General features: G+C 44.1%; 1 protein-coding gene across 3 annotated transcripts; it reads right to left on the bottom strand.

Moving 5' to 3' along the window:
* Positions 1-4,285: 4,285 nt before the first annotated feature.
* On the bottom strand, positions 4,286-229,797 carry SYT16 (synaptotagmin 16). Of its 3 annotated transcripts, none has more exons than XM_029598148.1 (8): positions 154,862-155,082; positions 131,010-131,189; positions 118,586-119,263; positions 73,949-74,161; positions 54,668-54,927; positions 37,585-38,028; positions 36,536-36,725; positions 4,286-5,540 (listed from the first exon to the last, which is right to left on the bottom strand). In XM_029598148.1, exons 3-8 carry the CDS (start codon positions 119,190-119,192, stop codon positions 5,227-5,229), a joined length of 2,028 nt encoding a protein of 675 aa, XP_029454008.1. In that variant the 5' UTR covers positions 119,193-119,263; positions 131,010-131,189; positions 154,862-155,082; the 3' UTR covers positions 4,286-5,226. The 3 variants fall into 3 exon arrangements, with proteins under 3 accessions (XP_029454008.1, XP_029454010.1, XP_029454009.1); XM_029598149.1 differs by lacking the exon at positions 4,286-5,540 and adding an exon at positions 5,549-7,065; XM_029598150.1 differs by lacking the exons at positions 118,586-119,263; positions 154,862-155,082 and adding an exon at positions 229,477-229,797 and having other exon boundaries at positions 4,641-5,540.
* Between the last annotated feature and the right edge of the window lie 26,893 nt (positions 229,798-256,690).

The following is a 256,690-nucleotide window of genomic DNA, read 5'->3' on the forward strand; positions in this document are numbered from 1 at the left end:
AATATTTACTATATAATATCACAGAAATATATTTTTAATTTTAAATTCTAAATTTCCGAGAAAGTTCTGAAAACCAGTCCTCATTTTAGATTCCTGCTTGTTGCCTTATCATCTCTTCTAATGCATACTATTTTCAAAGATGACTACCCTTGAAAAGGCACATTTGAATTGAATCATGAAGAAAACTTGCTCAAGTTCAGAATTATTAGCTCATTTCAAACAATGTTTTGGCTCCTTTGGGCCAGGAGAAAAGTATTTTTTATTTTTAGAAAAATCAAACTTTATCATATGCCACTGATTTCCTAAAGAAAAGGAAGAAGCAGAGCAGGCTTTTAGAACTAAAACAACTGCTTCAGATTACTTCATTCTTCCAATCAATAAATCTGTGAGCTAATTGGAACAGTGGAGTAGACGCCAGATGAAAAGATTTATTTTCCTACAAAAACTGAAAGGCAGCAGCCAAAAGAATGTGAAAGGTTTAAAGCTTATTAAGTAATTAATTTCCATGTTTTTGTTACTAATTCCATCTAGCATAAATATTATGTGGTGTATTTGGATTTTCGGAAGGCATTTGATAAAGTCCTTTATGAGAGGCTTCTAAGAAAACTAAAAAAGACATGGGCTAGGAGGCAGTGTCATTTTGTAGACTGCAAACTCATTAAAATTTTCACAGTGGAAAAAGGTAAACAATGGAGTGCCTCAGGGATCTGTGCTTGGACCAGTGCTTTCTAATATATTAATAAATGATCTGAAAAGAAGTACAACGAGTGAGATGATCAAATTTGCGGATGATACAACATTATGCAGAGTAGTTAAATCTCAAGTGGATTGTGATAAATTGCAGGAGGATCTTGTGAGTTTGAAAGATTGGGCTTCCAAATGGCAGATGAAATTTAATATGGGCAAGTGCAAGGTGATGCATATAGGGAAAAATAACCCTTGCTGTGGTTACACAATATTAGGTTCCATCTTAGGAGTTACCACCAAAGAAAGAGATCTAGGCATCATAGGCAGTCGGAAAAGATAAGTACCGAAGCCAATTTGGACATTCTCAAGATAGAATTGCAGCATGTTTCAAAAGAACTGTGTGCTATAGAGTAGAGATGTGCCAAACATGAACCTTTTGGTTCAGGCATTGTTTTTGGCCCGCCGCAGGAAATTTCGTATTTCCCGCAGTACGGGCCTTTGTAATTTGAGGGACCCAAATTTCAGGTTAGTGCGCACTATCGGGAGCTAGAGTGCGCTAACTCCCCATTAGTAACTCCTGTTAGTGCGCATTAACCCGAAAACTGAATTTTCCTGAAATTTTGGGAAAATTTGGTTCGGTTTTTGGGTTCCCCAAACCAGGACAAATTAGGCAATTTTGTTGAAATTGACTAATTCGTCTTAAACGATTGCACATCCTTACTATAGAGTCCTGTATTGCAGTCAGAAAACAGTTTCTTGTGGGATTTAAAAATGAAGATAAGTGTAATTGACTTTGGACTGAGCAATGGTTAAGTGGATATATATATATATATATATATATATATATATATATATATATATATATATATAAAGGGGTTTTTTTTTCCAGTGATGGCAGCTTTAAATGGCTATATGCACTGCAAGAAATTGTCAGACTGACATTGGGGGTCATTTTCCAAAGTGATCGCATGCGAAAAGGGACATGAACTTTGATCATGCCTGTTTTGTTGGTTGCTATTTGAGGCATGCATACAATCAGAGAAGCTTACATTGGTTTTATTGGATCTTAAGGGACATGGTCCTTTGTAACTTAAAAAGTAAACTTAAATGGTGCACCTTCAATCATCAGCTATAGTCAAGTCACAGGACCTTACCCTCTGTTACCTCCTTTAAAAGATGAGTAGAGTCCATTTGAGAGCAAGGGCCTTCTCGATAATAGCACTTTCTTTATGGAATATGCTCCCTTTGGAGATTAAATCTGTCTGGAACTAACTTTTTTTCCATGGATGGTTAAAATTCCTTAGTTTGAATTCTATATGGTTAGAGGGTTACGTTCTTGGGGCATAATATTGTGAGACATTTGATAGGCTACTCCCAGTAAGGCCTATTGGCAGTAGGGTCTATACGGTCTTTAAGATGGATGGCTAAGCATTTTGTAATGGGGTAGTTGAATAAGAGGGCTCAGAAACTTGTGTGTTGGATAATGGTTATGGAGTGCTGAGATATGAGGATGGTGAACTGGGATATAAATTGGCGAGGGGATTAGGAGAGTATTTTCCTTAGAAGGTGATTCCTTGCTAGTACTTGGTTAAGGGTTTCTTTGTTTTGTTGACACTTGGGTTGTTGTTCTACATATTATTTGTCATTTTGATTAGGTCTTTGTTTTTATATATATTTTTTTTAATTTTCATACACTATATCAACTGCCTAATGACTGGGGAGGTAGTTACTAACAGGGTCATTTATCAAATCGCGTTATGGCGTTTTCGCATGTGAAAAACACCTTAATGATTGCGATAAGCACTATAAAGCATGGTGCGATGCAAGTTTTTAAAAGGGGAGGGATTGGGGAGGAGTCAGGGGCAGGATTTCTGTAAAAGTGGGCTGGCTTCACAAAGCCATAACGCATGATATCGCACAGTTTTAACACCAAAAATAACTACACCTTTTTCAATTGTGTTAAGCTGTGCAATGTCAAGCAATATGCCCATAATGCAATTTGTGATATTTTCACAAATTCTGTTTTGGGTATTTTTAGGCTGGGGAAGGGCCTGAGATGTGGGAGGGAGAAGAAGAAGGAGAAAGAGAGAGCCTCTGGGGGTGGCACCACAGTAAGCAGCTATTTATGCTACTATAGGAGGCCTACCTTGTAACTCGAGGTGAGGTTTAGGCAATAGTGTAGGGGTTAGGAGCCACTTTTACATGCAGAGTGAGATGTATGAACAGAACAGTACACTCTTGTGAAGATTTGATGTCCTTCGGAGTGAGGAAACTCACACAAAGATGAGATTTGTACAATGTTCTCTCAACCTAGCTTGATGGACTTGCTACCTGGGTAACATCAAGCTAGGTTGAGAGAACATAGTATAAATCTCATCTTTGTGTGAGTTTCCTCACTCCGAAGGACATCAAATCCTCACAAGAATGTACAGTTCTGTGTGGGTACATTTTAAGTTACCCAGACAAACCCTGAGATTTAAATGTCCTGCCTTGCTGACTAGAGAAATTTTCTCAGGTAACTTTTTACCTGGGTAAAAATGTATCCAAATAAAAAGAGGGAGGGTGGGAGGTGTTCTGTGGAGTGGCCTAAAAATGTAACCAAACTGCCCATATTTTCACCACTATCTGGATAAATTTAGCAAGGCAAGTCTGGTCAAGGAAATCACTGGCTTAAAGACTGCAAGGTTACTTTGCCTGGCAAAGTAACCTTGCAGCAGACTTACCCAGGAAAGTCCTGTTGAATATCCTGGCTAACATTACGCAGGCCACTTCACACTCCCACGCCACTCAGTATAGACCTGTTATATGGATACACATACATGCATGCGCTGCCCGCCCTCTACCATAAATTACTGTCCATAAATTGTCATGAATACATCTGGTGATGAAGAGTAAAAATTGCACTAAAAGGGATATATAGTTTTTTAACCTTAAATTACTGAATTTGATATGACTCAAGTGCACCATACTTGTGCCCAGGAAAGGAGAAAATACATTGGTCGCACAGTGGCAGTGAAAAACAGTCCTGGAAGACTCTTGGGACTGGTGAGTGTTGCCTGTGCCAAAAGACATGACATCTAAGGTCAGGTGGTTATATAATGAGGGAAAAATTTATTTATTTATTTATTTATTTAACTCTTTTCTATACCGACATTCATGATACAAATCATATCATATCGGTTCACAAGGAACAGGGGGGTTGTAACAATAATATTGAAGAGGAAGAAAAGTTACAATAAAACAAGGTTATGTGAACTTGGAAACAGAAATGTGCTGGAGACAGAGGAATAATGTTGTAAACTTAAAAAGGCTATACTGGAAGTGCATTGGGTCGGAAATAAGGTACTCTAAATATATATATATAGAACTTATATACAATCATGAAACTGGCTAACAATGTGGGGCTGTGAAAGTACTGGGGGGAGGATTAGCAGGGGATGAGGGGGGACTTTCTAGGATCAAGGAGTTAGGAGGGGGGAAGGGGGAAGGGGTAGGGAGAGGAGGGGAAAGGGCTATGGGAAGGCTTGATGGAACAGCCAGGTCTTGAGTTTTTTCCTAAAGGTCACCAGGCAGGGTTCCTGTCTGAGGTCTGGAGGCATGGTATTCAAGATGGCTGGCCTCGCTGTTGAGAAGGCTCATTCTCTGGTGGATGTACGAGTGGTGGATTTGGTGGTGGGGTGTGCAGGGTTCCTTTATAAGCCTCTTTTATAGATCTTGTAGAAGTGTGCAGTCTTAGAGGGATATGAAGGTCGAGTGAGTGCTGATTGTGTATAGTCTTGTGAATAATGGTGAGGGACTTATGTAGGATTCTGAAGCTTATGGAGAGCCAGTGTAGATTCCTGAGGATGGGTGTGATGTGATCTCCTCGATTGGTGTTTGTCAGAATTCTGGTGGCAGAATTTGGGGGGAAATAATGTAATTTAGTAGGTTATTTTCATTTAATGTAATAGCAAAAACAACTCATAGGCACTTAAAAGGTGACAGCAAATTTTTTTACTGTTTCCATGCTACCTGAAAATATATTATTCAGTTTGAAATAGTATCAAATATTCATTCCAAGTAATTAAAAACACTGGCATAAAAGACAGTTTCTATTACATGCAATTGTAAATTATTGTAAATAGTATCAGTGTATCAAGACTATTTGTATATATATATATATATATATATATCTTGGTCTGAAAGGAACAAGAGATAATTGAATGCTAAAGTAAACAGCAGTAAATGCAGATTAAATCCATTGAGGCAGTGATAGCAGTGCTTACAATGACCCAGCCCCTGAAAGACAGCCAAGTGAGAGATGCTAGTGGGTTTAATCTCCTTCACCAATGACCACTGCATTGGCGAAAAATCTATATGAAACTTTACATAGTAAGCTCACAATTCATTGATACCTTTTAATTATAAAATTGATAAATAGCATAAAAAAATATAAGTTGCTAGTTCATTTATTCTATTATCTGTTGAGCAGTACACCACACAGATGACCATGGAAGAACAATTGTATAGTCTCTAGATTTCATGTACAGAGACTGAGTTTTATGATTCTAATAGAGTGTGCCATCGGCACACCTGCTGGCCTTTCGTTTCTTTCATTTCTAGCCAATGATTTTGTTCTTCTTCTCCACTGCTATTTTGACCCAGAGAAATCCAGCCAATCATCTCCTTGCGCTTCATGCTGCGTCTGTTGTAGATTGAAATCATCAGTGTGACATCAGAAAGCTGGAACAGGGCAACCTGAAAGATGAAAGTTTCCTTGTACACAGGGTTTGGCTGGCCTCTTCGAATGGATGTTTTACAACGAGACATCTCTTGACCCATAGAGTTTAGAAGAGAAAGTTTTCCATATGTATCTGGTCCAAAGAAAGCAAGTGAAATAATATTAATTATCAAATAAAGATCTCTACAATGATATACTCCATTGACTATAAGTTTACTGCTCTTGCATACAGATAATAACAGTAAATGGCTGCAGCATGAGTTCTACTATAATGTCCTGAGAGTTAAACCTAATCCTGATTTACCACAATTCTTTGGAAACGTTTGTAGTGTGTTTTATGCATCCGCTCAGTTCTCGCACCCTTCATAGTAGGAAATGAAATGTGGATTCCTGTCTACTGGAGGTCTTAAAATTGGGCATAAAAGGGTTAGCCCTGTGGCTCAAGCTATAGTGCTCTGTCCTGTGACATGAGAGATTGAGGTTTGCACCCTCCCTATCCATCAGGCTGCACTCTGTCCTGGGGAGAGAGAAAAGATGACTTGCCATTACTGTGGCTGTCTCTACCATAACCATAATGGTGACACTATATACTGTATGTACCCTTAGGCAAGAACATATATAGTGAAGACTAGTTGAAATTAGTAGTTTACTGTTAATATTATTATTACTAATAGCAAAATATTCTTAAACTCTGTATAGCACCATCAGAGTGCATGGCCACTACAAGATCATTTTCAGTATCCTTGCAATACTGTTCTCATGATCTAAGTTTAAGCACAGGAAGTTTAAGTCAATTCCTCAAAGTCGAACTGTGAGTGGTAGATGAGGAAATCAAACTGACTTCTCCAGGTTAGCATATTTTTGCTCTGATTGCTAAGATCTATTACTGGATTACAGTACATTTAGATGATGGACATGTTACATTTTAATTAAAATCAGTCCAGGTATGATACTTTTCATTTGGGCCTGGGAAGGGGGTCCATCCTGGGAAGAAGGTCATGGAAGCTTGAAGAACTGTGTAATTTCTATGAAAATGATTACACTGGCTTTGGAGAAGGGTGCATTTTTTAACCTGCTAGCTCACCCGCAACTGTAATCATTTTGTGACATAAGGAACTGCATTTTAAAGCTCATCCATGTGCACTGCTTACACTTCTATTGAATCTATATTATTTTTTAAAAAGTAAATCCTTTTAGCAATAATAATACTCCCACTAATACCCCTTTCTTTCAGATGACCCAACAGACAAAATGTACAATTCATCAGATTTCTTTCTTGGTTTAATGGTTGCCTGCGGATCCATTGGACATAGGAATGTGGGGAACTTAAATGGTGGGCATGCTATCCATGCAGTATCAAACTGTTTCATTGAAACAGCACAAAGCAAAAAAAAACAAAGCAAAACATTTTCATGGTATCTGGGAACCTTTCATAAAAACGTTGACACTTCGGGCCCAGCAACAGTTCTAGTTTTAGCCAGGGTGCTTGCGCGTCTGATTACCAGATGATGAATAATTCTGGTTGTCTCCACCTGGACTAATTTGAATCAGGTTAAAACATATGGACATGAAGTTTTACAGTTTACTTTTTTCTTGCTTCAGTGGTGCCACTTCTGATTTTGGACACATGATACCTGTCCTTTGGTGATTATGTTTGGCTGGGGAAGGAAATGGGGAAAATGTTTGCTTATTGTGTGATTATATTGTGTTGCTTATAATTTCACCTACAGTAAGGTAATGAATTACAATCTCTAATCTGCTTTCCCTTCTTGATCTTTTCTGTTCCAGTTAGTTAGAGGTGTTATTTGGCTGCTGAGAAACACAAGGTATGAAGTTATACTTCTGGTGTGAAAACACTTCTCTGTCTCAAAATAAGGGCGCTCCACTCTTCAGTGTGCTCCAAAATAAAAAGCTGATGGAAAACCTGGCAATCAAGAGCATGTGAGTTTGAACTGTTTCATAATCACCAGTACCCAATTCCGAGGAATAAGTATCTCTCAATTCATTTACTTTGTTAATTTTGCTGTAAACTTAAAATAAAATAAAGTAGATATTCTCCACAAATGCCTGATAATCAATTGTGTTATTTTCAGGTTTATACAAAATGGTTGATTTTGCCTCTTCATGCACATAGACCTTCTTCATATAGGGACTGTGTAGAGTTGGAAAAGACTTGAATTGGGCCTTTTGTAATAATCAGTTTTCTTCTCTATCATCTGAAATTTGATAGAAGCAAGCAAAGTTTATTTAGGTAAACCTAAAATACAGTAGCTAATAGCCAAAAGTTACTTTCGTTTGGCTATGCTGAAGTGCTACTTTTTCAGCGAGAATATTAAAAACTGTTTTGGAAACTTAAATCCCATAAAAATGTGGGTGATATTTCCAACTAAAGATTTCTGTTGTTTATGTGTTGGTGGAGGGGTTAAAGTTCTTTAAGTTAACAAAACTTTAAAAACATTGAAAGGTCTCAACATTTTTGTGATTAGGTAGAACATAAGACTATTCCCTTACATCCACTTAGAACAGCCCAGACAAATGGGTTATGCCCACCAACCAGCTGATGGAGACAGAGAATAACAGGTTTGCTGACTTCACCCCATATAAGCATCCTTGCTGACCTCAGCCTGCCAGCATTCTCTGTCTCCAGCAGAAGATAGTAAGTGAGCATCCCATGCTGTGAGCTATGTCCTGGTTAGACTAGGTGAATATGAAGTACTGGCAGCTCCTGAGATGAAAGATTTGCTCTCTCTCCTTCAGTGGAGCAAAATCCTACATAGGGATGGTAACTTTCCAACCGGCATGGGGTAAATATATGTGTGCGCATGCCAGCACACACCAAACTATGCAGTCATTTTATAACATATGTTTGCATAGTCTAGCCACGTGCATATGCGTGCCAAATTTTAAGTGGACTCGTGCATAAGTGTGTAAATCCCACATCTACCACATAAATTGAGGAATTTTAAAAATGGCGCACATCCATGCAATTGCCAGTTTAACCATTTCATCCATCAGTTCACCCATTTAACAGCTAGGTACTCCAAACCCCCCTGGTTTGACAGCCTACACTACCCCCCGTTACCCCAGATTTTTAAATCATCACAGTTATATTTTTTTAAATTAACACCTTCTCCATAGCAGAAGTTAACTTACACACCACTGGACCTGGGCGCGTGCCCAGGCAGGTAAGTATTAGTGTGCATAAATACTATTTATGCACACTAGGGATGTGAATCAGGCTTCGGACGATTAAAAATATCGTCGATATTTTCAAAATCATCAGAAATCGGGGGCTCCCCCAAAACGATAGGAAAACCCCACGATATTGATCGTGGAGGTTCCCTTATCGTTTTGGGGGAGGGCGGGAAAAACAGCATACAAAAATAACCCCTAAACCCACCCCGACCCTTTAAAAGTAACCACTTAGCTTCCCCCACCCTCCCGACCCCCCAAAAAACTTTTTACAGGTATCTGGTGGTCCAGTGGGGGTCCCGGGAGCGATCCCCCGCGATCTCCCGCTCCGGGTCATCCTCCCGCTCCCGGGCCGTCGGCTGCCACTAATCAAAATGGCGCCGATGGCCCTTTCCCCTTACCATGTGACAGGGTATCCATGCCATTGGCCGGATCCTGTCACATGGTAGGAGCACTGGATGGCCGGTGCCATCTTGTGCTCCTACCATGTGACAGGGGCTGACCAATGGCACCGGTAGCCCCTGTGACATACATAGCTGGCGTGGAGAACACTGAGGCAGATTTTCTAAGTCGCAATATAATTGATCCCTGAGAATAATCATTGACCATAGGGTCCTTCAACCTGGTTGTTGCCAGGTGAGGGTTTCTGGTCAAGAATCTGATGGCAACTGACAGAAATGCAAAAGTTAGCAAGTTTAAGTCAAAAGAAGCTAAAGGATTCATTGCTGTTTATGGGAATAACCATACAGAGAATCTTTTGTCATCTAAATCTTGTGATTCTACTGACTCCAGATTGGCCATGACAGTCTTGGTATGTGGTTCTTGACTGATTGTTAGACAGAGAGCTGTGTGATTCCCTTGGTGCAGGGATCTGCTTTCACAAGGCCACATTATTCACGGGGATCTGAATCCATTTTGCCTTATAGCTTAACTTTTAAGAGGAATCGATTGATCAAAAAGGATATTCTCCTGAGGTGGTAGCCTCTCTCTTGAAATTTAGAAAATCCTCTATTTTGCTTTTGTGAGGGTTTGGAGAGTTTTTGAACATTGGTGTGCCATAAGGCAGATAGTGTATAGGAAGGCTGTGGTGTCTAATGTATTGGACATTTTACAGGATTAATTCTTATTCTTTGAACTTTCATGTGGAAGCTATTTTGTGCTACAGGGGTCCTGTTTTGGGGACTTCTTTGTTGTCTCATCTGGATGTTTTTCATTTGTTAAGAGGAGTAAAACACATTTGGGTAAATTTTCAGGACCTGGCACACGCAAATACCAGGAGATATGGGGTGGCCGGCCATGCACGCACCAACAGCCTTGCCTCATCTCATTCTTGACTTGCTTGCCTAGTCTCACCCTTGCCTTGCCTGCCTCATCTCATCCTTACCTTGCCTGCCTAGTCTTGTCCAGCCCAGCCTTTTCTCATTTCTCCAGTCTGCCCTGTCTCATCTTGTCCAGCCCAGTTTTGCCTTGTCTCTTCCAGCCTGCCCTGCTCCTCAGTTGCCCTTGCCTTCTCCTCAAAATGACTTCTTGATTTGAACTGTGCCTGGACCTTGACTACTCTTGGTTGCTGCCTGCCACTGATCCAAGCCTGCACTTTGACTACTCTTGCTTATCACCTGCCATTGACCCTTGACTGGACATCACCTATTCCTGCCTGCTGCCCAACACTGACCCTTGCCTGGACATCATCTACTCCTTCCTGCTGCCACCTCTGACCCTTGCCTGGCCCTGGACCTTCAATCATGCTATACCCCAAGAGACTCTCGCCTAAGTCCTGCTGGCCCCCGAATCTCAAGGGCTCAACCTGCAGGAAAAAGGGCTGGTAAAGGTGAAGCTCCTGACCAGTCTCATCCCAGGGTACATCTGCCTGCTGTCAGGGTGGGCCTAAGGGGTTCACTCCATAAGCTGTGCCAACCACAGCACAGCAACAAGGATCCACTTCTATCATACCAATTCTGGTGTAAACCAAGTTGAGATATTCTTCTTATATGAACATTTAATCAATTTAAACCCACCCCCCCCCCCCCACCCCCAAGTAACTTCAACCAAAACCTGTTTTCACAGATCATATCACTCATCCACCAATGATTACACATCTTCTCTGCCTTCATTCCATCCTTCTTTAATCATTTCCCCTAAAATTTCACTATATTTTATCTGGTCAGTTCTTCCCAGCCGATTATCCATAGAGTGGGGTTTCAACAAATGATGTCCTTTATTCAAATACCAAAAACTCATATACCACATAATAATCTGTCTGTGCTACATACTCAGAACCCAAAAATTGCAAATTTCCTTCACAGTGAGCCATAATAGATCCAAATATTAAATCTAATGAATGACCTCCCTCATGCATATGCCCTCGCACTATCTGCACCAAATAACTCACTAACAAAGTAGATAATCTATCTTATAAAGAATGTTCTCACATTCTTATACTTCTTTTACAAATAATTGTTTCCAAGTTAAGAACAACGACCCTTCCACCCCTTTTCCCCACCCAATTTTGCATAATTATTTTAAAACCTTTTGGGCACACCCACAGATCTCTCCTGGTCAACCAGGTCTTTGTGATACGTACCACATCAATACATTTTTACATAAATAAATCATGCATATTAAGCTAATTCTTCTGGATGGACTTAGCATTTAATAACATGCAGCTCAATTGCCCTTCCTGTCTAAGCACATTATCCCTGCTGGACCCCATTAACTGATCGGGAACAACCGGCCATCTTTCCCTTCCCACTACTCCCCTCCCCCCTTATCTTCCCATCCCTTCCCTAATTCTCCCTTTCTATACCTCCCTTTCCCCATTACTGGAAAAATTAATTGGTTTTCAAGGACTCAGCTAGAGGCAGGAGCGAACAGGCACTGTTGTTGCCCTTTTCTTCACCTGCGACTCTCATGGAAGGGGTAAATTGAGGTTGTGGTAGAACATCCAGGGAGGGTGGGAGGGGCCCAGGATGGCACATGTGGGGGGATGGGAGGATTCTGGAAAGCCCCAAGCTGGGCCAAGTTCAGCCTAGCCATGTAGACCTGGGCTTTGTGTTTTTCTTTGAGGGGCAGGAGGGAAATCAGAGGATCCAGCTGGGCTTGGCTCAGCTTAGCCAGGTAGGCTCAGGACCCATAGCTGTCTTGGTGGATGTGAGAAAGATTGCAGGTCGTCAGGGAGGTTCCATTTTTTTTAAAACAAAACAAAAATATCTGACCATTTCCAGGTTTTTTTGTGCAAAATCATTTTCAGTTTGGAGTGCCATTCATTTAAAACAAATGCACATCCCTAATGTCTACTATAAATAAGGAAATTCTCTTTCAATAAGGTGAATGAAATGAATGGAGGGTGCCCACAAATTTAAACAAAAAAATTTTGTCTCATTCCTTTATCTTTCCCATTCAAGTCTATGGCCCATTCATGTCTAGGAGTAGGATCTAACAGGTAACTATAGCAACCAACTCTTACCTGTGTGACATCAAAGCCTTCTGGGTGACAGGGGTTATCAGTGCCATTGGCTGGCCCCTGTCACATGGTAGGAGCAATGGATTCCCGCACCATTTTTTAAGATGACGCCGGCTGTCCATTGCTCCTACCATGTGACAGGGGCCGGCCAATGGCACTGATAGCCCCTGTCACATGGTAAGGGCAAAGGGCCACCAGCGCCATTTTATTTACTGGCAGCCAACAGCCTGAGAGCAGGAGATTGCTCCCGGGACCCCCGCTGGACCACCAGAGACTTTAGGCAAGTTTTGGGGGTGTCGGGAGGGTGGGGGAGAGGCAGTGGTACTAATTTGGAGACTGAAGCAATGCCAATGATTTTTCTGTCTCTATTCAATGTTGCCTGCCTGGTGCACCTAATGCGTCACCTAGATAAAATTTTAAACAGTGCTGGGGAGGAGTCTGCTATCATAGTCCACATGGGCACCAAAAACATAGGAATGTGTGGGAGGGAGGTTCTAGAAGCCAAATTTAGGCATTTAGGTAGAAAATTGAATTCCAGAACTTTCATGGTAGCATTTTCTGAAATGCTCCCTGTTTCACGCGCAGGATCCCAAAGGCAAGCAGAGCTCCAGAATGTCAATGCATGGATGAGACAATAGTGCACATAGTATAACATAGTACAAAATTTCATATTTGTGAAACTTTCCTCACTCCAAATGACATCAAATCTTCACCAAGGTGTACTGTGCTGTTCGTACCTCTCACTCTATATGCAAAACTGGCTCCTAAACCCTAAACCACCAAAACCTCACCACAATGAGCTTCTCTGCAGGTAGATTGAAGAGAAGAAGAGCCCTGTCAGCCTTCTTGGTTCTCTTTCTAACAGTTTTTTTATACGTGCAAAAGAAGTCAGTCAGCAGTGCACACACATACACTGGGTCTGTGTGTGTGAGATAGACATTTTTGCATACACTAGAGAGGTACCTTGAGTGGTGGTATAGTATCAAGAAATGCTTTTGTGATATCAAAATCCCCAGTAGGCACTTCAAATTCCATCATGCTACTACAAGGAAAGGGCAGTGGAGGGAATGACAGGGGCAAAGGTTTGGGACTTGATGCAGAGCCAGCCCAGCCTGTCATAAGTACAACAAGCAATGCTATTATCAGTGAGAAAAAGGAAGTCCTGTCCCTAAACTTAAAATAGACTTTTTGTAGCCACAGCATGCAGCAGTGAGAGCCAGCTCAGTCAAGAAAAAATTGAAATTTAGAGTATATGTACCACCTCCGCCTGTTCTTCTCCCTCTTGCTTTGGATGGGGGGCAAAAGGCCAGAGAGCCATCCAGGACTGGTTTTAGCAGGGAAAAAGCAGCAGAAATGCAAAATGCAAAACCAACAGTGTGCTTCTCTATGGTTACTGCTTCTGAAGCAATGGAGGCTTTATTTTCAACAACTGGTTCCAAGGAAGATTCATTTTTGGGATTCCCTGAATCAAAAATTCCCTGAATTTTTTGGGATTCCCTGAATCAAAAATTGAAGAGCTAGTGCTGAAGAAAATGTGGGAGATTCAAGAAGTAGAATCTTAGCCTCCAGTGAGGTGATGGGAGAGAAAGGTGAGACTGACAGTGCTGACAGCAAACACCAGGAAAAACAGATAGTGCAGGTAGAGAGTTGAGCGATGCCCCTGGCATTTTTCCTCATGGTCCACCCTCAACTGCAACTCAGTACCAGCATCAGTCACAAAGTGAGAGAGGACACATGTTTTGCCCAGTGTATTCACTGCAGTAAGCCCATCAGTCGAGGAAAGATATCGAGCATCTTAAAAATTCTGGATTGCAGCATCACCTGCAGAAGTAGCACCCATTAGCATTGGCATTGGGAGGGTGGCAGAACTAGCATGGGGACCCTTTCTTCCACTGAAAGCAAAAGCTAGAGGATTTAAAAGAAGATTTTCCCCCAAGCTGATCCTATGGCACTTTCTACCAGTCAGATAATAGGCCAGCAGCCCCTACCATGTGTATTCAGCAGCAACCCACTATAGAGAAAATGGGGTAGGGGTTCCATATCACTGTCCCAGGTCATGAGGCAGGCAGCATCAAAACTACTAAAGAGCTGCATCATAAAAATGATTGCCCTAGATAATCAGCTCCTATAGTTAGTGGAGAACATAGACTTTAAGCATCTGCTGAATACGTTAGCTCTCAATTACAAAGTGCCAGGTGAGACCTGGCCATGACAGATGAAGCAACACATACAAATCTTAAAGTCCTCCAAGGGTCTCATGGAGGATCCGAGTTCCAAAAATGCCTCCCTGGGCGGGGTCATCCCTATAGTAAATATTCTAGAGGAAAAGATGGAGGAAATGGAAGCAGAGGAAGCAAGAAGAAATGGAAGCATATGTGTTGCAGTTTGGGAACTCCTTGCTGCAGCAGGTGCAAGTGAGATTGAAACCTCTGACACAAAAGAATACATATATGCTTGCGACATTTTGTGATCAACAGGTGAAAGGGAGTCTCACTCTTCAGTCCTAGCATCTCGCATACATGAAGGAGATACTGGCAGTTAGGATGTGTGAACAGGAGTGCCAGAGGCAGAGGCACAGTGAGAATGTAGCACAGGAAAGGTGGGCCACCCCAGAGAGTAGTGCAGGCACAAGCAGCACCTTGTCAGCTAGCACTTTTTCCCTGCTTCAATACGACAAAGCCACATTGCCCCCACAGAACTCTCTCTCCTGACACAGGCCACAACTAAAGCAGCTGGCAAGAGAAAGCCTCGCCCCACCTCAGCAAAGAAGACACCAACAGAAATTTCGGTGACATGCTATGTACCAGAGCCCATCAAGGATATGAATACCATTGCACTGGCATATTGGGTACACAAGTCCATGGTGTGGCCCAACTTGGTCAAGGTGGCTCAACATTATCTTTCTTACCCACTAACCAGCGTGCATAGTGAATGTGTCTTCTCAATGGCAGGTGAAATTGTGAGTCCTCATCATTCATGGCTGGTTCCAGAGTTGATAAATCAACCTGCCTTTTCTGTGTTTCTCAGAACTTCCACGTATCTTGGGGTCTTGCTGCCACTATGTATAGCTGCCATGCCCCAGATGTATCACTTGGGGGTCTTTCTGATACTTTGCTACCTACAATGCCCAACTGTACCAACTTGGGGTCCATCAGGCACTATGTCTACCTGCCATTCCCCTGATGTACCACTTTGAGAGTTTTTCTGACACTCTACCTACCTTTCATGCCCCAGATGTACCACTTTGGGGATCTTGCTGACACTATGTCTAACTGCCATGCTCTGAATGTACCACTTTGGGGGTCTTGCTTCCACTCTGCCTAGCTGCCATGCCCCTGAGGAACCACCCTGGGGTCCTGCTGCCACTCTGCCTAACTGCTATACCCCTTATGCTACACCTTGGGGGTCTTGCTGCCATTCTGCCTTGCTACCCCCCTGATGTACCACCTTGGGGGTAGGGATCTGCATTTGTTTAAAACAAATGCGTATCCCTAAATTAATTGGGTCCAATTCATTTCTTTTCAGGGTCCTCAAAATGAATTGAGAGGGAGCCCTGAATTAAACAAATCCTATTTGTTTCATTTGTTTTGAAATGAATGATTTCTAAGAGCCATTAAAGTCAGTGGCCTCATAGAAATCTATGGGGAGCAACAGGTGTATAGTTAGGAATTGATACAAAGTATAAAGCAGCCAGCTAGCAGACATCGGTAGGACACCGGATCCAGTGAGACTGATCTTGAAGACTGAGCATGTCTGAGATTTGCTGTGCATTCCTTCTGAAGGCATTGTCTGTGAATGATGCTCTTTGAGCTCTCTGTGTTCTTAGATAACTTTTCCCAAACAACTTTTTGGCTGCTGCCCAATTTAGACTCTCACTATGGCACACAGCAGAGAAAATCAACCAGCCACTGTGTCAGAAGCTCTGTGTCAGACTTGCGTTGCTGTTCTTTTCTTCCTTTGCAGAGGGTGGAGGCAGAGTGTGAAGAATTACTTGCAGAGCTGCTACTGATTTTGTCTCTTCCTGAGCAGTGGGCAATATGGGTAGTGAGCAAAAGATGAGCACTAAGTGCAGTGCAAAGAATGAGGCATAGCAGGCTGTGTTGTGAAGCCTGTCACTAAGTTCAGCAGTGTCCGAACTCGTGCACATAGTATGACATTCATTGCAGCATTGTCTCTGTGTTCCCCACATATACAGATTAGTATGGCACAGGAAGCAGAAATAGTCACTGTATCACTGAGAAAAAAATCCAAATTCCACCCTGCATCTTGAAGGTTTTTCTGCCACTCATCTTTGCTTCCATGCCCAGACCTTAAACCTTGCAGTTCTCTTTGCCACTGTGCCTTTCTGTCATATACCAGACCTTATACCTAGAGTTGTTCTTGCCAGTCTGGGGAGCTGCTTTGCACCTCTTGTGTTGTTTTGGTGTCTTGAAGTCACTGTTTGTGCTGCTTTACCTTTTTATCAGTACCTACCTTGAGATTGTTTCTGCCAGCCTATTCTGCTTCATTCCCCCTTCATGGTGCTTTAGGATGCTCATGCCACTTTTGGTGCCATTTTACCACTTGAAATGCCATTAAGGGTTCATGTCACAGTTGCTGATGCCCTTATTTGGAGCCTTGGGTGTTCTTCCAATCCTTGTTTTGCTTTCATCTTGGTGTGTGTTATTCTGGCCTTGAGTGTTTTGTCCCCAGAACAAAAATGTGAAAACAGTCCAAAAAGATTCAGGTTTCACTATCATGGCATGACACATGTTCTCTACTACTGTATTTTCTCCAACTCCTCCAAAATCTCAGCTTTGTTATCCTACCCTGTTTGATGATTGATTACCCAGGAGTGGTTTGTCCAAAAAAGCCCTCATTCAGAGGAAGAAATACTGGCATGAGACCAAAAAAAAATGCTCAAGAGAAACCATTTTTTTGTACTGAATGTCATATGAGGTTAGAGTAGTTAGAGGGAATTCATGCAAAGCCACATAATCAGGAAATGCAGCAGACAGAGTTCAGCTACAGAATATGGGACACTTTTTCTATAAAAACAGACCTCACAATTTACTATAAACCCTCAATCATTATGAAACCATTTCTATGTACTAAATATGATATGTTTCATTTGGAAAGCCCATTTCTCAAGAAAATCCAAATTCTACCCAGTTCCTTGGGTCCCTTTGTTCCATTCAGCCTTCCTTCCATGCCCAGACCTTAAATCTTGCAGTTCTCTTTGCTACTGTGCCTTGCTGTCATACCCCAGACCTACATCTGGAGCTGTCCTTGTCAGTCTGGGAGACTGCTTTTTACCTCTCATGTTGTTTTGGTGTTTAGAAGCCACTATATGTGCTGCTTCACCCTTTTATCAGTGCCTGCCTAGGGTTTTTTCTGCTTTGTTCCCCCTTCATGGTGCCTTACTAGGCTGATACCACCTTTAGTGCCAGTTTGTCACTTGAGATGCTATCAAGGGCTCATGCTATTACCCTCTTTTAGAACCTTGAGATGTTCTTCCCACTTTTTCTGCTTCTTTGCTCCTCTCTCAGTGACTTGGGGAAATCCTACCAATGCTGGTACTCCTTTATCTCTTTACGGAGTCTTAGGCTGTTCATGCCACTTTTGGCACCACTATCCAGTATCCACAGTCTTTCTAGGTAACTTGGAGTTCTTTTCCCCTTCTTTTGATTTATTCCCACAAGTTTTAAGACAGTTGATTAGAAAACCCAAATTATGGAGCCTAATATAGGCTGCAATGCTTCCCCCACTGACTTTAATGTCAAACAAAAATGAATTAAAACAAAAACAACTTGTTTTGTTTTGTTTTGAAATTCAAACAAATTGGGTCCCCAGAAAACAAATTCTGAAACAAAACACATTTCATTTGTCATGCACATCCCTACTTGCTGCCATTCTCTTGATGTGTCCCCGTAGGGGTCCTTATGCCATTCAGCCTCGCTGCCATACCCCAAACTTTACACCTTGGTGAGGTTTCTGCCACTTTTTCTTGCTGCCATGCCTCAGACTCTACAATCTGAAAGTCTTGTTGCTACCCTGCCTTGCTGCTATTACACTATGCTACACCTTGGGGGCCTTGCTGCCATATCCTAGGCTTTATACCTTAGGATGTTCTTGCCACTGTGGGTGGCTGCTTTGCATATATTATGATGTCTTGGAGTCTTTATACCAATATTTGTGCTGTTTTGTCCCTCTATCAGTGCTTGGGTTTTTTTTCTGCCACCTTTGCTGCTTTTTTTCCCCCTTCGTGGGCGCTTTCATGCCACACTTTTCCCCTCTTGAGCTGTTTTTTGGGGGTTTTATGCCACTATTATTGGTGTCCTCTTTTGAAGCCATGGGATGTTCTTGAAAGCCTCAAAGCTGCTATGTCCCTCTGACAGTGCCTTGGAAAACTCCTGCCACTACTGGCACCCTTTAGCCCCTCTACAGTGCTTTAGACTATTCAAGCCACTTTTGGTGACACCTTGCAACAGTCTTGGTGTTTTGGTATTCTCTTCTCCCTTATAATATTGACTCCCCATAAGTTTCAATAGAAATGATTCTAAAACCCCCATTTTGAAGCTCAAAATGAGTTGCATTGCTTCCTCCATTGACTTTATTGGGAAACAAAAAAACCCAAAAAACCTATATACAATTTTTTTTTTAAACTAATGAAATGAATGAAGGTAACTTACAAAATCAGAAAATACACCAAAAGGAATTTATTGCCTCTGCTCATCCCTATTGTTCAGATACCAGATACTGACAGGGATTCATCACATGGAATTCCGAGAGATAACCAGTTTATTATACATCTTGAACAGGGATTACAGCTTACACACATTTTCTCCAGTGCATCTTTCTGGTGATCAAGTCTGTAGTAATGCACTTACAGGCACAAAAACAGAACACTTTCTTTGTAACTGCATGTTCTGTCGGCTTATAGCTTTCTTACTATCTTGCTGGGATTTTGATCCATCATTTATGTTATTTCTATAACTGGATCAAAGAGGATACTGAGCTGCACTTTGAGGCTTCTGGTATAGGGCTCTGTTTTCCGTAGCAAAAGATTAAGAGCTTTGAAGAAAACAGACCAGACAAAGGGTGCACACCACCCTGGCTTCTCTGTTCCATTTCACTGTCTGACTTTTTCTTTTTATATAAAAATGCAGAGAGGCACACAACTACAAACAGATAACACTAGGGTTGCCAACTGGTGCCAGATTTTCAGGACAGGTTGATCCATTCCTGGTTTTACTCTACTGCATGCAGGTGGATATATATATATATATATATATATATATATATGGCCATAGTCCTGAGATCTTTTTGGTCTCAGTGACTGATGATAGTTTGCTGAACATGGATAGAGAAGATGTTCTAATAGTTCTTTTGGATCTTTTCTCTGAATTTAATTGTTGCACCCATCGGTCGCAGACTGCTGCGACCTCTCATGCTCACCTCTTTTTTCCCTGCACCGTCAATCAATGGGAGAATGGCAGCCTCCATCAACCAATGCTGACTTCCCCGGAGTCTGCAGGACAGCATGGACGCTGCCGACCACCATCACTTAGGTGCGCGCAGGGTCTCCTTATGAATACGTCATTGCGGGAACCTCGGGGGCGTCCCCTCCCGATGACATCAACACCGCTAGTGTATTTATACTGACTGGTCCATTGCTAAGACGAGTTAGCAAGGACTTCTCTCGCTTGTTGAATCCGCTCTACTTGGATCTTCTGTTCCTGGCATTTGGACGCTCAGAGTACCCAATCCTCGGGGGCTCTTCCGCGTCTTGGCCATCTGCTCCTTGGAGGGCCCTCCTGCCTGGGACTTCCTGACCTGCTCCTTGGGTATCTCTGCTGGAACTTCCTTGTGTGAGTACATTCTCCAACTTCTATCATCCTCATTGAAGATTCCACGGCATACCCTGTTCTCCGGGCCACTACCGTTCTTCAGTCTGTCTACGCTACTCTATCTGTGCCAGGATACTGCACCATCTACACAGCGTCTACGGCCTAGTTCCTGTATCACCGACCTCTGCCTAGCTAGTACAGCTTCCTCGGTGTACCCCACACTGCGGGCCACTACCGGATCTGCACTCAGAGATATTTACATCAGCCTGCTGGAATCCCTGGGTGAACACCGCGCTGCGGGCCACTACAGGACCCTCGTATCTACATCATCATCCTGATTACTGTATTTGCTCAAAGACTGTGTTTATTACATTTCCCGCTCCTAATAAAACATCGGGCTATGTACTATCTTTTCTCCTTAATAAAGTCTCTCTCACAGCTATGTCCTACGTCGCTGAGACAACGCCCACCGATGGTGAGGCTCACGGGGATCCACCCTGTGGGCAGAGACACCTCTCACCTCGGCCCGGGGTTCACAAATTCATCAAAACCATAACAGATTGCTAACTCCATGGACCCGACTCAGCTCTCAGCCCATCAGGCCATCCCTGGCCTGGCCCAATGTCTAGCTGAACAACAACAGACACTAGAGACTCTGACTGATGCCTTTAATCAGCTGCACTCTCAGCTGAACTCTACAAGAACGCCTGACAAGGCCATCTCCTCTCCTACAGTGACACTTGTACATCTCTCCGTACCCTTGCCAGCGCCTACACGCTTTACAGGTGATCCTCTGTTATGTAGGGGCTTTCTAAATCAGTGCTGTATGCACTTTTCACTTCAACCTACTTATTTCCCAGATGTGGTCTCCAAAACCACATACATTCTAACTTTGCTAGATGGAAAAGCCCTGACCTGGGCTTCACCTCTCTGGGAATGTAATGACCCCATACTCCAGGACTTGGCAGGATTTCTCACACTCTTTCATTCAGAATTTGACGATCCCGCCTGCAAGACCATCACTGGATCCGCTCTCCTGCACTTACAACAAGGTACCAAACCTTTGACTGATTATGTCCTTCTTCAGACTCGGCCACCCTCTGATTCAGGCTTGCGTGTTCAGCGCCTTCCCGCCGGGGAAAGAGCCTGCCTTCTCCGAAGCCGACCATCCTGGAGGCCCTTGCCGACCAGCTAGGCCTGAAGCCGCGTGGATCGGCCTTAACCGTGCCTCCACGAACCACCTAACCTATTGGAGCCACAGAAAACCCTGACGCCATCGATACGGGACAGCTGGTAAGCCCTTTAAATTTGGGCCACTACCTGTGGCGCTCTCCTTCTTCGTCTCAGCCGCCCTCCGATTCAGGCTTGTGCGTTCGGCGCCTTCCCGCCAGGGAAAGAGCCTGCCTTCTCAGAAGCCGACCGTCCCAGAGGCCCTCGCCAACCAGCTAGGCCTCAAGCCGCGTGGATCGGCCTTAACCGTGCCCCCATGAACCACCTAACCTATTGGAGCCGCAGAAAACCCTGACACCATCGATACGGGACAGCTGGTAAGCCCTTTAAATTTGGGCCACTATCTGCGGCGCCGCACGCCGGGCGTCGTGCACACAAAGGAGCGCGACCTAAGGGGCCTGCCCTTTAGTGCGCCCCTTCGTGCGATCTTTCTTTGAAAACCGGTCAGTTTATTGCCACCAAGCCCCGTATCCCCTTCCCCAACCCACTCCAATACTGCTTCCTACCATAACTCCAGGAGCACACACTGACACTCCTCCTCCCCCTTCCTGCCCCCTCTCCTCCTAACTCGCCTCACAGCGGCATTCCCCTCACAGCGGCATTCCCCTCTCCTCCTAGATCCAGTGATATCTCTCCTTCTATATCATGATCACATACCCCATATCTACTCTCAAACACCTTAATACCACTCACAGAGTGCCACGGCCTTACCAAAACCCCCCACAACACAGATCTCTAATTAACATTATGACCTCCCCATTCACACAACTGATTGGACTTACCACCTTCACCATCTTCCTCCTAAACGCACAATCTATTATAAAAAAGACGACATTACTCCACGACATCCTCACCGACGAAAGTCCTGACATATGCGCTATCATAGAGTCTTGGCTAAAGGAAACGGACACAGTTTTAATTAACCAACTCCCAAATGACGCATACAACAGTTTCTCCATCCCTAGACACAAAAAAAAGGAGGTGGAATCCTCCTTGCTGCCAAAAAGAAATTCAATTTCACCCTACAACAGATTACACCCCCTCATAAACTAGAAATAGGTCTTTTTAAATCACCTTCCCTCCAAATTTGCTTAATATATGCACCCCCAGGCATCCTGGAAAATAATCCCTCCTCCCTTACTGAATACATCACCAAACATCTAAACACCATGTCCTCAACATTATTCTCAGGGATCTGAATCTCCACGTCGACCGCAGCCCCCCCCCCCCCCTCCCACGCATGCGCTTCCATTTTGACTTCCCTGAATGCCCTAGGCTTTAAACAGTCTATCAACAGCCCCACACATAAGGCAGGGCACACGCTTGACCTGTTATTCACCAACTCCCTCATTCAAACTGACCCACCTCGATGTACTCCCATTCCCTGGTCCGACCATTTCCGCATCGATACCAGATGCAATATAAAAAGTACCCCTCACACCACTCCCACCAAGAAAACCATAAACTTCCAAAAACCTTGCAGTACTGAAGACCTCATCGAAGCCTTATCAGAAGAACTCCCCAAAGTAGACCTTACAGATGCCAACACAGCCATCTCCTCTTGGACTCAACTCACCAACACTGTGGCTGATAAATTATGCCCCACACAAAGTAAAGAAATCAGTCCCGCCAATAACAAAAAGAAACCATGGTATACTCCTGAACTGAGAACCATGAAAAAGGAACTCAGAATACTTGAAAAAAGATGGCGCAAAAAACAAAGCCCCACCATACAATCGAAGTTTCGATCATCACTCCACACCTATCGTAAAGCCACTGACAAAGCCAAAAAAGACTTCTACTCTCATAGAATTCACCAGTTCCAATTCAATCCCCGAGCCCTTTTTCAATACGTATCCAATCTTCTAAACTCTCCCCTCAACACTCCTCCCGACAATGATGACCAATCCAAATGTGAAAAACTAGCATTATTCTTTCACAACAAAACTGAAATCCTGATGACATGCTTCACTTCCCCTATTGCACTCAACAACCCCCTCACACCCCCCAACATCCTCCCGGCGAATCCCATGCATGACATTCCCTTGCCTAAACCCTCAGAAAATACAAACAACAATGCCTCACTTACATCCTTCGAGAATACCTCCCCCCTAGAAATAGAATCCACTCTCAAAAAAATCAAACCTGCAATGCACCCCTCAGACTCTATCCCTACGAAGACACTCCTCACCATCTCAAAAATAATAGCGAAACCCATAGCCAACATCATTAACAAATCCATTTCCCTTGGATCAGTTCCTACGCAACTCAAACAGGCCATTATAAAACCCATTCTCAAAAAACCCAATTTTGATCCCTCTGAACCTGCCAACTATCGCCCTGTCTCTAACCTCCCATTCCTATCTAAAATCATGGAAAAACTCATCAACCAACAGCTAACCGACTACCTTGATGAACATCATATTCTCTTCCCATCCCAATATGGGTTTCGCAGACATCATAGTACTGAAATCCTCCTCATATCCCTCTCTGACTGCATACTCAAAGCGCTGGACAAAGGACAATCATATATATTCACTCTATTAGACATCTCATCTGCATTTGATACAGTCAATCACAACACACTCCTAAAGCGCCTTAAAGAAATTGGCATCTCCGGCACCCCTCCTCTGGTTCCAATCATACCTCAACGAAAGATACTACAGTGTGAAAATTGGACAATGCGAATCAAAACCTATTAGACTGACACAAGGCGTCCCACAAAGCTCCTCTCTGTCCTCCACACTATTTAACATTTACCTCCTCCCCTATGTAAACTCCTATCCAAACGTGGTCTCCCACTCTTCATCTACGCTGATGATGTACAGATCCTTATTCCCATCACAGACTCACTCACGAATTCCTTACAAATTTGGAACTCATCCCTCACTGATATTAACAAACTGCTCTCAGACAACTTCCTGGCTCTTAACACCACCAAAACAGAGCTCATCATTATATCACCACACAACACCTCATTTCACGCCCCATCACATTACACACAATCCCCCCCACCCCCCAACCTCCACCCAACATGTCCGCAGCCTGGGTGTAAATATTGATAACCATCTCAATCTAAAAACGTTCATCACATCCACATTAAAAAATGGCTTCTTCAAACTACACACACTAAAAAGACTCAAACCACTCCTACACTCCTACGATTTTCGCACAGTGCTTCAAGCACTATCCTTTCCAAGCTTGTCTATTGTAATGCGATCCTCCTAGGCCTCCCAAAAAATTCAATCCAACCCCTTCAGATGTTGCAAAATGCCACTGCCCGCTTACTCACCAATGTCCATCGCCACAATCACATTACACCAGTACTCCAGTCCCTACACTGGCTACCTATATCCGCCAGGATAATATATAAATCCCTCACTCTCATACACAAATCCATTCACAATCATAATATGCAATGGTTCTCTGAGCAATTCATCCTCGGCAATCCGGCTAGACCAACCAGAACGCAACATCAGGCAAAACTTCATACTCCATCACCTAAATTAACCAAACTTGTCTCCACCAGAGAACGATCCATCACCATTGCGGGAATAGCCCTATGGAACAAAATGTCCCCAAGTCTTCGCCAGGAATTATGCCCCAAGAGATTCAAACAAAACCTCAAAACCTGGCTTTTCAAACAGACATACACTTGACTATATCTAAACCTTCTCCTCCCCCTCATGATCTCCCATGACTCCAGTCACCCTCGAAACGTACACCCTAACAATTCCCTCTCCTCCTCCAGTTCCCCCTCCCCCAACATAACTCTGTAGTTATGCTCGTCTGCTTTTATGCTCTTCTGTATCTATGCTAATCTTTACCCATCCCCACCTTGTAACTATGCTAAGCATTTGTACATATACGCAAATATTTCTACTGCATTTTCTGTATTTCTGTATATATGCTCTTCCATATTAGGTATTTCTGTATATATGCTTTTACATATTATGTATTTCTGTATATATTCTCCTCCATATTATGATCATTTGTATTTATGCTAATCTTCCCTATTATGATCATTTGTACTTATGCTAATCTTGCAATCGTGGCCGAGTTATACGAATACCCCCCTACTCCCCCCTGTCCAAGAGTTTCTTTTACCTCCTTCCAATTACTACGTTGATGTGTTTTATGTAAAGCTGGTTGCTAGGTTATGTTCCATTGTAAACCGAGGTGATGTTCCAAACGCGCCCCGGTATATTAAAAACAAAACAAAATTCAACTAGTTAGTGATTGTAATCAGCACCTTATTGAGTCATAAATTCTTAATGTTGCTATTTCTAATAAAATTCTAATTTTATTTAAATCTCAATTAATTTTATTTTTAACATGTTTTTTATCAATTTTTGTAAGGAAAGGAGTAGACCTCAGCACCGGCCCAATAATTCTGTTAGTTAACAGAAAAATTTTTTGGAAGCCGTGTTGGTACAATCACTGGTCTACAACCTATCCTATTTTTATTTTCACTTTTTATAAAATTTTAATGCTACTTTTTAAACTAAAATTGTGATGTAACTTTTTCAACTGAAAGTCCTATTGGTATTGGAGATTTCAATGCTACAGCGCCAGTTAAATATATTCTAACAGAGAATCGAAGATTCTTAATGCCGCTGATATAAAGACACTAGGTAATTGCCAAGGCTATAGTATCTTGATTTGAACGTGGATTTAAACCTCCATTATGACTTTTCCGTGGTATTAACATCAACTTCTAACCAAAGGCATTCTGGTGAGAGGTAAAGAACATCATTACTGATTCTCATTTAATTAAACTCGAACTCTGACCACAAGCACTTCAGGTAAGCAACTTCTGAATTATGTTGACTTGAACTCGGAACCTGACTGGCTTCCGGTAATGTAGCTTAAATCAACTGCGATAGTTTTAAATGGTGCCACCCGACAGAAATTCAAACAGAGACCTGTTTGTAAGATGGCAAACAACCTTTCATGTCCCGACAATAACTTATCTTGAAAAACTTGTAGCCCAGGTGTCTTTTGGCTAAACGGACCGCTTCAAATCCTTAACTGAAGCTGCCACAACTGCTTCGATCTCTTTACAGAAGCAGCCTTCTGTAAAGAGATCGAATCAGGTAATTCCATCTGGCTCACCCCAGGAAGCCGAAACAGCCAGGAAGGGGCCCTAAGAAGGGGGGTACTGTTGCGCCCGTCGGTCGCAGACAGCTGCAACTTCTCATGCTCATCTCTTTTTTCCCTGCACCATCAATCATTGGGAGAAAGGTGGCCTCCGCAAACCAACGCCGACTTCCCCGGGCACTGCCGACCGCCATCTTTCTTCTGGCATCAATTAGGCGCGCGCGTAGGGCTTCCTTCTAAATACGTCATGGCAGAAACCTCGGGGGTGTCCCCTCCCGATGACGTTAACACCAATAGTGTATTTATACTGACTAGTCCATTGCTAAGACGAGTCAGCAAAGACTTCTCTCGCTTGTTAAATCCGCTCTACTTGGATTTTCTGTTCCTGGCATTTGGATGCTCAGAGTTCCCGCTCCTCGGGGGCTCTTCCGCATCTTGGCTATCCGCTCCTCGGAGGGCCTCCTGCCTGGGACTTCCTGACCTGTTCTTCGGGTATCTCTGCTGGGACTTCCTTGTGTGAGTACATTCTCCAACTTCTATCATCCTCTCTGAAGATTCCACAGCGTACCCCATTCTCCGGGCCACTACCGTTCTTCAGTCTGTCTACGCTATTCTATCTGTGCCAGGATACTGCACCATCTACATAGGGTCTACAGCCTGGTTCCTGTATCACCGACCTCTGCCTGCCTACTACAGCTTCCTCGGTGTACCTCGACTGCGGGCCACTACTGGATCTGCACTCAGAGGTACTTACATCAAACTGCTGGAATCCCCAGGTGTACCCCGCGCTGTGGGCCATTACAGGACCCTCATATCTACATCATCATCCTGACTACTGTATTTGTTCAAAGACTGTGTTTATTACATTTCACGCTCCTCGGGTTATGTACTATCTTTTCTCCTTAATAAAGTCTCTCTCACAGCTATGTCCTATGTCGCTGATACCATGCCCACTGATGGTGAGGCCCACAGGGCTCCTCCCTGTGGGCAGAAGCACCTCTCACCTCAGCCTGGGGTTCACAAATCCATCAAAACCATAACTTTAATAATATAGATTATACAATTTTGATACAATGCTATGAATCCATTGGATTGCCAGAGATAGTGTTGTAGTGAATTACTGCCTTTCTTAGGGAAAGATCCACTTAGGTAGTTTGGTAAAGGAGTTTGGGCTTTGATGCCAGCATGTGAATTAATATTAAGTACAAAATCCTTCTCTACTTAGAATTTTCCATTTTCACATTAATAGGTTGATTAGGCATATGCATTCTTTGCTCCATGTGTTTCATTCGTTTCATTAATAAGCGCATCTCTGACAAATAGATAGAAGGTGTGCCAAAATGGACAGTATGCATGTATGTAGTCGAGACATGCATATGCACACACCATCCATTTTGGTGCGTCTTCTATCCATTAATCAGATACATGCATCCCACCAAAACGAATGAAAGGAGCAATAAATGCACATCCCTAAGGTTCATTCAAAACAGTGTTATTCAATTCATAATTCCACTGGGCAAGGATGCTGCTAGGGCCTTGCTGGCGATTAATACCAAGTTAGCAGCATTACAGAATGGCTTGCACAGAATAAACTGGTCCTGAATTCATCTAAAAACTGAAGTTTTGAGGATAGGACATGTGGCTTTAAGTGCAGAACCATTATATTTGGAAGTAGAAGCAGTACAAATTGAGCCAATGGAGATGATTAAAGATCTAGGCATTACTTTGGAGTCTAAATTTGGGTTTGAAACCTATGTTTTCAGGACAGTTAAAACAGTCTAGTATGAGCACTGTAAATAAAGAGCATCACCTGCTTGCATAATAATTTGGACTTTTGGGACATTTTTTTAAAGCAAATTTCTCCACTCCTAGGGGCACTTGGAAATTTTTTAAAAATTCAACTTCGTCAAATGCAAGCACGCCAACACTTTTCCCAAGTGTGATGGGGAAAAATAGCATTCCTAGCATGTAAGGTGTTTGAATATGTCAAATCCTCAGTCCTACATACACGCTGTGTTAAATTAACAGATGGCAGGTTTTGTGCTAAATAAATATTTTTGTACACTCTACTAGGACTCCATTCTTAGTCAAAAAAAAAAAACTCTGTTGCACTGAGATTAAAACACTACTTAATCATGATCTTTTTTTTAATGTGAAATATTAATCATTCTGCATAGTAATTAAGTTTGCAACTATTCAGTGATGACAGAAAATGTATTTCTGTTCTAGAGCCTGTGTTATTTTTTCAGTAAAAGCAGAATTACTTTTCAAATTCCATTTCTGAGCTAGATCTGTTTGCTTTCTGCTGGCTGTGTGTGATTTCTTCACAGACCACATTATGTGGCATGGGCCACATAAAGTATAAGGTGCTGTCATCCTCAAACAGCTGAATGGGTAAACAACTGATGGGTTGCACGGGTAGAGAGTGAAAACTCTTTAGTTGACTGAGAACTCTCAGCAGATGGAGTAAAAAAGGGGGGGCCAAATAACAAGCCATAGTCAGACCCCGTAGCTTAAAGTTAGAAATGTCTATAGCCTTGAAGCCAATAAGTCACAGGTTCAAATACCAGGAAGTTATAGATATGAGAATTATTTGCTAGCAGAACTGCAATGCTTAAAAAAGGTTTGCACAAGTTTTTAAAGGACAGGTTCATTAACAACTATAAACCAATAAGCTCAGGTAACACATCTCTGCTGAGAGACAACAACAGGAAATGGATCTCCCAATTACAATCTGTTGAATACTTTTTTTTTAAGTAATCTATTTATTTGAGTCAAGAACCATGAATGGCAGTACAAAAAGCCATGTAATAATAACAGCGCCATATAATTGTATAATATTAACAATAAAAGGATAAAACCCAAGTAATTTTCCATTATCAATTTTCTCACCAGATAAAAGAAGAAATAAATGATTGTAGATATTGAATAACAGAATTTTGATCCAGAGAGGCACCATCTGCATGCTATATATGAGTTATCATTTGCCTTGTATTGTTCTCTGAAGGCACTGGGGACCCAAGCCGATCAGCACGCTCAGCAATCATATGTCGAATCTGAGTATCAATCTTTAGCATTTTCGGTAGTCCTGATTCACATCAATGAAGCAAAGCTTCATCTTCCAGCATTTTGGAGAGACCCAGTATCCTGGGACAATAACATTAAGATTGGCATGCTGGCACATATGTGCACACGTTTGTCAGCTTGTGTCCAGAGGCGCGTCCATTTTATAACATATCCGCGTATATGCGTGCATGTTATAAAATAGCTTGGACGCACATACATAAGCACACAACTTTAAATGGACACATACATGGGTGTGCAAATGCTGTTTCTACCATGTAAGTGGGGAAATTTTATAAGGGACGCACATAAACGCCTTAGCTAATTTTCCCAGTTCGTTCCCAGTTCTCCAAGTTTAGGGATAGGACTTCCCATATCCCCTAATTTATTAGCCTCCCTTTCCCCCTATTAGCCCCAACCCTTAATACCCCACTGACTAGCCTAGATTTTTTTTATTTTATTACTTACATGCCATCCATAGCAGTAGTAAAGTTGTGCAGCCTTTCTCCAACATGCCCAAGCCCCGCCTCTTTTTTAAAAGCTTTTCACTTGTGCGCGTAGCGGGAGGTACACGTGTACACAGATGGCTTATAAAATCTGCTCGTTGTACACCGGCCCAACTTGTGCACGTATCTCTTGGCTTTGGCATGCACAGGGCTTTTAAAATTTGCCTTATAGATTGTTCTTCCAGCTGCGATTCTCCAGGTCATCCAGTTTGTCTTCTAATTGCTGATTTTTCTTTTTGAGCTGCATCACCTCCACATACAATGACACAAGCTGATCAGATTGACACTCGATTTTTTGCTCCAGTATTGCAAGAATATATGATTAGCTTTCACCGTGTCATGCAGTTCATTGGTGAAGGTTTGTAATTTCTAGTTTCTCATTAACAGTAGCCGACACCACCTTGATTAATTCTCTCAGAAGAGCCTCTAATATTCTCTCTGTGGCAAGGCCTAGATGCAGTGCCATTTTGTCATCAGCCAGCAAACTAGTTGACATTCCCCAAGATTTCTTTATAACAAAATTATCCATGAAGAGAAAGCAATTGCATGAGGATTCTAAGAGATAAATGGAGCCAATCGATGAAAGAGATTTAAGGTAGGATTACCGCTGACCCCCCAGGAGCTCAGACCAGTGACATCTGCTCAGCTACTTGGCATCACTGGCAATCCAGAATTTGTTGGATACTTCTAAGTAACTTGAATTGGCCACTGTCAGAAACAGGATGCTGGGCTCAATTGACCATTGATCTGACCCCATATGGCTTTTCTAGAGACCTTCATTTTCAGTTATTATTTTATTTTATTCTGGAAATTTATCAGTTTTTATTACAACAAGAATAAAAAATATATTTATTTGTAAAAACGATGAGTCATTTATTTCCACTGATTTCTCACATTTTTGTTCATGTAATAAAGACTGATGGTTTCCCAATAAAAATAAGATAAAAAATGAAAACTAACCACCAAATTTCATCAAACTACTTTAATTTCAGAATTACTGCTTTGCATAGGTAGTATTGTGGGGTGTGTTAAAATTTTCATCCCCTATGATACTTGTAGAGAGGGGGTGAGAGAGAGAAAGAGAGAGAGAGGCCTTTACAGTAGACCTCATTTGGAGTGAGGAAAGTCTCACAAAGTTGAGATTTCTACAATGTAGAAATCAAGCTAAATCAAGCTAGTGCGAGAGAACATTGTAGAAATCTCAACTTTGTGAGACTTTCCTCACTCCAAATGATGTAAAATCTTAACTGAGGTCTACTGTGCTGTTCATAAGTCTCACTCTGCATGTCAAACTTGCCCCAAAACCCTAAACCTCCACCAAAACCTCACCTTGAGTTATTAGCTGGCCCTCCTATAGTGATATAAATAGTTGAATAATGTGACAACTTCCCCAGAGGCTTTCTCTCCCCCCCCCCCCCCCCCTCTCTCTCTCTCTCTCTCTCCAGAAATGGCTAAAATGCAATTTCCAATCTTTATTGCAAATTACATTATGGCCATTTCAGGCATATCGCACAGTTTAACATCAGGAAAAAAGGTGTAGTTATTTCTGGTGTTAAAAACATGTGATATTGCCTCTCATTTTCATTAATCCCACCCAAACCCCTCCCTGATCCTTCAAAAATTTTGCATTCACACCATGCGGTAACATAACTATCACATGCGTTATGGCATTAACTCATGCATTAATGTGTTATTGCATGCATTAACGCCGTAATGCATTTTGATGAATGACCCTATAAGATCCCTAAGCATTTATTAATGTTCTTAAGCTCCAACATGTTTTTGCAATCAACTCATGCTCTTCATATCACTTTTTAATAGAGATGTGAATCGTTTTTTGTGTTTGTGTCGTTATTCATTTTTCGGCCGCCGCAGGAAATGTCGTTTATTGCAGTTCAGGTCTTTTTTTTCACGAAAAATCATTTTTTGAGTTAGTGCATGCTAGCTCCCCGTTAGAGCGCGCTAACTCCCATTAGTACACACTAACTCCCCGTTAGTGCGCGCTAACAAAAACCGTTAGATTTTGTTACTTTTTATTAGCGCGCACTAACTCCCAGTAGTGCACACTAATCCAAAAAACGAATTTTCGTGAAAAAACAGGAAAATCCCAATCTTTTTCGGGCTCCCCGAAACATGCTGAATTGGACAATTTCATTGAAATTTTCCAATTCAGCAAAAACGAATGCACATCTCTATTTTTTAACTCCATTAGCTGAGATTTGCTTGAGCAAATAAGGCATTTTTAGTTTTTACTGATGTAAACCTTCTGGGGTTTATTTCTGTGTATAATTTCCTGTTAATTTTATTTCAGTCTATAGGAGAGGAAAAGTTACCTCCAGAAGAAAATTAAGTCATCTTACCAATGCTTTAGACTTCCTGCTGTCACTGAGATGATCAATGATTATATCCATTTCTATGTGCCTATTGTATTTTATACTATAACTGCTTATCCATTATTCTTCTGAGTTAGGATTTCTGTTTGTGTATTTTTTAAATCATGCATAGTTAACAGGATACACTGGGTTCCCTTAAATATACGCTGTACAAAGTGCTGTCATCTGGCTCCACTTTTTCAAGACATGTTGATTCAGTCCTGGTTTTACACCCCTTCCAGTGCATATTGGGACTTGTATTTCCAGTTACCGTTTTGATTTCCCTAAGAAAAGCAGGACTACAAATCCACACATACAGTGCAAGGGAGGAGAAAGGGCTTGCAAAATCAGAACCAGATCAGCCTGTTCTGAAAAAAAAAAAATGGAGAACATAAGAACATCTGTGGTGGCATACTGGGTTAGACCAAGGTCGATCGAGGCCAACGTTCTGTCTTCAATGGTGGCCAGTCTGGATCACAAATACCCATCAGATCCCCAATACTTGATCTATTTCTTGTATCTCACACCCAGGGATTAAGCGCTGGCTTTCCAAAGTATACTTGGTAATAACTGTTTATGGACTTTTCCTTCAGGAACTTGTCCAAACCTCTTTTGAACCCCACTATGTTACTTGCTTTGGCCAAGTCCTTTGGCGACAGATTTGATAGCTTAATTGTGCACTGAGTGAAACAATGCTTCCTATGTTTAGTTTTAAATAGGCCACTTGTTAGTTTCATGGAATGTCCCCTGGTCCTGGCATTGTTTCAAAGGGTAAATAACCATTCCCTATTTACCTGGTCCACCCCACTCATGATTTTATAAATTTCAATCATATCCCCTATCCGCCACCCCTTTTCCAAACTAGAGAGCCCTAATCTGTTTAGCCTTTCTCCATAAGGGAGTTTTTCCATCCCCTTTCTCATTTTCATCACCCTTCTCTGTATCTTTTCTATATCTGCTATGTCTTTTATGAGATGGGACGACCAGAACTACATACAATACTCAAAGTGTAGTCGCACAATGGATCTATACAAGGGCATTATGATATTGACAGTTTTGTTCTGTATTCCTTCCCAAATAATTCCTCACATTCTATTTGTCTTTTTGACAGCTGCCGCACCCACAGCTGAAGATTTCAAGGTACTCTCCACAAGGATGCCTTTTCCCAGGTGGTGACTCCTAACACAAAACTCCATATCACGTACCTGTAGATGGGATTATTTTTCCCTACGTGAATTATTTTGCACTTGTTCCCATTAAATTGCATCTGCCATTTAGAAGCCCAGTCTCCTAGTCTCACAAACTTCTGCAGTTCTTCACAATCTGCCGCTCTTTTAACAACCCAAAGCAATTTTGTGTATCTGCAAATTTGGTCACATCACTCATTGGTCCGTTTCTCCAGATAATTTATTAATATGCTAAATATTTATTTTATTTTTATTTATTTTATCTTTATATTTGCTTTTCAGCCACTTCAAAGCGGGTTATATTCAGGTACTGTAGGCAAATATTACAGGTCCTAATACAGACCCCTGGAGCATTCTCCATTTGGAAAACTGGCCATTTAGTTCTACCCTTTGTTTCTTGTCTTTTATCCAGTTGCCAATCCGCAATACGACACTGCTGCTGATCTATGACCTCCCAATTTCCTGAAGAGTCTCTAATGAGGGACTTTGTCAAATGTCTTCTGAAAATCCAAGTACCCTACATCAATCAACTTTGTCCGCATGTTTATTTACACCCTCAAAAACATCTAGTAAATTAGTAAGGCAAGACTTCCCTTTGCAGAAACCTTGTTATAGCTCCCCCCTTAAACCATGTCTATTTATGTTGCCAATAATTTTATTTTTAAGAATAGTTTTGCCATTTTGCCTGGCACAGATGTCAGAGCCAACTGAAAATCCTGTCTACAGCACATATTATGGTGAGACAACCCCCCTCACCTTTGTCTGGAAGCAAGAAGCAGCTTGTTGAGGGGTAGATTTTATAAATTTGTGCACACGCGTACTTTTGTTCGCGCACCAGGCGCGAACAAGAGCACGCGGGATTTCAATAGATATGAGCGTAGCCACGCGTATCCATTAAAATCTGGGGTCGGCGCGCGCAAGGCTGGCCAAAATCGGCAGCCTGCGCACGCCGAGCCGCACAGCCTGCCTCCGTTCCCTCCATCCCCCGCACCTTCCCCTCCCTTCCCCTACCTAATCCACCCCCATAGCCCTATCTAACCCTCCCTACCTTTGTTGAACAAGTTACGCCTGCTCAAGGCAGGCGTAACTTTGCGTGCGCTGGGCCAGCTGCTGCGTGCCATGTTCCGGTCCGGAGGCCGCGGCCACCCCCCGGAACACCCCCGGATGACGCGCCTGCCGCGTCACGCCCCCGACAAGCTCCCCGATGCCGCGCCGGTTGTGACACGCCCCCCTGACACGCCCCCCCCCTAGGAAAGCTCCGGGACTTACGCGCGTCCCGGGGCTTTGCGCGCGCCAGAAGCCTATGCAAGATAGGCTCGGTGCATGCAGGGGAGGTTTGGGGTAGGTTTTCGGGGGTTAAGCGCATAATGTACGCATGTAACCCTCTGAAAATCTACCCCTAAGGGTAGAGCAAGATCCAGGCTGAGAATTCCCAGGGTAGAGAGGTCCTGGAAGAGCCTACATCTCCCAGGTTTCTAGAAGCAGCTCAGGGACCAATGGAACCCAAGGGAGAGTTGTCCTGAGTTCAGAGAGCGTAGGGAAGCAACAAAACGAAGGATGCCACAAGAGCGTCTTTTTCAAACTTTAATGAAGGAGACGTAAAATAAATTGCGAATGCCCGACTCTGGCCGAGTTTCGCCACCTACGGTGGCTGCCTCAGGGGATGTAATCTATACATCGGCAACGCGCGTCTCCTTACAGATTTCACTGTAAGGAGACGCGCGTTGCCGATGTATAGATTACATCCCCCTGAGGCAGCCACCGTAGGTGGCGAAACTCGGCCAGAGTCGGGCATTCGCAATTTATTTTACGTCTCCTTCATTAAAGTTTGAAAAAGACGCTCTTGTGGCATCCTTCGTTTTGTTGCTTCCCTACGGTTTCACTGGATCGCCTACCCTGCTGTTTTTTGGGTCCTGAGTTCAGAGAGAACAGGCATTTTAAACTCTTGACAGACACACCTGAGGTCTCGGGGAGGAAATGCAGAGAATATTAGAGAAATTCAGTAATTATACCAGAGTTGGGATTGTTATGTTTCCGCCAAGCAGTGACACTCAAGCAAAGGAAGAGCAGTTTATATTTTTTTCCTTTTGCTGGCCTGAAGTGCGCCCCAAAAGATGGAAACTTCTGGGAGTCCCGGCCCTGCCGGGAAGATACTGGAAATACCACAGGCTCACAGAACTATGCCAGAAGCATAGGTGGAACTCTGGAGTCCTGTACTACAGAGAAGAACCGACAGTGGAAGCCTGAGCTGTGTTCTGTACACCTAGCCCTAATCTGGATGTAATGCATCGGGACAATATTTATGAGAATACTGTACATTCTGTGAACTGTATATTGTTTAAAAAATACATGACACACTGTAATCCTTCCTATTAATTTAAAATTATACTGTTAAGTCAGCTTACTTGCAGTTCCCTTCATGCTCTGGAAACAATCAAGTTAACAAAAGAGTCACAAATGACTTCATACTCATTGGGTATGATAAATCTATATTGGTTGTGATGTGGCAAATGACTATAGACAGGACATGAACCAAACAGATCCAGTTCCATGAGAGGGTCATTGTGATACTACTCTTAATATGATTTCTTTCTTTCTTTCTCTGTTTTATTTTGTTCTATTTTATTACATGCTCTACCACCAGAACCCCACTGCTCTCAGGATTTTAGGGGACTTTCAGGGAAGGAGCTGAATGAAATTTAGAAATAATGAGTAAATAGTCACATTTTAAATTGATTCTACTTGCTGTAGATAATTTAAAAAATATTGCATAGGACACAAAGAGAACAGCTTTTGTTTAAGCAATTAGTACTAATGGATTTGACATTAACAGTAAATGCCTTGGCCAGAAGTGACTGTGGTGGTGCTCATAAACAAAATCTTGTTTTTAAAGAGCAATGCATTAAACACATTCTCTTCTGATTTATAATTAAATTTACCTTTTTTTTTTTTAAAGACGATGCTTCCCAAAGTTAGACTTGTATTTTTTAACTGTTTGACAGCAGCCAAGATCCAAAATATCCTCTAAATATACAGTGCAAGAACCAATAAATGTAAAATTGAATTTAAATGTAAAATTGAATTTATTTTTTTTAACCACACTCCAGCATTCAGAACCTGTTCATTGATACAAAGCACATTTAAAAGACTGGTTGTGATAGACCTAGAAATAATGCAGATTTTACTTACCAGGTGGTCTGTTAATAGCAAGGTTTCGGAAATGACTCCCTTTGATGATTTCTATAGATAAACGGCCTGTGGTGGCATTGTAAGACAATCCTACCAGCAGTTCAGGCACCCCACCATGAGACAAGGACTGTGTAGAGGAAGCACTATCACTGTGAGAGATAGCAGACAGACTGGCTTGGGAATCTCCACTCTGGAAGGGAAAAGAAATGCCCTTAGTTGTTTGGGGTTGTTTACTTCTATTTACTGATTATAGTCTAGTTTACAAATTGGAAAAATGAAGGTTGCAGCTGCAAAAGATTAAGAATTAGGGAGTTCTTCTAGGAAACAGATACAATCTAAAGCATTATGTTCACAAAACAATCAGTTTGAAGTGACTCTCTGTAAAATAGTTCTTTGGTGATAATCTGCACCAGATGTGCTGTCATGGAAGCTAAAAACGGCAGAAAAGTAAAGGGTAGCTACAGTTAAAAGTAAAATTGGTTGGTACTAAGAATTCTGCACATCCAAAATATCTGGCTTCACATCCACAGTAAGCTCTAGGTTTGGACATTGTGACTTTTGGAATGTTTGTATTTGTGTATGTATATTTATATATATATATAGAGAGAGAGAGAGAGAGAGAGAGAGCACTCTGCCAAGATGCCAAGATTATAAACATTTATTTTACTATTAACTGTAATTACCCTTTACAGTTTTGGTGAAGCACAATATATGTGTGTATATATATATATATATATATATATTTAGAGAGAGAGAGAGAGAGATCTATATATCTATATCTATATAATCATGCTCTTTGCATCTTGTTCTTGCAGTAAGCGAATTGTAATATCTTGTCTTTTTTTTTACACTGGGGATAGAAACATGTACAAAGTGGTACCATTGAGCTGGACACATTTTTTTTTTGGAAGACAGAATATAAAAATGCATACATAAAGAAAATAAATAGCAGGCAATAATCATAGCTCAAAGTGCATTGCCAGAATTTAGAGAGGATTGTGAATCTAGGTTATTCTGCCAATCGCAAAGCATTTCTTCACAATACTCACGCTCATATTACTCCTTGGTTCTAAAACCAATGTCTCCTTCATTTCTGCCTCCTGATTGGCGCGACTCAGGTAAAACAGTTTCTCCCCCATCATCTTTTCCCGATTCATTTTGCGCACAGCATAAAGACGGAAGCGGAATGCATAGTTGCCCAGCTCCTCTGGTATCAGTTTATGAAATGTAAATGTTTCATTGAAGACTGGTGCAGGCCCTTTTTGAATGCTGGTCTTGCTCCTTTGCTTCTTGCTGGGCAGCAGAACTACATGAACTTGCCATGTGCTTACACCACTGCGGTCCTTGTCTGGAATGCCCGTGGCTCCCACCACCGTTACAATCATTTTTTGCCTTGATGCTTTATAATCAAATATGACATCTAGATCACCACATTTTGAGATTGGCTCATGGATGCTCTGTGGTTCTGGTAGGGAGTTTGCTGTATCATGTTCCTGTGATGGACATAATTAGATATTTAAATTTAACAAAATGTACTTATGTATCGAGTCTTCACAGAATCTAAAACCAATAAAGAATAATTTTAATCAGCCCAGTTGGGTAACGGTGGCAAAATATGATTTAATATAAAACCTAACTAATGTTATCCAATGGGAGGCACTTGCAAGCCTCCAACAATAAAGCAACGCAACTTAAAACATAAAAAAAAATCTTTTGTAGAAGATTTTACATTCTATTATACAATGATTGCATGTTGAAGAATGCTGATAACTTTTTGGAAGTGTAGTGCTCAGGGCAGGTGCTTCCATTAGGTGAATTAAGTGATTGCCTAGCACGCCAAAAGTTTGGAGATGGCAAAATCCTGTTAGCACAAAGCCTGGAGCTGCTGGTAGAGTCCATCCTGTCAGCAGCTGAAGAACAGGAAAAGGTCCAGAGGCAAGGCCACTGGCAGAGCCTACCACCAGCAGCCGAAGATCAGGAAAAGGACCAGAGGCCACACCAGTGGCTCTACTGGCCTTTTGCTTTTCTTCAGCCACTGACCAGGCCTTTCCTTCTCTTCCAACAAGACCACCGCCTCCCCAGGTGTGCCGCCCTGTGTAATTGCATGGTTTGCACACCTGGTGGAAATGGGTCTGAGTGAGTGAGAAGGTGAGTGCATGTTTCTGTCTGTCTATCTTTTGTGTAAGCTTGGGTCTTAAAAATCAAAGTAAGAGAAGTGTGATTGGGGGGAGAATGCAGTATGAAGGGGCAGAACAACTGTGCATTTTCATGGACATGAAAGGCTTGGGAGAGAAGAGCTCGAGGGTAGGTCTAGCAAGGAGAAGACTATAGGAAGGAAGCCTACAATAGTGCAAGGGGAAAAAGAGATGAAGGAAGGAGTGCCGGAGCAGGGCCACACCAAGAGCAGTCAGAACACAGGGCAGCAGGAGGGACCTAAACCTGGTCAGGCCTACTATGCACCAGGTAGAGGAATGTAGATCAAACCAGCAGGGGGAGGAAGGGCGGGAAAAAGGAAAGAGGGCAGGATACATAAATTAGACACTGCACAAAGCATGTGCCTCCTATATCTGTCAAGGAAGTAAAGCATGTTGAAGAAGAAGAGAATAAGGTAGTGGCAGAGGAGGAGGATCAGCAGCAGCAGGATTTACCATAAACTACAGTAACAGAGGTGCAACCATAACAATGGATGCAGTTTTTCACTCTGGAAGAAAAAAAAACTACATTCTGGAACTGTTTCTTGATTACTACAGAATGCTCTTTGGCAGAGACTGCACAAGAAAATTCCTGGCTGCAAAGGAACACATTTGGAAGCAGCAGCCTCTGAGTCATCCCCAGGATAATAGCATACATGAAAGATCGCTATCAGAACATTAAACAGGATCTCTAAGAAAAGGCAACTAAAATTCATGCTCATCAGAAGAAGGTGGGAGATGACTATACCTTTCCCATTCACTTCACACCACTAGGTGATGCCTTGCTGAAAGGTTGATTCTGGGCATCTATGTATTCAGCATCAATAATATATCAAGAGCAAGCTAATAAGCTACTTGTATTACAAGAACACAAAGTAGGAAAACACAGCAAGAATCCTGTAACAGACTTCAACCTGTATATGGAGGTCTGTATTAGCGGTAAGGGCCAGTCTTGCGGAAGTCACTTCAATGTTCCATGCAAAGGGTTACTTTAGCTCCTTATGACAGAAAAATACAGTTATTTTGATTCATAGTTATAGGATGCAGCTTTGTGCTTATATAAACTTACTATGTCACAATGCCTCCCTTCTCAGCCCCCCACCCTTCTCGTCTGATTAGAAGCAGTCTGGAACACTTCAAGGTCACAGACTGGAGCTGAGAGCTGGAAAACTCCTGGCATTTGCCCAGATTTAGTTTAAAGACACAGAATAAACACATATGATTTATAGGTTCTATAGATCTGAGTGCAATTTTAGTTTTTGGGACACACACAATCTTATCTGTCTTGGTATTGGTATTACAGGAATGCTTGCTACCTGAAATAATAGTTATATGATTGCTTTTATTTACATGATACTGATGATACTGATGCAGATTTTATTATTATGATTTTGGGTGTCCAGCAGAATATGTTAGATTTAGAGAAAGTGCAGGGCTAGTGGTCCCACATGTGAGAGAGAATGATGAACAAATTGGTGATTAGAAGTAGTGAATAAAACACAAGAAATCCATTTCAGAGTAATCCTGAAACAGTAGTTTTTTCTTATCAGTTAGTCTGGCAATACTTCAAGGACCAATACTTCAATAGACCAAGAAACAGTACATCGCTTGTATTTGTGTACATGCTATAAGACATAAGACCCTAATATCTGAGAGGAAGGGGTGGATTAATGCCGAGAGCTGTACCGAAAGAGGTAAGTACGACCATCTCGACAAAGACCCGGAGTTCCCAGTACCATGCCAGTCCTCAAAAGAGATTTGCTAGCTGTCATACGGCTAAAGAGATAGAGGCCATTTGTATATATTATCCCTGTAAGCTGGGGGAAAGATTATTTACTCTGCTCATATGTGCTTAAATAACTTATTTTGTTTGTTATCATCTCAGATATACTTATAAGCACCTATTTCTGCATATATAATATAGAGAAATATAGCTTTTCATATTTTCACGTAAGACATAGTCAGGTGTCCTTATTTTCTTACAGGCCGATACAGTACAGTGCGCTCCAGTGGAGCACACTGTTAGCCCGCGTTTGGCCGTGCATTTGACACGCTCCTTTTACCCCTTATACAGTAAGGGGTAATAGTGCATCGAAAATGCGCGGCCAACCCCACCGAAACTAATAGCGCCCGCAACATGCAAATGCATGTGGATGGCCCTATTAGTTATTCCCGCGCAATACAGAAAGTAAAATGTGCAGCCAAGCCGCACATTTTAATTTCTGCCGGCACCGGGAAAGTGTACAGAAAAGCAGAAAAAACTACTTTTCTGTACACCCTTCGACTTAATATCATAGCGATATTAAGTTGGAGGCCCCAAAAATAAAAAAAAATGTAAAATTTAAAAACAAAAAAAATTTAAAATGTGCCCGTGGCCCGGAAGATGGATGTTCAATTATGCTGGCATCCATTTTCCGAACCCGTGGCTGTCAGCGGGCTTGAGAACTGACGCCGGAAAAATTGAGCATTGGCTGTCAAACCTGCTGACAGCTGCCGCTCCTGTCAAAAAGGAGGCGCTAGGGACGCGCTAGTGTCCCTAGCACCTCTTTTTACCGCGGGCTCTCATTTAAATATTTGATCGCGCGCCCAGGAGAGTGGCCTGGGCACGCATTGGGAGAGCGGGCGCTCGCCTCGGAGTGCCGGCTCTCCTGCAGGATTTACTGTATCGGCCCGTCAGTGTGTATATGTGATCCAGACTACACAAGGCAAAAACCCCAATCCTTCCACCCACTACAAGGCCTAGCAGGTGGAAGAGCACTGGGTATGCTTGGGGGTCTTAGTGGGTGCAGAACCTTTAGGAAGGAATGGTAGCACACTTGGCCAGGATATTTTAGAAACATAGAAACATGACAGCAGAATAAGAACTATATCAGGCCAATATCAGGCAGCATTGACCTGGAATTCATTGCCTTTAGACTTTCACCTAGATGGTAACTATCTTAAATTTAGGAAACTGGTCAAATCCTGGCTTTTTTAACTAAGTCTTTCACTGATGTATTACTGGACTTTAGAATTTTAGGGATCTGATGAATTTTTATTATGTTTATTCCTGGGAACATGTTGGAAGGTTATGTCTCAATTATTATTTCAACTTTATGTTTCTCTGCGATGATTGTTTTGGCGATTTGATTTTAGTTATATTTTATTATTGAATATTAGTATTTTTTTTACAATTTGATCTAATGTTTATTATTTTAAGTTATTGTATATTTTTTAATTTGATCACTTACTGGAAATCACCAATTTGCCAATACTTCTGCTAGTTCCTCCAGTCTGTCTTCAGTTCACCAAGAACCTCTTAATACTTCACTCTGAACTCCCCCCAGGTCACCCAGACTTTCCACCCAAAAACAGCAGACAACAAACAAATCTTATATGACTTGCACTAGATAATTAACAGGTGCAAAATTGCATAAATAAGTTGGCTAATATATTTGCATTAATCTCTTATAATGCTCTGGAATGCCACTAGACCACCCCTTTTTTGATATTTATAAAATAGCATGTACACAAATACAAGCTACTTATGTTCATATATGCCAATTTTTTACGCATAACTCCTTTGAAAATTAACTCGTAAGTGAGGAGCATTCCTGGAATGCTCCGAGATGGAACTACTTATCCAACTATGTTATGGGGAATTTTATCAAACTGTGATATTTTATCACAAAAGGTATGAAATATCACGGAAAATGTTCCCGTGATATTTTGCTCCTCCTCTACAAAATATTACTGGTCTCATCATGTGATTTTTTTATTATAGGAGAAATGTGACAAAAAATGTGTGGCAAAATGTAGCCTTCATGTGCGATGGCAGCCCACCTCAGCTGGAATCGTATTAAATGGTCCAAAGCCCAAAATGTACCCTTGCACCAAAATGCAGAAATTTCCCCGGGAGTCTTGGTAGAACCCTGCCCACCTCAGTTCTGTTTATTGCCCATTATTGCTTTATCGCAGCTTAGTAAATCTAGGCCTTATCAGATAAGTGCCAATATTCAGCCTTATTTGGCTTAGGGGGTCATTTTCTATCGTTTATCGCGTGCGATAAGCGGCTATCGTATTGAAAAGTCCCTTTTTGCGTGCGATAGTTTGCCAGGGGTGGAGTCGGGGTGGCGAGGGGAGGAGTCGGGGCGGCAAGGAGGCGGACGCTGTGATGTCTTCGCTGGCAGCGATAAGGTAAGCACCATTATTGTCACCAGTAGCCCGCCCAATAGCACTACCTTTCACAGTGGTGCTATTGGATGTGAAAGCCGGCAGCGAAAAAAAAACCCGCGGTGGTGCGAAGGCTGCCGGCTTTCGCAGGCCCGCCCCCCCCCCCTTCACCCCCGCCCCCCATTTTCGCTGGATTCACCATTCTGCGTTAGAATGGGGAATCCAGGACTTAGCTAGATAAGTTTAGGACAACTATTTGGCTGTCTTATAGTTAACTAGAAAAACGTTTCCGGCTAACTATACAATAAAATATAATCATTCGCACAGCTGCACTACTGAATAGCTCAGCCAAGTCAGCCAGATAAGTTTATCCAGATAACTTGCTCATCCAGATAGCGGATAATTATAGCCCTCAATAATAATAATAAATGCAAAATTATTTTTGAGGTACTCAAGTGTGTTTTGCTATCTATCCTCTGTTGCTGTTGTGTCTGTGGACCCTTGGACCAAGGCAGGATTGACTGTACCTGCAGAAAGGAGCTGCAGGTTCCTACTGTCAGCAGGCAGGCCCAGGTGAGGCAGATACCTATCAGGACCTTCACCTATACAGCCCTCATTCCTTTTGGGTTGAGCCTTCAGGTGTCATGGCCGGCAGGACTTAGGTGAGGTCTTTGCTGGTGGCAGAAGAGGAGGTCCATGGATGGCTAGGGTCATAGGCAGGAGGCAGACAGGTGTATCTGGGGTCCAGGCAATATTCAGAGGCAAGCAGCAGTCAAGCATATCTGTGGTCTAGGCAATGGTCAGAGGCAGGCAGCGGTCAATCATATCCAGAATCGAAGCCAAGGTCAAACCATTTATCCATCCGAGGGTAGCGAGGGAAATAGGCAGTGCAGGCAGGCAAGGAGAAGAACAAGCATGCACAAAGGTGAAGACAGACTGGACCAGAACTGAAGTCACACTGGACCAGAACTGAAGATAAACTGGAACAGGACTGAAGATGAACTGGAACAGGACTGAAGATGAACTGGAACAGGACTGAAGACAAGCTGGAACAAAGGCAAGACGCTGGAGTAACACGCAATACAGCATGATGGACCTGCTGCTGAGGCAATGAAGCAGACCCATTGAGGGCTTTTCCTGCCACGGGCCTTTTAAATCAGGTAGTGACGGGCATGCATGCCTAAGGAAGGAGTGCGGCTGGTGGTGGTCGGCGGTGTCCTGCTGCATGGAGCCCTGGCGGCGCCTTGCTGCAAAAGAGTACAGCATTCTGCCACAAAGAGTGCAGAAGGGCTTCGGGTGCGTCGGAAGCCAGTGCGGGTGAACCGGCCAGGAGGGTGAGTGTGGCAGTTCTCACAAGCAACCCGCGGACCACCAAATGTAATAGTTGCCCCTTTCCCTGCTCCATCTTTCCACTGTTCTTCTCCATATCTTCTCCTGTTGCAGCAGTCATCTATCCTTTGTCTGTAACCCCCAATGCATACTGTTTAGCTGAGCTCTTTCAATAGTATGCATGGTAAAAAGATAATATCCAGTCAGAGGCAGTTGTTAAAAATTAGGCTTTAGCAAGCATATGCTTTGTGGTGGGTGGAGAAAAGTATATATTTCACTCGTGACCACTAAAACCTGATTTGCATATGATCCTTCATTTACATGAAGATATGTGTTAATTTTAGTACATACCCACTGCCAGTATAGTGCATGCTATGTACTATGGCCAAAGCATCCATGCTTTGGCCATAGTACATAGCATGCTGCTTTTTTTTTTTTTTGGATACTATATAGCCATTTGCACTTAAGAATAAAAAAGGGAATAACACAGAAAGCACACATGTGGGGCTTTACATTTTTGCAGTGCTTTTTAATATTTTACAGATGACAGCACAATTACACAATGATAATGTGGTTGGATCCAAGTATTTGTCACAACTTTAGAGCATGTCCTGAGCAAAAAAATGTTTAGAAAGCATTGATTTATTGTAACTTTCTCTTTCTTTCACTACTGACACACAGTGAAGATCAAAATTAAAATGTTTATTTTTTTAAAGGGGGCCCAATCCCCTACTAAGCAATGTAAAATAAAAGAGGGCACAGTAAGATAATTAAAAAAACCCCAAAATGTATCAAAACAAGACAGCTGAATAGTAGGGTTGAAATAAGTTGCCATTTTGTCCTTAGTAACTAGTATAAAATAATTAAGATCTGTTCTGTAGATAAGCTATTTCACCGTTCATTTTATTACCATTTATTTTAAGACTGAAAATTGCACAAATAGAAATATATATTTTTACCCTACTAATGGATATTTAGTTGAATAAGAACATAACAAATTCCATACTGGCTTAGACCAATGGGCCATTTCCAACAGTAACCAATCCCAGTCGCTTGGAAGAAGTAGCCACAGATCCTAATTGTGAGATCCATAGCCTAATTCACACCCAAGTCTGAACAGTAAGAGATAGCACTCTCCAGTCTCCAAGCCTACCTGGCTAATAGCTGTTAATGGGTCTATTTTTGAAAACTTGTCCAAAACGTTTTTAAATTCAGCTATACTGCTGGCCTTGACCACATCCTCCTGCAACAAATCACACAGTTTATTTACACTTTTGACTAAAAAATGCCTTCTTAAATTTGTTTTAAAACCGTCTCCAGAATGGGTATCTCCCCAGCATCCTCGTCAGTAAACATTGAAGCAACGCATTTGTTTAGTCTTTCCACAATGGCCTTATCTTCCAAAGGGGAAGATAAGGATCAAGCTAAGGTGAGAGAACATTGCAGAAATCTCATCTTTGTGAGACTTTCCTCATTCCAAATGACGTCAAATCTTCACTGAGGTGCACTGTGCTGTTCGTACATCTCACTCTGCATGCAAAACTGGCCCCAAAACCACCACCAAAACCTCACCTCGCATCCTTAGCAGGCCGACCCCATTTTGAGCGGATCCCCCCCCCCCCCGTTGAACCTCTCCACCAGTGCTTTTTAATATATTTATAAATGATCTGGAAAGGGGTATGACAAGTGAGGTGATCAAATTTGCTGATGACACAAAAATATGCAGAGTAGTTAAATCTCATGCAGATTGTGATAAATTGCAGGAGGACCTTGTGAGTCTAGAAGATTGGGGTTCCAAATGGCAGATAAAATTTAAGGTGGACAAGAGCAAGGTGATTCACGTAGGGAAAAATAACCCTTGCTCTAGTTATACAATGTTAGGTTCTATCTTAGGAGTTATCACCCAGGAAAGAGATCTATGAGTCATAGTGAAATCATGACTCGGTGTGCTGTTGTGGTCAAAAAAGTAAACAGAATGTTAGGAATTAATAGGAAGGGAATGGCAAATAAAACCATGGATATCATAATGCTTCTGTACCACTCCATGGTGAGACTACACCTTGAATACTGTGTGCAATTCTAGTCGCTACATCTCAAAAAAGATATAGTTGCAGTGGAGAAAGTGCAGAGAAGTGCAACCAAAATGATAAGGGGTACATGAAATGGCTCCCCTGTGAGGGAAGGCTAAAGAGGTTAGAGCTGTTTAGTTTGGAGAAGAGACGACTGAGGAAGGATATAACTGAGTTCTGTAAATCGGTTATTTACTCTCTCAGATAGAAGGACTAGGGGGCACTCCATAAAGCTGGCAAGTAGCTCATTTAAAATAAATCAAAGAAAATTATTTTTCACTCAGCGCATAGTTAAGCTCTGGAATTCATTGCCAGAGGATGTGGTTACAGCATTTAGTGTAACTGGGTTTAAAAAAGATTTTGATAAGTTCCTAGAGGAAAAATCCATTAACTGCTATTAATCAAAAAGGAATAGTAGCTTGACATCTATTTAATGTTTGGGTACTTGTCAGGTACTTGTGACTTGGATTGGCCACTGTTGGAAACAGGATACTGAGTTTGATGGATCCTTGGTCTGACCTAGTATGGCATATCTTATGTTCTTATCTGCTACCAGTTAGTTTCATGGTGTTCTCTAATTCAAGTATTATTTAACAGAGTAAATAACTGTTTTCTATTTAATTATTCCACATCACTCATGATTTCATAAAATTCACAGTCATCTGTTCTTCAAGCTGAAGATTCTTAACTTTAGTGAGAGAACCATTCCATACCCTTTATCATTTTTGGTGCTAGTCTGTCCTCACTTCACATCATGCTGAACAGCTATAGAGATAGTTAAGCAGCTTCATGCATGAATTCAGGCCAATTCTTAATACCATAAATATTTATTGAAGGAAGCAAGCTGAAAAACATAGATCTCACTGGAGGATGAAATGGAGATAAGAATAACTGGAACAAGGTCTCTGAACTGTATCACATCTAGATTCAGGCCATCTTTGAATAATCAGCTGAACCAGGTGATTCAGAAAGGCAGTGCTTTCTGTGGGGTATCAGAGAGATAGCAGGTGTTGCAGGCTTAATTGAGAATTGCTATGTCAATAGAGGTTTCTCTCATGTGGGGCCGATGTAATAAAGTGCACTGAAGCTGCCGCAGGTTTATGCATGCCTGTACGCGTATTTATATGCGCATTTTCCCGTGCTAAGCCATATACAGGGATCTAATAAGGATTTTGTGCACGGGAAAAAAGCACGTAGGAACGCGCTTATAGACCTGCGGTTTTTCCTGTGCGAATGCATGTTAACGGCATGCAAATGAGGTGATAAGCTATTCATACATAATGCAGGGAGCCGCGCTAATGCTAATGCAGGTTTTTTAATGTGGGTTTTTTACCGCCACTGTCAGGGAACGAGTTAAGTGTCAGCACTGACTTGGGGGGCCTATGTCGGCATCTAAGCCTCCTGAAAACCACCTGGCTAAGCACCTATCTCAGCATCTGAGTGGCGAACATAGCTAGGTGCTTTTCAGGGTACCCGATCATATAGATTCGGAACAAACTAAGCGCCTAGCTCAGCGCCTGAGTGGAAGAGATTAGCTAGGCACTTTCCTGGGCGCCAGAGCATACATATTCACACCCAGGCATCCAGATTGGTGCCCAACTGAGCACCTATCTTGCTGCTATGCCAGTGTGAATTAGCATCCATGAAAATATTTGCCATGTTTTCTGCAGCACAGTTATTTGAAATATTAAAAATACTTTCACTTACTAGGGAGACCCGTTCGCTCGCTTGCTTTTATGCATGGATTACTGACTCGGGTTTTGAGCATGGATGCGGCCGCTTATTACATAGGCCCTTATCAAGCTTAGGTACGCGCATTTCTCCGTATGTACGTGGATTTCTGGGCACAAATCATTTGCATAATTTATTTTTTTTTACATCCCGTGGAAGCAGCATCTTCAGCTGCGCGCGGTGATCAAAACCCGTGCTCATAACTAGCGCCTGTTTTACCGTGGGTCTTATTACATCGGCCCCACAGTGAGGTGAAATCTCCCAGAATACACTGCTTCCCACCCTGGACTTAAGCAATCAGAGCAAAATTTTAAAATTTCTGCTAACAGATACATAACATATAGTTTTTCAATATAACTACTATTTGCATACGCAGTGGGGTAGATTTTCAAAGGGGTATGCGCGTAAGATACGTGCGTACCCCCCAAAAACCTACCCCAAACCCCCCCTGTGCGCGCTGAGCCTATTTTGCATAGGCTCGGCAGCGCGCGCAAGCCCCGGGACGCGCGTAAGTCCCGGGGCTTGCATGGAGGGGCGTGTCGGGAGTGATGCGGCGTTTTGGGGGCGTGTCCGGGGCGTGGTTCCAGCCCGGGGGCGTGAGAGCGGCCCCTGGACCAGCCCCCGGACCGGAACAAGGAGCGCGGCAGCCAGCCCGGCACGCACAAAGTTACGCCTGCTTCGAGCAGGCGTAACTTTCGTGATAGAGGTAGGGGGGAGGTTTAGATAGGGCCGGGGGGGGGGGTTAGGGAGGGGAAGGGAGGGGAAGGGAGGGGAAGGTGGGGGGAGGGCGAAGAAAAGTTCCCTCTGAGGCCGCTCCAATTTCGGAGCGGCCTCAGAGGGAATGGAGGCAGGCTGCGCGGCTCGGCGCGCGCAGGCTGCCGATTTTGGGCAGCCTTGCGCACGCCGACCCAGGATTTTAATGGATATGCGCGGCTACGCCCGTATCTATTGATACTAAAGAATGTTATTTCAAACTTCAAGTGCTAAAAAATCTGAAACCACTCCTCCACTTCAGTGACTTCTGTCTAGTAGTCCAGTCTTTAATTCTGTCTAAGTTAGACTACTGCAACTCTCTATTGCTAGGTCTTCCAGTCTTATCTACAAAACCCCTGCAGATGGTACAGAACTCTGCGGCGAGGTTACTCACCAACACAAATAAAAGAGCCCACATCACACCAATTCTCCACAGCCTTCACTGGCTTCCTATAAAAGCCAGAATTACCTTCAAGTCATTATCAATGATCCACAAGGATATTATGAGCATCGCCCACCTAAATCTAAACTCGCAACTCCGCCCTCACACATCACAAAGACCTATCAGATACAATTACAAAGGTTCCTTATATGCTCCCCCGATCAAAACTTCACTAACTAAAAGAGCACTCTCCACAGCCGGGCCCACCCTCTGGAACTCATTACCGCCGGATCTACTCCAAGAGACATGTCATCTAACTTTTAAGAAAAACCTAAAAACATGGCTCTTCCGGCAAGCCTATCCAGAATCGCAGGAACACTCCGACACCGGTCAAAGAGCAAAATAGTCCACTATAAGTTCCACTATAAGTTCCACGACCGCCCATACCCCCTCAAGGCCCTATTACGCCTGATCTGGACAGACCACGTGTTTTAAAAAGACTCCTTTGTTGATGCATTAGCTCTCTAGCTCATGTATTACTCACGTTTTGTTTTTTTTTGCCCATCAACACTGTTCTCCGTTACCTGTATATCCCTATTTAGCCTACCCTCTCCTTTAACTATTCCCTACATTTATTCATGTTATTTTGACGAGTTATTGTTGTCTACTTAATATTTAATATTTAATAATTATGTTCCTATGTTCAGAAACTCTGTTTAATGAACGCCTCAACCGCGACAGTTTTGTTCTATGTAAACCGACCTGATTTGATATTTGTATTGAGAATGTCGGTATATAAAAATCCTAAATAAATAAATAAATATTGAAATCCCGCGTACTCTTGTTCGCGCCTGGTGCGCGAACAAAAGTACGCATGTGCGCAGATTTATAAAATCTGCCCCAGCGCGCGCTGCAATAAATAACGCGTGCTTTATAGCATTATCGCAGGCATTAGGGCCCTAACACATTTTGATGAATGACCCTGTTAGGCCGACAGTGGGGGGGGGGGGGCAAGGAGGGTTGCCATGCGTGCGTTAAGAAAGCAGGCGCTGAAAAGTCAGCGCCCGCTTTCCGCAAAGATTATTGCATCGGCCCCTAACCTCCTGATTCACTAAGGCTTTTCTCCCATTTTATGTCTGTGGGAAAATAACTTGCTGAATCAGGCCCTTCATTTTTTTTGTACCTGATGCAACAGAAAGTAAGGTGACTTGCCAAAACCAACAAGGAGTAACAGCAGGATTTGAATCAATAGGCTACTCCTCCACTCCTTATCCAGTTAACTTAACCAAATAAGTCCAAATATTGCCAGTTATCCAGCGAACCAGGTCATTCATCAAAATGCATTAAGCCTAACACATGATAAATAATGCACACAAACTACACCTTTTTCTGAGAGAGAGAGAGAGAGACTGTGTAGAGGCAATGTGACATGTTATATATATATATATATATATATATATATATACCGCTGTAAGAGGGCACACTTTCAATTCAGGGTGGGTTTGGGGGGGTGCTTTTACATACATAGTCAGAGGAATTAACTGCAAATTAGAAATGACTGATGAATTTCTATCATTTGAATCATTGAAAGGTTCTAACAAGAGTTGATTTGTACAATGCAATAGTGACTATGGCCGAAGAAATAGAGGGCCGCCCGTGCTGCCATGGGGGGGCAGGCAGAGTGGGGGTGACACGGAGGGGGGGAGCGGCGGCGGGGACTTTATACACAGGGCGGCGCAGAAGTTTAGCACCAGCCCTGCCAGCCTCTAGGTGTCAACTATAGAAATGATCACAACTCTCTCCCCTCCAGGGGCTATGAACACTGCCTCCCCAGCTTCCCCAGCCCCAGCTGACCTGGGGTGCAGAAGGCCTGATGCAGGATATGGGTTTTTTTTCTAAGTGCTTCAATGAGATAACATTGATCTCATCTGCTCAGGCTCAAAGTAAATAAAGCCACCATCTAGTTGGAAAAGCTTTAATGGAAAGCAGTTATGAGGCTTTGTAAGTTTGAATAAATCAATTCTTGCATGGAACCAAAGGGAAAAGAAACCTAACAAAACAAGCAATTAGAGGCACAGCCTTGAAATTGTTCTTCAAGTTGTATCGCAGAAATACCCAATTCAATTTTTGTTTTCTCGAAAAGGATGACCTATTGAAGAGAGTGCAGAAGTGTCTGAATAGCAAACAATTTTGGGAACATACTGTTCACACAATGTAAGAAAGCGTTACTTTACATGTAGCCCAGAATGCACACCCAGGAGAGACTACTCACAATAGCCAGTTCAGTCCTATTATAATCAACAAGACACAAAGCAGTAATCAATCACCACAAAAATATTCCCTCTATAGCAACAGAGCAAAACATTTAGCTGAGAGATTTTTGTTAAGACCTTGAATCTGTGGAATACAGAAGCGTGCAAAAGTCATACACAGGAGCAAATCTTCATGGAAATATATCTATATGTATTTGTGTACACATGTTCTTTCACACAGCGTTCTATAAAGAAGCTGACTTGTCAAACTATTTCAGATTATGACAATGGTATGAAAAAAATATGGTAGTTCAAGGCAATATAGCGAATTCAAAAGACTTCATCAGGATTACTATCACCCTGATGCCTAGAGACAATTTGTCAAGGGATGCAGAGGGCTATTTACAAATCATCAAGACACCCATTTCAACCAGAATATTTTTACACCTCCATTAGGACCAAAGTACACAATAAAATGATAGGCGTGTGCAGGATTTTGGTTTTTGGTTTTTTTTTCTTTTTTTTTGTTTTATTGATGAGGACTTTTCATTTCCTTTCCTTTCCATGTATTTTCATTTCATTTTCTTCTTTTTTTTTTTTTTTTAGTACATGCTATTTTACAATTTTAGTATGTGCTATTGGTAGCATACACTAAAAGGTGGCCACCAGCCTCAGCCACCTCCTGCTGACCAAACTGGCACATTAAACTTAAAAAAAAAAACCCTCCTTCCTTCCCTCAGGCTTCTACCCTCTTGGTCACTCCTTAACATATCCCATCCCTGGAATCCAAATGGAGTAAGAGTCATCCTCAGCCGCTTGTGCTGTATTGGTGCTGTATCCCAAAATGATGAAGGGCAATCTGCTGACAGGTTGATTCAGCTTTACTTTGTTGCATACAAGACTGCAAGTCCAGATTTCCCTAAGAAAAGTAGGACTACAAGTCCACACATGCAGTGGAGCAAACCCAGGCTTGGATCAGTTTAACCAGCAAAAATAGAGTCAGTTGGCAATCCTGCCCAAAACTCAGAATCCTCAGCTTCCACCGAGTCTTCCTTTCACCAGGGAAGTCACATCTGCATAAAAAAAAAGTTGTACAGCATGCAACGTGCCACAAAGACTTGGCAGACTTTTTCCAGACAGAAAGTGTGCAGAAAGCGTGCAGAAAGTATGAAGGACAGCAAAGCCGTGTGTAGCGTGAAAAGGTGTAATTGTGATAGAGTCCTGGAATACTTGTATGTCTTTGTATCCAAATATGTATTTAGTTTTTTATGCATACAATTAAGGTAATCCTTTGAGTCATGCTATGTGTAAAGCTGGGTGTGATCACGAATGTAGATTATGGGGGCAAATTTTCAAAACCTCAGCATGGAAATCACTTATGTACTTTTACCCTCATAACTTTAGGTGGATTTACAACACAAACTGCCTGAGTAGTTTGAATTTCAAAAGTCAGCTAAAGTTATAAGGGTAAAACAACCCCTTCCCACCCCTTACATTTGCATCTGCTATTTCTGAGGGTTGATTTCTAGCATGGACAATTTGCAAAAATGTGTCCATTGTAAAAACAGCATGTGTTGCAAAAACATAACAGTTTAAAAATTTGTGCACAGTGTAGAATGTAGCATGCACTAAAAAATGAATTGAACAAAATAGAAAAATGAAACAAAGTAAAATGAAAATAAAATAAATTTTTTTCCCATGCATATCTGACCTAGCAGATAAAATTATGCACGTTGTAAAATATGCACATAGGGGTAGATTTTTAAAAGCATTTACTCGAGCAAAACTGGTTTTTGCTTGAGTAAATACACTTTACTCAAGTAAGTGGGCTTTTCAAAATTGCTACAATATATGCCATTGAATTGTCCATAGGATTTACTCAAGTAAGTGCACTTTACTCGAGTAAATAGCTTTTGAAAATTGCTATGATAGTATGTCACATTTACATGCATAACTCCTTTGAAAATGACCCCCATAATTTTTACCTGGTTTGCAGGGATAAAATTTGAGTAAGCCCGTCAACTGTGATGACCACTGCTCCCCTAGGTATGAAAAATTTTGCATGCAGTGTTTGTATTGCTTGGGTGTGTATGACAGAGAGAATATGAACATGATCTTAGAAAGGAAAGGAAGGTATTATGAGGTAGGTTTTAGTGTGGTTTTAAAACATTGCTTGTAGGATTTGGTCAGGCCATTCTACAAAGGGGAATGAAGCAATCTCCTGCAGAAAGTAACTTTGGTCATAAGAATATATAGTCAGTTTTTTTTTATATAGCAATCTGATAAAATTCAGATTTTCTTCTGATGCCATGTGATAAGAGTAAAATTGCAGGAGGTATTTTGGATAGGTTTCCTATTTTTTACCATAAAAATGTCAAAATCACTCCCATTGAAGCGAATGGGAGCTCTGTAGTTGTGGCAAGGGATCTTCCAGAGATATTCCAGCTTGTGACAGGAGTAAATATGTTCAGATCTAAGGGCTCCAGAAGACATAAGAAATGAACATATTCATGTGATAGAAATAACCTTTGATCCGTGGGTGAAGCAAAGCGAGTTAAAGGAGCATCTTTAGCAGCTCCCCTTCCTGCACGCAACAAATAACTTCTTGTGAGCCAAGCCAACTATCTTTTTGACCATCCAGGGTCTCTCCCAAATATCTCTTCATGAGCAATGCTCTTCAATGAAGCATAAATATTTTGAGCCATTAACCCTCCAGAGCCCAAAAGCACTGGCTGAAGGCCTGATTCACTCAACATTTTCCCCATAAAAACAAAATAGAAGAAAAGCCCCCATTAATCAGCATTTAAATCAATTTCTCTAAAGGAAAGGTATACTGTACCTCAGCAGCTGCTTTATTTTTCTCCTAGTAGTTCTTGTTCTACTCTCTAAGATGTATAAGTAAAATGAATTGTAAAAACACATGCAGCTAATTTTAATGTAGTATATTACTATGTATTTTACATGCAATATTATTGTGGATTATTTTGATCTTATCTTGCAAATGAAGTGGATGGCATGGAATTCTCTATTCCAACCAGAAAATCAATACATCATCATGGGATTTTCCAAGGTGAATCGTTTTAAGCCATTACAATATCAACAAACAAAGCTTTATGAACTAGCTAGCCCCTACATAATATTAAATTGGTTTGATCAGTTTCTCAATATATTCTTTCTTATATTTGCTATCATGTTTAAAGAAATTATTTAAGCAACATTTCTAAATAAGAGAAAAAGTAGTATAAAAGGCGTAAAGAAGAAAGATGATTTACCTCCGGGCTCCATGCTGATGAGCTGTCTGTTGCATCATTCCCTTCATACCCCTGGTTGCTAAACGCTGTTTCCATCTCCAGGCTTCCATCAGTTGCCTGTCGACTGAGGCTATGAGCCGAGTCAGCCTCCATTCCTGATACCTTCTGGTGTTCAACACTTCTACCCTCAGATCCTGTCCTTGAATCGACAGATATGTGGTCATCATCTTCTGGATAGGATATGTTATCTTGGTAACTCAGTCGACTTAGACCATCTAGATCTAATAATGTCCAATAAGAAAGTTATTTCAGAAGGACTAGATTAATTTCCTTTTACTTATTTAATTTAAAGCTTTATTCAAAAAGGACTTTTTCCCATTCTGTGCCTATGGAAAAAGAAACTTTATTGAATGAGGAGCTTAGTCAATTCTTAATTGTAATTAAGATGAGCATTAATGTTCTACTGAAAAATGAATTTGGTTTCCCAAAGATAAAAGTTACTAATAAAAAATGTCAGGTATGCAGTTTTGTAAGTATTCTTTGTATGACATAGGTCATTGAGGCATATAGACCATTCATTTTCAACCCAAGCAACATTTCCTTCCTTACATATATATGGCATGCACTCAAATAGCCTGGGCATAAAATGTATTTTAATATAGATTAGAAAAATATTGATTTTAAAAATTAATTTTTATCTATCACCATGCAGAAATGGCTAAAATAGAAAAGTACCTACTAGGGAAGAATTTTTAAGAAAACCATTTCTAAATCCAACTCAGATAATAACCATTGCAACTGGTGATTTTGTCAGTTTTGTATATAGATAGCACAAGAGACTTCCTGTATTGCAGGCTTTGCTAAATCTATAAGATCCCTTGAAAGTATTTCAGCAGTTTTTGGCCAAGAAACAGAATTTTTATATTTAACAACATTTTTATTTTTATTTATTACAGATATATGATCTTATATATATAATTACAGAAAAATGAACTCAGTAACTAATTTCCATTTTAAATGGAAATTTAAATTTTAAATAGTAGGTCAGTCATCAATGCTAAATCTACACAGCAGGCTTTAAGGAATAAAAGCTTAGCAACATATGACATATACCATGCAAAATAATCTAGATTTTTCACTCATGCTGAGATAATTCATAAATCAATTTTTGTGAAATTCTTAAAACTTATATTATACCTTTCATGGAAACAGGAAAGCATTACTGTAACAAATTACTTTTTCTTAAGATGCCTGCAAACGTGTAAATTGATTAGACACAAATTTTATACCCAACATAAGTTAATGGAAGAATAAAAAGAAATGGTCATTCACTATTTTGTCTATTACATCCAATAGAGTTATTATTATTTGATAAATTCAAATAAGCATGGTTTCATATACTTACAGTCCTATTCACAAAGGTCTGTTACTGCATTAAAGAAGAAAGCATGTGTTATTAGTGACTAAGGCCCATTAGAAATATTAGGAGCTGCAGCAAATAATAAGTGGGGTTTTTTTAAAGTTAACTAGTAATGCCCCTATGTGAATAAAGTCGATAATGACTTATCTGCATGCCATTTAAAAGTAAAACTAAAGCAACAGAGACATGGTAGGTGTCTTTTCTGTAGCCACAAGATTTTTGAACAATTTTTTAATCTAAATGAAAGGTTTTTCTACATTGCTAAGGTGATTGCTGAGGCTCATCTATCCATTAGAAAACCACATGTCTTCCCCATTTATGTTCAAAATGTTCTCTTCCAACCCCTACCATTGCTCTGATGAGTAGATCCATTACAACTGCCTTATCTTGTGTTAATTAACAAAGCCTTTGGGACTGCCCATGCAGTGCCTTTTGGCAATTCCTTCATTATATTGTGTCTTTTTGGCAACCATTCTTCCTTGATAGCTGAGCCTTGTGGAAAAGTAAGAAGTTATTTTTAAAATCTGGGCTGAGGAGCTGACTCTCCCTGAAAGAAGATGGACTGTCATCAGGAAAGCCCTCTTCTATTGTGAGCACCTCAAACACAGAGCAATAGACTTAAGAAGAAACTACCAGGAAGTCCCAACTTTGTTGGGCAATATTTCCGTAGAGCAATATATTCATTGTAATCATACTGTGTGGTATGTGTATCACATGCATGTAACATGCATACATTTCTCTTTGAGTTACTCGAATAAAAATGCAATAGTACATATAGCAAAAGCCTGCTATCTCATTTTTAATCAGATACATTCTTCAGATTTCTAGCAGTAAGAAATACTTGTCTATCCAAAAGTGAAAAAAAAATAAAATTAACACAAAACCTGGCATGACACAAAGAATAGGAGAGATGAAGCATTGTGCTTTAAACATAAGACGCTTTGTTTTATGTTTTTCAATGTAACGCCTATGCTGCGATTGTTCTGTTGTATTTTATGTTTCAATGTAACGCCTATGCTGCGATTATTCTGTTGTATTGTATACCAACATGATTTGTATATCATACAAGAATATCGGTATATAAGAATCCAAAATAAATAAATATCACCATGAGCAAGACAGAAGAGTTGAAAAATAGTCCCCAAAAGATTTTCAGACTGGCAGATTAGAAGCGCAGGCAGGTCTTGTAAGTGGTTGCCCAGGGTAATGTGGGTGCCAGGCTTCATCAGGTGGCTCATGGAGGGGGGGCAGGGGTTTGAGTGGTTATTGTCAGTTCCTCAATGGTTAAAGCAGAGGGTCAGTAGGTTTAGTTTAAAAAAAATAAACTATTGGTTGGTTTAGGATGTAATTGGTGGCAGGACTCTAGGGCAGTAGGGAAATGGGGAAGAGTCTTAGGAAGGGGTTGTACGTCAGCAAGCCGTAGGTTCATTTGCCTGCTGGCTTCTTAGGAGCTGCATCACACTACTGCAGGGAGTGGTTTTGTGCATGGCAAGGCCACATGTTGTCGGTTCGGTGGGGAGCGGCAGCCTTTTCTCTGCTGCTATGGATTCCGAGGAAGAGGCGATGGTCAGCGAGAGTAAGCTGATTGACAGGAGGAGGCTGGATCAGTTTGCAGTGGAGGTGGAACGTGTCAACGAATTGGCTTACCTGTCGTAACCCACATTTGCGATGTGAACTGCTCCAAGTGCTGCCAGTTCTAGTGGGGCCATGGGTGCATCGGAGGCACCTGGGAAGATGTTACTATCTCAGGTAAATACTTAAAAAAAAATTTTTCTAACTGCTCAGGTTGAAAAATGTATATGAGATATTCCTATATTTAATTCTACATTTACAGGGATATTTAAGAATATACATAGCTCCCAACTTTTGAAACTGAGGTCTTAACTTTAAGAATTGCTTCCTCCTAAGTTGGGTAGTTCTGGCTAGATCTAGGAATTCCCCAACGTTTAATCCCAAAAACATTAAAGATCTATTACGAAAATATGATCTCAATATCCACTCTCTGTCGGATTCTAGAAGGAATGTCACTATTAATGTTGCGGGTATCACTTGCTCTCTTTGGGTGGTCTCTAGTATATTAGTTATGTCCAGTCCTGCTGTTGGTGATGTTACTGGAGTTAAGACTTGGAAATCTTTTTCCACCTCCTTTACTTTTTTAAAAGGAGGTATATAATATACCCGAGATGTTGGAGGGATCACAGACTCTGGAATTTTCAGTATCTGTAAAAGATATTTTCTCCACATATCACATGGATTCACCATAGGGTCCTTGGGAAAATTTATTAAAGGTAAATTTCTCCCTTTTAACTGATTTTCCATGTTCTCCAAACGGTTCAATAATATTGTATTCTCTTTTATAATACTGCATTGAAGATTTCTCATCTCTTTCATTTCAGTCTCAACCGTTTCATATTCGTTTTTTTTTTTAAATCTCATCTCTTCCTCAACCTTGTCCACCCTTACCACAGTATTATTATTAATCTAAGAAAGAAAGGGGTTTATTTGGTTAAAAAGATTGTCATTAACAGTCTGCACTGTTTCCCAAATCTTCTCCAAAGAAATTACTTCTGGTTTAATTAATTCTCACAGGACAAGCAGGATGGTAGTCCTCACAAATGGGTGACATCGAGGATGGAGCCCACCACGGAAAACTTCTGTCAAAGTTTAAACAGAACTTTGACTGGCCCCTACTGGGCATGCCCAGCAAGGCACTGACCCTGCAGCCAGCAGGGGTCTCCCTTCAGTCTTCTTTTTTCCGCGCAGCAGTTGCCACGCGGTGAAAGGAGCTCTCTAACCACGTTCCTGACAGGAATTTGGAAATTAATTTCCTAAGAAAATTTGCCCCTCAGGGGTCTCCCTTCGACAAATTTTTAGTCATCTTACGGAACCCGGTAAGTTTTTTGCCTTTTCCATCGACTACCGTCGATTTTGGCCCTCGAGGCCTGTTGGCACTTACCGATCCCCAGCCTAAATTTTGGCTTCCAGCCATGGCAACGGGGTTCCGTCGTTGTCCGGATTGTACCCGGACTATGTCCATCACAGACCCCCACAGGGTTTGTGTAATGTGTTTGGGTAGTGAGCATGATGTCCTGACTTGCACCAAATGTGCCTTAATGACACCCAAAGGTCGCAAAGCCAGGATGGAGAAGATGGGGCTCCTCTTCCATGCACCCACCCCAACGCCATCGATAGCATCGACGTCTTCAGAACCGGCTCCGTCGAAGTTGTACCACCATCGTCAACCCTCCGGTGACCGTCCGCCATCGATCGCTTCTCGGCCGTCGACTCCTGTCCCTTCCCCGGATGGGCGAGGGGATCGGAAAGAAAAGCATCGCCATCGACGGCACAAGTCTCGGCCTGTCGAGGATCCACAGCCATCGACCTCCGCTCAAGCCGAGCCACCGACAAAGAAGCCGCGAACAGACCGGACACCCTCCACGTCTCGTTCACCGGCTTCGAGGAAACCCTCACCCTCTCGGGGTGTGGGGGCCGTGATCCCACCGGTTACGGTGGTCCCTCCGGCCCTGCCTCAGCCTCCCTCTCCCGTCGAGCCGGGTATGTTTACCCCTGGTCTCCGGGCAGAACTGGACCGGCTGGTCCAGGAGGCCATCGAGAAAGCGATGAAGAAATTTCAACCTCCATCGGCACCGTCTCCGGCACCAGTTCCAGTGCCGCCCCCGGCACCGATGCCGGCACCGACTTCGCCACCGAGGAGGGAACCGTCCACCGAGCCGATGGTGCAAGCGCTAGCACCGCTACTGAGTCGCATGGAGGCACTCATGACGGCCCTTCCATCGGTGATTCCAGTGCCATCGACGACACCACCGTCTCCGACTGGTTTCTCATCGGCAGGAGAAACACCGTTTCGACTTCCCCCTTCCGGGGTAGTTCCATCGGTACCTTCTGGTATTTCTCCACCGATTTATCCTTCGGCTCCATCGATTCCGCGCCAGGCACCGATTCCATCGGCAGCACCGAAGCCATCGATGCCATTTCTGGTTCCACCTACCGCACCGATTCCACCTCGGTTTCCATCGATGCCTTCAGAGCTTCAACCAGGTCCATCAGGGCTACAAGCCCCACATGATCCCTACGATACCTGGGGTGATGATGATGATTCTTCTTCTGACACAGATTTGCCTTCGCCACCTTCTCCTACAGAGAGTAGAAAAAGATCTCCTCCTGAGGATCTATCTTTCATTAATTTTGTGAAAGAGATGTCAGAAGTTGTACCTTTTCAACTACAATCTGAAGCTGATGACAGACACCAGATGATGGAACTGCTTCAATTTCTGGATGCTCCAAAAATCATCGCTTCTATTCCTATTCACCAGGTGTTTTTGGATCTGCTCAAGAAAAACTGGGAATCTCCTTCCTCTGTTTCCCCAGTCAACAAGAAGGCTGACTCCACATACCTTGTCCAGTCAGCACCAGGTTTTCAAAAGCCTCAACTGGATCATCGCTCTGTTGTGGTTGAGTCCGCACAAAAGAAGGCCAAGCGTCTGAAACCACATTCTTCTACTCCACCTACCAAGGACAATAAATTCCTGGATAGTGTGGGACGAAAGGTATATCATGGAGCTATGTTGATTTCACGCATAGCTTCATATCAACTTTACATTACTCAGTACAACAGAGCCATCCTTAAGCAGATGCAAGACTATGCTGACACATTACCAGACCAATACCAACCGCAGCTTCAAGCCCTTCTTCACAAAGGATTTGAGGCAGGGAAGCACGACATCAGAACTGCCTATGACATATTCGATGCTTCCACAAAGGTTTCAGCCACAGCCATCTCAGCCAGACGTTGGGCTTGGTTAAAATCCTCCAACCTTCGTCCAGAGGTCCAAGATCGTCTTGCTGATTTACCCTGCTTAGGCGACAATTTGTTTGGAGAGCAAATTCAACAGATTGTGGCGGAGTTAAAAGACCACCATGAGACGTTGAAACAACTCTCATCTGTCCCGCCTGAGGTGTCCTCCAAGCAACCACCAAAGAAGGACTCTAAGAAGTCGTTCTTTCGACCACGTCGCTACTTTCCTCCATCGGCTAGGCCTCGTCCTGCACGGTCCTCCAGCAGACCTCAGCCTCGTCAGCCGAGAAAGCAAAGACCTACTGTAGCCCCACCTCCTGGGCCTACGGCGGGCCTTTGACTTCCCTGTACTGAGCACATGCCAAATCCCTCTTCCACACATCCCTGTGGGAGTCGTCTGTACCACTTTTTACACCGTTGGAAACAGATCACCTCAGATCAGTGGGTGCTAGCAATTATCGCACAGGGTTACCACCTCAACTTCATAACACTTCCGCCAGACTCCCCGCCCCTTCAGGCATGGAGTCTAACCAGCCATTTCACTCAATTACATCAAGAAGTATCCCTTCTTCTACAATCAAATGCTATAGAACCCGTCCCTCCTTGTCAACAAGGGAAAGGATTCTATTCCAGATACTTCCTCATACCAAAGAAATCAGGGGGACTACGTCCAATTCTGGACCTTCGAGCCCTCAACAAGTATCTGCAAAAAGAAAAGTTCAAGATGGTAACCCTGGGCGCCTTACTCCCTCTCTTACGAAAGGGGGATTGGCTGTGCTCTCTCGACCTCAAGGACGCTTATACCCACATTGCGATAACACAATCTCATCGCAAGTATCTGCGTTTTCTGATAGGCCACGACCATTATCAATACCGGGTACTACCTTTCGGGCTGGCATCTGCTCCACGGGTCTTTACCAAATGTCTCGTAGTAGTAGCAGCATTCCTCAGGAAGGAAGGTGTCCACGTCTACCCCTATCTGGACGATTGGCTAATCAGGGCCTCCACCCCTCAACTTGCTCAATCCTCCCTGAAGTTGACAATTCACACACTCCTTTCCTTGGGGTTTCTTGTCAATTACGAGAAATCTTGCTTAGTCCCATCTCAAACCTTATCCTTCATTGGAGCAGACTTGGACACCTTACAGGCAAAAGCCTACCTTCCACTTCAACGAGTTCAAACGCTCATGTCCCTAGCTCGCCAGCTCCAGTCTCAACACACTGCCACAGGTCGCCAATTCCTCATCCTCCTAGGACACATGGCATCTTCGGTTCAAGTCACTCCCTTGAGCCGACTAGCCATGAGAGTAACACAATGGACTCTACGACACCAATGGATTCAGGCTTTTCAGCCTCTGTCCTCCATTGTCACAATTACACAAGCGCTATGCCTGTCTTTAACCTGGTGGACAACTCAAGTCAACCTCCTTCAAGGCTTACCCTTTCTCCTACCAGATCCACAGGTAATCCTAACCACCGATGCTTCCCACATCGGTTGGGGGGCCCATGTGGACGAATTGCAAACCCAAGGGTTATGGTCACCAGAGGAAGCCGAACACCAGATAAATTTTTTGGAACTTCGAGCAATCCGCTACGCGCTCAGAACTTTCAAAGATCATCTATCGAATCAGATAATCTTAATCCAGACAGACAACCAAGTGGCCATGTGGTACATAAACAAGCAGGGAGGCACAGGCTCCTTCCTTCTGTGTCAGGAAGCTGCGCAGATTTGGGCAGAAGCCCTCTCCCATTCCATGTACCTCAAGGCCACTTACTTGCCGGGAGTAGACAATGTATTGGCAGACCGACTGAGCCGTGTCTTCAAACCACACGAGTGGTCACTCGATCCTCTGGTAGTGACCTCTCTGTTCCACAAGTGGGGTTTTCCCCGCATAGACCTCTTTGCGTCCCCTCAGAACCACAAAGTGGACGATTACTGCTCTCTCAGTCGGAGCCAGCACTCTCAGCCCAGGGATGCCTTCTCCCTCAAGTGGATGACAGGTCTGCTTTATGCATTCCCTCCACTTCCTCTTCTGTCAAGGACTCTCGTGAAGCTTCGCCAGGACGGAGGAACCATGATCCTGATAGCACCCCACTGGCCACGCCAAGTGTGGTTTCCCATACTCCAGGATCTCTCCATCCGCAGGCACATCCCTCTGGGAACGGATCAGCATCTGCTCACTCAAAACGACGGATGCCTCCTCCATCCCAACCTCCAAGCCTTGTCCCTGACGGCATGGATGTTGAAAGGTTAGTCCTTCAGCCTTTTAACCTTTCGGATTCGGTTTCTCGTGTCCTGATAGCTTCACGAAAGCCCTCCACCAGAAGATCTTATTCATATAAATGGAAAAGGTACACATCATGGTGCACTTCTCAGTCCCTTGATCCCCTTTCCTGTCCAATCTCTAAGTTCTTGGACTATTTATGGCACCTATCAGAATCCGGTCTAAAGACCTCTTCCATTAGGATGCATGTCAGTGCGGTAGCCGCCTTCCATAAAGGTATAGAGGGTGTCCCTATTTCAGTACAACCCCTGGTGACACGCTTTCTTAAAGGCTTGCTCCATCTGAAACCACCCTTACGTCCTCCGGCCCCATCTTGGGACCTTAATCTGGTTCTTGGTCGTCTAATGAAACCACCTTTCGAACCTCTGCACTCCTGTGAATTGAAGTATCTCACATGGAAAGTATTATTCCTGTTGGCCATTACTTCAGCTCGCAGGGTTAGTGAGTTACAGGCCTTAGTCACCTATCCGCCTTACACTAAACTCCTGCAGGACAGGGCGGTACTCTCCGCACTCACCCTAAATTTTTACCTAAGGTAGTTTCTGAGTTTCATATCAATCAATCCATCATACTACCTATCTTTTTTCCCAGGCCCCATTCCAACTCTGGGGAACAGACTCTGCATACCCTAGACTGTAAACGGGCTCTAGCTTTTTATCTAGACCGTACAGTTGCTCACAGAAAGAGCACTCAACTGTTTGTCTCCTTCCATCCTAACAAGTTAGGACAACCTGTGGGTAAGCAGGCTCTTTCCTCCTGGTTGGCAGACTGCATTTCTTTTTGCTATCAGCAAGCTGGCATTCCTTTTCAAGACCGTGTAAAAGCACACTCTGTGAGGGCCATGGCGACTTCGGTAGCACACCTTCGATCGGTGCCGCTTCCTGACATCTGTAAAGCTGCAACCTGGAGTTCCCTCCATATCTTTGCAGCCCACTATTGTTTGGACAAAGCGGGAAGACAAGACTCCATCTTCGGCCAATCTGTCTTGCGTAACCTTTTTCCAACATGATGTACCAACACCCTTCCACCTTCCCGGTAGGGTGCGGATGCCCTTTACCAAATTCCACCCCAGTTGTTGTGCCTGTTGCACGCCGTTGGGTGCATTTGGTGCCAGTCAGGACATCCTCAGCTCGGTACTCACCCATTTGTGAGGACTACCATCCTGCTTGTCCTGTGAGAAAGCAAATGTTGCTTACCTGATGTAACAGGTGTTCTCACAGGACAGCAGGATGTTAGTCCTCACGAAACCCGCCCGCCACCCCGCGGTGTTGGGTTCGTTTTATTTTTACTTTTTAGGCACTGCCTGTAGCTTTGAAATCAGACTGAAGGGAGACCCCTGCTGGCTGCAGGGTCAGTGCCTTGCTGGGCATGCCCAGTAGGGGCCAGTCAAAGTTCTGTTTAAACTTTGACAGAAGTTTTCCGTGGTGGGCTCCATCCTCGATGTCACCCATTTGTGAGGACTAACATCCTGCTGTCCTGTGAGAACACCTGTTACATCAGGTAAGCAACATTTGCTTTCCTTCTTTTTAGGTAAATTCAAAAGTACTTTCCTTTCTGTTGGAGGCTGATCCATTCAGCCTACAGCGTCTCCCAGGCCAATCCCCTCTCCAAGGGATTGCGTCAGATGTTCCTCTCCTCCACTTTCATCCTCTGCCCGAAATTCTTCAATGAGGGCGCTCTCCCTCCTCCGAGGCAAGCCGCTCGCCTCCACCTCTCACAAAGCGGCTGGATTACCTGTGGGCCTCTGCATTTCCGGGGATAAGGTAGTCTGGAGCTCCTGTGGGGAGGCGGTTCCCTCTTCCTCCTGCTCTCCCTGCTGTGAGCTATCACCCGGTTTAGGCTCCCTAAATCCATCGGGAATCCATCGGGCCCTGAATTGAACCCTCTAAGACAATTCCCAAACTCTCTCTTTCCTTTGCTCTCCTTTTTCTTGCTGTATGAGGCATTTTGATTGAAAAACTCCACAAAATTCTCAGAGCCCAAGTTACACACGTCAGCCATATTAACAAAAAAAAAAAAAGGGGGGGGGGGATCCTTAGCCCCTTCTATGTGGGCAGGATATGTGAAAGAAGCTGACATGGTGGTGTCTTTTCTTGATCCATGGGCTAGTGGTGAAGTCTGGTCTCGGATATTTTATTGCTGCAATTTATTGAGAAAGCTAAAGTTGAGGGTGTTTCGAAGGCTGCAGTGTCTACACAGCTCCTAGCGTTTTCCTTTTTCATGCGGGTACACGGGTGCGCTTTCCTATGGGTCATTTTGTGGTTCGTTGCTTGCTACTTGGTTGGTCTAGAGGTTCTATGCGAGGGTCGGACAAGCAGTTGTCCATCACTCATGATATCCTGCTTATGTTGTGGGATGTGCTGTCTGGAATTTGTATGTCAAGGTATGAATGTTGCTTGTTCTGTTTGGCTTTTGTATTCGCCTTTTTTGGGGCCTTTCGGGTTTGTGAATTGGTGGCTAGAGTTAGCATGGGGGCAGATTGCACAGGTCTACAGGGCCTGCATGTAAAGTAATTCGAGTATTTTGTATACTCCTAAGTCTAAAACAGATCAGGGAGGAAGAGGCGCTTCCATTGTATTTTGGGCAGTTTAGGGTTTATGTACCTGTCCGGTTACTAATGCTGAGGGTTATAGACAGATTCAACCGATGGGTGGGTTGCAATTCTTGGTGCATGCTAACATTCATCCATTGACTAAGTACCAATTCGAGATGGTTCTGCACCCGGGTTTGTCAACCCTTGGCTTGGACCTGGGTCAGTTCGGAAATCATTTGTTTAGAATTGGGGCAGTGACATCAGCAGCTTGGTCAGGTCTGTCTGGTGGTGTGATCCAGAGGATCAGGTATGGGAAATCGGATGCTTTTCAGGGGAAATGTACACCCTGGGACCTTGTGAGACGTTCCTGGTTTACTAATTGTTTTCTCTTTTCTGTTCTGCATGTTGGGGGTGGATTGCATGGATTGTTGGACATTCGTAATCATGTGGACCCATAGACATGCATGCGGGTGTCCTTACAGGGTGCATCTGGGCCTGACTCAGCATGGTATGATTGTTCGCTGGTTGCGGTGAAGGAGGATGTTGTGGGATGAACTGATCCCTTGCTTGCAGCGGGGGTTGGAGTGATTTGGTCAGCCTGGGGTGCTGATTATTCATTTGGGATGGAATGATTGGGGTAAAATGTCCAATCACAAATTCATCAGCATGGTAAAGAAGGACTTAATGTCTCTTTCTGTATTGCTGCATGCTGTTGTAATTTGTTGGTCAGATATCATTACAAGGCCTTCTGAGATGGATAGGGTAATTTGGCAATGTAGTTGGGCAAAGGCCAATCAGCAGATTGGTTCTTGGTTGGGTTTATTGGGGGGGGGGCATCACATCAGGCATGAGTGGTCATGGGATTTGGATAGTGTCAATTTCGAGTGGACGGGTTTCATTTATCCTTTATTGGGTTGGATTTATTTCTGAATTAATTTCAAGAGGCCTTGGAGGATTTGCTGACAGGAATCATGGCCGCATCTTTGGGGTTCACGGGATAGTATTTCTACCTGTGCCTGTGCCTGTGGTGGGTTGCCCAAGCCAGTTTTCAGTTCCACGCTATGCTGAATGGTTTGCTGACTTGACCAGAAGGTCATGTCTGGAATTGTGGGGATGGAAGAATTGGGTGCAGTTGTTCCTTGCACGGCTTCTTGCTGGGCTGAAGCAGGAGTCATAGGAGCTGTGGAATCAAAATACCGGTAGCCTGCAGGCCGGGTGGCCTGGGGATGTTCATCTTGCTGGAGGCTGGCAGATGATCACTGTGGGCTTGTCATTTTTGGCATACTACCAGCTCGGGCTTCTAGTTATGTATTGTAATAAAGCTGCGGCCTGTTTTGATTCCACTCAGGTGTTTGTCTGTTTTATTGTGTGTTTGCTGACTCTGTTGTAAAAGGATGGATGCAAGGAGAGGTGTATGACCTGGTTACCCATATTATAGATGGGTGGACAGGTCTTGTACCTGGTTGCCCAGGGTAATGTGGGTGCCAGCCTTACCTCTGGTGGCTCATGGGGGGAGGGGGAGAGGGTTGCGTGGTTATTGTCAGTTCCTTGACGGTTAGGGCACAGAGTCAGTAGGTTTAGTTTAAAAAAAATAAACTATTGGTTGGTTGAGGATGTGATTGATGGCAGGGCTCTAGGGCCGTAGGGAAATGGGGAGGAGTCTATGGGAAGGGGTTGTACGTCAGCAGGCCATAGGTTCACTTGCCTGCTGTCTTCTTAGGAGCTGTCAAAATACAAAAGGATCCAGCTATGTAAAGAACTCAATGTGAACTTACTTGGCAACCGTCATACATAGCCTCAGTAGTATATTGGCTTATGGTGTCAAGCCCTTGCAACTCTGGGCTTGAATAATCATAGGTTGCTGTAAGAATTTAAGAACCAAACACTGTGTGAAAACTACAAATGTTAGCTCTTAACGTTTTCCACCAGCCAGGGGAGAAATATCCTACTACCTGAAGTGCACGCTCCAACACCGGCAGTGTTTCGGAGTGTCAGACTCCTTCCTCAGGGAACTTCAGGGAGGTAATTTGCTGGTGTAATTCTGTGTGGAAATACAATAAAAGAGTTCTGCAAATGCCAAAGGCTAATAGTTCAAGCAAATGGCAAAGATTTGGAAGCAATGAAAAAACTTACTTTGCAACGATGTTTATGGTCAATCAAAAAGCGGTGCAAGACACTGGCTGAAATCGGTGCCCCAAAAAAGTGAGCAGCCTTGCCGAGATCCTTGCCGCTAGAAGTGACAGCTAACCGCGGGTAAAAACGCCGGTTTTAAAGGGGATCTGTCGACTGCAGTCAGTGCTGGCAGGAAATGACGAATGCACCTCCATATTTGGTGATGACCATATAAGGTGAATGACGTGTGTGGGAAAATACTAGCCCAGCTGAGATCCATATATGGGCAATGACGTCATGCAGCGGCCATTTTGAAAAAACAAAACAGATGTAAAATGAATCAGAGAAGCAGGGCAGCGCATGGGGGAACCTCCATACTTACTAGATGTGAAAAAATTTTGGATGGCCCATAATAAAATCAAAAGGCCTGTGCTTGGCTCATATAATGTGAAATAGAAACCGTATTATAATGGTGACTGTATAGTCAAAATTGAAAAACATACACAGATTATGATATTTGAAATATTTAAAAGACCTGATAAAGTTTGGAAAAAAAACACATTGTGAAAATGTAATATTAAGTGAGGGAAAACCATTCCACTCTTTCATTCAGTCCCTGTGGTTCTGTGGAACGCAGTTGAAAGATCCAACGATTTTCTTTATAGTTGAGCTGTGAAGTTCTATCGCCTCCTCTCCAATGCTGGGGAATGTGTTCCAGAATAGTCCATTTATATTCATCAAATGTGTGTGTGTGGGCTATGCTATGTTGGACTAATGGAGCCTTGATGTCCTGAGTGTTGATCCTACTCCGGTGTTCCACAAGTCTAATGCGGATCTTACGTCGAGTGCGTCCTATGTAAATTTTATTGCAGGGACACTGAAGTGCATAAATTACAAAATCTGTATTGCAATCAACATGATGTTTGTGAACAATCTTTAAGCCTGTGTGAGGATCAGTCCAATGGGAACCAGTCAAAGCTTGATTACAACAAGAGCATTTTCCACATGTTGTGAATGACCCTGGTGAAGAGCCACATTGAGAGCGAGGCGCTGCTCTGACAACCTTCTGTTTGATGTTGTGTCCTCGAGAATATGCAAACATGGGGGGTTCGTGAAACAGCGAATGGGGACTAAGAACGTGCCAATTGTTCATGATGGCTTGTTTAACATGAGTGGTGAGTTCTGTGTATGGTAGAACGCAGATAATGCTGGGGGATTCATTACGACGTTTATATTGTAAAAGCTGAGATCTGTCAGAACATGTGGCCCTTTTGTGGGCTCTTCGAATAACTCGGGAGGGATATCCTCTTTCCAAAAACCTGTTGCAAAGATGTCCAGCCTGTGTATGAAAGTCTTCAATGTCGGAACACAGTCTTCGAAGTCTGAAGAATTGGCCCACCGGTAAGCCTTCTTTGAATTTTCTAGGGTGGTGACTCTGGAAGCGAAGGTAGTTGTTACGGTCAGTGGGTTTCCTAAACAGCGTCGTGCTGATGCCTTTTGAATCCTTCAAAATCTTGATGTCTAGAAATGCTAGTGAATTTTGATCATAGACAATGCTGAATTTTAAATGTGGATCAATGTGATTGAGAAAATGGTGAAACTGTAGCAATTGCGCTTCTGTATGAGTCCAGATAAAAAATATATCGTCAATGTAACGTGACCACAATTGGACGAATTGGAATTGAGGAGATGGATAGACATATTTTTCCTCGAATTGTGTCACATATAGATTAGCGACATCTGGTGCAATAGGTGAACCCATGGCTACTCCATGGGTTTGGAGATAAAACTGCTGTTCGAACGAGAAAAAATTGTTATAAAGAATGATTTCTGTCAATTCTACCAGAAATTCTGACGGAATGCGCTGCGGTCTCATCCTATTTTCAACAATTTTTTGGACAAGCTTGAGTGCGTCCAATTGCGGAATGTTTGTGTACAAAGACTCAATGTCTAAACTGACTAGGAAATAACTGCTGGGTATGTCACTGACCGTAGATAGTTTATTCAGCATGTCTGAGGTATCTTGTATATATGAAGTAGCATTCTTGACTGGGACTCGAAGAAAAATGTCCATGAATTTAGCTAAGGGTTCCAAGATGGAGCCGTTGGCTGAGACTATGGGCCGACAGGGCGGGTGAACTAGAGTTTTGTGGATTTTGGGAACCCCATAAATGACAGGGGTGCGCGGATATTCTACCTTGAGAAAATTGTGTTCCTTAACAGTGAGAAAACCTTGTTCAAGTGCAATCTTAAGATTGCAGATGTTCCTTAACAGTGCTATGCTATGTTGGACTAATGGAGCCTTGATGTCCTGAGTGTTGATCCTACTCCGGTGTTCCACAAGTCTAATGCGGATCTTAAGATTGCAGGGCAATCTCAGGACATCAAGGCTCCATTAGTCCAACATAGCATAGCACTGTTAAGGAACATCTGCAATCTTAAGATTGCACTTGAACAAGGTTTTCTCACTGTTAAGGAACACAATTTTCTCAAGGTAGAATATCCGCGCACCCCTGTCATTTATGGGGTTCCCAAAATCCACAAAACTCTAGTTCACCCGCCCTGTCGGCCCATAGTCTCAGCCAACGGCTCCATCTTGGAACCCTTAGCTAAATTCATGGACATTTTTCTTCGAGTCCCAGTCAAGAATGCTACTTCATATATACAAGATACCTCAGACATGCTGAATAAACTATCTACGGTCAGTGACATACCCAGCAGTTATTTCCTAGTCAGTTTAGACATTGAGTCTTTGTACACAAACATTCCGCAATTGGACGCACTCAAGCTTGTCCAAAAAATTGTTGAAAATAGGATGAGACCGCAGCGCATTCCGTCAGAATTTCTGGTAGAATTGACAGAAATCATTCTTTATAACAATTTTTTCTCGTTCGAACAGCAGTTTTATCTCCAAACCCATGGAGTAGCCATGGGTTCACCTATTGCACCAGATGTCGCTAATCTATATGTGACACAATTCGAGGAAAAATATGTCTATCCATCTCCTCAATTCCAATTCGTCCAATTGTGGTCACGTTACATTGACGATATATTTTTTATCTGGACTCATACAGAAGCGCAATTGCTACAGTTTCACCATTTTCTCAATCACATTGATCCACATTTAAAATTCAGCATTGTCTATGATCAAAATTCACTAGCATTTCTAGACATCAAGATTTTGAAGGATTCAAAAGGCATCAGCACGACGCTGTTTAGGAAACCCACTGACCGTAACAACTACCTTCGCTTCCAGAGTCACCACCCTAGAAAATTCAAAGAAGGCTTACCGGTGGGCCAATTCTTCAGACTTCGAAGACTGTGTTCCGACATTGAAGACTTTCATACACAGGCTGGACATCTTTGCAACAGGTTTTTGGAAAGAGGATATCCCTCCCGAGTTATTCGAAGAGCCCACAAAAGGGCCACATGTTCTGACAGATCTCAGCTTTTACAATATAAACGTCGTAATGAATCCCCCAGCATTATCTGCGTTCTACCATACACAGAACTCACCACTCATGTTAAACAAGCCATCATGAACAATTGGCACGTTCTTAGTCCCCATTCGCTGTTTCACGAACCCCCCATGTTTGCATATTCTCGAGGACACAACATCAAACAGAAGGTTGTCAGAGCAGCGCCTCGCTCTCAATGTGGCTCTTCACCAGGGTCATTCACAACATGTGGAAAATGCTCTTGTTGTAATCAAGCTTTGACTGGTTCCCATTGGACTGATCCTCACACAGGCTTAAAGATTGTTCACAAACATCATGTTGATTGCAATACAGATTTTGTAATTTATGCACTTCAGTGTCCCTGCAATAAAATTTACATAGGACGCACTCGACGTAAGATCCGCATTAGACTTGTGGAACACCGGAGTAGGATCAACACTCAGGACATCAAGGCTCCATTAGTCCAACATAGCATAGCCCACACACACACATTTGATGAATATAAATGGACTATTCTGGAACACATTCCCCAGCATTGGAGAGGAGGCGATAGAACTTCACAGCTCAACTATAAAGAAAATCGTTGGATCTTTCAACTGCGTTCCACAGAACCACAGGGACTGAATGAAAGAGTGGAATGGTTTTCCCTCACTTAATATTACATTTTCACAATGTGTTTTTTTTCCAAACTTTATCAGGTCTTTTAAATATTTCAAATATCATAATCTGTGTATGTTTTTCAATTTTGACTATACAGTCACCATTATAATACGGTTTCTATTTCACATTATATGAGCCAAGCACAGGCCTTTTGATTTTATTATGGGCCATCCAAAATTTTTTCACATCTAGTAAGTATGGAGGTTCCCCCATGCGCTGCCCTGCTTCTCTGATTCATTTTACATCTGTTTTGTTTTTTCAAAATGGCCGCTGCATGACGTCATTGCCCATATATGGATCTCAGCTGGGCTAGTATTTTCCCACACACGTCATTCACCTTATATGGTCATCACCAAATATGGAGGTGCATTCGTCATTTCCTGCCAGCACTGACTGCAGTCGACAGATCCCCTTTAAAACCGGCGTTTTTACCCGCGGTTAGCTGTCACTTCTAGCGGCAAGGATCTCGGCAAGGCTGCTCACTTTTTTGGGGCACCGATTTCAGCCAGTGTCTTGCACCGCTTTTTGATTGACCATAAACATCGTTGCAAAGTAAGTTTTTTCATTGCTTCCAAATCTTTGCCATTTGCTTGAACTATTAGCCTTTGGCATTTGCAGAACTCTTTTATTGTATTTCCACACAGAATTACACCAGCAAATTACCTCCCTGAAGTTCCCTGAGGAAGGAGTCTGACACTCCGAAACACTGCCGGTGTTGGAGCGTGCACTTCAGGTAGTAGGATATTTCTCCCCTGGCTGGTGGAAAACGTTAAGAGCTAACATTTGTAGTTTTCACACAGTGTTTGGTTCTTAAATTCTTACAGCAACCTATGATTATTCAAGCCCAGAGTTGCAAGGGCTTGACACCATAAGCCAATATACTACTGAGGCTATGTATGACGGTTGCCAAGTAAGTTCACATTGAGTTCTTTACATAGCTGGATCCTTTTGTATTTTGACAGTTTCTGATTTTCAGCTATCCTGAGTTGATCAAAAATACTATTGTCTTCTTAGGAGCTGCATCCCTCTCACCTGCCCTTATGTTCTTTGTGTGTTGCTTGTTTTATGGGGTTTTGATTATCGCAACAGGGGGGTGGGGGGAGTATGCGGGTTGCCCGAGCCAGTTTTGAGTTCAGCGGTATGCTGAATGGTTTGTTGACTTAACCGGATGGTCATGTCTGGAATTGTGGGGATAGAACAATTGGGTGTAATTGTTCCATGCACGGCTCCTTGCTGGGCTGAGATGGGGTTGTGTGAGCTGTGGTATCGAAATACCGGTAGCCTGCAGGCCGGGTGGCCTGGGGATGTTCATCTTGCTGGAGGGTGGCAGATGATCACTGTGGGCTAGTCATTTTTGGTATACTACCAGCTCGGGCTACTAGTTATGTATAGTAATAAAGTTGCGGCCTGTTTTGATTCCACTCAGGTGTTAGTGTGTTTTATTGTGTGTTTGATGACTCTGTTGTAAAAGGGTGGATGCATAGAGAGGTGTATGTCCTGGTTACTTATATTATTGATTTAACATCTGTCTTGCAAAGACAGTTCACCCCTCAGACTTTAAGAGTAAAACATGATAATATTCTTATTTGTTATCCAACCTAATGTGTAGTATTTGCAATGCTGACTGACCCACTGTGTAAAGAGCATCATTTTGAAAAGCATTTTGACACAACCAAAGAATGAGAGAAATCCTTTTGAAAACAAGGTTTCTAACTTGTTATTCATCTGTATACTGTATTTCGTGCAAAGAAGTCTAATATAAACATAACAAATATCATCTATGTTAATCTCTTGCAAATATACTTTTGAGGAATGCAACTCAATAAAATTAGCTTTTTGGTAGGTAGACAGATTTCAATCAGAGTAAATAAAGGAATAAAACTACTATAAGAAGTTTTTTGTTTGTTTTTTTTTAAATTAGTTGAACCATTTTCTATGTAAAGGACATGTTAGCATGCTGCAGACTAAAAAGTACTTCCATGTGTATATCATATATAAATATTTTAACACAGAAAATACCTTCACATTCAGATGCCTCTGTGCTGTACTCTTCGTGGTTTGACAGCAAGCGGTTGAATTTTTGCTTATGCTCTGAGCCAGCTTGTGTTGCTTTTTCTGACACTGCTGACCGAAAACTCTGTGAGCGTGATACGGAGATCTCAAACTGTTTAATCACCTCCTCATCACTGTCTGAAGATGTTGTTAGCTCCTCATCCTCCCCATAACTGTTCACTGAGAGAAAACACAAAACAGGCGCTTGACAACTGATCCACCCTATAAGATATCCTAAGCACAGGAAGGCTCAGAGAATTCTGCTCGGCTCTGAAAAATGGATTTATTCTTGAGGCTGTTTTAATGTTTGCAATCAACCTGTTTACATTTCTCATTTGTTTGCTTGAGGAGATACATTATCTCAGCTAACGTGCATTTTTACCACTTTGGAATTATTGATCTTCCCATTACTTATGAATAGTGAAAATACAATTTTTATTTAATAAGAATCCATTATTTATTAGGGATGTGCACAGAAAAGAAATTAATTTTGTTTTGTTTTATCATCTCCTTTGGAGTTTTTCATTCATCTTTCATTTATTTGACGTTTATTTTGGTTTGTTTCGCTTAACTGAAATGAAATTGACCAGAGTTTCCCATCCCTATCCAGGGGGCACACCTAACCAGTTGGGTTTTCAGGATTGCCACAGTGAATATGCATGAGACAGAGTTGCATACTTTGGAGACCCGGTGTCTGCAAATCTGTCTCATGCATATTCATTGTGGCAATCCTGAAAACCCAACTGGTTAGGTGTGCCCCCGGGAGAGGGTTGGGAATCAATGAAATAAACAGAAAGCAAAAAAAAAAAAACAAGGAAGGAGCCAGGATCCCCCTCCCGCTGCCAAATCCCTCCCCCTCCAGCATTGTCCAATAAAATATTCTCACCTTCGGGCCTTCTCCATCCCCCATCTTCCCCATCCTCATCTTACCTCATCCATGGGTTCATAGACGCTGAAATGGGGCAGGAGTGATCTCTAGTCGCTCCTGCCTCACCTAGTCCAATTTTCAAAATGGTGCCAGCCAGCCCTCTGGGAAGGATGAGAGATGGCGGGTAATTATTTTTATTACAGCGGTTGAGGTACAGGACAGCTTTGCTGGTGGATTGCATTCCAAAAAGAGAAAACCCAATGAATTGTTGTTCGACTTTCATAATTATCCATGAAAAGGTATGAATACAGATTTACACCTGCTCCCAAGCAATCATATATATATGTGTGCATGCATGCCGCACATGGCTACGCACGTACCCATTAATTTTCAAAGCAGACTTACGCACATAAGTCTGCTTTGAAAATTAGAGCTGAAGCCTGCGTATTTAAAGTAGGCAGGCTGTTAAAATTGGAAAACTCAATGAAACAGTGTTTCATTATGTTTTTTTCATGTCATTTCAGAATGAATGTATACCCCTATTATTTATCATCACCCTGCCAGGATGTATTAAAAAACATGTAGGTATGTCAGAAGTGTGAAAAGTCACAATAAAGTTTAAATCACATTATTACTTTAACACCTAAAGCAAAAATACATTACGACATGGAAGAAGACTGTCTATATCTAAACTTGGGGGAGGGAGAGAGAGAGAGAGCCTTGCTGTAGTGTCTCCTCCCTAGACAGATATTTGTATCCCTATGGGATGGACTCTCTACCTGGGTAACAACAAGCTAGGTTGAGAGAACATTGCACAAATCTCATCTTGGAGTGAGTTTTCTCACTCCGTAGGTCATCAAATCTTCACAAGAGACCACTGTTCTGTTCGTACGTCTCACTTTGAATGTGAAAGTGGCCCCTAACCCCCTACACTAATACTTAAACCTCACCTCGAGTTACTAGGTGGGCCTCCCATAGGGATACAAATACCTGTCTTGGGAGGAGACATGACAGCAAGGCTCTCTCTCACTCTCTCTTTCTCTCTCTCTCCCAGCAGGCCTGTCAGGAGACATCATGACCCCAACTCACAATACCAATGCAATATTGGAAAATGAGGCCCTTAGTCACAGGGATGGGAGAGATAACTTATACATGACCATAAATTTAACTACAATTTTACTCTGTTGCATTCCCTAAAGGGTATTCTGGTCTTATCTTCAATAGATTTGCATGCATTGCCTCTATTCCATGCAAATCCTACCTCATGCATATTCATTGTGGATAGTCTGAAAACCAGATTAGCTATGGGATGCTCCAGGATCAGCTTGAGCAATACTGCACTAGAACAAGAAGTCACAGTATGAGACTCCAAGGAGGTAAACTCAGGAGCAGTAAAAGGAAATATTTCTTCATGGAATAGGTGGTGAATATATGGAATGTCCTTCCAATGGTGGTGGCAGAGACAAAAACGATAATGGAATTCAAGAAAAAATGAGAGGAGCACAAGGAATCCCTGGTTACAAAGGGGCCAATATTGAAATGCTACTTAGTCGGATAAGTAGGAATTATCTATATAAGTGGCAGCTGCTGAATATCTGGCTATGTTCAGAGGTTGCCATTTTGCTGGATAAGTATTTATCCGGATAAGTAGATAGCTGGATATCTTGAGGGCGGGCATTGGGCGGATTGGGGTGGAGTAACTTATTCAGTTATCTTAACCAGATAAGTGCCTATATTCAGCCTTATCCCGGTAAGTTAACTGAATAAGTTAGACCTGCTCAATAGTAAGACTAATATTATCCAGCTATTACTTATCCAGTTAATTAGCACTTATCCGCATATATTCATCAGCATAGCCATTTTGCTGAATATCCCTTCTAAGTTATCCAGATAAGTTATATCCAGATAATTTAGATAACCGAATATATTTGAATATTGGGCCCAAAGGGGAAAGCCAAATAATTATTGTCTATCACATTGCATTAATAGTAAAACTGGGCAGATTAGATGATCCTTATGGTCCTTATTTGCTATTATCTTGTATGTTTTTCTGTTTTTTTATCAAGACAGTACTATACAGATCCTTTCATTTTAGGATTGTTATAAAGTTGAGCGGGTTCTAACACATAGTTCTTTATTTTTTGGTGGTAGTGTTATATCAGGCCGCATTATTTTTTGGTGGTAGTGTTATATCAGGCCGCATAAATTTGCAGGTTGTTTTTCAGCCAGACTACACCAATTTTCAAAGTGAATTTATGCATATAAATTTTATTTGAAAATTATCCTGGCAAAGCAATGCACACATAGCTACCCTTGCTATTTAGTGTACATAGTTTTGTCAAGAAAATTTACACACATAGAAGTTAATTTAAAACAAGCATGCGTGCGCACATAGAAGCACACATCAGCTCACGAGCAAGAGTACGGTAGAATTTTTAATTGCGTGCGCACTTACGCATGTATGTTTTAAAATGCACCAATCGCATGTAAGTATGCTCCTAATTTTAAGAAATTACTCAAGCACAGCTGGCACGTATGTGTCTTCAATAGGACTATGTCGGCTTTTTTGTGTGTATGTTAGCAAATTTTAAAACATGCTCACGCGAAGCACAGTCCCAGTTTCCCAATTAGTCCACCTGTTTGTCCAGTTAATAGCGAGGTCTTTCAATCATCTCTGGTTCTTCAGCCTGCATGCTGCCCATCAACTGTACTTTAAGCTCTAAAACGTGAGAACTACAGACTTGCTTCTCAGGAGCAGCAGTAAAGTTACATGGATATCTAGCTTATGCACGCTGCAGGTTAGGTTTTAAAATCCAGAGTTATGTGCATAAGTCTTGGCCCCGCAATACAATACCCATTCATCGCCATTTTTCTGCCCCTTGATTCTTTATGTGTGCATTTTGTGGCTTTTTTGCATGCAGTCTACATATGTGCATTTGTGGGCATTTTTGCACGAGCAACGCTTTTAAAATTGACCTGATACTTTTTTAGGGATGTTAATTAATTGTAAACAAATTGGTAAAATACAATTAATTAGTCAATTTTTGTTTCATTCGTGGACCACCAAAATGAATGCAGGAGTTCCAAGAATTTGAACAAATTTTTGTCTCATTTGTTTATATTTCAAATTCAAGTCTATTGCCCATTCAAGTCTGTGGTTATGCTGTGAGCAAACAAGTGTAGGTAACTTAGCAATATAGGAAATGAGGCAGACAAGTTGGCAAGGGAACCAGATGGAGGACAAATCATGGTGAAGCAACTTTTTATCTAGCTTATAGCTGCCATCCAGATCAATTGATGCTGATGAAAGGTCTAAATATCTGCAAGAAACTCTATTTCCTCTCTAGCAGTTGGTAAGGAGGATCTGTTTTTGAGAATCTTCCTGAGATTTACAAAAATCTTTAATAAAGTTGGCTTTGGCACTTGTAAGGGTCTGTTTCTGATCTTCTCTGCAGCAGTGGTCTCACTCACTGTACCAAAAGACAGAGGCAGTGGTACTGCACTTTCTCTGTTCACTGGGGGAGGGGTAGGAGTATGGCAAGTGAAGCCGTGCTTTTATCTCTGTCTGTCTGAGTGTCTAGTGCAGTACAGTGAAGTTAGCACACAGACAAGTAAAGATTAAGAAAAGTCTTGCCAGGCTGCCAGCCTTGTTGATTCTGTTTAATCTTCTAACAGGTTTTTTTGTGTATGGCAAAGGAGTCAGTCAGCAGTGCACTGCAAAGCACAAACATACATTGTGTATGTTTGTGTGTGTGTGTGTGTGTGTGTGTGTGTATGTGTGTATGTGTGTGTATGAGAAACATTTATACATACAGTAGAGTGGTACTGTAAGTGATGGTACAGTATCAATAAAGTCACTTAAAGATAACTAGAGTGGGACTTGATGTTATTGTAGAAAAGTGTTGGGAACAAACAATATACATACAATAACCCAGAGCTTTTCACACGATGTCAATCTTTTGCGACGCTGCACCACCAAAAATATTTAGGCAATGACCTTCATAATAGGCTTCCTCGTTAGGGCTTTCGCCTATTCAACTCGGCCTTATGCATAATCATAGGTCATGATGTTAAAGATGTTTTTTTGAGAAAGTTTTCTTTTGCAAATTAAAACGAATAAAGTCAATGACTATTTCAAACTCTGACTGGCATTATTCCATGTGTATAATCCATCGTTTAAATGATTAGACTTATCTGGATTGTAGCACTTTTTCAGTCAAAGAACCATGACAGTGTTCACAGTGCTGACCCGACACGGAGCCGTGTTTCGGACTGCTTTCACCATCTCCCAGTCCTTCATCAAGGGTAATAGTTACAGTTGTCGAACAATTCAAACATGGCGCTTCAGCGTTTTTTACCCAGCGCCATGTTTGAATTGTTCGACAACTGTAACTATTACCCTTGATGAAGGACTGGGAGATGGTGAAAGCAGTCCGAAACACGGCTCCATGTCGGGTCAGCACTGTGAACACTGTCATGGTTTTTGACTGAAAAAGTGCTACAATCCAGATAAGTCTAATCATTTAAACGATGGATTATACACATGGAATAATGCCAGTCAGAGTTTGAAATAGTCATTGACTTTATTCGTTTTAATTTGCAAAAGAAAACTTTCTCAAAAAAACATCTTTAACATCATGACCTATGATTATGCATAAGGCCGAGTTGAATAGGCGAAAGCCCTAACGAGGAAGCCTATTATGAAGGTCATTGCCTAAATATTTTTGGTGGTGCAGCGTCGCAAAAGATTGACAGTATCAATAAATACATTGTTTTGTGATTTCCAAACTCTCAGTAAGCACTTCAAATTCCATCATGTAACTGAGAGGAAAAGGCAGAGGAAGCAATGGCAACCTTGGCAGGGTAGAAGATTTGCTGCAATGACAGCCTAGCCTAGTAGCAGTGCTAACAAAAAGACAGTCCTAAACTGAAAAGAGACATTTTTAGACACAGAATGGCAGGAGTGGAAGGCCTCTCAAAGTAGAAACAACTGAAATTCGGAGCACATTTGCCAACACTGCCTGTTCCTCTCCCTTTTGTTTTAGAGCAGAGGGAAAAGGCAGCAGAACCATCCAAGACTGGCAGTGGGTGGGCAGGGACATGGATTGGGCAGTAGAATTCCAACAACCCAAACCAGCAACACTCTCTTCTACATTGGTTACTTCTTCTGAGGAAATCAGAAATTGAAGAGCCAGTAGCTGAAGAAAATTTAGGTGGTTTAGTTAGTACCACTTATCTTCAAGTGTAATGTTGGGGGAGATATATGATACTGATGGTGTTGAGAGCAAACTTCAGGAAGAGCAAGCAGGCAGCACAGATCGAGAGCATGAATATGCCCTTAGCATTTTTCCTAAAAGTCCATCTTCAACCTCAACTCCAACATCCAGAGATGTAGAGAAGAAATCATAGAAGACATTCCTAATATGGAGGCACTTTAAAGTGAGGGAGGACCTACATCTTGCTCAGTTTATTCACTGCAGTAAGGATATCAGTTGAGGGGCACCTGACAAACTCAAGTATGCAGCATCACACACAAAAGCAGGATTCACTAGCATTAGCATCAGGGGAAATTGGCAGTAGCAGCCTAGGGACCTCTTCTGCCACTCCAAGTAAAAGCCAGAGGAAAAGGGTTGAAAGGGGGAAGTATTTTCCCTGAATTGTTCCAACAGCCCAATCAACCAGTCAGGTGGCAGGCCAGCAGACCCTGCCATGCATCTGCCGTGGTAACCCACCACAGAGGAAATGGGATTGTGTTCTGTATCACTGACAATAGGGACAAGAGGCAGATAGCATCAGGGAAATGATCAGCCCCTGAAGGTAATAGAGGATGTGGCCTTTAAGCATCTGCTGCATGTGTTAGCCCCCATTTATCAAGTACCCTCCAGGACTACATTCCGTAGGCAGGTTATCCCCACCCTGTACAACCAGTTCCATAGTTACATACAGGTACAGCTGGCTAAGGCAGAGGGGAGTAGCATGCATCTCACTAGTAATATCTGGACCTGTGCAAACACTACACATGCTTCATTCTCCCTATCAGCACACTGGTGGAACTTTTCTGAGGCAGCAGTTCTAGGTCAGAACATAAGAATATAAGGAGTTGCCCTACTGGGTCAGACCGAAGGTCCATCAAGCCGAATATCCTGTTTCCAACAGTGACCAATCCAGGTCAATAGATCCCATGCTACTAATGCCGGTAATAGCAGTGGCTATTCCTTATTGATTAATACCAGTTTATGGACTTCTCCTCTAGGAACTTATCAAATCTTTTTTAAACCCAGCTAAGCTAACTGCCTAAACCACATCCTCTGGCAATGAATTCCAGAGCTTAATTGTGCATTGAGTGAAAAATAATTTTCTCCAATTTCTTTTAAATGTGCTATTTACTAACATCATAGAGTGTCCCCTAGTCCTTTCTATTATCTGAAAGAGTAAACAATTGATTCACATTTACCCACTCTAGTCCTCTCATGATTTTGTAGGCCTTCATCATATCCCCCTTCAACTGTCTCTTCTCCAAGCTGAAGAGCCCCAACCTCTATAGCCTTTCCTCATAGGGGAGCTGTTCCATCCTCTTCATCATTTTGGTCACCTAGATAGCATTTCCCCTATGCAGATAAAAGTATGCACATACAGGGATAGATTTTTAAAAAATATGTGTGTGCCCATGTGCACGTGCTACCCAGCGCACACACATGGACATGCGATTTTATAACATTCGCACGCTAGTGCACACATGTATAAAATTGGGAGCGGCACGCGCAAGGGGGGATCGACTTTGGCAACTTTCGTGCGGCAACGCATCGGGGCCTTTCCCAGTTCCCTCCCAGTCCACTCCAATGAAGGAGTGGACTGGGAGGGAACTTTCCTACTCCCTACCCTAGCCTCCCTTCCCCTTCCCCTTCCCCTCTCCCTCTCCACCCCACCTCCTAAACCTAATCTCCTGAACCTTTTTTTTTCTTTAAATTGCTGCTCCTCCGGCGCAGCAATTGTGCGTGCAACTTGTGCGTGCAACTTGTGCATGCCGGCCAACTGCCGGCACACACTCCCCAGCACAGTGGCAAATAGCCGCTGTACCAGCATCTCCAGCCCTGCCCTCCCAGCCCCCCAGACTGCCTCTCTCCACCCCTCAGACCTCCCCCTTTTCAGGCCCCTGCACCTACTCGCATACCGGGAGTTACGAACGCCAGGGTTTTAAAATCCGGCCAACAGTGTGAATGCATGTAATTTTATGTATGTTTCAGTCACGCATTTCTCTAAAGGACCATTTCTGCAGTAAAGCACTACTTTACTTGCAGAAGTCTCTTCGAAAATTATCCTCCCTATACTCTTAACACCTGTCCTAAAGTTATGCATGCAACTTTATCCAGGTAGGTCCTGCTGAATATGCAAATAGGGCCTGATTTTCAAAAGCATTTACACACTATAAATTGGATTTTGCATATGTAAATGCACTTTACCTGTATAAGTGAGCTTTGAAAAATTGCTACAATACAGGCCATTTTGTCCATAGGATATTCATGTGTAAGTGCATTTTACGTGTGTAAATGGCTTTTCATAATTGCTATGACAGAATGTTACATGTAATCATATAACTCCTTTTAAAATTACTTCCATAATGTTTACATGCATAACTTTTCCTAATTTACCCATTCTCTGGCTTTCTGAATATCAATCTGTAAGTCACTTGTTTAGCACTGTGTACATCAAGTAGCACTATAGAAATGTTAAATAATACTAGAAGTAAGTATCTCACTTCAGTTTACATCACATTTTTCCGTCAGTTTCCTGCAATTGCTAAAATGGATTGTAATATTTGCAATAATCCCTCAATTTTCTAATATAGAAAACTTTCTCTAATTCTATTTACACAAGATTTTCCAAAACTTTTAATATTGGAATTTGAAGTCATTCTAGCATCTGCAAACAAGAGAACATACATGCGTACATACTAAACTACTGATTTGGCAACATAAACCCACTCTAAAAATCAACAAAAAATGTGAACAAGTTTACTGCTAAGTCTTGAATAATATACTGTTTGAAAGAACATCATGAGTGTGCTTCCAGTGCATCATAGAATATATTTGTTTTCAGTAAAGCAGGGCTAAGATGTACAACTTTCAATTTAGGTTGTATTTAAGCCTCAATTTTTTCAGTTTTAGATAGCTATAGTCCCAATGAATACACTCATTAATGAGAACAACATCCTTCAATTAAGTGAAAACAAACTAAAATCATTGAAAACACTGCTTGAAAGAAAATTAGTTGAAGAGTCAGATGACCACTTTAATGAATGTATTTTATTTTCTGTTTATCTGCCATAGATCTGCTCTAATTCGAGTACTCACCCACACTTAACCATTTTCATTGCCTTAAAATGCAAACAGAAGGAAAAGTGCAAGATTGCAACGCTATAGAACCATAGACGGTAACTTTAAACAAGCGCACAGGTGTTCATATACGCATGTGTATGGGTCGGGCACACATATGCCTGAATTTTATATAGTCCACGCAAGGGCACGCACATTATTTAAAATATGCCTAGTGTGCATATGTGTGCTCCTAATTTTAAGCAGTTACATCAGGAAACGTTATTCACATATTTTCCTTTAAGATTTGTTGGCTTTTACATGCACAAGAAAGCACAATTTTAAAACATGTGTTACCAGTTTAAAACGTGTTACCAGTTTACCATTACATCCATCTGCTTGCCCAGTCCTCTCTGGTTCTTCAGCCTGCACTCTCCCCAGTTTATGTAGACCCCTCACCCAGTCATTTTTACACTTATGATGTTTATGATCACTTATACCTGATATTGAGCAGAAGTAAATATACACAGGTAAAAGACTGATTCGTGTCACTTTAACAGATTTTAAAATAGCAACTTATGTGCGTATATGTTCGCCTTTCCCTGGAAATCTCCTGCCCTGCCTCTGGTCCATCCCTTTTTTCTAAGCACAAGGTTACTCACAGTCCGGGTAACACGCGTAAGTAGCGGGATTTAAAATATGGTTTACTTACACATATGAAGGCGAACCGGGCCCGTCCCGCATTCGCCGAGGGTAACACGGGATCGGGCGGAGGCAGGGCGGGCGGAAGTCGGGGGGGGGGGAGGAGCCGGGGAGGGGGGGGAGAGGGAGAGTTAGGAGCTGAGGTGGCCAATGGCAGTGCAGCATTTTTTGAAAGGCTGCACTGTCATTGGGGCAAGGAAAAGGAGCGCGGGGTTAGCTGGGAGCAGCCATTAAGGGATCCGGCAGCGAAGCAGGCAGAGGTGTTTGATTCGCTTGCTCCGTGCCGAATCCCTCGTGGTGGCTCCAGGCTGGGCGCCGAGGCCGATTGCTCACCATGCGCCGTACAAAATCCAAAACGGAGGGCAAGCCGACGACAGTATCGCGTCCTCGCCCATCGGCGAGATCACGGGCGGGCCGTTCGGCGATCGCGCGGGAGGAGCCGGCCCCGATGCCGGTAAGTTCGTCCGCCAGCGGGGCAGCCCCTACCCCCCCCCCCCTACCTTCCGCACGCCCGATCGCTGCTATGCTCCCTTACCTCTCCGACTCTGGGGAGAGCGGCCCCGAGGCAGCGGCGTGCCCCTCCCCACCCCCTTCCCCTGCGGGGCCTATAGTGTGCGCTCCCCGTTCTCTCCTCCATGGGCCTGCTACCGCCCCCGTCGGGCCTGCTGGACCCGTTTCTTCCTTCACCTTCCTGGGACGCCCGCTCATTGATGTCCCTAGTCCCATGCTGCACGACGGCAGCCTTCGTTGGCGCCACAGGCCTCTGCTTTGCCTGTGGCTGACCCCTCCTCTCGTGCTGCCCGGACCTTCCCCCCTTCCACTCCCCTACGGCCGCGGGGGCCCCCGCGGACCGCCGGCTTGCGTGGCCTCTACACCTCCGGCCCGCATGCTGCCAGGGGCAGGCGTACCAGGAGCCCTCCTGTGCGCAGTTCGGCGCCCTTGAAGAGCTCTGCCAGACGGAAGCAGGGCGGCACACAGCCTCGTGCTGCTGAGCCCCGCCCGCCCCGCACTGGCCGGAACCCCCCCCCCCCGGCCCCAGGGCACCTTTGCGCCCGGCTCCCCTTACCCCCCGCCCCCTCCTGTCGCCCAGTGCGCGCCGCACGAGGCAGCCGTGGTCTCTGCCTTCCTGGAGCGCATGGCTCAGGCAGGCTACGCTTTCCTCCCTGTGGCTGCTGAGGCCCAGCCATCACATAACCTGGGATTGGGAGCCTGGCAGTCCGGGCCGGCCCCCCCCCCCCCCTTGGGCGGTCAGGTTTTTACGTCCGGAGCGCATGTCTCCGGTCCACCCTCCGCGCGCGGCAGAACTTCCTCCTGCGGAAGGGGCCTGGACGCCGACAGTCGCCTGCCTGGCAGGCCTGGCGCACTGGATCCGGACCCCTCCCTTCTCCCGACACCAGATGACGACCTCCCCGGCCCGTCCAGCAGAGAGGCTTGGCGGGCCTTTGACTCGGAGAGTCTCCTGGCACCCGCAGGCCGTGGGCGGATGCAGAGCAGCGGTGCTGATGCGTGTGGTGCGGTTCCTGGTTCGCATGAAGGTCGAGTCGTCCGGGAGGAGCCGGTACCAGGTAAGGACGGCAAGGTTGCTGGGGGTTCCTCGCGCAAAGCGGGAGGCAAGCGGCCTCGGACCGACTCCAGCTCGCCGTCTTCCTCTTCGTCCTCTGACTCCAGCGATAGTTCAGTGCGCCCGCGTGCGGTCCTCCCCGAAGGTCCCAAATGCGATGCCGGACATCCCGCCTTAGCGTCCTTGACCGAATTGTGGGAGGAAGTGCCGCGGCGTTTAGTCAAGCGCATACGCAAACGCAAATTCGTCGACATTTTTAAATTACTGGAGGGGCGTCGAGGGGGCAGGAGAGGGTCCAAAAAAGCCAAAAAACGCAGCAAACGCAAGGGTACGGGGCCCCGAATAGCCAAGAACGTGGTAAACTGGGTGCGCGGTTTCCTGCGGCTAGCCAGCGTAGTTAGTCATTTCGACACATCACAGTATGGGTCCTTGTTATCTTATGCCGATAGTATCCTCGGGGCGTTCCGGGACTACGAAGGTTGGGCTTGGCTCAACTACGATGAGAAGTTCCGTGATAAGATGGCAGGGAACAGGTTCATGACCTGGGGGTCCCAGGATATCCACTTATGGCTTACACAAATGACCAATAAAGGGTCGGCGTCTCACCGGACTGGTTTGCGCGCCGGGGGTGCGGGGGCCCTCTCGCACCCTGATTCCGCTGGCGTCCCCGCGGTGCAGTCCTTTCGGACCGGAGCGGGGCGCAAGGGTGATTCGGGAGGCAAAAGTTCAGGGCCCGGGTCCGATATTTGCTGGCGATTTAATAAACTCACATGCCTTTTTCCCGAATGCAAATTCCGGCATGCGTGCTCTACCTGCGGGGGATCACATTCGGCTCTCCGATGCACCCAGGGAGCTGGGGCTGGGGCCGGTAAAGGACCCAAATGATGAGGCGGTTCTCGGGAAGGCTGACTCGCCCGTGATCCTTTCGGAGCTTGAGGCGAGTTTGCGGTGTTATCCGGATCGTCGGGCAGCCCAGTTGTTGTCCGACGGTTTTCGTTCTGGTTTTCGTATTCCTTATAATGGCCCCGCTTCCGGCGGGCGCGCGCGGAATTCTCGCTCGGTCTCCAGGTTGGCCCCCGTTGTCCGCGGCAAGTTGGCTGATGAGCTCGCGTTGGGGAGGATAGACGGCCCCTTCGAGGCACCCCCTTTTGATGCGATGCATTTGTCCCCGCTCGCCGTCATACCTAAAAAGGTGCCGGGAAAATTCCGCCTCATCCTTAATCTTTCTTCTCCGGAGGGTTCTTCCGTGAATGATTTCATCCCTCCGGAGTTCTGTGCCGTTACCTATGCTTCTTTTGATGACGCTGTGGCCCTTGTGCGTGCGGCGGGACCAGGGGCCCTCATGGCTAAGGCGGACATTGAATCTGCTTTTCGCTTGCTGCCCATTCACCCGGCCTCCTTTCCGTTGCTCGGTTTTTATTTTGACGGCCATTATTTTATCGATCGTTGTCTCCCAATGGGTTGCGCGGTCTCCTGTGCCTTGTTCGAGTCGTTCAGTACGTTCGTCCATTGGGCAACCATGGAGCACACGGCCTGCAGGGCATCGGTACATTATTTAGATGATTTTCTGTTTGTGGGGCCCCGCGATGAGGACACGTGTCGCCGGCAGCTAGATGGGTTTCTGCGGACGGCTGAGCGCCTTGGAGTTCCGATCACGCACGACAAGACGGAGGGTCCGACGACCACCTTGACCTTCCTCGGCATTGAATTGGATTCCAGGGCCATGTCCTGCCGGTTGCCAGCGGAAAAGGTAGAGCAGCTCCAAGGGTTGGTGGCGGTGATTCGTGGGTCGACTAAGGTTACGTTGAGGCAGATGCAAGCTTTGATTGGTTCCCTTAATTTCGCGTGCAGGGTCATCCCCATTGGCCGTGCATTTATCCGTCGGTTGTCTGCCAGAACGTCTGGAGTCCGGGCGGCGCATCATTTCATTCGGATTACGGCGGCGGTGAGAGCCGAGTTGGCGGTTTGGGCTGCCTTCTTGGTCTCCTTTAATGGCGTGTGCCTAATGCAAGAGGCGGAGGTATCCAATTTGGACCTCAACTTGTATTCGGACGCGGCAGGGGCGACGGGTCTGGGATTGTATTTTGGGGGCCGCTGGTGCGCTGCACGTTGGCCGTCCAGTTGGGTGGCATCCGGCATGGTACGGAACGTTACCTTCTTGGAACTTTTCCCTATCCTGGTAGCCCTTACGTTGTGGGGCGAGGAGTTAGCAAACAAACGCGTGGTGTGGTGGTGTGACAATCTGGGGGTTGTTCAGGTGGTCAACAAGCTGGCGGCTAAGTGCCCGAGGGTGTCGGCTTTAGTTCGGGAATTAGTGATGTTGTGCCTTAAATGGAATGTGACCATGCGTGCGCGCCATGTTCCGGGGTCCTTGAACTTAATTGCTGACGCTCTCTCTCGTTTTAAGTGGGAGGCTTTCCGTGCAGCGGCCCCGGGCGCGAACCTGCAGGGAGAACGGGTGCCTGTCCGCCTCTGGAAGCTTGGCACGGCATGAAATGGGACCTGATCCGGAGCTCAGTCGCTCCGGCCACCTGGAAGGTGTACCTCTCCGGCAGACGTTACATGGCTTGTTTTTTGTTCTCTCTGGGTTGGACCGGGGGGGCCGTGCGGGATGGGGACGTTGCCAGTTTTATACTGTGGGCTCGCCGGGGGGGGTTCTTCCATGGCCTCTGTGCGCAGTCAGTTGGCGGGTTTCGCCTTCTTTCAGAAATTGGCCGGATTCGATAGCCCGCTCCGCAGCTTCTTGGTACGGAAACTGTTGGGGGGCTGGGGCAGGAGTGCGGGTTGTCGGCATGATCGCCGCCGGCCTATCCGTTTCCCCGACCTCATTCGGCTTTCCGACGGCTTGCCACGCGTTTGTCTGTCTGCCTACGAGTCGGCGCTGTTCCGCGTGGCTTTCGTCTGGGCGTTCTTTGGTGCTTTGCGGGTGGGGGAACTCGTGGCCCGCTCCAAAGGGGACGTGGGGACCGACGGCATCCTGGCTAGCGACGTCTGGTTGTATCCTCATTGTGTTACGATTCGTCTTCGCCGTTCCAAGACGGATCAGACCGGGGTGGGTGCGTGGGTGACGCTCCAGCGTGCGCCCCATGTTTGGGCGTGTCCTGTGCAAACGGCTTTGGCCTACGCGGCGCTGCGGCCGCCGGCTGGGCGGCATTTTCTCGTGCACGAAGACGGGACCCCGTTAACCCGGTTTCAGTTTGCGGCCGTGTTGCGCCGCGTCGTGGCTGCCTTAGGCTGGGACGCGGGGTGCTATACTTCCCATTCCTTTCGGATCGGTGCCGCCACTGCGGCGGCGGAATTGGGGTGGGCGGGGGATAGGATTCGCGCCTTGGGCAGGTGGAAGTCGACCGTCTACCGGGGTTACGTGCGGCGGTAGGCGGGGCACGTCTCGTGCGCGGCGGCTCTGTGGGGGGGCGTGCAGAACGGCCGGAGGGTAATGCCGGTGTTTTGTCTTTCAGATTTCCTGGGGGTCGGGCTGCCCAGAGACTGTGCTTGGATCGTGGGCCACTCTTTTGTTCATCGGGCGCAACGACGCGCCCGGAGGAGGCCGTATGGGGAGCACCTGAACGTTGATGCACAGGAGGGCGCCGTGCGCTGGATGGGCCGGGGGGGTATGAAATGGGACGACCTCCGCGACTTCCTGCAAGGCCAAGTTGACACATTTGGACTTCCCCGGTTTCTTGTCCTTCATTTGGGTGGGAATGATATTGGCAGACTTACGTGCCGCGCATTCATTAAAATAATCCGGAAAGACCTAGCTTTCCTTCTGAATCGCTTGCCGTCTACTAAATTGGGGTGGTCTGACGTTATCATTCGTCTTCGGCACCAGGCGGAGCCCGTGTGGCGCCATGGGGTTAAGAAATTAAATCGCCAGATTGGCAAATGGTTGGTGCGGGAAGGCGGGTTTTGGGTCCGCCATGAGTGGTCCTGGGAAATTTTGGAAGGGTATTTCTTGGGTGATGGGGTCCACCTTTCCGACATCGGCATGGATTTATTCAATAATGCCTTGGAGGAAGCTCTTAGGTTGCAGTTGCAGGTTTAGGCCGCAGTGGGGGAACAAGGGCCTTAAGTTGCCGGGTTGCTGAAAGGGCACTTAAGTCGCCTTGTTAGTGGCGGAAACCCGAGCCAGATTTGAGTGTGTATTAGTGGTAAGGGTGAAGGGCACGTTGCTGGGGGGGTAATGCTTGTGCAGTTTGGAGCTGCTGCACGAGAAGGCCTAATGAGCAAGGGGGGGGCCGATGCTCAGGCCGCAACCTTACCCTCGCCGACGGCGTGGCGGGGTAAGGAAAAGGGGGGGGGGGGGGGGCTCCGAGCTGCTTACCATTGGGCCGCGATGGTAAGTGAAGAATGCACGCGGCAGGTGGTGGAGGTGGAGGGAGTTAAGTTTGGAATATTGTTAAAAGTGGCTCGGGTTAGGTTTAATAAACTGCGGCCTTATTTGTTATTCCATACAGTTGTCATGTCTAATTTGTGGAGGGTAAGGGGAGCAAAGGCTGAGTGCCTGCCTGTCGACGGGTCACGAGTACCTGTGTTAATGAAGGCGAACCGGGCCCGTCCCGCGTTCGCCGAGGGTAACACGGGATCGGGTGGAGGCAGGGCGGGCGGAAGTCGGGGGGGGGGAGGAGCCGGAGAGGGGGGGGAGAGGGAGAGTTAGGAGCTGAGGTGGCCAATGGCAGTGCAGTATTTTTTGAAAGGCTGCACTGTCATTGGGGCAAGGAAAAGGAGCGCGGGGTTAGCTGGGAGCAGCCATTAAGGGATCCGGCAGCGAAGCAGGCAGAGGTGTTTGATTCCCTCCCTCCCGCCCATCGGTTCTTTGTATGTTCTTTGCTGTGGTGGTTGTCGCAGTAGGCGGAAACCCGAGCCAGATTTGAGTGTGTATTAGTGGTAAGGGTGAAGGGCACGTTGCTGGGGGGGTAATGCTTGTGCAGTTTGGAGCTGCTGCACGAGAAGGCCTAATGAGCAAGGGGGGGGCCGATGCTCAGGCCGCAACCTTACCCTCGCCGACGGCGTGGCGGGGTAAGGAAAAGGGGGGGGGGGGGGGGGCTCCGAGCTGCTTACCATTGGGCCGCGATGGTAAGTGAAGAATGCACGCGGCAGGTGGTGGAGGTGGAGGGAGTTAAGTTTGGAATATTGTTAAAAGTGGCTCGGGTTAGGTTTAATAAACTGCGGCCTTATTTGTTATTCCATACAGTTGTCATGTCTAATTTGTGGAGGGTAAGGGGAGCAAAGGCTGAGTGCCTGCCTGTCGACGGGTCACGAGTACCTGTGTTAGTGCTCTTTTACGTTGCATGTGGTCTTTTTTGCGCGTACACAGCTTTTTAAAATCTATCCCTTGATGTATTAACTCTGCTTTCACTAGTAAGCCTTGTTCTTCTTCGTACACATTTGCCGAGAATAAGAGCTCCCTCTAGGAACTTGGATCATCTAAAGCAGAGGTATGCCCAGTTCTGGAAACAGACTCAAACTACCCCAAAGGTGGCAGGTAAGTACCACCACTGAGTAATGGCAATAACTCTTCCACACAGACAATTAAAAATATTTGCTGTAATCTTTTGCCAGTTTGAAATGCTAAAGATGTCCTTTTTTAAGGATACATTGCAACCCGGAGTGCTATTTGTCTGATTTCCATATTATTTCAAGGAATATCTAAATGCAAACAGTTATTGAAACAAGAGAACAAAAATATATATTACATAAAAACATACGACGTACCATGCTATGTCAGACCAAAGATCCATCAGGCCCTGCAACTTGTCTCTGACAGTGGCCAATCTAGGTCATTAGGAAGTATCTACAGATCCCAAAGAGTAGATTCCTTTCTTGTTGCTCACTGCCAGTGATAAGCGATGACTTTCCCGAAGATCACCTGGCTAATAATTGTATATGGATTTTTACTCCAGAAACATGTCCAAACTCCTTTTAAACCCAGTTCTGCTAGATGCTTTGACCACATCTTGCAACAAATTCAACAGCTTGATTGCGCATTAAGTGAAAAATGCTTTTTCCCATTTGTTTTAAATCTGCCACCTGCTAGTTTCATGGCATGTCCCCTAGTCTTAGTACAATTTGAAATGATAAATAACCATCTCCTATTTACCTGGTCCACTCCACTCATGATTTTATAAAACCTTAACAATTCTCTTCTCAGTTATCTCTTCTCTTAGCTGAAGTGTTCATCCCCTTTATCATTTGTTTTACTCTTCTCTGTACCTTTTCTAGTACTATCCTACTACTATTTATCATTTCTAAAGCGCTATTAGACATATGCCATGCACCTTTATAAGATGGCAGCCTTGGGATGAGGGGCCATTGTCACTTGTTGTGATGTGCTGCGCTATTTTTCTCCATGGTGTTTTTGCTGTTGGGAAAAATACTACAAGATTCACGAGCAGGAGTGAGCACTACGGTTTAATGAATCCCACCGTATTTTTATTTTCAGGGGAAAATACTGCAGCTTATCCCCTTTATTTTGTCAGTTTACCTTCTTTCAGATTCACACTGATTTGATTCAGTACCTCTGAAATATCACCTACAAAAAAAGGTTCAGATGTGGTATCTCCCCAACATCCTCCTCAATAAAAACCAAACAAAGAATTCTTTTAATTTCTCTGCCATGGCCTCTTCCTTCCTAAGCGTTCCTTTTACTCCCTGGTCATCTAATAGCCCATCTGACTTCCTCTCAGGATTCTTGTTTTTAATACTTTTTAGAAACTTTTGCTTTGCCTCTTTTGCGAGCCTTTTCTCAAATTCTCTGTGACGTGTTTTATTAATGTTTTTCATCTAATTTGACAGTTCTTATGTGACTTCCTATTTTCCTCATTAGGCCCTGCTTTCCAGTTTTTAAAAGGTGCCATTTTGTTTTGATGGCCTCTTTCACAGCAATATTTAACCATGTTAGAAGATAATTGTTCTTCATTTGACCTTTTTTAAGTTGTGGAATACATAGGAACATGTGATATAAAAAAAATGTAAATAAATAAAAATAAAATACATTTTATCTGAATTCCAAAATGGTGTTTTAAACAGTCTACATGCCTCATGCAGACTTTTAATACTTGTAATTGCTCCTTTTATTTTTCTTTTGTTTTATCAGAGTCTCCTTTTTAATGCTATATCTTATTGAAGTAGTTTAGTTTATTTCCCCTCCAGTGATTATCTCAGATTTGATTCCATTATGATCACTATTGCCAAGCAGCTCAACCAGTGTTGTACCTTGCACCAGATCCTTTGTTCCATTGATAATTAATTCTAAATTAGTCCCCATCTAAATGATTCTAGGATTAATTGCTCCATGAGTAGTCATTTACAATGTAGTGTTTAAAGCTTCACCTCCCTGACCTGCCCTGATGAGACATTCACCATAAGAACATAAGAACATATGATATGCCATTCTGGGTCAGACCAAGGATCCATCAAGCCCAGCATCCTGTTTCCAACAGTGGCCAATCCAAGTCACAAGTACCTGTCAAGTACCCAAACATTAGATAAATCACAAGCTACTATTGCTTATTAATTACTGTCATAGCAGTTTATGGATTTATCCTCTAGGAACTTATCGAAACCTATTTTAAATTCAGTTATACTAACTGCTGTAACCACATCCTCTGGCAATGAATTCCAGAACTTAACTATACACTGAGTGAAAAGAATATTCTTTGATTTGTTTTAAATGAGCTACTTGCTAACTTCATAGAGTGCCCCTGGGCCTTCAATTATCTGAGAGAGTAAATAACCGATTTACATTAACTTGTTCAAGACCTTTCAAGATTTTGTAGATGTCTATCATATCCCCTCTCAGTCATATCTTCTCCAAACTGAACAGCCCTAACTTCTTTAGCCTTTCCTCATAGGGCAGCCATTCCATGCCCCTTATCATTTTGGCCGCCCTTCTCTGCACATTCTCCGGTGCAGCTATATCCTTTTTGAGATGTGGTGACTAGAACTGCACACAGATTTCAAGGTGCAGTCTCACAATGGAGCAATACAGAGGCATTATTACATCCTCCATTTTTAATTCCCTTCTTAATAATTCCTAACATTCTGTTTACTTTTTTGACTGCTGCAGCACACTGGGCCGAAGATTTCAATGTATTATCCACTATGACGCCTAGATCTCTTTCCTGGGTGGTAACTCCTAAGATAGAACCTAACATTGTGTAACTTCAGCAAGAGTTATTTTTCCCTATATGCATCACTTTGCACTTGTCCACGTTAAATTTCATCTGCCTTTTGGAAGCCCAATCTTCCAAGATCCTCCTGCAATTCATCACAATCCGCTTGAGATTTAACTACTCTGCATAATTTTGTGTCATCTGCAAATTTGATCACCTCACTCATTATACCCCTTTCCAGATCATTTATAAATATATTAAAAAGCATTGGTCCAATTACAGATCCCTGAGGCTCTCCACTGTTTACCTTTTTCCACTGTGAAAACTGACCAATTAATCCTACTCTCTGTTTCCTGTCTTTTAACCAATTTGCAATCCACAAAAGGATATCACCTCCTATCCCATGACTTTTTAGTTTTTTTTAAAAGCTTCTCATGCAGAACTTTGTCGAACACTTTCTGAAAATCCAAACACACCACATCTACCAGTTCACTTTTGCCCACATGTTTATTCACCCCTTCAAAAAAATGTAGGAGATTTGTGAGGCAAGATTTCCTTTGGATAAATCCATGCTGGCTGTGTCCCATCAAACCATATCTATATAAATGTTTTGTGATTTTATTCTTTATAACAGTTTCCACGATGTTTCCCGACACTGAAGAAGGCTCACTGGTCTATAATTTCCCAGATCACCCCTGGATCCCTTTTTAAATATCAGGGTTAGATTAGCCACCCTCCAGTCTTCAGGTACAATGGATGATTTTAATGATAGGTTACAAATTTTAACTAATAGGTCTGAAATTTCATTTTTTTAGTTATTTCAGAACCCTGGTGTGTAAACCATCCAGTCCAGGTGATTTACAACTCTTCAGTTTGTCAATCAGGCCTCCACATCTTCCAGGTTCACTGTGATTTGGTTCAGTTGATCTGAATCATCACCCATGAAAACCTTCTCTGATTCACTGTATTGAATCCTCAGCCTTTAAAGGTGAATTTTAAAAGCCCGACATATGCTGAAATTAGGGGATGTATTAATATGTTGGGCTCACGCACGCTGAATGGAATTTAAAAGCCACCTGGATACGCACATAAATACCACTGCACGTACATCTCGGAGCTTCTAAAAAAGGGGGTGGGTCGTGGGTGTGGTCTGGGTGGGACATGGGTAGTATGAGGGTGTTTTGTGACTTTAACCAGAAATTTACACTTAAATACTTACGTGATCCAGCATATGCGCATATGTTATATAATAGCTGCAACCCTGGGCATACCGGTTTAAAAGTTACCGTCATAGTCATTGTTACTTTTATCTGTTCTCTCATTTTGATAAATTTGCTACTCTAGTATCACTGTGTCCCATTGGTGGTTCTTTTTCTACCAGGTCTCTGAAATGCCTATTATGTCAATATTGTCATCTAGTGCCATTCATTCTAACTCATCTACATTATTTATTAGACTTCTGGCATTTGCATACAGACACCTAAAAGTATTCTTTTCATACTTTGTCACAACCCTTTCCCCCCTCCAGTTGATTCGGATAATTTGGAATCAGCTTTTTCCACCTCCTCACTCTCAGGATAATTTAATTTACTTTTTTTAATGGTATCCTTTGTGGATACCTTGTTCCAAATCATACACTCCTAAACAGATGTTGGCCTCCTCCACATGATCTAGTTTAAATGCTGCTCTATTTGCTTTCAATTGTTAGCACAAGCAGCCAGGTTCCATTTTGGTTAAGGTGGATCCCATCGTTCCAGAAAAGGCTTCCCATACCAGAAACATCCCCCAATTTCCAATGCCTCAAAAGCCATCCTCCATGCACCATTATCTCATATACGCATAAGGATGGTAACTTTCAAACTGGCACGAGTGCACACATTTGCACGCATATGTCGGCCCACACCCAGGAATACAGCCATTTTATAACATACATGCACATTTGTGCACATGTTATATAATAGCCTGGCCGCACACACATGTGCACCAAATTTTAAATGGGCATGTGCGTGAAAATCCTGCTTGTACTGCATAAATCGGAGGATTTTAAAAGGACAGCACACCAACACTATTCCCAGTTTTACCAGTTCATCTCCAGTTCAACCAGTTATGAGATAGGACCTCCAAACCCCCCTAGTTTACTAGCCTTAAACCACACCCCCCCCCCCAGTTATCACTGACCCTTAAAACCCCACAGCTCTGGCTAGTTTGCTTTCATTTTTAAATTACATGTTATCCATAGCAGAAGTAAAGTTACATAGCAGGGGACATCAGCATATGCTGGTTTGCGAAAGTATTTATGCAGACATCTCAGGCTCACACCCTGAAATCCCTATGCCCCACCCAGACCACTCCCGTGCCCTGCGCCGTTTTTAAAACTTTTACAATGTACACCCTGCAGGAGATACATACGTATCTTGGTGGCTTTTAAAATCTATTCAGCGTGTGCAAGCCCAACTTATTCATGCATTCCCTAATTAATGCGCATATCTGGCTTTTAAAATTCACCTCTGAGACTCTAGAACTGCCTCTGGTGGCCTGAATGTGAAACTTGGAGCATTTCCGAGACTGGAGACTTTGAATTTTAGTTTACTACCTAGAAGCCTATATTTAGCCTTCAAAACTTCCTTTCTGCACCTTCCTCTGTTATTGGATCACAATAGCTGTGTTGTGGGCATGGACCCTTGGACCAAGGTGGAGCTGGCACAATCTTAGGATGGAGCTCTACATGTCTCCACCGTCAGCTGGCAAATCTGGATGAAGAGATGTCCAACTAGAGTTTCACCTATACCAGCCTTTATTCCCTTTAGTTTGAGCCCTTGGGTGCTGGCACATCTTAGATGGGGGCCTCTGATGAAGAACTGGAGTTCTATCGAAATGGTCAGGTTACAGGACAGGAACCGGGGCAGGCAGGATTCGACGTAGTCCCAGAGCAGGCAGTGGTCAATGACAGGCAGAGTACAGGCGTGGTCGGGAATCAGACATGGGTCAGTGGCAGGCTGAGTTCAAGCAAAGTTCAGAAGCAGGCCGAAGTCAGAACCAGAGATCCATCCAAGGGAAGGAGGAACAGATAGGCAGGGAGGTGAGGAACAGCACAGGTGGGCAGGCGAGGAGACATAAGACACTGAAGAACTGAAGACTGACCACAGTAAGAGGACAATATGAAGAATTGAAGATGGACCACAATTGAAGAAGACCAGGAACTGAAGAGACGAAGACCAGGAATGCAGGCAGAGATGCTGAGGCAATTCACTCTACTATCCATAGTGGTCCTATTGCAGAGGGAAGGACTGCAGAATGAGTGGCCTTTTATAGGCCAAGGTTCCCCATGGGACCTTTAAAATGTGGTAAGTCAACCACGCATGCACCTGGGGGAGACCATTTTGGAGGATGGTGGCATATTCTTCAGGGTTGCATTGGGATTGGGTTGAGCATGGCAGCCTTCTGTGCATCCATGCTGGGGCTTCCCCAGCATTGGAGCTTACTGCTCACGGCTCAGAGCTGGAGGTAAGCATTGCAGTTTGCTGGGCTGACCTGCAGACCACCAAGTGCAACAAGCTGACTCCATCCCAGCACTCTTTAAAATTCTATCTAGGTGACGCATGAGGTTCACTACCTTTGCACCAGGCAGGCAAGTTACCAAATCATCACAGCTACTAGCCACTTAGCTATCCATATTCTTAATGATCAAATCACCAATAACAATGATAGCTCTATCCCTACCCTCTGGGATACACAGTGCGAAAGGATAACATATCACTTGGAGAGCATGTCCCAGCCACAGGAATACTTCCTACCACTGAAAGGTGATGCTCTCCTTCCTGGTTTCCTTGCTTTTCAAATGCAGCACAAAGGTAACGCTCCAGTATGCCTCTCTGTTCTATATATCTCTATGTTTGCCTCAGTTATTGGTGAGTTTGCTCCTCCAAAGCTGCACAGAAACTGCTAGATTGGGGGTAGGACTGCTCTACTATGTTCCTGAAGATCTCTGTATATCTCTCTGTTTGCCTCAGCTCCTCAAAGTCAACCATTCTAGCTTCCAAAGATTGTACTCATTTCAGCCCGGATTTTAAAAGGGCTACACGCATACATTTCGGGGTTTACGCATGTGGCCAGGCCCAACCATGCGTGTAAACTCCGGTACGTGAAGAAGTGCCTGCTGAGGGAAAAGGGGCGGCCCGGGGGTGTTGTCTGAGCAGGGATGAGCGGGCCAGGACAGCGCCATTAGCCGCTGTCCTGGGGAAGCACTCGCCGGCATCTGGCCAGCACCCGCAGATTACTTCTGCTCCAGAGGAGCATCAAGTATTAAAATAGAAAAATTAGGGATAGTTAGGGTAGGTTTAGGGGGAGGGAAGAAGAGGGGAAGAGGGAGGAAGGATAGGGTTGGATATAGGAAAGTTCCCTCCCAGTCCGCTCCTTAATTGGAGTGGACTGGGAGGGAACTGGGGGAGGCCCAATTGTGTCGTCGCGCATTGCTCTGTAAAATTCCCCCCCCCCCCGTGCGTGCAAGTCACAGGCCGCCCGCACATGCGCACTTGGATTTTAAAATCCAGCGCACATGTGCGCGTGGCCATCAGATTTTATAACATGCACGCCAGCGCGCAGATGTTATAAAATCAGGGCGTCCGTGTGCGCGCGCTCCTTTTAAAATCAAACCCTAAGAGTTCTTTGGACTGGGTGCAAACCTCTCCCCAATAGAAAGATAATGATTCATGTGGCAGTCTGTGTAAAACACTGCATAGCCCCCATCCTGCTGCTGGAATGCTATCTACCTCTTTCTTTCTATTTTTTTGTAACTCAGGACAGGACTGAAAATTTCCAAGCAATTAAACGAATATTGTATTGGATTTCTATTAAAAACAAAAGAGTTCTAATACCTTTAAGAGACAAAAAGAGAAATTATGCACAGGAAACCTGCCCACCTAAAATTAAAAGAGCGTATGTAATAGAAAAAGGAAGTGGGCTTATGGGGGTAGGGTGGGTGGGAATATGAAACTAAGGTTCAATTTCCAAGCAGAAGTTTCTATCAAGCCACATGAGAATAAACTGAACAAAAAAAAGGGAAAAATTCTAACTAAAAAAGGTAGGTATAAATCATTATAATATGGAAAAAAGATAGGCAAGTAAAAAACAAGCACATCATGGGAAAAATTAGGCAGGTAAAAACCAACATAATATAGGAAATAAAAGCCTAAGCAGACAAAAAAAAAAAACCCAGCACAATATGGAAAGTAAGCTAGGCAGGTAAAAACCAGTAAAAGAAATTCAAAAATTGTAATCAAAATATTAAAGACTGCATAGCTTCATTCAGTTCCTTTGCAAGAAGCAGTGGAATGAGTAAGCTGTGAAAATGACTTGCTTTCAGGAAAAGCTATTCTTAATATAATCACCTGTGATTCCGTGTGTAGAGAAACTCCTACTATGGAGGGTCTAGGTAAACACGATGGAGTCAATATATTCAGCAGCATTGAAACAGATAACTAACAAGTTACCCAGCTAAATGCCAACTTTTCAATATCTCCCCCACTTATCCGGCTGAAGTTTTGCCAGGTAACTTATTAACCATCTAACATTTAGCCAGATTACACAGGAGCGTTCTGGGGTGAAATTATCCAGCTAATACCAATGTTCAGATTACTTTAACTCCAGAGTAAAAATAGTGAGAAAAAAAGTATTTGTAAAGGTGTTACCAAAATGTCCCTTACTAAAGATATCAGTCTTCACAGATGCAGAACGTCAGAGAGAATAGTTATGTATAGTGTTCCCTGCCACTCCCCAGTGGGAAGTGTTTTGTTAAGGAATACGTTCAACAAAGCTCAGGAGCCCTCTTTGGCTCATGTTCTCTCTTGCAGAAGTGACTGGAGCTCAAGGTCGGAGCCCTCAGGCCCTCCAGGAGGAAGGGAGGTTTCTTGGGGTCCAAGGAGAATCTTGAGATTGCTGGGAGTAAAAGAGATGAAGAATAGTGAAAAAGGAGTCAACCCCCATAGTCTCTTAATTTCGCTGACGATTTGACTTAAAATTTGAAAAGGGGATTTCTGATTGGAGATAGAGTAAGCACTGCCGGATTAGAAGATCTACTTTCAGAGTTGCTGCTGGAGCAGAATCAGCAAAAAAAAGTTCATCTACTGAGGATTGAGCTCCATTCTCCTAAGAGTACCTCTGAGTTAGTGGATTGTACAGAAAAAAAAAAACCCTAGTATGTAAGGATTTTGCATTGACTGTAACTTTTTGGACTGTATACTGTCTTTTGTATTTTGTTTTAGGATTGCAGTATTCGTCAGTGTGTGCTCTTAATGATTTTATTCATTTGCATCACTAATTCCAGTAAAGGATTTATTTTTGAACACCAGACTGTGTGGTAATATGCTATTATTTCTGGAAATTGTGAGAAGACCTCCAAACAGACTAACTCCCTCCCCCCCCTCCCTCCCCACCAGCCTCCCCATCAGGCAAGCAGTCAAGGGAGTATGAGATGTCTATTTGCTGCACCAATCCTGAATGTGCCCCGAATTCTAATAACTGGAGGAGCAAGGGCTACATAGTCAAAAAGTACTGTCACAATAGGTTTCACTAAAAAATAAATCACTATATTCCATCTACTGATTCCAGCAATAGTTACAGTATATACTTGTTGCGAACTTAAGAAATCATGAGGTTTATATTCAAAAGTCCAAATGACAAAAACGGCATTTTCAGTTACATATCTGGCTAAATTCTAGCCGGATAAGTCGAGGGTGTTCCGGGGCTGGGCAGGAAACATTTTGGGGAGGAGTGGAGTTAGCAAGATAAATTAGTTGGCTAACTCCAATATTTAAGGTTAGATGGATAATTTATCCAGCTAACTCTGGTCATACCACTGACCTGTCCTAAATTTAGCTGGATAAACCTATCCAGGGCCGCTTTTAGCTAGGGGCAAAAGGGGCAGTTGCCCCAGGGCCTGGCATAACAAGGGGCCCATAGGCCGATGGCAAGAAAACCCACGCCATGGGACGATGTGCTGGCTGGGTTCCCACTCCCCGCCAGCAATACCAAGGCCATGACAGCAATGACACAGAGCAATGACATGCTGGCAGGATTCCCACTCCCCACGAGCAATAGGAAGAGTCAAGGCAGAAGAAGAGGCCCTGCCAATCTGCCAGCATTTCCCCTGCAGCTAGTGGCCGAAGTAGAGGGAGAAGTCCTAAGTGTGTGTGAGAGTAAGAGACTGCCTGTGTGTGTGAGAGTCTATGTGAGAATGAGAGAGTGCCTATGTGTGTGAGAGAGAGTGCCTGTTTGTGTGAAAGACAGTTCCCGTGTGTGTGAAAGAAGGTGCCTGCATGTGTGTACAAAATTAGATTGTAAGCCCTGTGGAGATAGGGAAATACCTATAGTACCTGAATGTAATCTGCTTTGATGTACACTGTGAAGTGCCGAAAAGTGGAATATACAAAAATAAAAAAATAAATAAAATAAATGAGTGTATGTACCTGTGAGTGTGCCTGCCTAAGTATGTATGTGTGAGAGAGTGCCTTCTTGTATGTGTTAGTATGAGAGTGAATGCTTACCTGTGTATATGTGTATGTATGAGAGACTGCCTGCTTTTTTGCGTGTGTGTGAATGTGTGTGTGTATGTGTGTGTATGTGTGAGAGAGAGGGAGAGCTCCTGCCTGATTGCATATGTTTGTGTGTGTGTGTGTGTAAGAGAAGTTAAAGTTTATGCACTCTCTAATCTATGGCAATCACAGGGTGGGTGTGCGTGTGTGTGTAAGAGAGGTTAAAGTTTATGTGCTCTCCTCCAATCTATAGAAATCGCAGGGTGACTAGAAATCTAAAGTTCCCAAGTATGGAGCATGGGGGATTATTTTTTTATCCTTATTAGTTTTTGTTATTGGATATGATGTATCTGCTATTTTGAAATATTTTAATGATGGTTGGTAATTTTGTAAACATTTTTGTATGTATTTTAATTATTGGATGTCACTCTATTCTGCTGATTTGACATTCTTTTTCTTGGTATGGTTGATGTTTTATAATAAATAAAATAAATACATTTTTTGATTGTATTTGATGTTTGTACTGAACCCAGAGTCTGGGCTTCTTGTACTTTCCTGTTCAGTTTTTGTCTGCATGTTTCTATTTATACCTTATGGTCTCTTTATTCTGTATTTGGTGAGAGTCTGTCTGTGTTCTGTATGTGTGACTGAGGTCTGGACTTTAGTGGTTGGCATATGTCAATTTTGGGAATATGCGGGTCTTACATTTTGTATGAAATGTATATCTGAATTTTTGAATGATATGTTGTAATCCACTTAGCACATAAAACCTGTTATATGAGGAATGTAAATACTTTTAATAAGTGCATTTTGTGTTTTGATCAATAAAGGAGGATATGAATTTCTGTTTTTCCTTCTCTAGTCTTGCGCTGCATGAGTCTGGCTTCTCAGGCTTTGCTTGCTTCTGTTTCTAGTTTGTGGTCCCTTATTCTATACTAGGTAAGGGTCTTGTGTGTGTGTTACAAAGGGGACGGATTCTTCTGCATTAGTTTCTGTATAGGGATCAATAGTAGGCTGAATTGTTCTGCTTTCATTCATTAATTAATTATTTGCTTATTTGTGTTTATTAATCACTTAGGGGTAGGTTTTAAAACATGCGGGTGAGTGTCCACTCGTGCACGCAGGGGAGGGGATTTTGTAAAGCACGTGCGGCCACACAGTCGGGCCCTTGCCCAGTTCCCTCCCAGTCCACTCCAATTAAGGAGCGGACTAGGAAGGAACTTCCCTACCCCCCTACCTAACCTTCCTCCCTTTTCCCCTCTTTACCCCGACCCCTAAATCTACCCTACCTATCTTTTTTTTGTTTGTTTTTTTAACTTACTTCCTCCTTGGAAGCTGTCCTGGCCGGCCCCTGCCCCACCCAGACACTGCCCCCGCCCCTTTTTAATGGCCCAGCACTTCTGCACTTTCCGGGAGATACATGCATGGCCGGGCCATTTCTAAAACGCGCTCGGCGCGCGCGCGCGCAGCCCAGCCATGCGCGGATCTCCCGGTATTTGCGCGTGCCGGCGAATAAAAATGTATCTGTTAATTGCCGAAGCTCTAGGCCACTTACAGTTTAAACATTCACAATAAAAAAAAAAAGACAGGACAAAAACATAAAACTCATAAAAACAACTTTTCCAATAAGCGCGTTAGAACCAAGTGTAATATCTGCAGGGTTGTCTTTTTCATAGGTAGCGTTGTTGCTTGGGTCCTGGGACTTGGTGATATGATGCTATGGTAGTTTTTCCATATGGCTTCTAAATGTCTCTTGTGCAGGGTTTTGTTACTTCATAAGTGTCTGGCAGTGAAGGGATACTGTGGTGTTGTTACTGAAGTGACAGCATAACTTGGATATATATTTTGTATGGGGAAGGGGGAATATCCTAGTTCTATTGCATCAAAAATATATTTCTCAGAATGTGAAAAGTGTAGTTAAAAAGCAAACATCTTAGATTTTAATATATAGCGTTGCAAAACAAATAATTTTAACTGCACATCTGTCTTAACTACAGTTAGCTACAATATCATAACTGCGTACCAGAAAACTGCATTTTTTAAATGACAGCAAAACTATCAGCAACTCCAAGAGGTCTACCTCTTAATCATCACTATCTGTGGCTGCTAAATGAAGTGTGTCTATTTTCTCTCTTCCATTACCATTGGCAACCAGCTTTTCAATAAGTGCCCAGAAAATGTTTCCATGGAAACAAAAAGCATTCAACATATCTCTTGTTTTGTGCCAAATTGTTTTAAAATCTTCTATTAAAGAAGGTGCATTAATGGACAGGAAAATCAAGATTCAATGTTTTGAAAAGAATACAAAGATAAACAGGAAATGTGTTTTTTGTGCTTGGAAAAAATAAGAAAAATACACAAAGCAAAAAATAACTGTAAAAAATCCATTAGTATCTTCTCTACTAAGCATCTCTTTTGGACAGCCTATTGGTTCCCTTGTCCTCTCCAGTTGAAAACAAACCCATTGACACCAGTGTTTTTGGACCATCCAGCATCCCAATCTATCTTAGTAAATTTTAAGATGCCATGGTAAAATGTCAGTAGAAATTAAGATAACCAATTGGCTCCATTTCATAAGAGACAGTCTGAGCCATTTCTGGTTTTGTTCCCCACTGCATCTATGGACTTCTAGTTCCTGGTTTGTTTGTTTTTAGAGAAATCGTGAACTGCACTGGGCTACAACCAGGACTGGATCAACCTGTCCCTTTTAGAATGGAACCAATTTCTGGCACATTACTAACTGTTAATTCAAAAGAACTAATTTCTGAGGGTCATGCCTCTGTTAAAAAGAAAAGTTTTAACCCTTTCCCCTTTATTGTTTAACCTGGCTTTGGAGCCATTGGCGCAGATAATACGAGAATGTTCTGGTATTACTGGGTTTCAAGTGAAGTCTACAACACTATATGCAGATGATCTTCTCTTAAAGGTGAATTTTAAAAGCTCGACATGCACATTAATTAGGGGATGCGCGAATATGTCAGGATCGCTTGCACCGAGTGGATTTTAAAAGCTGACGAGGTATGCGCCTATCTCCCGGAGCATGCATATCTCGGAAGTTTTCACAAAGAGGCAGTGCATGGGCCTGAGATGTGCACGTAAATATTGACATGATCCTGCACATGCCGAGGCCCCCTGCCGCGTAACATTTCTTCTGCTATAGATGACGTGTAAGTTCAAAAATAAAGAAAAATAGGCAAAACTGCGGGGTTTTAAGGGTCAGGGCTAATTGGAGGGAAGGAAGGCTATTGGACTAGGGGGATTTGGAAGAACTATCTCTTAACTGGGTGATCTGGTTTTAGTGGCAATGAGATCATCGTGCTTCCCTTTTAAAATCCTCCCACATACGCAGTAGAAGCAGCATTTGCTTGCTCAGGCGTGTGCCCATTTAAAATTGCATGCATATGTTATACAATGGCAGTGTCCCTGGGTATAGTCCAACCCACAAATGCGCACCCACGTGCTGGTTTTAAAATTCACCCTGTATTCCTTGCTCATGTGGAGAAATCCATTCCTGCACTATATGCATGGTGCAATGCTAATTTGGAAAAGGGGGAGGAGTTCTATCCAAGTAGGCTGGCTTTGCCAAGCCATATCATACAGTTTTAACACTGGAAAAATATAGAGAGAGAGAGAGAGAGAGAGAGAGATGGATTCTCTACCTGGGTAACATCAAGCTAGGTTGAGAGAACATTGTACAAATCTCGTCTTTGTGTGAGTTTCCTCACTCTGAAGGACATCAAATCTTCACAAGAGTGTACTGTTCTGTTCATACGTTATAAAATAGCATATATTTTTATGAACAGCAAGATTATGCACATTTATGGGTGCACACACAGCCCTTTTAAAATCTATCTTTTAATGGTTTAATTAGAATGGAATTACATTATGAATCATTAGTTGAATACCTCAGCACTCAAAGAATTCCAAGGGGTTCTCCACATCATGAAAGAACCTAGATTATATAATGAAAATAGTGATTTTTATTAAAAAATTGAATTGCATTTTAAACAAGTGCTCAAACAACCTTGTTATCCTTACCATAGAAACATTTAAAACAAATGCAGAGAATATTAGGGTAGAAATGGAAGAAGAAAAAATGCAATGATAGAACATGATATCTGCTTTAATTACCCTCTTGGTAGCATTTTAAAAAGTATGGATGAGTTTAGAAAAGATATCAAGAAAATTAGGAATGGAAAATCGAAAAGAGATGAGGCTGACTATATAAGAGGCTGACTATATAAGAGGATTTCTGAGTTGGGGAGGCAGCTAATAAGACATTTTAAATAAATAAATAAATAAATAAATAAGAGTCCTTCAGAAAAACCAAGAAACGGGTCAATGTTGACTTCATCCCAGAGGAATCATCCAGTAATAGTGAAGAAAGGGGCTTCAAACATTTCATGATACTAGATGAGACTGTTGAGCTCTTAGCCTCTGCTTCCTCTCCACCTTCACTGTTCAGTTCTACCTCTTCCCATTTTGTATTTTGTCCAGGACATTGAACAGAGGCAGATAGACAGAGGAATAAATATCAATGAGTAAGACCACGGATAGAACCCTACAAAATACAGTTCCAAGCCCACTGGAAAACATGGTCAAAAATATTTCTTTTTCAAGGTTATTAGGATACTTAAAATTAAGCATTTGTCCCACCATCTGCTTAATGCTCCCCAGCTTTCTATAGCAAGAGGAAAGCCTCAGTAGGCCCCTCTGGGTCCACTGAACCTGTAATTCAAAATTTTGAAAAGTTGGAATTAAGAGACATTTGAAGGTGAATTTTTAAAGTCCAATATGCGCATCAATTAGAGAATGTGCACACAAGAAGGGCTTACACACACCAACCAAATTTTAAAAGCCACCCAGAGGCGCGCATATCTCCCAATGCACACACATATCATTCCAAAAAGGTGGTGTGGGTGGGGCAAAGGCATTCTTGGGCGGGGCCAAGAGATGTGCACAGAAATACTTGCGCACCTGGAAGAGTACCCAGGTACAGTGCTGTGTAGTTTATTCCTGCTATAGAATAAATAAATAAATATGTAATAAAAAAGCCATTTCTGAGGGGTTTAAAAGGTCTGGGGTAACTGGGGGGAGTGCAGGCTAATAACCAGGGGGATTGGAAGATCTAGTTCTACACTGGGTGAAATGGTGGATGAACTGGTAAAACTGGTCTTGGCATGGACACCTACTGGTTATAAAATTCCCTGACAAATGCAGCCGAAACCAGATTTACGTGGTTTGGCATACCTACTTGCAAAATTAGGTGCATGCATAAGTGTATCTAGGCTATTTTATAATGTATGTGCATATGTTATAAAATCGCTGTCTCTCTGGGCATGAGCCAACGCACACACATCAATGTACACCTGCCCCTTTGAAAGTTACCGTCTTACAGCATTGAGAAAAAGAGAGAATTTTTTATAAATCACACGAAGTGTAAGGGTCTGATTAGGGCATAAACACAAACGGGGCACAGTTCACAAACAGTTCTAATTAAAGAAACGTTAATCAAACATAACATGGGTTCCTGTCTAACACTATGCAGAAGGAACAGAAAGTATTCAAGACCGCTTTCTTACCAGGCAAGCAAGGAACCTCACACAAAGATGAGATTTGTGCAATGTTCTCTCAACCTAGCTCGATGTTACTCAGGTAGAGAGTCCATCAAGCTAGGTTGAGAGAACATTGCACAAATCTTATCTTTATACCTAAACCTCACATTGAGTGACTAGGTAGGCCTCATATAGGGGTATAAATACCTACCTGGTATGAGGGCATTATGGCTAGGTGCTCTCTCGCTCTCTCTCTCTCTCTCTCTCTCTCTCTGTAGAAGGGCCCTGATAGCTAGTCTGGATCTCCAGCAGCTTAAAATGGTCCCCCCAGTGGTTGTATGTAGGAAATACAACAATTCTGGCACTTATCGCAAAGTTATTGCAGTTTGCAGTAATACCAATGCGAAGTGCTAAGATAGCTCCCGGCCTCTTCCAGTATTGCTCTAATAGATGAAGTGAGGAATGGAGAGGATGGAGACAGTAGACTTGATGTTAGTAGCGGTTTACAGCAGGGAATAAGAATGGAGTAGATTAGCATCAGGAAGAGTAGAGATAGTGGAATCATAGGAAATAATGAGAAGGAAAAAAATCTACCTGCATTAGGTAATGCTATCACACACAGCTCCTGGCTAGCTGGGGAAGCCCAAGTAAGCTAAGAGAGTCCAGAGAACACTCTGAGGCAAATGGGAGAAGTTCTGCAAACTTCCCAATACCTGGCCAGTTGCTTGAGGAACATGGGGTGGCAGCAGGCCAAGCCCGAGGTAGGTGGTGGTGGTGACTTCCGAAGTTGACCACGGAGACAGCTGGGAAGGGTATTTAGATATACTTCAACTTCCTTGGTAAATTTTTGGCAGTGTTTGAATTGTCATACTGATCAAGGTCCAGCAATATTTGGAATCAAGGACAACTCATTTTATTGGTATTATTTTAAAGTTTTTCCCTGACATAAGCACCTTTCAGATGAAACAAGGCAATGTCAGGGTTTCAATTTTACCTTTCAACCAATTCTTATGTTTTTCTGAGTATCATTTTATTCTTTGCACTTTCTGATTTGTTTAGTATATTTATCATTAAACAGTTATTAGATTATTTTTGTGTCACATGTTATGAATTTAATATCTCATTTTATATTGTTCTGATTTTCACTGCCTTCCTTGTTTTGATTTTATTTTTTGTGGTGATGGGCTTCTTCTTTTATCTAGTTTTTATTTATTTATTTATTTAAATAATTCTTTTATACCACATATTCCAATGATCAAAGCCATTTATAATTTGAATATTCACAATGAAGACCGTATGCTTGAACTGAACAATGTAGTTACCGTGCTAGTCCTCTTACATACACACCGCCTGAGAAAGGTATTTTAGTCATGATAAAAACTTGCATCTTTAAACATTTGCTAGCGTTATACGAGCATCATCTTTACTCATACACTTCCTTGCTTTTCTATTGACTAATATAAATACATAGAAAGAAAAATCTGCAAACACATTGCAAGTGATACCTTTTTATTGGACTGTTAGAGCAGTCTAATCAAAAGATATCAGCTTCAACTTGTTTGCTGATCTTTACTTCTTCAGTTCGTTCAGAAAACAAAAAAAACACAAACACATATATAAGGACTTATTCTTTTCTATGAAATATTAAATAAAGAAAGAAAGATTTTCTTTAGTAATTGGTCATATTATTATTTGCTAACTTGTAGATAATAATCTCTTTGTCTTTACTGAGTAGGTAGCTTGCAACTGTCAAAATAGGGTTGCTGACTAAAGAAGAATATGGCAGCACTGAACATTTTCCATTTGTAAACATAGTCTCCAGGGTTATAATAGTTCTTGGAAAGCTGAATAATATTTAAGTAGACATGATGGTCCCTCCCTTAAAATCAAGATTCATTCAGGAAATATCTTCAGGCTATTTAATGACCTATACAGAGAGAAAGGATTAGAGGAAATCTGGATAGATGATATCCATATGGGAAGTATTTCTGACAAAAGAAAGCAAATTATTTTGAAACTCTCAGTAGGATATGGTTGTAAACTAGAAATACCAGGCTTAGAAAATCAGAGCTTACAATATAAATCTGTCTTAATCCTCTCTAGGTTGCTGCAATCATCTGAAACACTCTGAGGTGCAGAGAGCAACAGGGAAAGTCTATGATTTAGAAATACTTTTAATGCATGTGGTCATCTCCGTCAAAACTGAAAAAATTATGATGTCATCACTGAGACAAATAGAAATTCCACCACCACTTAAATTTTGTGCCACTTTCATATGAAAAGATACTCTTAAAACCATTGATTTTATAGGACCATCATTTTCAGAACTAGAAGTATCGCAAGTAGCTTTTACAGGAATGTATTCATCGCTGATGCCATTAAACAATAATAATTGGTCCTCTGTAAAATTTCAAAACTTATTTTAAAAAATGTTTCTTTTTTTATCAATTTACACATTCAATTTGCACTTATCTCAGCCAGCCTTATCTCACAGTGGCTTGGTCTCTAAATAAAACAGCTGCCCCTATTGTACAACATTGTCTGGATAAATCTCATATTCTCACACAGATACATTGGTTGGTCATTGAACAGGTTCCTGTTCCAGTTCAGGGAGGCAACAGGAAATCATTATTCAATCAACCGGAACAGATCTGAATACATATTTTAAATATAGGGGTAGATTTTCAAAGGGTTACGCGTGTAAGATACGCGCATAACCACTGAAAACCTATCCCTGCGCGCGCCGAGCCTATTTTGCATAGGCTTGGTGGCGCGCCCAAGCCCCGGTTCGCACGTATATGTCCGGGTCTTTCAAAAATGGGTGGTCTGGGATGGGGGCGTGGGCGTGGCGGTGGGCCGGGGGTGGGGCCGAGGGCGTTCCTGAGTCCTCCGGCACAGTGGCCGTGCCGGAGGTTCACGCACCGGCAGCCGGCTGGGGCAGGTATAACTTTTGAAACAAAGGTAGGGGGAGGTTTTAGTTAGGTCTTGGGGGGTGGGCTGAAAAAAAAGTTCCCTCCAAGGCCGCTCTGATTTCGGAGCGGCCTTGGAGGGAACGGGGAAAGCCATGGGGGCTCCCCTCGGATTTTAAAAGGGCCGTGTGTGCCTCATAGTGTATCCAGGTGAACTTAATCTGGACATTGATTGCTACGCGCTCATTTAATTTCATCAGGTCAGTTTTATTTTGTCTGGCTTGATAAAGTTGTATGCACTTTCAAGTCTGACGTGTAATGTGTGACATCACATGCACAGAACTATAAGCGCCATCATTTCAGCAGCTGACAATGCTAAATGCCTTGCCATGCCAAAGAGCTTGAAGGTAAATGTTAAGACCCATGCGCGAGCATCCATAAGCGCGTGGATCCCAGCACACGCACACGAATGCGCTGATTTTATAACATGCACACACCGACATGCACATGTTATAAAATCCACTACCTGCGCGCACATGCACGCCTGATTTTATATTGGTGCACCCATATGCGTGCGAGTGCCAAATCACGCACGCTCCAATAAAGGAGCAGACTGAGGGGGAATTTCCTAAACCCCCTACCTAATCTGCCTCCCTTTTACACTATCCACCCTGACCCCTAAAACCCTGCTAACTGGCCTATTTTTTTGTTTAAAAACTTACCTGATCTCCAGAGCAGCAGCAACTTGCTCGGGCTAGTTGGCTGCTGGCCCGCCCATGCCCCGCCCATGCTCTGCCCAGACCCCGCCTGCACCCCACCCCTTCCCCCCAACCCGGTCTTCTGCACGTACCAGGAGATTCGCGCGTGGCCGCGGGCGTTTGAAAATCCGTGTGGTGCACACATGTCCCGGACACGCACATATCTCCCGGCAGAGGCGCACGTAGGCCTTTTAAAATTCAGCTTTTATGTTTGAAAAGATGTTGGAGAATTTTCATGTTGGACAGCATGGATTCCCCTGAAGCAGAAAGTGTTGTCTTTCAAAACACAGACCATGTTGGGTCTCGGACAACACAGGTCTTGAACAGAGTTCCACAGAGTTTGAGAAGTATAATTAAAACCAGCGCAATTTATGTTTGTGTTCAGCTACACAAATGCAATTTATACAACTTAAAGAGACCAACATCAAGCTAGGATAAGTACAATTATTAATGTGCAAATTGATAAAAAAAAGATAAAAATGTTTAAAAGAAAAGTTTGGAACATGAGAAATTGCCGTGCTGGGTCAGACCAAGGATCCATCAAGCTCAGCATCCTGTTTCCAACAGAGGCCAAACCAGGCCACAAGAACCTGACAAGTACCCAAACACTAAGAAGAACCCATGCTACTGATGCAATTAATAGCAGTGGTCTTCCCTAAGTAAACTTGATTAATAGCAGGTAATGGACTTCTCCTCCAAGAATTTATCCAAACCTTTTTTGAACCCAGCTACACTAACTGCACTAACCACATCCTCTGGCAACAATAATTTTATAGAGGACCAATGATTATATTTTATTGGGCATCAGCGATGAATGCATTGCTGCAAAAGCTATTTGCAATGCTTCTAGCCCTGAAAATGATGGTTCTATAAAATAAGTGGTTTTAAGAATATCGTTTCGTATTGAAATGGCACAAAATGTATATGGTGGTGGAATTTCTATTTCCTTTGGAGTCTTTGTTTTTTTCTAATCTCAGGAGATAATATTTATCATTGAGACAAAGGCATGAATAGTCAAACTGCGAACAGATCTGATTTCAGGCTCCAGCACACTCAGAGTAAGAAAGGAAGCGCTTCTTCAGTTTAAAAGAAAGAACAATTTAATTTCCTATTCTATCATTAAAATATTGTAAAATCATATTTAGACCATTTGGAGATAACTGAATGAGGTAGTCCATTCATAGAAACAAGGAAATGACGGCAGAAAAAGATCAAATGATCCACCCAGTCTGCCCGGCAAGCTTATGCTTATGCCAGTATCTGCTGCACTGTGCAGGCTACCTCCATGCTTATCAGTTTCCCAGATATTTAAAGTCAGTGCCCTCAGATAGCAAATGTTGCTTACCTATAACAGGTGTTCTCACAGGACAGCAGGATGTTAGTCCTTACATATGGGTGACATCACAGGATGGAGCCCAATCACAAACCACTTCTGTCAAAGTTTCCAGAACTTTGACTGGCCCCTACCTGGCATGCCCAGTATGGCACTAACCCTGCAGCCAGCAGGGGTCCCCCTTCAGTCTTATTTGAAAGCTACAGGCAGTGCCAAAAATAAAATAAGAAAACGTTAAGAACCCAACACTGCGGGGCGGCGGGCGGGTTTCGTGATGACTAACATCCTGCTGTCCTGTGAGAACACCTGTTTCAGGTAAGCAACATTTGCTTTCTCACAGGACAAGAAGGATGGTAGTCCTCACATATGGGTGAGTACCGAGCTGAGGATGTCCGAACATGCACCAAATGTATCGAAAGGCGTGCAACAGGCACAACAACTAGGGTGGAATTTGGTAGAGGGCATCCTGAACCCCACCGGGCAGGCGGAAGGGTGTTGGTACGTCACGTTGTAAATAGGTTACGAAGGACAGATTGGCCGAAGATGGAATCTTGTCTTCCGGCTTTGTCCAAGCAATAATGGGCTGCAAAGGTGTGGAGAGAGCTCCAGGTAGCAGCCCTGCAAATGTCAGGAAGCGGCACCAATCATGAGTGTGCTACTGAAGTCGCCATGGCCCTCACAGAGTGTGCTTTAACACGGTCTTGGAATGGAATGCCTGCTTGCTGGTAGCAGAAGGATATGCAGTCCGCCAACCAGGAGGAGAGAGTCTGTTTACCCACAGGCTTCCCTAACTTGTTAGGGTGGAAAGAGACGAACAATTGAGTGCTTTCCCTGTGGGCAGCTGTACGGTCTAGGTAAAATGCTAGAGCCCGCTTACAGTCAAAGGTATGCAGAGCCTGTTCTCCTGGGTTGGCATGGGGCCTGGGAAAAAAGGTAGGTAGTATGATGGATTGATTGAGATGAAAATCCGAAACTACCTTAGGTAAGAATTTCGGGTGAGTGTGGAGTACCGCCCAGTCCTGCAGAAGTTTAGTGTAAGGCGGATAGGTAACTAGAGCCTGCAATTCACTAACTCTGCAAACTGAAGTGATTGCTAAAAGGAAAATCACTTTCCATGTGAGATATCGAAGTTCACAAGAGTGAAGAGGCTCGAATGATGGTTTCATGAGCCGACCCAGAACCAGATTAAAGTCCCAAGAAGGGGCTGGAGGACGTAGTGGGGGCTTGATATGGAGCAAGCCCTTCAAAAAGCGTGTTACAAGGGGTTGTACTGATATAGGGACATCCCCGACACCTTTATGGAAGGCGGCTACCGCACTGACATGCATTCTGATGGAAGAAGTTTTTAGACCTGACTCTGATAAGTGCCAGAGATAGTCTAAAAACTTGGTAACTGGACAGGTAAAGGAGTCAAGGGACTGAGACGAGCACCATGACTTAAACCTGTTCCATTTGTAAGAGTAAGCTTTTCTCGTGGAAGGCTTCCGTGAAGCAATCAAGACATGGGAAACTGGTTCAGAAAGGTTAAGTGGTTGAAGGATTAACCTTTCAACATCCATGCCATCAGGGATAAGGCGTGAAGATTGGGATGGCGTAGGCTCCCATTGTTCTGAGTGATCAGAAGCGGGTCCTTTCCCAAGGGAATGTGCCTGCGGATGGAGAGATCCTGAAGTATTGAAAAACACATTTGGTGCGGCCAGTGAGGTGCTATCAGGATCGTGGTTCCCTTGTCCTGACGTAACTTCACGACAGTCTTCAAGAGAAGAGGAAGTGGAAGGAATGTGTAGAGCAGACCAGTTGCCCATGAGAGGGAGAATGCGTCTCTGGGTTGAGAGAGTTTGCTGCGAATAAGAGAGCAGTAGTTCTCCACTTTGCGGTTTTGTGGGGACGCAAAGAGGTCTATCCGAGGATATCCCCATTGTTGAAAGATGGAGTTCGCTACAGAGGGGTTGAGAGACCACTCGTGCGGTTGAAAGACACGACTCAGCTTGTCTGCCAGCACATTGTCCACTCCCGGCAACCAGGTGGCCCTGAGGTACATTGAATGGGAGAGAGCTTCCTCCCAAATCTGTGCAGCTTCCTGACACAGAAGGAAGGAGCCTGTGCTTCCCTGCTTGTTGATGTACCACATTGCCATCTGGTTGTCCATCTGAATCAGGATGACTTGATTTGAGAGGCGATCCTGAAAAGCCCTGAGAGCATATCTGATTGCTCAAAGTTCCAGGAAATTTATTTGGTGTTTGGCTTCCTCTGAAGACCAAGGTCCTTGTGTCTGCAGATCGGCCACGTGGGCTCCCCAACCGAGGTTGGAAGCATCGGTGGTGAGAGTTATTTGAGGGTCTGGAGCCTGGAAGGGCAAGCCTTGGAGGAGATTGACCTCATTTCTCCACCAGGCGAGAGACTGACGGAGTGAGTCGGTTACATGGACAATGATCGACAGGGGCTGAATGGATTGAGTCAATTGTGACTTTAAGAGTCCACTGCATGACTCTCATGGCCAAGTGGGCTATTGGGGTCATCTGAACTGACGCCATGTGTCCCAGGAAGATGAGAAAGTGGTGTGCAGTCGTGGAGTGCTGAGACTGCAGCTGGTGTGTAAGGGACACCAGATTGAGAGCTCACTGTCAAGGCAGAAAAGCCTTTGCCTGCAAGGTGTCCAAGTCTGCCCCAATGAACGATAAGGTTTGAGATGGGACTATGTAGGATTTGTCGTAGTTGACAAGAAATCCGAGCGACATTAGAGTGTGTAAGGTAAGATTTAGGGATGACAGAGCAGCTGAGTGGGAGCCCTGATTAACCAATCATCTAGATAGGGGTAGACATGAACACCTTGAGTCCGAAGGAAGGCTGCAACTACAACGAGGCATTTTGTGAAGACTCGTGGTGCAGACGCGAGGCCAAATGGAAGCACTCGGTACTGATAGTGCTTGGTGCCTACTAGAAACCTCAGGTATTTGCGATGGGATGGAATTATCGCAATATGAGTGTATGCGTCCTGGAGGTCTAGAGAGCAGAGCCAGTCTCCTCTTTGTAGAAGAGGAAGAAGAGAGCCCAAGGTGACCATCTTGAACTTTTATCGCTGGAGGTACTTGTTGAGGGCCCGTAGGTCCAGAATAGGACGGACGCCTCCCAATTTTTTGGGGATTAGGAAGTACCGGGAATAGAACCCTAGGCCTTGCTGAGAGCATGGTACAGGTTCTATTGCTCTTGACTGGAGAAGGAGGGAAACCTCTTGATCCAGAAGAATTGAGTGTTCGGATGTTCTCCACGTCTGTAGAGGTGGGGAGTCCGGTGGCAGAGCGAGAAAGTTGAGATGGTAACCCTGAGCAATGATTGCCAATACCCATTGGTCGGATGTGATTGAATGCCACATGTTGTGGAAGTGGCACAATCGACCTCCCACTGGTATGTGCGATAGAGGAATCTGGCTGCTGCTCTCTAAGTGGAAGTCAAAAACCCAAAGCAGGTCCTGGTTGAGGAGCTGCCTGTGGTTTTTGTTTATGGGCTTGACGAGACTGCAGTTTTTGATAAGGTCTCATGGCACGGGATCTGGTTGGTGGCGGGTAAGACTTCTTCGGGTGGAAGAAAGGCTTCTTAGAGTCCTTTCTAAAGGGCTGTTTTGAGGAGAAGTTGGAAGGCATCAAAGCGAGCTGTCTTAGGGTCTCATGATGATCCTTTAATTCTGCCACTGTCCGTTGAATCTGTTCACCAAACAGATTATCTCCGACACAAGGCAGGTCGGATAACCAGTCTTGTACTTCTGGGCGTAGGTCAGAAGACTTGAGCCAGGTCCACCATCTCGCCGAAATAGCAGCTACAGACACTCTGGTAGAGGTGTCAAAAATGTCATATGATGTTCTAATCTCATGCTTGCCTGCCTCAAAACCCTTGTTTACTAGGGTTTGTAATGGTTCTTGAAATTGCTGAGGCAGGGAGTCTGAGAAATCCTGTATCTGCTTGAAAATGACCCTGTTATATTGGGTTATATAAAGCTGATAGGTGGCAATTCGGGAGATGAGCATGGCTCCTTGGAATACTCGGCGACCAGTGTTATCTAGGAACTTTTGTCCCTTTCCAGGAGGAACAGATGAGTGAGGCTTTGACCTTTTCGCCCTCTTTTGTGCAGACTCTACCACAACCGAGTGGTGATCAAGCTGTGATTTTTGAAAACCTGGGGCTGACTGTACCAAATAGGTAGTGTCAGCTTTCCTGTGTACTGGAGCAATTGATCCAGGATGTTCCCAGTTCTTCTTGAGGAGATCGAGAAGGACCTGATGAATGGGAATAGAGATGATTACCTTAGGGGCATCCAGGAATTGGAGCAACTCCATCATCTGGTGCCTATCATCCTGTTCCGTCTGTAATTGGAAGGGAACCAATTCAGACATTTCCTTCACAAAATTTATAAAGGAAAGGTCCTCTGGGGGAGAACGCTTTCTAATCTCAGTGGAAGCAGAGAGCAATGTTGGAGTTTTATCAAAAGTAACATTATCGTATATAGCACATCCTATAAACAAAATAATATCAAGATACCCCTGGACTTAGCAAAACAAAAGGAAATGTTTTTTCTTGTCTAAGGGGGTTAATTTCGAAAGGCTTATCGCACGCGATGTCTGTTGAGGTATCATCACCCCAGGTATCATAAGAATCCACACCTGTCCCTCTAGGAACTAGAGGGGGACAGGGTGGTTGGATACCTGAAGGACCAGGTCTAGGCTCCGAAGGAATTGGAGGAATTATCGGAGGCACCGATGATGGCATCAAAGGTACCGGTGCAGGCATCGAAGGCATCGATGGATAACTCGGTGGCACCGACAGACGTATCGGCACCGATGGATGGGTCGGTGGTGAGGGACTTATTAACATCGATGGCTGAGGCAGAACTCCCGATGGAGGGATGCGAAAAGGTGTTTCTCCTCCCGATGATGCTGTCAGTGGGGAGGGCATCAGAGCCGGAGACCCGGGATCCATCGGTGGAAAAGCGGCCATAAGCGCTTCCATCCTGGATAGCAGCGGTGCCAGCGCTGCTGGAATTGGGTCGATGATCGGTTCCAGAGGCGGTGCCAGTGTCGATGCCGGAGGAACCTGAAGACGTTGCATCGCTTTGTCGATGGCCTCCTGAACCATCCGGTCCAGTTCTTCTAGGAGACCTGGAGCAAGCAGCCCCGGCTCCGGAACAGAAGAAGGAGGCAGAGGCATAGCCGAAGGGACCACCGTTAAAGGCGGAGACGCGGCTCCCGATCCCCAATCGGGTGAGGGTTGCCTCGGTGACCCGGTCGCAGGAATGGTCGGTGCCTTTCCTGGATGGGGTTTTTTCGACAGCAGCTCGGACAATGGCGAGGTCGATGATTTTGCTCCCTCAATGGTCTGAGTCTTACGGTGTCAATGGCGATGTTTCTCCCTGCGATCCCCTCGATCCTGAGGGGGAGTAGAAGGTGTCAATGGCCAAGAAGTTGTCGATGCCAGTCAGTCACCGGTCGGTGGTCGATGCTGGCGTGAAGTTGACGGTGCCGGTTCTGACGACGTCGATGCAATGGACGGAGTTGGGGTTTGAGCACGGAAGAGAAGTTCCATCTTCTCGTTTCTGGCCTTGCGACCCTTCAATGTCATTAGGGCACATTTGGTGCAGGTCAAGACACTGTGCTCGCGTCCTAGACACATTACACAGACTTTATGGGGGTCTGTGATAGACATGGTGCGGGTACAGTCCGGGCATCGACGAAACCCCGATGCCATGGCCATGGAAAAAAATCGAGCCGCAGTACGGTCGATGGCCAGTAGGCTGTGACGACCAAACTTGACGATAATCGACGGAAAACGGCTAAAAACTTATCGGAGTACTGCGGGCTGAGAAAAGTTAGAGGAGGGACCCCTGTGGGGCAATTTAACTTTTAGTAATTCCGTGAGGAAAATTCCTGTCAGGAATCTCTTCAGAGCTCCTTTACCACGAGGCTACTGCTCCACGGAAAAAAAGAAGACTGAAGAGGGACCCCTGCTGGCTGCAAGGTTAGTGCCATGCTGGGTATGCCCAGTAGGGGCCAGTCAAAGTTTTGGAAACTTTGACAGAAGTTTTCCATGATTGGGCTCCATCCTGTGATGTCACCCATATGTGAGGACTACCATCCTGCTTGTCCTGTGAGAAACTGTTTGAATCCAATTTCCCTTAACCCTTACCGTGGAAGCAGAGAGCAATGTTGGAGTTGTATCAAAAGTAACATTATCGTATATAGCACATCCTATAAACAAAATAATATCAAGATACCCCTGGACTTAGCAAAACAAAAGGAAATATTTTTTCTTGTCTAAGGGGGTTAATTTCGAAAGGCTTATCACACGCGATACAGCCGTATCGCGTTCGATAAGCCTCTATCGCATGCGAAAAGGCCCTTTTCGTATGCAATAGCATGCAAATTAGATTGGGGTGGAGTCGGGGCGGGGAGGGGCAGAGTCGTGGCAGGGAGGGGGTGGAGTCGGCAGTGGCTTCACTGCCGGTGATAATGTTACTAACGTTATCGTCAGCAGTAGCACGCCAAATAGCACCACCTTTCACAGTGGCGCTATTCGGTGCAAAAGCCGGCAGCCAACACACTGCGGCCACCGAAATTGCACCGCCGTGGTGCGAAGGCTGCGGGCTTTCACAGGCCAACCCTCCGTTTTCACAGGATTCATCATTCTGCGAAGAATGATGAATCCGACCTAAGTGATGAAGCAGAAGTTATGGTTTCTCAAATCTGAGACAGTTCTGCTGTCGCCTGTGGTTTGAATACAATCTACAGCATGCAAATATGTTTTTGAGGCTGTAGGTCCTAAATGTTACATGTAGAAAATTAACTGCATTACTCAGGAAGGTCATGGCATTTATGATCTGACTAGAAAGAGTCCAGTAATAACATAAAATGAAATGAATGAGCAATTCAAAGAAAGATATTTATAAATTTGATGTAAATATAAGTGCAGTTAACTTACCTGCTATGGGTTTCTTACTATTATTATTTTCTAAAGAGCAAAGAGTTTGACTATCAAGGTCCTGCTGAGGTTTTGTTATCTTCTGGTCTAGGTGTTCTTCTTCCTCAGGTATTGGTGGAAGCGTTGTAAGTATATCATCATCACCATCATCATATGCTTGATAGCTAGTATGTGCCGATTCAGTAGATTCTAAGGAATGTGTGCTTTTTAGCGATGATGATTCAGAAAAGTCAGAGTTTTGTGGAATTCCATCTTTATTTTGTAGGCTGGTTTTTAGTCTTTGTTCATCCGCCATCGGATTCAAATCATAGTCTGATAGTGAATCGCTGTTCTCTTCATGGGGCCAATACTGGCTTTCTTCCAGGTTTTTGGAAGGATTTTCATCTTCATTGAAATCGAGATCATTTTCGAGGCCTTCATCTTGGTCTTCTAAGCCAAATTCATGGTTGCTATCCACAGCTGGCTTGCTATCACTTTTCTTTAAGTTGTCAAAGGAAATAAATATTGAGTCTCCAGCCTGCTGAACTGCTTCACACATTCGCGACATCCAGGAGGAAAGAGGCTGGAAGAAACTCTGAGCATCCTGGGAAGCCATATTTAGCACCATGACCAGAATGTGATGATCACAAAGTCCAGAAGTTCAGTTTTGCCAGCATGCCACACCTACAATTCTGCAAGCTATAGAATAAGCATTGTAATAATTAAAATATTTGTTCATCTCAATGTCTTGAAAAAACATAATATAATATAGTAAAAGCTATCTAAACATATCAAGAGAAAAATAAAAATAAATTGCCTGTTCTCAATCTAGTAGCCACCACCAAATTACCAAAGACTTACTGCACAGGACGTGACTTGTTAGATTGACAAAATAAAGATTTTCAATTTAATTTCATATCAGATTAATGGAAAATGACTTAGTGGAAACTAAAAGATATATCAGCCTCAGAATGACTCAGAATAATGAAGTGGTTACAAAAATACATAATAAAGATATTTATTCACATCTTCTAATTTTCTGAAATCTTTTTCTTATCAGTTTATCACCTTCTAATATTATTCACCTTTGCTATGTATTTATTTCGATCAACATTACTGTTACCCTTATCCACCAACCTAGCAATCAATGCCTGGGAAATTTCCCAAGCTCAATGCATGTTCATGTGCACAATTTGACAAATGCGTATTTGCTTCCTTTTTCACAATCTATCAACCTCATATTCAATAACTATTCCTTAGAAACATTTGATTTGACTCCACTTATCATGCATACTTCACATTTTGCAGCCAATCTTTTTACTATCTTTTGCTGTATAATATTTATATGGGGGTTGGGGAAAGGGTTCCAGCTTTTTTGGAGAAACTGCGAAGGAAAAGGAAACCAAATTTTAATTTGTGTCGTACCTACATTTTCACTTTACTTTTGATGATGCCCAACATGAAACCCCATGGTATTGGAAATTTTGCCTATTTTAAAATGACTCGGTATTTTTTTTTTTTTGTTTATGATGCTCTATATTACAGGCTTGCTTCTGAAAGGAGCCAAAGATTACAGAACAACTGTTCCCTTTGTTGAAGGCAAAGCACAAAGAAGAGTAAGAAAAAAAAAAAAGCATCTCTCAACATTTCAGGTTGTGCATCTGTAGTGCAGTTCTAGTAGCTGTATTATTTATTGAAGAAGAGATCTGTGTGGTCCTGAATATTCACATACAATCTCTTCTTTGAACAGTTCTTATGCTGATCCAATAAAAGGTAGCACAGCCTACGAAAAAAAAAATGAATGTGTTTTATAGCTCAAACGGAAGCAGCCAATTTGCAGCATCTGAGGAAAAAGAATATTGTTCTGATTTTATTTGCTTTTACTACAGCATTGCCGACTACTCATGGCAAAGTTGAAATATGCAACAAACGAGGGCAATCCTTGCCTGCAGTAAGGAAAGCAACTTAGGAGAATTGCTTTTTTTTTCTCCCAAAAAGGTACCACTGTTGAAAAGTGGCCAAAATTTAAATGAGCTGGCAACAAGAAAATGGCCACTAATTGGTGACTATGAATATTAAACAAAAGACAAGATGACAAAGGAAGGAGAAAAGTAAGGTCCTGATGGCCATTTTCTCAATGCCTAGTGTTTTACATTTTTTAATGGGCGGATTTTTTTTTTTTAACTGGGACAGTTTTAAAAAAAGGGTCACTCTTTTTTAGCTCTTCTTTCTCAGTGCATTAAGGATGAACCTCCAGATCATGGCCAGGTATGCCTCCAATAAAAGTCACTGCTGTTTCATTTGCATATATGATTGAATAATTAGTTGGAACGAGGAGGAAAAGTATGGAGACAGATGCCCCTCCCGCACACGTCTAGGTACTGTGGCAAACCACTTCCCAAGTCATGGAAGCTGTAAAGCACCACTATTCTAAACACAGGGAGTGCGCATGGACGTGTGGACAAATTTTAAGTAACGACAGTAAAACCCAAGGGTTTCACCTTTGAAAAACATTAAGCTGAAAATATCTATTTTAGCAAATTCTTTACACCATGGAGTTTAATGGGAAATATTTATATAGCAGACAAAACGCAACAAGATTGATTTTATTGTAATTGTACATTCCCTTCTTCTTTATTTGTTTTCAACCCAGTGGTTGGAACTGCCAAATTTCACTATTTTCCATGCTTTGATGAAAATTCTCCCCACTAATCTCTAAGGTGAATAGTTTTGCAAATATTCAAATTTTGCAAGCTATCCATGAAACTATTCACAAAATGAAAATCATACTGTTTGTATGTGCTCAATGGAGAGATCGCACTTTTCAGAGGCCTTGCAGTCAGACAGTACCCACTCCCGAGAGACATAATAGTCATAAATACAGAGACAGTACCCATTTTCCAGAGACCTTGCTGACATGAGAGGATCCCCTGCCCCGAGATTGCTTACCAATACACAGACCCCCCCCTGTTTACAGACTTAGCAGAAATAACCAGATTGTACCTCCCAGAGTTCTAGCAGCAATAGGCAGCAGCATAGATAGTGCTAAAGAAAGACAAAGGACTATCAGGCTAATCTTAAAATGAACGCATGTGTGCCCATGCATGTGCATTCCGGAATTTTAAATCGTGCGCGCACTTGCACGCGTATGTTTTAAAATACACCAACCGTGCGTATATATGCTCCTAATTTTAAGAGGTTACTCAAGCACAGCTAGCACGTGTGCTTCTACGGTAGGACTTTGTCGGCTTTTACGCGCATAGGTGGATATTAAAACATGCTCACGTGAGGGACAGCCCAGTTTTTCCAATTAGTCCACCAGTTTGCCCAGTTAATATCAAGGTCTTCCAAACCCCTCTACATGGCCCCCATTTGACCCAGACCCATTCCCCTATCCTGTAAGCCCTAAAACTCGAGTCCTACAGGCTTGCTCCTCATCTGTAGCAGGAGTTATGTTACGCGGCTAGCAAACTGATGCATACCGCAGTCTCCGGTTTTAAAATATAGAGTTATGCGGTGTAACTGTTGTCCCCGCCCCTTTTCCGCCCTCTTATTTTGGATGCACACACTGGTATATATGCACTTACTTTGCGGCTTTGCTCCCGAACAGCCTACATACATGTGTATGGGGCCATTTTTGTGCGAGCAGCGCTTTTAAAATCAACCTCAATAGAGTGCTCAGCACCTTATGAGATCCATTTCTACATTCACCACAGAGTTTACGTCTTCTCCCTTCAAATATCCTTCCATGAAGAGACAGAAGGAAGAAGGAATTGCACATTTGTAATCAGTTCCTTTCATTCTCTAGGACAATTTAAAGGGAAAAGAGAAAGGTTCTGCAGTACAACTTTTGAGGTGGCATTTTGAAAGACTACTACATATGAATATAATAAAATACATTTTGAATAAATAATACATATGAATATAAATCATTTTTCTTTAAAAATCTAAGAATAAACAAATTTGGATAGCAACATTAAACATACAAAGCTACTTGTTTTTTTAAATTGTAATGATTTAACTCTTTATCCAAGGTAAAGAAGTACCAAGGAAACACAACTTTGATCTTCCGGTTTATTGAGCTCTCAAACAACGTTACTACAGAAAATATTTGACTACTATTGTCCTATTTAAATTACTAAAACATAAAAAGAATGAATACTGCCAAATGCCACATGTTTTCCAAGTTCCCAAGCATACCTGACAGCTGTGTGAAATTTCCTCAATCTAAGGCACAAAATTACAATTTCACAATGCCAATTTTCATTCAAATTCTCTTTAGACTTTTTTTTTAAGCTTAGTGTCCATTGGTATTACTTTGGGCAAAGCGCAGAAGAATAAATAAGCCGTAATGCAGAAAAAATAATGTGCAGTGACTGTGTGAGACCGATTACCTCTGTCGGCATATTCCAAAGCAATTTGATGTGACTTGAAAGGAAACAGAAACCCTGAATACTTTACACGAAGAGTTAGAAAGCAGTGATTCTAGACTAGGACTTGGCCACTCCAGTGCTGGACTGCCACAAACAGGTCTGGTTTTCAGGATATTCACAATGAATATGCATGAGATAAATCTGCATGCAATGAAGGCAATGCGTCCAAATATAACTCATGCATATTCACGGTGGATTTCCTGAAAACCAGACCTGTTTGTGGCACTCCAGGACCAGAATAGCCTGCCCCTCTTCTAGGCTATGCAAGATGAAAAAGCAGTGAAGACAGAGAACACATTCTCTCATTGCTGTTCTTTTACGTAGTTTTCCGCTATCATCATTTCTGTCATGGTGATTCCTTAATTTCTCTTGCCTGCATACTTGTGAAACCTTAGACACAAGTGCATTTTTGCCAAAATTGCAGAATGTTCATATATTTTCATTTGAATTATGTGACAAGAGTATTTTAACTTGTTTCAGCTTTTGCTGCATGTTCTCATGGGCTGGATAGTAGAAAAGTATGCATGCAAAAAAATTGAGCAAATTCTATATTGTTTTCAAGTTTTTCTGCAATTGTCTTGCTCTTTAAACAATCTTTTAACTGCATGTTTTCTTTGTTTTAGCGAGATTGTTTGATCAGCCTCCAGGTGTTCTGTCGCCATGAAGCTAAACAGACAACTGGGGAAGAATTAGTCCATATAATCAGCAGTGAGCAAGGAAGGCAAATGTATGCAATTCTCTAACGTTCTCTTGCACACATCATGACAAAAATGAACTTCACCTGGAAGCCAGGGTATTTATTTATTTATTTATTTAACAACTTTTTTTTATACCCACATTCGTGGGTACATCATATCGGTTTACATGGAACTAAGAGAAATACAGTGAACGGGGTGGGGGGGGGGGGGAGTGGAAGAAACGGGGTATAACAGGAGAAGTGTAAAGGGTATGCTGGATACGATCTCAGTCTCACCTACTCACCTCACTATTTCTGTGTGCATGGTTTAGTATATAGCCAGAGTCGATGCAAGGGTATTAGGCACCCTAGGCACCTCCTTGTGCCCACCCCCTCGTTACACCACCACCCCCATTAGGGGATACGAGGCATGTGGGACCACAAGCAGCAGCACCACAATGGCAAAGAGGAGTGGAGATTTCCGAATCTCCACTCCTCTTTGGTGCCGCCAACTAGGCCCAGGCCTAGTTCACCTAGTGGTTCTGCCGGCCCTGTGTATAGCTATTTAAGGGGCCTATTAACTAAACCTATTTTCCATTTTATGTCTATGATTGTTTAAAAAGATCTCTAAGTAGATTGTTTTACTCAGAGTTCCACCCCGCCCCCCACCTCCCCAACTCACACCTACCCATTCTGCTGCCTGTTTTTCATATACAGACTTTTGGAAGGGTTGCAACCTTATTTCTTGCATCTCTATGCAGTTAAAAATGGATATCTCTCCTTACTTAAACTCCACCTAAACAACAACCCTTCTTTGAGTCTGCTATTGGCAGGGCTGGCACAAGCCACTGTGCAAACTGAGCATTTGCACAGGACGGTAGTCCAAGGGGGGCAGCAGACTGGGCCACCCACCAGCCAAAATGGAACGGAGGTTGCATGGCTGCCTGGCGCACTCACCCCTGTTGGCAGCCGAAGTAAAAAAAAAAAGGCCAGCAGACCGCCCGTGGCAGAGGAGCCTGCTAAAGGAAGCTTGCCAGCCTCAGATTTAGTTATCGGTTTGGGCAGAGGGTACCCAAACCTTTGCCCAATCCGATGCATCAACTCCTAGACTCCTCCCGCACCAGCGGGCAGTGGACATTTGAATAATGTCACGTTCCTGCTGCCGCAGGGCCAGTCTCACGAGAAGAGCTGCAAGATTGCTGCTCCTCTCGCGAGACTGGTCCCACGGCAGCAGGAGATGACGTCATTCAAATGCTGCTGCGTCTGTTGCCAGCTCGTGTGGGAGATCTAGGAGTTGATGCACCAGATCTGGCAGGGGTTTGGGTTATCTCTGCCCGATCCAATATCTAAATCTGAGCTGGCAAGCTTCCTTTAGCGGCTCCTATGCCACGGGCGGTCTGCCGGCCTTTTCTTTAATTTGGCCGCTTTCCTGCTCCTGCTGCCTGCTCACGCGAAAAGGGTGGGGGATAACGAATCCTGACTGTAATAAACTGTACCAGGGAGTGGGAGGAGGAAGAGCTTGGGGAGGGCTAAGAAGATGTAAATGACTGGAGGGGAAGGGCAAGGAAGAAAGTGGGGAAAGCATAGGAAGGAGCGAGAAGAGGGGAGGACAGAGCCTAAGGAGGAAGGGAGAGGGGATGAAGGCGAAAAAAGCTGAGATAGTGACTCACTAAGGGGAGAGAAGAATTTCTAGAGGGACAGGGATGGGGGAAGAACTGAGGTAGTGTGAGAAGGGAATATCTAGAGCAGAGCTTTCCAAACTGTGTGTCGCGACACGTTACTGTGTCGCCTGCAGTGTGCAGGTGTGTCGTGCGCCGCACCATCAACTCTGACGTGAGCTTGGGCTTTTTTTTCTAGCAATTCACTTTTTTTTTTTTTCCAGTTCGTGGGTTGCTTATTATTGGGCGATTTTTGCTGTCAATTGAGGTTTTTTGGGCTTGGTGGGTGGGACTTGAGCCCAGCTGTCCCTGACATTAGCTGCCTGGCCACGAGGAGTACTGACTGCAAGCAACAGTGTCTGGTGATCATGGAAGGTGTTATGCACCACGGCAGTGAAGCACTTAACTGGCAACAATCAAAAAGAAGAGGTACATGAGTGTGGGGGCCAGACATGTGCTTGGGGGGGGGGAGAGAGATGAGTGTGTGGGGGGACAGACATGTGCTTGGGGGGGGAGAGGGAGAGAGATGAGTGTGTGGGGGACAGGACATGTGCTTGGGCTTGTTATTTTGGAAAATAGAACTTGGAATATTATATATTTTTAATATAAATGAAAGATTTTCATGAGATAGGTTGTGTCGTGAAACATCTTATTTATGTATATATTTAAGGAAACATACATAAATTGTTGAAATATGTTTCGTTCGTTTAACCTCTGGTTTGCTAGTAGACTGAATTACCGTGTCGTGAAATTATGTTCGTCTAAAAAGTGTCACCAACATGAAAAGTTTGGAAAGCTCTGATCTAGAGGGAGGGAGGGAAGGGAATGAAAATTGGGAGAAAGAGCAAGATAGTGAGGGGAAAGAGGAAGAAAAGCTGATGAGAAGTGAGGGAAAGTGCTGAGGTAGTGAGGCTGCGGGTTATCCAGTAAACCTCATCCTGTAGGGTGATATCTCCTGTTTAAAATGATGCACCAATTATGAATTATAAAAATCATGTACAGGATAAATTCTGACAGGCCCAGACCCTGCTACAGCAAGAGAAGGAATTTTACCCAGATGAGCTTTAAACCGCGTTACATCAGTGGAAACTAGAGGCCTTGTTCCAATGCAGTATAAGAGGCCTTATCAGATGTGCCTGTTTGCCAGTTCCTGTGCAAATAAAGAAGCGGGAGGGGGGAAAGGACCTGCAATGTGGCAGGACCCCTCCCAAAGTAAAGGGGAGGGGAGAAAAAACCTGCATTGTAGCAAGAGACCCCTCCACCCACCACGAGAGTATTCATGAGTTTATCCATATTTATCAGCTGTGAAGTATAAGAAAGGGGGGCAAGAAGGAAAGAAAGGACCAGAAAGAAGGAGAAAAAAAAAAGAACCTCCTGGCAGAGCGACCCAGAAACCAAAAAGGGAGCAGGGAGGCTAGGCCCGGCCCCCCGGGGGATAAGGAGCCCCAAATCCTGAAGGCAAACCCGGGGAGAAAACCCTGAAAGCAAGAACCTGTGCTGAGGTGTCCCTGGAAGCGAAAGAAGGGTCCAAGACCGATCAGATCTCCTTGCTATCCTGAAGGGTGAGAACAAGCCCAGACAGCTCAGCACGCATCAAGCCAGGAAGCAAGCCTCTCCCCTACCCATGCTTTCCAGCACACGAGCAGGAACCTGCTTCAGAGGTGAAGAGAGGAATCGCCTGAAAGTTTGAATCAGGGGTAAGTAAGTTAGTCATAAGTGTTACTATCTTAAGCAGGCTAAGGTTTATGGCATGTTTTGTTACCACCCATGATATAGAATTTTCGTTAGAGAAAACTGGTGCTTAGTAGCCAGGGTGTTAAAGACAGGAATTGTTGTTTTTTTACTAAATGCTATGTCCTGCCAAATCTGATAAATAAAAGTCTGTATCTGAGGAAAATACACATTGTCTTTTACCTGACTTGGGATCACAAGGAAGGTGGGAGGGCAGCTGACAGCGTCTTGCAGCAGACTGATCCCTGCACCCCCCAACCTGCCTACAATCCCATCCACTGGTAGCCTAAGCAGAGAAGAGGCTGTGCGGGCTGCCAGAGGACCCCCGTCTCACCAGCAGCCCAAGTGGAATGGAGGCCGCTGTATCTCAATCCGATGGAGGCCAAAGTGAAGAGGTGGACCCAAGGCTGCCGGGGGAGCAGGTGGAAGAAAAGAAGGTGAAGCCTCTGTGTTTGAAAAAACATGTGTGTGTGTATATGTTTGAGAAGGAGCACATATGTGTGTATGTATGAGAAAGGGAGTGCATGTGTGTGTGTGTGAGAAGGAAAATGTGAGAAAGGTAGTATGAATGTGTGGGAGTGTGTGAGCGAGAAAGAGCATCTGTCTGTATGTGTGAACATATGTGTGAGAAGGAGCATGTGTATATGTGTGTGTGTGTGCGCGCGCTCATGGGACAGAGTAACTATGTGCCTCTGAGAGAGGAAGCATGAGTGTGTGAGCATGAGTATGTATGAGAGAAAGAAAGTGTGTGTGCAAATATGAGGGAGAGAGAGGAGAAGATTTGTGTGCCCTCCCTTCCCCATCAATCCACATCAATCTTAAGGTGACTGGAAACCAAAAGTTCCCAAGTATGAAGAGTGGGATATTTTATTTTTATCCTTGCTATTGGGTGTTATTTGATGTCTGTTCTTTTGAAATATTTTACTGGTGTTTGGGAAATTTAAAAAAACTATATGAGTTTTTAATTATTGGATATTTATTCTTCAGCTGTCTTGAAATATTTATTTTCATTATTAATATGGTTTTACTATTATGATTGATGTTTTATATTTCTTGATTATATTATTTTTATGACGAATGGTGATGTTTCTGTTGTTGCACTGTAAGCAGAATGTGCCTTGTTGCAGTTTCCAGTTCAGTTTTTGCCTGCAAATTTTTATTTAAACTTTATGGTCTCTTTTTATTCTGTGATGGAATTTTTATTTAGTGATGGGCTTTCTGTGTTCTTCACGTGTGACCAAGGTGAGGTATTCTGCTAGCAATTAACTTCTGTATAGGGAAGTATAGCAGCCTGGCTTGTTCTGTTTTCCTAATAAGAGGCGTATTGATATTTTAGGAGCTGGTTTATTTTTGCAGTATTATTTTTTCATAGAGATTGTTATTGTTTGAGTGCTGGCAGTTAGTGCTGATTTGGTATGGGAGTACTCAAAGCTTTCTGAGGGTCAAGCCCACATCCAAAATGTATTACAATAGGGCTAATACCATATGGGTATTTTTGCAGGGTTTTCTGGTTGGCACCACAGCAATGCATGTAAATATAAGTGATATTGTAAGCAATATTTTTACTTCAGAAGACTATATTCAGAATGTCCTTTTTAATATAAAATCTGTTATCATAAATTCATAATTTTTAACTGTGTGTACGTATGTGGGTGGGCCTTTAAAGTTCGCCAATGACATGTAATACCCTTGACTGGCCATAGGTTCCAGAGGAGAGGGGGTAGACCTGGGTAGGGAGGAATGTCAGATTTTAAAGTTTAGATTACTGGAGGGAGATGAACTGAGGCCTGGGGGTGGGGGGGTGGGCAGCACAGTAATTGTTTGCAAAGGGCAGCAAAAAAGCTAGCACTGGCCCTGGCTATTGGGATCTTGAAATCTGGCTCTCTCCAGTTATGGCCTTATGGATTTTAACCCTGAGGCTTTTATCTGTATTATGTGTCTGTCTTGAGGCTGTCTCTTATATCTGTCTGTACAGTGCTGCATATATCTAGTAGCACAATATAAATGTCTTGCAAAAGGAATTCAATATGAAAGGCAAACCACTGACTCTTCATCTTTATTTTAATTTTTGTCTTCAATTGTATTTGTAATTATTTTGAATATTACTCTTAGCAGACTTCCAAAGGCAACATTTCAGCATAACTTCATGAAAAGGCAGTTCTACTGAAACGAATTGTCACACCTGTGCAGTTATAGTGAATCAGACAAATATTTTGAATAAACATGTTACAGTTTCTTATCATTCTGTAGGCCATTGAGGGTTTGGGGGTTCCTGACTGAGTCTCAACCCTAAAACTGAAAACATGAAAAAGCTCTACACGTGTTCCAGAAGAGCAGTGAAAGTGGTCTGAAAAGTATATGAAAGTTATCTGCCGATTTCCAGTGTCTCAGGAGACCTGGTAATGGCTGAGTTGTATTTCAGAAATGTGAAAAATGTCTTGTGTATCTGCTCTTGAACAGTATATGACTAAAAGAGAATTTGGACTCTCGAGCAGTAACCTGCATGTAATTAGCCTTTGAACTGATGTCACAGTTTCTGAACATAGTAGCAGAAGGTTTCACTCTTAATCAGCTCTTACATGGTATTAATTGGATGCTACTGACCAGAATGGACTTGGGTTTCCTCATACATGAATGCTTATGTGCATTCACTCACACTGCACCTGGTATTGCAGAAAAAAACCCCAAGGCTTTGATCATGAGTACATAACCTCAGTATCTGCCTAGAAACTGACTGTATCAAAAAAAACACAGATTTTGCATTGACTTATAAAATGGGAACGATAACTCCAGTTTCAGCCTTCAATTTGAACATTTTCACTTTCAGAAGCATTTAAAATGTAACTATTTTGATTTTCATTAACTTTTTTTTTTATTTGCACACATTAAAACTTAACTAAACTCCTCGTTTACAAATACATTTTAAAAGCCCGCCACGTGTTAAAAACAGGGGTTACACATGTGGCTGGGCCTTGTGCGCGCTGCGCACATTTAAAAATGGGTCTGGCCATGCGCATAAGCCCCGTTAAGCGCAGAAGTGCCTAAAAAAGGGGCGGGCCAGGGGCCGGCCAGGACAGCGGCCATTAGCCACTATCCCGGGGAACAGCTGGCTGGCATGCGGAAGCTACTTCTGCTCCAGAGGAGCAGTAAGTAGTAAAATAAAAAAATTGGGGATAGCTAGGTAGGGGTTAGGGGTTGAGATGGAGAGGGGAAAGGAAAAGAAGGTTAGGCAGGGGGGGTAGGGAAGTTCCTTCCCAGTCCGATCGGAAAAAAGGCCGATCACGTCACTGCAATTAATTTGAAAATCCCCCCCCCCCTGTGCGCGAGTTGCGGTCCACCTGCACATGCACGCGCGGATATCAAAATCCGGCGCGCGGCCATTGCATTTTACAACAAGCGCGCGCCAGGAACCATGCGCACATGGACACGTGCGTGCGTTTTTGAAAATCGACCCTTTATTGCACTTTGAAAATAGGTATTAATTTTCCAACCAAACCACACTAGAAACAATGGATCACTGTTCATTTACGGAGCAACAATTGAAACAATGAATGTGAATAAACTTGTGTTTACCAATGTAAAATTGCACACTGATTATTGCCCCTTTCCACTCTCTGTGGGTCAAAGTACACACGTATTCGAATCGTGTGAACTTTTACCCACCAAAAAAAAAAAAATGGGCGGAGACAGGTCAGGGAAGGGAATTTATACGCAGAAATTATATAATCAAATCTTCAGTTATAATTCCTGGAGCATACTTTGTGCCTGTTTCAATGCAGGCACAAATTACATGAATACCTTGTCTCCATGTTGTGTGCACTGGCCAGATTTTCAAAGAGAAACTCTGCAAGGAGTTTCCCTTTGAAAACCAGCTTGCAGTAATGTGCGTACATTGTAGATACGTAGACGCACTGACTTGACTGCACTATGGGGCCTTGAATACTTACCAAGACTCTCATGAACCCTGGAATGTTCCTTAGAGCGCTTTCTCTTCCCTCGTTGCTCCAAGCATGGAAGGCCACCTATTTTTTCAAAACACAGCTTCTTGTTGATGAAGAGGAAAAGAACAGCCAGCAGAACAATAAAGATTCCTACTGCAGACAGGAAACCAATGGCCTCTGGAGTAACTAGAGAAAGATTAGAATGACAAAACATGTTTTAAAAAACATGTTACTCCAATAACACCAGTGAAAAACACAAATAATGCAAAATATGTGTATATTTATGTTATGCTATTGAGTAGAACATGGAGAGGGCAATTTTCAAAGCTTTTTATGAGGCTAAATAGTAATTTATATTTGTTAATGTATATTTGTCTGAATATTGCCCTTTCTCAAAATGGTTAAAAATATGCCCAATGCATATTATGTAACAATGCACATAATTCTAGCCACATTTAGGGGTGGCATGCTCATGGGGCATGTTTTGGACAAGAGCCTAATAAAACTCGCGTTCCTTGTATTTTCAAGTGTAAGCGTGTTATTTTCTGTAGAAAATCCATCCACACAAAAAGCAAGTGCAACGATCCATGGGTACTTTGTACCCCGGGCAAGTTTCAAAGAGAGAAGGTACATGGGCATTCTGTCCCGAAGCAAACAATCTGAAAATTGCCTCCATGCCAGAGGATAAATGACCATAAATATCAAGGAAAGATAAACGAGGGTCCCCAACCTACAGCCCACAGGCCAAACCCAGTCTGCCAGGCTTGTTTTTATGGCCCCTCCAAGCTCGTCTTTTGAAAGGCCAGATCTGACTCCCCTGAAGTTTTGGGTTTTTTAATAAATCCAGTGGAGGCAGAATGGCCCGCCACATCAACGACGTGAGCTGTTGGTGGAGAAGCTAGGCTCCACCAACAGAAGAAGACTGCTGGACCGCCCAACAACGTGAGCCCCTGGCAGGTCCAGCCCCCACCAGAAGAAGACGATCAATGGACTCATGCAAGTGAAAAGCTCCCCTGAGGGGAGGCCAAGGGTCCGCCAGCATAAGGTGAGGGGGAGGGGAATGAATGAGAGGTGACAAAGTGACATGCAAGGAGGGAATGGGAGATAGAGAAGGGCAAGTGGGGTGAGGAGAGGAATGGGAAAGGGTGGTGAGTGGGATGGGGATGATACGAAGGAAATGGAGTGTGAGAAGGCGAAGGTTGCATGGACAAGGAGATGAGGGTGAAGGAAAGGGAGTGTGAGAGAGAGGGAGGGAGGACAGTAAATGGGGTGATGTGGAAGGAAGTGGGGTAAGAGGAGAGAGGTAAGAGAAAAGAAGGGGTTAGAAGAGGGGACGCAAGGAGGCAAAGGTAGCGTGGGAAATGAGAAGAGGGTGAAGAGAAGGGAATACGATGAGGGGACAGGAGAGGAGAAAAATAAATGAGAGAGGAGGAGGTGGAAGAAGAAAAGGGGATGGAAGAAAGAGGTGAGAAAGGGGAGGGAAATAGAGAGCACAAGAGTATATTGGGGGATGTGAGGGGGAGAGAGTGTGCCACAGACACACTACCCTGCTATTCCACTCACCAGGGGGGCAAATGCAGATCCTGAGAAGGGGGAAGCAGGTAGCAGGATTCTCAAATATATAGTAGAGTTGCCAGTTTCCTAGAAATAGTTTTACTGCCACCTTCCTTATGTGGGAACCCTGCCTCCCGCCTTCTATAACATTTTAAATCACTGAAAGGGTTAAATTCCAAGGGAAAAATTCCCACTCACCCAAGAAGCCATTAGAACTCCAAGGGGGAGTGGACCCTCTTTTCTCCGCAGGCCCTTTCCATGATTTGAAATGTCACATGTGGCTCTCCACTTGAAAAGTTTGCAAACTCCTGTACTAGAGAATAAATGTTGTCAGTATCAGAAGAACTATAAAGGTAAATTGCCAGTTCTGTCATCATTTATTATTGATATCTATGTGACATCTCATTTTTCCCTGTGCATTAACCTATTCACATGTTCAGATTTTCAGGTATTTTCTACCCTTGAGGGCCACAAATGTTGGTGCAATCTAGGGACCCTGGAATAGGGGTAGCAACAAAGAGGGGGTGACCCTGTCTTTTGGGAGTGAAGCAGCAGCATAAAGACTTCACTTTTATATTTTGAAAAGCAATGGACCCTGGTATTTTCTAATCTAAGTAGGGTGGATGGGACTGAGTTGCTACAGGATGATCATGGCAAAAAAAAAGACAGCTGAAGGCATAAAAGTGGTGTAAATTATAGTCAGTGTTTTTGATGTTAAAACAAAAAATGTATAGAAAGTCAAGAAATTAGAAGTTGAAGGTAGCAAATCTATTCTTTTGTTTTGTGGAGCCTGTGTTCAATTAAGTCATATTTAGTAAAGGCCATGGGTATACAAGAACCAAGCTGCAGAGATTGCAGTATGAGTTGGAAGGCTGCTTTACTATTTACTCCTAGCCTCTTGTGCATTATAATCATTCCTGAAACCTTCCAGTCTGAACAGATGTGCTCACAGCTGTGTGTGTACCTCTACTGCAACACTCGAAACTACAATATGACACTGCTGGAGCACTCATTCATACAGGAAGTTTCTGCTACATACTGTATATATATGTTGTGGGCTGTAAGTCTGTTGATCTTTTATTTAACTAGTCTGGCATCATAGAAAAACCTTTACAAAGCATCCCTACAGTGGGCTTTTCATTTTCCATCTCTGATCAAAAATTGTATTCCCGTTTATCAAAGTCATGACACTACATGAAAGCTCATAACCCCAAAGAAATCTTTCACATCAGTCTTAGAACTTACTGTGAGAATTATATTGGATTCCAATATGTGAGGAAAGGAGGAAAAGACCTCAGAGTTATAACATGACGCATTAGCCAAAGCTAATCTCACATGGAATGACGGTATATAAAACACTCAAATAAATAAATAAATATTCAACATGCACTAAACCAGCACTAAAAAGTGTTCTATCGATAACATACTTTATAACTTTGGCCCTAGTGAGTGCTTGCAACAGGCACTGGCACAGCCTGCGGTATCATCAGACCAGTGGAGCTCATCGATCTACTACTGCATATTCATAAAACATCTGTCAGTGCAGAGCTGAGACCAATGACCACAGTAATCCACGGTACAGCACGCCATGGTAAGAGCAAGTTATCAAAGTGACCAAAAACAAAAGTTCTCCTCCACAAATCGCTCCGTGTTGGTATATTTAGGCTGTGCCAACACATTGATCAAAACTGCAGATCGGTATGATGTCACCACTCACCATAACACCAGCACGAGTGAACAGCAAAGCTGATTCTATTGGCCTGGTCTATGCCGGAGGCATGTACTACTTACTGACCAAAAAAAAACCTTTTTCCTCTTCCTCAAGTCCATCGATACAGGTGGTCAAGAGAGGCTCCCTTTCAGGACACTCAGATGGGAGGGCGGTGCCACAGGATGGAGAAAAAAAAAAGGGGGTAGCCCTCTTCCATTTCCTCCTCCTCGCTCCCCCACATCCTGGACATGGCCTGTGAGTTCTGGAAACTAGCCAATAGTGGCCCAGTTTGCCGCAGTATGAGGACAAGCCATGGGATCCATGCAGTGGTTTGGGGAAGCAGGGGGCGCTTATGACAACACTTGAGTGGGGCACTGTTTTTCTCCAGAGATGGCTATGCTCTTCCTCTCCCCACCAGCACACAGTGACACTAGACAGGCTAAATCACGCCTGTTTATATACTATTGGTGTGAACCAGAAACTTATTTTATGGTGGAATTCCCACTGGTGAATGGCAACAAATGATTTCCCCTGGGTGAAAAACAAATTAGTCTAATATCAAACTTCAAAATCAGGGTTAATGAAATTCCATCAGATTACTTAGGATCTATGGGAAATCCATTGTTTTAACTTCAATTAATTTCCCCGAAGCCCAGAGTTTAAAACAAAAACCCCACAAATTTGGTTTAAATCAAACCAGGCTAAACTTCACCTTGTTTGAGTTTGATCTCAGATTATTTGCACATATCTTCACAGAGCCACCTGTTTGGCTTGATTGACCTTCAGTGAATATCAATAGCTGTCATGCAAGCATGCAGAAATCAGGGAACTCAACGGATAATTTATAAACAGTTACAACCTCTGAAACACTTTCAGAGGGTAACTGTAATATTTGGCCAGTCATGGGTCAGCCCCACCACCGACCTCACTCACCTCAGGATGGCAGCGTCGAGCCTTCTGCAAGGTGCCGCCATCCAGCTGGCCCCACTGCCTCCTAAGTGCGTGCGCTCGTGCCTGTTCACTTAAAGTAGGGTAAGTCTCCTGCAGCGCCTCCATATGACGTCACTGCAGCTGGCTTCATAAAATTCCAGCTGAACAGGAACCAATGCCTCAGCAACAGGTCCTCCTGCTCCTGCAGTGCTGTGATGCTATTCTCATTTCTCTGCTTGCCTTGCTCATTTCCCTGCCGTTCCTCACTATGTCCTAGCCTTGACTCCCTGTGCCTTTCCCTGCCTTGCCCTGCTTGTTTCTTCTGTGTCCTGCTCTCCTGTGCCTCGTCCATTGTCTTACCTGCCCGTCTCTGCCTGACTTCTGGTTTTGATCTTGGCTTCAGAACCTGACTACGCTCCTAGACTGTCACCTTCCCTGTTCACAGCTCGGACCCCCGACACTACCTGATCTCCGCCTGCCTTGACTTCAGCTTGGACCTTGATTCTGCCTGCCCTCTGTCTGCCCATCCTGATCATGGCTCAATACTCGACTTCGCCTGACCACTCCTTTCGGGACTCTTGCCTAATCCCCCAAGGGCTCAACCTGCGGGGAACAGGACTTGTATGAGCAAATCCACCTGCTTTTGGCATGGGTCTAGTGGCCCAAGGGCTCACATCCATGACAGTAATGTTGAGACTCACTGCATAAGTTACAAAGTCTGCGGGTACTTTTTACCTGCAGACTTTGCATTAATTATTCCAGGGAAAATTATCTCAAGAAAACTCAGGTAGTTTTCCTGAGAAAAATTACACATATGCTTTTGAAAATTATGAGCACCCCGACTCTGCCTGCAGGAACGCCTCTGTAGGTAAGCCTACGCACATAGAGGCCCTAAACACACAGTGTTACCTGCACCTAGGAATGGCAGTTTTCCAAAAGCCTATTTCCATGGGTAAAATACTGTTTTACCTGCAGAAATGGCATTGAAAATTACTCCCTAAGTCTAAATAGATATTTTTATGTATTTCACCAGTTTTATTCCGTCATTTCCAATATGTTCAAAACAGATTACAAAGAACACACATAATGATAAAATTAACAATATATAAAATAGTTAAAACATCCAATAACAATTTACATATCACAAATATTAGCAATAAAATCTAAATCTCTAGAAGCCTAAGTACAGAGCCTCCAGAGAATTAACAGAATCCAAGCGGCCCTAAAATCCCTTCTAACTAGTTTTTCAAGTACATTGTTCTGAATAACGGCAGAGTGAATGTCACTGTAAATTAACCCTCCTCCCAATTCCCTCCCTTTTCTAGACTACAGAGGGTGGACATAAACTATCCATCTGCTTGCTAGAAAAAATAAAATAAACCTATAAAAGTCCTCGCTATGACTCTCACTTTGTTTCATTTACATTAATTCAACAACAACAAAAAAAGCCTGTGCCTTCACTGTCACTCTAGCAATTATCGGGCCTTATATTCATCCCTTGATATTCATGATAATTGCCAAGCATAAGGCATGTAATAAATGGTACATATCATTCTCCACGACATAGCAACATTATTGATCTGGATGATGAGCCCCAAATTATATAGGTGTAGGGTTGGTTTGGCTTTCCCCACAGATAGCACTAGGAACACTCCAGCAATGGGAGGCTCAAGGGGCGCAGTGGCTAGTTTGTGTGACAGTCTATCCTCTAAAACAGAGGTAGGCTACTCTGGTCCTCATGTTTCACAAGCCAGTTGGATTTTCAGGATATCTACATTGAATGCACATGAAGATGCCTTTGCATGCGATGAAGGCACTGCATGCATCTCATGAATATTCAGTGTGGATATTTTGAAAATCCAATCAACATGCAGGACTCGAGGATTAGAGTTGCTTACCCTGCCCTAAAGGGTGGGTCAGTGGTTGACATCTATAAAGGTGACTGAATGAGCCTCTGGGAGCAGTTTGTTGACGAAGGAAGCAAGGAAGAAGCAGCAAGGATTCTGGCTCTTCCTAGCTCCAAGAAGAGAAAGGGCTGTTTACTTTTCTTTTCCATTGGAAGAGGTGTTCTCTTCTATATGAAGCTGTTGGAGGGAGCTGTGCTCTGGAAGACATTTGGCCGCAGGTGTCAAGGGCAAGCAGTTTGTCTGTGAAGTGGAAGACTCAAATCAGTATTACCAAACTTTCTAACTGGGAGAGGAAGATGCTCTAAATTTCTGAGGAATGTACAGGAAGAACGTACCCTAATGGTACTATAGAAGAGGATCTAGTTTTTCCTACTAATGGACTCAAGCAGCAAGAGAAAAGATTAAAACGCACGAAGGCGGACCCCTTTGCATGGAGTCACCATCTTCTACAAGGACCAGCATCAGCTCAAAAAGTCACACACACCCCCACCCCAGCATACAAAATATTCTCCAGGGATCCGTGCAGATTCCCACCTCCTGTCAAGATGGCCCCATAGTAAAAAAAAGAAAAAGAAAAAGAAAAGATTTTAATACCATGCAACAATGCCCCGCTCATTCACAAAACCCCTCCCTATTCAAAAAATATTCCCCCAGTTCAAATGCCCCTTGAGGGCTTCCTATCCCTGCCCCCCCCCCCCCTCAGGCCCTCCCATACTTTATCACAAGTCCCTCATGTCTAATGGCCTCCCCAAACCTGAATCCCCCCTTCTTTTGATTAAATCCTTGGTGTCTAGTGGCCCCCCCACACTAGCACACTCCTGGACCCCTCCCATACCTTTTGATAAAATCCCTGGTGTCTAGTGGGGCCTGGAGTGGTTTGATGTAATCTTTCAAAATGGTGCTGACCTGCCTCTGCCCCTATCACATGATAGGAGAAATGGTCGGTCGGTGCCATTTTGAAAGAGGGCATCGAGCAGTCTGGAGCCCACTAGACACCAGGGATTTCATCTAAAGGTATGGGGGATTCCAGGGGGGTGGACCATTAGAGACCAGGGATTTAATCAAAAGAAAGGGAGTTTGGGAGGCCACTAGACACCAGGGATTTCATCTAAAGGTATGGGGGATTCCAGGGGGGTGGACCATTAGAGACCAGGGATTTAATCAAAAGAAAGGGAGTTTGGGAGGCCACTAGACACCAGGGATTTGTAATAAAGTATGGGAAGGTCTTGAGGGGGCTCTGGGAGGTGGGGGTAGGAAGCTCTCGATGGGGTTTGAACTGAGGCAAATATATTTGAAAGGGGAGGGGTTTGGGGAAGGGGGTGGGGCATCACCACATGGCATTAGAAGATTTTCTTTTTTTTTTTTTTTTTACTGCCGGGCTGCTTTGACAGGGTGGAGGAATGATTAGGGGTCTGCACAGACCCCTGGAGGATATTTTGGCATGTGAAGGGCGGTGTTTTGGGTCACGTGGCCCTTTAATTTCAGCATAGGAGCATCGGGATCTGAGTTAACATCCTGATGCTACAACTCCTGCAATATGCTGTTTTTTAATGTCATATAGACTAGGCGAGGCTTAGCGAGTGACCCTCTTAGTTAACTGGATAAGTCTAGGGCTATAAGATAGCTGAATATCTCGGCCAAGTTAGCTGTTCAGCAGGATAGCATTTGATTGTGGACTTCTGTATTTTTATTTTTATTTTTTTTTGTTCAGAGACTGTGGGTCTTATAGCTTTCCTATCCCCCACAGAAAAAGTCAGATGTGGAGCTGTGTTCAGTTTCCCCTCAATCTTTGCAGCCTCCGAAGGTGGCCTCTTGCCTATTTTTCAATGTGCCTGGAAAAAGGGGGTTATACAGTTGCAAATGTTTTAATATGGCACAGCAATAATAATAATAATAATATATATATATATATATATATCTCCATACAGTTTTCCCTGGAACTTCTGCCCACTCAACAGCTTACTTATTTCACAGTGCTCAGTGAATGTGACACAATTAGCGGCTGATGATAAAGAATACCATGGAAACCAGCAGGAAAATAATAGCTTACTGCGCATATGTAATGAAAAGTAATTAGCACAGACAGTAAAACACGCAATTTATGTTTTGATTATTTGTGTTTGTAATTATAAGTGTATACTCAACACTGTTATTAAAGAAGAAAGGGGGGGAGGGGGGAGGAGTGATCAAACTGAATGTAGGACCCTTACCAGGAGCAGGAAAGTTTTCTTAAAGTCAGGGAGGGCAATAATTGAAGGCATTTCTGTGGCGAAAACACTATTTCACCCATAGGAATGGGCTCCTTGATTACTCCTCACCCCACGTGCGGGTAGAAGCCTGCACAGTTTTACCTGTGCTTTTATCCGCTTCCTCTGAGGCGTTGGCTGAAGCGGGGATGAGGGATGGAGAGGGGAACAACCTGTGTAGTTTTGATTGCAGAAAATTACGCGTGTTGTTTTGTGCCAAAATCCTTGGCAATACCGATACAAAACTACCATCTGTTAGGGTACACAGTAGGTCTCAAACCAGGGAGGGGGGGGGGGGGGATTTGCTTAGTCAAAAGCTGATGCTTTGCTAGTGAAGCCACAAAGCATCTGTAATGCAGGGGATACAGGCCAGTCTCCACCCCCCATACATTTTCTCTTCTCCCCCCCCCTCCCCCCACAAGAGGATCTGGACTGGTCCTCAGGGGTTCGTAAAGATGTGGCTGGGAAAGGCCCAGTATTAGGACAACTCAAAGGCTGAGGACTGCCTGGGGGAGCTGGAAGGCAAGGGGTTGTGGCTGCAGGGTATGCCTGGGGTCTGGATTAAAATAATGGCAAAGTAACCTAGTATGAACAGATCCCATCCCCATCCCCACCCCCACTCCCAAACCTTCTCAGAATTACAAATTATGCATTTAAAAAAACAGATTTTACATGGAAAAAGACATTTAAAAAGCAATCTTCTGAAGTAAAAATATCACTTACAGCAAAATATATATAATATTTACATATCTACTAGATAAATGAAGCTTGACCGACGTGCCGCAAATGCGCAGTAGAGAGCAGCTCTACTGCGCATGCGCAGGCAGCACGTCGGTCAAAACACGACAGGCAAAAACCAAACTGGAAACAGCAACAAGCCAGACTCTATGCAGTGCCACAATGAAAAAACAGAAACATCACTATTCCCCATAAGACATCAAACAATTATAACCCCACCCCGCTGTGCAGGTCCAGCATGGGTGAGGCCATAAAGTTATTTATCAACTATTTGAAGCACGGATCTTAGCTAGCACTTCTACTTCCCTTACCTCCCAAGGTGTAGGTCCTTCCAACTGGGGTCAGAAAGGGGTCCTCTAAGCGGCTCAATGCAATCTGCCGCCTGAGGCGAGGGATGAAATGGCGCCCCCCACTCGCCTCGCCCCCTCTCCCTTTTCCACACACACCCATACATGCATATACACATATACACTCATTCACTTCTCTCCCTCTTCCATACACATGATACACACACACACCCTCTCATTATACACACCAACCCTCTCATATTTACATACACACACCACCGCCACCACCCTCTCATACACACACACACACACCGCCCATTCATACCCACCCTCACCTACATATACACCCTCACCCACACACACCTCACCCACCCTCTCATATTCACATACACATACACAAACCCACTCATACACACACTCACCCCCACACACCCTCTCATACAGGTACTCCCACCCTCCTTCTCATAGACACACACTCTCATACAGAGACCCATCCATACCCACCCTCCCTTTCATACACATACCCACTCATACACACATTCACCCCCACACACCCTCTCATACAGACACAGAGACACACACCCTCTCATACAGAGACCCACACCCTCTCATACAGAGACCCATCCACCACCACCCTGTCTTTCATACACATACCCCTTTCATACATAAACAAACTCCCACACACCCTCTCATACAGGAACTCCCACCCTCCCTCTCATACTAACACACACCCCTCTCATAAAGAGACCCATCCACACCCACCCTCCCTTTCATACACAAATCCACTCATACACACACTCACCCCCACACACCCTCTCAAACAGGCACTCCCACCCTCCCTCTCATAGACACACACCCTCTCATACAGAGACCCATCCACACCCACCCTCCCTTTCATACACATACCCCTTTCATACATACACAAACCCACTCATACACACACTCACCCCCACACACCCTCTCATACAGGCTCTCCCACCCTCCCTCTCATAGACACACACCCTCTCATACAAAGACCCAGCCACACCCACCCTCCCTTTCATACACATACCCCTTTCATACATACACAAAACCACTCATACACACTCTCACCCCCACACACCCTCTCATACAGACACAGAGACACACACTCTCTCATACAGAGACCCATCCACCACCACCCTGTCTTTCATACACATACCCATTTCATACATAAACAAACCCCCACACACCCTCTCATACAGGAACTCCCACCCTCCCTCTCATACTAACACACACCCTCTCATACAGAGACCCATCCACACCCACCCTCCCTTTCATACACAAATCTACTCATACACACACTCACCCCCACACACCCTCTCAAACAGGCATTCCCACCCTCCCTCTCATAGACACACACCCTCTCATACAGAGACCCATCCACACCCACCCACCCTCCCTTTCATACACATACCCCTTTCATACATACACAAACCCACTCATACACACACTCACCCCCACACACCCTCTCATACAGGTAATCCCACCCTCCCTCTCATAGACACACACCCTCTCATACAAAGACCCAGCCACACCCACCCTCCCTTTCATACCATACCCCTTTCATACATACACAAAACCACTCATACACACACTCACCCCCACACACCCTCTCATACAGGCACTCCCACCCTCCCTCTCATAGACACACACCCTCTCATACAAAGACCCAGCCACACCCACCCTCCCTTTCATACACATACCCCTTTCATACATACACAAAACCACTCATACACACACTCACCCCCACACACCCTCTCATACAGGCAATCCCACCCTCCCTCTCATAGACACAGATCCTCTCATACAAAGACCCAGCCATACCCACCCTCCCTTTCATACACATATCCCTTTTATACATACACAAACCCACTCATACACACACTCACCCCACCCTCCCTCTCATACAGGCACACACCCTCTCATAAAGACTTCACCCACACCCACCCTCCCTCTCATACACCCCCCACTCTCTCATATGCATACACACACCCTCTCATACACATTCACGAGCTGCATCTCCATCCCCCTAAGCTAGCTGCCCCCCCCCCTGCCACTGCCGGCTTGGGATCCGATGGGAGCCTCAGCTCTTTTTTCATTCTTCGCCACCTCCAGCCTGCTCTGCAGCCTCCTTTCTTTTTCTTTGGCTGCTGCTGACTTGGGCTCCGGCGGCAGCCCGCAGTCTCTTTTTTACTTTTTTGGCCACCACCAACAACCCGTGGCGTCTTTTTCCTTCCTCCGCCACCGCCAGCCTAGGTTCTGGCGGCGGCAGCACGTGGCCTCTTTCTTGTTCTTGGCCACCACCGACTCCAGCAGTGGCTTTTCTTTTTTTTTTTTCCTTGGCTGCGCCTGTATTCTTTTAAATTTCTTTGCCGCTGATGGCCTGAGTGCTGGAAGCGGCCCACTGCTCCTTTCCCCCCCCCACTGCCACTGGTCTGAGATCCGGCAGAGGGGCCGCCGTCTCCTTTCCCTTTCTTTGGCGGCCACCAGCCTGGGCTCCGGAGGCGGCCCGTGGTCTCTCTTCTCTTTTTTTGGCTGCTGACGGCCGGCGGTCTCTCTTCTCTTTGTCTCCACACCGTCAGCACTGCAGGTTTTTCTGCCTGCAGAGTTGTTTGCCTGAATGAAGGGTGAGGCGGCTGTGGCAGGAAGGTTTCAGGGCGGCAAATTTTGCTGCCTCAAAATCTTGCCATCTGAAGTGGCCGCCTCACCCTGCCTCATTATTGACCCGTCCCTGCCTCTAAGGTCCTAGTGCGGAGTGGCTGGCTTCTTTCCTGGAATTTCCCTGGGTGAGGTTAATTTGTATTCATTGTGTGCTGTGTGCCCATAGAAGATGCCGGAACCACTATGTTATTGTCCAAAATAATAGCTCTTCTGAAGACAGCACAATAAATGTGATTTTCCAGCACCACGGTTCTCTCTGTTTACCTCTCTTAAATTACAGTTCTGTGTCCTCTATCTTAGCATGAGTCTTTTAGAAAGGCCGGAACTCCAGTCACCCTCCTGGCGTAGGATGAGAAGTGGTCCCCTTTGGTTAGGGCCCCTTTTGTGGGTGGGAAACCTTTCCCAGATGGCAAAAAAAATCTGTCTCTACACAGAGAGGGAATTTCTCTCTTTCCCCAGGGGTTGTGAAGACTCCGATTGGGTGCCCTCCAATTACAGATGGGTTCTTACAGTTCGATGACCTTGATCTTGATGAGGATCCCCGATGGAAGGAATCCTGGATGGAACTGCAGGTCTCACAGGTCCACCGATGGGTAGGAAGAGGGGCGGAAAAAAACACTTCCTCCCAGGTCTTGGAAATTAACTTCTCTTTCCAAAAGCAAATAACACCGGATTTCCTTTGCAACTGATCACCATTTCAGTGGAAGGTCTTCCCTATCCCTGGATATCCTCAATTCAGGGCTCCCCACTCCCTGAGTCTCAGAAAGTCCCAGGAGTTCAGCAGGGCTATTACCAAGCAAAATGTCCAAAGATTCAAATTAGTCCCTGGACAAACTGTTATGGTTTTGAGGTATTTGAGTGGATTCTTGGATACTGTGGCGATGACCTCACCCATGGGGAGGAGCCCCGTGAGGAACCACAGTACTAGGCTAGACTTGAGACACGCAGAGAGATTCGTCTTTTCTTATACAGCTGGGATATACCACCAGAGGTGGCAGTAGTGAGGTGATCCAGAGATAGTAGTCCAGGGACCCTCGGCAGAGGGGACCCATTTCACAGAGATAGTATAAGGAGATCCGGGTGCAGGTTCCCAGTGCAGCAGAGCTGTAGATGAGACAGACTGAGAATGTTAGATTACTCACTAAGTTGGTAGCTGTAGAGGTGGAGATCCCAGCAGGCAGAAGTAGTTGAATACAGGCACCGAGCCCGGGAGAGCAGGCCCTCGAGGAGTGAGTACCTGATCCCAGATAGGCATTTGAAAGAAAGCAAAGGGCCTCCGAGGAGCAGGTACCCAGGTTAGAGAAATACCCCGAAGGGCAGAGACAGCTTCCAACGGCAGCAAGGAAGCGGCAGAGTAGCTCAAACCGGAGGCTTTCCATCCATACACGATCCTTGCTAAGTCGATTAGCAAACAAGGGCAGGCTAAATACCCGGATGGCATGACATCACTCAAGGGGGACGCCCCCGAGGTTCCCGCCATGACGTGGATAAAGACGTGGGTGGCGCACACGTGCACCCTAGGAGGCTCTTAGGAGAAACATGGTGTGAAGCTTTGCCATTGCCGTTCCGGGGATGCCACAGAGAGCAGCATAAAGACACGGCGGTAGCCATCTTCCCAAGGCTAGTGGGGAGAGCAGAGAGAAAGGTGAGGCACAAAGGTAGAAGCCGTCTGAGACCGACGGAAGCAACACAAATATTCTGCACCTCAGGTGGAGAAAACATTAGTGGAGTCCTGACCAGCACTGGAAGATCTTGGATGGCTTCCAAGGCTCTAGATAGGTCCAAAATATAATACACGAAAAACTCCAACCTTCTTCTAAAACTGCAAACTAAGGGGGTCATTTATCAAAGTGCCATATGGCGTTTTCGCATGCGTTAAGTACCTTTAATGCATGCAAAAATGCCTTAATGCATGTGAAAATGCCTTTAACGCATGCAAAAGCATCATAATGCATGGTGCGCTGCAAATGAGAAAAACAGGAGGGGAGGGAGGGAGGGAGAGAGAGACTAACCATAATGCCCTCTCCCTAGATAGGTATTTGTATCCCTATGGGAGGCCCACCTAGTAACTCGAGGTGAGGTTTAGGTATTAGTGTAGGGGGTTAGGAGCCACTTTGACATTCAAAGTAAGACGTACGAACAGAACAGTGCTCTCTTGTGAAGATTTGATGACCTACGGAGAGAGGAAACTCACCCAAAGATGAGATTTGTGCAATGTTCTCTCAACCTAGCTTGATATTACCCAAGTAGAGAGTCCATCAAGCTGGATGTTATAACTGTATGTTATAGATTTAACTGGCAGTATGTTAATCTATACTGCTATTTTTTCCTTCTCCCAGTTCTATTACCTTGTTTCATTGTAACTGCAACCCTTATGCACCAGTTAAAGTTATATCGTTCTATGCACCCCCTGTTCTGATGTAAACCGGCATGATGTGATCTGCTCATGAATGCCGGTATAGAAGAAACCTAAATAAATAAATAAATATGAAGCTGACGGGAGGGAGGCTCAGAAAAAATATGAGGTAATGCTTTTTCATTGAGAGAGTGGTAGACACCTGGAACAAACTTCCAGCAGAGATTATAGGACTCAAAACTGGCAGAATTCAAGCATTCAAGAGACCTTAGTGTTGAAGGGAGGGAGAAGATCATTGATTCAATAAGACCTGTGACAACCTAGAAGACAAGCACAAATGGGAAGATTGGGTGGACAATGTGGTCCTTTTCTTCCAACATCTTCCATGTTGGTCTCACAATTCCAAATCATTAAATATTTGAACATGCTACACCAATACCTCTTAATCCAGATGTAACCTTAGTTTTTGAAGTCTTCACTCCTATAGAAATAACCGCCAGTTCTTATTTACTTAACCCTATTCTGTAGACGTAAACTTTTCATGAAGACTGTAATCTGTAAACACCTATATTTATTATAAGAACTTGTATTTACTATTTATATTTATTATTTAGCTATTAACATTGTTCTATTACCACTTGGTACTATTTCTCTCCTTCACCTCTAACTCTAAGTTCCTACTAAGTTAGCCATGTTATTTATACCCAATTGTTGGATGTAATTGTATATTTGTTTAATTGTTCAATCTGTTTGATGTAATTTTCTGTTCCTTGTTCCGTGTAAACCGAAGTGGTATGCACTAGTGCATGAACTCCGGTATATAAAAGACTTTAAATAAATAAAAATAAATAAATAATAAATGTAGCTGTTGCGTTCGTGCCTGTTCTCGCCCTCGCTCCATCCTCTCTATCTTAGTGGCGACTCCCTTCGGGTCTGACGGACAGATGCTGCCGCGGCTTCTCCTCGCCGCTTCTCCCCGGAATCCCCGGGCTGGCCTGACTCTGCGGATCTGCCATGTTCCTGATGACGTAAGGGCGCGCGCGCTCCAGACTTTGTACCAGCAAGGGGCGAACCTCGGGGGCGTCCCCCCGTAGTGACGTCATCCACTTCCAACTTAAAAGGTCTTTGCTTGCAACTACGAATCAAGTTAGCAAGGGAAAGGGAAGAAGAACATCTCTCTCTGCTGCTCTGCCTCCACAAATGTACCTAGGGGTACCCACTCCTCGGGGGCCCCGCTCTCTCTTCTTGATTTCAGATTGCTAAGACGGGATCCGGTACTCACTCCTCGAGGGCTTACGTCCCTGAATGCTCAGAAAACTCCTTACTGCCTGGAAGTGATCGCAGACGTGAACACTGTGAGTTCTGGTATTTATTTATTTATTTAAATTCTTTTACTATACCGATACTCAAGACGCGGTCTTATCGTACCGGTTTACAATAGAACAGGGGGAAACCACTTAACAACTATATAGAAGGTAAAAGTTACATCAAACAGGGAGCGAAAACATGGGAGCTGGAGGACAGGAAAGATTTTATAAACGATAACAACTGGAGAGTGATAAAATAGTCAATGAAAAACCATGAAAAACAATAGAGTAGTGAGATATAATCAGATAGATTGAGCTCGGCTGTAGATTTATTACAGATAGGAACTGGTACTCGCTCCATGTGGGTCTATGTTCCTAATCTCAGAAGACTCTCTTCTGTCTAAGACGTTATCGCAGGTACAGATATCATGAGTTATATTTGCAGATTGCAGATAGGAACCGGAACTCATTCCACAAGGGCCCATGTTCCTAAAACCCTTCAAAAAGTCTCTTCTATCTCAAAAGCTATCGCATACCTATATCTGGTGCATTACTATTTCATATTGCAGATAGGAACCAGTACTCGCTCCACAAGGGCCCATGTTCCTAAAACCCTTCACAGATTCTCTTCTATCTCAGAAGCTATCGCCTACCTATATCTTGTGAATTACTATTACAGATTGCAGATAGGAACCGGTACTCGCTCCACGAGGGTTTATGTTCCTAAAACCCTCCAAAGACTCTCTTCTATTCCAGAAGCCATCTCATACACAGATATTGTGAGTTCTTATTCCAGACTGCATATAGGAACCAGTACTCGCCTACGGCTCCTGTTCCTGAATATACTGAAGACTCTCTGTTGCATAGAAGCCATTACAGATATCTACAATTGTGAGTGTATCACCTACTACTGGTTATGTATCCTGCATACCCTGTCTACTCACTACCTATAGTCTCTCTCTACAGCTCAGCAATCCAGAGATCACAATTCCAGTATCTGAAGGACTTCAGCACTGCCGTGCACATCAGCTCACTACTGCCACCTCTGGTAGTTCTACTTCCTGTCTAATAAAGAACTATCTGTGTTTGTCTCCATACTCTAGTCTAGCTGGTGGTCCCTCTCAGCATATCCTCCTGGGGGTGCTGTCATCTGCCCAAGGATTCACCAATTTACATTAAGTGTTCATTCCTTACCCTACTAGAGCGGTATCATAACAAACTGCCACTCTGTGGGGAGGCTACCCACAACAGATCACTAACTCCATCTATGGAGTACATCAAACTGCTGACTACTATCCTCGGGTGTGCAGATTCTATTACAGACTGCTACTCCTCCTCTCTGGAGGAACAGATCTCCATCAGGTTGCTAACTCCTCCCCTCTGGGGAAGCAGATCCATAACAGATTGCAACTCCTCCCCTCGGAAGGAGCTAATCGATATCAGATTGCTAGCTCCACCCCTCTGGGGGAGCAGATCCACAACAGATTGCTAATTCCTTAGCAGATATACAACAGATTGCTAACTCCGTACGGAGATTTGTAACAGTAGCTAAATAAAGTCAACAGCCACATAGAAGATTTGAATGAGAGCCTAAGAGAACTGTCAATTTAATTTTTTTTAAAAAGCAATCATTTTGGGAACACACATCAAGAATGTATTATTGTATAATCTGCTTTTGTTGAGTGAATGTTTATAATTACAGGCTAGCATTCAATACAAAAGGGATCAGTTGTGTATGGGTGGAAAGCATAAAGGTTTTATTCAAGGTTGGACTCACGATACCCTACTATTATTACTATTACTACTATTTATCATTTATAAAGCAGTACTAGACATTAACAGCACTGTACAGATACACATAAGAAACAGTCCCTGCTCCATGGAGTTTATGATCTAGTCAAGACAAAAATACATGACAAAAAAAAAAACAATGGGAAGTGTATTTATTATAGAGAAGTGGTTAGGAGTTACAAGCACCTCAAAAAGGAGAGTTTTTAGGCAGGATTTGAATATGGCCAGAGAGGGATCATGATGCACAGACTCAAGGCATCTATTTCAGGCATATAGCACAGTAAAGTGGAAAGCACAGCATTGGGAACTGATGGTGGAGGAGAAGGGCACAGTTAAAAGCAACATGCCCGATGAACAGAATTCATGAGGAAGGATGTAGGGGGAGAGAAGTGACAATAGATAATGAGGAGCTGCAGAGTGAATGAACTTGTATATTCTCACTGAAAAGAAAAAAACATGAAAAGAAATTACAGGTTCATCATTTCCTTGGAGTCACATCAGGTTCAAGTAGCCATGGCATGAATTTTAGAGATGTTTGCTACCGTGGCTTTAAGACAATTCTTTGTCTATGAGTTCTAGAATATTCGACAAAGAACTTCACCAGAAAAAGCAAAATTTCTGGGAGAATTCAGATGATAGGATTAAAAGCTCAGAAGGAACAGACCAAGTGAGACTAAGAGTGCTTTTGTGAGTTCAAAAGCTATGAAGAAATGTGCCTGATCTCACATCATTATTTCATCTCCCATGCCAAACAATGAGGCCAATGACCCAAATATGGATTTTATAGTTTTACCTCAGTTTTACCTTTAAAAGTCATAACAGATTTTTACGGCAAATTTGTATCTAGCTGGATTTATGAGAAGCTATAATGATTTCATTTGTATTGCAGTGCAGTGCTTTCACTCCAAGAGTCTTTTTAAAATTATACATTACTTGCACAACTCAATCACAGGGCTAAGCCTTCTGCAAACAACGGGCCCAAAGGTCAATCAGCCATTGATGAATAACACATTCAGGCATGCAAGGGTGGCAGAACATTCAACTTGAAATCCTTAGATTAATGTACACCATCAGTCCACGTACTAAGCTATTTAGATAAAGCACAGAGCTCTGTGAGAACATGTCAGGTAGCGTCCATTAACAGATGGTTTTTGACTTGGACTATGGAATCGATGGCACTTTAGCTACTAGACAAAAGAGCCTTTGACATAAGAAGCAAATAATGTCAGTAATTTGTTTGTGCCTTAGTTTTGAAATTGCTTTTCTACTAGTGTCCATAATTCCTTTTAAGCACAGAAGCATAAACATAATATATTGAACACAACTATAAACAGAGATTTAGTTTAGCTTATTTATTCTTGAGTTACTACAAATCATTTGAACACATCAAAGTGGTTTACATAAAAAAATAAAAGTATAAAAATTACAGAAAACACCATCTAACTACATAGTTGGCCAATTTAACTGTTTCAATTTAAATGGAATAGACACTAACTTACTAAAATAATGCTATCAAAAAGTAGTAATAGATAATGACATCAATAACAATGACAATGGACTTTATATGTTGACATGTCTAGATGTCTCAACTGCATTCGAATCGACACCATCAATCACACATTCTATTGATGAGGCTTAAGGACTGCATCATCAGTGGAGTGGTCTTTAATTGATTCTCTTCGTACCTTTCTGATAGGACTCAAAGAGTACATTTGTCATCTGAACATTCTAAATGGCTTGTCTCTCTCGGCTACCCTGTTTAACATCTAAATGGCCCCTTTTTGCAAATTTCTGACTGAGCTCTGTTCGGGATACTGTCTGTATGCAGATGACATTCAGTTTTTTATTCCTGTTTCCACAACTTGGCCTGAAAGTTGGCTAACATGCAATATGTTAGTGCTGAATCTAACCAAAACAGAGGTTGTGGTATTCCAAAAGAACAAGCTGACAGTACCTCCTTCATTTTTGTTTCAGACCAGCTGATCTCATTCATTTCCCATGTCAAAAGTTTAGGCGTCATGCTCGATTCTAATTTAAACATGCTTATTTATTTATTTATTTATTTATTTAACAACTTTTAATATACCGACGTTCGTATGGCACATCACGCCGGTTTACAGGTAACTCAAATAAAGGAGGAAATTACAATGAACAGGGAGCATGGGATGGGAGCAGGCCAGAAAGAGGAGAGGGGAAGGGGCGACAGGAGAAGAGAGGGAAAAGATAGGTAGCATGAGATAGAAAAAGCAACCGTCAAAGCAGTTGTGATGGATGGTTACTATAAATTGTCTCTGCTGAAACCTCTATGGACCTTGCTTGAAGCAAATGAATTCCGCTCCAAAGTCCAGTCAATGATGCTTCCAACTTTTGACTATTTTAATGCCTTGCTACTCAATTTACCCAAGAATGCCCTATGAGCACTTTAGGTTATGCAAAACTCTGCCACGAGACTTATCTTTGGTCTACCCAGGGCGGCCCATATAACTCCCATCTTTCGTGAACTTTACTTGTTACCTATTCATGAGAGGATACAGCTCAAGGTGGCTTTGCTTATCCAAAAGCTACAAAAGGTTGACTCTTTACCTTGGATTAATCAGCAGCTGCGTATTTATAACCCAACAAGGGCACTTCGCTCAACTCCAAGAGACCTATTTGATGTTCCTTCATTTTGTCAAGTGCGCCTTCATTGCTTCAAGTGTGACTTTTCTTGGCCGCTGGCCCCACCTTGTAGAACTCATTACCAATGGATTTACAAGTGACAGAATATTCAGTACATAGTACATTGAGAAATTCTATGATACATAGAAGCAGTTTTCCTTTTGCTCAATGTCTCAGCTGAATTTATAGTCATCATCAGCTGATCAGAAACAGGATACTATCATTTGTCTGTTAATTTTAATAATATGTTTTATTTGTGTTATGATTTTATATGTGTTGATTCTGTAAATCTCCTTGAGCTGTGAATAGGTGGAATATAAATTTTCTAAATAAATAAATAAATAACTTTAAATATTCAGTAACAATAGCAACAACAATAGTCATAACAATAACAATAAATAATCCATTTTCAAAATCACTTCTGAAGAAGACATGTCAAATCAGAGATAAAAAATGAATCTAGGAACAAACCCAGGAGTAGCATCGAAACAGAAAGGGTAGTAATAATAATCAAAACCATCAACAATAATAAATTTAAAATATACTATTTATTGGAATAGAACATGTACTTATTACCCCCTTATAAATAATCATTATACTGCTGTTTTGGCTGTCAATGGTAATCAGTTATCGAAAGGAATTAGCACTGTTTTTGTTACTATCTGTCTCTAGTGGCTCTAGTATAAAGCTTTCTGTGATAACATTTTCAAAAGCACAGTTTTAGCAATTGGAGACAACTGGATTCTTTGAGGATCTTGGCACTTTTTATTGAATAACCATAAGAATTGTCCAAAGTATTATATACAGATTTTGGAGACCACAGACTGAAGAAAAAAGTTATGCAGTGGTTGGTCTTGAAAGCTGATTTACAAAAGAAATCCTTGGATTTAAGTTGGTCCAGTAAAAGGTATCACAACCCTCAATGAATTCTGTGGCAACATTTCTAATTGTGAGGCCCATAAAATTGCTGACATTTTTATTTTAGCTTTTAACCTCACATTGTTGAGGTAGATGCATCAAGATTCTCAGCTTAGTCATCTGGCCAAGAACCAGTAGGCTAGCTGTAACTGGCTTTTGGGACAGCCAAACTAGGATCCAAACATCTTACCCATTTTTTCCTTCCAGCTCTTTAAATTCTTTAAAAAGTTTTCCTACCCATATTTTTACTCCATTTGCTACCTTACAAGCATGGCAACACAGGAGGGTTAAGGCAGCATAAACTCTTCCATGATCCATAAACCCATAAGAGGCATTTGCACCATGTCACACTTCAGCTATCCTGGAGAATGAGAGTGTGGTGGCACCAAAACTCCAAGAGACTTCTCCTTTAAATCTGATATCTCACCACTATACATTGGATGTCCGTGTTGGGAACATTGGAAGGTCAGGTCCCTAAACTGGGCAGCTTATCACTGCAAGTACATGTTTGATAAGATTTTAAATGCAAGTTAGAAACTTGTTTGCCTTAGAGCAGAGCTTCCTAAACCTGTCCTGGAGACCCCACTGGCAATTGGGTTTTGAGGATATTCACAATAAATATGCACAAGATCAGTATGCATAGAATGGGTCCCCAATGTATGCAACTTGATGTCATGCATTTTTATTGTGGACATCCTGAAAATCTGACTGGCTGTATGGTCACCAGGGCAAGTTTGGGAAGCTCTGCCTTAGAGAAGAGAAAAGGAAACAATCAGATGTGGATCTATAACTACCTTACAAGAATTTATACATCTATTTCAGTGCAGAGAGAGCCTTTGCGAATAAGAAGAGAATGAGAAAAAAGTTCAGGGAGGGAAAGAAGGAGAAAAGAACCAACAGGCTGTTCAGCTTGGAGAAGAGATGGCTGAGGGAAGATATGATAGAGGTCTTTAAGATCATGAGAGGTCTTGAACGAGTAAATGTGAATCAGTTATTTACACTTTTGGATAATAGAAGGACTAGGGGGCATTCCATGAAGTTAGCAAGTAGCACATTAAAGCTAATCAGAGAAAATTCTTTTTCACTCAATGCACAATTAAGCTCTGGAATTTGTTGCCAGAGGATGTGGTTAGTGCAGTTAGTGTAACTGGGTTCAAAAAAGGTTTGGATAAGTTCTTGGAGGAGAAGTCCATTAACTGCTATTAATCAAGTTGACTTAGGAAATAGCCACTGCTATTAATTGCATCTTCTTGGTATTTGGGTAATTGCCAGGTTCTTGTGGCCTGGTTTGGCCTCTGTTGGAAACAGGATGCTGGGCTTGATGGACCCTTGGTCTGACCCAGCATGGCAATTTCTTATGTTCTTATGAAGGGAGTGGGGTGGAGAATAAATGTGAAAAGAATCTGAGGAGACGAGGTAGTGGAAAAATAATCTGGGGAGTAAGCAAGAAAGGATGACAGTTACGTCTAGGAATAATGCCAGAGGGAACAAGGAGAATCCAGACTGAGAAGGGAGAATAAGAGTTGGACAGTGAGTAGACAGTTTAAGAGTGAGGGGTAGGGCGAGAAAAGGGGAAGGATTAACTGGGGAGAATGAGAGAAGAACCAGCAACCAGGCATATAGGAAAATGAAAGGAGTGAAAAGGAGCAGGAACAGAGTGAAAGGAGAAACAGAGGAAGAGAGGAGAGTCAGAGGAAAGAAGGTTTGAGCAAGAAGGCAGGGCTGGCAGAAAGGAATGAGAAATGAGCCCAGTAGGGAAGATGGAGAAAGGAGCGTCAGTAAGGAAGGAGAGTTAATGGGAGAGTAGTGCAAAGGGGAAGAAGAAGGATCCAAAAGAGGGCAGGACTGAAGCAAGGGCGAGGCAAAGAGATCAGAGACATGGGAAAGGCAGAGGGAGACAGGAACAAACACAGGCTGAAAGAGAAGAGCCCTGAATCCCACCTGTAAGATGATAAATACAGTAAAGGGTAGGACTTGTTCTTGTTTAGTGGCAGTCAGTACAAGAACATTCCAGAATTTGTAAGTAATGGCATGTCTTGAAGAAATCTGGGGGATAGAAGACATCCAAAAACCATTTTTGACTGAGCCTAGAAGGATGTGGTGAATGGTGGGGGTGAGAAAATGGCCAAAGGATTCTAGGGACAGTAGAATGAGGAAAAGGTGATTTGGAGGCAGTTGGCTGCTTCGAAAAAGATTTATGGGCATTGGTGTTAATCACAAATTGTACACGATAATTGGAAGAAAGTTCATAATGTGCTTTTAATTTGCTGGAAAGGTCATTTTAGGCCTAACCTATTTGTTCAGGTATTTTTTTGGAGGGTTGAGCCAAAATGCAAATTTTAGATCTTTTACAAAACTGGAGGTACTACATATATCTAGTGAAGAGAAATCCAAGCTTAAAACATCAAGTTCAGCCCATCCCTATCAGTAACTAGAAAGGGAATAAAGGTGGTTTGGCGGTCTCCAAACAAGCAGCTTTTATTCTTCTCATTTCCCCAAAACACCCTGCCAGTCTTCAATAGGACAGCTTCTATCACCTACATTTTCATGAGCTAGTCTATGTTATACCTCCTGAAATATCTTGATATACACATTTTCCTATGTGAATCTGCAGCTGATACTGCAGCTACTTCAAAAGGAATTTAAATAAATATGATAATAAAATTCAAACAGCACATGCATCCTAATTCCTATATTATTCCTTGAAAGAAAATCGAGACCATATGAAACTGGAAACCTAAGCTTTGGTCGCCTACAACAAATACTGACATACCTGGTTTCTCTGACGTGAAGCCACAAGAGAAATCAAACAAGAAGCACTCATGTCAGGAAAAAAAGCCAAACAATAATTCCTAGGTTTTGTCCTCAGTGGTTTCGGCTTTACCCTCTGTGGAGTAATTTATAGGTTTTAATTACAGAAAGAAGTTCCTAGATTTTGGCCAGGCTTCCTATAGACTGGAGCAGGACTGACAAGAAGATGGTTATACGGAAGTAGTGAACTTTCTTTCTCTGCAGATTTGCTGTCCAGCAGAAAAGTCATGCTGTTTGCATATCAAACAAGGTGATAATTGCCAAAGGAATGCTAACTAACAGGTGAGGCAGAAACCAGATTGAACCAGACACAGACTATTCACTGTTTACAGTTTCTATGAAAAAATGCCTGCTGAGAATAGATCCCTACAGTACTATAACTTAACTCTAGAGGTGGACCTATTTAGGCTGTTCAAACAGAGTTTTGGGTACTTAAAGCAGGGCTTCCCAAACCAGTCCTGGTGACCCCACAGCTGGTCAGATTGTTTAGGTTATCCACAATGAATATGCATGACATAAATTCGTATATACTGGGTCTCCAGAACTCAAACAGCAGCAATCCTACATATGAAAAGGCAACATTGCAAATATACCAACCCTTGAACAGATTTACTGTTCTTTCCAGCGGGGGGGAAAAGGAGTGGCCTCGTAGCCATAGCAATGGACTGAGAAACAGGGAATCCACTTCCTCCGCTGTCACTCCTTTGGCCCTTGAGCTAGCCACTTTATCCCCCATTGGCCTCAGGTACCCACTTACAGGCCGATGCAATATCACGCACGTAAAAACGCGCGTCCAAACCGGGAGCCTGGTTTTTTTTCAACACGCGCACATCCACCTCTCCTGGGCGCGATGCTATATTTTAATGAATTGCTGCGTTCGCACCCGGCTAAAATTGTGCTTCTCCGGCGCTCAAAAGCATTGGGCGCCCGGGAGACGCAGCTGTGCACAGACCAGGAAAACAGGAGCTCAGTACAAGCGTCCGTTTCATCCCGCTGCAGATAACTCAAACGCACAATATACACGCACACCTGCAGCGTGTGTATTGGGCGCCCAGAAATTTTTATTTTTTTTTTGTAATCGAGCCTTTACATTTTTACCTAAATTTTAAGCACCACAAGCAGTGGAACTTAGTAGGAACCACAGAGACCAGGGTTTTTTTGTTTTTTTCATGTGCTCTTGACTCGCAGTATGACTTAACGTCAGCTCCGGGGCTTGCCACGTTAAAAAGTGTGCGTTGGTTGACCGGCGATTTTTTTGCATTGGGGGTAATAGCTAATAGCCTCAGCTACTTGGCATTTACATGTGATGAGCGCTATTAGCTACGTGTTTGTTTGGACGTGTGTTTTGGATGCATTGATGGGCTATGAGCCAGGAGACCTGGGTTCGTATCCTGCTGACACTCCTCACAATCTTGGGCAGGTCACTTTACCCTCCATAGCCTCAGGTACAAAACTTAGATTGTAAGCCCCCTGGGGATAGAGAAATTCCTACAGTACCTGAATGTAAACCGGTGTGATATCTCTGATCAAATGTTGGTATATAAAAATAATAATAATAAATAAATATTAATCCCCCTTATTGCACTGGGTGTTAGTCTAGCGTGTTCAAAATGTATGTGCAATCGCAGATTAACCTGAGCACTAGGCTGAGTGCACGTTATTGCATCAGCCCCTTAGATTGCAAACTCTTTTGGACAGGGGCTAATAATTGTAGCTGAATTCTAAAAATGCTGTAGACTACCTTGAGCATTATTTAGAAAGGCGGACTAAAAATCCTAATTTGGATTTGTTCTGTTGTCCCATTTGGGCAACAGAACCATCCGGAATACACAGAAATCACACAGCAAAATACCTGATGTTCGATAACAGAAAAACCCTCACCAAATACAGAATAAGTGACCATAAATTATAAACAAATATAGAGACAAAAATCTGAACTCATGTCCCCTCCAGCCTTAACCCAAGAGGGTTAAGGCTGGAGGGGACATGAGTTTCCCTAATAGCGGCCTCAACATGCAAATGCATGTTGAGGGCGCTATTAGGTATTCCCGCGCGATACAGAAAGTAAAATGTGCAGCCAAGCCGCACATTTTACTTTCAGAAATAAGAACCTACCCAAAGGTAGGCGCTAGTTTCTGCCGGCACCGGGAAAGTGCACAGAAAAGCAGTAAAAACTGCTTTTCTGTGCACCCTCCGACTTAATATCATGGCGATATTAAGTCGGAGGTCCCGAAGAGTAAAAAAAAAGTAAAAAGAAAAAAAGAAAAAAAATGTTTTTAATGGGTCGGCGGCTGTCGGGCTGAAAACCGGACGCTCAATTTTGCCAGCGTCCGGTTTCCGAGCCCATGGCTGCCAGCGGGCTCGAGAACCAACGCCAACAAAATTGAGCGTCGGCTGTCAAACCCGCTGACTAGTGCATCCCTAGCGCCTCCTTTTGCCCGTTTCTACCGCACCACCTAATCCAAATACAGAATTGCGCGCACAGGCTAGTGGCCTGTGCGTGTGCCGGGAGAGCGGGTGTTCATCCGCTCTCCCGCAGACTTTACTGAATCGGCCCATAGGTGCCTGTCTGAAACCATTTGTTTCCATCTCTTTCAGCTTCCCTTGCCTCCGAGCTGTGTTCTTGCTTATAGACCTGCTAAGGTACCTTAGCCATCAGCATTGCTCTTAAAGTGCCAGCAAACAAGACAATTACTGCCTGAACTAAGGCATCACATTGCGCCTGTAAACAAAAATGCTGCCACCTGCTGGGAGGGAGGGAGTCTTGGGAAAGAAGAGAAAGAGGTTGGAACTGAAGGGAAGAGAAACAGATATACAAAGGGGAAAGTTAAGGGAAGAAGAAACTTGAAAAACATATTTCTTTTCTCAATAACAATTTTTTTTAACCTTGATCATTAGTTTCTACCTGGTCACCTATATTTTTAACCCAATGGAATATTTTTCCATTTGAAAAGTTAACGAACCCTATGATTGTGGTGCTCTTTTTTTCATTTAATTGTATTTTTTTTGTTTGATTGCATTAAATATTTCAGTAGTACTATGCTACTATGGATTCCTTTCTCCAGAATTTTCAGGCACTTAATGTTGATCCATAAATCTATTAAAAGCATCTGCCTTTTCCAGCTTTGCTTCTTTTCCGAATAGGCAAAAATGGGCTCAAGAAGCATAGTAGGGAGGTTTTAGAATTTTATATTACAGCTTTTAATAATTGAATTTGTTGACTAGCAGAATCAAATGGCTTGCTCTCAACTGGGTGCCAGAGGCACAGGCAAATAGAGTAACTTATGCAAAGTCATACAGAATCACTAGGACAGATGAATCCTTAACTTATAACCTAAGATGATGTCTGAATTACATAGTACAAGGCTTTTCCTGCTAGGCCACTCCTTCATGATTTTAATTCTAGCCTAGGGCTAATTCCATGCTGCTGCTGTTGCCAGTGGTTTACAAGTTGTTTCATGGGGAACATTTCCCTTGAGGAAACCAGAACAAGTTCCTACATGCAGAATGGGATCAGTCTGTCCCTTATGACCTGGGGGCCATCTGACTACACTACCATGGTTTCCTCAAAAAAGAATAAACTGTTGAATGTTTTATGAAAAACAAACTATTGGATCTATTCACCAACTTGTGATGTGTGTAATTATTAAATAGCCCCCATTCTCTCTTGCTCTCCTTTCCCTCCCTCCATTCTCCCTATCTTCCCTAGGCTTATCTTTCCCTCCACTCCCATCCCCAAGCCAATCCTCCCTTCCCATCTTCACCCCTGGCCACCAAAAATAGGTGAGCAGAGCTTCACGCCACATCTGCCTCCTCCTGCTGCCTGGTTCAGATTTGTGATCTGACCATGTGAGACCGTGCTGTATGATGCTCTGTGGTTAAAGGGTCAGTCAAGCTTGAACAGCAAGAAGAGACAGATGGTGCATAATGTGCCACCACTGTCCTATATGTCCTCCTGCCACCAAATTCTATGTGGGGGGAGGCCAGGGAATCATTATGTAAATAAATAAATACATTCATACATAAATAAGGGAGAGGTGCACAGATGTGCCTGGTCAGCCACTGTCCTCTCCTGATTTTCTGTGATTCCATGCAGATGTGGGAATTTTGAGGCCCTTGACACATCTGTGGAACAATGGAAGACTAGGAGCTCTGGGCATATGCCTGAACCTTCCCACTGGGAGTACAGTAAGTGGTTTCTGTCAGTAGAGGATTCACTGTAAATTGAAGACCTGGCTGATGATTTCCAAGTTATAAGTTATGATTGTTCTAATCTGGTTCCAGTAGTAGGAATGTATGCTTTGACCCTGTATTTTTATTTTATTGTTTTTATTTTGTGCTTTGTTTTACACTTTATTGTATATCTCTTTAGAAGATTTTATTGTAAAACCTATAAAGCGATTCACAAATTTTATAAATAAATAAAATAAATAAATAAATAAATAAGTTGGGGTGGAGGGCACCACACAAACTTTATTCTTTCTCTCTCACACATTCACACACTTATACATGTTCATTCTCTGAAACATTCCCCATGTGCTTTCATACACACACAGATATAATCACACACACACATACAGGCAGGTGTTCACATATACACACACACTCGGGAAGGCAGGCACTCTCACACAAACACATATATACACACTGTATTAGACAGGGACCGACAATGTGAAAAACTTCACTGTATGGGCTGGACCAGTTAGGCCCCTGAAGAATTGAACCACTGACTGAGCTAAATAAATTATGAATAATATATTTATGATTTGTTAAGCTTTTTGGCTTCCCTTTTCTACTAAACTCTGTCTTCTCTGGAAAACTAAACCACTGAATTTTGTGTGCTACTGATGAGTCTCTGAGGCCCTCAGGAAATATGCATTATTAAGCTACCTATAGGTCACATTCCACTGACCCTTTGAGCCAACACCTGGTAGGGCCCCTCTGCCCTATGGTTGGAATGCATGGGAAAGGAAAGGGTGCACAGCATGATTTAAGGCTGGGTATTGATGGGAAAAATCAGACAAAGAACGAGATATTCTATATAAAGCACCTCACAAGAACAACACCTCAATACTGGCAGTAATGCAAGACTTTCATAACATGTCGGTATTCCAGTGCTGAAATCCTAAGAATTCTGATTGTTCCACTTCTGAGATTCATGGGACAACCTCAGGGAAGTGAGCAGATCTAGTTTACATTGTAAATTGTATAATTTTTGCTGGACTCAAAGCTTTAGGGCAACAAGAACATTTCAAATCCACAAGAGGTTTTCAAATTTAGTTTATTTGGCTTCTTAAAAGTCAAATGTTCCTGTGAGATGCAATATAACTGCCCTCTATCTGTAATAACTTAAAATATATATATATATTCCCTGGTTTTGCTTTACTTATTCTATGCATATACTTTCTTGTATCTTACCTTCTATTACATTTGTATTATTTTTTCTTGTATACATTATATCTTATTCTTATGTGCACTGAAATTTTTATTTATCCTAGATTATTATATACACTCAATTTACTGGGACAATAAATGAGAAAATCAGCTAAATACAATGTGAAGATATTTTCTGTTTGTCTGTGGGAATTAAAAAAGAACCACCTAGCAACCTTAACCACACCCCAGCCAAATCACACACACATAGGCAGACAGACAGACACTTACAAACATATACGCAGGCAGGTAGACAAACATTCTCATACACACACAAAGGCAGACAGGCTTTCACACACACATGCAAGCAAGCAGGCAGGCATGCTCACACACACACATGCAAGCAGGCAAGTAGGCAGGCACTCATACACACACACACAGGCAGGCAAGTGCTCTGTCACACACTCATGCAGGCAGGCAGGAAGGCACCACACACACACCATTGCAGATAGGCAGACACTGTATCACACACACACATGCAGGTAGGCAGACACTCACACTCACATGCAGGCAGGCAGACACTCTCTCAGGGCCTTATTTGTAGCTTCCACAGGATGAGTTCCATGGCAGCCTGGCCTTCTTCTTCAACCACCATGGGGTGGGCTCCACAGCAGCCTGAGTTTCTTCTCTGTCTGCCACAGGATGGACTCTGCAGTGGTCTGGTCTTCTTTGTCTACCAGAGAGTGGGCTTCTTCTTTGGTCACCATGGAATAGGCTCCGTGGCAGCTAGGACTTATCTTTCAGCCCAGCTGGACCTGTTTTTATCCCTCATTTTTTTGAAGGGGAAGAGTGTAGCTGGGTTCAAAAAAGGTTTGGATAAGTTCTTGGAGGAGAAGTCCATTAATGGCTATTAATCAATTATACTTAGGAAATAGCCACTGCTATTAATTGCATCAGTAGCATGGGTTCTTCTTAGTGTTTGGGTAATTGCCAGGTTCTTGTGGCTTGGTTTTCGCCTCTATTGGAAACAGGATGCTGGGCTTGATGAACCCTTGGTCTGACCCAGCAAGGGAATTTCTTATGTTCTTAGGATGTGGACATGAAGGCACATCTGCTGTGATCCTCCCCCTTCTGGAGCATAAATTGTAAACTTCCGCCCATGAGCTGGCTGCTATGAAGGGAGAGGATTTCATCGTTCATCAGGCAGAGATGGTTGGTGGTAAAGGCTGGATTTCCCTCGTGAGCCACAATTTGTGCTCCAAAGAGCCATAAGCAGCTTGTGAGATGCCGGTTGGCCACCCCTGTGATAGAAGAAATACGCTCAAAGCCTGGCTCATGATCCTGCTGACAAAACCACAGACTGCAGAAGATGTATTCTATAACAGGCCCACCAGCAGACAAGAGCAGTCATTGAGAGAATCTTTGGCTTACTCAAAATATATTTCTGCTGTTTATACAGATACGAGGGATGTCTTCTTTACAACCCAACCAAGATCTGACATCTTTCTAGCCTGCTATATGCTTCATAACCTGTCCAAATCCCGAGGCCTGCCTCCTACAGAGGGATAAGATGCTCACCTCATTATGCCCAGTGATGAAGAGGAAAAGGAGGAGGACGCATATGACCCAAGTAAGGAGTTGTGCAGGAGTAGTTGAAGGAGACATCACTAGACTCCTCAGTATGCAGTAGATGAAAGAAACACTCTGCTACAAAGACATTTTCTAAGGTGAAGGTGCCTTTATTTACAGTTGAAACGTGATAGTGCATTGTATGTGCATTATTTTTTCATGGGACATCCTCTCCTTTTAGAGGAGGAGGCTCAGGTATCTTGGAGTGCCCTAATCTGGTACTTCTGCACAGAGGTGTTTCGTCACTACTAACTGTGCCTTCAGAGGTCATGGACAGATAAAGTAGTGGCAAAGAGTGATAGCTGCAGGAGAGCACCAGAAGTGAGAGAGGCTCCTGAGAGCTGATGTTTCGAAGGGGGTGGGGGGGGGGGGGAGGGAGCCAGAGGATGAAAGCATGGCGCTGCTTTTCTTCAGAGGGTGCGCAAGGAGAGGCCTTCCCCATGTCAGCAGAGACAGGTGGAGAGGCGTTGAAGGTATTGGAGGTGTTGATAGAAGAGGCATCTTTGGAGGTGGTGGAGCCATAGGAGGATGAAGCATCTGGTGTTGGACATGAAAAGTGAGTCTCCCACCAGACTTATAGAATTACAGCAATTGAAGGCTGAAACCATGGTGGTGGTGGTGATAGAAATTCAGGAAGAGGCAGCATCCAAGTGCCCTGTATCTGCCAGAGAGCATTCCATGCTAGCTGCAGCTGACATAGGTACACCTGCTGAAGTATCTCCTTCCAAACAGAAATCACAGAGTGCGATTCCTCCCGAAGTACCTGTGTGTTACACCCTGCAGGTACTGTTTAACAACTTGCACCTCATCTAGAGCACATTCTTTCTTTCTTTACAAATCTTCTATTCTGCAAATCCACTAGAGGTTCAGTGAGGATTACAAATTTCACATACACAGTACAGCACCATAAAACAATAAAACATTATAATTATAACTCAGAGGAATGAGCAGCGCGGCTCAGAGGAAAATGAAGAAGAACGTCAACCCCCACCACTCATGCTGTCCATTCTTACCATTACAGTTTAGCTGTTCTATTTCTATGGCCAAGGCCGGAGGAACCACTAGGCGATTGAGAGCCTGTGTGTAAATGAGAGAAAGAGTGAGCATGTATGTCTGTGTGTGATTGAGAGCTGGTTTAGGTGAAAGAGCATGTCGGTATGTGATTGAGAGCCTGTGTGTAAATGAGAGAAAGAGAGAGCATGTGTGTCTGTCTGTGTCTGATTGAAAGCTGGTTTAGGTGAGGGAGCATCTGAGTATGTGATTGAGAGCCTGTGTGTAAATGACAGAGAGAGCATGTGTGTCTGTGTGATTGAGAGCTGGTTTAGGTGATGGAACATGTGAGTATGTGATTGAGAGCCTGTGTGTAAATGAGAGAAAGAGAGAGAGCATGTTTGTAAGCATGTGAATGAGAGTCTGTGTGTGATTGAAAGCCTGTGTGTGTGTAAGCGTGAAAAGATAGCATGTGTGTAAATGTGTAATTAAGAGCCTATATAAGTGAGAGAAAAAAGCATGTGTATATGTGAGTAACTGAGAGCAAGTGTGTATAGGTGTGTAATTGAGAGCCAGTGTAAGTGAGAGCGCTCGTATGTGACTGAGAGAGAGGAGAAAGTTCCAAGCAAACCGCCCCTCTTCCTGCTAATTCAAAACAATCTCAGGAGACCTGGATATCAAACATTCCCAGATATGCAGAGCAAAAAAATTTTTGTATCCTTATTTTTCATTACTTGGTCTTTGTGTCTGCTATTTTGAAATATTTTATTGGTATCCAGAATTTTTTTATATGAGTTTTTAATTATTGGATATTCCACTCATCAGTTGTTTCGAAATAATCTGTTCTTTTTGTTAATATGGTTTTACTGCTGCTGATTTTATATTTCTTGATTTGTTTTATAAGGATGGGTGATGTTTTTTTTTCCTTTATTACACTGCATACAGAGACTCTGGCTTATTGCAGTTTCCAATTCAGTTTTTTCTGCATGCTTCTAGTTTTCCGTTTTGGTCTCTTTATTCTTTGTTAGGTGAGGGTCAGCACATGTGATTCAGGTGAGGTTTTCTGCTGGCGTGTAGTTTCTGTGTAGGGCTCTATAGCAGCCTGACTTGGTCCGTTTTCCTAATAGGAGATGCATTGGTGTCTTAAGGCCTGGTGTAATATTTTCAGTGTTGCCTTTTCTTAGGTAAGTGCTGGAAATTGGTGCTGTTTTGGTGTGGGATGTTTACTATTTATGTAATTTCTGTTCAGACAGAATACGTATCTTTTCCTTGTGTCTTTTTAAACAATAAAAATAATTACCGAACCTTTACTTTTTATTTCCGCCTTGAATTGAAATGAGCAGTGTGTCACACATGTGAGCGTGGCCTGTCAGGTGTGTCACGATGGGAAAAAGGTTGAGAACCACTGCTTTAGAGGCTGAAGAAATGCATATTTTAAAACCTATGTAGACTGCTCCAAACAGGTTCTAAAATAATTGATCAAATCTGTGCAGAACCCTATATGCACGCATATGGGGCCATGCGAATATGTTTGAAAGTTAGGCTCCCTACGCATATTGATTTCCCTCCTGTTTAAAATGTGCCTTGCTTAAAATCGTGGAGCTGTGTATACACAGATACACAGCAACTTAATATGTTCTTAACGGAGAATGTTCTTTTTTCTCAACCACTTGCTCGATTGCAGGATTATTCCTTTTGCAGTAGTTAAATGTCAGATAGCTATTTTTACATTCTGGACAGTATGCTGCAGGAGAAAACATAGCTCTGTTGTTTTAAAGATCAAACACCCTTTTGCTCGAGAAATACAGAGTGGACAGTTTCCCTGGTAACATAATTTGCTTCCAGTTCAATGGCGTAGTGATACTCTTCATGGATTCATTACAGCCAATCGCAGATCAGGAAGTTGCAGCTCTCTCGCAAGACCTATAAAAAGTCTGTTACTGAGGTGTATGGAAAATGCCTCTTTTACAGTGGATAATGTAATCTCTTCATTTTCACTTCTAAGTACACAGGGTTTTGACCTTATCTTAAAAACAGAAACATTATTTTCTTTCAGACTTTAATTTGTTTTTACTTTCATAATAAAGTTAGGTATGCTTTTGATATTTCCTTAGATTTTATTTTCTGCCTCATGCACTAAAGTGATGTGAAATTCTAAGGAACACTGTTTACATTTAAATTAGCATAATGCTATAAAGAAGGTACTACAACACTTGGTCACCACCACTAATGCTGTCCATTCTTACCATTGCAGTTTAGCTGTTCTATTTCTATGGCCAGGGCCGGAGGAACCACTAGGCGAGCTAGGCCTGTGCATAGGGCGCCACAATTTAGGGGGCGCCGTGGCAGGCGGCAGAATTTTGAAAGGGCAAAAAGTGCCCTTTCAAAATTCTGCCAGCCCCCGCCTCACCATGCCACCCTCCCGATGTCCCCTTTGTGGTCCAGCGGAGAGCCCGGGAACAATCTGCCACTCCCAGGGCCTCGGCTACCACTAATCAAAATGGCGCCGGTGGCCTTTAGCTCCTACCATGTGACAAGGGCTACCGGTGCCATTGGGTGGCCCTTGTCACATGGTTGGGGCTAAAGGCCACCGATGCCATTTTGCTTAGTGGCAGCCGAGGCCCCGGGAGTGGCAGATCACTCCCGGGCCCCCACCTGGACCACCAGGTATTTTGTAAGTTTTCATTTGGGGGGGGGAGGAGTCAGGGCTGCGACAGGGGGCGGGGCTGGGGGAGGCACGACAGGGGGGGCAGCACAAGACTGAAGGTGCCCAGGGTGTCCAATCCCTTTGCATCGGCCCTGTCTGTGGCTTAAGGATTCATGCTATTCCTGTGGCGAGGCCTAAAGACTCTCTATTTATTTATTTATTTATTTATTTATTTACTACTTTTTCTATACCGGCATTCGTGGTTACATCAAACCAGTTTACATCTGAACTAAAGGTGGAAAATGCATAAAACAAGTACTGGGGAAGGGGCAAAGGAGAAAAAGGCCGAGTGGTAGCAAAAACAGAGCAAATAATATAATAAAACTAACAAGCAGCAATAACACAAACTATATACATCGGTACAGGTCAAAATGGAGATACAGCATAAGGTTAATGGAGGGAGGATCTACTCTGGGTAAGCTTGCTTAAAGAGCCATGTCTTTAACTTCTTTTTGAATTTGATAGTACAAGGCTCAAGTCGGAGATTTGTGGGTAGTGAGTTCCATCGCATGGGACCAGCTATGGAGATGGCGCGGTCCCTTGTGGAGTAGAGGTGTGCCTTTTTGAGTGATGGCACGTGGAGAGTTCCTTTATTGTTTGCTCTGGGGGGGCGGTTAGAGCGTGTGAGGCAGAGAGGTTCGTCAAGCCAATTAGAGTTGTGTCTGTATATGGATTTATGAATGATGGTGAGGGTTTTATAGAAGATGTGTGAGGGGATAGGGAGCCAATGGAGGTCTTTAAGGATAGGAGTGATGTGGGCTGATTTAGAGGCATTTGTGATGGTCCTTGCTACTGCATTCTGGAGCATTTGAAGCGGCTTTATGGTGCAGTAGGGGAGCCCTAGGAAGAGGGAGTTGCAGTAATCCATTTTAGAAGAGAGGGTGGCCTGGATGACAGTACGGAAGTCATGGGTGTGGAGTAAGGGTTTTAGTTTTTTCAGAACATTGAGCCTGAAGAATCCCTCCTTGAGGATTGTATTGATGTATTTCTTTAGAACAGAGCGCACCGTTAGCCCCTGACTAGACGCGTGTGTTCCACACGCTAATATTACCCCTTATACAGTAAGGGGTAATAGTGCGAGGAAAACGCGTGTCCAACCCCCCCAAAAACTAATAGCGCCCGCAACATGCAAATGCATGTTGATGAGCTTATTAGTTAGTTCCGCACGATACAGAAAGTAAAATGTGCAGCCAAGCCGCACATTTTACTTTCAGAAATTAACGCCTGCCCAAAGGCAGGCGATAATTTCGGCCAGCACCGAAAAACTGCTTTTCTGTTCACCCTCCGACTTAATATCATAGCGATATTAAGTCGGAGGACCCAAAATTAAAAAAAATTCTAAAAAAAAAAATTAAAAATCTGCCCACAGGCCGCGGGTTGGAAGACGGACGCTCAATTTTGCCAGCGTTCATTTTCCGAACCCTTGGCTGTCAGCGGGTTCGACAACTGATGCCGGTAAAATTAAGCGTCGGCTGTCAAACCCGCTGACAGCTGCCATTCTGTCAATAAGGAGGTGCTAGGGACGCACTAGTGTCCCTAGCGCCTCCTTATTACCGCAGGCCCTCATTTAAATACAGAATCATGCGCCCAGGAGAGTGGCCTGGGCGTGCATCGGGAGAGCAGGCCCTCACCTCGGATTTTACTGAATCGGCCCGAAGGTAAGGAGTTCCAAAGAGCTGGAGCCACCACAGAAAACACTCACTGACTTTACACTTGACGTACAGAAGGAATGTCCAAAAATCCTCTCTGGAATGACCACAAAGCCCAAGATGTATTATAAATTCAAAGAAAAGTATTTGCCCAAGGAAAAGAATCCATCGATAATAAATTATGGACTAATGTAAAGACTTTATAGGTCATGCAAGACTGAACTGGCAACCAATGCAAGTCCTAAAGTGCAGGAGAGATATGGTCTCTAGTGGAACAAGCGGAAATCAGCTTGGCTGCAAAGTTCTGTAAATTAAATTCTGCAATGCAGTTGATACAGGAAGACCAATATATAATGAATTGCAATAGTCTATTAGTGGTAGTATCAGAGCTTGTACAATAGAGCGGAAGCTGGCAGGAGATAATGACGACTTTAAGCCACGTGATGCGCATAGCTTAATGAATCCTGATTGTACTACTGTTTTTATTTACTGATTAAAAGGGAGGTCAGAATCAATGATAGCACACAAGCTCTTCACCATGGAGGATACCTATACCAATATGTTCTCAGTTTGGATAGATTGAGGCATTACCAACAAGTTTACCATGCTAGAGCAACAAAATTTCAGTTTTAGCTAAATTCAAAGCCAATTTGTTGTGAGTGAGCCACTGCCTCACAGCAATCACATAACAAAATATCAAAGAGGATGCTTCTTCCCATGTGAAACCAGACTGGATAAAAGAACTGCATGTCATCTTCATATACCCAGTACAGAGCCCAGTCAATAGTCTGCAAATTGGTGACATATAGACATTGAACAATAACACAGACAGGGCTGAGCCTTGCGGGATACCAGTATCCAGCGCATGCCAATCAGGAAACCAATCCTGGCCTACTGACAGCAGCCTTTCAAGTAGGACTGGAGCTATTTTAATGCAATTCCTGTGATTCCGCACTCTCTCAGGAGATATGGCAAAATTTGATGAATGATGGTATCAGAGGCACAAGATATAGCGAGTGCCACTAGAACATATTTTTTTCTCAGACTCTTCTGAGACATCAAAATTGGAAAATAAAGCAAAGCAATGCACAGGACCTAGAAGATCGTTCTTCCCCCACTCAGGAAATCCTGGCCATTCAGTTCGACATCAAGGGAATACGGGTCTGTGAGATCTGGTTTGAGTTGTAGAATCTTGGGATTTGTATCCTGGACTATCAGCAAAGGGGTTAAGCTGCAATATCTATCTTACCTTGTAAACACTGTCAGCTCTAGGATGAAACATTTTCATCTACTCTAAAGTTTATTCTTGCAAAAATTACTTGAAGAGAGGAGGAGAAAGAAGAATTGAGTTTTTCAGTCAATGGTTATTTAATGAGTTTACTTAGTACGGATGTGAATTCGTTTTCAACAACTGCAAAAATTGCAACCAATGAGACCATTATCAGTAAATTCCAAATGAAACAAACCGAAAATAGCCTCTGACAAAAATACCCCAAAATTATGGAGTATTTTTATATTTGTTGCTTTTTTTTTTTTTTTTTTAAATGGACCATCGGTGGCTCTGCATCGAGGTCTAGCCTGGATAATGAGCCTAGCCCTAGAAATATAGAGCCAAACAACAAAATGGTGCCGGTCACACCAGAAGAAGGCGCCAAACTGATGCCACTTTAATCCTGCCCCCAGGCAGACAGCGCCATTTTTAAAGTGCCAGGATCCAGGCAGGAACGACTGGACATTGTTCCTACCTGTTTCCCCACAGAATCCAAGAAAGTGGTAAGACGAGCCAGGGTAGGAGCTCCCCAACCCTCAGAACCTGACAGGAACCCGGCCCCAGCCCACTCCAGGCCCAGCCCAGGTCTAGGCTTTAATGCTGAGCCCCACCTGGGGCTAGGCTTCACAGCTGGGTTGGGCTTGGGGCAATTTTTTGTCCCATAAAGACCAATCAGAGCCTCTGGAGGCACTTTTTTTTTAGCAGGTTTTTTTTTTTTTTTTGTGGGGGTGGGGGAGTTCTTTTTAAATTTTTTTTTTTTTTTTTTTTTTGGTTTGGCAAATGAACCAAATTTAAAAAAAAAAAACCATTAAATGAACCAAATAAAAAATGTAAAAAAATGTAATTTAAAAACGAAATGAACAAAAATTTTGGAGCTGCACATCCCTATTACTTTAGTGACATTCAGGAAACTGCCTACGTCTTTATATAGGCAGTAAATCAAGTCCGAATATACATAAACATATAGCAGTTTTGGTAATATGGACATTTTATAGCATTTGCTTATAACTGAACAGGTTTAGATGAGGGTATTTTCAAATGAATCTATGAAATCTATGTGTAGGCAGGCACAAAGTGGTAAAACAACTTACCCAAGCCCACGCAGAATCAGTGGGCTGGCAGAATGCAACATCTGAGTATGCATTTCCAGTTCTGTGCTTAATCACTAGCCACGACAACTCTCTATAAAAACTATAGCATTTTACAAACATATAAAGACAGAGAAAAATGGCAGCCATGCCCGGGGCGGAGAAACATAGACTGACCAACAGCATAATATACTCCAGGAGAAGTAAGTATTCAGTGACGTGTACACTCCTTTCACTTTTACATGGAACCCTTTTCTTCTCTAAAGGCACACAAAATAATTTCTCTTTCTCAGGGCTATCATCCTGTGCTACGAGTCCCCTCCCGTTGGAAGTACCCCAGGGGTGGGTCCTTGCTATGGGAGAAAGTAAGTGTTTGTGGCCCAAGCGGGGAGGTGACTCCTGTCTTGTGTGCAGCCGGGTAATGTTTTTTTTCCTGATGCTGGATGGGACAAAACTGCAGGACACATGGTTGGGTGTTCACAAGATAAAGCTTACTGATTTACCGTAGTTAAAAGGTAATCAATGTCCAGGTGTTAAATTGTCTTTACAGTGAGGGTCCTTTCTCTCTCTCTCTCTCTCTCTCTCTGTAAGTGCTGAACTCTGAGTTCCTGGGGAAATCCTAATTCTCTTTACATGAGAGCTTAGTAGTCCACTACTCCTGAAGGGTCCCAGGCTGCAACAGATCCCCTTCGGACTTTCACGGTCCTACCTGGATCCAGCAGACGTCACACAGTGACCCAACCTGCGCCTGTGTCCCATTCAAAGATCCTGTGGAGGGACTTCGCTGATGCTCTTCATTTTTTTTCTTCTTCTTCTGAACCTTCCGGAAGGGAAGGCATTAAATCACTCCAAATGAGAGAAAGGGGGACCATCAGCCTCCTCTCACCTTAAATGGGATATTTCACTGTCCTTGCAGCCTCCTGAGCTCTTGAAGAGTACTACCAGGCCTTAGTCATCTGGCCTGTGGATCCAGGGGGGGGTAATCTTTCCTCAGAGCTTCAGGCTGTAACCCAGGCATAATAGTTCTTAACACAGTCCAAATCCTTATAAAGTCTCTTGATTTCTCTATATTGGTATTTAATCTGGCAGGAAACGCACAGGCAGGTGTTTCCCAAAAAGTATTTCAGGTAAAGCTGTAGGCCTCACCCAAAAGGGGACCCACTACACTAGGGCTCCTTTCTCCTCTAACTCTCCCCTCAACTCCTCCTGAATCTAGCCCTAGTCCCTAGTTATATGCAGGGTCCATCCACATCTAGTGGCCAACCTGTAGGGGTGCCACACACATATTTAGGGTGTACTGTAGAGCACCTTTTATTTGTAGTCCCATTATCTGTAAACTCCCATTATCCGGAAAAAAAATTGGCGCCATTTTGAATACTGGCAGCCGACGGCCGGAGTGCAGGAGGTTGCTCCCGGACCCCCGCTGGACTTTTGTCAAGTCTTGTGGGGGTCAGGAGGGTCCCCCAAGACTTGCCAAAAGTCCCTGGTGGTCCATCGGGGGTCCGGGAGCGATCTCCTGCACTCGGGCCGTCTGCTGCCAGTAATCAAAATGGCGCCGATAGCCTTTGCCCTTACTATGTCACAGGGGCTACCGGTGCCATTGGTCAGCCTCTGTCACATGGTAGGAGCACAAGATGGTGACGATGGCCATGTGACAGGGGCTGACCAATGGGCTGAGAGAGAGGAAGCATAGGAAGGTTAAATGAATTATTCATGGTCACAAATGGGTTATAGAGTGATGATAGGATTCAAAATTTAACTTCAATTTCTTTATTTTCCATGTATGCAAAAGGTTCGTAAATTTTTTATAGAATGCTAATATTAAGGAGGGGCTTCTTTGGAGGGTCTTCTGGGGTAAAGCTGTGTTTTATGCGCAGAAGTGCCCATTTTACAAAATTCGCCTCCCAATATGCATACCTGGGAACTTTTGACTTCCAAGCAGCCTGAGATTACCATGGATTAGCGGGGGGGGGGGGGGAACGGGGGGAGGGCAACTGCACAGTGGGACCGGATGCTCACAAATTTGCTCTCATAAACACTCTTACATGTTCACACTTTCACTGCTCATTCTCTCACATTCTCACAAGTCCATTTACACCTTTACTTCTACCATTCTTCCACCAACACACACACACACACACACACTCATTCATTCACTCATGTCTCTCCCTCTTCCATACACACACGCCCATTCACTTTCACACCCATGCTCACTTGCACTCAGCTCTCTCCTAGTCACCTACATACACTCTCAGATCTCTTCTTCCTACACAAATACACACTTACTCTCACAGACCTGCTCCTTCATTCTCTCTCCCCCCCCCCCTTTCAAAACATACTAGCAACAGCAGACTCTAACTTGGGCTCCTGAAGCAGCAGCAGCCTCTTCCTTCTCCACCTGTGCTGCGGAAGTGGACGCTACCTTTTCTTACGCCTCGTTTGATGCACGGCCAGGAAATCGCAATTTAGATTGGCCAAGGCAAACAGGATGGGGCGGGCAAGTGGCTGGAAACAGGAAACAGGCTGTGCAGGAGCAGGTGGTGTCACGAGGAAGCGAAGTTAAGAGTTTAAAAAGGTCTGGAGATGGCAGAAATCACTGTCGAGTTCCTCCTTTTTCAGCCACGCAAGACCAATGATGTTCCTTTCTTCTTTCCGGGTCCAAACAGATTGGTTTTGCTGCAGCACCCGGAGATTTCCGGTGTTGGCCCGGAGACCTGGTAATGCTTTTAGAATTCCGGAGTCTCTGGGCCAAATCCATAGAGTTCCCAGGTATGGTGGTTAGACATGCCCTCGGCGGATCCCACTGGTTCAGAATAAGTTGTGCCTCAATTGGCGACAGTTTATAGGGAAAGCAACAGTGGCACACCATTGCTGATACAACAGACTCCTGGGATACATCATTCGAAACCTCTACTCATCTGGCCTTATTCACGTTCTGCATTCGGCTCTGCAGTTCTTCTCCATTGTTCCTGCTGCAAACTTTCCCTGCTCTGTTCTTCCCGCTCCACGCCTTTCTCCTACGTTCATAATCCTGAACCTGCTCCAGTGCTACAATTGCATGCCTAATAGGGGTGTGCAGGGATAAAAAAAATGTGTTATCGTTTTGTTTTGAGGAGGTTTTTTTTCATATGAATTTCGATTCATGGAATGTTTGATTTGTTGCATTCGTGTGAAAAATACTAATCAAACATTTAAAAAAAATGAAGACAAAAATGAAAATGAGACCTCCATGCCCCACTACCCATTCCTCCCATCCACCCAGAAAAATGCCACAGCCAGGATCCACCACAGACTCCACTTACCCGGTCGAGTGGGCCGAAGTCTCAGACTTGCATAGGCCAAGGCCACGGTAGGTCGCTGAGATCTCGGCTTAGACCTGTACAAGGCTGAGGCTGAGGCCTTAGCCAAAGCCTGGTGGCCCAGGCCAAAGCCTCAGTCTCGTGTAGGCTGAGGATAAGGTAGGGTCGCTGCAACCTCGGCCTCAGCCTAGGCCAGAGCCCAGGATCAGGCCCGACGCCAATGCCTGACCCTTACACCAGGGCCTAAGACCCAGCCCAGAGGCCTGATCCTGACACCTTGCAATGCCATTCATCAAAATAGTGCCAACTGCTAGGGTGAAACTCCAGTGTGACCCCAGCAGACAGCGTCAGTTGGCATAGAAGAGTCTCTAGGCCAGGCCCTAGCATCGGGCCTGGGTTCAGGTCGAGGCCCCAGTATCAAGACCTGACCTCTGGGATAGGCCACAGCATTGAGCCTGGACCCAAACCCCGGCCTAGGACCGGCTTAGGCGTAGGGACTCATCCTCTGGGTCGGGCCCCAGCATCAGACCTCGGTCTGGGCTGAAGCCCTGGCATCAGGACCTAGCCTAGGCCAGGTTCAACTGACACTGTGGCCCGGGCCAGAGGCTGTACAATGCTGTATATCAAAATGGTGCCGCCACTGGAGTGAATGCGCCAGAGATAATTATCTCTGGCTCGACTCCAGCGGATGACATCAGTTGGCATAGAAGAATCGAAGAAAGAAGAAGCAGAAGGGGTTCTCCGAGGCCTGGACTTCAAGCCTGGGCCAAACCCTGGGCCTTGGCCCAGGCATCGGGACCCAGCTTCTGGGCTGAGCCCTGGCATCAGGCCTAGGTCTGGATCGAGGCCCCAGCATCAGGACTTAGCCTCTGTGCTAGGCTGCGGTGCTGGGCCTGGGCCCAGGCCCTGGCCTAGGCCCAGGCCCAGGCATCGGGACCCGGCCTTTGGGTCAGGCTCCGGCATTGGGTCTGTGCCACACATCAAAATAGTATCATCCACTTGGGTGAATGCACCAGAGTTATTTGGCATAGAAGAGCCAAAGAAAGAAGAAACAAAAGAGCATCTCCAAAGCCTGGGCTTCGGGCCAGGGCCTAACCCATGGCCAAGGTCCAGGAGTCAGGACCCGGCTCCGGACTGGGCCCCGTTGTCGGGCCTGAGTCTGGTTCGAGGCCCTAGCTTTGGTACCCGGCCTTCGTTATCTACCTGATGGATCAAGTAAATTTGTTTACAATTTTCTGGGGTCTCAGCTAAGGCCCCAGCATCAGTCCAGGCTAGGCTGAGTCCCTGGCATCGTGCTTGGGGCCTAGGCCACGGCCTCTACTTTGGGCCTCGGTCAATGCATTAGGTGAGGTTCTGGCTTCGAGTCTAGGCCTAGGCCTAGATCGAGGTGCTGGCATTGCACTTGGGCATAGGCTGCAGCCTCTGCTTTGGATTTAGGACCAATGCATTAATTTAAAAGGAAGGCAACAAGTAAAATTCATCTCATTTGGGGGCCCCCAATTTGTTCCAAGGCTCCCCAAATAAAATAAATTGGCCTTATTTGTCACATTTTGCACATTTATTTTAAACAAATGCACATCCCTAATGCCTAGATGCCAAGATGCTGAACTCCTGGGACCTTCCGAGGGCATTTCTAACTACCTGGCAACTGAAGGGTAAATGTTCCTTAGCATTTCCCTGCCTCTAGAGTTTCTCTTCAGCTTCCCAGCTTCTGTCTTCTTGGGTCTCAGGTTTAAGCTCTGATAATCCTGACAATTTTTGTACCTTCCCCAGAACTTTTGAACTCATGGCATATAAAATGTAACAATTACAATAAATATGCAAACTCTAAAAGATGTATTTACAGGGGGAAAAGTATTTATATGAAAATGCTTGGCTAGTTAGTGTAGGCTCTTATACAGGATCGTAGGCTGGTGTGAACCTGCGTTGTAGTTGTCTGCTTTACAATGTGCCTCTCCTATGTGTTGTATGTTTCAGATTTTTGATTATTGAAATCTGAGGATCTGTGTATTGTATGAGAGTGATGAACATTTCTTTCCCAATTCACATACCAGTCCTGTGCTAGATTACTCTCTCTGTAAAGTTTTAAGCTATTAAAGCATCCTATTCTAGAAGAGGTGGAGTAGAAAACCTCAGAGGATAACCTTCAGAACTGCTCATGTGCGTCAATACGCACAGGTTATAAAATATGAGTACATAGGTGCAAAAACAAGCTCATATATGTAATAACTGTGAGCCAAAGAAGTTCGGATTTATCCAGATAAGTAGTGGCATTAATCCGATAAGTTCCAATTTATCCGACTAAGTAGTGGCACTTAGCCGAATGTGTCTGAAAAGCACTACTTAGGCAGACAAGTGAAGCTGTGAGATAGTATATAGAAAACTCCCTCAGACTACCTTAAAGGACTGGGCACAGCTGTCTCTCCCAGGCCTCCTTAAAACCCAGACCCACAGGGAATCCTGGGTGAAGGGAAGAGCCTCTCACCAGAGTTTAAGAATTCAAGGCCTGGAAGGATTAAATAGGACCCGGGGAGCAGGCAGAGACCTACCCTACACTAAGACTTGCTACTTTTAAGGCTGTGGTGTTACCTGAAGTTAAAGTGAGCTGCACTGCTTGTTTGAGTTTGGTTTTATCACCTAAGGAACAGCCAGAATCTGCCTCCTTATTTCCCTTGGTTGTTTTCCTAACCCACAGTTGGCCACATTACCACAGACGCTTCTCAGACTTATCTGGCTACTTAAGCCAGATAAATCGGAATATAGCCAGATAAGTGCTGCCACTTGTCCAGATAAGTTCAAATTTGTCCAACTAAGTAGCAGCAAAGGCACTACTTAGCTGGATACATTGGAATTTAGCCAAATTAAGTGTGCACAAATGATATACTCGCGTATCTGTACTTCAAATTTTAAAGCGATACAAGAGGAGATATTACTCGCCTTATTTAGATACATTTACTGCCCGTACCGCGGATTTTACATGCATAAGTCAGGGGATTTTCTTGCATGGGCGTGGCAATGAAATAACCAATTTTTCTAATTAATCTACCAGTTCTCCCAGTCCATCTGCACGCGTGAAGACCCTTCTGGCCCTTCAGCCTGAAGTCCCCCCATTTCACTTAAGCCCCCTAGCCCAGTCATTTTTCTCTCTTTTTTAAGACGTTTACGATCCCTTACTCCTGATAGCAGGAGTAAATATACATGAATAAGGTGCCACGTTTACATGCGTAAATTGCTTATGATATAGCAACTCCCGTGAATTTTTTCCCCTCCCCAGAATGCCCCTGGCTTCCCCCTTTTTACGTGCGTAAATTTACTCACGGACCCTGATTGACGCATGTATATTCTACTTTACACAGGTAAGTGCTGCTTTTTATGCCCGCAACTTTTGAAAATTCACCTTTTAGTGTAGTAAAAGCAGGTAAATGTTGTTAAGAGACTGTTCCTCATCATCATACCCTGTAGCTGTTGAGGACCTAAGAGCAATAGGCCTCCTTTGCGAGCCTGTGTGAGCCCCTGCATATCATTCTCTTCAACTGCCTTTTAAATATGACAATGCTTTTTCCACCAGGAATGAAAGAGTTTTATTTTTCCTCTTTCATTTCTATAGAATAGAGCAGTATAATTGGTTTGGAGCGAAACATAGGATGTGATTGTTTTTATTTTGCAAAGCTGATGAATCAACATTCTGCTGAAAATGTTTCTAAGCCCCAGGTTTGAAAAAAAAAAAAAAGAGTCGCTTTTCTTCAAAATTTAGAATGTAATTAAAAATTGACTACCATAGGCCACCCAAGTGCTCAGTGGCAAGTGTTGCGTGACCTGGGTTTGATTCTAGGCCTTAGATTCTGCTCCCTGTTCTGGCTACAGCCGGGCGGTGCTGTGAAAGGGGTGGATGTGGCCTTGGGATATCCGGGAGAGGGGCATTTTTGGTTTTGGTTCTTTTTTTTTGAGGGGTGGTATTCAGGTTTATTTCAGTTTGATTCATTTGCCAAACCAAAATGAACATTAAATTGTTTTATTTATTTATTTTAAAATTCAAAGGAAAACCTCCAAAGCAAAAAAATAAAAAAATAAACAGACCAAAATGTGGCCTCATCCCCACTGCTGCTGGGCATGACTGGGCCCCCCCCCCCGCCCCCCTCTTCAGAGGGTCCCCGCTCACATCTTTGGAAGGGGACACTGGTATTGGCAAATCATTGTGTAACCCCCTTCTGAGGGAGTTCACTGTATCTGGGGCTACCACTTTCCCATTTCACTTTATCCCAAGCAGCGGATTCTTTAGTATTGATGGGAAAGGATAACCTTTTAGGCCCGGGCAGTGAAGTGCAACATTTAAGGTTCTGTCTTACTGTCCCTTTTACTATTCTTATGGCTGCAAGAACAGGAAGGACACCGGGTGGGTGTCCAAAATAAATTTTACTTGGATTTGTCAGAATTAATGAAACTCCAATCACACAGGAACTTACTTACACTGGACATCTGAGTTCTGACTGTGTATCTGTAAGGTGTACGTCTCCACTGTCCTCGGTGTATGTGTCCCGGGTACCTACTTCCTGGGAGACGGCTTGCCCCTTCCTTCCCTTGAATAGGGCAAAATGTCCCAACCTGGTAGGGAAATCCTAGGCGAGGACCCCCAAAAAGCCCCAAAACATGTACCTGACTTCTAACTGAGTTCAGAGATGTCCCCATGCCTGCATCCTGCATTCCCCAGGGTAGAGATCCTTCTTTTCCTTGGATTTACCAACTGTGACCCCTCTTAAGGAAAAGTCCGATTACAACCAGGATCCTGGCTATGGCAGCCAACCATGAAGAGGGGTGGTAATAACCTCCTCACAACCAAAAACAGGAAAAAAACAACCTTTTCTGTCTCTGCTTTTCCACTGAGTTAAAAGAAGTCACTGCAACCCCTTCTGTGAAGGAGAGGGGTTCTCAGATCTTCTGCTTCCTGGTCTCCGGATACGGGGCATATTCCTCACACATGAGGATCCAGGGTCTCACCCTCAGCCCAAAAATCCACAAATTATCCAAAATCCAATCAATATCTTTTCAAACCTGTCGAGGATCCTGGCAGATAGGGAGTGCGCTGTGCAGATTGTCCTCTGTGTCCACTAAACCCAAATTAGGAGTGTAGGCCTCAACCTGGACAGGGACAAACAAAAACCAGCTCCTGACTCTATGAGAGCCAACTTAAAAGACCACACCTCTAACTCATCTGACCCTCTCATCTAGGCAGGGATCAAGCCATCTTAGACAATCCTCAGAGGTGCTGATAGGATGGTTTCTCCCATGCTGCTAGGACACTAGGGCCATCTGGTGGAGTCCAAGGAATCTCCACAATTGGGAGAGGAACCCCTCCCCTATTTGTACATTGCCAGAGCAGGGACCGAGCCCTGAGTCGTATAAATATTAGGCAATGCCTCTGTTTGGCTTCCTTTAGTTAAATTATAACCTTAAACCTTTTGTGGGAGCAAGAAACTATTATTTTCCCGTGAATTGTGTGCAGAAATGATTACAAGTTATCCAGCTGACATTGCAATCTGCCTGCCATCCAAACCTCACATGATTATGGCTTGACTCCAGCACATTGCAATGCTCATCTCTCATGACTCCCTCTTGCTGAGAAGCAAACCAAATCAACACATTTCAGATAACGAGCTCACTGGAAAGTACTAATCCTTTTAATTGAAATGAAAACGGATCATTTCAAAGCCTAATTATGCAATTATTTTTCTTTCTTTCTTCATGAGTGAGGCTGACCATCCTGCAAAAACATGGCTGATAATTTTGAATTCATGCCAGCTATCTCGCATTAGTCGAGTTCTATGTTGCAAAATTTGCTTGGTGTTTGTGTGTCTGTCTATTTTATTTAATGAATTATACATTTAAAAAGAAGCTGGATGACAGTGCATAGTAAGTATATGTTATGAAATACCGTTTGGCTTGATTTTATAGCTATTCATATGATTTGATGGTAAATGGGGGACAGGGAGGAAGAAAAATTGGGAGTCAGAAGAGAAGAAAGGGAGGGAAGATGTCATAGTCCAGAATCCTGCAAGTGTTCAAGGTGTCATGAAAGAAACCAAATATGACCGCCACTCATTCCGTGCTTCTTAAGTGTCCCGGCAGAGGCTGCAGCGATTGGAGCAGAGATGTAGAAGGTCTTGTTTCAAAAACTGTTGGGCAGTACTGGACTTAGCCGACTAGATTTTGGTCTGCTAAGTTTAGGTTAATTTTCAGCCGCAAGCCAGCCAGCTAAGTTGTAGCTAAAAATGCCCCTAAATATCCTTAAACAGAAGCATCCATCTGGTTACCTGGAACGTCTCTGGAACCTACAAGATTAAAAAAAATGCAAAACACACACACACACACACCAAAAGGAAAATCAGCGACGCGACGTCCCTTTCTCTTTTTCTACTTTCTTCAGAGTCAGGGAATGAGAAAGCCTATGGCTTAAACATTATCTGATTCAGTACTCTGCATTTTCAAGATGACTCAACCCAGAAAGTGTAAGTAGGGTTTAACAATATAGAAGAGAGAACTTTTTCCGCATAAATCAGTTTATCCAAAGGAGAAAAGGAGTGGGGCAGATTTTAAAAGCCCTATGCGCATAAATCCAGCTGGATTTACACGCGTAGGGGGGTTACGCGCACCGAGCCTATTTTGTAGCCCCGGATATGTCCTAGGGCTTGAAAAAAGGGGCGGGGGCAGTCCAGGGCAGGGGTGTGGCCATAGGGCTGCTAGGCCGGGGGATCAGGCTCAGAAGCAGGCACAACTTGTAAAATAAAGGTATGGGGGGGTTTAGGTAGGGCTGGGGGGCAGGTTAAGAGGTGGAAAGGAGGGGAAGGGAGGGCGGAGGGAACAGGGAAAGCCATCGGGGCTCCCCTAGGGCTCGGCGCATGCAAGGTTCACTAGTGTGCACCCCCCTTGCGTGCGCCGACCCTGGATTTTATAACATGCACGCCGGGTAGTGTACACAAATGTTCCCCACGCGCGTAGGTTTAAAAATCCATCCCAGTATGTTGTGCAGCATTCAAATGCTCTGGAGGTAGAAATAATGTGGAGGGATGTTTCCGAGAGGGTGGTCATGTATAAGGCTTAGAGGTGGAGACAGACTCAGGAGTGGCAATGGGATGTGTTTCTGCTTAGGGATGATGGTGGGGCCTACCAGTGGAGGAGATGGAGGAGGAGACAATAGCAGAGGTGAGAGAGACATGGGATAATCACAGAGGATTGTTGGTTGTGGTGAAGGGAAAGTTGCCGATCAAATGGAGTCAGTGTTATTGCAACAGGAATTAAATTGGGCAGACTAGATGTACTTCATGATCCTTGTTTATTGACATAGTCCATGATTTTATGTTTACGAGTTATTTCAAAAGGCAATTCCTTTCACAAGAACTTTGTTTAGGTTTTTCCCATGGCCACTGCATTTTTGTTTTAAACTCTGTTTTGTCTCTTCAGGGTATTATGTATCGACATTTGGTAGTAGAGCAAGGAGATGGGTCTCCCAAAAAAGAGCCCTTTTCATCACTAAGAAATCCTTGGGAAGGATTCTGGGTGAGGGAGACTATTTGGTCTCCACTTATGAGCTAATATGAGGACTGAAGGAGTGTGGTTATAGTACAGGAGAGCAGAAGCTGTCGGTCACCGCTTCTGTGTGGAATGTGTGGTATCCTGAACAGCCACTAGATGGCACCCTGTCTGGTAAAATTACACTATACATTTGTACTGAGTAGGATGTGGGAAGGGTATTTGCTGGGCTCTTGAGAAATGTTTCCTATAAGAGGGATAGGAACAGAGTCCTGTAGAGGGAGTGTTCCTCCAGTATAAAATAATGGATTTAGGATTTGGCAGGAGCAATTTAAGGAACCCATTTGGGAAGTGGGTTTTGTCGGAATGGCCTCTCTTCTAAGAGACCTTTGCAGGGGTTTTCCCCCTCCAAGGGAAAGACCCGAGGCAATAAGGGGAAGCAACCAGGGTGTAGGAAATGATTCCGAAAGGTAAAGGAGAAGTCTGGCTCTGGGTATGGGCATGTGAGCGCATATGCCTGCACACAGCTTCCTCTCCCTCACCCCCTCCCCCCACAAGCAGGAAGATCGGTGGGCCGTATGGCCCGAAGACAGAAGGAGGCCCACTGGGCCGTGGTGGAGCTCATCCCACCACGGCCCCGTGATAACAGGAGACTATGTGTGTGTGTGAGCTTGTATGTATGTGTGAATGAGTGAGAGCCTGTGTGTGCCCGAGATCCTGTTTGTGTATGCATGTGTGTGTGTGTGTGTGTGTGTGAGACTATGTGAGAACCTGTGTGTGTGATTGTGATTGTTTAAGAGCTTATGTGTGTGTCTGTGTGAGAACCTGTGTGTGTGATTATGATTGTGTAAGAGCTTGTGTGTATGTCTGTGTGAGAACCTGTATGCCTGTGAATGTGTCTGTATGAGAGCTTGTGTGTTTGTGTATGGTTCTGTGCCTGTGAGAGCCTATGCGTCACATATAGGCTCTCACAGGCACGCACACACACATACACACATAATGTATCTGCGAGGGTGAGGGAGAAGCAGCCTGTGGATTAATGTGGTATTGTACATGTGTGTGAGTGAGAAGATAAAATTTGTGTGGCCTACCTCCCCCAATTCATGACAATCTACAACAATCTCAGGGTGAGTGGAAATCAGATCCCAGGTATGGAGAGCAGATTTTTAAATCCTTATTAGTTTTAACTATTGGGTGTAATCTGGTGATTCTGCTCTTTTGAAATATATTTTTTGTGGGGGAGAGAGATAGAACATTTTTAATTGGATTTTTTATTCATCAGAATTTTTAAATTTTTTTGGGTGATTGGGAAATTTTGGATATTCTATTCATTAACTGGTTTGAAATATTCTTTTTATGAATATGACTTTACTATTATGATTGCTTTATATTTCTTGATTTTTCCATTTAAGGTTTTATGAAGAATGGTAATGTTTCTGTATTTTCATTGTTGCTCTGAATGTAGAGGCAGGCTTGTTGTGGGTTCCCATTCAGTTCTTCTCAGTACGTTTGTCTTTATATTTTCTGATCTCTTTATTCTGTATTTGATCAGGGTCTCTCTGTGTTCTGCATATGTGACTGAGGTGAAGTATTTTGCTGGCATGTAATTTCTGTGTAGGGATCTATAGCAGCCTGGTTTCCTAATAAGAGTTTTATTGGTTTCTAGGGCCTGGTGCAATATGTACAGTGTTGCCTTTTCATAGAAAAGGTTGTTAGGGTTGTTATGGATTGGAAGGTTTACTATATTGTAATGGTAATTCCATTTACTCATGGCTTTCTGAGGGCCAAGCTCACACCCATCACACATTACAAAAAGTCTAATTCCACAGGAGCTCCAAGTGTCTTTTTTTGCAGAGTTTTCTGGATGGCACAACAGCAGTGCATGTAAATATAAAATGCACGTTGTAAGGGATGTTTTTGCCTAAGAAGACTCTTGAATGTTCTTTTTCATGCAAAATGTATTATAAATGCATAATTTAATTGGGTGTGTCTATAAAGGGTGTGGGAGTGTGTGTGTGTGTGGGGGGGGGGAGGAGTGGCCCCTGTGTGCAAGGCTGTAAGGTTTGCCTAAGGTACCTAATATACTTCCTTATCCATGGGTTCTGGGGTGGGTGGGTGTGTCAGTTTTAAAAATATGGATTGCAGGACAGAGCTGGGCTTCATTTGACAGGCCTGGGACAGACACTGAATGAATTGGGGCGGGGGGGAACAGTACAGTAATGTTTCGCACAGAGCAGCAAGAAAGCTAGCACCGGCCCTGACTGTGAACCCTATGTTCTACCAAGGGACGGGTGAAAGTGTGACAGAAGTGAGAGGAAATTGTATTCACGCTGTGTACATTGGCGTGAATAGTGGGGTGCTATTTGCAAGTAGTTCTCCTAACAAAGGGAAAGGTATATTTAATTGTTGAGGAATTGGTATGTTGGCCTTTTCTGTATTTTTGTAGATATTGCATCTTAGCTGTGAAAGCCTATGCATCTTGATCAATCAGTGACTTTTGATGTTATATGCTCTGACTGCTGATGGGAACACCAGATAATAGAAGTTATCAGAGTATGTGCCTGTTATCTGGTTATTGTGAGTTTTGGGGCAGTGAGGAGATAGCAGTTGCCAGAGGGAGTCAAAGAGGGGTCTCTCTTAAAGTGAGCTCTCTATCGTTTTACACTCCTTTTTGCCTTTGCGCCCAGGCCCATTATATCATCCGCTCAACCCTAATGCTTTTGAACCCTAATAAGAGATTGGCATTCAGTTCATTCAGATGCCAGACCCTCTCACATTTTATGAGCTCTGTCCGTGAAGGAGTCGGGGGATTTACCTAATATTAACACCAACCCTTGCAGTCACGCTGTGCGTGTGTGTGTGTGTGCGTGTTCACAGAGGTCGTGAACCCTGCGCACATTACAAAACACAGCATGCACAAGAACTCCCAATACTATTTGCATTATCCTGGCTTGTACTGCACAAATTGGAACTTGGCTTATAAAAAGTTGCACAAAAAGAAAATTTTTGCGCACACAGTTTTTCAAAAATATGAGGGAACATTGCTTGTAGCATCTGGCGAAGTCACTCAATCGTTCAAACAAATGCCCTGCTTCACTAGGTTTTTATCATTAAATTAACCTTTCTGAATCTTTGCATGAAGCTGAATGATGCCAAAGCGATTATAGAACCATCTCGCTTGGCAACGGTAAAAAGCAGTACACCAGCCCACTGGCAACCAACCTGCTAGGAGTTTTCTATGGAACCAACTGCCCCTTTTGCAGGTCCCCAGAAATCTTCTGATAGCTCATCATTTTATGAATCTACCATGTCTTCCTAGTAACCGTTGGCTTCTGTTTGCTTTGATTCCTAGTAACTGAACCAAATATCAATCCATAACCTCTTAACTCCTGCAACAGTAAAAACACCTGCAGCACATTTACTAAACTGTTCTTTATTACTTCCTGGTTCTTGGGATTGCTGGGGATAAAGCACACATTTGCCAAGTCTTGGAAACCACAGTAGGCTGATCATCATCATCATCATTGCTTATTTATATCATGCTTTTCTAGTTAAGAAGGTCAAAGCATGTAACAGCATGATATGGAGTTACAGCAAATGTGAAGTACAGTAAATAGAGTAGGGATGCTCAACAGCAAGTCTACAGTACAGTGAATAAGAAAGATTAGGTAGCTTACAGAAGTTTTGTAGTCTGGAGCAACATTATTACAACAGGCTGGGAATTAATTACGTGGATAGCATACCATAATTGAGGCAGTGACATACAACTATAAAAGAGCACACCTTGAAATGGGTTCAGTGAGTTCACCTCTTACCTATCTGATAGAGCTTTTCAGACACAAACGTGCATTGCAATGATGAGTTTCATCTAAATGTTATTTTTATCCCAGAGATTAATTTAAAAGTTTTGATCTATGTCTCCATTTAATATTTTAAAGAAGCTCCTCACCACAGTCTAGTTCAATCATATTCATTTGGTACTATGCACTAGAAAGATATTGAAATAACTTTTTGTTTCAGTTATTTTCCTGAAAAGTTTCTAAGCTACAATGTATGAGGACCAGCACATAGTAACATAGTAATGACGGCAAAAAAAGACCAAAATGGTCCATCTATTTATTTATTTATTTAAAAACTCTTCTATACCGTCGTTAAGTTAGATAACCATCACAACGGTTTACAGCAAGGCATGATAATGAAAATATGAGTGGTATAGATTACAAATTAATCATGTGCCATCATAGAAATAAATAAATAAATAAATAAATAGTAGTCTGCCCAGCAAGTTTCCCAAGGTAGTATCTGCCGCTCCGTGCAGCTTTTTTATTTGTTCCCATCCTCTAGCTTTCCTTCCAGCCTCTAGTAAGCCTTTATGTTGGGGCTAGCTCTCCATGATCAGCTTCCTGGAACTCAAGAGTGTCAAAGGGTAAGCAATAGGGTTGCCACCTCACCCCTGTCAACCTGAACAGGCTGATCTATTCCCGATTTTGCCTCATTGCATGCATGAAGTTACTCCTCTGATTTCCCCAAGATTGTCATGAACTGCTGCCACCTGGTGGTGAGACCAGTCATGAATACAAACTTATTTCCCCTTTCAGAAAAGAACAAAGAAAAGTAGGACTACATTTCTATTCCTCTTTTGTTCTTAGACCATCTTTTTCCCCCAAGAAAGGGACTCAAAACAGTTGACATCCTAAAATAATAAAATACAGCATTACAAGGATAGCGGTGCAATAATCATTAAAAACCCTAGTACAGACTTGCCACTTCCCTAGTCTCACTAGGGAAGGTGATAAGCCATATAACACAACTCAAAAACTCCCTTCCAATTTCTTTAAATTATGTTATATTATGTAAATTGCATTGAATTATTTAAATCATACCACTCTATTCCAGGGCCAAACAAAATATCAAAACGAGGTATATAAAAACACAACATAATAAACCACTTAACCCATCTCAGCATTTCCCTAAGAACCCAGTGCCCAAGTTTAAAGCCCACTCCCAAAGGAGCAACAGGGCAAAACCTGGACTAGATAAGCCTGTTCGGGAAACCCTGGGTGAAGTTGCAACTTTACTCGAACAGAATTGCCGGACCTAAAACTGACTCATATCTTTTCGTTGATGTAGGCATATGTAACTGCTGCCAAGAATCAATCTAAGCATCTGCTCACAGGACATATGCATAACCACTCCAGCTTTTTTAATTAGCTGTGTTGAAGTATTGCTTTATATGCTTGTAATGCCGCCTTGACCGCATACCTCGTGGGGCGGCCCTGCATCTGGGACTGACCAGGTGGGAGCCACCCAGGGCAGACTCCGTCAGTCCTCGCATTCTTGGTGCCAGGTGCCTTCACCTGGGTAAAAAGGTGTTAGTGAGTGGGATTTCCCTCCCTTCACCCCAGGAATACAAATGGGACTGTGAACAAGGCTGGCAATATATACAAATACATACAGATTTATTAGACTAGATGATTATATATAATTTTACATGACTATGCACATCGCTGAAAGGATATCAAATAGCACACTTATCTACTAGTGGTTATTAGTCTTAATCAAGTATTATTATCCTCCCCCTTTTCTTTCTCTAAGTCCCACCCATGTGAGAAGATGCAAATGGGCAGGTGGGTAGTGCTGGTTGGGGGAGGGAAGGTCTGTTGTGTCTAAACCACTGCCATCTCCTCTGTGCCACTTCTGCTCTGCTGACAGGTCCATGCCCCATTTGGTGGACTCCACTCTGCCTCCCAGTCCACTGCTGAGGTCCACGCTCTCCTAGGGGGAACCCAACTCTGTTTCCAGGTCCACACCCTCCTGGGGGATCTAACTCCACCTCCTGCTCCACCACAGGGGTCCAACCTTCCTGGGGGACCCAACACCACCTTCTGGTCTAATGATGGGGTCTACACACTCCTGGGGGGATCACCTCCTGATCTGCCACTGGGGTCCCCTTCCTCCTGGGGGAACAACATCACCTCCCAATCTGATGCTGAGGTCCCCTTCCTCCTGGGGTGATCCAACTCCACCTTTGTTTCCACCACTGTCCTTAGGCACTTCTTCCTTGGTAGGAGGTTTTCCCTTGCTTGGGTTTACAGGTCTACTAGGCTCATGGCTTGCTTATCACTCAGTGATGCAGGCTCTCAGCAATCTCAGCTTTCAGTAATTCCAGCTCAGCTAAGCTCATGGCCAGTCATTTGCTATTACCCAGTCTAGAGGGATCACCTCCTCCCAGCCAAAAGGCCAAGACCCAGAAAGGACTAAGGAAACAGCCTATGTGCAAGCCCTTCCACCTGCCAGGCTCTTTTCTTTCTTGTCTGAGAACTAGGTACCCAAGGGTTCTGATGCCCCTTGTCAGGATGAGAATCTGTTTGCTTCACAGGCCAGTTTTTCAGTACATTTCTCTCACAAATCCCTCTCTCAATAAGAATTCTGCAGTGTAAGTCTTTGTTCAGTCAAATGTCTGTAACTTAGGATTTTGCCATCCTTTGTTTTTAAAGTGATGATTCACTGCAAGTTACCTGCAAGTAGTCAAGGGGGCTGTGACGTGCCAATCCCCTACGTGAGTCTCTGGCTCATCTATTCAATGCTCATTTAAGCACCTTCATAGTAAGAGATCTGGCAACCTTTTCAATCTCATTCCTGGCTTTCCCGGGCTGGCGGTTCATATTACATAGTTGCATTGCCCTTTGAGGGGGGTTTCGTGCATTATTCCAAGTGGCTCTTTAAGACGTATGCTGTTCTGACCAGTGTATCCAACAGAGCTTTTCATTGCAAGTAAAGCACAGTAAATCTTTAGACAATTAAGTAAAAAGAACGACTGGTGGTGAGGATTCAAAAACAGCCATGAGCTGAGTTCCCTCTGGTGTGAGAAAAGTTTGGTGCAGAAGAGGCAGTGCCACTGGATAACAGCACCACCTAGTGGCACAGGAGCCTTTCCTGGTTCTCTAAACAATCCCTAAGCACACAGAACGCGAGCCCTGCCAATTGCATTCATTCTTCCCCCCACTTTCAGAATTTCAATAAACACCACCACCTGTTCACCTCCTGTGTGGGAGCTCGATTTGTGCTCTTGGCAGCGATATTATTCCCCACCAATTATCCAGCCCTTTATCGCCTCGCCCTGCATTTCATCATTTTTTCATCAGCTGGGCAAAAACCCAGCTGCTTCGTAAGTGTCGTTTCTGCAGGCAGCATTGCCTCATTAGTTACCATGGAAACTAAGGGCTGGCAAAAGAGATCCTCCATATCTTATGAGATGAAAAATAATAATAAATAAAATAAAATGAACATGTGAATTGCTTGACCAGCCAATTTAACATCAGAGCCACAGGGTTACCACATGTCCAGGGCTGTGCCACATGCTTTCAAGTTTTACAACAGGGCGTGACTTGGATAAAACTGGTGTCTTAGTAGCTTGCAAAACTTCTTAGAGAACCGACAAAAGAATGGTGTGGCACCTTGGCTTACAAGAAGAGCACATGGATCACTTCTTCACAGGATCACAACCTACCAAACTTCAGTCTCTGTTTTTCGTAAGCTCTCTCTGCCTTATTGGTCCAGCTGCTGCAGCTGTAAATAAAAACCAGGGAGCTGCCAGCACCATTTTGCTCTACATGCAGGAACAGCTGAAAAATTATCTCATGCGGAGGAAGCTGTTAAAAGAAAAAAAAAAAAAATCCAAGAGCTAGAAACCATCGTCTGTGCTGAGTGTGGATCACAAATGACTTAAGCTCATCACAGGCCCAATTTTGCAAATGGTTGTAATGGAGTGAAAGCAGTCCGGAGAATACTTTGCAGACATGGAGATGAAATGCTAGAATTAATTGAATACGGACAAGTGATGTGTAAGGAACCTTTTGGTTTCCTTACCTAAAGGAATTTACTACCTGTCTGGGGAGGTTTAGAGGGATTTAGTGAAGAGACATTTGGATTTTGACTCCAGTGCACTGTAGCAGTATAGAAATCTCTGCCACCATCTTTGAGCGCAGATTCCACTGGTAAACAAAGTTTTTGTTTCCTTCAGGCTTTTTGGTGTTCCAAATAGATTTTTTGATGCTGATCATGGATATTACTTCGAAATTTGTACATCACATAAGGTTTTTGAGAAACGGCCAATTTTGTGTTACAATAATTGTGACATTTTAAAACATAATCTTGTGTACATATATTTTCTTGCTGGACAGTAGTTTTTATGATTTTTTAAATTCATGTCGTACTTTTGACGGCCATAAGCAATGTAACATGTAACAGAGACTAACTTTTTTAAAAATACACCAAGAAACTCTGCCTGATCATGCCAGAACTTGCTCGGGCAAGCCCCAGCTCGGCTGCAAGAGTCCAACTTGTTTCCATGACGACGCAGCCTTATATAAGCAGCAGCAATGAGTAGTCTCCTATGCAACGTCTGTGAATGAGCGAATCGTATCGCTAAAACTGTTGAGTTTAAAGCTTGTGGATTTAATTTCATATACTTTATGAAATGTTGCGCCAATGTCGTAATAGCCGTGACACGCTTGGTTACATCTGTGGTGAGTTTACTCTGAAAACGCAGAAAAGGAGTATGACTGCACTCATTAAAAAGGCATATGAGTTATACTTTGGGTGCAAAATTGGTGACCAGGATAGAGCATGGGCTCCTCATATATGTTGCGCATCTTGCGCCAGTAGTCTGCGAGCGTGGCTGAAAGGTATGTGACCATCCTTGCCGTTTGCCGTCCCAATGATATAGAGGGAACAGAAAGATCATATAACTGACTGTTTCTGGTGCCAACATTGCTATTATAGCTTATGCCGCTACAGACATGTAACAATGCTTAATGTATATATGCAAGCTTAATTAAATGCTTAGGGGTAGATTTTCATACAGGGCGCCTTCGCGTACTTTTGTAGGCGCAACAGGCGCAAACAAAAGTACGCTGGTATCTGCTAAAATCCTGGATCGGCGCGCGCAAGGCTACCGATTTTGCTTAGGGGTAGATTTTCATACAGGGCGCCTTCTCGTACTTTTGTAGGCGCAATAGGCGCAAACAAAAGTACGCTGGATTTTAGTAGATATGCGCAGAGCCGCGCGTATCTGCTAAAATCCTGGATCGGCGCGCGCAAGGCTACCGATTTCGTGTAGCCGGTGCGCGCCGAGCCGCGCAGCCTACCTCCGTTCCCTCCGAGGCCGCTCCGAAATCGGAGCGGCCTCGGAGGGAATTCGCTAACGCCCTCCCCTCACCTTCCCCTCCTTTCCTCTACCTAACCCACCCCCCCGGCCCTGTCTAAAACCCCCCCTACCTTTGTTGGGGGATTTACGCCTCCCAGAGGGAGAAGTAAATCCCTGTGCGCCAGCAGGCCGCTGGCGCGCCTAGTCGCAACCCGGGGGCGGTTCCAGAGGGCACGGCCACGCCCCCGGACCGCCCCAGGCCGAAACCACGCCCCCGGGCCCGCCCCCAAAACGCCGACACGCCCCGAAAACACCGCGCCGATCGGCCCCGCCCCCGACACGCCCCCCTCGGAAAACCCCGGGACTTACGCGAGTCCCGGGGCTCTGCGCGCGCCGGCAGGCCTATGTAAAATAGGCGCAGCAGCAGTCACAAGAACAAATAAAATGTCAGGAATTATTTGGAGAGGAATGGAGAATAAAGCAGAATATCACAATATCTCCAATTTGATCCATGCTGCGACCACACCCAATGCTGGGGGTCAGGAGGTTAAACCTCCCCCACCCTCTGACCTCCATTTTTTTCTGATGCTCTCCTTCCCCACACTCCCGCAGACCTCTGATTCCCACGACCACCGGTTTCTTCCCCCCCCCCCCCCCCCACTCTTTTCCTCCCGCTGGTCATTCCCCTCCCTGTCAATGCCCACAGCCAACAAACTTTAGAGGCCGCTCTGGCTCCCTGTGCTGGCGCTGCTATCAGAAAGAAGCAAGTCAGGACTGAGAAATCTTGTGGGCCCCCCCCAAGGCTTCCAGGCACTGAAGTAATCCCCCCCACCTTCTCCAGGCGTCTGTGCGAGAGAGACAGGGGCCTGCGAGGGTGGAGTCGCGCGATTTCTCAATAGCCTGCTTGTTTCTTTCTGATAGCGGCTCAAGCAAAAGGAGCAGGGGCGCCCTCTGAGCTCGGGGGGGGGGGGGAAGTAGCAGGAAATCAGGAGTGGCGGGTTACACGGTGCGAGGCGCAAGGGGGCGAGGGGCGGCGGATGGGATTGGAGGTCCTGCGAGGCAGGCCTAAGGGTGCCTGTGCATAAATCCTTGGGAAATGTGTGCAGTTCTGGTCACCTCATTAAAAAAAAAAAAAAAAAAAAGACTTAGAACTTGAAAAAAGTACAGAAGAAGGTAGTAAAAATGATAAAGGGGATGGAGCTGCTCCCCTGTGATGACAGGCTACACAGTTTGGAAAAGAGGTGGCATGGACATACTGGGCTACAGTCTGTTTAGGAAGGGTAGGGCTGGCAGAAAAGTGGGAGGAGTTCGCTCTTTATGTACAAAAAAAAATGACATCACAGCAACTTCAATGCAGGAAGCTTGGGGAAAGGGGGAGATGGGGGGACTGTGGGATGCATTGGAGAGGAATTCCATTTAAACCAGGGCGGTCTGCAGACCTCCAACTCAGGTGGAGGGCTTGGACAGAGATCTGGCTGAATATATCCATAAAGGTGGGTAAGTGCATGCCGTCGGCAGACTCGGTCAGGAATAGAGAGATTCTGGGCTCCCTTCTAGCAGGGCCAGATTTACATTTCTGGCACCCATAGGCAGCGCACGTGGGGGGGGGGGGGGGGGGTGGAGGGAGTGGTATGGCAATGCAGCGTGGGATGTCCACACCCAGCCCAGCCCCCTCCCAGCTTCTTACCTAAAGTGGCCGGGTCTCCATCCCCCAGCAGCAGCAGCTTGAATAGATAAATTCATCGCAGGTTCTGCTGTCTGCCCATCACACTCAAGGCCTTGCAGTCACCCTGCCTCGTCCTCCCACATGGGCTTCCTGAGGGTAGAATGGGCGGCTGCAGGCCCCACACTGAATGTATTTTTTTTCAAGTTACTGCCACCGTGGCATAGGGACAACAGCTACTTTAGGGAAGCAGCTGGGAGGCAGGCCCAGACAGAGACGTAGCAGTAGCAGCAACTCTCCAGCACCTATCAAAATTTGGCGCCAGAGACAGTTGCCTATGTTGCCTGTTCCTAAATCCGGGCCTGCCTTCTAGGGGCCATCCTCAAAGGAAGGGTGATGGAACCCACAAGGGACGGGGCGATACTGGAGCTGGTACTTACAAATGGAGACAGGTGGGTAGCTGTCCACCTTAGCACCAGTGAGCATCAGATGATATGGTTTGATATAATGACCAAGGCAGAGAGGAGTCATACAAAGCTAAAATTCCTCCATTTAAAAAAATACTGACTTTGGTACAGTGGTGACCAGGCCTGGTGAAAGCACCAGGCAAACTAGGCTGCTTGTGCTTCCAGAAGGGGAGAAGAATGAACGAGGGAGGGGAGGAATGTGTGTGACTGAAAGAGCTGACAAGGGGGAGAGGAGAGAGGTAGCTTGTAGCTGCTTAAATGGTAACTGCCTGAAACCTGTTTTACCTTTGATATCGGGAGGGTCTGCGCCTCCCCGACTCCGGCGGCGAATTGGAGCCGATCTGGTGACATCATCTTAAGGCCCCGGAAGATCTATAAAAGAGGCCTATCCTGCGATTAATCCTCGGGGAGAGGAGAGAGGTAGCTTGTAGCTGCTTAAATGGTAACTGCCTGAAACCTGTTTTACCTTTAATATCGGGAGGGTCTGCACTGCCCCGACTCCGGCGGCGAATTGGAGCCGATCTGGTGACGTCATCTTAAGGCCCCGGAAGATCTATAAAAGAGGCCTATCTTGCGGCGTGCGTAGGAGCCACCGGCGCGCTGCCAAAGGGGCGCGTGGCTTTGCTTGAATTTGTGCCGATTTCGGGAGTGGAAGATCTCCCTGAATAATGAAGTTTTTGTAAGTAAGATTTATTATATTACTCTCTCCTCAAGCCCCCACCAATTCAGGGATTTGGAAATTAAATATAGAGATACATGAAAAAGGGAACTTGGACTAATTAGTTTTTGTTAAGTTATGCCTCATACAAAAAGAAAGGCACGGTTGAGGGAGAATCAAACGTCAACTCCCTCAACCATTCCATCTCAGCCTCATATTTCTTCCTTTTTCATGACAACAACTGATATGCCGGTGAAAGGTGCCGCAGTAGACAGAGCTTCAGAGCGAGAAGCAAGCCTACAGGCAGAAGCCATCTCTTTAAGTCCCGGCGCACCTATGACTCCCTCCCCACCTGGTAATAATATAGAAAACCTTACTGGCCCTCTCAAGTTGGATGAGAGTGCTGCAGATACAAGTAAAAACATAGAAGAGCCTCTGAGGAGTGGAGACCTTCCCATAAGGGGGAAGGAAGAAACCAGGAAAGAGATGGAGATTATTATACATCCAAAAACGTCAGAGGTTACCATGGACACTTTATGGGATGCGATTAAGGCTTTGGAACAGGCTATAATAAAATTAACTGTGAATACTAATAATTTCCAACAGAGAGTATTGAATATTGAGCATTCTGTTTCCATCTGTAATAATAAAGTAGCTATAGTTGAAGACAGGGTGGAGAAAATGGAAAAGATACAAAACACAATGGTGAAATCTGAATTGGTTAAGGAAAAAAAACTAGAATTTATTGAAAATTCATTGAGATATCCTAATCTTAGGGTATTGAATTTTCCTTATCAAAATTTAACATCAGCTATTGATATATTTAAGGAATATATGCAATTTGTATTAAAAATACCTCAGCAATCTTTACCAGCCTTAGCAAAGGCTTACTATATACCCTTAAGAAATAGAAAAGATCAGGGGGGTGATTTACAATCAGAGGAACCAATAAATTTAACTGAGGTGTTAGAAACTTCTATTGATACTGATATATCCACCAGGCGTACACTTGTTGTTTCCTTTTTGTTTTCAACAGAGAGAGATACTGTTCTCCGGTTATTTCTCAGGCATCGTCTTGAGAAGTTTCATGGACAACAAGTTTGGATCTATCCTGATCTTTCAAGGGTCACTCAATTACAAAGGAAAGAATTTCTAAAGTTAAAATCAGAAATTATATTAAGGGGAGCTACATTTATATTGAAATACCCTTGCAGATGTGAGTTAAAATACTTGGAACAGAAATATATGTTTCATGAGATATCTCAATTGCAAACTTTTCTGGAAGCCCACCCCCCAAATATGGGAAATGGTTAATAGGGCATTAATTAAGGTTTAAGTTGTTAATCTCCTAATGCGAAGTGAAAGTGTTAACTTTTCTCTATAATGTTGTGATTTCTAAGTATCGCTCATGTAAAATTCCATTTGCCTGGTAATACCTTGAGAAAAAACAGTGAATGAGATATACTATTACTTTAGTTTTACTCATAATAATAACTCTATGGAATCATGATCTGTATACATTTAATGCATTATTAATGTATGTTCTTTATTGAAAATTCAGAAATAAAAAATTAAAAAAAAAAAAAAAAAGAGCTGACAATCTCAGGGCATCTAGAAGTCAAAATTTCCAGGTACGGAGAACAGGGGATTTTTTAAAAATCATTGTTAGGTTAATGATTGGGTGTTGTATGAAGCGTTTGCTGTTTTGAAATATTGTATTGGTATTAGGAAAATGTAAAAAAAGAATTATCTGAGTTTTTAATTATTGAATGTTATTCATCTGCTGTTTTGAATTATTTATTCTTTTTAGTAGCATGGTTTTACTCTTATTGATATTGTTGTTTGATTTATGAGGAATGGTAATGTTTCTATTTTTCCATTCTTGCATTGCACACAGAGTTTTGGCTTGTCGCAGTTTCCAATTCTGGTTTTGTCTGCCCATTTCTCTTTATCCTTTCTGGTCTCTTTATTGTGTATTTGGCGATTTGTCTTTGTTGCGTATGTGTGACTGAGGTAAGTTATTCTGCTAGCGTGCAGTTTCTGTGTAGGGGTCCGCAGCAGCTTGGCTTGTTCAGGTTTCCTAATAGGAGCTGTACTGGTGTTTAAGGGGCCTGGTATATTATTTGCAGTGCTGTGTTTTCATAGGTAGGCTTATTGCGGTTTGAGTGCTGGAAGTTACTGCTGTTTTGGTATTGGAGGTTTCCTATATTGTAATTGTAATTCTGTTTACTTATGGCTTTCTGGAGTTCACACACCACGCGTCTTACAATAGGCCTAATACTATACAGGGCCAGCGCAAGAGTATTTTCAGTCATGGATCCCTCTCCCTCAGCTTACCTACTGGTGGCAGCTCTAGCACAGCGCTCCCTCCTCCCGGCTTCAGCACAGTACGCTCTTCTTTAGTGGTATTGAATCTGGCATGTTACCCCTCCGAACTTCATACTGGCAAAACTTTGCCACCCCCAAAATTTTCACGCTCAGGGCAACTGCCTCGTTTTCCTAATGAAAACACGGACCATGATACCATATGGGTTCCAAGTGTCTTTGTTTGCGGAGTGCTCTGTTTAGCATCACACCAACGCATGTAAATATAATATACATGTTGTAAGTAATATTTTTACCTTAGAAAACTGTACTATGAATCTCCTTGTTCATGTAAAATCTGTTATTATAAATGCATAGTTTTTAATTGTGTGTGGGGAGGGCGTGACTGGCAATGAAGGAGGGTGGGTGTACAAGGCTGATACCCTTGCACCAGCCCCTAATGAGGCTCTGGCAGGGTAGGAGGAAGTGAGTGGAGTGGATGAACAGCGGACTAAACTAAAAGTTGATATATCAAGGGGTGACAGATCTTTGTATCAGGAAATTAGTAAAAGTAAGTGGAAAATAAATCCAGTATGATTTTCCAAAGAGGTAGCTGAACAAGCAAGGGCCACAAGACTAGCATTCGGAAAGTAGAAAAGACCACAAAAGAAAAACACAGGAAAGAATATCTGGTAAAGCTGAGAAAAGCAGGAAGAGAAGTTAAAATACCTAGAGCCAAAGAGGAAAAGCAAGTGGCAAGACTTTCTTCAGGATTATCAGTGAAAGCTAATTCGTTCATTAACATATCATATACATGCCGGGTGCGGAAAGGGTTACGCATCGGTTTCAAGAAGCGCTAAGGACGCATGAAACTGGAGACTGTATCGCAGGATCGCCTTACGCGTCCGAATTGTGCGCCCACAGCGAGTTACAGACAGGGAATCTCCAGCCGCACTTTACAGTATCGAGCTGTTTGTCAGCAATATTGCGGAGGAGTTAGAGGGAAAAGTTTGCCTTTTTGCAGATGAGAAAAAGATCTGCAGTAGAGTGAGTACCCCTGAAGGAGCAGACAGAACAGAGATAGCACAGTTGAGATCTGGATCCTCAGCTGCAAGTGCCATCTGATTGGGAAATTGAGCAATTGAGGTGCAGTGTCTGAGGACCCCAGAGTTTCAGTCCTCTCCAACTCAGACATAATTTTTTTTTTTATTGCTTGGCAAAGTGAGTTCAAACTACTTCAGCTGCTTTCTTTGAAGTGCCAGACACATGCAAAAATTAACAAATAATTCAGTTCTGCCAGCTCTCCCTACAGGCAGCCATTATTTTAATAACATCTGCATCTGCACAGTAAACAGTTCCACTATGATTTTGAAAAAAAAAAAAAATTCCTATCTTTCTTGCTGTCATGACGGGAAAGTGATGGCATATAATACAGTCCTGTTAAGAACACGACGTGACGCCAACTCAAGGGAATGTTACTCCTCTGGAACCTAATTCACCAGCACTCCGCTCCCATTCTGTGGCTATGGGGGAAATAAAATCAGGCACTTGGTGCCTAATGATGCCCATTAATTACAGGGCGCGAAGGCTTTGTTTTCAGTTTCCTTCCTCCCCTTTCCCCTCCCCGGCCAGAAATATAACGGAGTGTTTCTTTTCATAACTGATTTCAACAGCAACCAGTATTAAAGATTTTTAACGCCATGTCAGGCTTCCTCCCATTCTTTGTTTCTTTATTTAAGTTACGGTAAGTGCAGTAAGTTGTTCTGTGGAGTGCTTGATGGAAGCTTCACTGCATTACTAAGCTATTTATTTCTCAGATTTGATCAGGAAGGGAATATCTTTTGCACTTACAGTATAAGGCAATTAGGACTGGCTTCAAAATTTTCTGGAATGAGTGCAAGCATTTCTACGTTAACACATAGAGGCAGATATATCAAACTTTTGATCCTGTGCAAAAATTGCCTGTGCTTTGCACCAATTTAAAACACTGGTAAACGTTTAGTGATGGATCTGGCGCCGTTTTTGCACTGGAGCCAAGAGGCCTGAGAGAAAATTCAGTGGCAGTAGTGCTGTTCTGTGGCTCCTAAGCAGCTACGGTCATCCATCTCCAAAATGTCAGGCTTCTTAACTGAACTACTGAAGGAAAATGATCAGTGCCCTCCAGTGCGCTTACTTTTCTGGGAACCATATTCACATGTGCCTCCCACTGTCCCAGCGACATCTGCAATGCACCATGGGAGTTGGAGGCATCTGGAAAATGAGATGGCTCCCTCTTAGTTTATATATTTAATACAATTTGATAAGCTACCATTCATTTCACATGGAAACATCACAGCGGAGCGCAATAAAATGATATGAACGCAATAAAACCTCAACTCCCCCTCCACCCCTATCTCTCCCAACCCTAGCCAATGCCAGCCCTTTATCTACCTATCACCATCCCCCAGTAACACTCTTTGTCTGCATAATAATCCCTCAAATACATTTTATTTACTCAGCCCTAAACCACACCTTAAAAGACTTCCCCATAAAGCCAACTTTTTAGATTTTTTTTGAAAGTTAAGTATTTTGTTTCTTTACACAGCTCAGTTGAGAGTACGTTCCATAAAGTTGGACCCGCACAACTAAAAGTCTGTTTTCTCACTGAAATATGACAGGCTACCGACGGTGGAGATATCATCAATTGCTCTTGCTATATAGACCGTAATGCTCTAGAAGGAACAATGGATTGTATGCAATCAGCCAGATACTTTGGACTTCCTGAATATAGACCCTTATCGATCAAGGGAAAAACCTTGAAATGGGACCTATCTTCAACAAGCAGCCAAAGGAGCTCATGTAATGCTGGAGTGATATGATCATTCTGGGCCTGATATTCAGCGCCACTTAGCTGGTCAAATTATATCCGGACACGACTGGCAGCAATGTTCTCTCAACCTAGCTTGATGGACTCTCTACCTGGGTAACATCAAACTAGGTTGAGAGAACACTGCACAAATCTCATCTTTGGGTGAGTATCCTCACTCCGAAGGTCATCAAATCTTCACAAGAGAGTACTGTTCTGTTCGTACGTCTCACTTTGAATATCAAAGTGGCCCCTAACCCTTACACTAATACCTAAACCTCACCTCGAGTTATCAGGTAGGTCTCCCATAGAGATATAAATACCTATCTAGCATGCAGGCATTAGGGCTAGGCTTGCTCTCTCTCTCCCCCCCCCCCCCCCCCCCCCCCCCCCCCCCCCCCGAGCACAGCTTTACACAAATGAAAAAGGTGTAGTTAAAATTCACATTAAAGCCATGCAATACAGCTTTGCAAACCTGTGAACCCACCCCAATATCCTCCCTTTTTTCTCATTTGCATCGCACCAAACGTTATGGTGTTTCACATGCATTAATGGCATTTTCGCATGTGTTAAAGGCATTTTTTTGCATGCGAAAATGCCATATAGCACTTTGATAAATGACCCCCTTTAGTCAGATAAGTTTATTCGGCTAGCCAGAATATCGGCCCCTCTGGGTTTTTTTTCCATGTCAGCAGCCTTGCAGCTGTATGTTGCAGTTAAGGCTAACTTTCTGCAAGCTGCAGTAACCTAATCTGTTTGTTATCAACTCATGAATTATATAGTAGCAAGATCTGTTGGGGGCCTTAACTACTGCTTCATGCAGGTTTCCCCATTCCTTCCACGAATCACAACGCAGTCATATCACTGCTGTTTTGGGCTGTAGCTGCCATCCCTGGAAGGTTACCCCAGTGCTCCATTGCCATTCTCTTGCCATTATCAATCCTCTGTGTTTATTCCGTCCTTTATAAGAACAGAAGAAGTGCCCTGCCAGGTCAGACCAAGGATCATCGAACCCAGTATCCTGTCTCTCAACAGTGGCCCATCGCAAAAAGAAGATCCAATTTATTTTTGCTTACTCCCAGCAACAAGTACAAAAGGTTCATATTGAGCTGCTGTGCGGCTCAGCTAGCTAACCAGATAAAATGATCCAGCTAACTTAGCCTATATATTCAGCGGCATGAGCGCGCCACTGAATATATCTAGCTATCCTAAAGTTAATCAGATAAGTCTAAAATTGGGCTTATTTTTACCTATGCCCATGACTATGCAATTGCTCACATTAAATTTCATCTGCCATTTAGATGCTAAGCTCTTTAGTCTTGCAAGATCTTCCTGCATTTCCTCACAATCTACCTGTGTTTTGACTACTTTAAATATTTTTGTGTCATCTGAAAATGTGATCACTTCACTTGTCATTCCCTTTTCTGTATCATTAATGAATAAGTTGACCAACACAAGACAGATCCCTGAGGCACTCCACTATTCACCCTGCACCACTGGGAGAACAGATGATTTAGTCCTAATCTCTGTTTCCTATCTTTTAACTAGTTGCCAAGCCAATATAAGACATCACCTCCATTTCCATGGCTTTTTAGTTTTATGAGAAGTCTTTAATGAGGGATTTTATCAAATGCCTTCTGAAAATCCAAATATACTATATCAATTGGTTCACCTTTATCCTCGTGCTTATTTAATCTTGGCTTGTGCTTGTTCTTCTTTTGACCTTTTTAATTTGTGAAATACATTTTCCTGAGCTTCCAAAATAGTATTTTGAAACAGTGTCCATGTCTCATGTAGATTTTTAACCCTTATTTATTTAGTTAACCAATTCCTATTCCGCCTATCTGGAAACTGCTCCTTTTAGTTTTCTACTAACTGGTTTCCTCATCTTTTCATAATCTCTCCTTTTAAAGATATATGTTATTGCAGTAGTTTTCTGTATATTTTCTCTAGTGATTGTCTCAAATTTGCTTACATTATGATCACTATTGCCAAGTGGCTCAATCACTGTTACCTCTTGAACTAGATTCAGTGAAAACTAGATCTAATGTTGCCCCTCTTCTTGTTGGTTCTAGGGCCAGCTGATCCAAGAAGCAGTCATTTATGATGTCTAGAAACTTAACCTCCTTGTCATGCCCTGATGAGGCATTTACCCAAGCAATATTGGGGTAATTGAAATCTTCAGGTACAATGGTGCAGGAAAAAGTCCTCACTTCCACTCAATAGTAGAAAACGTTATATTTATTCAGAAAGTTGCAAAGTAGCAGAAGTTCATTATGGCAACTCCATCAGTGATAACACAAATCTCTTGAAGTGTTATCACTGATGGAGTTGCCATAATGAACTTCTGCTACTTTGCAACTTTCTGAATAAATATAACGTTTTCTACTATTGAGTGGAAGTGAGGACTTTTTCCTGCACCATTGGACCTGAGTATTTGCATATGTGCACGGTTCATGCTTCTTTGGATTATCGGGAAATTGAAATCTCCCATTATTACTGTGTGTCCATGTTTAGTAGCTTGTCTAATCTGTTTTAGCATTATACAATCTATTTTGCTATGCTGATCAGGCGGTTGGTAGTAAACTCCCAATACTACACTCCTCTGTGTCATGCATGGATTTTCTATCCATAAAGATAGAATCTGTCCTACTTGATTCTATGGATTCCTTGATAATTAGTTCCACACGACCACCACTTCTATCTGCTCTGTTATGATAGTATAATCTGTACCCTTGTATCACCATGTCCCATTGGTTGTCTTTTTTCCTCAGGTCTCTGAGTTGCCTATTATGTCAATATCTTCCTCTAGTAGCATACACTCTAACTCTCCTGTCGTATTTTTAGGCTACTTTAATTTGATTATAGACATCTAAATAATATATTACTTTTCATACCCCTCTTACTGGTAGTTGATTCAGGTAATGTGGAATCCAATTTTTCTACAGCCTTATAGTTTAAAAGTATCTTTTGTGGATGCCCCACTCCAAACCATGCTCTCCTGAATGACCGTCAGCTTTTCTCCCAAGGTTTAGTTTAAAAACTACTCTACTTCTTTTTTAATAATTAGCACCAGAAGCCTAGTTCCATTTTTATTACGGTGAAACCCATCCCATCAGCATAGTTCCTCAGTTACTAATTAATCTAATGCCCTCCTCCTTGCACCATTGTCTTATCTACTTGTTAAGATTCTGAAGCTCAGCCAGCACTTCTGAGAACACTACCATGGAAGTTCTGGATTTTAGTTTACCACCGAAAAGCCTAAATTTAGCCTCCAGAACTTCCTTCATACATCTTCATATGTCATTGGTGCAACCGTGGACCACGACAGCTGGTTCCTCCCCAGCACGCTTTAAAATCCAAGCTAGATGATAATGTGTGACGTCCGCTACCTTCGCACACAGCAGGCAAGTTACTAGACCATCCTCACGGACCCCAGCCACCCAGCTATCTACATTCCTAATGAGTGAATCACTAACACAACAGCAGTCCTATTTCTGCCCTCTTGGACACAGTGCTGTGAAGATGCATCCTTCGTGCAAGAGGATAACATATCATTTGGAGTGCAGGTCTCAATTACGGGAACACTTCCTGTCACTGAAAGGTTTTGCTCTCCTTCCTGGTATCTCTGCTTCTCCACAGCAGAACAGAAGCTGCCAGAATGGAGATGGTAAACCTCTACAATGTCCTTGAAAGTGTCCTCTATATACTTCTCTGTCTCCCTAAACTCTTTGTGACCTTGTTCCTTTATCCCAGCACTGGGGCTGCCAGCGTGAAGGCTGAACTGCTCTCCTATATCTCGGAATGTCTCCTCTTTATATTTCTCTGTCTCAGTTCCTCCAGATCAGCCACTCTAGCCTCCAGAGACCATACTTGTTCTCTGAGTCCCAGGAGTTCCTTGCACTAGGTGCAAACACATAACCTCTCCACAACTAGAAGATAATCATACATGTGACACACCGCAAAAGACTAGATGTCCCCATCTTTTTGCTGGTCTGCTGACTACATCAGGGGTGGTTCTATAATGAGGCAGGTGGAGGAGACCATTTCAGGTGGCAGAATTTTGAGGCGGCAAAAAACTGCCCCTCTCAGAATGCTGCTGTGGCATCTGCCTCACCCTGCCTGCCCCTCCCGTGGCTGCCTCAGCTCAGGCCAGCGACAGCTGGGAAGAATGGAGAGAGGCTGGGGCTGCCGCCGGAGCTCAGGCCAGTGGCGGCTGAAGCAGTGGCATAGCCACAGGTGGGCCGTGGCCCACCCACTTTGGGACCAGGCCCACCCAATCAGCGTTGCCTGGTGGCTCAAGAAGAGAGGCTCTGTCACAGGGCCGCAGTGGATATGCCGGGCGAGAAGAGGAAGAGGCCCACGATGCTGGCGGTCGAAGAAAAAATAACCCTCACGGGTAGGCACCCATTCTTCTGCTCCTCCACTTGTGCCGACCCTGCACATTCAAAACCCATGCGGCCAGTAAGTTCTCTATGCTGATCCCGTGCATCGCGCAGACATGGACATCTGATTTTATAACATGTGCACGCATGTTATAAAATTGGGGGTCAGGGTGCGCAAGGGGGTGCACAATTGTGCACCCTGCGTGTGCCAATGCCTGCAGCCTTCACCTGTTTCCTCCCAAGTCCCAACCCCACCTATGCGTGTAAATCCAGGAGGAGCCAGGAGGCTTTTGCAGAATCGTCCTTCACTGCCCGAAGAAGAAATCTTCCCATCTGTGGCGGGGTTGAAAGAAGAGACTTCTGCCACTTCTGCTTTGAGAGGGAGGGGAAAAGTGAGTGTGAGAGAGAGAGCATGTTTATGTGTGTATATGTGTGTGTGAGGGAGCGTGTGTGTGTGTGTGTATGTATGCCATTCCAACCATTAAGGCTGCTTGTTTACAAGAAACCCATTCATGAGTGGTCTTCTTTCAGTTGGACCGGTATTGTGGAATGCATTGCCACATTTTTTTGCAGGCAAAAGTTGATATCCAAGGAAGCAAGTAAAGTGTTGTGTTTATGATTGCTTGGAGATATTGTTTTATTGACCAGTTTTCATTAGTTTGAATTATGTAAATGAGTTGTTTTATATATTATTTTATTATATTTTAATTATGCTGTGCTGATTATTTTATTAGATTGTGATCTGCCTAGCACAGGTTCCGGTATAGGTGGAATATACTTTTAAAATTAAAAAAAAAAAATATATATATATATATATATCTGTATGAGAGAGCATGTGTGTGTGTGTGCGCGCGCAAGAGAGGAGAACGTTTGTGTGCAACAAGCCCACTGCCTCTCTCCCTGCTAATCCATGACAATCTCAGAGCATCTGGAAATCCAAAATTCCCAGGCTTGGAAAGCAGGAGACTTTTTTTCTATCCTTATTAGTTTTAATTATTGGGTATTCTTTGTGTCTGTTCTGAAATATTTTATTAATGTTTGGAAAAATGTTATATGAGGTTTTAAATTATTGGATGTTATTCTATTCATTGGCTGTTTTGAATATGGTTTTAGTACTATTGATAATTATATATCTTGTTTTTGTTTGATATTTTATGAGGAATGGTAATGTTTCTGTTTTTCCACCACTGCACTGCTATTTGATATCTTGTCCTTGCATAATGTGATTACCAAAGATGATGACTTGCTTTGAATCTGGTGACTACAAATGTTTAATAAAGGGTCACATACTTTGAAACTTCACTCTCTGGTTGTGTCTTTTCATTGTGTGATTTTTTTCTTGATGCTTTTGGAGAGGTATTCAGTTTTTCCAAGCAACTATTATCAATGAGCATATAGGGGTAGATTTTAAAAGGTGCACACGGGCAAAATCGGAGCGGCCTGTGAGGGAACTTCCATTCCCCCTAACCTAAGCTTCCCACCCCTTCCCCTAACTTCCCCCCCCCCCAGCCCTACTATAACCCCCCCCCCCCCAAAGTCTTATCGTACCTTTTGCGCCTGCTGGAGATAGACACAGGTTGCGCGCGCCGGCAGCCTGCCAGCATGAAATCCTCCGCCACAGCAGCAATGGCCGCTGTGTTGGAGGCCTCTGGCCCCGCCCCCGGACAGCCCCTTTTTGCAAGCCCCACGCACAGAGCTTTTAAAATCCGGCCCATAAGGGAGATCATGTGATGCAGTGAAGGGGGCAGACGTCTCTCTCCCTTCTTGGAGCCCTCCGCTCTGCATCTAACCCCATCCACTCTGCTTTAAGGTGCTGCAACTGACGATTTACCTCAGGTGTTGTTAGTGGATGATCGCTGGAACCCTTGAAGCGCTACCATGACATCCCGACAGCAAAAAAACAAAGAAAAAGGGAAGGATGGTGACAAGGCCCGCCCGTCAGAACAACTCGCTGATGCTGGGGAAGGGGATCCCGAGCCTCTACACACGGCGGCTCTGGCCACAACCAAGGTAGCTATGCAAGACTCGATAATAATTTCGGCGAAATTGACGGAGCTCTCCGCCATGCTCTCCTCCTATGAATCGCGCTTCTCGGCCGCGGAGCAGCACATTTCAGATCTTCAAGATGGCCACCAGACCATGCTACTCGATATCACTGCGCTGAAATCCTCTGTAGCTCGGCAGTCAGAGCAGCTTGAAGACCTTGAAAACAGGTCTCGCCGCTCCAACCTACGGTTCTTGGGGCTCCCAGAGTCCATTGGGGACAGTGACCTGACAAAGATGCTGGAAACATGGCTGGCTAAAACTCTGGGCCTGGCTCCCTCCCTTGGGCCTCTGAGAATTGAGCGGGCACAGCGCTTGGGGCAGAAAAAAGCCACTGATGGTAGACCTCGTGTCGTGATCGCTAAGGTGCTCAATTATGCCCGTAAAGCAAGAATTTTGGCTGCACTGCGCTCGGGCAAATCTTTGATCCACGATAATAAGAAAATCCTGGTGTTCCAGGATGTTTCTGTCAGTGAGGTACAACAGCGCAAGATCATGGCAGCATTTTGTGCCAAGCTATATGCCCTGGGGGGGAAAAGGTGTCCTAGTGTATCCAGCGCCACTCAGGATGAACACCCCAAATGGCCCCCGATGGTTTACTGACCCCAAGGCGGTACAAGGCTATATTGCAGAGAGGGAAGCGCTCCATGCGAACACTGCAGCTGTTCTCTGATTTGAGCAGACCACTTCTGGAGACAAGCCTTTCTTCTCTTGCAGTTGTCCAGTTTGTTTGTTTTTTCCCATGGTCACTGTAGTCCTGAAGGACAGGTTTCCTTTTTGACGGCTTTCCAGACCTGGAACTCAGCGCACAACCTTTGCAGGTTCAATGTTCATTTTTTTTAACTATTATCTAGAGGAGCATAACCCCCATGGAGCACTACGTTTGTAGTTCAGAGGCACCGCGTCAGACCCCCCTGGAGTGAGGCGTCCAGAGTTTATTGGGTTTCATTGGATCTGCTGTTTAATTTTTATACATTCAGCTTTCCAACACCCTTTTGGATGAATAAGAGGATATATGACTACGGTTGCTGATTTTATTTTACATTGCTTCCCATGGGGGAATTTTTTCTAATTTCTTAGACATACTTTGAGATTCCTCTGTTTCAGGCCCAGCCTGTTGTTCAGTGTGATGGGCGGATGGGGTGGGGTGGGGGGTATCCGGTTTGCACTGTTGTGATCTCCGTGAGCCCCTCCATAATGTGTTGGGACTTGGCAACTTCCGAGCCATTGGGGGGAAGGATGGGTGGGATAAACAGGTGGGAGAGGGATGGGGTATTGCTTGGGTGAATCTCCTGTGACCTGGTATTGGTTCATTTGATTACTTGCCTTTTTCTTTCATATGTGGCCTTATTAAGTGGTGCTGTCTCTCTGGAGTGGGAGCCTTGGCTGGGAGAGTTCCCACCCCCTATTAGTATAATAACCTTAATTAACATTAGTGCCCTAGGAGGAAGCATGTGATGGCTTCCTGAGGTTTGCGACTTTTCTCTTGGAACGTGTGCGGTATTAATTCACCTATTGAGCGAACCAAGATTTTATCGGTTCTTAAAAAACATTCCACTGATATAGCTTTCCTATAAGAAACGAGCATCAGAAATTTAAAGAAACCTGGGTGGGTGTGGTCCATTACGCCTCCGCATCTACTCGATCGGCTGGCATCGCCATCTTAGTACACAAGAGGCTCCCATTCCAGATAAAAACAGAAATAAAAGACCCATTTGGGAGATATCTTATCCTGGTGGCGGAACTTCAGCAGAATCCAGTTATTCTTTGTAATGTATATGCCCCTAACAATCCACGTTTAGATTTCTTTCAGAGTTTATATGGTCAACTCACTCCGTATATGGAACTTGATATGTTTATTGGGGGGGATTTTAATAGTATCAGGGATCCTCATCTAGATAGGACAAGCGCCCATAACAGAGATGGACCAAAGGGCCGAGGCATACATTTTTTAGAGACTTCATTGAATTTGGTGGATGCCTGGCGTGTTTTACACCCAACTGCTCGAGATTTTACACACATCTCGAGGGAGCACGCATCCCAAGCTAGATTGGATTATATTCTAGTCAGCGCTCATATTTTTTCAAAGGTCAGTGCAGCAGATATTGAGGAGGTGATTGTCTCTGATCATACCCCCATCTGGGTTGAGCTGAATTGGACTTCTGCCTCTAGTCAGGCCCGTATTTGGCGCTATCCCTAGTCCCTGCATGAGGATCCCCTCTTTCAGAGCATTTACGTACAAAGTCAGAGGAATATGCGTACCACAATAGTGAACACTCCAATGATCCGATTCTGTATTAAGGCGGTCCTTAGGGGTGAGATTATTGCCTATACAGCTCGTAGGCGGAAAATGATTGACAAGCAATTGTTCACCCTTGGTATGCAGCTACAGCGTGCTCGCAGTGCTCTGCAGCATGCTCCTACCAGAGCTAATAGAGATAAATATTCCACCCTCCAAGCCACTATTAATACTTTGTTACATCAACATGCTAAAAAAAGTTTATTTTACTACCAATTTAAACTATTCCAATTTGGCAATAAAGCAGGTAGACGGTTAGCAAATTTGGTTCGATCCAATAGAAGCCACCGCCAGATTGTAGCCCTAAAGAGCTCTGCGGATCAAGTGATGCATGATACTCCCTCCATTCTGTCATCCTTCAAGGCCTTTTATACCCGTTTGTACTCGTCTGGGTGCATGGCCACGCAGGCTTGTGAATAATTTCTTGCCCTGTTTAAACCTTTCCCACCTAATTAGTGAGCAACGGACGTGGCTAAATGGCCCAATCACAGAGGATGAAGTTCAAACAGGCTAAATGTTTTAAGACCCTGGGGCCTGATGGCTATACCGCCGAATTCTATAAGTGTCTGGGGGATTTAGTGACAAAGCCTCTGGTGAATACTTTTAACTCCCTAGTGGCTACTGGCTCCTTCCCGGCGCATATGAATAATGCCCCATACAACTCTGATACCTAAGCCTGGGAAGGGCCCGTTACTGCCGGAATCTTATCAACCGATTTCTCTTTTAAATGTGGACCATAAATTTCTGGCGAAGATTCTGGCCGGAAGGTTGGCAGTGTTGATGCCCTCTCTTGTACAACCAAGTCAGGTGGGATTTGTGAGGAAAAGGTATTGGCTTACTAATATTAGGAGGGTGCTGGCAGCCATGGCTCTTTCTCAACAGGTAAGACGGTAAGTTTTGATGCTGAAAAAGCATTTGATTGTGTAGAATGGGATTACTTGTTTTGTATCTTACAGTCTTTGGGCATAACGGGGACCTTTTATAGGGCAGTCCAGTTAATATATCAAACTCCTACAGCCATTATATTAGCAAATAACTCTCAATATGAACCGTTCCCAATCTGCCGGGGCACTCGCCAGGGGTGCCATCTGTCCCCCTTATTGTTTCTATTGCAACTCGAAACACTCTTATTGGCGATACAGGCGGAGCGCATGGTAAAGGGTGTCCGGTTTGCTATGGAAACCTTCAAATATGCCGCCTTTGCGGATGATGTATTCGTTTTTTTGACTAATCCCAAGCTCTCCCTGCAAACCCTCCTACAATTATTTCAAGACTTTGGTGAGTTTTCGGGCCTGAAATTGAAGAAGGAGAAATTGGAGGCCTTGGCCTTTCCTGATTCTGTGCGCACCTCCTGGGGTGGGCTGTTCCCATTGGCTTGGGCAGACTCCAAATTTAGATACTTGGGTATATACATTCCTTTGCAACTCACAAAATATATGAGGTGAATGTGCTCCCCCTTCTTAATTCCTCCGTGAGCCATCTAGAGGCCTGGCGATACCTTCCTCTGTCATTGTTGGGCAGGGTCAACTTATATAAGTTGATCCTTCTTCTTAAATGGTTGTTTTTATTTCAGATCCTTGTTTTTATTTCAGATCCTTGTGGTCAGACACAAGGATCTGGCACAACTGGAAGGGACGTGGCGGACCTTTCTTTGGAGAGGCCAGAAGGCCAGAATTCCATTGAGTTACCTTCAGGCGAGATGGGGCCAGGGTGGGCTAAACATACCTGATTTGAAATTATACAATCTGGCTGGTAATTTACATATTGTCCGGGACTGGCTTCTGGATCAGTTGACTTACGTGAACCTCCAGGCGGAGCAAACATTAATGGGTCAAATGGAACCCCAATTTGCATTACAGACAGAGGGGTCGCAACTAGCACTATCCCCGCTCCTGAAATTTTTTCTGTCTCCCATCCAGAGGGCCTGGAAGCTCACCACTAATCTACTTTCCGTCTCTGCGAAATGTGCATATTTTCTTCCCATTCGGGGTAATTTAGATTTCCTCCCGGGCTCCCACACAGCTGGGTTCCAGCTTGGACCTCAAAGAGTGTACTACTCCTTGGCCACGTCTTAGATGGGGAGGGTCAGCTATTACCATTTCACTTCCTGTCCGCCCAATGTAATTTATCACTTTTTTCCATATTTACAATTACAGCACTATATTGCCTCGCTGCCAGCACCCTCTAAATCTCCTCAGAGTTTTTTGACTCTGGAGGATTTCTTTGCCTTAGAGAAGGACCAGAGTCCATCCCTAGCTTATTACAAAACATTAACTAACTGGGGTAAGGAAGGCCAATACTGACAATCTGGTCACTGAAGAGCAGATTAAAAGGAGCTTCTGATCTATTTTGAGGATATCTACCAGTGTCTATTTCCGGGAATTACAATTTAGATTCTTGTGGCGTGCCTATGTTCCTCCTAGTGTAGCGGTGCACTTCCGTATTTCTGCTTCTGATATCTGTGGGAAATGTATGACAGAGGTTGGTACCTTACTGCATATGTTCTGAGGTTGCTCCCTTGTTGAAAGTTTTTGGGTACGTATTCTTCGATACTTATCTCACTTATTAGATATTTCCTTAAAACCGGCCCCATAACTGGTTCTGTTTGGACTTATCCCAGCTTTGGTGGTCAGAGGGAAAGGACAGCGGCCTTGCTGCTGAAGGCCCTGAGTGTGGGGAAAAAGGTCATTCTTCTGCAATGGAGGTCGGCAGATCCACCTTCGTACTGGATGTGGCGAAACCACTTTCATGGCAAGCTGCTGATGGACGAGGAACTGGCAAATCTTATCAGCATTGACGCTGTTTCTTGCAAACATGGGAACCATATATTTTAACATTACTGCACCATCCCCGAAGTCTGCTGCCTAACAATTAACAACCTGACGGGATGAGGCCACTACCTTTAATTTTTCTATCATATAATAAGGTGTGTTTCTATGCAGATGTACAGGCCACAGGAGACGGCGGGGGGGTTAAAGAGGAAGGGGAGGGTGGGGGGATGGGCGGGTGGTGGGGGTCTTAATCGATGGAAATATTATAATGAGTGTCTCGTTGTCATTCTGCTGGTATGAATACTTGTTGATTGATATAATTTTTGGTTTGTACTGGTACCAACAGCATTGATATTTTTTTTGTTTCATGATACTCAATAAAAATGTTTAAACTAAAATCCAGCCCATAATTTGTACCTTAATTGTAGGAAATCCCTAGTCCACAAGCAAATATTTGTATTCATAGGAGGCATTAGGGTTTACATGTTATCATTTTTCCCTCATAAGGTTACATAGTTAATTTAGCCTCCATATGCCATCCTTTAATGAACTGAGATGCTGTGCTAAAAGATTTAATGCATCTCTCCCTTCTCTGATCATAGACGCTGCTGTTGTGAAGAAATAACACAAAGCTACCTCCATAATAGATTTGTATAATATTTTTATTGTCATTATCGGCTTGGTTCCCAGTCTTTGAAAAGAAACTGGGAGAAAAACCTAAGGGATGAAATATGTGAGGGAGCATGAGATTATATTACAGCAGAAGCTATTAGGATAGCAAATGATGTAACTAGGAGAAGACGACAATTCAAAATTATCAGAAGAGTCATTATTTCATTTGACTCTCTATATATTTACTATGGTTTAAAAGAGTTCTCCCTAAATGCTGATTCAGACCCGTAGGAATAGTCTTAGGCAGGCTGTTCATTTTGTGAAGGATGGAAGGATTTGGGAGATTATGCTGAACTTCACTTTAAGGTATATATTGCACATGTGCTATATCAGCAGAACTGTCTATAATTCTCCTTACACTCTCTCGCTGGAAAGGCCTGTCATAAAAAAAATGATGATGATGATGATCTTAAATGCTTTACTGGTACTCATTGGAATAACAATTTATTGAACCAAGTAAAAAAAAAAGTACCAAATCTATAGAAGGTTTATGGTTTATTTATTTATATGCTGCCAACACACAATGGCCCTAGGCAGCTAACAATAAAATATACAAATTAAGGGCTGAATTTTAAAAGCCTGGCACATGCCAAAGCTGGGAGATACTCACAAAAGTCAGGCCAGTGTATGCTGTGCAAATTTTAAAAAGGGCCCCTCGTATGCACGGATCTCCCAGTACGCACACAAAACATTTGTTCTGAAAAAGGGTGGGGTGTGGGCATGGTCTGGGTGGACCATGGGCATTCCAGGATTTATGAATGATACCAACAAGTATGCACCTAGGACCCCTACTGCATAACTTTACTTCTGCTATGGATGGCGTGTAAGTCCTAAAACAAAAAAACTAGGCTAGTCTGCAGGATTTTAAGGGTTGGGGCTAAGGGGGTTAGGAAGTCCTATCCTTTACCTGGGCAAGCTGGGAATGAACTGGTGAAACTGGTGAAACTGGTAATTGTGTTGGCGCTCATGTCTACTAAAATCCCCCACTTAAGGTGGCATTTGTGTGCACATTCACATGTCCATATAAAATTGTGTGGGCAGAAATGGAAGTTAGACGCCAAAGAAATGTCCCTGGGCATATAGAAAAACCATTGGTCTCCATTTAATAAAGTTGCATTTGGACATTTCTTTGGTGTCTAACCTCCATTTCTGCCCAAACGGCTTTTTTAGATAGCCTACCCTCTTGCTTTTTCGGTCCATATAAAATTGTGTGCACGTGTATGCACATACAGCCCATTTTATACCATGCATGCATATACATGCGTATGTTATAAAATGATGTGTCTTTTGACGCAAGCTGGCATACACATGTACATGTGCGCCCACGTGCTGGTATCAAAGTTACCATCTTAGATGCTTAAAATAGCAATACATCTAACAGCAGAAATAAGAAATAAAACATTAAGACCATTAAAGCTTAAGAACATAAGAAGTTGCCATACTGGTCAGACCAAGAGTCCATCAAGCCCAGCATCCTGTTTCCAACAGTGGCCAATCATTTACATTTACATTTATTAAAATTTATGAATCACCTAACGCTAAAAAATAGGTCTAGGTGATGAATAAGAATACATATATAAAACTTATATTAAAAATAGCAAAAGAATTAAAACAACAATATAAAATAACAGCACAGTAAACAATAAATCATATTAAAAAATAATCAAATGAAAACAAATTAAAATTAACAGATAAAAATAAAAATCATGATAGATTAAAAGTATGCTGCCTTAAACAAAAAGATCTTTAAATGGTCTCTAAATCTTTTAACCGAATCACACTGATGGAGCTCCATTGGTAGAGAATTCCAGAGGGATGGGCCGGCAAGTGAAAAAGAGCATTCTCGGGTAATATGTAAGTGTGCAACTTTAGAGGATGGATCATCTAATAAGCCTCACTGGGAAGAACATAGATTTCTTGAGGGTTGGTAAAACTTCAAGAGAGCAATCGCCCATGGACAAGATTGATCAGTAGACAGTTTAAAAATAGTCATAACAATTTTATACTTAATTATCTCACCAATTATGAGCCAATGTAGCTCGATCAAAATTGGGGTAATATGATCAAATTGTCTCAAACCATTGATTAAGTGAGCAGCAGAGTTTAGCAAAAGCTGAAGTGGTTGTATTGTCAAGTGTGGGAGGCCAACATAAAGACTATTACAGTAGTTGATAATTGGGAATATCGAGGCTTGTAGGACAGTTCAAATTTCTGGAGTGTTTAAAAGTTTCTTAAGCCCAAACAACACACACAACCTGTAAAATCCTTTTCTAATTACTTGACTGACTTGAGGTCAAAAAGAAAGGGTACTGTCTAAGACAACGCCAAGATGTTTTACTTGATTCTTAATTAGAAATTTAATATTATCAAGCTGAATTATTTTTTCTGTAAGCATATATTAAGGACTGGATACCGCAAGAAACTCTGTTTTAGACATATTTAGTGAAAGCTTGTTATAGTTTAGCCAACTTTTAATGGCAGAGAAGCATATGTTAAAGTGTTCAAGAGTTTCATTCAAAGAAGAACAAATGCACAAAACAAACTGAATATCATCAGCATAGGCTTTATAACAATCAGTAAAAGTAGTTAGGATTTTACAAATTGGAGTTAGATAGATATTGAAAAGAGCAGCAGAAAGAGCTGAACCCTGAGGGACACCAGTTTTATTGAGAGAAACTTAAGAAAATTTATGATTAAATTTCATGTGTTGAGAATGATCAGAAAGGTATGAGCAGAACTGTTCCAGCTAAACCACATTCTTGCAACCAATAGAGAAGGATGTTGTGATCAATAGTGTCGAATGCAGAGAGGAAATGTCTAGTGAAACAAGAATGAATTGATGACCACTATCAATCCCCCTTCTTAACGTGTCAGTGAGTGATAAAAGAAGAAGTTATGTTCTCATAGCGTGCCTGAATCCATATTGATGTGGATTGAGAAGATCAAATATTTCCAAATGACCGGTTAATTGACAAAATACTGAAGCTTCGAGTATCTTAGAGAGATAGGGTAAGGACGAAATGGGTCTATAATTATTAGGGTCAGAAGGGTTCAAATTAAATTTCTTGAGAAGCAGGTGAACAACAGCCTTCTTCAGATTGATAAGAACAATGCGCTCTGTAAGGGACAAATTAATAAGTTGTGTAAAAGTGGAAGATAGCGTGTCTTTTGTAACTTTGAAAAGAGCCATTGGACATTTACTTGAAGAGCATAAGGTGTCTTTAGACTTAATCTTAAATTGACTTGTCTCACTAGCTGATACAGAGTCAAAAGTGTCCCAACTATTAGATGTCAGGCAAGTAGAATCCGCATGCCAATTTGGCACAGAGGTTAATTTAGAGCAAGCTGTTTCAATTTTTAAATGAAAATGAATCCAGAAGAATTCTGCTGAGGGAGGATTGATCGCAGAACTTTGATTAGCATTAGGTTCAGTCAGTTGTTTCGCAACGGCAAAGAGAGCTTTAGGGTCATATCCAATTATTCAAATTAGTTAAGAATGATATTCTTTTTTTGCAAGTACCCAAAACATTAACATTAAGTAGATCCCATACTACTAAAGCCAGTAATAGCAGTGGCTATTCCATAAGTCAGACTGATGTACTGACAGCCCTGTTCAAACAGTAAGGTTTTCAACTGTTTTATACATTATAATGATCTTAACTCAAGAGGTAAGAGATTCCAAATGTCAGGAGCTGCTACAGAGAAGGTCAACTTGAGAATCTCGGATAGACGAACTTGATGGAAAGAAGGAAACTCAAGTAAGACCATTAGTGAAGAGTGCAATGCTCTAGTACAGCATTTCCCAACTGGTGTGCCATGAGACAAGGAGAAGAGATGGAGGGAGAGAGAAGGTGATGATGAAGCCAGGAGATGAGAGAGAAGGATATAAAGAAAGGGAAGGTGATGACAATGATGATATTACAGGAGGGAGGATGTGGAGAAGAGAAGGTAATGATGATGGTGCAAGTGGGGAGGAAGAGATGGTTGGAGTGGGAAGGTGATGATGATGGAGGTGGGGGGGGAGAGGGAGAGGTAAGGTGATACTTTTGCCAAGGGATGAGGGAGAGGGAGAAGGAAGGTGATGATGCCAGGGGTGGGGGAGAGGGATGGTAATGATGATGATGATACCAAGGGGTGGGAGAAATGGAAGGTGATGATGATGATGATGATGATTCCAAAGGGTGGGGGAGAGGGGGAGAGGGAAAAGCATGATGATGATGATGATGGTGGGGGAGGTGCAGAAAATAGGGAGGGAGAGAGAAGGTGATGATGCCAGAGGTTGGGGGAGAAGGGATGAGGGAGAGGGGTAGAGGGAAAAGGAAAGTGATGATAATGCTCAGGGCAAGGAAAACAGATGGAGATGATGATGATGCCAGGGGATGGGGGGGAGAGATGAAAGATGATAATGATAGTGATGGGGATAGAAGGAGAGGGAATGTGATGATGATTGGGGAGGGAAGAGATAGTGGGAGAGGGAAGATGATAATGATGATGCTGGGGGGGAGGGGAGAAGAGGTGGAGGGCTAGAGAAAATGATGATGATGCTAGCGGGTGGGGGAGAGGGAAGGGAGAAGAGAGAAGAGAGAAGGGAGAAGGAAGAAGGAAGAAAGTGATGATGCCAAGGGGCTGGAAGAAAGAGAAGGGAAGAGAAATGTGATGGTACCAAGGGGTGGAGGGACAGGGAATGTGATGATGATGCGAGTGGGATGGGGGGAGAAGGGAAGAAAAGAGAAAGTGAAGATGGGGAAGTGGCTGGTGTGCTACAACGAAGTGAACCTTGTGCCAAGTGTGCCACAGATAAAAAAGGTTGGAAACCACTGCTCTAGTAGGACCCTATAACCTCAGCAAGAATGAATCAAAGGAGCAGTTGGTAAAGTTAATAGATTATAGACAAGCAGAGCCGTTTTGTACCTAATTCTGTACAGAATCGGGAGCCAGTGAAGGCTTGACAAAACCAGCATGATGTGTTCTTGAACCGAAAGTCCTGAAATCAAGCAAGCCGTGATATTCTGCAACAGCTGTACTGACTTCAGCACACTCGCTGGTAAACCTAGATATAGCGCGTTGAAGAAGGAAAAGCAGGCAGCATGACAAGCAGGTGAGCTTTGCTATTCTGGGGGCAGTTTTCAAATACTTTTTTATGGGGATAAACCTATTTTTAACCTCCGATAAAACTCTGGACACAACTATAAGTAGAGAATGCACGTACGTTTGGCTACACCAAAAGGATGAGGTGCCAGGGCCAGGTACAGGAAAGCACAGAGAACCATAGTAACCAGGTCCAGAGCAATGGTATTAGGTCTCTTAGGCGAAACTTCAGACTTGTACATTCTTTCCCCTAATTAATTTTCAGGACCTTAAGACCCCTGCTGATATTTTGAAAATTAAACTGAACAATCATGATCACCCCACTACTACCCCTCCCAGATTGCACCTGTAAAAACACATAATTGGACATCAAACTTTTTATGTATATACTAGACGTTAAGCCTGTAACAACGGGCTACATTTTAAATTTTTTTTTCGGTCCATTTCCTTCCCACTCCCTCCCCCTCATTCTCCCTCCCTCCCTCTCACCTCCCCCCTCTATTCTCCCTCCCTCTCACCTTCCCCCCTCCACCCTCCCCTCACCCTCTCCTCACTCTCTCCTCCCTTCCCCCTCCCCTCAGCTCACTCTCTCCTCCCTCTCCCCCTCCCCTCACTCTCTCCTCCCTCCTCCCTCCCCTCAGCTCACTCTCTCCTCCCTCCCCTCATTCACTCCCCCTCTCTCAATCCCCTCCCCTTTCAGCTCATCCACAACCGGCAGATGGGGGGTGTCCCTCCCTCCCTCACGCGCTTCGCCACCGCCGCAGCCGCTACTGCTCCTCCCGCTCCTGCTCATCGCTGCCGCCACTCCTGCTCGCCGCCACCGCCACACACTCCACTCTGGCCGACGTGCTCGCCCGCGCATGCGCAGTAGAGCTGCTCTCTACTGCACATTTGCAGCACGTCGGTCAGAGCTCCCTTATCTAGTAGATATATATATATATATATATATATATATATTTCAGAAATCATGTCACAATCTTTGATGAATGTACCATCTGTGATTTTTGGAGGTAGACTGCAAATAAAATCAAGAAATACATTCATTTATAAATTTAAAGACGTCCATATTAGATTGCTAAAGGCTCTGACATGGCTGGCTGGGCTGAATTAGGGTGGTTACTGTTACTAATGTGATGGGGGCTTTGCCTAATCCCCAGTATTTTTCCATCATTAGGCATTGGGAGAGGAGTTTGCATTTTTTAATCCTCCCCTTGCCAAAACTCCACCTCTTGGGGGGGAAAGGCTTCAGAGGGTATAGACTTCCTGGGAGCATGCTCAGTTCTTTTTAGAGAGTAAGGCACGGCTGAAAGAGCCAGAAAGCAGAAGAGACCCGTAGAGGGTTGGAGTTAGAGATTCCCCCAGAAAATCAAGCAAGAAGTGGTTGGAGAAGAAGAGTTCGAGGAGAGAAGCTGGAGATCCCCTCAGAATCTCAGAACCAGTTATTTTTGGAGTTTTGGAGTGCTGGGACCAGGACTCAGAGATCTGAAGAAGAGTTTTGCAAAGACTGATGAGTCCAGAGTAAAGGGCACCTCCCACCCCCGGGGATCCCAACAGAATGGATCAAGTTTCTTTCTGTCCAAGCAACCAGAAAGGTAAGAACATAAGAACATAAGAAATTGCCATGCTGGGTCAGACCAAGGGTCCATCAAGCCCAGCATCCTGTTTCCAACAGAGGCCAAAACCAGGCCACAAGAACCTGGCAATTACCCAAACACTAAGAAGATCCCATGTTACTGATGAAATTAATAGCAGTGGCTATTCCCTAAGTAAAATTGATTAATAGCAGTTAATAGCCATGGGTAAAGAGGTTTGTACTTTGGACTCTTGTATTGGAAACAACTAAGAAGACAGGTTGGACTCTTGCACTAGAGACATCTGAAGAGAGTTGGATTTGGATTACAAATTGAGAGTTTTTGACCCATGGTTTGCAATTCCTATGGTAAATGGTGCAAGAGACATGGACAATGAAACTATTTTTTTCATTGTGACTATTGGTTGATGCTGATTTTGATTTGTTTGTGATTTTTTTATAAGTTGCAGTAAAGACTTTAATTTGAATACCACTTTTGTCATCCTTGCTTTTATTTTGGTGACTGCGCCAAGGCCCCGGAGATTAACTTCTCCCCATCTGCACTTGGACCCAGACCCGTGGCACCCCTGAATGATGTTCACAGCACAAGACAGGGCCAGCTACACTAAGAACATAAGAATTTATAATACTGGGTCAGACCAAGGGCCCATCAAGCCCGGTATCCTCTTTCCAACAGTAGCCAATCCAGATCACAAGTAACTTGCAAGATCCCAAACAGTAAATAGATCCACGCTGCTATTCCTTAAGTCTACTTGGTTAAAAACAATTTATTGACTTTCCCTCCAGAAACTTGTGCAAACCTTTTTAAACCCAGCAGCGCTCACTGCCTTAACCATATTCTCCAGCAATAAATTCCAGAGCTTAATTGTGTGTTTATTTATTTATATGTTTTTTATACCGAGGTTTGGCACAGGAGTTCACTCCAGTTTACAGTTAAAACAACATTTTACATTAAGTAATGAATAAGTTTAAGAATAACATTTTACAGTATGTAACGTTAGTGACATTGAAGAACAGTATCTAATCATTTGACCTATGTACATTAAACTCTCAGCATAAACACTAAATTGTGCCATATAAAATATATTGATTGAGGAGAGGGTTGTAGTATATACATTTATATGTGTTGAGTGAAAAAGAATTTTCTCTGATTTTTTTTGAATGTGCTACTTATAAACTTCAAGGAGTTTTTGTATTTTTTCAAAGAGTAAATAACTGATTTGCATTTACCCATTCTATTCCATTCATGATTTTAAAGACCTCTATCATATCCCCCCTCCAAGCTGAACAGCCCTAACCTCTTTAGCTTTTCCTCATAGGGGAGCCATTCTATCCCTTTTATCGTTTTGGTCATCCTTCTCTGTACTTTTTCTAATGCAAATATATCTTTTTTGAGATGCGGCGACCATAACTGCACACCTTATGGTGTCATTTCAGTAAGAATTACCAGACACTTTGTTGAGTAACACAAAATCCTGCAAACAAGACACTCAGAATTTATATAGAAAATCTGCCATACCAAAACGGTGCTATTGTTTTAATGTGACTCCAATTGCTCTTTGGAGTTATCCAGATGCGGCTGACCTAGGCAACTGTCTAGTTTGCCTAATAGTTAAGCTGGTCTGAAAGTAACATAGCAAATGACAATAGACAAAGACCAAAATGGCCCATCCAGCCTGCCTGGTTGAGATTCATCCTGTGTTGGGAGATGTGCAAATAAAATTCCCAAATGCAACCCGACTCCATGTCTCCCCTTGGGCCTTTCATCCAATGTCTCAACCCTCCTCTCATCTCTGTCCCAATTTCCAAGCATGGCCAGAGCCCATCACAGTGTTGGCTTCCCCATGCTTTCTTGGAGCCCGGATACAATTGCACATTGCTGTTTAGGGTTGTAACTGCTTCTCCATGTCGATTGCCCCAATGCAATCATACCATTGTTGTTTAGGGTTGTAACTGCTTCTCCATGTCGATTGCCCCAATGCAATCATACCATTGTTGTTTAGAGTTGTAACTGTTGCTCCATGTACTTTCAGGCATGTGCTCTGCACTGATTCAATGCAGGTACAATGCAGAGGAGTACTCCATGCCTATGGAGTGTATGCCAACCAGAGGTTTAAAAGGGAGATTCTGCGGGGTTTTTGTTTTGGGTTTTTTTTTATAAGAACATAAGAACTTGCCATATTGGGTCAGACTAAGAGTCCATCGAGCTCAATATCCTGTTTCTAACAGTGGCCTATCTAGGCTACAAGTACCTGGCAAGTACCCAAACATTAAGTAGATCCCATGCTTCTGATGCCAGTAATAGCAGTGGTTATTCCCTAAGTCAGCTTGATTAATAGTAGTTAAAGGACTTCTCCTCCAAGAACTTATCCAAATCTTTTTTAAACCCAACTACACTAACAGCACCAACCACATCCTCTGGCAACAAATTCCAGAGTTTAATTGTGCATTGAGTGAAAAAGAACTTTCTCCAATTAGTTTTAAATGTGCTACTTGCTAACTTCATGGAGTGCCCCCTAGTCCTTCTATTATCCGAAAAAGTAAATAACCAATTCATATATACCCATTCTAGACCTCTCATGATTTTAAACACCTTTATCATATTCCCCCTCAGCCGTCTCTTCTCCAAGCTGAACAGCCCTAATCTCCTTAGACTTTCCTCATACAGAAGCTGTTCCATCCCCTTTATCATTTTGGCCACCATTCTCTGTACTTTCACCATTGCAACTATATCTTTTTTGAGATGCGGCGACCAGAATCATACACAGTACTCAAGGTGTGGTCTCACCATGGAGCGATATAGAGGCATTATGACATTTCTGTTTTATTCGTCATTCCCTTCCTAGTAATTCCTAACATTCTGTTTGCTTTTTTGACTGCTGCAGCACACTGAGCTGACGATTTCAATGTATTATGCACTATGATGCCTAGATCTTTTTCCTGGGTGGTAGCTCCTAATATGGAACCTAACATCATGTAACTTCATCAAGGGTTATTTTTTTCCTATATGCAACACCTTACACTTGTCCACATTAAATTTCATCTGCCATTTGGATGCCCAATCTTCCAGTCTTGCAAGGTCCTCCTGCAATTTATCACAATACACTTGTGATTTAACCACTTTGAATAATTTTGTATCATCTGTAAATTTGATTTCCTCATTTGTCATATTATTTTCCAGATCATTTATAAATATATTGAAAAGCACCAATCCAAGTACAGATCCCTGAGGCACTCCACTGTTTACCCTTTTCCACTGAGAAAATTGACCATTTAATCCTACTCTCTGTTTCCTGTCTTTTAGACAGTTTGTAATCCACAAAAGGACATCGCCTCCTATCCCATTTTAGTTTTCTTAGAAGCCTTTCATGAGGGAATTTGTCAAATGCCTTCTGAAAATCCAAATACACTACATGTACTGGTTCTGTCTAACTTCTCCCTGCAAAATCCCCACAGGGTTTGAAGATTACCCTTCCCAAGTTCCACCTTTACTAAGAAACTGCTATAGCTTTAGAATGATCTTTGTAAAAGTCCAAAATCTTCCATAGCAAAAGACATAAAAAGGTAGCTCAATATAAAGAAACAATTATGTTCAAAATGGGATATTATCAAAAGAATATTCAAGCACAAGTATTACACAAAGGAATTTGTCCTGGAAATTAGAAGCCAATGTCATGTTTAGGACCTGATGGAGGTCATAGGCTGCAAACAAAAAGCTGAGGGCTCAGAATTCTGTAAGGTGTCAGGGCCGACGTAATAAGCTGTAATAAACCTTCCATGGGTTTTTGCATCCGTAATTGTGTGGGTTTTCCCATGCTCATCTTATGTGTGTATGTAATAATACGTTCAGCGCGCATAAACTCGCACAAAAAAAAAGTAGCAGGATTTGCACAAGTGTATGCAAATGCCATGTAAATGAGACAATTATCCATTCACAGGCTATGCAGGGAGATGCGCTAGTGGGGAGAATGGTTAGTGTGGGGGGTTTTAAGCAGGTCTTTTAGCTCCTGGGTCAGGGCAGGCGTTAAGTGAAAGTGCCTGTCTGGAGGTGCCCGAGGCTTGCTGATCGCAATCGCTCCTACCACTTTGTCAGCTTTCGGTCCCAGTCCCGATAATCCTGTGGCCTGGGCAGTGTCAGCGCTTGTCTGTGTTATGGTTGGGCAATAGCCAGGTGTGGTGAACACCACCTATAGGGATGGCTCAGGACAGGAGTCACAGCAGAATCTCTGATAGTGGCTGGAGGGAGTCTCTGGAGCTGGGTGCTGACTGGGAAGAGTCTCTGGAGCTGGGTGCTGGCTTGGAAGAGTCTCTGGAGCTGGGTGCTGGCTGTTGGGAGTCGGCTGGAGCTGGGTGCTGGCTGTTGGGAGTCGGCTGGAGGGAGTCTCTGGAGCTGGGTGTTGGCTGGGAAGAGTCTCTGGAGCTGGGTGCTGGCTGAGAAGAGTCTCTGGAGCTGGGTGCTGGCTGTTGGGAGTTGGCTGGAGCTGGGTGCTGGCTGTTGGGAGTCGGCTGGAGGGAGTCTCTGGAGCTGGGTGCTGGCTGGGAAGAGTCTCTGGAGCTGGGTGCTGACTGAGAAGAGTTTCTGGAGCTGGGTGTTGGCTGGGAAGGAGTCTCTGGAGCTGGGTGCTGGCTGGGAAGAGTCTCTGGAGCTGGGTGCTGACTGAGAAGAGTTCCTGGAGCTGGGTGTTGGCTGGGAAGGAGTCTCTGGAGCTGGGTGTTGGCTGGAGAGAGTCTCTGGAGCTGAGTGCTGACTGGGAAGAGTCTCTGGAGCTGGATGCGTGGGGGTAAGAGTGAGCTTCGAGAAACGCTGGAACAGCATGGGGGGTACGCGTGGATGTGAGTGCAGGTAAGCGGGGTCTGAACACCGGAACTGAGTGTAGGTATGGTTGGAATCAGGATAGCGTGCAGGTAAGTGTGAGACTGAATGTAGGTAAGTGTGAGCTGGAATGAGAGAACCAGGGAGAGCAGGACAGACAATGATTGGACTAGCAAACCAAGACAAGACTTACACTGAACAGAAAACACAAAAGCCCGAAGGCAGCAAGGCAAGGAAGCAGGGGGAAATAGAACGGCAACAGGTAAGGAATCAGGAACAGGGGGGAACAAGGAGGCAGGCAAGGCAGACGACTACAGGACAAGAAGAGCAGAGGCCCAAGGCCATGGAGCAAGACAGGTAGCGAGAAGCCCGGAGGCGCACAGAAAGTAACAGGAGGCTAAAGCAGGGAACCCAAGGGAACTCGATGCCGAAGCACTGAGGCATGGGCTAGGTGGGGTTAAATAGGGAGTTCGGGACATGGAGCAGACAAGTAGGACAGACTGGGCCAGCCAAGACAGCATGCTCATGAGGGGCCTCTGGTGGTGAGGAGGCTGCACAGCAGCCAGAGTCGTAACAGTCCGTAGCTCCTGGAGATCGCCTGTCCGTCTGTCCTGGCTCCTGCTCTCTCCCGGCAGGGCTGATCCATGCCAAGCGGCCCCGAACACCCGGCAAGGAAAAGGCTGCATGGACTCACACATCCATACTAATGCCAGCAGTGGAGTAAAAGGGCCAAAGCTGAAACAATTTATTTTCCAATAGTAACAACCTGATATAGTTAGAAACGAGCTTGCAACATTTTTCTATTAGCGCCTATTTTAGTGCCTGTTTTTCCCATGACTTTCTGCATCAGGGCTTTTATGTGGGCATTGGCGGGTGTATTAAGTACTCCATGGGTTTTGGGATTTTTTTGTACATATCTCATTTGCATGCCTTCCCCTTATAACATCCCGTGGAGGTGCCTGTTTATGCTGCGCTCGCAAAAAAAAAAAAATGCACGCAGCAAAACAGTATCGATTTCAGTGCGGGTCTCATTACATGGGCCCTGTTATAAGGAAATATAACTTTCTGGAAAATGTTTTTATACTTCCCAAGGAAACTATGCATAGCAATACACACCTAGTGATATTACTAACTTCTTGCTGCTACCTATTCTCATGCAGGGACTTTTGTCAGCGCTGATCACTTGGTGAGACTCTTTGGTTTTTTCATAAAATAAATTTAACCAAGGGATCCCAAGAGTCTATGCTGGAATGTTGCTACAAACCTCAAGACTTGGCAGGGCATATAATTGTGCAGGCAGCAAATAACTGCATTGTGTCATGCAAGCAAAACACAAAGAGGAAGGAAACCATCCACATTCCAAGCCCTAAATATTGCAGAATATACCAGACTCCAGGTCTACTCCATATGTCAACAGTGGGAGCCAAGGCACACAGTATTGTTCCATGCTAAGCTATGGACTGCAGCTCCCATCTGTGACTCTCTTCAGACTCCCACTGTAATCACATTACTCCCATCCAGAGACTGCAAAGCGTAAAGGAGAGCTTGGTTAATTCTGTGCAGCCAGCTCTCATTCTATTATGAATTCCAGTCACTTGCAAAGCCTGAAAGACTTCATACATCTCTCTTCCTTAGAGATTATCATCCATTTGAGGACTAATCAAAACAAGAGTGACTTAGTTACTTAAAATATTCTTAAACTGATTATATGTTACTACTAAAGTTTGAATCGTCATTCTCTCTTAATTTCATTCAGTGAGGACAAAAGTACAAATCAAAACTGTTTTACGGAATCTGCACTTTCTTTCCACCCTCAAGTAAATGCATCAATATTATGATCGTAGCCGCTATTCCACCTGTAAGAGCTCTTCCTCGGAAGCTACTGACACAACCATGAAACAGAATATGATGGCAGGTAAGGTCCTTAAGGCCCCTCTGGTCTGCCCAACTTCCTTCTTGATCTCTGCCTTTCTCTTTACTTCTTCAAATCTATGGATCCCCTGTGCTTATTGTTTCTGCCTCAGTTGCACAGCTATGTAAAGGGTGCGTTTTCAAAACACACTCAGCATCTGACCCAGGTGGTCAAATTCTGTCCACCTAGGATTTAGGCCTACCGCATTTATTTATTTATTTATTTATTTAAAATGGTTTTTGGGCCACTTATAACAAAGCTGTCATGCTAAGCCGATTACAAACAAGTAAATAAAACCTTTTGACTAAATGCATCCTCCCGGCCCTGAATATCGGAGCTGGTGGCTTAAGTCCCTCTCCCCACCTGCACCCCTCGCCCAGTCGATCCCAGGATTGCCTTGGGGCCACCAGGGCCGGTGCAAGCCTAACTGGTGCCCTAGGCTTACCTGCGATCTTGCACACCCCTCTTCGGCCATGATGGGAGGGTCTTGGCCAGCAGCCAGGGACTTCATTCACCTCCACCACCGGCAAGATGAGGTCTGCCAGGGGCCAGGGGCATGGCAATGGCAGGATTTTGTTACCCCCCTCCCCACACCCACCCACTCCCAAGGTCTGGGGTTCTAGGCGACCACCTTGTTTGCCTAATGGAAGTACTAGCCCGGAGGGGCCACCCATTTTTTTCTAGTGCCTAAATTGAATTCCTACTTACTGGCTAATTTTAAAAGATACGCTCGTGCGCCCATAAACGTGTGTATCGGCGGGCGAGCAGAGATACGCTGCGATTTTTTTATTGGACGTGCAAGTCTGCGCATGTCATTTAAAATCCCCCTGCCCACGCGTGCGTGTGCACATAATCTTAAGAGGAGGCTCAAATAAATGTCCCGCACGTATTTCCACTAGGGCTTTAGCGGCTTTTAAGGGCATAGGCAGGCGGATTTTAAAACCTGCTCGCGCGAGGGAAAAAAAACAGTTTTTCCAATTAGTCCACCCATTTGTCCAGCTGATATTGAGGTCTTCAAGACCCCTCTGGTTCTTCATCCTGCAAGCCCCCCACCTGACCCCAAACCTTCACGCCGTGCTGGAGATCTCCTCATCAGGACCTGCAGCAAAGTTACGCGGATAACACACGGACACGCGCCATGGTCAGCTCTTTTTTTTAAATTCGGAGTTTGGCATGTAAGGCTTAGCCCCGCCCTGGAACAGCCATTCCCACCCATGCCCCGCCCCCTTATTCTTGACACGTGCATGGGTCTGTACACACATACTTTGAGGATTCTTAAAATTCGCGTGGCTCACATGCGGCCCGCCTACACGCACATGTGGCCGTTTTTCAACAAGCAACGCTTTTAAAATCTACCTCTTAAAGTAGTAAGAGGGCAACATTCAGCAGTACTTAGCCGGATTAGTTGGGATGGTTTTACTTTGTGCTTGGATTTTATGTTATTTTATTTTAAATTGTGTATGTCCTGTTTTGTGTTCGGATTTTATGGGTTTTTTTGAATTGTCAATATTCCATTGTGAGCCGTCTTGAGCTGGGTGAGGGGCGGAGTATACAACTACAAGAAATAGATATGTTAAACATGCTGCTTCTTTGATAACTTTTGTTGAACTTCCTGATTCTAACACGTATCTTTCTCAGAGGTGACCAAAACTGTACTCCTATTCCAGATCCAGATGATGACCCTGACTCATAAAAGCCAGTGATAATGACACCTCCTTTACCCTATCAATCACCCTTTACCTCCAGTGATAATGACACCTCCTTTACCCTATCAATCACCCTTTACCTCCAGTGATAATGACACCTCCTTTACCCTATCAATCACCCTTTACCTCCAGTGATAATGACACCTCCTTTACCCTATCAATCACCCTTTACCTCCAGTGATAATGACACCTCCTTTACCCTATCAATCACCCTTTGCAGGACCACTAGGATCTTGGCTGCTTTGCTTGACTCTGCTGCTTGTAGTTTAGCTTTCATCTGGACACCCCAAGTCTTTTTCTGATGGGTGAGTGCCTACATTTTCCTTTCAGTTTTATGAACTGCTTGCCTGATTTTATTCTCCTAAAGCATCACCTTCTGCTTGTGTATATTAAATCCCATTTGCTATTTCATGGCACATTATTCCAATCCTTATGCTTTTCGCAGTTCTGCTGCATTCTTTGCTGTATCATTAATATTAGTCTCCTCACCATAAATGAATGCAGGCTTTCATCTCACTGTATAAATCAGTGATAAACATCACAACTCATGCACGGATCCCAGTAAAGAGGTTTTGCATAATTCTCAACACTCCCCTAACATTTATTTATTTATTTTTATTTGACAGCTTTTCTATACTGTTGTTAAGTAGTACCATCACAACAGTTTACATTTCAAATACTATAGCATACTAACATAATAAATATTAATAGTCAAATAATAAAATACATCGAATAATTACTTGAAAATAAAATCAAAATGTAAAATTTATAAAAGAAACCTAAAAACATAAAACAAAACTAAAAATATAGAATGCACAATAAATACTAAAATCCTAATTAGTAAAAAAAAACAAACATTAACTGACTACTCTAAGAATCTCCTTTCACATTGGTAAAGGCCTGTGTGTATATCCAGGTTTTCAAATCCTTTTTAAATTGCCTGTGGTCATGTTGCAGTCTGAGTTTCAAGGGCATGGCATTCCAGAATTTTGACCCCGCGAGTGAAATTGCTCTGTCTCTGACCTGAGTAAGATGCGCTGTTTTTACCGATGGTATCGGTACTAGGCCTTTATTTGCTGATCTCAGATTCCTTTGGGGTGAATGGAGACGAATTGTCATATTGAGCCAGTCTGAATGCTCGTCATATACTAATTTGTGCAGTGTGCTGAGTATTTTATACTGTATATGATACTCGATTGGGAGCCAATGTAGTTCAGCTAATATTGGTGTAATATGATCCTTTTTTCTGCTACCTGTTAATACTCTTGCCGCTGCATTCTGTAAAATAGCATCACTACATGTTTGTTTAACTCAGTTTCCTATAGTGAAACAGGTCAGTCTCAGGGAGGTCAGAACACATTGTGATCTCCTAGTTAATGCATATAGGACCAATGTTACACAGTTTAGAATAAATATAACATGCCATACAAGTTAACCCTCTCCAAAGAAGAGAGAGAGAGAATTTTAAATCTCAACGAGGCAACAGCACTTTGTGATGTGGGCAGGGCCGGCGCGTCCATTAGGCGAACTTCGGCGGTCGCCTAAGGCGCCGAGGCGTAGGGGGCACCGAAGAGCAGCCACGTGGCGCCGCAAGCAGGGCCCTATACTGCTTGCGGCACCACGTGGCTGCTTTTCGGCGCCCCCTATGGCTCGTCGCCCTGAGAAGCACACAGCGCCGAAACAGGAAGGGGGGGGGGACACGACACTGTGTGCTGCTCGCGGCCCCAAAACAGGTAGGTGCGCGACCCGGGGGGGGGGAGGGGCGGTGGCAGCACAAGGGTCGTCTAGGGCGCCCAATACCCTTGCACTGGCCCTGGATGTCGGCAAAGATTTTGAATGTTGCCCTGTCGTTTGTTGATTCTGAGCATTTTGAAAGTTACCCTGCCAGTGTTTAGTCATAACTACATGCAAATTTATGAAACTCAGAAGGAAAGCAGGCATCAGGAAATGTTCACATATCTTCTTGTGTTTAAAATATTCTATTACTATGTGCCCTGAAGTATAGAAATGCAGGTAGCTTTGCCCCTTTATTTTATGCATTTTTTAAATTTTTTTTAATGTTTCTATTCTGCTTAATCAAAAAAAATTGCTAAGCAGTTTACAGTGAAACATAAAACAACAGGTTTCACAAACCAAAAAAGCATAATTAAAACAGTAAAAAGTAAATAAAACCAAATCAACAATTAAATATATTTATTTATTATTTTTATATACCAACATTTGATCTCAATTGAGATATCACACTGATTTACATTCAGATACTTAGAGCTTACAATCTAAGTTTTTGTACCTGAGGCAATGGAGGGTAAAGTGACTTGCCCAAGGTCACAAGGAGCGACAGCAGGACTTGAACCCTGGTCTCCTGGTTCATAGTTCACTGCTCTAACCACTAGGCTATTCCTCCTCAAAAAAAAAAAAAAAAAAAAAAAAAAAAAAAAAATCAAAAGAATATCAACTATGGCATCAGGTCACCACAAACTTCCACAAATAAATGAGCCTATAGTTGCTTACAAAACATTTTTACATCAGGAGTAAATGTTAGTGAACGAGGCAATGAATTCCAAATTGTGGAATCAAGATTCTTAGCATCTTTAATGATTATGTACATGATTTCCATTCACACCTTGCTGCTACTAACACCATACAGGGATACACAAACTTGTCTGAGTCAAACTCAAACAAGGGGGTTTCAGCACAGTTTTGTCAAATTGGTTTGCAAACCATTTTCAGAGGCCATTTGATGGCAAAATTTTCAAACTGCCATTGATCCAAGCAAATTCACTTCGGATTTCTATGGGACTGAAGATTTTTTTTTTTTCTGATTTTGCAGAGAACCACAAGGATTTTATCTGTATATCTCCGGGAAATGCAAAGATTTTAGCAAACATGAACCAGGCTGGAATCCACTCATTCCAGCCTGACTCAAACAAGTTTGAAAATCCCTATAATAAATGAGATATTTTGGGGCCATCACTAGCCCTACTCTTCCCTTTCAGAAATTCAGCAGCAGTCTTCACATCATAAATGCAAACGTTCAGAGATTTCTGTATGCCTTACAATCCAGATCTAGTCAAGATTTATTGCATCCCCACATTGTATTTTAAGATGGTGGGGGGAGGGGTAATTCAAAACCCGAGAAACTGTCACATTTCTCTGCTTCTCAATGAATTTGACCACAAGCCAGGAACAGGAATCTTTAAGGTAGCCCCGCCCAAGATCCTTTCCCTCCCCTGCCCTGCTTCCAACTCCCCCGCTCAATCCACCCCTCTCAACAAACCAAATCTAGAGAAGGTTCTTCTCAGTAGCCATAGCCTGAGCTACAAGGTGATGGGCAGTGTGACACCACCACCTTCCTCCAAGCACCGTCATTGTATGCATAGCAATTTATTTACTGTATTCTAAAAAATTAATAATTTATATTGTTGGCTGTTACAGCGCAATGGTTGATCAGGTAGGGCCTTGCCTAAGGCTTTGTGCAGGTCATATAAATGTGTGGTTCATTACAAGAGCCAGGCACACACACGTCATGTGAATGGCAAATAAATACCTTTTTAACAAGGAATCACACCACTTTAAAATTCCAGGTGGAAATTTAAGAACGTGCTTTTTAACCCACAAAAGTAGACAGAAGAGCAGTCAATTCTGATAAAAGCTATCATAAGGATATAGATCAAATGTTGTTTCACCTGGAAACTACAACGTTTCAAGTATTCCTGAGCCATTTGACCCTTACCCTTATGGTTCACAACCTATTATGTAAGGCACTCCCTGCTAGGCCTTAATTACATCTGAAGAAATGACTGAGGATTTACAAGCCTGTAACAAAAAGCTAACAGTTTTTCTGAAGATGTGCTGCACTGCTTTAACACGATCACAACTGTGGCATCCTGTGAAGAGGACAGATCTGGTGGTATCACTCCCCCCCCTCCCCAATCCAATCCTCCAGTTTAACACTATGCATGTGAGTGGTGTGCAAGAGGTGAGCATGAACTGTTTACTTCCAGTGCCTTCCAGGAAGAGGGTGGGGGAGAGGGATGCCTTCTGTATCCTAGCACTGTTAGCTAGAAGATGGAGGGCAAAGGAAATAGAAATATCTTCTGGGAAGGTGAGGAAAGTATTAAGGTAGGAGTCAGAGGCGAGTGGGCGCTGCCCTATGCATGCTGCTGGTGGATTTCAGATTGCAGTGCGATTCTGTACCAGATAATCCAAGACGCTATAGCACTGTCCTACTCGGGCCAGCAGCCACAGGAGCCGTTAACAGTCTGCAGTAAAATACAATGCAAATGAAAACTAAATGCATATTCATTCACACAAACCACCAAAAGCGACACCTCCGGCGTCCATCGCGATGCCCCCGAGTTGAACTCTGCTTGGCTCCCCGCTGTGGGGCTAGAGAAAATGCAGGCACCTTTCTAACCCCAACAACAGAATGCAAGGATAATCATTTCCAAAAAAAAAACACACCCCAAAAACTTCAGTCTTCCTTGGAAGCGCTCCCACATTCAGCCCTGTTCAACTACGGATATCAAACCTAGAGACTTCAACTTGCCTTTCTGATATGTCGCTTTGTGTGCCCTGGAGATTTGATTATTCTATTTGTTTTTCAATGGAAAAACTCTCCAGGCATCAATACTACGCCCCCCCTCCCCACCCACAGCAATTTTCTCTTTCGGGTGCACTTACTGTCAGTCGCCATGATTGCTCTGCCAGCTCCCTTATCCGTGGCCGCTCTGGTCCTCGGATGCTGCAGACAATGGTCCAGGCGGCTGGGCTCCTGCACCCGCGTTTCTCCCGGCGCCCAGCCCAGGAGCAGGAGGCTGCAGTCAGCGCGCGCAGGGCTGGGCAGGAGCAGCTGCTGCTGCTGCTAATGGCTGGGGGAGGAAGAAAGAGCAAGGGGACTGCAAACAGTCAGCTCTTCCTCCTCGCTCCCGCTCCCTTTCCTCTTCCTTTTCCTAGCACTTCGTGTTCCCCAGGTCTCAGCGCACACACACCCGCAGAGAGAGCCTCGGTAAACTCAGTGCCCCGGGCGGAGCCTTTAGGTTCTACTGTGCGGTCCAGGGTCTTGCGGGGATGCTCTGCTGGCTGCACCACATTTTGCAGCAGGCAGAAGAATAACGTACTCGCATGTTTGTTCGGTGTTCACTCTAGAAGGGATTGGTGAAGGACGGCAAAAAAAAAAAAAAAAATGTCAGGACTGCAACTAGTAAAGGCTTGGCGCCAGCACAACTAAAGGTGGACCCTTTCTCTGATCTTGAATCCAGCAGGCTTAGAGGATCTAAGGCAGCATGGCTTTAACCAGCGGGCTATCCAGGCATACACATCAGAGCAGTTTCTTTGACTGGGTGACCATCAGGCCTGGATTTCTACACAGTCCTATTAGACTGTGTAGAATAAAAAAAAACTGGAGGGGTGTCAACGTTTCTGCCCTCCTCTTCTCCCAGCAGACCACCCTGGATCTCTGAACACTTCCTTCCTGCGGAGGAAGCCCCTCATCTCCCTCTCTCCCCTCTCCCACTTTGATCTCCGGGGCGCTACTCCAGCAATGGTATCAATGGACTGAAATGAGCATAGGGACTAAGACAGCCCAGCTTAATCCCCAAACTCACTGCAGTCTGATGATGTCATCGCTGGAGGTCACTCATTTTTCCACTCCAGCGGAAGTGTCCACCTTATTGCAAATCTTTGTAATATCTGTAAAAAGACAAACCTTCCCTAATAGCCCCTCTGCTACATCACTTATGACGATATTGAACAGAACCAGACCCAGAACAAATCCTTGAGGCACTCCACTGATGATCCCCTTATCACTGGAGTGAATTATATTCGGTATTGCCCTCTTGCCTATCACTGAGGCAGTATTTAACCGAGTTTATCATTTCTGAACCTACTCCTAGGTTGATCAGCTTATTAGCTTTTACTGTGGAGGTGTCAAAGTCTTTATATACATCAAGTGCCTGATTTTCAAAAGCATTTACACACTTAAAACTGGATTTTACATGTGCATACACGCTTTACCTGAATAAGTGAGCTTTTGAAAATGACTACAATATATTGTTGCGGTTCTAGCCGCGAGCACCGCAGCCAGGCCCTTACCTCCGGGCTCCCGGACCTGCTCCTGCTTCCAGAGGCCTGGTTTGTGCCCTGGTTGGCGGCGTCCCCGCTGGGGCTGCGCCACTGTGAGGTCTCCCATGGACGCCCAGCTCCTAGGCGCGCGCGCGTGCACCACTTCATAAGCCGGCCATGGTCATCCAGTCTTTGCCTTGCAACAGGTTTGCCTCCATGTTTCCTGTTGCGCTGTGCCCCGGAGTGACTCGCTTTGCATCGTCGCTCCATTCCTGCTACAGTACCTGCCTGGTTCCTGCCTGCCTGCTACAGTACCTGCTTGGTTCCTGCCTGCCTGCTACAGTTCTTGCCTGGTTCCAGTACCCGAATCCTGCTACAGTTCCTGCCTGGTTCCAGTACCCGAGTCTTGCTACAGTTCCTGCCTGGTTCCAGCCTGGTTCCTGCCTGGTTCCAGTTACAGTATTGCTACTGTCCTAATCTGGTTCCAGTTACCTGTCCTGATCCACAACCCACCTAAGTCCCAGCGGCCGGGCCCCTACGGGCTCCTCCCGGGGGAGTACCAGCTTCCAGGGTGAAGAGCATCTATGTCCTGCCTGAACATCTGCCTCCCGGCCTGCTATTCATTAGAGACATTGACCACCTTTCCCAGTCTCCAGCAGGTCGGCCCAAGGGTCCACTAAACAGAGACTCCCATTACAGATTGCAAGGCCATGGACTCGGCGGATGCACCTGCTCCCTCGGATCTGCCCGGGATGGCCCGGCAGATGCTACAGCACCAGAGCTGCATAGATACCTTGGCAGCCACAGTGGAATGGCTATCCTCGCGCCTGGAGTCCTTGCCTTCCGCTGGCAGGGCCCCTGAGGGTCACAGTTCCTCTGTGACTCAGCTACCGGTACTCTCTTGTTACGCTAGTGATTTAAGGACCTGCCGAAGCTTCTTGAACCAATGTTTTGTACGGTTCTCCTTGTTGCCTTGGCAGTTTCCCTCGGATGCGGTGAAAGTGGCATATATCCTGTCCCTGCTTGATGGGAAGGCCTTGATCTGGGCTTCTCCCCTCTGGGAAAACAATGATCCTTCGCTAACGGACTTACAACAGTTCATCGTGAACTTTCACCAGGCCTTTGATGAGCCCGCCCAAGTAGCCACAGCTACGTCTGACCTGCTGCAACTTCGTCAGGGGGCTCGCTCCTTGGCAGATTATGCAATGGAGTTTCGGACTTTAGCCCAAGAAGTAGGTTGGCAAGATGGTAGTCTTAAGGCCATCTTCCTGGAAGGTCTCTCCGGACACATAAAGGATGAGATTGCTGCTTGAGATCTGCTGGAGGACCTAAACGCCTTGATTGATATGGCTGCCCGCATTGACCGCCGCCTACAACAACGTGCCAAGGAGCAATGCTCCTCTCACCATAGCCCGGCTCGTGGGCCGAGACCTGTGCCCTCGCCCAAGATTTCACGTCCAGACGCTCCCACCTGCGAACCTATGCAGCTGGGACGGGCCCCGCTTTCTGTTGAAGAGAGGCAATGGTGCCGTTCGTTGAAGTTGTGCTTGTATTGTGGCCAGAAGGGCTACTTCTTGGCACGCTGCCAGGAGCGTGCGGAAAACGCCAAAACCTAGGAGGTCGGGAGGAGCTCCTCCTAGGCTGTACTACAGCTCCTCAATGTACTGTCCCTGTTACCTTGGAATATCCCGGAGGCTCCTTTGAGACGATGGCGTTCCTGGACTCCAGAGCCAGAGGTAATTTCATCTTGCAGGACTTAGTCTCCCAGTTGCGTATCCCTATGCATAGACGGGAGGTCCCGTTACGAATTACCTCTATCCAGGGGACGCTTCTACCAGGACCTGTGCAGATGTCCACAGCACCCATTACAGTCCGCACCGGGGTGATCCATTCGGAGGAGATAGCCTTCCTAGTGTTGGAGAAGGCTGTCCACCCTGTGGTGCTAGGGTTGCCGAGGTTACAGAAACACTCACCCACAATTCAGTGGGATACGCTACAGATTGTCAAATGGAGTCCTTTTGCCTAGCTAATTGAATGAAAATGCCTAAGACTCCCGCACTTCCCTTGATGTATGCTGCCATGGGTCCTCCTGCACCTTATGAGGACTTTACGGATGTATTCTCCAAGACCAAGGCGGAGATCCTTCCGCAGCATCGTCCGTATGACTGTGCTATAGACTTGCTACCTGGGTGTCACCGGGGCCGACTCCGAGAAGATGCTGCGGATTGCGAAAAGGTAAGGCCCTTTTCGCGTCCGAGTTCGCGCCCAATAGCTACACCTTCTATGGTGGCGCTATTGAGTGCGAAACCGGCAGCGATCGCACCGCGACAGTGCGATCGCTGCCAGCTAGCGCAGGCCCGCCCCCCGTTTCTGCCCCCCGCCCCTCATTCCCTAAAGTATCGCAGGCCTTACTGAATCTCGCGCGAATACCTAATAGGGCCCTCAACATGCATTTGCATGTTGAGGGCCCTATTAGGTTCGGCGGGTTGGACGCGCGTTTTCCGCCCCTTACTGAATAAGGGTTAAGGGAAAACGCGCGTCCAATGGCAGGTTAACAAATGAGGCCCGGCGGTAGAAACGGGTTTGACAGCCGACACTCAATTTTGCCGGCGTCGGTTCTCAAGCCCGCTGACAGCCACAGGCTCGGAAACCGGACGCCGGCAACATTGAGCATCCGGTTTTCGATCCGACAGCCGCCGGCCTACTTCAATTTTTTTTTCTAACTTTTTTTACTCTTCGGGACCTCCGACTTAATATCACCATGATATTAAGTCGGAGGGTGCACAGAAAAGCAGTTTTTACTGCTTTTCTGTGCCCTTTCCCGATGCCGGAAGAAATTAGCACCTACCTTTGGTTAGGCGCTAATTTCTGAAAGTAAAATGTGCAGCTTGGCTGCTCATTTTACTTTCTGAATCACGCGCAAATACCTAATAGGGCCATCAACATGCAAATGAGGGCGCTATTAGGTTCGGCGGGTTGGACGCGCGTTTTCCACCCCTTACTTGAAGGCATCGGTGTCATTGTCCTTGGTGCCGGAGAAGGACCGGACCGAGCACCGAGGGAAACATAGACACCAGCACCGACGATTGTCCCCGCCTAGTGCCGGCTCCGATACCGCAGCAGCATCAACTTCCACCGAGCCGCCTGCAAAGAGAGCCCAGGGAGAGAAGCTCCCATCCTCCTCTGGACCCGAGACCCCCCTAGGCGTTCCCCACCGATACTGGTGCCGGGCACCAAGCCTCCACGGGCCCCCGTGGAAGCTCCGGTGATGCCTAGCCTGCCTCCTACCCCAGTTGCTGTGCCATCCATGCTGGCTTTTTGGGAGGAATTGGACCACATGGTCCAAGAGGCAGAGCTGAATGCCTTATGAGGCTTCCAATCACCGCCGGCGCCGGCCCCCATACCGGCACCAGAACCAGCTCTCTTGATGTTTGCACCACTCCTTGAGCACCTCAATACGCTCATCAGTGCCTTGCCGACTCAACCTGTGCCACCGGACATGCTGGCACCGAGTCGTCCATCTGCAGGTCCCGATACCAATACCGGGTTCCTCGGAGGAGGAAGAATCGTTTCCCAGCCAGATCCCTCCACGGGAATCACCAATGCCGGAACCCATTCCAGGTCCATCGGGGCTATCGGTGCCCAAACTACCTCATTTGCCCCGATGCCCTCAATGCCAGCAGCAATTCCCTCGATGTTGGTGTCGCATCCATCAATGCCTTCCCAGCCTCTTGGCTTTGGCATACTTCCTCCATCAGGAAGTCCTCCAGGGGAAGAGGAAACTCCCTATGATCCATGGGGAGATGCATCTTCAGATGATTCTTCACAAGCTTCTGAGGAATTGCTCTCAGAGCCTTCACCCCTGGAAGAGCGGCGACGATCTCCTCCAGAAGACCTCTCCTTTGCCAGTTTTGTCAAAGAAATGTCTGAGACGATTCCATTTCCACTGATCACGAAGGAAGATTCTCGCCACAAAATGTTGGAGGTCTTACAATTCATAGAAAGTCTTTCTTGATCTCTTGCACCACCTGTGGGACCATCCAGGTACTGTACCTCCAGTCAACAGAAAAACAGATGCTATATACCTAGTCCAACAAGCCCAGGTTTCCAGAAAAGTCAGCTGCCCACCATTCTGTAGTGGTGGAATCAGCTCAGAAAAAAGCTAAACAATTGCGTCCACATTCCTCTGCTCCCCCTGGAAAAGAACAAAATTCATTGGATGTGTTGGGACAAAGTGTTTACCAAAGATTCATGTTGATAGCGTGAATAGCAGCATATCAACTATACATGACCCAATATAATAGAAATCTCTGGAAACAAGTCCAGGAGATTGCGGAGACATTACCACAGCAACAAGAAATCTTGTCCTCCATCCTACAAAAAGGATTGGAAGCAGGCAAACATGAAGTCAGAGCTGCCTATTTATTTATTTATTTTATTTTAAAACTTTTCTATACCGTCGCTAAGTTATATACCATCGCAACGGTTTACAAATAGGCACATAGACTAAGGTAAGTAAATGTAGGATATCGTACATTCTAACAGGTGCCAATAAAGTTCGGTTACAATTTCATAAATAAAATCATGATTCTTTTGAAACAGCATCCAGAGTCTCGGCAGCGGATATCAGTGCTAGGCGCTGGGCCTGGCTCAAGGCCTCAGACCTACTCCCGGAAGTGCAGGACAAACTTGCAGATCTACCCTGTACAGGAGACAACCTGTTTGAGGACAAGATCCAGGACATAGTGGCCCAGTTAAAAGACCATCATGAGACCCTGCATCAGTTGTCAACTGTCTCCACAGATATTCCCTCCGTAGCCCGCAGAGGCACACGTAGGGACACCAGGAAACAATTCTACCGGCCATGCAGAAAATTCCCTCCTGCGTCCCGTGCACGACCAGCTCGGGCACCTCAGAAGGAACAGGCACACCAAGTGAGAACACTTAGGCCGCACCCAGCTCCACAAGCTGGCCCTGCGGCTGGATTTTGACTCCTTTCCAGAGAGCAGCAGCCATTCTCCAGTGGGGGGCCGCCTTTGCCACTTTCCAACAAATTGGAACCCAATTACCACGGACCAATGGGTATTGTCCAGCATAACCCATGGTTACCATCTAAATTTTTAAAAAATACCCCCGGACTTCCCACCCAATCCATTCCGGAACGGGGACGATCACACAGGAATACTCGAGTCAGAGCTCTTGAACCTTCTGTCGGCCAGAGCCGTGGAACCGGTTCCACTGCATCTGCAGGGGAGAGGGTTCTACTCCAGATATTTCCTAATTCCAAAAAAGACTGGCGGCTTCCAGCCTATTCTGGATCTCTGTTCCTTGAACACATTTCTGTTGTGTTTGGGGCATTGTGGACCCTTGGTCGCTGTGGAGATGACTCCGCCCATGGGGAGGGGCCCCGTGGGGAACCACAGCGTTAGGCTAAACTCAGATAGCAGAAATGGAATTAATGGAAGGCTTTATTGTACTGCTGTAGATAGATGGTATGAAGCAGGAAGGTAAGGCACTGAGGTCCGCGAGGTGACAATATGTTCAACAGTCTCAGATGTAGAATCTCACCCAGATGTTCAAGAGAGGTGGGGACCCGTGGTGCGGGCAATGCCGAGCCTGGTGGGTGGAGTTGGAGCACCAGATCGTAGAGGTACTCACAGGGATGTAGGTGTCTTCCTGGTAGTGAGATGGTAGGACCGAAGGTCCGTGGTTCAGGATACATAGACTGGTAGGCCCTCGAGGAGCGAGTACCTGATAGTCTGGAGATCCTGAAAAGAATAAGAGAGAGAGGCCCTTGAGGAGCGGTTGTCTCAGCTAGTAGAGGCCACGAAGGGTGATGGAAGCGAGAGACCCCCGAGGAGCGGGTGTCTTGAGCTTCTAGAGGAGCGAGGCCCTTGGAGAGTAGAGCGGCATCTAAGCGTGCCGCATAGAGCGATCAGAGTAGCTTAAACCAAAGTCCTTGCTAACTCAAAGGTGGTAGCGAAGCGGAGGCTTTAAATACCCGGAGGTATTGACGTCATGCGGTGAGGATGCTCCCGAGGTTCCCACCATGACGTGTATTTGAGTGTAGGAGAAGTTCACGTGCGCGCCCTAGGAGGCCATGGGAGTGAGCATGGCAGACTGGAATGCCCATGCTAAGCTGGAGATGCCGAGGCACTCGGCACCGGAGGCAGCCACCTTGTCCAAGGAGGAAGAAAATGGAAGAAAAGAGGTAAGGCAGAGTAGTCACAGCCTTCTGCGACCAATGGTCGCAACAATTTCTTCACAAGGAACAGTTCAGAATGGTATCACTAGGCACCATGCTTCCTCTGCTACAACAGGGAGAATGGCTCTGTCCTCTGGACCTTCAAGATGCATACATTACAATCTTCCCCCCTCATCGCAAGTATCTGCGATTCGTGGTGGGTCACAAGCATTATCAATACAGGGTACTGCCATTCGGCCTCGCCTTGGTGCCCCGAGTGTTACGAAGTGCCTGGCAGTCGTGGCTGCACAGTTACACCACAGGGGCGTATACGTTTTTCCATACCCACTCTCAACTCAAGCAACTAAGAACTCCCGTCAGGGTAATCAACAACCTTTGACAACTCAATAATGTTCTCTCTTTTTTTTTTTTTTTTTTTGAGGCAGGTTTTATTTACCTTGGTCATTCTTTTGTTATCTCAGTGTTAATCTCTCTTTTGCCTTCTCTTCATTCCAAGTTGCATTTTATCCCTGTTTTATTGTAACTGCTACCTTATTCTTCTATCACATGTTAATGTTTTTAAGTTATTAAGGGGCGGATTTTCAGAGCCCTGCTCGCGTAAATCCGCCCAAAACCGGGCGGATTTACGCGAGCAGGGCCCTGCGTGCCGGGAAGCCTATTTTACATAGGCCTACCGGCGCGCGCAGAGCCCCGGGACTCGCGTAAGTCCCGGGGTTTTCGGAGGGGGGCGTGTCGGGGGCGTGTCGGGGGCGGGCCCGGTTGTCGCGGCGTTTCGGGGGCGTGTCGGCAGCGTTTTGGGGGCGGGTACGGGGGCGTGGCTACGGCCCGGGGCGGTCCGAGGGCGTGGCCGCGCCCTCCGTACCCGCCCCCAGGTTGCGGCCCGGCGCGCAGGAGGCCCGCTGGCGCGCGGGGATTTACGTCTCCCTCCGGGAGGCGTAAATCCCCCGACAAAGGTAAGGGGGGGGGTTTAGACAGGGCCGGGCGGGTGGGTTAGGTAGGGGAAGGGAGGGGAAGGTGAGGGGAGGGCAAAGGAAAGTTCCCTCCGAGGCCGCTCCGATTTCGGAGCGGCCTTGGAGGGAACGGGGTAGGCAGCGCGGCTCGGCGCGCGCCGGCTATACAAAATCAATAGCCTTGCGCGCGCCGATCCAGGGATTTTAGTGGATACGCGCGGCTCCGCGCGTATCTACTAAAATCAGGCGTACTTTTGCTTGAGTCTGATGCGCAAGCAAAAGTAGGCCTATTCGCGCTTTTTGAAAATCTACCCCTAAGTATTTATTCTGTTGTCACACCTTGTTATTTGTAAACCGGCATGATGCGACTCCCATCGCGAATGCCGGTATATAAGAAATTTAAATAAATAAATAAATAAATAAATAAATAAATAAATACCTGGACGACTGGCTCATAAAAAGCCAGTCCAAACAAGGAGCTCTCGACTCTCTCGTTCTCACCATAAGACTTCTAAACTCATTGGGATTTCTAATCAATTACTCCAAATCCCATTTAACACCATCTCACCATCTTTCCTTAATAGGAGCAGAACTGGACATGACACTGGCCAAGGCAGTCTTACTCAATGATTGCGCGATTATGCTGTCCAACCTGGCCAGCTCTATCTGCCGTCAAAAAAGAACCTCGGCTGGCCACCTACTCAAGTTGCTCGGTCATATGGCATCCACAGTCCACGTCACCCCAATGGTATACCTCGCCATGAGAGTGACACAATGGACTCTAAAAGCTCAGTGGACACAAGCTACTCAACCACTTTCATCCCTGGTACACATCACCAGCCAGCTTCATCTATCCCTTGCCTGGTGGACATACAAAGCCAACTGGCTTTCCAGCCAGTTGCTGGAAAGCCAACTTTCCAGCAACTGGCTCCTCAGATGACCTCCAACCTAGATTGGGGAGCCCATGTCCAAGGCCTTCAAACTCAAGGGGCTTGGACAACAGCCAAAGCGACCCATCAAATCAACTTTCTGGAGCTTCAGGCGATGCAGTACGCCCTTTATGCATTCCAGGACTGCCTCTCCAACAAAGTTGTCCTGATTCAAACAGACAACTAAGTTGCAATATGGTACCTGAACAAACAGGGGGGCACGGGCTCTTATCTGCTCTGCCAGGAGGCGGCGCAGATTTGGGCCTGGGCCCTGTCGCATTGCATACTTCTGCGAGCCACTTATCTAGCGGGCACATAGAATGCACTTGCGGAACGCCTCAGCCGACATTTCCAGCCCCACGAATGGTCTCTGGATCCCTCGGTTGCGAGCAGAATCTTCCACTGGTGGGGTCAGCCGACCATCGACCTCTTTGCATCCAGTCAGAACCACAAAGTGGAATGCTTCTGCTCTCTGCACAGGGACCGGCAAGCACCAGCCATGGATGCCTTCGCCCGCCCCTGGAACACAGGCCTGCTACATTTATTTATTTATTTATTTATTTAAAGCTTTTTTTATACCGGCATTCATGATAAAATCACATCATGCTGGTTTACAGGAAACAGGGGAGTGATAACATTGAACGAAAAACTGGTGTTTATAGGTGGATATAAAAAGTTACAATAAAACAAGGGAAAATTGAACTTGGGTGAGAAGAAGAGTAGCTGGAATATATGCGTATCTTCTGTTTTTTTTCATGATGCGTATCTTCTGTTTTTTTTCATGATGTTGCTTTCTGTGGTTCCTCTTATTTAGTATTACGATGATATTAAGTCAGAGGACCTACAGAAAAACAGTATTTTTTGCTTTTTTGTTGAGGCTTGGGGCGTGTCAAGACTTAACACCAACTCAGGGGCTGGCGTTAACTTTTACGTATTAAAATGTGCATTGGGCGCAGTGATTTTTTGCATCAAGGATATTAGCTAATAGCTTCATCTACATGGCATTTACATGTGATGAGACACTATTAGCTATGTGCTGGTTTGGACGTGCTAATCCCATTATTGCATTAGGAATTTTTCTAGCCTGTCCAAAACGTGCGTCCAACCTCACGTCAAGCTGTGTGCTAGGCTGAGCGCACTATATTGCATTGGCCTGTTTGTTTGTTATCCCTAAGACATTATGGACCCAATTTATTTGCAAGGCAGAGATGTCAGTTTGCTGGAAGATTCCATTGATGGGATACGAGGATTAGTCAATCAAGGGAGAGTCCAGCTATGTTGAAGAAGGTAGCAGTGACAAGTGTTTACTCTTTATGTATGGAAGCAAGAGGAGTAAGGAGAGATGAAGGTAAACAAAAGAGCTGGAGGATAAGGAGAAAAGGAGATCTCATACCTACCTCTTCCTCCTCTGCCCTTCCCCACACACACTACATTTTCCCCTCCCTTCCTCTCACTTATCCATTCCATTCCACTCCAATCCATCCCTTCTCACCTTGCCCCACCATCCCCAGCAGCACCCCATTCTCTAAAGTATCACATCCCCCTTTCTACAGCAGCACAACTCCTCCTTCAAGAACCAGAGCCCAAATTATCCCTCTCGCCCCCTCCCCCATTGTACAGCTTGAAATGAAGTAGTATGCGACGCTTGGGCATTATTTTCCCTCTGGTCCTAAAAACTCTCTTTCTTTCCTAAGCTGTCACAAGGGCACAAGTAGAGACCCCTGCATGATAGGAGACCCTGTCCTCATCCCTTTTCTCCACAGCTCCTGCTCATAAATCTGTAACAAAGGTATCAGAGAAGAGAGTTGGGCTTGATGAAAGAATTCCCTTCTGCAGCCTTTCAGTGAGCACGAGTGGCTCAGGGCTTAAAGGAAACTGCTCGTCAGGTTCTTGCTGCCACTCAGTTGCTCCGTGCAGGAAAAGCAGCCGCAGGGGAATCCCTTCCTTGCACTGTTGTTAGTGGGGAAGCGGGGGAGACAGGAGAAACCGAGCAGCAGGAAATCCCTGATAGCACCTGAGGGAAGGAGTGGAAAGGAAGAGAGTGTGAGATACAGGCTAGGTCAGTGGTACTTAACCGAGCCTGTGAGATTCAATGTGCTGTAAGAGCAGCAAGCCAACTCCCCAAATTACATTCAGATTTTCCTCTTTATCACCTAAGAAATAAAGCAGGGACGCCACTTGATTCGGAGATATTTTTTTTAAACATTTGCAGCATAAAAAGGACCACCCTGGGGTCCTTTAAGAACTGCATGGGGTTCACATGCAAGCCTCTAACTGAGCATTACTGGGAAAAGAGAAGACAGGTGCTTTAGGATGCAAAGGAAGAAGGGGGGGATGACCAGTGCAAAACACTGTGCAAGCCCTGCACCTGCACAGGGCTGCGACTCTGAGGGGGCAGTGGCCTGGGGGCAATTAGCTGAATCCATCCTGCTGGAGGCTGAAATGAAGCAGCTGAAGAGATGAGACCCTGGGGCCACTGGGGGTATCCCATCCTGCCCAGGGGTCCAACTAAAGAGGAGGCCTTGTGGCTGCTGGGGGGATCCCAACCCATTGGAGCAAGTGGAGGGCCATGGCCAGCAGCCCATGGCCCAACTGAAGAGGAGGCCCCATGGTTGCTGGAGGATCACAATCCAACCCAGCTGAGGAAGTAAAGAGGAGGACTGAGGGCATCTGGGAATCTCATCCCACCTGATAGCCCAACTGAAGAGGAGGCCCCATGGTTGCTGGAGGATCACAATCCAACCCAGCTGAGCAAGTAAAGAGGAGGGCTGAGGGCATCTGGGAATCTCATCCCACCTGATAGCCCAACTGAAGAGGAAGTCCAAGGTTGCTAGGAAATCCCAACTGAAGAGGATGCCCCGTGGCAGCCTGGGGATCCCATCCCACCTGGTGGCCAAATGCAGAGGAGACCCCCAGGACCTCCGGTGTGAAAAAAAGAGTGAGAATCCCAATGTGAGAGCATACGTGTGTATGTATGTTTGTGTATATTCATATTTATTCCATAACAAATTAAAAAAACACAAAATACAGGCCTCTGGCAGGGCCAGACGTCAGCCTAGTGCTGTCCCTGGGGCCTGGGCTTGGGCCTAGACCTGATACTGGGCTCTGGCCCAAGGCCGGGTCCTGGTTACTGAGACATAGGCCCAGGTATGATGCCGGGTTCCATCGCTGGGGCCAGGGCCTGGCCAGATCCCAGTCACCTAGATCCGGGTCTGATGTCAATGCCTGGTTGCTGAGGCTCCGGTCTGGGCCCAACGCAAGCCCGGGCCCAACTAAAAAAAAACATCATTCAGGCACAGGCAGCCAAAGAGGAGGAAGCAGGCTGAGGTAATGCAAGGCCGCGATTCTTCTCGTCTTTCAGAAAATGGAGGGTGAATGAGGGGATCAGGGCCGCAGCGGCCACCAGGGGGGGTGAGGGGAGCTTGAAAATAATGCACCATCCCACCTGCCACTAATGAAGCTGCTTTCCAGGGGAAAGAAAAAGTACAGGACGGCAAACAGAAACGAGCAAAAAGGGCCTACATGTGCTGCAGGCCCTTTTTAAGCTCTAGCACTTGCTCAGTTAGAAGGGGGAACAGGAGGGGGGAAGGCGTTATTGCCAGCGGCAGCCTGACTTTTGGTGGGATCCATGGTCCCTGAAGCCCATCCTGTTCTGATGCCCATGAGCTGTGGGACCCTGAGGGAACAAGGAAGAAGCCCCATGGGATGGGAAGAAAAGTTGTGGGTCAGAGGCAGCAGGAGAGAAGAAAGGGGATGTGTAGAGATGGGGGGGGGGGGGGGGGGTAGGGGGGCAGTGCTAGTCTAAGGGAACTAGGAACATTATTTTCCTACCACCTTGTACTCCACCAAGCAAAGGAGCTGTTTCTCACAGGGGCAGCTGTGTTTCCCCCACTTAGTGAAGCGGCTGTTTCTGCAATGGACACAGGTGTGTGTGTACCAGGCACTGGAGTTGGCCAACTGAAGAGGTGAAATATACTCTTGCTGCCACACAATAAGACTGTCAGTGTAGTCTACGGAGAGGTAGTCGAAGTTTTAATATGCTTTTTTGTTAATTAGTTAATGAAATGAAATAATGGTTGGGTTTTTTTTCACTTTTGTTTGATTTTTAACATTTAAATGAATTATGCACCAGATAATCAGAGTAACAATGCAATAAAATGCATTCAGCCAAACGCACATTTTTGTGTACGTAAACATTACTGCCGATGCAAGAAGACGTTTTATGTGCACGAAATGTGCGTTTAAAATTGTGAGTCCTGCTTTGTTGTGCCCTTGCGTGGGAGGTCCCATGCAAACGAGGGCAATAAGCGGTCGCTCCACGATGCAGAGAGGTGCGCTGGCCCTAACCCAGGTTTCCCATGCACTGGAAAGTTTACTCCTGGTCAGAGATGGAGTAAAGTTTCCAGCGCTGATCCTGTCGCCCTGTCCCATTGCGCACGATCCACTTCTGCCGGGTGATAAAACCCAGAGCAGCTTCAGAGCGGGAGTGACCAATCAGAAGAGAGTCATGAGGTCAGCATTTGTTGGGGTTTTTTTTGTTCATGATCAGTTAACTGTCGTCCGTTCTTAAAAAGGGACAGCACAATAGGTGCTGGCCTGAGTTAGTCTTTGGTCAGTTCTGGAGAAAAGGAATCAATGAGTTAAAGGCTCATGGATACTGAGTTGGCCTGATCTCAGCCTCCAAAGACTTTAAGGACTCCACAGGAGATTTTTATGGTCACTGATAATGGATTTTCAAGGGTTGAAAATGTCAGGTATGCCAGCAAAAAAAAAAAAGTTTCAATTTGCAAGAAGTTTAATTGTCCAGCTTTTGGCAATGGTCGCCTGGTTCAACTGCTGCCACCTCACTATCACCCTCACTACACCCCAGCGCTAATATGTGCAGTCACCTGTGCTGAATGAATATTTTCCAGTTTACACGCTTTTTTTCTAAACTCCTGATACATTAACATAGCTTTCGCTTGCTATATCTGGAGTTAAAAAAAAAAACTTTTACCTGTGCATTGAGAAACTATGCTCTGGATTTCAACACACAGATTATTGCATTGGTCTATTAATTTGGCACCTAGAATAACTTCGTTAGCAGAGCAATTAAGAAGCTAGCCTCAGTTCTGCTTGTAGATAATGAACACAACTCTCACTCGTGTAGCATCCCCATGAGAATTTCATGCTACTAAAAATCTCTTTTTGGCCGCTGCACACTCTGCTAACTTTGTTCCTGTTACAAGTATGTTCTGTGACATTTCTTTCCAACACATGCTACCAATAAAGAGGAACAGTCTAGGTTAAAGTACTGCCCAGTAGTTCAGAAGAAGTCTGGGGCTGTGGTCATGAAGTACCTCGGCCATAGATTCTGTAACCTTGGCCAATCACTTTAATTCCCTTCAGTGGAGGTAGGGTGTGTCAATCTGTTCCCAAAATGTTAATATAGACACAAGTGCCAGACAGTGATGCACATACAGATGATGCTTTCTGCATTTTGAGGTGTGGAAAGAAAAAATAAAGAGAGCGAGAGAGAGAGAGAATCCAACACTCGAAATATCTCCCACTGTAAGAGGGCACTTTCAACTCAGGGTGGGTTTTGGGGCTCTTCGTGTTCAGGACCCCTCTGGGTCCTCTTCCTGTAAGCCTTACACTTGAGCCTGAACCTTGCTCCTCATCAGAACCAGCAGTCAAGTTACGCAGGTAACATGCCAACGTGTGCCAGGCTCAGCCTTTGCAAAACTCAGGGTTATGTGCGTAAGTCTTGGCCCATGCCCCGCCCCTTTTCTGCCTCCTTACTCTTGGCATGCGCACAGGTATGTACGCGCATACTTCCCAGCTTCTTATCATTTGCGTTGCTCGCACAAAAACAGCCACAAACGTGCATATGTGGGTCGCTCTTACAATCTACCTGTAAAGGTTACAGTGACAGAGATCTCACTCTAAGTTTCTTTTGTAAAGGTAAAAGAGATTCTAGAATTTTGAATACAAATTTTAAGGCTCATACAGGACCCGATTCACTAAACTTTTCTCCCATTCTGTCTGTGGGAAAGCAATTTTATGAATCATGCCCTTTATTAACAACCTCTGTAACTGGGAGAAGAAAACCAGCAGGAAACCTCTGAATCAGCACCAGTTCACCTATCACTAGAGCGGGTTTAATATAAGTGCAGAATTCAAACACTTGGTTTTCAGGTGTGTGCTCAAAGCGGTGATATTCTAAGGGCAAGATTCATTTCTTGGGTAAACGTCATAGCAACTGCAGAACAAAAGTGAGCTTTTGGAGAGGGCATTTATAAAGGGACTTTGTCACCTGTCCCTTTGCAGTTCCCTCACTGACGGGAACCCAGGACCACTGCTACTATCTGAGCACTTCTAACCCCCAGAGCTACTCAATAAGAAATCAGCTATGTCTCAGCATCACACTCGTCGAGTAAACCTGTGCTAAGCCACAGGGCTTTAAGCTCAGCTTCACTAGAAAGCTTCAAGCAGCAAAATATTTACAACATGCCACAGCAACAATTCCATTGGGGACAACCTGAAGAATTAAACCAGTTTCTAGGGAGAGTAATCCTCATTCCCTCCCTAATTTATAATGCTCAGATTAGTGAGAACCAAGGCTCACACCGAACAGATTTATTTCTCAAGAGGCTGGCATGGCTTTTTCTACCGGCACACAAACTACAGCAAGATCGAATTGTGTGTGTATCTCTTTATCCCCTGTGGCTCATAACCTTAAGGAGTCCATCTGAAAGCATTGGGAGATGTTAAAATTACATAAAGTTTTAAATCGCCTCCGATTTTTACATATAGAAGAGGTTGCTCCCTGAGTGAGATGATAGTATAGTTCTTTATATTTGAGAGTGTGAAACTGGAGAAGGAACATGTACATGACCAATAGGACATTATCCCTTTGGATGTTACTCTTTAAGTGGAGATGTTGCACAGTCACCTAGGAAACCTGCTGTATTTTTTAATTTTTTAGTAGATGTTCCAGCACAGATTTTACATATTTGATTTTGTATCTATGTGGTCTTTATTATTATAATCAGTAAAATGAAAAGAACCCTTCAAGGGCATAACATCAAGCACCATGGCCATCTTAAGCACAAGAGAGATGAGTCACTTGTATTGAAAATGGACATTCCTCGGAGCAGTTGTGGTTCACTGTTATAGATCGTGTTTTTAAACTCTTTTGTTGGGGTTGTTATGACCAGTCCTTGGTCTGCAGTGAACAGTACTGGATTTACACAGAGCAAATCATTGCCCTGCATGGTCTAACCAATGAAACTAAGGGGTTTATATCATTTAATGACTGGACTCAAGGAAAGGAAATTAGCAAGTAAGATTCAATTTCTCTTTTCTCTTCATCCAGACAGACCAATCCAGACAGATGTGATGTACCCAAGCTACCTTTCCTACTGGGTGAGAAGTGCCAGCCCTGCTCTAAAACTGCTTTAGCCAAAAGCTGGATCCTCCTGGGCTTGAACATCCAGCCTGTAATGCTTTGAAAAAGAATGCATTGAAGCCCATGTTGCTATCCTACAAATCACCACCAGCAAAACTAAATAGAGCTCATCCCAAGACAACCCTTGTGCCCCAGCAAAATTGACTTGAAGACCCAGCAATATACGTTGAGCCAATCGCTTTCTTAATCCAAAGGGCGATGGAAGCCTTCCATGCTACTTCACCCTTCTGAAAGCTTCTGGAAAAAAAAAAGATCTGACTTTCTAAATGGATCATTCACCTTCAGATACGCTTGTATATAGAATTGCATAATCAACATATGTATCTGTAGTTAACCATTTTATGGATTGTAAAGTCTATGTGGAGGAGGAGTGGTAGCAGAACCTTTTGTTACTATACATTGTTTATGAGCTAGAATACTCTGTTACTTATTAACCATGTGTTGTAACAATATACGAAGACATTTCACTGTGCTAGATTTATTGTTAAATGTTAAATGTTTGTATTGTAACACATTATTGATACATTGTATCTCACACCTCACTCATTAAGTGACAATTATTTTAGATAGTTATTTTATTGGTAAAAAAAAAAATGATGTGATTCAGAATTGTGTTTTTTATTTATGCTCATTTATTTTATTTCATTATGTGGAATGTATTAATAAAGTAATCTTTTAATGTTTGCAATATTGCCTATGTACTCAATACATCAGTGCTTTTTCTTCCCTTACCAGGAGATTTTTTTTGTATACTTAGGGTCAGAGTTTTAAACATATGCGTGCGCATGCAAGGGGGAGTAGAATTTTGCAAGTTTCGCACGGCGACGCTTCATGATCTTCCCCCTACCCTAACCTCCCTTCCCCTCTCCTCCCCTCCCCTTTTCCCTATCTTATCTACCTTTGTTTTTGTTACCTGTTGTTCCTCCAAAGGAGCAGTAGCAAGTAGCACGCCCCCTCTCCACCCCAGGACCGCCCCCTTTTCTTTGGCCTGGCTCTTGTACACATAATGAGGGTTACACCTGCGGCCGGGCACCTTCTAAAATGCGCACAGCGTGCACAAGACCCAGCCACGCGCTTAACCCCCATTTTTTACACGTGCCAGCCATTTAAAATTGGGCTGTTAGTGAGCACTTTATACTCATATTTACATTGTCTAAATTCTATTAGTTACTATATATATCATCACATATTCTATATATTTTTATTTCTGTAACATGTCACATGAATAGAAAAGAAATTAAACAATAATAAGTCAGCTTTCAACAGTTCCAGAAATCTTTGCAGGATTACTATCAGATAATTATTTGATAGTTTATGTTCAACCCTCTGTAACCTTTGTTATTTTATACCGTCTCAGTTTCTTCCACTATGAATTGATACTTTGTGTTTTATTTTCCTTTCAGTATGGACTGAGAATTCACTTGTAAGTAAAGTGTTCCCTCTTTATTTGTTTATTTATAGTTTTGCTTGTGTTCTCTTTTTCCTTTACTATCCTTTGTTTCACGTTCCTTTTACCTTTGTTTTCTCTTTCTCGGTGTCTTTTCTAAGCTCAGGCCTGGCTTTGTACTGTGTGTATATACTTATCTGTTGCTCTTCTTATCTTCTCTCTCCTTTCTTTGCAGGAGCTCCAGATCTAACAGACCTCATCGTCTTCTTCATATCTTCTTGTTTAACCTACTCTTAAAATAAACAAAAGAAACTACCTCCCTGTCACCATTTCTGGTCCTTCCACAATCTAAATCAGTAGAGTTACCTCAATGTTTGTGTCTCGCTGTCTTAATTGGTACTGAATTACCTCCAACTAAATAATAATAATAATTAATTCAGCCCTATATTTCTCCGAGAAAGAATAGTTTACTGTATTATTCAGTCTCCCTTTCTCTCTTAAAATTGTGATCTGGGCACACCAGCTTCAAATGTGTTTTCCCTTCTTTCTGTTCATAGTTGTAACAGTGTTCTTCTCTGGCCACAGTAATTCTCTCCATCAGTGTTTTGTCACAATGCGTCTCCACTTGTTATGGGCATGGGTATGGGTGTGGGTGTGGGTATCCTTCCTACTCTCAAGTTAAAAGTTGCTTTGTTGCCCTAAGTATTATTTTTATTCGGCAACCTCGTCAAATGCTCTGGAATTAAATCTAATAGAAGTTCTTGTAAATATCTTTCTTGGCAATATCTGGGCCAAATCTCTGAGCTTTCTCCACGTGCAATATCGCACAAATCACTCCCTCACTCTTGAAGCCCTATCCCATATGCTGCTCTATCATATGCGGTGCAGCAGTAGATTAAGTATTACATCTATTCTGTCTTTTTCCTTATCTTGACGAGAACCACTCGTCAAGATAAGGAAATAGTAATACTCACATTCACTCTCTAGATATGCTATAACTGGTTTTTCTCTTTCAAGGCCTAAGCCTTCATACTATGTCAGGCTTCACCCTCTGTTCTATAACTGCCAGCTGCTTTCATGGGCTGTGATTTCCCTGCTCGCGGTGATGTCATCATAGAAAATATGACATGGGGGCTACCTGGCAGACACATTAAGGGCCTCATTTTCTAAAGTATGGCAGGCCTGCGATACTTTAGGTAATGAGGGGCAGGGGGCAGAAAGGGGGGGCGGTCCTGCGCTAGCCGGCAGCGATCGCACCGCCACAGTGCGATTGCTGCCGGTTTCACACTCAATAGCGCCACCATAGGAGGTGTAGCTATTGGGCACGAAATAGGACGCGAAAAGGCCCTTACCTTTTCGTCTTCGCGGAGTCGGCCCCGGTGACACCCAGACTCCTCCTCTTCTGGGGCCGACTCCGCCCCCATCTTGGTATCGCATGCGATAAGGGACTTTTCGCGTGCGATCCATCTGGTAAATGACCCCCTAAATGTTCCCTGTTGGATCTTCTTTCTATCTGCTTTTAACACTATTAAGTCCAGGGAACTTTTTCATACCTTTAAAATCTTTTTTTTAAATGTTTCATTCATGTGCTGGGACCCTGCCCTGCAACTCAGGTTTGTAATTCTGTGCCTGCCCCACCACTGGTATTTATTTTATTTATTTATTTATAGCTTTTCTATACCGACTTTCCAATAACAGAATTACTGATCAATTCGGTTTACATTTTAAACTTTAACAGTGACAGGTAATTGTCTTACAATGAACAGGAATAAATAACTGTTAATAATAACTGTTAAAAATAACTGTTAAATAATCTGGTATGAGGTATCCAGAGAAGCCTTCGCTATACATCCAGTGTTGCACCTTCGTTCTCCCTTCCCATTGCCATGGCGGTCTTTATTTTTAGTGATGCCCAGAGGTGGACCAACTAAATTAGGGGTGGACAACGGGTGCTACCATCATGTTAAAGATTCTAATCACCCACTTCAACGATGCCCTAAAAATGATCCTATGTGCTCCAAAACAGTTTCCCCTATTTATTCAGGTTCATTGCTGCTGCCGTCAGTCCTTAAATGACCTCTCCGTTCCTCCTATCAGCAACCACGTTTACTCTTTTAAAACTACCACTTTTTTAATTTATACAACACCTGCGTATGAAGCCTCAGATCTTCTCTTGATGGTCTCAGCTTGACTTTCATGGGTTTTTAGGGGGTTTTATCCCTTAAACATGTCAGGGCTCTAACGGGGTAAATTACTCTTTTTAAATGACTTGTAGGGGCTTAGAAGTGGTGTTGGACAGGTGGCCAGGCCTAACCACCACCTTTGTTTTGTTTTAACTTAGCTTTGTTTCTTTTATCTTTAATAAAAAATGATAGCCCCCCCCCCTCCCCCCAGGCACCACGGGGTCCCGCTCATCAGTGATATCAGCGAGGAGCGCAGTCTCACTTAGCCTGCCATGTCCCAAGGCCCTCTGATGCCGTTTGCAGTATTTTTACATCAACCTGCAGCAGCGCTAGCTTATGGCACTCACCACCTGCAGTTGGTAAGCGGCACACATGCCTCTTGCCCGATCTGGTTAGTGGGACGTCCTGCACAGAATAGCAGAGCTCAGCCACCCGTTGGGCCCCTCTTCTCATCGTGGTCCACTGGCTCTGCTTCAGCACAGTTCCTTCAACCCCACAGGCTTGCCGAATCTCCTCTAAGTCTCCCTCAGCAACTCCATCAGGCACAGTATCACTGGGGCAGCTCAACACTGCTTTCCTTGCAGGCCTCTCCTCTCATTGTTGCTCCAGCGCCACTCTGCCAATGCGGCTTCTCTTGCACAGGGCCCTCCCTTGCATGGCTGGCTGAAATGGCCAGACGCCGCCTCCATCTCTGCTCTTCCACCTTGGCTCAATGCAGTCTTTAGCTGTCTGGCCTCCTCTCTCTGTCTGCATTCGACCCGCCATCACGATCTTCCACTGTGCATGAATTGTAGAAGAAACGCCAGTGACCTTACACAAGGATGTGCATCACTGAACTTGAGGCCTACTGCTATGTGCATAGACTGAACCAAAGAGTGCAGGCCTAAGCAACACAAACATGGAGTCTGCAGCCACATGATGATTTTAGCAACTTCATATGAGACTGTGATTCATACAGAGGAAAAGAAACTGTGATTGTTTCTCCATATCAGAGAGTTGTCATCACCTTCGAAATGAGAAGAGAACCTTGGACAAGAACTGAAACATGTCCTTGGTTAAAACTTTGTATTTAACTATGAAATGGGTATTGTTTTAGCTCCTGCTTTTCTAACAGACTCTCTGAACGTCATTAACCCAAGGGAATATTCCTGTGCATCGGGATTCAGACATCATTTGCATCCCACAATCCTATGTCGATAGGCAATGGCAACATCCAATCCAGAACAACGTTGGAGCCTATGGAACTGAATATTCAATTAGGTTGGACTTGGAGAAAAAGAACTCTGAGTTATCCAGATGGCAGCGTTTTCTCACAGATTACTGAAAAAGCTTGGCTTGAAGAGCTTTGCTGACAGAACTGTGACTTATAAATTAAGACTGAATTTCAGACTCTTTACCTGCTCCAAGTAGCAGAAGTCTTGCCAACTATTCTCTTGAAAGACTTTGGCAAGCTAGTAAATCTTTACCCTGCTCCTGCTGACAAATCTCACAGAGACATCCGTGAGACCTTTGGGTTCTATCTGTCATCCAGCATAAGGGGCTTTGCTGGATTTTCCCCATGGATGCTACAGAGACAGTTTCCTTTACTTTTGCAGGAGGGTGCCCTGGACTAGTTTTAAGGGTGAGAATACTGGCTTAATTACCTTTTAGCTGGGTTATTTAGATTCGCATTGTATAAATACTAAGTGCAAAGTTGGACTCAGAGATAATGCTTATAATTTCTGATTATCTTTAACTGCATGGCTTTGTGCTGTGAAACTGTAACAATTAAACCAAAAACAACAAAGATAAGAAATAAATGTTTCATATTAAACTGTTTTTAATTATGCTGCTAAATAAACTAATTGACTAATACTACTGAATTCGTATTATAAGTTTATTGGTTAAATCTAATAATCTACTGATTTAATACCAGATACTCCTACAGGACCCCAGTTGCCTCAATCGCAGCTCTCCTCCCCAAATCTCCCCTACTGCTGCAGGCAGGCTGTCCCTCACCCTGCAGCTGCTCCAGGTCTCATTATTGGCCCTGTGGCCCTATGCACTGGTGCTGCCTCCTCTCTTCTAGCTTATCAGGCCTCTTCAGCACCACCATTCACAGCTGGCACTTTATCAGGAGAGTTGACAGCTGCACTTTATCGCAGCTCCCTCTTAATGCTGCATCTAGCCACCGCTCGGGTCTCTCCTTCACTCTACTGGATTGCCCCAGACTGCATCTTCTACGGCTTGTTCATTGCAGCCCTCTTGCTTGTGGCTCCCTGAGAGCGCTCTGGGCCCTCCTTCGAATCTTCAGCTGCTTGTACTCCATTGAGGTTGGCAGCTGCTCCAGGCCCTTCTCAGAAACCACGACCAGTCTTTTTTTTCCTCACTCTGTCACTTCAGTGCTGTTTCAGGTCTCACATCTCAGGTATTGGCATGAGTCCAACACCTACAGTAGTCTCTTTCCAGCTGGCAGCTCAGGAAATTTCTTTTTTTAAACTATGGATACTCCATTTACATTGGCACTCTTTAAAATTGCCTAACATTGACACCACTGTCACCTTCACTGAAGATAACACTCTTTTGGCACACCAAAAATTCTCCTCACTCTAACACAGAGCTTTCCAAACTTTTCATGTTGGTGACACACTTTTTAGACAAACATAATTTCGGGACACAGTAATTCAGTCTACTAGCAAACCAGAGGTTGTATGCAGTGTAACAAAGGAAAAAAGAAACATCACCCATCCTTATAAAACAAATCAAGAAATATAAAATCATCAGCAGTAAAACTGTACTAACAAAAAGAACATATTTCGAAACAGCTGATGAGTGGAATATCCAATAATTAAAAACTCATATAAAACATTTCCAGATACCAACAAAATATTTCAAAATAGCAGACACAAAGACCCAGTAATGAAAAATAATAAGGATACAAACATTTTTTTGCTCTGCATACCTGGGAACGTTTGATATCCAGGTGTCCTGAGATTGTTCTGAATTAGCAGGAGGAGGGGTGGTTTGCTTGGAACTTTCTCCTCTCTCAGTCACATACCAGCGCTCTCTCTCACACTGGCTCTCAATGACACACCTATACACACATGCTCTCAGTACTCACATATACACATGTTTTTTCTCTCTCACTTATATAGGCTCTTAATTACACATTTACACACATGCTGTCTATCTTTTCACGCTTACACACACACAGGCTTTCAATCACACACATACATGCTGTCTTTTTCTCTCACACACAGACTCTCATTCACATGCTTACAAACATGTCCTCTCTTTCTCTCATTTACACACAGGCTCTCAATCACATACTCACATGCTCCCTCACCTAAATCAGCTCTCAATCACACACAGACACACAGACACACATGGTCTCTCTCTCTCATTTAAACACAGGCTCTCAATCACATACTCACATGCTCCATCACCTAAACCAGCTCTCAATCACACACAGACACACATGATCTCTCTCTTACTTATACACACAGGCTCTTAATCATACATACACATGATTTCTCTCACACACAAAGGATCTCAATCATACACACATACTCTTTCACACAAACAGGTTTTCAATCACAAACTTACACATACAGGTTCCCAATGGTAAACTTACATTCATGCTCTCTCTCTCTAACAGGCAGGCTCTCAATCACAGACATACTCTCTTTCACATGTACAGGCTCTCAATCATTCACATACATGCAATCTCTCACTCTCTCATACACACACACAGGGCCCCGCGGCCCGGAAGAGGAAGTGGAGAGTATCGGGTGAGTGCGCGGCAAGAAGAGGCCACGCTAGTGCGCTCGGCATCGGCCCGAAGAAAAGAAGACTGCAGCGCGGCTCGGAGGAAAATGTTCAACCGCGGCCGATGGGACTCCGCCTCCGCAAGGGCTGAAAATGAAGAGGTTAGCGTTGGGAGGAGGCTGCTGCTGCCGCGAGTTCCCAGGGTGGGGATGGGGGAGAGAGAGAGTGAATGAACGAGCTCGCTCATTCACTCTCTCTCTCCCCCACCCCGGGAGCTCGCGGCAGCAGCAGCAGCCTCCTCCCAACGCTAACCTCTTCATTTTCAGCCCTCGCGGAGGCGGAGTCCCATCGGCCGCGGTTGAACATTTTCCTCCGAGCCGCGCTGCAGTCTTCTTTTCTTCGGGCCGATGCCGAGCGCACTAGCGTGGCCTCTTCTTGCCGCGCACTCACCCGATACTCTCCACTTCCTCTTCCGGGCCACGGGGGGGGGGGGGGGGGGGCGGGAAGAAGAGAGCACGCCGGTGCCGCGTTCCGCCCGGGCGGAGGAGGACCGGGGAGCAGCTGGGTCAGCGGAAAAGTGTGGCGATACTTGTCTGCGAGCCAGATGCAGCCCTCCAAAGAGCCATATCTGGCTCGGAGCCATGGGTTCCTGGTCCCTGCACTTGCCGGTGTGTCATGTGCACCGGGCTTGCGCGACACACCGGCACACCTCAGGCGACACAGTAAAGTGTCGCGACACACACTTTGGAAAGCTCTGCTCTAACATAAGCCAGAGAAGGGGAAGATTTCCAGGCCCATAAAAGAAAACACTATTCTACCAGAATAACCGTTCTTTACTATGTGAGATATCTTAAGGGCCAAGCCATAATACAAAATGGAGACAGATCCTTGAGAATCACTGGACCCTACAAAAACAGATCCCTGAATACAAAAGTTTCAGAAAAACCCTCCTTTATCAACATGTTTAGAGCCACGTACCCCAGGCACTTGGACAAAGTGGGGGCTACAACAATCACCAGCCTTCAATGCACCGCTACCTTTTGCAGCACCCAATCTAGCACAGGCCATGGAGGAAAGGCATACAGATCTCGTCTCAGCCACTGTTGACTGAGGGATTCGAAACCCACCAAATTCTCTGTGTAGCTTTCCTCCCCATCTGTCTACTGTCTGGGAGAAAGCCATAGATGATAGCTCCCACTCTCCTCAAGAAACCTGCTTGAATATCCTCAACCTTATGTGAGCTGTTGAAAGGGCCCTCATATGTCCTATCCACTTTAATCATATTCACCTCTCCAGCCACATAAGGACTCTTGCTATCTCTCTGGTGATTTACATATGCTGCTGCCATCACATTGTCTAAAAGAACTCAGAATGACTGACCCTGGAGAAGAGGCACAAATTCCTATAGAGTCCTTCTTATGGCACTTATTGCTATTATTGGATTACTTGAACTCTTAACCTCCTTGAGCCACCTGTCCCTAACATTGAGCTCCCCAGCCAAAATGATTGTCATCAGTTGTTACAATTATCCTCAGAGTCTCAAGATCTATGCCCACTTCCAGGTGGTCCGCTACAAGCTGCCAGTTCAGACTGGCCTTTATCTCCATAGATAGCAAAAGCCTCATGCAATACACCTGAGACTGGGGGTGTGGGGGACCATCTTGATAGTAAAGACCTTCATAAAGGCCTCATGTGAGCCCTCACATGGCACCAGATTCACTATCGACCCCAGGACTTGAAAGTAGTTCCATAATCTGGGTTTTTGAGCCACAATCAGCCTTCACACCTGACTCTAGAGCTTGTGCATGCATTCCACCATCATATGGTCTCAATTCCCTTCTGGTGTTGAATTGGGCTCCCAAGTACTCTAAAACTTTGGTGGGATCCAATTTGCTCTTGGAATAATTTACCACTCAACCCAATTCCTACAACTTGATTTCTCTGGTGGTAACACTTCAGCTCTCCGCTGCAGACTTTTTGCAGACCAGTCAATCACCAGATAGGGATGCACCAGAATTCCCTCTCAGTGCAGAGCTACTACTACCATCACCTTGGAGTAGGTTCTCAAGTCTATAAAAAGGAAGCACTCAAAATTGAAAATAACTCTACAGAACCACAAATCAGAAAAAAACACTGATATTCTTATGAAGAATGGCCTCTGTCAAATCCAAGGAAATCATGATCTCTCCATGTCTCACCACCAAAATGACCAATCTCAGTGTTTTCATCCAGAAATGAGAGCACTTCGGCATCATAGTGATTTGCTTCAAATTCAGAATGAACCAATTTTTGGGAATCACAAAATAAATGGAATATGTTCCTTATCCACACTGAAACACTGGGACATGTATCACCACTCCTAATCGCTGAAGACAGTTCAGAGTGTACGGTTCAGCAACCTTCTTCTGTTCAGAGAAAGAAGGGGACAACCTAAATGCATCTTAAACAGGGCAGGAAAATTCCAGTGCATATTAATTTCTCACAATATCCAGAACCTACTGGTCTGATGTAACCTTGACCCACCTCAGATAAAACTTTATCAAGTATCTAGTTTATTTGTGGGTACAGAAGATGAGACCACAAACCTTCATTGGGAACTATGAGCGCCCCTGGCCCCTCTCCTCCCCCCCGAGTTCTCGTTCCTGACACCTTGAAAGAGTTGCAGCTGAACAAAAGGACAGTTATGATGAATGGTCAAAACGTTTCTAAGCCAATAGCACCTAGCATCTTGGAATCAACTCCTAAGCAATTTAGACTCAGACAAGTCTTTAACCAGCTTGTCCAGTCCTCACCAGAGAAGCTTTCCCTTAAACGGTAGTTTTGCCAGATGTTCTTGACACCAAATCTGTCGTCCAGTTCCTTAACCACAGCAGTCGGCAAGCTACCACTATTGTTGCCATATTCCAAGATGAATCTCAAATAAAATCATAAGAGACATCTGCCAAAAAGGTAGTTCTTGGCTCCAGCTGAGTTACCTCCTCAG

The sequence above is a fragment of the Rhinatrema bivittatum genome, chromosome 4 (genome assembly GCF_901001135.1).
Source record: "Rhinatrema bivittatum chromosome 4, aRhiBiv1.1, whole genome shotgun sequence".
Classification (NCBI taxonomy): domain Eukaryota; kingdom Metazoa; phylum Chordata; class Amphibia; order Gymnophiona; family Rhinatrematidae; genus Rhinatrema; species Rhinatrema bivittatum.

Excerpts from the sequence above, each read along its gene's own strand:
- SYT16 (XM_029598148.1), bottom strand. The coding sequence starts at position 119,192 with ATGGTGCTAAATATGGCTTCCCAGGATGCTCAGAGTTTCTTCCAGCCT. Across the intron at positions 38,029-54,667 it reads CATCAGCATGGAGCCCGGAG|GAACATGATACAGCAAACTC; the intron begins GTAAATCATCTT and ends TGTCCATCACAG. Across the intron at positions 36,726-37,584 it reads AACCAAGGAGTAATATGAGC|AGTGGAGATTCCCAAGCCAG; the intron begins GTGAGTATTGTG and ends TTTCCCTTCCAG.